The sequence below is a fragment of the Oncorhynchus masou genome, chromosome 24 (genome assembly GCF_036934945.1).
Source record: "Oncorhynchus masou masou isolate Uvic2021 chromosome 24, UVic_Omas_1.1, whole genome shotgun sequence".
Lineage (NCBI taxonomy): Eukaryota > Metazoa > Chordata > Actinopteri > Salmoniformes > Salmonidae > Oncorhynchus > Oncorhynchus masou.
Genome location: NC_088235.1, coordinates 66,984,271 through 67,272,628, shown reverse-complemented (window position 1 = coordinate 67,272,628; position 288,358 = coordinate 66,984,271). Strand labels below are relative to the sequence as shown.

At 42.2% G+C, this 288,358-nt stretch overlaps 3 protein-coding genes and 1 long non-coding RNA gene across 15 annotated transcripts; 3 read left to right on the top strand and 1 right to left on the bottom strand.

Moving 5' to 3' along the window:
• Positions 1-48,293: 48,293 nt before the first annotated feature.
• On the top strand, positions 48,294-104,251 carry LOC135512521 (vinculin-like). 2 transcript variants are annotated; one of them, XM_064934628.1, is made up of 23 exons: positions 48,294-48,705; positions 67,185-67,255; positions 70,255-70,405; positions 76,582-76,690; positions 78,298-78,420; positions 78,805-78,965; positions 79,532-79,622; positions 79,778-79,925; positions 81,955-82,108; positions 82,221-82,396; positions 94,997-95,187; positions 95,952-96,151; positions 97,839-97,967; positions 98,068-98,217; positions 98,297-98,405; positions 98,558-98,860; positions 98,953-99,077; positions 99,245-99,445; positions 99,730-99,738; positions 100,599-100,769; positions 101,652-101,855; positions 101,938-102,042; positions 103,427-104,251. In XM_064934628.1, the coding sequence occupies exons 1-23, from the start codon at positions 48,538-48,540 to the stop codon at positions 103,571-103,573; spliced, it is 3,396 nt and encodes a 1,131-aa protein (XP_064790700.1). In that variant the 5' UTR covers positions 48,294-48,537; the 3' UTR covers positions 103,574-104,251. The 2 variants fall into 2 exon arrangements, with proteins under 2 accessions (XP_064790700.1, XP_064790701.1); XM_064934629.1 differs by lacking the exons at positions 99,730-99,738; positions 100,599-100,769.
• Positions 104,252-113,825: 9,574 nt separating this feature from the next.
• On the bottom strand, positions 113,826-127,732 carry LOC135512519 (AP-3 complex subunit mu-1-like). 7 transcript variants are annotated; one of them, XM_064934622.1, is made up of 11 exons: positions 127,443-127,458; positions 127,245-127,308; positions 126,053-126,236; positions 124,227-124,317; positions 123,926-124,097; positions 120,329-120,466; positions 120,103-120,188; positions 119,503-119,636; positions 119,171-119,378; positions 118,798-118,942; positions 113,826-114,387 (listed from the first exon to the last, which is right to left on the bottom strand). In XM_064934622.1, exons 3-11 carry the CDS (start codon positions 126,232-126,234, stop codon positions 114,287-114,289), a joined length of 1,257 nt encoding a protein of 418 aa, XP_064790694.1. In that variant the 5' UTR covers positions 126,235-126,236; positions 127,245-127,308; positions 127,443-127,458; the 3' UTR covers positions 113,826-114,286. The 7 variants fall into 7 exon arrangements, with proteins under 7 accessions (XP_064790694.1, XP_064790696.1, XP_064790698.1 ...); XM_064934624.1 differs by lacking the exon at positions 127,245-127,308 and having other exon boundaries at positions 127,443-127,732; XM_064934626.1 differs by lacking the exons at positions 127,245-127,308; positions 127,443-127,458 and adding an exon at positions 127,469-127,732 and having other exon boundaries at positions 126,053-126,239.
• A 3-nt stretch (positions 127,733-127,735) lies between these two features.
• Positions 127,736-172,974, top strand: LOC135512520 (uncharacterized). The gene is made up of 3 exons (XR_010451426.1): positions 127,736-128,155; positions 169,536-169,632; positions 169,993-172,974. It is a non-coding gene; the product is annotated as an uncharacterized LOC135512520 (long non-coding RNA).
• A 38,514-nt stretch (positions 172,975-211,488) lies between these two features.
• LOC135512518 (serum response factor-like) lies at positions 211,489-269,545 on the top strand. Of its 5 annotated transcripts, none has more exons than XM_064934615.1 (8): positions 211,489-212,587; positions 239,610-239,843; positions 261,518-261,761; positions 264,770-264,922; positions 265,559-265,660; positions 265,914-266,135; positions 268,165-268,241; positions 269,146-269,545. In XM_064934615.1, exons 1-8 carry the CDS (start codon positions 211,955-211,957, stop codon positions 269,239-269,241), a joined length of 1,761 nt encoding a protein of 586 aa, XP_064790687.1. In that variant the 5' UTR covers positions 211,489-211,954; the 3' UTR covers positions 269,242-269,545. The 5 variants fall into 5 exon arrangements, with proteins under 5 accessions (XP_064790687.1, XP_064790689.1, XP_064790686.1 ...); XM_064934617.1 differs by having other exon boundaries at positions 239,610-239,876; positions 265,914-266,093; XM_064934614.1 differs by having other exon boundaries at positions 239,610-239,876.
• Positions 269,546-288,358: the final 18,813 nt, after the last annotated feature.

Below are 288,358 nucleotides of genomic sequence, written 5' to 3'. Positions count from 1 at the left end.
TCTGGAAGTACATTTTTTACAGAACTGTTCAATCTAGATGATAGGAACAGTGTGGACAATTTTCAGCAAGTTGCAGCAATTGAACTACAGAAATAACCACTTTTCCACAAACAAGGTCTAAATCATGTTTGATTGCACTCTGGAAGTACATTTTTTACAGAAATGTTCAATCTAGATGATAGGAACACTGTGGACAATTTTCAGCAAGTTGCAGCAATTGAACTACAGAAATAACCACTTTTCCATAAACAAGGTCTAAATCATGTTTGATGCACTCTGGATACAATGTTTTTAAACATAACTGTTCAAACTAGATGATAGGGACACTGTGGACAATTTTCAGCAAGTTGCAGCAATTGAACTACAGAAATAACCACTTTTCCACAAACAAGGTCTAAATCATGTTTGATTGCACTCTGGAAGTACATTTTTTACAGACCTGTTCAATTTAGATGATAGGAACACTGTGGACAATTTTCAGCAAGTTGCAGCAATTGAACTACAGAAATAACCACTTTTCCACAAACAAGGTCTAAATCACGTTTGATTGCACCAGTCTGGAAGTACATTTTTTACAGAACTGTTCAATTAGATGATAGGAACACTGTGGACAATTTTCAGCAAGTTGCAGCAATTGAACTACAGAAATAACCACTTTTCCACAAACAAGGTCTAAATCACGTTTGATTGCACCAGTCTGGAAGTACATTTTTTACAGAACTGTTCAATCTAGATGATAGGAACACTGTGGACAATTTTCAGCAAGTTGCAGCAATTGAACTACAGAAATAACCACTTTTCCATAAACAAGGTCTAAATCATGTTTGATTGCACTCTGGAAGTACATTTTTTACAGAAATGTTCAAACTAGATGATAGGGACACTGTGGACAATTTTCAGCAAGTTGCAGCAATTGAACTACAGAAATAACCACTTTTCCATAAACAAGGTCTAAATCATGTTTGATTGCACTCTGGAAGTACATTTTTTACAGAACTGTTCAATCTAGATGATGGGAACACTGTGGGCAATTTTCAGCCAGTTGCAGCAATTGAACTACAGAAATAACCACTTTTCCATAAACAAGGTCTAAATCATGTTTGATGCACTCTGGAAGTACAATGTTTTTAAACATAACTGTTCAAACTAGATGATAGGGACACTGTGGACAATTTTCAGCAAGTTGCAGCAATTGAACTACAGAAATAACCACTTTTCCATAAACAAGGTCTAAATCATGTTTGATGCACTCTGGATACAATGTTTTTAAACATAACTGTTCAAACTAGATGATAGGGACACTGTGGACAATTTTCAGGAGGTTGCAGTAATTGAACTACAGAAATAACCACTTTTCCAAAAACAAGGTCTAAATCATGTTTGATTGTACTCTGGAAGTACATTTTTTACAGAACTGTTCAATCTAGATGATAGGAACACTGTGGACAATTTTCAGCAAGTTGCAGCAATTGAACTACAGAAATAACCACTTTTCCAAAAACAAGGTCTACATCATGTTTGATTGCACTCTGGAAGTACATTTTTTACAGAAATGTTCAATCTAGATGATAGGAACACTGTGGACAATTTTCAGCAAGTTGCAGCAATTGAACTACAGAAATAACCACTTTTCCACAAACAAGGTCTAAATCATGTTTGATTGTACTCTGGAAGTACATTTTTACAGAACTGTTCAATCTAGATGATAGGAACACTGTGGACAATTTTCAGCAAGTTGCAGCAATTGAACTACAGAAATAACCACTTTTCCATAAACAAGGTCTAAATCATGTTTGATGCACTCTGGAAGTACATTTTTTACAGAAATGTTCAAACTAGATTGATAGGGACACTGTGGACAATTTTCAGCAAGTTGCAGCAATTGAACTACAGAAATAACCACTTGTCCATAAACAAGGTCTACATCAGGTTTGATTGTACTCTGGAAGTACATTTTTTACAGAACTGTTCAATCTAGATGATAGGAACAGTGTGGACAATTTTCAGCAAGTTGCAGCAATTGAACTACAGAAATAACCACTTTTCCACAAACAAGGTCTAAATCATGTTTGATTGCACTCTGGAAGTACATTTTTTACAGAACTGTTCAATCTAGATGATAGGAAACTGTGGACAATTTTCAGCAATTTGCATCAATTGAAATACAGAAATAAACACTTTTCCATAAACAAGGTCTAAATCATGTTTGATGCACTCTGGATACAATGTTTTTAAACATAACTGTTCAAACTAGATGATAGGGACACTGTGGACAATTTTCAGCAAGTTGCAGCAATTGAACTACAGAAATAACCACTTTTCCAAAAACAAGGTCTACATCATGTTTGATTGTATTCTGGAAGTACATTTTTTACAGAACTGTTCAATCTAGACGATAGGAACAGTGTGGACAATTTTCAGCAAGTTGCAGCAATTGAACTACAGAAATAACCACTTTTCCATAAACAAGGTCTAAATCATGTTTGATTGCACTCTGGAAGTACATTTTTTTACAGAACTGTTCAATTTAGATGATAGGAACACTGTGGACAATTTTCAGCAAGTTGCAGCAATTGAACTACAGAAATAACCACTTTTCCACAAACAAGGTCTAAATCATGTTTGATTGCACTCTCTAAGTACATTTTTTACAGAACTGTTCAATCTAGACGATAGGAACACTGTGGACAATTTTCAGCAAGTTGCAGCAATTGAACTACAGAAATAACCACTTTTCCATAAACACAAGGTCTAAATCATGTTTGATGCACTCTGGATACAATGTTTTTAAACATAACTGTTCAAACTAGATGATAGGGACACTGTGGACAATTTTCAGCAAGTTGCAGCAATTGAACTACAGAAATAACCACTTTTCCACAAACAAGGTCTAAATCATGTTTGATTGCACTCTGGAAGTACATTTTTTACAGACCTGTTCAATTTAGATGATAGGAACACTGTGGACAATTTTCAGCAAGTTGCAGCAATTGAACTACAGAAATAACCACTTTTCCACAAACAAGGTCTAAATCATGTTTGATTGCACTCTGGAAGTACATTTTTTACAGAAATGTTCAAACTAGATTGATAGGGACACTGTGGACAATTTTCAGCAAGTTGCAGCAATTGAACTACAGAAATAACCACTTGTCCATAAACAAGGTCTACATCAGGTTTGATTGTACTCTGGAAGTACATTTTTTACAGAACTGTTCAATCTAGATGATAGGAACAGTGTGGACAATTTTCAGCAAGTTGCAGCAATTGAACTACAGAAATAACCACTTTTCCACAAACAAGGTCTAAATCATGTTTGATTGCACTCTGGAAGTACAATTTTTTACAGAAATGTTCAAACTAGATTGATAGGGAACTGTGGACAATTTTCAGCAAGTTGCAGCAATTGAACTACAGAAATAACCACTTTCCATAAACAAGGTCTACATCAGGTTTGATTGTACTCTGGAAGTACATTTTTTACAGAACTGTTCAATCTAGATGATAGGAACAGTGTGGACAATTTTCAGCAAGTTGCAGCAATTGAACTACAGAAATAACCACTTTTCCACAAACAAGGTCTAAATCATGTTTGATTGCACTCTGGAAGTACATTTTTTACAGACCTGTTCAATTTAGATGATAGGAACACTGTGGACAATTTTCAGCAAGTTGCATCAATTGAACTACAGAAATAACCACTTTTCCATAAACAAGGTCTAAAATCATGTTTGATGCACTCTGGATTTAATGTTTTTAAACATGACTGTTCAATCTAGATGATGGGAACACTGTGGGCAATTTTCAGCCAGTTGCAGCTTTTGAACTACGGAAATAACCACTTTTCCATAAAACAAGGTCTGAAATCATGTTTGATTGCAATATGGAAGTACATTTTTTACAGAACTGTTCAAACTAGATAATAGGAACACTGTGGGCAATTTTCAGCCAGTTGCATCAATTGAACTACAGAAATAACCACTATCCACAAACAAGGTCTAAATCACGTTTGATTGCACCAGTCTGGAAGTACATTTTTTACAGAACTGTTCAATTTAGATGATAGGAACACTGTGGACAATTTTCAGCAAGTTGCAGCAATTGAACTACAGAAATAACCACTTTTCCACAAACAAGGTCTAAATCATGTTTGATTGCACTCTCTAAGTACATTTTTTACAGAACTGTTCAATCTAGACGATAGGAACACTGTGGACAATTTTCAGCAAGTTGCAGCAATTGAACTACAGAAATAAACACTTTTCCATAAACAAGGTCTAAATCATGTTTGATGCACTCTGGAAGTACATTTTTTACAGAAATGTTCAAACTAGATTGATAGGGACACTGTGGACAATTTTCAGCAAGTTGCAGCAATTGAACTACAGAAATAACCACTTTTCCATAAACAAGGTCTGAAATCATGTTTGATTGTACTCTGGAAGTACATTTTTTACAGAACTGTTCAATCTAGATGATAGGAACACTGTGGACAATTTTCAGCAAGTTGCAGCAATTGAACTACAGAAATAACCACTTTTCCATAAACAAGGTCTAAAATCATGTTTGATGCACTCTGGATACAATGTTTTTAAACATAACTGTTCAAACTAGATGATAGGGACACTGTGGACAATTTTCAGCAAGTTGCAGTAATTGAACTACAGAAATAACCACTTTTCCAAAAACAAGGTCTACATCATGTTTGATTGCACTCCGGAAGTACATTTTTTACAGAAATGTTCAATCTAGATGATAGGAACACTGTGGACAATTTTCAGCAAGTTGCAGCAATTGAACTACAGAAATAACCACTTTTCCATAAACAAGGTCTAAATCATGTTTGATGCACTCTGGATACAATGTTTTTAAACATGTTCAAACTAGATTGATAGGGACACTGTGGACAATTTTCAGCAAGTTGCAGCAATTGAACTACAGAAATAACCACTTGTCCAAAAACAAGGTCTACATCATGTTTGATTGTACTCTGGAAGTACATTTTTTACAGAACTGTTCAATCTAGACGATAGGAACAGTGTGGACAATTTTCAGCAAGTTGCAGCAATTGAACTACAGAAATAACCACTTTTCCACAAACAAGGTCTAAATCATGTTTGATTGCACTCTCTAAGTACATTTTTTACAGAACTGTTCAATCTAGATGATAGGAACACTGTGGACAATTTTCAGCAAGTTGCAGCAATTGAACTACAGAAATAACCACTTTTCCACAAACAAGGTCTAAATCATGTTTGATGCACTCTGGATACAATGTTTTTAAACATAACTGTTCAAACTAGATGATAGGGACACTGTGGACAATTTTCAGCAAGTTGCAGCAATTGAACTACAGAAATAACCACTTTTCCACAAACAAGGTCTAAATCATGTTTGATTGCACTCTGGAAGTACATTTTTTACAGACCTGTTCAATCTAGATGATAGGAACACTGTGGACAATTTTCAGCAAGTTGCATTTGAACTACAGAAATAACCACTTTTCCATAAACAAGGTCTAAATCATGTTTGATTGCACTCTGGAAGTACATTTTTTACAGAACTGTTCAATCTAGATGATAGGAACACTGTGGACAATTTTCAGCAAGTTGCAGCAATTGAACTACAGAAATAACCACTTTTCCATAAACAAGGTCTAAATCATGTTTGATTGCACTCTGGAAGTACATTTTTTACAGAACTGTTCAATCTAGATGATAGGAACACTGTGGACAATTTTCAGCAAGTTGCAGCAATTGAACTACAGAAATAACCACTTTTCCATAAACAAGGTCTAAATCATGTTTGATTGCACTCTGGAAGTACATTTTTTACAGAACTGTTTTTACACTGTGGACAATTTTCAGCAAGTGTTCACAGAAATAACTTTTCCAGGTCTAAATCATGTTTGATAGGAAGTACATTTTTTACAGAACTGTTCAATCTAGACAATTTTCAGCAAGTTGCAGCAATTGAACTACAGAAATAACCACTTTTCCATAAACAAGGTCTAAATCATGTTTGATTGCACTCTGGAAGTACATTTTTTACAGAAACTGTTCAAACTAGATGATAGGGACACTGTGGACAATTTTCAGCAAGTTGCAGCAATTGAACTACAGAAATAACCACTTTTCCACAAACAAGGTCTAAATCATGTTTGATTGCACTCTGGAAGTACATTTTTTACAGATGTTCAATAGATGATAGGAACACTGTGGACAATTTTCAGCAAGTTGCAGCTATTGAACTACAGAAATAAAAACTTTTCCATAAACAAGGTCTGAAATCATGTTTGATTGTACTCTGGAAGTACATTTTTTACAGAACTGTTCAAACTAGATAATAAGAACACTGGACTATTTTCAGCAGGTTGCAGCAATTGAACTACAGAAATAACCACTTTTCCATAAACAAGGTCTAAATCATGTTTGATTGCACTCTGGAAGTACATTTTTTACAGAACTGTTCAATCTAGATGATGGGAACACTGTGGGCAATTTTCAGCCAGTTGCAGCAATTGAACTACAGAAATAACCCCCTTTCCATAAACAAGGTCTAAAATTATGTTTGATGCACTCTGGATACAATGTTTTTAAACATAACTGTTCAAACTAGATGATAGGGACACTGTGGACAATTTTCAGCAAGTTGCAGCAATTGAACTACAGAAATAACCACTTTTCCATAAACAAGGTCTAAATCATGTTTGATTGCACTCTGGAAGTACATTTTTTACAGAACTGTTCAATCTAGATGATAGGAACACTGTGGGCAATTTTCAGCCAGTTGCAGCAATTGAACTACAGAAATAACCACTTTTCCATAAACAAGGTCTAAAATCATGTTTGATGCACTCTGGATACAATGTTTTTAAACATAACTGTTCAAACTAGATGATAGGGACACTGTGGACAATTTTCAGCAAGTTGCAGCAATTGAACTACAGAAATAACCACTTTTCCATAAACAAGGTCTAAATCATGTTTGATTGCACTCTGGAAGTATTTTTTTACAGACTGTTCAATCTAGATAATAGGAACACTGTGGACAATTTTCAGCAAGTTGCAGCAATTGAACTACAGAAATAACCACTTTTCCATAAACAAGGTCTAAATCACGTTTGATTGCACTCTGGAAGTACATTTTTACAGAACTGTTCAATTTAGATAATGGGAACACTGTGGACAATTTCCAGCAAGTTGCAGCAATTGAACTACAGAAATAACCACTTTTCCATAAACAAGGTCTAAATCATGTTTGATTGCACTCTGGAAGTACATTTTTTACAGAACTGTTCAATCTAGATGATAGGAACACTGTGGACAATTTTCAGCAAGTTGCAGCAATTGAACTACAGAAATAACCACTTTTCCATAAACAAGGTCTAAATCATGTTTGATTGCACTCTGGAAGTACATTTTTTACAGAACTGTTCAATCTAGATGATAGGAACACTGTGGACAATTTTCAGCAAGTTGCAGCAATTGAACTACAGAAATAACCACTTTTCCATAAACAAGGTCTAAATCATGTTTGATTGCACTCTGGAAGTACATTATTTACAGAACTGTTCAATTTAGATGATAGGAACACTGTGGACAATTTTCAGCAAGTTGCAGCAATTGAACTACAGAAATAACAACTTTTCCACAAACAAGGTCTAAATCATGTTTGATTGCACTCTGGAAGTACATTTTTTACAGACCTGTTCAATCTAGATGATAGGAACACTGTGGACAATTTTCAGCAAGTTGCTGCAATTGAACTACAGAAATAACCACTTTTCCATAAACAAGGTCTACATCATGTTTGATTGCACTCTGGAAGTACATTTTTTACAGAAATGTTCAAACTAGATTGATAGGGACACTGTGGACAATTTTCAGCAAGTTGCAGCAATTGAACTACAGAAATAACCACTTGTCCATAAACAAGGTCTACATCAGGTTTGATTGTACTCTGGAAGTACATTTTTTACAGAACTGTTCAATCTAGATGATAGGAACACTGTGGACAATTTTCAGCAAGTTGCAGCAATTGAACTACAGAAATAACCACTTTTCCATAAACACGGTCTAAATCATGTTTGATGCACTCTGGATACAATGTTTTTAAACATAACTGTTCAAACTAGATGATAGGGACACTGTGGACAATTTTCAGCAAGTTGCAGCAATTGAACTACAGAAATAACCACTTTTCCACAAACAAGGTCTAAATCATGTTTGATTGCACTCTGGAAGTACATTATTTACAGAAATGTTCAATCTAGATGATAGGAACACTGTGGACAATTTTCAGCAAGTTGCAGCAATTGAACTACAGAAATAACCACTTTTCCATAAACACGGTCTAAATCATGTTTGATGCACTCTGGATACAATGTTTTTAAACATAACTGTTCAAACTAGATTGATAGGGACACTGTGGACAATTTTCAGCAAGTTGCAGCAATTGAACTACAGAAATAACCACTTGTCCATAAACAAGGTCTAAATCAGGTTTGATTGTACTCTGGAAGTACATTTTTTTACAGAACTGTTCAATCTAGATGATAGGAACAGTGTGGACAATTTTTAGCAAGTTGCAGCAATTGAACTACAGAAATAACAACTTTTCCACAAACAAGGTCTAAATCATGTTTGATTGCACTCTGGAAGTACATTTTTTACAGCCTGTTCAATCTAGATGATAGGAACTGTGGACAATTTTCAGCAATTTGCATTTGAAATACAGAAATAAACACTTTTCCATAAACAAGGTCTAAATCATGTTTGATGCACTCTGGATACAATGTTTTTAAACATAACTGTTCAAACTAGATGATAGGGACACTGTGGACAATTTTCAGCAAGTTGCAGCAATTGAACTACAGAAATAACCACTTTTCCAAAAACAAGGTCTACATCATGTTTGATTGCACTCTGGAAGTACATTTTTTACAGACCTGTTCAATCTAGATGATAGGAACACTGTGGACAATTTTCAGCAATTTGCAGCAATTGAACTACAGAAATAACCACTTTTCCATAAACAAGGTCTAAATCATGTTTGATTGCACTCTGGAAGTACATTTTTTACAGACTGTTCAATCTAGATGATGGGAACACTGTGGGCAATTTTCAGCCAGTTGCAGCTTTTGAACTACGGAAATAACCACTTTTCCATAAAACAAGGTCTGAAATCATGTTTGATTGCAATATGGAAGTACATTTTTTACAGAACTGTTCAAACTAGATAATAGGAACACTGTGGGCAATTTTCAGCCAGTTGCATCAATTGAACTACAGAAATAACCACTATCCACAAACAAGGTCTAAATCACGTTTGATTGCACGAGTCTGGAAGTACATTTTTTACAGAACTGTTCAAACTAGATGATAGAAACACTGAGGGCAATTTTCAGCCAGTTGCAGCAATTGAACTACAGAAATAACCACTTTTCCATAAACAAGGTCTAAATCATGTTTGATTGCACTCTGGAAGTACATTTTTCAGAACTGTTCAATCTAGATGATAGGAACACTGTGGACAATTTTCAGCAAGTTGCAGCAATTGAACTACAGAAATAACCACTTTTCCATAAACAAGGTCTAAATCATGTTTGATGCACTCTGGATACAATGTTTTTAAACATAACTGTTCAAACTAGATGATAGGGACACTGTGGACAATTTTCAGCAAGTTGCAGCAATTGAACTACAGAAATAACCACTTTTCCACAAACAAGGTCTAAATCATGTTTGATTGTACTCTGGAAGTACATTTTTACAGAACTGTTCAATCTAGATGATAGGAACACTGTGGACAATTTTCAGCAAGTTGCAGCAATTGAACTACAGAAATAACCACTTTTCCATAAACAAGGTCTAAATCATGTTTGATGCACTCTGGATACAATGTTTTTAAACATAACTGTTCAAACTAGATGATAGGGACACTGTGGACAATTTTCAGCAAGTTGCAGCAATTGAACTACAGAAATAACCACTTTTCCACAAACAAGGTCTAAATCACGTTTGATTGCACTCTCTAAGTACATTTTTTACAGAACTGTTCAATCTAGATGATAGGAACACTGTGGACAATTTTCAGCAAGTTGCAGCAATTGAACTACAGAAATAACCACTTTTCCATAAACACGGTCTAAATCATGTTTGATGCACTCTGGATACAATGTTTTTAAACATAACTGTTCAAACTAGATGATAGGGACACTGTGGACAATTTTCAGCAAGTTGCAGCAATTGAACTACAGAAATAACCACTTTTCCACAAACAAGGTCTAAATCATGTTTGATTGCACTCTGGAAGTACATTTTTTACAGACCTGTTCAATTTAGATGATAGGAACACTGTGGACAATTTTCAGCAAGTTGCAGCAATTGAACTACAGAAATAACCACTTTTCCACAAACAAGGTCTAAATCATGTTTGATTGCACTCTGGAAGTACATTTTTTACAGAAATGTTCAAACTAGATTGATAGGGACACTGTGGACAATTTTCAGCAAGTTGCAGCAATTGAACTACAGAAATATCCACTTGTCCATAAACAAGGTCTAAATCATGTTTGATTGTACTCTGGAAGTACATTTTTTACAGAACTGTTCAATCTAGATGATAGGAACACTGTGGACAATTTTCAGCAAGTTGCAGCAATTGAACTACAGAAATAACCACTTTTCCACAAACAAGGTCTAAATCATGTTTGATTGCACTCTGGAAATAAGAAATGTTCAAACTAGATTGATAGGCTGTGGACAATTTTCAGCAAAGCAATTGAACTACAGAAATAACCACTTGTCCATAAACAAGGTCTAAATCAGTTTGATTGTACTCTGGAAGTACATTTTTTACAGAACTGTTCAATCGAGATGATAGGAACAGTGTGGACAATTTTTAGCAAGTTGCAGCATTTGAACTACAGAAATAACCACTTTTCCACAAACAAGGTCTAAATCATGTTTGATTGCACTCTGGAAGTACATTTTTTACAGACCTGTTCAATCTAGATGATAGGAACACTGTGGGCAATTTTCAGCAATTTGCATCACTTGAAATACAGAAATAACCACTTTTCCATAAACAAGGTCTACATCATGTTTGATGCACTCTGGATACAATGTTTTTAAACATAACTGTTCAACTAGATGATAGGGACACTGTGGACAATTTTCAGCAAGTTGCAGCAATTGAACTACAGAAATAACCACTTTTCCAAAAACAAGGTCTAGTTTGATTGCACTCTGGAAGTACATTTTTTACAGCCTGTTCAATCTAGATGATAGGAAAGCTGTGGACAATTTTCAGCAAGTTGCAGCAATTGAACTACAGAAATAACCACTTTTCCACAAACAAGGTCTAAATCATGTTTGATTGCACTCTGGAAGTACATTTTTTACAGACCTGTTCAATTTAGATGATAGGAACACTGTGGACAATTTTCAGCAAGTTGCAGCAATTGAACTACAGAAATAACCACTTTTCCACAAACAAGGTCTAAATCATGTTTGATTGCACTCTGGAAGTACATTTTTTACAGACCTGTTCAATCTAGATGATAGGAACACTGTGGACAATTTTCAGCAAGTTGCAGCAATTGAACTACAGAAATAACCACTTTTCCATAAACAAGGTCTAAATCATGTTTGATTGCACTCTGGAAGTACATTTTTTACAGAAATGTTCAAACTAGATTGATAGGGACACTGTGGACAATTTTCAGCAAGTTGCAGCAATTGAACTACAGAAATAACCACTTTTCCATAAACAAGGTCTAAATCAGGTTTGATTGTACTCTGGAAGTACATTTTTTACAGAACCTGTTCAATCTAGATGATAGGAACAGTGTGGACAATTTTCAGCAAGTTGCAGCAATTGAACTACAGAAATAACCACTTTTCCATAAACAAGGTCTAAATCATGTTTGATGCACTCTGGATACAATGTTTTTAAACAAACTGTTCAAACTAGATGATAGGGACACTGTGGACAATTTTCAGCAAGTTGCAGCAATTGAACTACAGAAATAACCACTTTTCCAAAAACAAGGTCTAAATCATGTTTGATTGCACTCTGGAAGTACATTTTTTACAGAACTGTTCAATCTAGATGATAGGAACACTGTGGACAATTTTCAGCAAGTTGCAGCAATTGAACTACAGAAATAACCACTTTTCCATAAACAAGGTCTAAATCATGTTTGATGCACTCTGGATACAATGTTTTTAAACATGACTGTTCAGACTATATGATAGGGACACTGTGGACAATTTTCAGCAAGTTGCAGCTATTGAACTACAGAAATAACCACTTTTCCATAAACAAGGTCTAAATCATGTTTGATTGCACTCTGGAAGTACATTTTTTACAGAACTGTTCAATCTAGATGATAGGAACACTGTGGACAATTTTCAGCCAGTTGCATCAATTGAACTACAGAAATAACCACTATCCACAAACAAGGTCTAAATCACGTTTGATTGCACCAGTCTGGAAGTACATTTTTTACAGAACTGTTCAATCTAGATGATAGGAACACTGTGGACAATTTTCAGCAAGTTGCAGCAATTGAACTACAGAAATAACCACTTTTCCATAAACAAGGTCTAAATCATGTTTGATGCACTCTGGATACAATGTTTTTAAACATAACTGTTCAATCTAGATAATAGGAACACTGTGGACTATTTTCAGCAGGTTGCAGCAATTGAACTACAGAAATAACCACATTTCCATAAACAAGGTCTAAATCATGTTTGATTGCACTCTGGAAGTACATTTTTTACAGAACCTGTTCAATCTAGATGATGGGAACACTGTGGGCAATTTTCAGCCAGTTGCAGCAATTGAACTACAGAAATAACAACTTCTCTATATCCAAGGTCTAAAATCATGTTTGATTGCACTCTGGAAGTACATTTTTTACAGAACTGTTCAATCTAGATAATAGGAACACTGTGGACAATTTTCAGCATGTTGCAGCAATTGAACTACAGAAATAACCACTTTTCCATAAACAAGGTCTAAATCATGTTTGATTGCACTCTGGAAGTACATTTTTTACAGAACTGTTCAATCTAGATGATGGGAACACTGTGGACAATTTTCAGCAAGTTGCAAATTGAACTACAGAAATAACCACTTTTCCATAAACAAGGTCTAAATCATGTTTGATTGCACTCTGGAAGTACATTTTTTACAGACCTGTTCAATCTAGATGATAGGAACACTGTGGACAATTTTCAGCAAGTTGCAGCAATTGAACTACAGAAATAACCACTTTTCCATAAACAAGGTCTAAATCATGTTTGATTGCACTCTGGAAGTACATTTTTTACAGAAATGTTCAAACTAGATGATAGGGACACTGTGGACAATTTTCAGCAAGTTGCAGCAATTGAACTACAGAAATAACCACTTTTCCATAAACAAGGTCTAAATCATGTTTGATTGACTCTGGAAGTACATTTTTTACAGAACTGTTCAATCTAGATGATAGGAACACTGTGGACAATTTTCAGCAAGTTGCAGCAATTGAACTACAGAAATAACCACTTTTCCATAAACAAGGTCTAAATCATGTTTGATGCACTCTGGATACAATGTTTTTAAACATAACTGTTCAAACTAGATGATAGGGACACTGTGGACAATTTTCAGCAAGTTGCAGCAATTGAACTACAGAAATAACCACTTTTCCACAAACAAGGTCTAAATCATGTTTGATTGCACTCTGGAAGTACATTTTTTACAGAACATGTTCAATCTAGATGATAGGAACACTGTGGACAATTTTCAGCAAGTTGCAGCAATTGAACTACAGAAATAACAACTTTTCCATAAACAAGGTCTAAAATCATGTTTGATGCACTCTGGATACAATGTTTTTAAACATAACTGTTCAAACTAGATGATAGGGACACTGTGGACAATTTTCAGCAAGTTGCATCAATTGAACTACAGAAATAACCACTTTTCCATAAACAAGGTCTAAATCACGTTTGATTGCACTCTGGAAGTACATTTTTACAGAACTGTTCAATCTAGATAATAGGAACACTGTGGACAATTTTCAGCAAGTTGCAGCAATTGAACTACAGAAATAACCACTTTTCCATAAACAAGGTCTAAATCATGTTTGATTGCACTCTGGAAGTACATTTTTTACAGAACTGTTCAATGCAATTTTCAGCAAGTTGCAGCAATTGAACTACAGAAATAACCACTTTTCCACAAACAAGGTCTAAATCATGTTTGATTGCACTCTGGAAGTACATTTTTACAGAACTGTTCAATCTAGATAATAGGAACACTGTGGACAATTTTCAGCAAGTTGCAGCTATTGAACTACAGAAATAAAAACTTTTCCATAAACAAGGTCTGAAATCATGTTTGATTGTACTCTGGAAGTACATTTTTTACAGAACTGTTCAAAATAGATGATAGGGACACTGGACAATTTTCAGCAAGCTGCAAAAATAGAACTACAGAAATAACTTTTCCGTAAACAAGGTTTAAAATCATGTTTAATGCACTCTTGAAGTACATTTTTTACAGAACTGTTCAATCTAGATGATAGGAACACTGTGGACTATTTTCAGCAGGTTGCAGCAATTGAACTACAGAAATAACCACTTTTCCATAAACAAGGTTTAAAATCACGTTTAATGCACTCTGGATACAATGTTTTTAAACATAACTGTTCAAACTAGATGATAGGGACACTGTGGACAATTTTCAGCAAGTTGCAGCAATTGAACTACAGAAATAACCACTTTTCCACAAACAAGGTCTAAATCATGTTTGATTGCACTCTGGAAGTACATTTTTTACAGAACTGTTCAATCTAGATGATAGGAACACTGTGGACAATTTTCAGCAAGTTGCAGCAATTGAACTACAGAAATAACCACTTTTCCATAAACAAGGTCTAAATCATGTTTGATGCACTCTGGATACAATGTTTTTAAACATAACTGTTCAAACTAGATGATAGGGACACTGTGGACAATTTTCAGCAAGTTGCAGCAATTGAACTACAGAAATAACCACTTTTCCACAAACAAGGTCTAAATCATGTTTGATTGCACTCTGGAAGACATTTTTTACAGATGTTCAATCTAGATGATAGGAACACTGTGGACTATTTTCAGCAGGTTGCAGCAATTGAACTACAGAAATAACCACTTTTCCATAAACAAGGTCTAAATCATGTTTGATTGCACTCTGGAAGTACATTTTTTACAGAACTGTTCAATCTAGATGATAGGAACACTGTGGACAATTTTCAGCCAGTTGCATCAATTGAACTACAGAAATAACCACTATCCACAAACAAGGTCTAAATCACGTTTGATTGCACTCTGGAAGTACATTTTTTACAGAACTGTTCAATCTAGATAATAGGAACACTGTGGACAATTTTCAGCAAGTTGCAGCAATTGAACTACAGAAATAACCACTTTTCCATAAACAAGGTCTAAATCATGTTTGATTGCACTCTGGAAGTACAATGTTTTTAAAGAAACTGTTCAAACTAGATGATAGGGACACTGTGGACAATTTTCAGCAAGTTGCAGCTATTGAACTACAGAAATAACCACTTTTCCATAAACAAGGTCTGAAATCATGTTTGATTGTACTCTGGAAGTACATTTTTTACAGAACTGTTCAATCTAGATGATAGGAACAACTGTGGACTATTTTCAGCCAGTTGCAGCAATTGAACTACAGAAATAACCACTTTTCCATAAACAAGGTCTAAATCATGTTTGATTGCACTCTGGAAGTACATTTTTTACAGAACTGTTCAATCTAGATGATGGGAACACTGTGGACAATTTTCAGCAAGTTGCAGCAATTGAACTACAGAAATAACCACTTTTCAATAAACAAGGTTCTAAATCATGTTTGATTGCACTCTGGAAGTACATTTTTTACAGAACTGTTCAATCTAGATGATAGGAACACTGTGGACAATTTTCAGCAAGTTGCAGCAATTGAACTACAGAAATAACCACTTTTCCATAAACAAGGTCTAAATCATGTTTGATGCACTCTGGATACAATGTTTTTAAACATAACTGTTCAAACTAGATGATAGGGACACTGTGGACAATTTTCAGCAAGTTGCAGCAATTGAACTACAGAAATAACCACTTGTCCATAAACAAGGTCTACATCAGGTTTGATTGTACTCTGGAAGTACATTTTTTACAGAACTGTTCAATCTAGATGATAGGAACAGTGTGGACAATTTTCAGCAAGTTGCAGCAATTGAACTACAGAAATAACCACTTTTCCACAAACAAGGTCTAAATCATGTTTGATTGCACTCTGGAAGTAAATTTTTTACAGAAATGTTCAAACTAGATTGATAGGCAACTGTGGACAATTTTCAGCAATTTGCAGCAATTGAACTACAGAAATAAACACTTTTCCATAAACAAGGTCTAAATCATGTTTGATGCACTCTGGATACAATGTTTTTAAACATAACTGTTCACACTAGATGATAGGGACACTGTGGACAATTTTCAGCAAGTTGCAGCAATTGAACTACAGAAATAACCACTTTTCCAAAAACAAGGTCTACATCATGTTTGATTGCACTCTGGAAGTACATTTTTTACAGACCTGTTCAATTTAGATGATAGGAACACTGTGGACAATTTTCAGCAAGTTGCAGCAATTGAACTACAGAAATAACAACTTTTCCACAAACAAGGTCTAAATCATGTTTGATTGCACTCTGGAAGTACATTTTTTACAGAACTGTTCAATCTAGATGATAGGAACACTGTGGACAATTTTCAGCAAGTTGCTGCAATTGAACTACAGAAATAACCACTTTTCCATAAACAAGGTCTAAATCATGTTTGATTGCACTCTGGAAGTACATTTTTTACAGAAATGTTCAAACTAGATGATAGGGACACTGTGGACAATTTTCAGCAAGTTGCAGCAATTGAACTACAGAAATAACCACTTTTCCATAAACAAGGTCTACATCATGTTTGATTGCACTCTGGAAGTACATTTTTTACAGACCTGTTCAATCTAGATGATAGGAACACTGTGGACAATTTTCAGCAAGTTGCTGCAATTGAACTACAGAAATAACCACTTTTCCATAAACAAGGTCTACATCATGTTTGATTGCACTCTGGATACAATGTTTTTAAACATAACTGTTCAAACTAGATGATAGGGACACTGTGGACAATTTTCAGCAAGTTGCAGCAATTGAACTACAGAAATAACCACTTTTCCACAAACAAGGTCTAAATCATGTTTGATTGCACTCTGGAAGTACATTTTTTACAGACCTGTTCAATCTAGATGATAGGAACACTGTGGACAATTTTCAGCAAGTTGCAGCAATTGAACTACAGAAATAACCACTTTTCCATAAACAATAACAACTTTTCCAGGTCTAAATCATGTTTGATTGCACTCTGGAAGTACATTTTTTACAGACTGTTCAAACTAGATGATAGGGACACTGTGGACAATTTTCAGCAAGTTGCAGCAATTGAACTACAGAAATAACCACTTTTCCATAAACAAGGTCTAAATCATGTTTGATTGCACTCTGGAAGTACATTTTTTACAGAACTGTTCAATCTAGATGATGGGAACACTGTGGGCAATTTTCAGCCAGTTGCAGCAATTGAACTACAGAAATAACCACTTTTCCATAAACAAGGTCTAAAATCATGTTTGATGCACTCTGGATACAATGTTTTTAAACATAACTGTTCAAACTAGATGATAGGGACACTGTGGACAATTTTCAGCAAGTTGCAGCAATTGAACTACAGAAATAACCACTTTTCCATAAACAAGGTCTACATCATGTTTGATTGCACTCTGGAAGTACATTTTTTACAGAACTGTTCAATCTAGATGATAGGAACACTGTGGACAATTTTCAGCAAGTTGCAGCAATTGAACTACAGAAATAACCACTTTTCCACAAACAAGGTCTAAATCATGTTTGATTGCACTCTGGAAGTACATTTTTTACAGAAATGTTCAATCTAGATGATAGGAACACTGTGGACAATTTTCAGCAAGTTGCAGCAATTGAACTACAGAAATAACCACTTTTCCACAAACAAGGTCTAAATCATGTTTGATGCACTCTGGATACAATGTTTTTAAACATGACTGTTCAATCTAGATAATAGGAACACTGTGGACAATTTTCAGCCAGTTGCATCAATTGAACTACAGAAATAACCACTTTCCATAAACAAGGTCTAAATCATGTTTGATTGCACTCTGGAAGTACATTTTTTACAGAACTGTTCAATCTAGATGATAGGAACACTGTGGACAATTTTCAGCAAGTTGCAGCAATTGAACTACAGAAATAACCACTTTTCCACAAACAAGGTCTAAATCATGTTTGATTGCACTCTGGAAGTACATTTTTTACAGAACTGTTCAATCTAGATGATAGGAAACTGTGGACAATTTTCAGCAAGTTTGCAGCAATTGAACTACAGAAATAACACTTTTCCATAAACAAGGTCTAAATCATGTTTGATGCACTCTGGATACAATGTTTTTAAACATAACTGTTCAAACTAGATGATAGGGACACTGTGGACAATTTTCAGCAAGTTGCAGCAATTGAACTACAGAAATAACCACTTTTCCAAAAACAAGGTCTAAATCATGTTTGATTGCACTCTGGAAGTACATTTTTTACAGACCTGTTCAATTTAGATGATAGGAACACTGTGGACAATTTTCAGCAAGTTGCAGCAATTGAACTACAGAAATAACCACTTTTCCACAAACAAGGTCTAAATCATGTTTGATTGCACTCTGGAAGTACATTTTTTACAGACTGTTCAATCTAGATGATAGGAACACTGTGGACAATTTTCAGCAAGTTGCAGCAATTGAACTACAGAAATAACCACTTTTCCATAAACAAGGTCTAATCATTGCACTGTTTTTTTACAGATGCAAACTAGATGATAGGGACACTGTTTTTCAGCAAGTTGCAGAACTGTTCAAACAAGATGATCAGGTTTGACACTCTGGAAGTACAATTTCAATCTAGATGATAGGAACTGCAATTTTCAGCAATTGAATTGAACTACAGAAATAACCACTTTTCCATAAACAAGGTCTAAATCATGTTTGATGCACTCTGGATACAATGTTTTTAAACATAACTGTTCAAACTAGATGATAGGGACACTGTGGACAATTTTCAGCAAGTTGCAGCTATTGAACTACAGAAATAACCACTTTTCCATAAACAAGGTCTAAATCACGTTTGATTGCACTCTGGAAGTACATTTTTTACAGAACTGTTCAAACTAGATAATAGGGACACTGTGGACAATTTTCAGCAAGTTGCAGCAATTGAACTACAGAAATAACCACTTTTCCATAAACAAGGTCTAAATCATGTTTGATTGCACTCTGGAAGTACATTTTTTACAGAACTGTTCAATCTAGATGATGGGAACACTGTGGGCAATTTTCAGCCAGTTGCAGCAATTGAACTACAGAAATAACAACTTCTCTATAAACAAGGTCTAAAATCATGTTTGATGCACTCTGGATACAATGTTTTTAAACATAACTGTTCAAACTAGATGATAGGGACACTGTGGACAATTTTCAGCAAGTTGCAGCAATTGAACTACAGAAATAACCACTTTTCCACAAACAAGGTCTAAATCATGTTTGATTGCACTCTGGAAGTACATTTTTACAGAACTGTTCAATCTAGATGATAGGAACACTGTGGACAATTTTCAGCAAGTTGCAGCAATTGAACTACAGAAATAACCACTTTTCCATAAACACGGTCTAAATCATGTTTGATGCACTCTGGATACAATGTTTTTAAACATAACTGTTCAAACTAGATGATAGGGACACTGTGGACAATTTTCAGCAAGTTGCAGCAATTGAACTACAGAAATAACCACTTGTCCATAAACAAGGTCTACATCAGGTTTGATTGTACTCTGGAAGTACATTTTTTACAGAACTGTTCAATCTAGATGATAGGAACAGTGTGGACAATTTTCAGCAAGTTGCAGCAATTGAACTACAGAAATAACCACTTTTCCACAAACAAGGTCTAAATCATGTTTGATTGCACTCTGGAAGTACATTTTTTACAGACTGTTCAAACTAGATTGATAGGCAACTGTGGACAATTTTCAGCAATTTGCAGCAATTGAACTACAGAAATAAACACTTTTCCATAAACAAGGTCTAAATCATGTTTGATGCACTCTGGATACAATGTTTTTAAACATAACTGTTCACACTAGATGATAGGGACACTGTGGACAATTTTCAGCAAGTTGCAGCAATTGAACTACAGAAATAACCACTTTTCCAAAAACAAGGTCTACATCATGTTTGATTGCACTCTGGAAGTACATTTTTTACAGACCTGTTCAATTTAGATGATAGGAACACTGTGGACAATTTTCAGCAAGTTGCAGCAATTGAACTACAGAAATAACAACTTTTCCACAAACAAGGTCTAAATCATGTTTGATTGCACTCTGGAAGTACATTTTTTACAGACCTGTTCAATCTAGATGATAGGAACACTGTGGACAATTTTCAGCAAGTTGCTGCAATTGAACTACAGAAATAACCACTTTTCCATAAACAAGGTCTACATCATGTTTGATTGCACTCTGGAAGTACATTTTTTACAGAAATGTTCAAACTAGATTGATAGGGACACTGTGGACAATTTTCAGCAAGTTGCAGCAATTGAACTACAGAAATAACCACTTTTCCATAGACAAGGTCTATATCAGGTTTGATTGTACTCTGGAAGTACATTTTTTACAGACCTGTTCAATCTAGATGATAGGAACAGTGTGGACAATTTTCAGCAAGTTGCAGCAATTGAACTACAGAAATAACCACTTTTCCACAAACAAGGTCTAAATCATGTTTGATGCACTCTGGATACAATGTTTTTAAACATAACTGTTCAAACTAGATGATAGGGACACTGTGGACAATTTTCAGCAAGTTGCAGCAATTGAACTACAGAAATAACCACTTTTCCATAAACAAGGTCTACATCATGTTTGATTGCACTCTGGAAGTACATTTTTTACAGAAATGTTCAAACTAGATTGATAGGGACACTGTGGACAATTTTCAGCAAGTTGCAGCAATTGAACTACAGAAATAACCACTTTTCCATAAACAAGGTCTATATCAGGTTTGATTGTACTCTGAAGTACATTTTTTACAGAACTGTTCAATCTAGATGATAGGAACAGTGTGGACAATTTTCAGCAAGTTGCAGCAATTGAACTACAGAAATAACCACTTTTCCACAAACAAGGTCTAAATCATGTTTGATGCACTCTGGATACAATGTTTTTAAACATAACTGTTCACACTAGATGATAGGGACACTGTGGACAATTTTCAGCAAGTTGCAGCAATTGAACTACAGAAATAACCACTTTTCCAAAAACAAGGTCTACATCATGTTTGATTGCACTCTGGAAGTACATTTTTACAGAAATGTTCAATCTAGATGATAGGAACACTGTGGACAATTTTCAGCAAGTTGCAGCAATTGAACTACAGAAATAACCACTTTTCCATAAACAAGGTCTAAATCATGTTTGATGCACTCTGGATACAATGTTTTTAAACATAACTGTTCAAACTAGATGATAGGGACACTGTGGACAATTTTCAGCAAGTTGCAGCAATTGAACTACAGAAATAACCACTTTTCCACAAACAAGGTCTAAATCATGTTTGATTGCACTCTGGAAGTACATTTTTTACAGAAATGTTCAAACTAGATGATAGGAAACTGTGGACAATTTTCAGCAAGTTGCAGCAATTGAACTACAGAAATAACCACTTGTCCATAAACAAGGTCTACATCAGGTTTGATTGTACTCTGGAAGTACATTTTTTACAGAACTGTTCAATCTAGATGATAGGAACAGTGTGGACAATTTTCAGCAAGTTGCAGCAATTGAACTACAGAAATAACCACTTTTCCACAAACAAGGTCTAAATCATGTTTGATGCACTCTGGAAGTACATTTTTTACAGAACTGTTCAATCTAGACGATAGGAACACTGTGGACAATTTTCAGCAATTTGCATCAATTGAAATACAGAAATAAACACTTTTCCATAAACAAGGTCTAAATCATGTTTGATGCACTCTGGATACAATGTTTTTAAACATAACTGTTCAACTAGATGATAGGGACACTGTGGACAATTTTCAGCAAGTTGCAGCAATTGAACTACAGAAATAACCACTTTTCCAAAACAAGGTCTAAATCATGTTTGATTGCACTCTGGAAGTACATTTTTTACAGACCTGTTCAATCTAGATGATAGGAACACTGTGGACAATTTTCAGCAAGTTGCTGCAATTGAACTACAGAAATAACCACTTTTCCATAAACAAGGTCTAAATCATGTTTGATTGCACTCTGGAAGTACATTTTTTACAGACCTGTTCAATTTAGATGATAGGAACACTGTGGACAATTTTCAGCAAGTTGCAGCAATTGAACTACAGAAATAACCACTTTTCCACAAACAAGGTCTAAATCATGTTTGATTGCACTCTGGAAGTACATTTTTTACAGACCTGTTCAATCTAGATGATAGGAACACTGTGGACAATTTTCAGCAAGTTGCAGCAATTGAACTACAGAAATAACCACTTTTCCATAAACAAGGTCTACATCATGTTTGATTGCACTCTGGAAGTACATTTTTTACAGAACTGTTCAATCTAGATGATAGGAACAGTGTGGACAATTTTCAGCAAGTTGCAGCAATTGAACTACAGAAATAACCACTTTTCCACAAACAAGGTCTAAATCATGTTTGATGCACTCTGGATACAATGTTTTTAAACATAACTGTTCAAACTAGATGATAGGGACACTGTGGACAATTTTCAGCAAGTTGCAGCAATTGAACTACAGAAATAACCACTTTTCCACAAACAAGGTCTAAATCATGTTTGATTGCACTCTGGAAGTACATTTTTTACAGAAATGTTCAATCTAGATGATAGGAACACTGTGGACAATTTTCAGCAAGTTGCAGCAATTGAACTACAGAAATAACCACTTTTCCATAAACACGGTCTAAATCATGTTTGATGCACTCTGGATACAATGTTTTTAAACATAACTGTTCAAACTAGATTGATAGGGACACTGTGGACAATTTTCAGCAAGTTGCAGCAATTGAACTACAGAAATAACCACTTGTCCATAAACAAGGTCTACATCAGGTTTGATTGTACTCTGGAAGTACATTTTTTACAGAACTGTTCAATCTAGATGATAGGAACAGTGTGGACAATTTTCAGCAAGTTGCAGCAATTGAACTACAGAAATAACCACTTTTCCACAAACAAGGTCTAAATCATGTTTGATTGCACTCTGGAAGTAAATTTTTTACAGAAATGTTCAAACTAGATTGATAGGCAACTGTGGACAATTTTCAGCAATTTGCAGCAATTGAACTACAGAAATAACCACTTGTCCATAAACAAGGTCTACATCAGGTTTGATTGTACTCTGGAAGTACATTTTTTACAGAACTGTTCAATCTAGATGATAGGAACAGTGTGGACAATTTTTAGCAAGTTGCAGCAATTGAACTACAGAAATAACCACTTTTCCACAAACAAGGTCTAAATCATGTTTGATTGCACTCTGGAAGTACATTTTTTACAGACCTGTTCAATCTAGATGATAGGAAAGCTGTGGACAATTTTCAGCAATTTGCATCAATTGAAATACAGAAATAAACACTTTTCCATAAACAAGGTCTAAATCATGTTTGATGCACTCTGGATACAATGTTTTTAAACATAACTGTTCACACTAGATGATAGGGACACTGTGGACAATTTTCAGCAAGTTGCAGCAATTGAACTACAGAAATAACCACTTTTCCAAAAACAAGGTCTACATCATGTTTGATTGCACTCTGGAAGTACATTTTTTACAGACCTGTTCAATCTAGATGATAGGAAAGCTGTGGACAATTTTCAGCAATTTGCATCAATTGAAATACAGAAATAAACACTTTTCCATAAACAAGGTCTACATCATGTTTGATTGCACTCTGGAAGTACATTTTTTACAGACCTGTTCAATTTAGATGATAGGAACAACAATTTTCAGCAAGTTGCAGCAATTGAACTACAGAAATAACAACTTTTCCACAAACAAGGTCTAAATCATGTTTGATTGCACTCTGGAAGTACATTTTTTACAGACCTGTTCAATCTAGATGATAGGAACACTGTGGACAATTTTCAGCAAGTTGCTGCAATTGAACTACAGAAATAACCACTTTTCCATAAACAAGGTCTACATCATGTTTGATTGCACTCTGGAAGTACATTTTTTACAGAAATGTTCAAACTAGATTGATAGGGACACTGTGGACAATTTTCAGCAAGTTGCAGCAATTGAACTACAGAAATAACCACTTTTCCATAGACAAGGTCTAATCAGTTTGATTGTACTCTGGAAGTACATTTTTTACAGACCTGTTCAATCTAGATGATAGGAACAGTGTGGACAATTTTCAGCAAGTTGCAGCAATTGAACTACAGAAATAACCACTTTTCCACAAACAAGGTCTAAATCATGTTTGATGCACTCTGGATACAATGTTTTTAAACATAACTGTTCACACTAGATGATAGGGACACTGTGGACAATTTTCAGCAAGTTGCAGCAATTGAACTACAGAAATAACCACTTTTCCAAAAACAAGGTCTACATCATGTTTGATTGCACTCTGGAAGTACATTATTTACAGAAATGTTCAATCTAGATGATAGGAACACTGTGGACAATTTTCAGCAAGTTGCAGCAATTGAACTACAGAAATAACCACTTTTCCATAAACACGGTCTAAATCATGTTTGATGCACTCTGGATACAATGTTTTTAAACATAACTGTTCAAACTAGATTGATAGGGACACTGTGGACAATTTTCAGCAAGTTGCAGCAATTGAACTACAGAAATAACCACTTTTCCATAAACAAGGTCTACATCATGTTTGATTGCACTCTGGAAGTACATTTTTTACAGAACTGTTCAATCTAGATGATAGGAACAGTGTGGACAATTTTCAGCAAGTTGCAGCAATTGAACTACAGAAATAACCACTTTTCCACAAACAAGGTCTAAATCATGTTTGATTGCACTCTGGATACAATGTTTTTAAACATAACTGTTCAAACTAGATGATAGGGACACTGTGGACAATTTTCAGCAAGTTGCAGCAATTGAACTACAGAAATAACCACTTTTCCAAAAACAAGGTCTAATCATGTTTGATTGCACTCTGGAAGTACATTAAAATGTTCAATCTAGATGATAGGAACACTGTGGACAATTTTCAGCAAGTTGCAAACTACAGAAATAACCACTTTTCCATAAACACGGTCTAAATCATGTTTGATTGCACTCTGGATACAATGTTTTTAAACATAACTGTTCAAACTAGATGATAGGGACACTGGACAATTTTCAGCAAGTTGCAGCAATTGAACTACAGAAATAACCACTTTTCCACAAACAAGGTCTAAATCATGTTTGATTGCACTCTGGAAGTACATTTTTTACAGAACTGTTCAATCTAGATGATAGGGACACTGTGGACAATTTTCAGCAAGTTGCAGCAATTGAACTACAGAAATAACCACTTTTCCACAAACAAGGTCTAAATCATGTTTGATTGCACTCTGGAAGTACATTTTTTACAGAAATGTTCAAACTAGATTGATAGGCACACTGTGGACAATTTTCAGCAATTGCAGCAATTGAACTACAGAAATAACCACTTTTCCATAAACAAGGTCTAAATCAGGTTTGATTGTACTCTGGAAGTACATTTTTTACAGAACTGTTCAATCTAGATGATAGGAACAGTGTGGACAATTTTCAGCAAGTTGCAGCAATTGAACTACAGAAATAACCACTTTTCCACAAACAAGGTCTAAATCATGTTTGATGCACTCTGGATACAATGTTTTTAAACATAACTGTTCACACTAGATGATAGGGACACTGTGGACAATTTTCAGCAAGTTGCAGCAATTGAACTACAGAAATAACCACTTTTCCAAAAACAAGGTCTACATCATGTTTGATTGCACTCTGGAAGTACATTTTTTACAGAAATGTTCAATCTAGATGATAGGAACACTGTGGACAATTTTCAGCAAGTTGCAGCAATTGAACTACAGAAATAACCACTTTTCCATAAACACGGTCTAAATCATGTTTGATGCACTCTGGATACAATGTTTTTAAACATAACTGTTCAAACTAGATGATAGGGACACTGTGGACAATTTTCAGCAAGTTGCAGCAATTGAACTACAGAAATAACCACTTGTCCAAAAACAAGGTCTACATCATGTTTGATTGTATTCTGGAAGTACATTTTTTACAGAACTGTTCAATCTAGACGATAGGAACACTGTGGACAATTTTCAGCAAGTTGCAGCAATTGAACTACAGAAATAACCACTTTTCCACAAACAAGGTCTAAATCATGTTTGATTGCACTCTGGAAGTACATTTTTTACAGAAATGTTCAAACTAGATTGATAGGCAACTGTGGACAATTTTCAGCAATTTGCAGCAATTGAACTACAGAAATAACCACTTGTCCATAAACAAGGTCTACATCAGGTTTGATTGTACTCTGGAAGTACATTTTTTACAGAACTGTTCAATCTAGATGATAGGAACAGTGTGGACAATTTTTAGCAAGTTGCAGCAATTGAACTACAGAAATAACCACTTTTCCACAAACAAGGTCTAAATCATGTTTGATTGCACTCTGGAAGTACATTTTTTACAGACCTGTTCAATCTAGATGATAGGAAACTGTGGACAATTTTCAGCAATTTGCATCAATTGAAATACAGAAATAAACACTTTTCCATAAACAAGGTCTAAATCATGTTTGATGCACTCTGGATACAATGTTTTTAAACATAACTGTTCACACTAGATGATAGGGACACTGTGGACAATTTTCAGCAAGTTGCAGCAATTGAACTACAGAAATAACCACTTTTCCAAAAACAAGGTCTACATCATGTTTGATTGCACTCTGGAAGTACATTTTTTACAGACCTGTTCAATCTAGATGATAGGAAAGCTGTGGACAATTTTCAGCAATTTGCATCAATTGAAATACAGAAATAAACACTTTTCCATAAACAAGGTCTACATCATGTTTGATTGCACTCTGGAAGTACATTTTTTACAGACCTGTTCAATCTAGATGATAGGAACACTGTGGACAATTTTCAGCAAGTTGCAGCAATTGAACTACAGAAATAACCACTTTTCCACAAACAAGGTCTAAATCATGTTTGATTGCACTCTGGAAGTACATTTTTTACAGACCTGTTCAATCTAGATGATAGGAACACTGTGGACAATTTTCAGCAAGTTGCTGCAATTGAACTACAGAAATAACCACTTTTCCATAAACAAGGTCTACATCATGTTTGATTGCACTCTGGAAGTACATTTTTTACAGAAATGTTCAAACTAGATTGATAGGGACACTGTGGACAATTTTCAGCAAGTTGCAGCAATTGAACTACAGAAATAACCACTTTTCCATAGACAAGGTCTATATCAGGTTTGATTGTACTCTGGAAGTACATTTTTTACAGACCTGTTCAATCTAGATGATAGGAACAGTGTGGACAATTTTCAGCAAGTTGCAGCAATTGAACTACAGAAATAACCACTTTTCCACAAACAAGGTCTAAATCATGTTTGATGCACTCTGGATAAAATGTTTTTAAACATAACTGTTCACACTAGATGATAGGGACACTGTGGACAATTTTCAGCAAGTTGCAGCAATTGAACTACAGAAATAACCACTTTTCCAAAAACAAGGTCTACATCATGTTTGATTGCACTCTGGAAGTACATTATTTACAGAAATGTTCAATCTAGATGATAGGAACACTGTGGACAATTTTCAGCAAGTTGCAGCAATTGAACTACAGAAATAACCACTTTTCCATAAACACGGTCTAAATCATGTTTGATGCACTCTGGATACAATGTTTTTAAACATAACTGTTCAAACTAGATTGATAGGGACACTGTGGACAATTTTCAGCAAGTTGCAGCAATTGAACTACAGAAATAACCACTTGTCCATAAACAAGGTCTACATCAGGTTTGATTGTACTCTGGAAGTACATTTTTTACAGAACTGTTCAATCTAGATGATAGGAACAGTGTGGACAATTTTCAGCAAGTTGCAGCAATTGAACTACAGAAATAACCACTTTTCCACAAACAAGGTCTAAATCATGTTTGATTGCACTCTGGAAGTACATTTTTTACAGAAATGTTCAAACTAGATTGATAGGGAAACTGTGTACAATTTTCAGCAATTTGCATCAATTGAACTACAGAAATAACCACTTGTCCATAAACAAGGTCTACATCAGTTTGATTGCACTCCGGAAGTACATTTTTTACAGAACTGTTCAATCTAGATGATAGGAACAGTGTGGACAATTTTCAGCAAGTTGCAGCAATTGAACTACAGAAATAACCACTTTTCCACAAACAAGGTCTAAATCATGTTTGATTGCACTCTGGAAGTACATTTTTTACAGACCTGTTCAATCTAGATGATAGGAAAGCTGTGGACAATTTTCAGCAATTTGCATCAATTGAAATACAGAAATAAACACTTTTCCATAAACAAGGTCTAAATCATGTTTGATGCACTCTGGATACAATGTTTTTAAACATAACTGTTCACACTAGATGATAGGGACACTGTGGACAATTTTCAGCAAGTTGCAGCAATTGAACTACAGAAATAACCACTTTTCCACAAACAAGGTCTAAATCATGTTTGATTGCACTCTGGAAGTACATTTTTTACAGACCTGTTCAATCTAGATGATAGGAACACTGTGGACAATTTTCAGCAAGTTGCAGCAATTGAACTACAGAAATAACCACTTTTCCATAAACAAGGTCTAAATCATGTTTGATTGCACTCTGGAAGTACATTTTTTACAGAAATGTTCAAACTAGATTGATAGGGACACTGTGGACAATTTTCAGCAAGTTGCAGCAATTGAACTACAGAAATAACCACTTTTCCATAAACAAGGTCTAAATCAGGTTTGATTGCACTCTGGAAGTACATTTTTTACAGACCTGTTCAATCTAGATGATAGGAACAGTGTGGACAATTTTCAGCAAGTTGCAGCAATTGAACTACAGAAATAACCACTTTTCCACAAACAAGGTCTAAATCATGTTTGATGCACTCTGGATAAATGTTTTTAAACATAACTGTTCAACTAGATGATAGGGACACTGTGGACAATTTTCAGCAAGTTGCAGCAATTGAACTACAGAAATAACCACTTTTCCAAAAACAAGGTCTAAATCATGTTTGATTGCACTCTGGAAGTACATTATTTACAGAAATGTTCAATCTAGATGATAGGAACACTGTGGACAATTTTCAGCAAGTTGCAGCAATTGAACTACAGAAATAACCACTTTTCCATAAACACGGTCTAAATCATGTTTGATGCACTCTGGATACAATGTTTTTAAACATAACTGTTCAAACTAGATTGATAGGGACACTGTGGACAATTTTCAGCAAGTTGCAGCAATTGAACTACAGAAATAACCACTTGTCCATAAACAAGGTCTACATCAGGTTTGATTGTACTCTGGAAGTACATTTTTTACAGAACTGTTCAATCTAGATGATAGGAACAGTGTGGACAATTTTCAGCAAGTTGCAGCAATTGAACTACAGAAATAACCACTTTTCCACAAACAAGGTCTAAATCATGTTTGATTGCACTCTGGAAGTAAATTTTTTACAGAAATGTTCAAACTAGATTGATAGGCAACTGTGGACAATTTTCAGCAATTTGCAGCAATTGAACTACAGAAATAACCACTTGTCCATAAACAAGGTCTACATCAGGTTTGATTGTATTCTGGAAGTACATTTTTTACAGAACTGTTCAATCTAGATGATAGGAACAGTGTGGACAATTTTTAGCAAGTTGCAGCAATTGAACTACAGAAATAACCACTTTTCCACAAACAAGGTCTAAATCATGTTTGATTGCACTCTGGAAGTACATTTTTTACAGACCTGTTCAATCTAGATGATAGGAAAGCTGTGGACAATTTTCAGCAATTTGCATCAATTGAAATACAGAAATAAACACTTTTCCATAAACAAGGTCTAAATCATGTTTGATGCACTCTGGATACAATGTTTTTAAACATAACTGTTCACACTAGATGATAGGGACACTGTGGACAATTTTCAGCAAGTTGCAGCAATTGAACTACAGAAATAACCACTTTTCCAAAAACAAGGTCTACATCATGTTTGATTGCACTCTGGAAGTACATTTTTTACAGACCTGTTCAATCTAGATTGATAGGCAACTGTGGACAATTTTCAGCAATTTGCAGCAATTGAACTACAGAAATAACCACTTTTCCACAAACAAGGTCTAAATCATGTTTGATTGCACTCTGGAAGTACATTTTTTACAGACCTGTTCAATCTAGATGATAGGAACACTGTGGACAATTTTCAGCAAGTTGCAGCAATTGAACTACAGAAATAACCACTTTTCCACAAACAAGGTCTAAATCATGTTTGATGCACTCTGGAAAAATGTTTTTAAACATAACTGTTCACACTAGATGATAGGGACACTGTGGACAATTTTCAGCAAGTTGCAGCAATTGAACTACAGAAATAACCACTTTTCCAAAAACAAGGTCTACATCATGTTTGATTGCACTCTGGAAGTACATTTTTTACAGAAATGTTCAATCTAGATGATAGGAACACTGTGGACAATTTTCAGCAAGTTGCAGCAATTGAACTACAGAAATAACCACTTTTCCACAAACAAGGTCTAAATCATGTTTGATGCACTCTGGATACAATGTTTTTAAACATAACTGTTCACACTAGATGATAGGGACACTGTGGACAATTTTCAGCAAGTTGCAGCAATTGAACTACAGAAATAACCACTTTTCCAAAAACAAGGTCTACATCATGTTTGATTGCACTCTGGAAGTACAGTTTTTACAGACCTGTTCAATCTAGATGATAGGAAAGCTGTGGACAATTTTCAGCAAGTTGCAGCAATTGAACTACAGAAATAACAACTTTTCCACAAACAAGGTCTACATCAGGTTTGATTGCACTCTGGAAGTACATTTTTTACAGACCTGTTCAATCTAGATGATAGGAACACTGTGGACAATTTTCAGCAAGTTGCTGCAATTGAACTACAGAAATAACCACTTTTCCATAAACAAGGTCTACATCATGTTTGATTGCACTCTGGAAGTACATTTTTTACAGAAATGTTCAAACTAGATTGATAGGGACACTGTGGACAATTTTCAGCAAGTTGCAGCAATTGAACTACAGAAATAACCACTTTTCCACAAACAAGGTCTAAATCATGTTTGATGCACTCTGGATAAAATGTTTTTAAACATAACTGTTCACACTAGATGATAGGGACACTGTGGACAATTTTCAGCAAGTTGCAGCAATTGAACTACAGAAATAACCACTTTTCCAAAAACAAGGTCTACATCATGTTTGATTGCACTCTGGAAGTACATTTTTTACAGAAATGTTCAATCTAGATGATAGGAACACTGTGGACAATTTTCAGCAAGTTGCAGCAATTGAACTACAGAAATAACCACTTTTCCATAAACACGGTCTAAATCATGTTTGATGCACTCTGGATACAATGTTTTTAAACATAACTGTTCACACTAGATGATAGGGACACTGTGGACAATTTTCAGCAAGTTGCAGCAATTGAACTACAGAAATAACCACTTTTCCAAAAACAAGGTCTACATCATGTTTGATTGCACTCTGGAAGTACAGTTTTTACAGACCTGTTCAATCTAGATGATAGGAAAGCTGTGGACAATTTTCAGCAAGTTGCAGCAATTGAACTACAGAAATAACAACTTTTCCACAAACAAGGTCTACATCAGGTTTGATTGCACTCTGGAAGTACATTTTTTACAGACCTGTTCAATCTAGATGATAGGAACACTGTGGACAATTTTCAGCAAGTTGCTGCAATTGAACTACAGAAATAACCACTTTTCCATAAACAAGGTCTACATCATGTTTGATTGCACTCTGGAAGTACATTTTTTACAGAAATGTTCAAACTAGATTGATAGGTACACTGTGGACAATTTTCAGCAAGTTGCAGCAATTGAACTACAGAAATAACCACTTTTCCATAAACAAGGTCTATATCAGGTTTGATTGTACTCTGGAAGTACATTTTTTACAGACCTGTTCAATTTAGATGATAGGAACACTGTGGACAATTTTCAGCAAGTTGCAGCAATTGAACTACAGAAATAACCACTTTTCCAAAAACAAGGTCTACATCATGTTTGATTGCACTCCGGAAGTACATTTTTTACAGAAATGTTCAAACTAGATTGATAGGTACACTGTGGACAATTTTCAGCAATTTGCATCAATTGAAATACAGAAATAAACATTTTTCCATAAACAAGGTCTAAATCATGTTTGATGCACTCTGGATACAATGTTTTTAAACATAACTGTTCACACTAGATGATAGGGACACTGTGGACAATTTTCAGCAAGTTGCAGCAATTGAACTACAGAAATAACCACTTTTCCATAGACAAGGTCTATATCAGGTTTGATTGTACTCTGGAAGTACATTTTTTACAGACCTGTTCAATCTAGATGATAGGAACAGTGTGGACAATTTTCAGCAAGTTGCAGCAATTGAACTACAGAAATAACCACTTTTCCACAAACAAGGTCTAAATCATGTTTGATGCACTCTGGATACAATGTTTTTAAACATAACTGTTCACACTAGATGACAGGAACAGTGTGGACAATTTTCAGCAAGTTGCAGCAATTGAACTACAGAAATAACCACTTTTCCAAAAACAAGGTCTACATCATGTTTGATTGCAATCTGGAAGTACATTTTTTACAGACCTGTTCAATCTAGATGATAGGAAAGCTGTGGACAATTTTCAGCAAGTTGCAGCAATTGAACTACAGAAATAACAACTTTTCCACAAACAAGGTCTACATCAGGTTTGATTGCACTCTGGAAGTACATTTTTTACAGACCTGTTCAATCTAGATGATAGGAACACTGTGGACAATTTTCAGCAAGTTGCTGCAATTGAACTACAGAAATAACCACTTTTCCATAAACAAGGTCTACATCATGTTTGATTGCACTCTGGAAGTACATTTTTTACAGAAATGTTCAAACTAGATTGATAGGGACACTGTGGACAATTTTCAGCAAGTTGCAGCAATTGAACTACAGAAATAACCACTTTTCCATAAACAAGGTCTATATCAGGTTTGATTGTACTCTGGAAGTACATTTTTTACAGACCTGTTCAATTTAGATGATAGGAACACTGTGGACAATTTTCAGCAAGTTGCAGCAATTGAACTACAGAAATAACCACTTTTCCAAAAACAAGGTCTACATCATGTTTGATTGCACTCCGGAAGTACATTTTTTACAGAAATGTTCAAACTAGATTGATAGGTACACTGTGGACAATTTTCAGCAAGTTGCAGCAATTGAACTACAGAAATAACCACTTGTCCATAAACAAGGTCTACATCAGGTTTGAGTGTACTCTGGAAGTACATTTTTTACAGAACTGTTCAATCTAGATGATAGGAACAGTGTGGACAATTTTCAGCAAGTTGCAGCAATTGAACTACAGAAATAACCACTTTTCCACAAACAAGGTCTAAATCATGTTTGATTGCACTCTGGAAGTACATTTTTTACAGACCTGTTCAATCTAGATGATAGGAAAACTGTGGACAATTTTCAGCAATTTGCATCAATTGAAATACAGAAATAAACACTTTTCCAAAAACAAGGTCTAAATCATGTTTGATGCACTCTGGATACAATGTTTTTAAACATAACTGTTCACACTAGATGATAGGGACACTGTGGACAATTTTCAGCAAGTTGCAGCAATTGAACTACAGAAATAACCACTTTTCCAAAAACAAGGTCTACATCATGTTTGATTGCACTCTGGAAGTACATTTTTTACAGACCTGTTCAATCTAGATGATAGGAACACTGTGGACAATTTTCAGCAAGTTGCAGCAATTGAACTACAGAAATAACAACTTTTCCACAAACAAGGTCTAAATCATGTTTGATTGCACTCTGGAAGTACATTTTTTACAGACCTGTTCAATCTAGATGATAGGAACACTGTGGACAATTTTCAGCAAGTTGCTGCAATTGAACTACAGAAATAACCACTTTTCCATAAACAAGGTCTACATCATGTTTGATTGCACTCTGGAAGTACATTTTTTACAGAAATGTTCAAACTAGATTGATAGGGACACTGTGGACAATTTTCAGCAAGTTGCAGCAATTGAACTACAGAAATAACCACTTTTCCATAAACAAGGTCTATATCAGGTTTGATTGTACTCTGGAAGTACATTTTTTACAGACCTGTTCAATTTAGATGATAGGAACACTGTGGACAATTTTCAGCAAGTTGCAGCAATTGAACTACAGAAATAACCACTTTTCCAAAAACAAGGTCTACATCATGTTTGATTGCACTCTGGAAGTACATTTTTTACAGACCTGTTCAATCTAGATGATAGGAACACTGTGGACAATTTTCAGCAAGTTGCAGCAATTGAACTACAGAAATAACCACTTGTCCATAAACAAGGTCTACATCAGGTTTGATTGTACTCTGGAAGTACATTTTTTACAGAACTGTTCAATCTAGATGATAGGAACAGTGTGGACAATTTTCAGCAAGTTGCAGCAATTGAACTACAGAAATAACCACTTTTCCACAAACAAGGTCTAAATCATGTTTGATTGCACTCTGGAAGTACATTTTTTACAGACCTGTTCAATCTAGATGTTAGGAAAACTGTGGACAATTTTCAGCAATTTGCATCAATTGAAATACAGAAATAAACACTTTTCCAAAAACAAGGTCTAAATCATGTTTGATGCACTCTGGATACAATGTTTTTAAACATAACTGTTCACACTAGATGATAGGGACACTGTGGACAATTTTCAGCAAGTTGCAGCAATTGAACTACAGAAATAACCACTTTTCCAAAAACAAGGTCTACATCATGTTTGATTGCACTCTGGAAGTACATTTTTTACAGACCTGTTCAATCTAAATGATAGGAACACTGTGGACAATTTTCAGCAAGTTGCAGCAATTGAACTACAGAAATAACCACTTTTCCACAAACAAGGTCTAAATCATGTTTGATTGCACTCTGGAAGTATATTTTTTACAGACCTGTTCAATCTAGATGATAGGAACACTGTGGACAATTTTCAGCAAGTTGCAGCAATTGAACTACAGAAATAACCACTTTTCCATAAACAAGGTCTACATCATGTTTGATTGCACTCTGGAAGTACATTTTTTACAGAAATGTTCAAACTAGATTGATAGGGACACTGTGGACAATTTTCAGCAAGTTGCAGCAATTGAACTACAGAAATAACCACTTTTCCATAAACAAGGTCTATATCAGGTTTGATTGTACTCTGGAAGTACATTTTTTACAGAACTGTTCAATCTAGATGATAGGAACACTGTGGACAATTTTCAGCAAGTTGCAGCAATTGAACTACAGAAATAACCACTTTTCCTTAAACAAGGTCTAAATTATCTTTGATTGCATTCTGGAAGTACATTTTTTACAGAACTGTTCAAACTAGATGATAGGGACACTGTGGATCACAAAAGAAACATTTTGCATTATACTCAAAATAGACAGCACTGAATATTATGTTGCTATATCCCTCTGTCCTACGTTGTCTTGCTAGGAACTGTAACTAATAATAATCTTTTCATAATGTCCTCCCACAAAAGGTACCTGCCCCATCCAGAGTAGCCTACTATACCTTTTCCGACAGCTGGAACTGCTAGCTAATTCTGATGTTAAAATAGTTAGTGTTACGATATAAACATTTCAATTTGTTTGCCATTTCAGAAATAATTTTAACAGTAATCATGTCTCAAGAAAAGGATTTATCAAGGGCCACACCAAGATAAGTAACACTCGTTTTAGATCTCCTTGCCTGAACAGTTTGCCTTTATCTTGTCAGCCCTAAGCAATCCATGTTTGGTTCCAAACAAAATCGATTAAGTTTTTCCAAAAATCTAACAAGCTAACAAAATCTGCAATTCCTTACTCAGGGTCTCTCAATTCCATATAACTCTCCTTCCGTAGCCTCCAACTGCTCTTTCATGCAAGTAAAACTAAATGCATGCTCTTCAACCGATCGCTGCCAGCACCTGCCCGCCCGCCTAGCATCACTACTCTGGACGGTTCTGACTTAGAATATGTGAACAACTACAAATACGTAGGTGTCTGATTAGACTGTAAACTCTCCTTCCAGACTCATATTAAGCATCTTCAATCCAAAATGAAATCTAGAATCTGCTTCTGATTTCGCAACAAAGCATTCTTCACTCATGCTGCCAAACAAATCCTCGTAAAACAAACTATCCTACCGATCCTTGACTTCAGTGATGTCATTTACAAAATAGCCTTCAACACTCTACTCAGTAAATTGGATGCAGTCTATCACAGTGCCATCCGTTTCGTCACCAAAGCCCCATATACTACCCACCACTGCGACCTGTATGCTCTCATTGGCTGGCCATCGCTTCACATTCATTTGCCCTCGTTTTGCACACCGTATATAGTTTTTTTTCTGTTGTGTACGTTTGTTTATTCCATGTGTAACTCTGTGTTGTTGTTTGTGTCGCACTGCTTTGCTTTATCTTGACCAGCTCGTAGTTGTAAATGGGAACTTGTTCTCAACTGGCCTACCTGGTTAAATAAAGGTGAAATAAAAAATATAAAAAAATACTACTGGAGTGTAGCCTACAGTGTCAGCCTGCAATGGAATGTTACGAATGCCCATTCATGTGGTAGACCCAGTGCTTAATTCAAGCCTCTCCATTTTTAATTGTTTTGTTCCGGAACCTATTTGGCCGGATCGGGTACCTCTATGTGCAAGATTTAAAAAATCCCTGTTTGCAATGTAAAAATTATAATAAAAGCAACCAGAGTTAATTAGAGTTACCTCTTCATTATCTCCTGCCCACTAAAAACAATGAGAATGAGATTCACATTATGTCATACCCTGATCTGTTTCACCTGTTTTTTTTGCTTGCACCTGTCCAGGTGTCGCCCATCTTTCCAATTATCCCCAGTCTATTTATACCTGTGTTCTCTGTTTGTCTGTTGCCAGTTTGTTTTGTTCGTCAAGCCTTCCACCCTTGTCACACCACCCTGGATTATTGCCCGGTCCCTGAGGCTGCCTGCCATTCTGTACCTTATGGACCCTGATCTGGATTTACTGACCTCCTTTTGCCCTTGACCTGTCATTTTGCCTAGCCCCTGTTCTAGTAATAAACCTTTGTTACTTCGACACGGTCTGCATCTGGGTCTACTCCTGAAACGTGATAGTACGAACTGACCATGACTGACCCAGCAGACTCTGCCCAGCTCCACAACACCATCACCTCCCAAAACCCCGAATCCATGCATCGACTATCGGGGCCTCAACGACATCACGGTGAAGAACTACTATCCGCTACCACTCATCTCCTTGGCCTTCGAGCTGCTCCAGGGGGCCAGTGTGTTCTCCAAGCTGGATGAAACGCCTACCACATGGTGCGGATTGGGAAGGAGAAGAGTGGAAGACTCCCTATCAACAAGGTCACTACGAGTATCTGGTCATGTCAGTTGGCCTTACCAACGCCCCTGCTGTGTTCTAGACTCTGGTGAATTATGTTCTCTTGCGGTGAAGCTGGCATTGGAAGAATGGAGGCACTGTCTGGAGGGGCGGAACATCCGTTCATTGTGTGGACAGAACACAAGAACCTGGAATATCTCCCCATCGCCAAACGTCTCAATTCCAGGCAGCTTAGGTAGGCCCTGCTTTTCACTCGGTTTAACTTCTCCATCTCATACTGACCGGAATCCAAGAATGCCAAGCCGGATGCGCTGTCATGCCGCTATAGCCCTGTGGCTACACCCCTCGGAACCCAAAACCATCCTTCCCGGAACACAAAACCATCCTTGATCATGACAATTTAGCTCACGGGGTGAAACTCCTGGACAGTGGTTTTGAGTAGCCTGTGTTGTGACATGACTATAATTAATGTGATGCTACTTATCGAATAATTACCTACTACATTAAATTACTACTCGATTCAATTAATCATGTAAGAATGAACTCATTAAGAATTTGGGACACCACATGAAAAGTCATACCAGTCACTAAATAATAATTTACTCATATCAGTCTCATTCTGAACGTCGTTGACTTCGTAAATCTGCACAATCATACTAATCATTCTGTAACACACAAATTGATTTTTATTATTTATTTATTAACAAGCTAAATGATAACATAAGATAACACACACACACATACACACAACACATACACACAATATAGGTTATTGATTGGAAACTAAGTCCGCTAGGGATTTGTTGTTGTATTAACACAATATGGAGATTTAAAGAGTGAGCGAGAGAAAGAGAAGCAACACTTGGATACATTTGTAAACAACGCTTAGTTTAGCCCTAATACCTTTCCCTGAACAGCCGTTCCTTTGGGTAAAGAAGTAATGTAAGGATGTATTTACGTGTTGAAGGTCTTTGTCGTGTATTTCTGTTGGGCCCTCTTCGGATGGCCTTGTCTTTCATTCTCAGGTGTAAAGTCTCTGATTGTCCACAAGAGGTCACAATGTCCTTAGTTGTCTGTGTACTTGCACTTGTTCTGGACAAGTGGCCTACTGAGGACGGCTAATCAGCCGTGTCAATGATCCCAGAGTGGTGATGAAAGCAGTGTAGGACACAATGATTTGAAGAGATTAACTGGATTGTCCTACTTAAATTCACCTTCGTAGATACAGTACAGTACTACTCAACCATAGCATTAATTGTTAAGAGGTTATTTTGTCTTTTTCAACTTCGTGTTGCATTTTCGTGGTCGCGACTATCTTATCCCACGCTGCACCTGTGGTCCGTTTCAGTCTGATTTGTTATTTCTTAACTCAAATGCTTTATGCCCACGGATAAAAAGGGGGCCTTCACATCAGGCTGACAGACTCTCTGGGTCCCCTGGGGCGTGGCTATGTACGAGGCAAGGTATCACAACTTACTATGATCTTCTTAGAGAACTAAAATCACAATCTTTTTTATTGTCACAATAACGTTATCTTTATCCTGGATATTTTCCCACACAACGTAAACATGATATACACAGTATGAAAACTCTTCAAGTTACAGTGTTTTCGTTATAACGTCTTCATGAAACTTTTAATGGCATCACAAAATAGACATTCATTTTCCATATTCCATCTCTCATCATTCCCAATATTCGGATGTTGAAATATATTGTCTCAGTGTCCATGGCTTGATGTTGTAGTTTTGGTCGGCAAACTCTTCATAAGACACAAAGACATCACCCAAAATAGGCCCCAAAAGAAATCGTCTGCTGCCTATGGTTTATGATCGACGTGAGGTGTCATAAAACCCCCACATCCATCCCTCTCCCCCTCTGCGGTAGAGAGAGAGAGCTCTGTGGAGTTTATCCACTGAAGCCTGAACTTTTGGATCCTCACAGGTGAGTCATGACACCTGATTGTCCATTCCATTTTGTCCATTTTACCTTGACCTGTCCTGTTTTTAGGATATAGTGTTTGTTAACATGTCAATGCATTTTTTATTTCATTGGGAACCATTTAGGTTAGGCTATTTGATTTGAGAAATGTGCATGATGTAAAAAAGTGTCCATCTCGTTACATTGTACATGTCATCTCCGGCCTGTAGGCTACAGAAAAGGCAATATTGTCACGGTCTGACCATCGTTCGTGTGTGTTTTCCTTGTTTTAGTGTTGGTCAGGACGTGAGCTGGGTGGGCATTCTATGTTGTGTGTCTGGTTTGTCTGTTTTTATGTTTGGCCTGATATGGTTCTCAATCAGAGGTAGGTGTTAGTCATTGTCTCTGATTGGGAACCATATTTAGGTAGCCTGTTTTGTGTTGGGTTTTGTGGGTGATTGTTCCTGTCTCTGTGTTACTTTGCACCAGATAGGCTCAGTCACTTGGGTTTTTCTTTTTTTCCTTGTTTTGGAAGAGAAGAGAACGAGCGCCATTCTCCTTGCGGAGATGGTGCAAAATTCATCAACGCGGTCGGTCCCTGGGATTGGGCTGGCCAACACGATTCGGTTTGCTTGGAAGGAAAAGGAGTTGGAGCCTTTAGGACGGGAAACTTTTGGAAGGACAATATTGATGGGGATTCTAAAGCTGACGGTGAAGGACGTGTTTTGTTTCCAAGGCAACTCATTGGAGGGAGCATACAACGTGGCACTACATACAGAGGAAAAACACGATGATATCCTGAGAAGGGCAAGAGCAGTGGGAGGTGAGAAGCTGATGAGCCACTATGAAATAACAAGCCTGGCGAAGAACAACTTTAGGGTTGTAACTGTCAACATATACAACCCATACGTTAAGGATGAAGAGGTGAAGACATATACAACCCATACGTTAAGGATGAAGAGGTGAAGGCTCCTGTTTTTGTTTTTTTTGTGTCTGGGTTTAGTATTTGAGTGTATTACATGTTTTTATTTCATGGGGTCTAATTTTACTTTTGTTAGTTTAAATGTAAGGGGTTTAAGGGATTTTGTTAAGAGGAGGGCGGTATTTAGTTATTTGGAGGGTGTGGGGTTTGATTTTTGTTTTTTACAGGAGGTTCACCTGAGGGATGGAGGGGATGTTAGTAGGTTTAAGAGGGAGTGGGACAAGGGGGAGTCGGTTTGGGGTATTGGGGGGGTGCACTCATCGGGGGTAGGGATTTTGTGTGGGCACAGGGAGGTAATGTGGTAATGCAGGGGAGGGTTATAGGGGTGGATGTCACGATAAGGGATTGTAAATTTAGATTAGTGGTGGTGTATGGGCCACAGGTGGTGGCAGACAGGAGGGAGATGGTGGACTGTCTGACGCCCCTGTGTGTCACAAATAGGAAATTAGTGATAGGGGGGATTTTAATACAGATTTAGGAATCGGGGGGGATAGCAGTGCAGGCGCCATTGCCGGGCTAATGGCTTGCCATGGTCTGGTAGATGGTGGTCTGCACACTACTCCGAAAATGGCCGGTCCTACATGGAGCAACTCCAGGGGGGTTGAGCGGAGGCTCGACTATATTTTTGTACCCAGGTCTTTGGATAGTTGTCTGGGCGGTAGTTGTCTGCTCCTGCAGGTGGGGTCGCCAGCCTGCCTCTTTGGTAGGGGGTACTGGAAGTTAGATTGGGATGTGCTGGAGGAGCAGGCTTTTGTTGACGGGTTTTATGGTTTCTTTTGGAGGCTTGAAGGCCTCCGGTCCATGTGCGAGGGGGTGTTAGAGTGGTGGGAATTAGTTAAGGTGAGGATTAGGGCTTTTATAATAGGAATCGGGGGGGATAGCAGTGCAGGCGCAAGAGGAAAAAAAGGGAGGAGAGGAGGGAGGTGGATCGTATCCAAAGGTTAATTGAACTCGAATACGAGGCTGGCAACCTCGGCGGGTCGTTTGACTGGGAGAGATCCGCAACCCTAAAGGCGCAGCTCAGGGAGTTGCAGGAGCGGAAGGCTCGAGCTTTCCTGGAGCGTGCGCATAGTGGCTTTCTAGAACATAATGAGACTTGTTCTGCTATGTTCTTTAAGTCGGTTAGGGCCAGACAGAGTAGGAAGGTAATGCATGGCGTTAGGGAAGAAAATGGTAGTATAGTTAGAGAACCAGAGGATATGGTCAGGGTGACAACTGATCATTTCCAAGGTTTATTTAAGGAAAGGGAAATAGATGTAGAGCAGGGAAATGTGTTTTTAGGACACTTGTCCAGGCGGTTGCCGGAGGACATTAGAGAAGTGATGGAGGCCCAGATTTCACTAGAAGAGGTTGAGAGCGCTCTTAGGAGGATGGGAAAAGGGAAGGTGCCTGGGATGGATGGGCTGCCGGCTGAGTTTTATCTCAAGTTTTGGGGTATACTTGGACCAGTGGTCCTCGAAGTCTTGAAGGCCATCCTTGAGACGGGAGTCCCGGGGGGATCAATGGCTGTTGGTGTGCTGTCACTTTTATAAAAGAAGGGGGAAGTAACAGACCTTGGCAACTGGCGGCCGTTGACCATGCTGTGTGTAGATTACAAGCTACTTGCAAAGGTTTTAGCAGACCGGTTGCGCACAGCCCTTCCCTACGTCGTCCATGAGGATCAGACGTGCGGGGTAGAGGGCCGCTCTATTAGATGGAACCTACAGTTAATCAGGGACTCCATCGCTTGGGTTGAAGATAGAGGACTGCCTTTAATGGTAGCAGTGCTAGATCAGGCGAAAGCTTTTGATCGCGTGAATAGATCCTTTTTATTCAGAGTGTTAGGTCGATTAGGATTTGGGGAGAAGTTCATAGGATGGATTCGTACATTATATGTCGGAGCGGGGTGCCGAGTTAGTGTAAATAGTCACTTGGGTGACGTTTTTGACCTCTCGTCTGGGGTCAGGCAGGGGTGCCCACTCTCGGCTCTCCTCTTCGTTCTGTACATGGAGCCTCTGGGGGCTGCCATTAGGGCAGACACAGGGGTGGAAGGCTTGTTGATCCCTGGAAGTGGTGGGCTGCGTGTTAAGATGACGCAGTACGCCGACAACACTTCCTTGCTGCTGTGTAAGGACTCGTGCCTGACAAGGTCCCTTGCCATCTTTGGGGATTTCACCCGAGCGTCGGGAGCAGTTCTGAACCATGCAAAGTCTTCCGTCAAGTTTTTCGGAAGATGGCGCGGTAGAACGGATGTGACTGGGGGGGTTATCTCTCTGTGAGGGGGCCCTGAGGATTCTCGGGGTCCATTTTGAGACCTCCGGCTCAGCGACGCTAAACTGGAACATGTGTATTGCAGTGGTACAGAGGAAGCTAGCAATGTGGAAGGCTAGGTATTTGTCATTTATGGGCAAAGTCCTGGTCCTAAAGGTGGATGTGTTGCCGTCTCTTTTGTTTTTGGTGTACATCTACCCATTGCCGGCTTGTCTGAGGAGGCCTCTAGTGAGGCTTGTGTTTCAGTTCATGTGGAGTGGCAGGTGCGAGTGGGTCGCTGTCCCATCGGGGAGGGAGGTAGGGGGGTACCACATTTCCCCCTCAAGCTGGACGCAATTTTTGTTTCTTTCTTGTTAACGGAGCTTGCTCATCCAGTGATACACCTGTCCGGTTACCTCCTGCGGGTGTTCTTCTCGTATCAGGCGAGAAGCGTAATGGTGTTGTCTAACACGGGTCCTCGGGCGGAACAGCTGCCGTGGCACTTTGGTCATGCGGCCAAGTGGCTGCGTGCGCACCCTGAGGTTGAAGTTGCCCGAGTAGGTTTAGATCACAGGCACCTGTACGAGGAGGTCAGAAAGGCAGGGAGTCCGGCGCCTGTAGTGGGCATCTCGGAAGTGGTCTGGGAGGGGGTGCAGGCGCGGGGTCTGGACAACAGGCTCAAGGACCTGAATTGGATGAGCCTCCATAAGTGCTTGCCGGTACGTTCCATCATGTACCAGTATAGTTTGGTGCAATCCCCCACCTGTCCAAGATCCTCTTGTGGCAGGGAGGAGACTGTGCGCCATGTCTTTTGGGACTGTGCCTCTGCCGGAGTAGTATGGGCTAGGGCACGGGTGTTGTTATGTTTGGTAAGGGGGGATTTTGTATTGACGTGGGCCAGGTTAGAGAGAGGTGTAGGGAGAGCGAGAGGGACGGATAGGGACAGGTTTCTGCTCTGGCTTCTCATGAGTCTCTTTAAAAGGGGGCTGTGGGAAGCCAGGCAGAACATGGTGAAGACAGGGAGAGATTGGGGGGTGAAGGGATAGTGAGGAGGGTGGAAGGAGATTTGATGGGGAGGATGAAGAGGGAGGAGAGGAAGTGGGGGCAGCATGCTGCTCGGGAGAGGTGGAAGGGGGGTTTAGGGCTGGGTGTTATTTAGATTTGTAAGGGGATAGATTAGGGATGGGGAGATAGGGAAAGGTAGTTTGTAGGGTGACGGGGAGGGAAGATGCTCCCCTGAGGTTTTGTTTGGGGTTGTTGTATAGTTAAATTAAAATACCATTATTGGAGTATGTATGAAAATTATGAGTTGTAAAGAATGAATGGTATTGAAGGTAATAAATTATTTTTTATAAAAATAAAAAATAAATAGGGCTGTTTCGGTTTTTTCACATTTCTTGTTTTGTAGATTGTTCATTGTTCATCTTTATTAAAGATGTTTACAAGTAACCACGCTGCGTTTTGGTCCACCTCTCTTTCCCCAGAAGAAAACCGTTACAAATATAATAGGCTATATCTGCTACATGATTCATGTACGATCATTTTTTTACGGAACGTTGGTGTAGCGCACCAGCGATGAATCTCTCCAACAGCACCTTGGAGAGGCGCACTGGGAATGACAAGCAAAACATTTTGCGCCAGTTGTCACTGCTTATCACAGGGCAGATTCAGTGCTCACCTTAAAAGCCCAAATGCCAATTTTTGAGATAAATTGTTATTGTTTTTTGGCAGAATTATGTGAGGTTTCATGTGTTGTTGGAGGTGCGTCTTAGTCAGTTTAGCTTGTCAATCTGCCGCCATAGGCAGCCGACTAATCCTGACCAATGGGCAAGCCGGCCATGTTCACAGAGATTAAGTGGCCCCCACGTGTGGGGAATCTGATTGGTTGTTTACTACACACCTCCTTGTGATTGGTGATTTGTAGCTCACCATGGCCAAAACTTGGTCTGCATGGCTAGTGGCTAATGTTTAGCCAGCATCTAACTCAGAATAGATTCTCCATATGACATTGAGAAAGAGTGTATTGTGGGTAGTTTGCAACATCACATAGACAATAACCCACGAACCACAATACAAAACAGGCTACCTAAATATGGTTCCCAATCAGAGACAACAACAAACACCTGCCACTGATTGAGAACCATATCAGGCCAAAACACATAGAAATAGACAAACTAGACATACAACATAGAATGCCCACTCATATCACACCCTGACCAAACAAAACAACGAAACAAACAATGCAAATAATGGTCAGTGTGACAGTGTATGACAGTGTATGACAACATAGTGTCACGATCGTTATATAAATAATCAGACCAAGGCGCAGCGTGAGTATATTTCCACATTTTATTGATTGTGAAACTTAAAAAAAGAAAAAAAGAAATAACAAACGTGAAAATACGTAGCGCACATACAAAAACAATATCCCACATCGCAGGTGGGAAAAAGAACACAATAAGTATGATACCCAATTAGAGACAATGATTATCAGCTGCCTCCAATTGGGAACCATACACATACACCAACATATAAACACAATAACTAGAACCCCCCTAGTCACGCCCTGACCTAAAACACCATAGAGAACCCAGAGGACCTAAAACACCATAGAGAACCCAGAGGGCAGAGTCAAGTTTGAGGTCTCTATATGTCAGGGGTATTTCAGGTTATTTCATGATTATGACATATATATGAGGGAGAGCTGAATTCAGGGGTTGAGAGGGGACGACTTTCCTGTTATCAGTGGTTTAAGGACAGACTGACACAGACAATGCATATACACACACACACACACACACACACACACACACACACACACACACACACACACACACACACACACACACACACACACACACACACACACACACACACACACACACACACACACACACACACACACACACGGTAAATCCAGAATAAGTGTTAAGCAGTGGTCAGGTTGGTAAGGATGATTGAGAGATAAGTTCTAACAGCCAGTTCATACCAAGGAGAGTTACAGATACAGACCCAACTCTAGACCTCTGGGAACACCAGACCAGACATGTAATCTAAAAGCAATCACTCAATTATTCATTCACCCACTCACTCCCTCCCTCACTCGCAAACATGTACACACACATTCTCTCTTTCTCTCTCTTTCTCTCACTCACTTTGTCCCCCCTCTCCCAAATCTCTAGTCAGGTCGGCACCAAGCTCAGACAGTCTGTGTTTAAAATACCATAAAGACATATTGTTTTACCCTAATTCTGACTACACATTTATTGATTATGATTTGATACATTCTAATCAATTCCATATATGTTTCAGGGCGGAATATTCTAATCATTAAATTAACAGACAATTCTCACCTATCACCCACCCACATACATTTTTCTTAACAAGTGCTGTTTGTGTCACACACACAACACTCACACACATGCACACAGTTTGCAACAGAGTAATATAGTTTACAGTAGCTAATGTAGTTTTACATCAGTAGATGGTGCAATTTATGTTAGTTTCTCTGAGAGAACTACCCTTATACGGCTCTGAGAGGCTTGAGGTATAGAACTCTTTCTCTGAGCTCTGTAAGGACAGGAACATAACAGGGAGACAGAACATCCAGATCGATTAGCAGGCCTTGCTATGAAACCCGTACTGCCTTAATACCAAAATACTACTCTAGGTAAGTAACCTGAATGGCCCGTAGGGCAGGAGTCTATCTCCTGTTTCTGTAGTGTCAAGGCAGCTTGATGTACAAGTACACCCCCTGGATAGGACGCTAGTCTATCACAGGGCCTTACCCTCAATCCATCTCCTTAATGCTGAGTGCCAAGCAGAAAGGCATTGGGGTCCAATTTTTCAAAGTATTTAATAAGACTCGGCCGGGGTTGATTCAACTGGGATAATTCTAACCCCTAACCTTCCAATCTTAGGGCAGACACTCTTAACCACAAGGCTACTAAGTTACCAAGTACTACTGGTTCATTTTCAAATCAGGAGGAGCCCATCTCTTTGCGCAGCTGGTCACACTAGAGAGTCAAGTCCCTCAGCTCCTGCTACAGTTTCTGGTTTCCAACCCTATATTCAGATGAACCTCTATGGGCCACTGCTTATACACACAGACCACCCAAACTTAAACATGTACAGTGTACACACCATACATCTAACCCCAACCCATTCCCCAAACACTCAACAAACGTATAAGCCTGCCCAGAAAACAAATGCACTGACCAGATACTACAGACCGCCTGGAGAGGGGGAGAACTGGAGTTATACCAATGTCAATATCCTCCTGGTAGTTCATCCACCTACTCTATCTCCTTCATTTTCAGCATACTAGACAGTCAGGCAGGCTTACAGAGGAACATGGTTTTAACCAAACAGACAACCAATTCTGGCCAAGTCTAAACCCAGGCAGTCCATTTGCCGTTGCGAGAACAAGCCTCCAATGTCATTATTAACCCAGCAAGCAGTAAGGAAAGTTGGGCTGAGGTAACTGGGTGGGGTAGTAGCGCAGTGTTACATTTCCATTCCCCCTCCCAGCTCCTGTGGGCTGCAGAAGATAGCTGAGCTGCTTGATCTGGGGCAGCTAGGAGCTGCAGAAGGAGCCCTTGTTCTTATTATAGAGCTGGTGGCCAAAAACGACAGGCTGGAGACACGTTAACGGTAACTCCTGACCCTCCTTTTAGCTAACCCAGATCATGTGACAGACCAGGAGAAGTCCCAATTGGCACCCTATTCGTACATAGTGCACTATTTTTAACAGCTCTGGTCAAAAGTGGTGCTCTATACTAGGGTATAGAGTGCCATTTGGGATTGACACCAGCTCAAAAGCAGCCTAACACTCAGACTCATAGACCAGAGAGAGTGTTTTTTCCCCCAGTGGCTTGGAGTGGGTACGGTTTAAGTTGAGGTCTACTTGTGGTTTACTTATGGTCTGGTTGAAGGTATATGATGGCATGTCCGAAAGTTACTTTGTTACCATCCAGCTCTGGTATGAAATGTTGCAATAACTCCATACTAATACCAGGTCTCTCTCACTCTCCCTCCCACCCCCGTTCCCCGACCCCCACCATCTCACTCTAGCACTCCCTTTTTCGGCAACCAGAATGCATGACGTCATTTGGGAACAGCTTTCACATGCAGTGGGGTAACGGTGTGCGTGTGAGTGTGATGAGAAGCCGTCTGTGCCCACCAATCCTATTAACAGATGTATCTCGTGCAGTCAGTCATTGGCTGAAATCTCGAACTGTGATTTCTCCTGTCACGATTTTCGGTGTTCGTCTCACAATCGCGGACAAGGTGCTGACACCGCGCATTGCAGACCGCCCACGCTGGAATACGCACTCCAGGAGTGGAACTAAAGAAGAAAAAGGCATTTTGTTTGTCAATTTTTATTGTCGGGTAAAGACGGCGGAGGAATAGAGCAGGATTTTACCAGCGAGGTGTTGGAGCTGCAGCAGCCGTGTTTCAAGTCTCTTTGAGCGGGCTAACAGCTGTAACCATGCCAGTGTTCCACACGAAGACCATCGAGGGTATCCTTGAGCCGGTGGCCCAGCAGATCTCCCACCTGGTCATCATGCACGAGGACGGGGAGGTGGACGGGAAGGCCATCCCGGATCTGACCGGCCCGGTGGCCGCGGTACAAGCAGCGGTCAGTAACCTTGTCAGGGTAAGTGCGTCTCCCTCTCTCTCTCCCCTCACAACTCAGTTTGGTGTAGTGATTTTGTAATGTACTGGATGGTAAATGAACCGAGAGGAGTTTGTGCGGCAGAATGAAATGGGAGTGTTGTTATTGTTTGTTGTAGTGGTAAACAGCGACAATCTAGACAGGCACTGCTGTCACTGTGGACTGGTCAAATGGGGTTAGGGCAGTATCCATTCATGTTGCATAAACCTTCATCTGTAGCAGAAAGAAGGCAGTGTAAAACAGTGTGATAGTATTGTCATAATAAATACCATGTCATACAGTAGTGTACATTGGAAGAATCTTATCTCTGGAAAACTGAGCTAGCAACAGAATAGCCTAACCTTTCAGCACATGTGAATGGCAGTGTACACTCTGGTGTGGTGTGTGTGCGGGCATGTGCACGTGTGTGTCTCCCCTCTTGGAGTGAGTCTATTAGACTTGAGGATTCTGCTGGTTTCCCTCACAGGAAACAGCATTAAGAATGCTCCCTCTTTCTTTCTCTCTCTCTGTCGATCATTCGCTCTGTCTCTCTCACTATTTCCTTCCCCCTCACTCTCACTCTCTCTCCTCTGTAATAAACAGAGTCATGTCTGGTTGTTTTCAGTGAGACAGCAACAGTGGTGTAGTGCTGCCTGGAGAAGTGCATATATTCTAATTTTGCAAAATGATTCCCCAAACGGCCCTCCAAAGGAAAAATGCTCTGTGAAAAAAGTTATATGAGAAATCGTGTCATACACTCTGAATTACCTAAAATAAAAAATTCCACATTGGTAATTCACAGTCACGTCAACCCATGTTGTACTGTGCAAGTAGGCTAATTGAAGGTATATTATTGAAACAGATAAATGAGGCTGTGAACTGAGTCGGAAATACTTCGTGTTTCAGATTTGTTCATTTTTTCACGCAATTATCTCAAATTCAGACTTTTTAATAGAAAACAACCAATTGGATGTTGTAAGTCATAACTTGCTTAAACCACATCAGGAGATCAATTTTGAGGTCTTGTGTAGTTACCCTTTAATTCAAGTGTGCAGGCACCTAGCTCTGTTTGTATAGTGGTGTTTCTGTAGCACATGAGAGGGAGTTTGCAAAACAAATAGCCACTGGATTGATGCAAATAATCATATCATTCTGCCTGGTAGGCATAGGCTACTCTGTGTCGAGTTTACATGTAATTTAGAATGCTTTGGGAAAGCCTCTCCATCTACCAGATATGGTTAGGCCTATCATTAGCATCACTATACTTTACCTGTTCCTTAATTGTTTGAAATCTGAACTTTTTCTACATATTATGAGGCATGTCTTACTTACCTTGCTTCAATGTAGCCTGTAGCCAAAATCCCACCATGGAAATGTAAAGGAAATTATTTTATAAGCACTTCCTCATATGCATTCTCCTGCTCTATTGGTTTTCTTACAACTTTGGTTCATTGTGTAGAACCCAAAAGCATTATCCTAGTCATATTAGCAACCCATGATAGTTATTGCATATTTAGATCTTCCCTCTTTCTAAATTTCAAACAGATATTTCTATCCCTGTCCATGAATCCGCTTGCATGTGCAGTGCGCATTTTAGAACAGTGTTTTCCCTCAAATTGCATTTGGAAACATTTGCACATACACCTACCGCTATGTACACATTTCTGCACCTAAAATGTGAAGAAATAATAGTTTATAAAAATAAATAAAGCGAGTCGCATGCTCTCTCCCATTAATTAATGTATTTTATAGCTTACAGTTTATTTGCCATTTGTCAGCACCTCTACACAAAATAATTTTCTCTGCGTTTACGCCAGCTCATGCTTTTTTAAAGAAGTAATAGTTTACAACATTTTAAGCTAAACATTCTGATCTGTTCCATCAGCCTTATTAATTGGTATGGCGTTTACCTCCACTACACTACTTTGATACACACCATGGGGATTAAGTAGTGAATATATGCAATACCCACTGAAAAATAAATGGGCTTACATCATATAAGTGTACCCTCCACTACACCACTGGACAGCAACACAGAGACGGGCAGAGAGCAGGCTGGGATAGTGTAACGAAGACGCTGAGGGTCGAGAAGCAGGTGCAGGTGGTACGTTTAATAAAGCAACAAACATGGAACAAGACAACATAGCAGTGGCGTCTACACATAAACAATACTGACTGGGGAAAGAAGCTAAGGGAATTCCAGATATAGAGGAGGTAATAAATGAGGTAATGGAGTCCAGGTGTTCCTCATGATGAAGTGCAGGTGCGCGTAATGATTGGTGCCAGGTGTGTGTAATGATGGATGTCAGGACCGCTGGATAGTATACTGGCAACGTCGAACACCAGAGGGGAAGAGCTGTAGATGTGACCAATGTGACAGAATTTGGAAAATCTATCCACAACCACCAAAATGGTGGTGAAATCGTCAGAGGAGGGGAGATCAGTAATAAAGTCATGGATAGATGAGAAGTGGAAGGAGTTTCCCTGCTGGAGTGTTAAGGGGGGATTTGGTTTGGGCACATACGGAATAGGAGTTGACATAGTGAGAGACGGCTCCACACCAACCTACGAGGACCACCTTTGAGGAGAGAGTTGAGAGAAGTGGGGACGGAGCTGGTTCCTGATGAAACAGCAGTAGATGTCGGCAAAACCCCAAAACTGTTGTAATCCCTTTATGGTGGTTGGGACTGGCCATGACCTGACCACATCTACCTTCTTGACGTCCCACCTCACTCCCTGTGGGCTGATTTGGTAGCCTAGGAAGGAAACAGTCTTCTGATGAAACTGGCACTTCTCAGCCTTGATGAACATGTGGTTAGCCAGGAGGGGTCCCAGGACTGCTCGATCTTTCAGGGTAGCCAAGTAGACCAGGATGTGTTTGATATACACAACCACCTGGCATCCGAGCATGTCCCTGAACACCTCATTATCAAAGGCCTGGAACACTGACGGAGCATTGGCTAAGCCAAATGTCATCACCAAGTACTCGTAGTGACCAGACATCGTGCTGAAAGCCGTCTTCCATTCATCCCCTTCGCGGATGCGGATGAGAATGTATGTACTCTGCAGGTCCAGTTTGGTAAAGAACTGGGGCCCGCGGAGCCAACGGGAGAGGATCATTTCGTTGAGTGGGAGTAGTCGTGACAGATAGGTTGACATTCACTTCTCTCTTGTATGTGTGTGTGTGTGTGGAAGGGTGTTTGTGTGCATTTGTGCCTGCATGCATGTGTACATGCACACACGTGTGTATTCCAAGAAAAGTCTCAATTGGAGACACTGAAACCAAGAGACCTTTCCTTTTCAGCAGGGTGTTCCCAGAGTTGAGGTTTACGGCTATCTAGGGTTGAGAGCGAATCATTTATAAATGTGGTTTGTTATGGTTACAGTAATATCAGAACATATTCTAGTGCCTCATTGAGTGTAGCTCCCAGAGGCTGTGTAACTTGTTGTCACTGTCACAGTCAATGTTGACAGTGGGGATCCAGGTCAGATAGATACTGCTCTTTGCCTAATTGACAGTTATTAGGCTAAAGTGGAGTGATCAATACACTCAACTGATCCTTGGTCAGATCCAGACTATTCTATGATTCATGGACTGTTTTTACAGTGGAGTAATAGTATACAGTTTTTAGGTCAGCTTCTACTCTTTATGCACTGTTGCTACTGTGGAGTGAGGGACATGTGGACATTACACATATCCAAGGTCAGCTAGATACTGCAATGAACCTAATTGGACTGTTATTACTGTGTGGAGTTAGTGATACATTACACAAGGATATTTAAATACCTAACGCGACAATGCTTACAAATCCCTAACCAAATTTAAATCATAGTTCAGTTATCACAAAACTACCACTAACAGGTCCCGATCATCATCATAAAGGCTAAATATAATTTAAACAAATACCTAATGCAACAATGCTGTAAGTAGGAGGAGAGGCTGTAAGTATGCATCTTTCAAATTATTTTCCACGAATATAAAGCTCTCTGCACGTCATCGCCATTAACAGTTGAAAATATTTCAGCGAGTGAGACAGGGAAGCGTCAGCAGCAAAGTCCTATGTGGCAATATTTTGAAAAGTTAAATGAGAAGGGGATGAAATGCTAACTGGAATATATGAACATGCTGTCATACATCACTGCAACGAGCCATCACATTGATGAGAAGTGGGACATGAAGTCCCATCTATTGACAACTGAGAACATGGAGGAGAGGCACACAACAGAACCTAAAATATCTTCCCGAGTGGTGGAGTGGTCTACTATAGATCCTGGTTCAAGTCCAGGTTCTGTCGCAGCTGGCCACGACCGGGAAGACACATGGGGTGGCGAACAATTGGCCTAGAGTCGTCCAGGTTAGGGGAGGGTTTGGCCGGCAGGGATGTTCTTGTCCCATTGCACACTATTACTCCTGTGGCGGGCCAGGCACAATGCACGCTGACATGATCGCCAGGTACAATGCCGGGTTTAGCGGGCATTGTGTCAGGAAGTAGTGCAGCTTGGCTGGGTTGCGTTTCGGAGGACACACAGTTCTCGACCTTCGCCTCTCCTGACTCCATACGTGAGTTGCAGCGATGGTCTGTAAACGACCAATTGGATACCACGAAATTGGCATTAATAACATCATTGCTGAGTGGGTGGGGAACAGCAGTAAGGTGAGCGGTGTCTGGTAGGTAGTCATGAGTGCAGTAGATTGAACTGCATTGCCCCCTCGTGGTCATACGCAGGACCATATCTGCATTGTGAATTCACATAATTTTTTTAAAACATTGAAAGAAAAATAATGGTAGTTTATATATTTACATTTTATTTTACATTTGTCAAATCCCTACAATAAAAAAAATAAAACAATTGTCGACTCCAGACAGGTAGATTATGACGAGTGCCAGTCATTTATCACTCCAGCGTTAATCTGCTAAATTGTAATTATTCGCTCCTATGGCCTATTTATTGCCTTTTGCACACACTGTATATAGACTTTCTTTTTTCTACTGTGTCATTGACTTGTTTATTGTGTTATTGGCTTGTTTATTGATTACTCCATGTGTAACTATGTGTTGTTGTCTGTGTCACACTGCTTTGCTTTATCTTGGCCAGGTCGCAGTTGCAAATGAGAACTTGTTCTCAACTAGCTTACCTGGTTAAATAAAGGTTAAATAAAAAAAATAAAACAATTGTCAACTCCAGACAGGTAGATTATGACGAGTGCCAGTGTAATAAATGACTGGCACTCGTCATAATCTACCTGTCTGGAGTCGACAATTGTTTTATTTAGAGGGCAAGTTGGTCAGGATAATGTCTATGACCAGATGACTCCATGTTTACGGAGTTAGGTTTGTACCTGATGGGTTCCTTGATGATTTGTGTGAGATTGAGGGCATCTATCTTAAATTGTAGGACTGCCGGGGTGTTAAGCATATCCCAGTTTAGGTCACCTAACAGAACAAACTCTGAAGCTAGATGGGGGAGCGATCAATTCACAAATGGTGTCCAGGGCACAGCTGGGAGCGGAGGGCGGTCGAAAACAGGCGTTAACAGTGAGAGACTTTTTTCTGGAGGGGTTAATTTTTAAAATGAGAAGTTCAAACTGTTTGGGTATAGACCTGGAAAGTTTGACAGAACTTTGCAGGCTATCTCTGCAGTAGATTGCAACTCCTCCTCCTTTGGCAGTTCTATCTTGGCGGAAAATGTTGTAGCTGGGTATGTGTAGTGGAATTCTAAATTCCTCTGTATTGTTTCCCAATCAGAATGAAATACTCTGTCAATGCATTCAAAGGGTTTGTAAGACCCAATATTTTTACAAGAATGGACAGAGCCCCGGTCTTAAAAGTCAGGTAACAGCATTTAATTCAAGAGAGTACTGGTACAGTATATACACATTTTTCCACAGGTTATAAACTGAAAATGGCATCAGCGTTTTCTAAATGTTCTATCTCTTCATAACACCGGTAGAGAGGCCCTTTAGTTATCGAGCCTTCCCTCCTCGCCTGTAGCCAAGGTCAGTCCGTGTAGATAGCATTCTAGACAGTCTAGAGATAGTCCGTCCCTGCCATCTGAAGATAGTTCATCCATTTGTACCAAGGCACTGTTCTAAACTCCTGACTATATTATAAACAATTGGGAATGGGAGCAAGAGAGAAAATTCATATATGTATAGTACATAATAGCATTTGGACTAGTCAGTCCTGATTGAAATGTATACATAATTAGTCATCATTGATAAAAATTCCCTTAACAGTATGAAAATCTCAGAATTGTTGGTGGACTTCCTAAGCCAGGATTCAGACACGGCAAGGACATCGGGGTTGGCGGAGTGTGCTAAAGCAGTGAGTAAAACAAACTTAGGGAGGAGGCTTCTGATGTTGACATGCATGAAACCAAGGTTTTTTCAATCACAGAAGTCAAAAAATGAGAGTGCCTGGGGACACGCAGGGCCGGAGTTTACCTCCACATCACCCGAGGAACAGAGAGGAGTAGGATGAGGGTACGGCTAAAGGCTATCAAAACTGGTCGCCTAGAGCGTTGGGGACAAAGAATAAAAGGAGCAGATTTCTGGGTGTGGTAGAATAGATTCAGGGCATAATATGCAGACAGGGGTATGGTTGGGTGCAGGTACAGCGGAGGTAATGATAAGAGTGATAAGAGTGATGATAAGAGAGGTTGTATCTCTGGATAAGCTGGTTAAAATGGGTGAGGTCACCGCATGTGTGGGAGGTGGGACAAATGAGGTATCAGAGGTATAATGAGTGGAACGAGGGGCTCCATTGTAAACTAAAACAATGATAACTAACCTAAACAACAGTATACAAAGCATTGACATTGACATATGAGAGAGACATACAGCAAGGCATAAAGTAACCACAGGTGTTGATTTGGAGAGCTAGCTAAGACAACAACGAGTGAGACAACAACAGCTAATCAGCTAAATCAACAACAGATAAAATGGCGATGAATGGGCAGAGAAGGTCAGTTAACTACACACAGAGCCTGAGTTCGCGGCTGGGGCCGATAGATTAACAAAATAAAATAAAATAAACAGAATGGAGTACCGTGATTAATGAACAGTCCAGCGGGCATCAGCTATGTAGCCAAGTGATCATAGGGTCCAGGGGGCAGCAATAGATGGAACAGGGAAGCCGCGGAGTAGTCACTACTATGCTAGCATGTGGGCGACACGGCGTTTAAAGTTAGTAGCCCGGGGCTTGTAGACGCGTCTGCTCCTACGTCCGACGGAGGCCGGTTGAAGGCACAGCGGATGGAGTATTCGTCGGCAGACCTGTCTTGGTGGTGTGGAGGGGCGCCGTGTCGATTAAGGATCCAAGCCAGATGGCGAAATAAATATTATAGTTGTTGTAATTTACTTTTCTATCCGGGAGATGCGCCTGATTCACGGCTAAACTAGGCAGGGGTGTTAGCCACTATAGCCACTCGGTAGCAGCGGTGATTCAGTGCCAAGGTCCAGAGCTTGCGGCAAGGATCCGGTGGAGTAGTGTGTTATAACCGTGTCTGGGTGGAGTCCGGGTGATCAACTGAGTAGGCCGGGAGGTGGGCCTCGGGGATAGCTTCGGTACTGGGTAACTTAGTCGGTGCTAACTAGCTGTGAAGATCAGGAGAATGGTCCAGGGATTACGGCAGGAATCCGGCGTTGTAGTGGAGAGACAGTCCGTCACTGGTAGGCTGGCGAGTATTATCCAAGCTAAAAAAAGGGCTGGTACCTGTGCAGAAGGTAAAGGCCGCTAGCAGTGGCTAACAATGACTAAATAGCTTGTAGCTAATTAGCTGGTTAGCTTCTGATGGCTAGGTGGTTCTTGCTATAAGGTCTAAAAATAAAAAATAATAGCGGTTCCGTATCACATTGGGTGAGGCAGGTTACCGGAAGGTATAATTGAACTAAAATGGAGAAGAGATTGAAAATAAAATTGAAATATATACAAAAAAATATGAAGAAATACAAAAGTACACAAGAGGACAAAGAAAACACATCTGCACTGCTACACCATCTTGGAAGAATGAAGAGTGGGACTTCCACAACTCCCTGTCTTCCATTGCAGATACAATCCCTCCTCCTCCAGTCCCGTGTCACATTTGTGCTGGTCCAAATATGCAATCTCTGGCCTGTCTCTGCGAGTTGGAACCATGGTTATGGTTGCTAGAGGATCAGTTCACTTGCTGGAGTGTCATTCTGCCTGTACACATGTACATTATGGCATGTTACTGTGGAATGATCATTGATTACACTGATTCTAGGTTAGCTAGAGAGTGTTCTGTCCTAACTGGACTGTTACTACTGTGGAAAGCCGGGATTTCTGTCAGCAACTACAGAACTAAAGTTGACCAACAATTGACTAAACAGTAATATTTTATTTACATACATATATTGTTTACCTCAGGGATGGGTAACTTCGATGGGGGTGGAGGCACTCATCACAGTGTACCCACATCCATACCCACATATGCAGTCTGAGCCAGACCTAGCCTTTTGGGTGCCCTAAGCAAAACAATTGAGTTGCCTCCCTTTTAACAGCAGAAATAAATAATCTATGTTTTAGTTCATTTCCTGCAATTCTACACATTTTGCCATGGGGCATAGAGAAAGTGTTGCAGTTTTATAGCAAGTCTGCAGCAATTCTACACATTTTGCCATGTGGTAGAAAGAAGATTTAGCAATTTTAGAACACATTTCATGCAATTATACTCATTTTGCTATGGGGTGGAGAGAGAAATTAGCGGTTTTGCAGATAATTTCCTGCAATTCTACACATTCTGCCAATAGGGTGGAGAGAAATGTTTGCAGATTTTAATGATATCTGAGTGAGAGTGACTAACAAAATCAATGGGGGCTTCCCGGGTCGGTAATTTGACCATGAATACAAAAAGTATGGATAGCTGGCTAGACTAATTTAACAATCTAAAAATGTTTAGCTGACATGAGATAATTGAGTGACTTGTCAGAAACTGATATAAGAAAAAAACTGCTTGATGCACAACCAGATCCCGAAATTGCACGTTGTGTTCAACTATTCTAACTCTCAACGGTAAGTTTAGACCCGGACTGATTTGGGGGGTGGGGGTTGACCTGCAGTTGTCCATGCCTGGTTTACATGATCTTGGCAACTCCTTGACAACAGATGGTTCATTACCCTTACGAGAAACGTGTATTTTGTGACATGTGGAAGGGGTTTGATGGGTTTAGATTTTTTTTGAGGGACACACATATACACCATTGACTAAGTTCAATTATATTGAGTTTCCTTTCCGATCTGAGGGTTGCTCAGTGTTTATTGACCCTGTGGTACACGCCTCCTCCCGCAGTACGGAGCAGGCTAATGCTATAAATCCAAAAACCACTCAACATTAATTATATATTAAAATGGCTAATCGGTGTGTTTGTGTCCATGCCGTTCCTGTGGTCCTGGGGTCAAGCAAAATTAAGACAATTTATACAATTTTAAAACATTACAATACATTCACAGATTTCCCCACTCCACCACTACCACATATCTAAATTACTAAATCCGCGCGTGTGTGTGTGTGTGTGTGTGTGTGTATGCGTGTGTATGCGTGTGTCTGTGCCAATGTTTGTGTTGCTTCACAGTCCCCGCTGTTCCATAAGGTGTTTTTTAAAATCAAATTTCAGTTTATTGATGTGGAATAGAGTTCCATGTAGTCATGGCTCTATGTAGTAATGTGTGCCTCCCATAGTTTGTTCTGTACTTTGGGACTGTGAAGAGACCTCTTGTGGCATGTCTTGTGGTGTATGCATTGGTATCCGAGCTGTGTGCCAGTATTTTAGACAGACAGCTCGGTGCATTCAACATGTCAATACCTCTAAAAGTAGTGATGAAGTCAATCTCTCCTCCACTTTCAGCCAGAAGAGATTGACATACATATTATTAATATTTAGCTCCCTGTGTACATCCAAGGGCCATCCGCGCTGCCCTGTTCTGAGCCAATTGCAATTTGCAAGTTTTGTGGCACCTGACCACATGATTGAACAGTAGTCAAGGTGTGACAAAACAAGAGCCTGTAGGACCTGCCTTGCTGATAGTGTTGTTAAGAAAAACATGTGAAAAACTATTATAGACAGACTTCTCCCCATCTTAGCTACTACTGCATCGATATGTTTTGACCATGACAGTTTACAATCTAATGTTACTCCAAGCAGTTTAGTCATCTCAACTTGCTCAATTTCCACATTATTTATTACAATATTTAGTTGAGGTTTAGGCTTTAGTGAGTGTTTTGTTCCAAATACAATGCTTTTAGTTTTATAAATATTTAGGGTTAGACTGTTAACTTAGTCCTTGCCACCTGTTCGTTGTAGTAGCTGACGTGTATAGTGTTGAGTCATCCGCATACATAGAAACTCTGGCTTTACTCAAAGTCAGTGTCATGTCGTTAGTAAAAATTGAAAAATCAATGGGCCTAAACAGCTACCCTGGGGATTTCCTGATTCTAACTGGATGATATTTGAGAGGCTTCCATTAAAGAACACCCTCTGTGTTCTGTTGGACAAGTAACTCTTCATCCACAATATAGCAGGGGGTGTAAAGCCATAACACATGTTTTTCCAGCAGCAGACTAAGATCAATAATGTCAAAAGCTGCACTGAAGTCGAACAAGACAGCCCCCACAATCATTTTATCATCAATTTCTCTCAGACAATCATCATTAATTTGTGTAAGTGCTGTGCTTGTTGTGTCCTTCCCTATAAGCATGCTGAATTTCTGTTATCAGTTTCTTTACTGTGAAATAGCATTGTATCTGGTCAAACACCATTTTTTTCCACAAGTTTACTCAGGGTTGGTAACAGGCTGATTGGTCGGCTATTTGAGCCAGGTAAGGGGGCTTTACTATTCTTGGGTAGCGGAATGACTTTAGCTTCCCTCCAGGCCTGAGGGCACACGCTCTCTAGTAGTCTTAAATTGTTTTTATATTTTACAGTCTTTTCAAAAATGGACATTCAAATCTTTTAAAGATTTTTTGATTAAATTCTATCAATTGTTGTCATCTGAAACATTTCTAAAATGTCAGCAGAAGTCATAGTACATTAGGACAATATAATTACAGGTAGCCTGAATACCGGATAGGCTAAGGCCATACACCACACCCTAATAGGGTATTTTTTCTCTTTATAGGGCCACACAAGGACATTACACAAATATTTTGGGTATTAGATTGTTCTGGAAATTCTCACATGGAAACATTATTGGGAGGAAGGATGTTTGACATGCTTTTTACATGTCACTTTTACAATATTTTAGGCCCTTTTTAGACCTATACTTGCCTCCTGTATCAAATCAAATCAAATCCAATTTTATTTGTCACATACACATGGTTAGCAGATGTTAATGCGAGTGTAGCGAAATGCTTGTGCTTCTAGTTCCGACAATGCAGTAATAACCAACGAGTAATCTAACTAAAGAATATGTACATAAAAATATATGAATGAGTGATGGTACAGAGCGGCATAGGCAAGATGCAGTAGATGGTATCGAGTACAGTATATACATATGAGATGAGTATGTAAACAAAGTGGCATAGTTTAGTGGCTAGTGATACATGTATTACATAAAGATGCAGTAGATGATATAGAGTACAGTATATACGTATACATATGAGATAAATAATGTAGGGTATGTAACCATTATATTAAGTAGCATTGTTTAAAGTGGCTAGTGATATATTTTACATCAATTCCCATCAATTCCCATTATTAAAGTGGCTGGAGTTGAGTCAGTGTGTTGGCAGCAGCCACTCAAAGTTAGTGGTGGCTGTTTAACAGTCTGATGGCCTTGAGATAGAAGCTGTAAGACCCTGTGATCTGTAAACCGTACATGATACAGAAATCATCTTGGTGTTATTATACTCCTTACAGTGTGCTCTCAAATATTGAGTATTTCTCGATACAACAATAAAAATAATAATAATAAAATCCCAATGACAGCCTTTTTGATGTTGATTTTTTATTTTTATTTTTTACATATTGTTCGGAACAATATATTCTTCAAACACGTCAAATTTCCTAAATGTGCTCTCTGGTACTTTTGAAGATATAACCCATTTTATACATAGACATTGACAATATAGGTCATTAACCATTCAGCAAATCACCAACAGAGGGAGTTTGAATCCATTTTCCCATTCACTTTTTTGGTTTTGCTCATTAGTAGAAAGCCCACTCTGAAAAGTTGCTGTACTTGTAGAGTATATTGCTTCAAACAATGTCTAAGAATAAGCTAACTCAAAAAGGGTACTTTTGAAATGTACTTATCAAAATAACATTTTTAATTCAAATATGTCAGTCATTGTTTTAATGTTGGTAGCCGGTTTATAAAAGCTATAAGACGTAGTTGGTTAAAATATGTTTAATAATCTACATTCATCAATCTGACTCCAATTTAATATAAAGGTTAATAGACATACTATTTTAGCAAGAGACCCTTTTCATGACTAACGGGTCTAGCCATGCAGCAAGCTTGGGCATCACCAGACTTTTTTTGTTTTGTTTACATGTGTTTAAAATGAACCTTTATTGCAATTAACAAGAGGCTAGACACAAAGAGCATTAATCAATTAATTAATTGAGTCAGTTTTAAGCAGAGGTGTCAAGTTGGTACCTCAAGAATACAATGTGTGTGTAATTAACTTAATGAATAAGAATTTGCCAATTCTAATTTATGAAAGTAGTCAATCAAAGAGGTACTCTATGAACGAGGAATGCATTCACTCAAATCAACTAATAGATGTATTAGTCAAGAATAAACTAACTCTCAAACAATAACAGTGTACATGGAAGACTTTACACAGCATAAAACAGAGTAAATTACTATCACCTAATAAGACTTCAGATATAAGATCTATGTGTCTGTACACACAAGGGGCTTGCAAATAAGGTCTCAATTAACTAAAGGAGACACAGTCCTTTTAACTATGAAAAACGGAACTCACCCCTCCTATTAACTAACATTACTTTACACTTTGCTGGCGAAAACAAAGGAAGAAACATTTACATTTACATTTAAGTCATTTAGCAGACGCTCTTATCCAGAGCGACTTACAAATTGGTGAATTCACCTTCTGACATCCAGTGGAACAGCCACTTTACAATAGTGCATCTAAATCATTAAGGGGGGGGGTGGTGAGAAGGATTACTTATCCTATCCTAGGTATTCCTTGAAGAGGTGGGGTTTCAGGTGTCTCCGGAAGGTGGTGATTGACTCCGCTGTCCTGGCGTCGTGAGGGAGTTTGTTCCACCATTGGGGGCCAGAGCAGCGAACAGTTTTGACTGGGCTGAGCGGGAACTGTACTTCCTCAATGGTAGGGAGGCGAGCAGGCCAGAGGTGGATGAACGCAGTGCCCTTGCTTGGGTGTAGGGCCTGATCAGAGCCTGGAGGTACTGCGGTGCAGTTCCCCTCACAGCTCCGTAGGCAAGCACCATGGTCTTGTAGCGGATGCGAGCTTCAACTGGAAGCCAGTGGAGAGAGCGGAGGAGCGGGGTGACGTGAGAGAACTTGGGAAGGTTGAACACCAGACGGGCTGCGGCGTTCTGGATGAGTTGTAGGGGTTTAATGGCACAGGCAGGGAGCCCAGCCAACAGCGAGTTGCAGTAATCCAGACGGGAGATGACAAGTGCCTGGATTAGGACCTGCGCCGCTTCCTGTGTGAGGCAGGGTCGTACTCTGCGGATGTTGTAGAGCATGAACCTACAGGAACGGGCCACCGCCATGATGTTGGTTGAGAACGACAGGGTGTTGTCCAGGATCACGCCAAGGTTCTTAGCGCTCTGGGAGGAGGACACAATGGAGTTGTCAACCGTGATGGCGAGATCATGGAACGGGCAGTCCTTCCCCGGGAGGAAGAGCAGCTCCGTCTTGCCGAGGTTCAGCTTGAGGTGGTGATCCGTCATCCACACTGATATGTCTGCCAGACATGCAGAGATGCGATTCGCCACCTGGTCATCAGAAGGGGAAAGGAGAAGATTAATTGTGTGTCGTCTGCATAGCAATGATAGGAGAGACCATGTGAGGTTATGACAGAGCCAAGTGACTTGGTGTATAGCGAGAATAGGAGAGGGCCTAGAACAGAGCCCTGGGGGACACCAGTGGTGAGAGCGCGTGGCGAGGAGACAGATTCTCGCCACGCCACCTGGTAGGAGCGACCTGTCAGGTAGGACGCAATCCAAGCGTGGGCCGCGCCGGAGATGCCCAACTCGGAGAGGGTGGAGAGGAGGATCTGATGGTTCACAGTATCGAAGGCAGCCGATAGGTCTAGAAGGATGAGAGCAGAGGAGAGAGAGTTAGCTTTAGCAGTGCGGAGCGCCTCCGTGATGCAGAGAAGAGCAGTCTCAGTTGAATGACTAGTCTTGAAACCTGACTGATTTGGATCAAGAAGGTCATTCTGAGAGAGATAGCGGGAGAGCTGGCCAAGGACGGCACGTTCAAGAGTTTTGGAGAGAAAAGAAAGAAGGGATACTGGTCTGTAGTTGTTGACATCGGAGGGATCGAGTGTAGGTTTCTTCAGAAGGGGTGCAACTCTCGCTCTCTTGAAGACGGAAGGGACGTAGCCAGCGGTCAGGGATGAGTTGATGAGCGAGGTGAGGTAAGGGAGAAGGTCCCCGGAAATGGTCTGGAGGAGAGAGGAGGGGATAGGGTCGAGCGGGCAGGTTGTTGGGCGGCCGGCCGTCACAAGAAGCGAGATTTCATCTGGAGAGAGAGGGGAGAAAGAGGTCAGAGCACAGGGTAGGGCAGTGTGAGCAGAACCAGCGGTGTCGTTTGACTTAGCAAACGAGGATCGGATGTCGTCGACCTTCTTTTCAAAATGGTTGACGAAGTCATCTGCAGAGAGGGAGGAGGGGGGGGAGGGGGAGGAGGATTCAGGAGGGAGGAGAAGGTGGCAAAGAGCTTCCTAGGGTTAGAGGCAGATGCTTGGAATTTAGAGTGGTAGAAAGTGGCTTTAGCAGCAGAGACAGAGGAGGAAAATGTAGAGAGGAGGGAGTGAAAGGATGCCAGGTCCGCAGGGAGGCGAGTTTTCCTCCATTTCCGCTCGGCTGCCCGGAGCTCTGTTCTGTGAGCTCGCAATGAGTCATCGAGCCACGGAGCGGGAGGGGAGGACCGAGCGGCCTGGAGGATAGGGGACATAGAGAGTCAAAGGATGCAGAAAGGGAAGAGAGGAGGGTTGAGGAGGCAGAGTCAGGAGAAAGGTTGGAGAAGGTATGAGCAGAGGGAAGAGATGAAAGGATGGAAGAGGAAAGAGTAGCGGGGGAGAGAGAGCGAAGGTTGGGACGGCGCGATACCATCCGAGTAGGGGCAGTGTGGGAAGTGTTGGATGAGAGCGAGAGGGAAAAGGATACAAGGTAGTGGTCGGAGACTTGGAGGGGAGTTGCAGTGAGGTTAGTGGAAGAACAGCATCTAGTAAAGATGAGGTCGAGCATATTGCCTGCCTTGTGAGTAGGGGGGGAAGGTGAGAGGGTGAGGTCAAAAGAGGAGAGGAGTGGAAAGAAGGAGGCAGAGAGGAATGAGTCAAAGGTAGACGTGGGGAGGTTAAAGTCGCCCAGGACTGTGAGAGGTGAGCCGTCCTCAGGAAAGGAGCTTATCAAGGCATCAAGCTCATTGATGAACTCTCCGAGGGAACCTGGAGGGCGATAAATGATAAGAATGTTAAGCTTGAAAGGGCTGGTAACTGTGACAGCATGGAATTCAAAGGAGGCGATAGATAGATGGGTAAGGGGAGAGAGAGAGAATGACCACTTGGGAGAGATGAGGATCCCGGTGCCACCACCCCGCTGACCAGAAGCTCTCGGGGTGTGCGAGAACACGTGGGCGGACGAAGAGAGAGCAGTAGGAGTAGCAGTGTTATCTGTGGTGATCCATGTTTCCGTCAGTGCCAGGAAGTCGAGGGACTGGAGGGAGGCATAGGCTGAGATGAACTCTGCCTTGTTGGCCGCAGATCGGCAGTTCCAGAGGCTACCGGAGACCAGGAACTCCACGTGGGTCGTGCGCGCTGGGACCACCAGATTAGGGTGGCCGCGGCCACGCGGTGTGGAGCGTTTGTATGGTCTGTGCAGAGAGGAGAGAACAGGGATAGATAGACACATAGTTAACAGGGTACAGAAGAGGCTACGCTAATGCAAAGGAGATTGGAATGACAAGTGGACTACACGTCTCGAATGTTCAGAAAGTTAAGCTTACGTAGCAAGAATCTTATTGACTAAAATGATTGAAATGAAACAGTACTGCTGGAGTAGGCTAGCTGGTAGTGGCTGCGATGTTGACACTACACTAATCAAGTCGTTCCGTCGAGTGTAATAGTTTCTACAGTGCTGCTATTCGGGGGCTAGCTGGCTAGCTAGCAAGGTTGATTGCGTTCCGTTACTTTAAAAGAACGACAATAGCTGGCTGGCTAACCTAGAAAATCGCTCTAGGCTACACAATTGTCTTAGATACAAAGACGGCTATGTAGCTAGCTAGCTACGATCAAACAAAACAAACCGTTGTACTGTAATAGTTACTACAGTGCTGCTATTCGGGGGCTAGCTGGCTAGCTACGTTAGAAGAACGACAATAGCTGGCCAGCTAACCTAGAAAATCGCTCTAGGCTACACAATTGTCTTAGATACAAAGACGGCTATGTAGCTAGCTAGCTACGATCAAACAAAACAAACCGTTGTACTGTAATAGTTACTACAGTGCTGCTATTCGGGGCTAGCTGGCTAGCTACGTTAGAAGAACGACAATAGCTGGCCAGCTAACCTAGAAAATCGCTCTAGGCTACACAATTGTCTTAGATACAAAGACGGCTATGTAGCTAGCTAGCTACGATCAAACAAAACAAACCGTTGTACTGTAATAGTTACTACAGTGCTGCTATTCGGGGGCTAGCTGGCTAGCTACGTTAGAAGAACGACAATAGCTGGCCAGCTAACCTAGAAAATCGCTCTAGACTACACAATTGTCTTAGATACAAAGACGGCTATGTAGCTGGCTAGCTACGATCAAACAAATCAAACCGTTGTACTGTAATGAAGTGAAATGAAAATGTGATACTACCTGTGGAACGACGCGGAATGTTGACCGGGTAGTTGGAGTTCAATTCGGTAGAGGTTGGCTAGCTGTTGGCTAGCTAGCTAGCAGCATTTCCTACGTTAAGGACGACAAATAGCTGGCTAGCTAACCTCGGTAAATTAAGATAATCACTCTAAGTCTACACACTCTAAACTGCACAATTATCTTGGATACGAAGACAACTATGTAGCTAGCTGACACTACGCTAATCGAGTCGTTCAGTTGAGTGTAATAGTTTCTACAGTGCTAGTGGACAGTGGATGTTAGCTAGCTGCTTAGCTAGCTGCTGGGCAGATACGTTAGGACGACGAAATACGATAATTATGCAATTGTCGTTGATACAAAGACGGCTATGTAGCTGGCTAAGAAGAAATTGCTAAGATTAGACAAATCAAACCGTTGTACTATAACGAAATGTAATGAAAAGTTATAAAAAGTTATACTACCTGCGGACCGAAGTGTAGATGCGGCCGCTCGCTCCAACCGGAACCGCGGATTGTAATCTAATTACATTCTTAAAATGTTATGACAGGACACAGGAATGCTCCTGTCTGATAAGCGATAAGCCCAACAAACGAATTCAACCCAGTCTCTCTGAAAAGATATCAACAAGACAACATACAATGCAAGTCATGTCAAATTATTCAGTTCTTTATGAGCTATTAAACAAATCCAAACATGACAATAAAATTCATCAAAATACATTGACAATGTCAGGTCCAGTTTTAATACATTTCAGCCTTGCGGGCACAAGGAGGCACATGGATTCTCCTGTACTTCGTGGGAAGGTCCCGCCATGTGGAGAAGGTGCAAACACAGCTGTGCCTTGCTCTTTTAAGTGGTAAAACATGATCAATTATCTAGATAATTCCATAAATTGTGATTGACCACATGCTGGTCTCCCATGCCAACGTAGTCTTCATCACATTCCAGGATGGCCATCCTCTCTCCCCTACAAAGGCGCATTCACGTTGTGCCTAAGAACAGCCCTTGGCCATATACCACACACCCTCATGCCTTATTGCTTAAGTATAGCCCAGGAGGTGCTTACATGGCAGCCATCAAGCTATGTGATGTAATTCTCAAGGGTTCATGATGTTTAGTGGTTGAAACATCGATTGCCAACCTGTCTTTATTTCTGTACACTGAGTATACCAAACATTAGTAACACCTTCCTAATAATGAGTTGCACTGTATACTCAGTGTAGTTCTAGTGCTGTATATGCTGCACTACATTACTCATGTATCCCTGCTATTGATGCTTTTGATACTGACACACCAATCTACTGTACACTGTCAACCCCTCTTCCTGTTCTTATATGTGTATGCGTGTGTGTGTGTGTGCGTGCATTCTTGGGTGTGTGCGTGCATTCTTGCATGTGTGGTGCATGCATGTGTGCGTGTGGTGTGTGTGTGTAGGTGGGAAAGGAGACTGTTCAGACTACAGAGGACCAGGTGATGAAGAGAGACATGCCTCCCGCCTTCATAAAGTGAGTCACGCCTCTTACATTGACCTCTGATCTACTCCTGACCCCCTAACCTCTAACACTAACTATTGGGACTGATTTCTAGGGGTTTGCAGTGTGTACTCTTCAGCCAAACAGCAGCATTCATTGATCAGTAAAGTACCAGAGAGAAACACAAAAAACAACAGGAAAGGGGGACTGGAGGGCTGAGGTTTTAAACCCCATGTCAAATCAAACTTGATCCATTCTAAACAAAGCCTAATTATACATATTTTATACCATCTCTTTTAGCCTTGGTAGCCTTCAGTTTCAGAGGCCTTCTGTCTTTAGTTTATAAATGGTTTAGTAATGATGCCCTTCTCTTGTGTCAGTGAGTGACGTTGCTCTCTTCTCCGCCCATCTGGTCTTTTTGTCTCTGCGTCTGTTTCTCTCTCTCATCGGTGGAGGAAATAATAATTATAATTCGTTTTAGGTTTGCTTAGCAGGATGTGAACTCTGTCTGTTGGTGATGTAATTTAATAACAGGCCTGACTGGACTGTCTGTTTTGCCTGAGAATGCTCTGCGCAGAGGTGTATACTGTAGCTGTGCTCTCTCTTCTGCTGTGAGTCTGTCTATCAGTATGTTAGTTCTGCTGTGTGGTTCTGTCTGTCTGTCCAGAACTCTGCTGTGGGGTTCTACTGACTGTCTGATCTGATCTGCTATACTCAGTGTCCAGAGGAGAGTGAGCGTAGATTAGACTCCGTTACTCAGCAGTCCTGCTGCTACCTCTCTCTTTTTCACTCTCTGTCTCTTCTCGCTTCTGGTAACTGCTGTAGGAGTAAAGTTTTTAGACCTCTTCACATGAGAAGTCCACAGCGCAGTCCCAGGCAGACACACACAAACTTGCACTGCATCATAAATATCATACTCGGTTCTCAGCAGGCGTTATGAGGGAATGTGAACCCTGCTATATTTAGTTCTCTTTGCAGAAAATTGATACTCTGGCCAATGAGGGCTCAACCCATTGATACTCTAACCAAATGAGGTCACAGGAAGGACCTGTTCCAATAGTCTTAAAATCCTCCCTCCTTACCTTTCTTCTACCCATACTTTATTCCATATTTCCGTCTTTCATTGCTTCCTTCCTTCCTTCTCTGGGCTGTCAATAATAATTAATGTTATACAGTGCCTTGCGAAAGTATTCAGCCCCCTTGAACTTTGCGACCTTTTGCCAAATTTCAGGCTTCAAACATAAAGATATAAAACTGTATTTTTTTGTGAAGAATCAACAACAAGTGGGACACAATCATGAAGTGGAATGACATTTTTTGGTTATTTCAAACTTTTTTAACAAATCAAAAACTGAAAAATTGGGCGTGCAAAATTATTCAGCCCCTTTTACTTTCAGTGCAGCAAACTCTCTCCAGAAGTTCAGTGAGGATCTCTGAATGATCCAATGTTGACCTAAATGATTAATGATGATAAATACAATCCATCTGTGTGTAATCAAGTCTCCATATAAATGCACCTGCACTGTGATATTCTCAGAGGTCCGTTAAAAGCGCAGAGAGCATCATGAAGAACAAGGAACACACCAGGCAGGTCCGAGATACTGTTGTGAAGAAGTTTAAAGCCGGATTTGGATACAAAAAGATTTCCCAAGCTTTAAACATCCCAAGGAGCACTGTGCAAGCGATAATATTGAAATGGAAGGAGTATAAGACCACTGCAAATCTACCAAGACCTGGCCGTCCTTCTAAACTTTCAGCTCATACAAGGAGAAGACTGATCAGAGATGCAGCCAAGAGGCCCATGATCACTCTGGATGAACTGCAGAGATCTACAGCTGAGGTGGGAGACTCTGTCCATAGGACAACAATCAGTCGTATATTGCACAAATCTGGCCTTTATGGAAGAGTGGCAAGAAAAAAGCCATTTCTTAAAGATATCCATAAAAAGTGTCATTTAAAGTTTGCCACAAGCCACCTGGGAGACACACCAAACATGTGGAAGAAGGTGCTCTGGTCAGATGAAACCAAAATTGAACTTTTTGGCAACAATGCAAAACGTTATGTTTGGCATAAAAGCAACACAGCTCATCACCCTGAACACACCATCTCCACTGTCAAACATGGTGGTGGCAGCATCATGGTTTGGGCCTGCTTTTCTTCAGCAGGGACAGGGAAGATGGTTAAAATTGATGGGAAGACGGATGGAGCCAAATACAGGACCATTCTGGAAGAAAACCTGGTGGAGTCTGCAAAAGACCTGAGACTGGGACGGAGATTTGTCTTCCAACAAGACAATGATCCAAAACATAAAGCAAAATCTACAATGGAATGGTTCAAAAATAAACATATCCAGGTGTTAGAATGGCCAAGTCAAAGTCCAGACCTGAATCCAATCGAGAATCTGTGGAAAGAACTGAAAACTGCTGTTCACAAATGCTCTCCATCCAACCTCACTGAGCTCGAGCTGTTTTGCAAGGAGGAATGGGAAAAAATTTCAGTCTCTCGATGTGCAAAACTGATAGAGACATACCACAAGCGACTTACAGCTGTAATCGCAGCAAAAGGTGACGCTACAAAGTATTAACTTAGGGGGGCTGAATTATTTTGCACGCCCAATTTTTCAGTTTTTGATTTGTTAAAAATCAAATATCCAATAAATGTCGTTCCACTTCATGATTGTGTCCCACTTGTTGTTGATTCTTCACAAAAAATACAATTTTATATCTTTATGTTTGAAGCCTGAAATGTGGCAAAAGGTTGCAAAGTTCAAGGGGGCCGAATACTTTCGTAAGGCACTGTATATCCAGTACTGTAGGTAAATTGTTCTAAGTTGTATCTATGTTCTAACAGTGGAAAATGTCTGTTTTAAGAGGGTTCTATGGTCTGTGTTCTAACAGAACACATTTTCTAAGCTTGATCTATGTTCTAAAAGGGTAGAGAACACATATTGTAAGCTGGTTCTATGGTCTATGTTCTAAAAGGATGGAGAATGAATGTGTTCTAAGCTGGTTCTATGGTCTGTGTTCTAACAGGGTGGAGAATGCGTGTTCTAAGCTCGTGCAGGCAGCTCAGATGTTGAAGGCGGATCCCTACTCGGTCCCTGCCAGAGACTACCTCATTGACGGTTCCAGAGGAATCCTGTCTGGAACCTCAGACCTGCTGCTCACTTTCGACGAAGCTGAGGTGGGGGCGGGGTCTGTCTGTCTGTCTGTCTGTCTGTCTGTCTGTCTGTCTGTCTGTCTGTCTGTCTGTCTGCAGCAGTGTAATAGGCATCACACTGTTTCATCACCAGCTGCCCTGGTACTGAACGACCACAACTCCCCTCGATCACAAGACTTACATCACAAGACGCACACACACACACACACACGCGCAGGGTTCAAAAGGAAAAAAGTAGGTAGTTGTGAAACTGTATTTACAATCACAAGCAACAACATCATTTAAGTGTGCACTTGCAAGCATTGGCTGGAGGGAGTTTTCACCACTGTTAAATCCATGTCCATGAAGAAATTCAAAGTGAAGAGGTCCTATGATACTGAACAAAAATATAAACGCAACATGTAAAGTGTTGGTCCCATGTTTCTTGAGCTGAAGTAAAAGATCCCTGAAATGCTCCATACACACAAAAGCTTATTTCTCTCAAATTTTGTGCACACATTTGATTACATCCCTGTTCGTGGGCACTTCTCCTTTGCCAAGATAATCCATCCACTTGACAGGTGTGGCATATCAAGAAGCTGACTAAACATCAGGATAATTACACAGATGCACCTTGTGCTGGGGACAATAGAAGACTACCCTAAAATGTGCAGTTTTGTCACACAGCACATATGTCTCAAGCTTTGATGGAGTGTGCAATTAGCATGCTGACTGCAGACATGTCCACCAGAGCTATTTCCAGGGAATTTAATGTTAATTTCTCTACCATATATCAGGTATGAAGGTAAAACACAGATGCAGACAACGTCGAATTAATAATGATTTAATAATCAAACAGGGGCAGGCAATAGACAGGTCAAGGCAGGCAGGGGTCAGAAAACCAGAGGTGGGGCAACGGTACCGGACGGCAGGCAGGGTCAGGGTAGGCAGAGGTCAATAGTCCAGATGTGGGGCAAAGTTACAGATCGGCAGGCAGGGCCAGTGGTAGGCAGAGTGGTCAGGCAGGCGGAGTCAGAGTCAGAGTCAGGACTGGCAAGGGTCAAAACCAGGAGGGCGAGAAAAAGAGAGACAGGAAAAAGCAGGAGCTGAGACACCAAAGCACTGGTTTACTTGACAAACAAGATGAACTGGCAACAGACAAACAGAGAGCACAGGTAGAAATACATAGAGAATAATGGGGAAGATGGGTGACACCTGGAGGGTGGTAGAGACAATCACAAAGACAGGTGAAACAGATCCCTCCAACATTGTTTTAGGGAATTTGGAAGTCAAATCAAATGAAATCAAATTTATTTATATAGCCCTTCGTACATCAGCTGATATCTCAAAGTGCTGTACAGAAACCCAGCCTAAAACCCCAAACAGCAAGCAATGCAGGTGTAGAAGCACGGTGGATAGGAAAAACTCCCAAGAAAGGTCAAAACCTAGGAAGAAACCTAAAGGAACCAGGCTATGTGGGGTGACCAGTCCTCTTCTGGCTGTGCCGGGTGGACATTATAACAGAACATGGTCAAGATGTTCATAAATGACCAGTATGGTCAAATAATAATAATCACAGGCAGAACAGTTGAAACTTGAGCAGCAGCAATGCCAGGTGGACTGGGGACAGCAAGGAGTCATCATGCCAGGTAGTTCTCAGGCATGGTCCTAGGGCTCAGGTCCTATGAGAGAGAGAAAGAAAGAGAGAAAGAGATAATACTTAGAGCATACTTAAATTCACACACGACATCGGCTAGGACAGGAGAAGTACTCCAGATATAACAAACCCAGACAGCAAGTTCACATCAGTGACTCAACCCACTCAAGTGACGCACCCCTCCTAGGGACAGCATTGAAGAGCACCAGTAAGCCAGTGGCTCAGCCCCTGTAATAGGGTTAGAGGCAGAAAATCCCAGTGGAAAGAGGGGAACCGGCCAGGCAGAGACAGCAAGGGCGGTTCTTTGCTCCAGAGCCTTCACCTTCACATTCCTGGGCCAGACTACACTCAATCATATGACCCACTGAAGAGATGAGTCTTCAGTAAAGACTTAAAGGTTGAGACCGAGTTTGCGTCTCTCACATGGGTAGGCAGACCATTCCATAAAAATGGAGCTCTATAGGAGAAAGCCCTGCCTCCAGCTGTTTGCTTAGAAATTCTAGGGACAATTAGGAGGCCTGCATCTTGTGACCGTAGCGTACGTGTAGGTATGTTCGGCAGGACCAAATCAGAGAGATAGGTAGGAGCAAGCCCATGTAATGCTTTGTAGGTTAGCAGTAAAACCTTGAAATCAGCCCTTGCCTTGACAGGAAGCCAGTAGGGAGGCTAGCACTGAGCTACCACTCAGTCCTGAACTACCCCTCAGTCCTGAGCTACCCCTCAGTCCTGAGCTACCCCTGGGTCCTGAGCTGCCCCTCAGTCCGGAGCTGCCCCTCAGTCCAGTGGGGCCTTTTAGTAGGGTTGTCAGTCCTAGGTTGGCGGCGAGGGTCACCTTTCCTAGGAGGCCACAAAAGCGGACTAAGACTATGGTGGAGTGGGGTCCACGTCCAGCACCTGAGCCGCCGCCGTGAAAGTGGCCCACCCGGACCCTCCCCTTTAGATTAGGTTTTTGCGGCCGGAGTCCGCACCTTTGTGGGGGGGAACTGTCACGCCCTGACCTTAATATCCTTTGTTTTCTTTATTATTTTGGTTAGGTCAGGGTGTGACATGGGTGATATGTGTGTTTTTGTCTCATTCTAGGGTGTTTGTACTGTCTAGGGTTTTTTGTAGATTTCTGGGGTTGTTTTCATCTAGGTGGTTATGTTGGTCTATGGTTGCCTAGATTGGTTCTCAATTAGAGGCAGGTGTTTATCGTTGTCTCTGATTGGGAACCATATTTAGGCAGCCATCCTCTTTGGGTATTTTGTGGGTTATTGCCTGTGTTGTTGCGTCAGCACTCGGTTTCATAGCATCAAGTTCGGTTTGTTGTTTTTGTTTAAGTGTTCTATGTGTTTTTCGTCATTCAATAAAAGAATGGATTCACACCACGCTGCGCTTTGGTCCGCTTCTTACGACGATCGTGACAGTGTAGACCAAGCTCGTCTGAAGGCTTCCAGTTTGGTGTGGTGCCATTTCAGTTCCAATTTTCTGGAAGCTTGCTTCAGAGCTCGGGTATTTTCTGTATACCAGGGAGCTAGTTTCTTATGATAAATGTTTTTCATTTTTAGGGGTGCAACTGCATCTAGGGTATTGCGCAAGGTTAAATTGAGTTCCTCAGTTAGGTGGTTAACTGATTTTTGTCCTCCTTGGGTAGACAGAGGGAGTCTGGACGGACATCAAGGAATCTTTGTGTTGTCTGAATTTATAGTACGACTTGAGGTTCCTTGTTTGGGGTCTGAGCAGATTATTTGTTGCAATTGCAAACATAATAAAATGGTGGTCCGATGATTATGAGGAAAAACATTAAGATTCACAACATTTATTCCATGGGACAAAACTAGGTCCAGAGTGTGACAGTGAGTAGTAGGTAGGACATGTTGGACAAACCCCCCCCCCCCCCCAAAAGTTGATGATGGCTCCGAAAGCCTTTTAGAGTGGGTCTGTGGACTTTTCCATGTGAATATCAAAGTCACCGACAATTACTCGATGCCGACACTTTCTAGCTGATTCACACGCTGAAGCTGTGTTGCACTTGATCTCTGACTGCTTCATCCTAACATCGTTGGTGCCAACGTGGATAACTATCTCTATACTCTCTACACTCGCCAGTTTTAGCTTTAGCCAGCACCATCTTCAGATTAGCCTTAACGTCGGTAGCCCTGCCCCCTGGTAAACAGTGTAATATCGCTGGATGATTCGTTTTAAGTCTAACACTGCGGGTAATGGAGTCACCAATGACTAGAGTTTTCAATTTGTCAGAGCTAATGGTGGGAAGCTTCGGTGTCTCAGACCCCGTAACGGGAGGAGTAGAGACCAGAGAAGGCTCGACCTCCGACTCGTTGCTTAATGGGGAAAACCAGTTGAAAGTTTCTGTCGACTGAATGAGCGACACCGGTTGAGCATTCCTACAGCATTTCCTTCCAGAAACCGTGAGAAAGTTGTCCGGCTGCGGGGACCGTGCGAGGGGATATATACTAACGTTACTATCTGTACTTACTGGTGGCACAGACGCTGTTTCATCCTTTCCTACACTGAAATTACCCTTGCCTAACCATTTCGTCTGAAGCTGGGCTTGTAGCACAGCTATCCTCGCCGTAAGGTAATCATTCTCCTGTATATTATGAGTACAATGACTGCAATTAGAAGGCATCATGTTAATGTTACTACTTAGCTTCGGCTGTTGGAGGTCCAGATAAAGCATCCGGAGTAAAATAGTTGAATGAAAAAATAAAGTTGGAGGGAAAAAACAAATTATAAACGGTTATTAAAAAGTGAAAACCTTCAAGTTGTCAGGTAGCAACAAACCGCACAGCAACACGTAAACAAGTCTGCAAGTTGTGACCGGAAATTATGCCAAAAAATCTAGATGTCAGCTAGATCAGACAGCATTGAGTGTGACTGTGACAGTGAGTAGGTCCAGAGACATGTTGGACAAAACCCACTCATATCAAAATCAAATCACTGAGTCAATGATGGCTCCGAAAGCCTTTTGGAGTAGGTCTGTGGACTTTTCCACGTGACTATTAAAGTCACCAAAGATTAGAATATTATCTGCAATGGCTACAAGGTCCAATAGGAATTCAGGGAACTCAATGAGGAACGCTGTATATGGCCCAGGAAGCCAGTAAACAGTAACTATAAAAAGTGATTGAGTAGGCTGTATAGATTTCATGACGAGAAGCTCAAAAGACGAAAACGTCATTTTTTTTGTAAATTCAAATTTGCTATCGAAGTACGTCCAACTGGCCTCAACCGCAGGCCACGTGTAACCACATCAGCCCAGGACCTCCACATCCAGCTTCTTCACGTGTGGGATTGTCTGAGACAAGCCGCCCGGACAGTTGATGAAACTGTGTGTTAGCACAACCGAAGAATTTCTGCACAAACTGTCAGAGATCGTCTCAGGCAAGCTCATCTATGTACTTTATTGTCCTCACCAGGGTCCTGACCTGACTGCAGTTTGGCATCATAATTGACTTCTGTAGGCAAATGCTCACCTTTGATGGCCACTGACATGCTGGAGAAGTGTGCTCTTCACGGATGAATCCTGTTTTCAACTGTACGGGGAATGCTTTTTCCGATGTCAACGCTACGGACAATAAACACAATTGCATTTTAGCGATGGCCATATGAATGCACAGAGATACCGTGAAACAATCCCGAAGCCCATTGTCGTGCCATTAATCCGCAGCCATCACATGATAATGTGATGCATGCATGATGCGTGCATGATAATGAACGGCCCAATGTCGCAAGGGTCTGTACACAATTCCTGGAAGCGAAAAATGTCCCAGGTCTTCCATGGTCTGCATACTCACCAGACATGTCACCATCCATTGAGCAGGTTTGGGATGCTCTGGACCGATGAGTTCGACAGCATGTTCCAGTTTACGCCAATATACAGCAACTTTACACAGCCATTGAAGAGGAATTGGACAACATTCCACAGGCCACAATCAGCAGCCTGATTAACTCTTTGCAAAGGAGATTTGTCGCGCTGCATGAGACAAATGGTGATCACACCAGATACTGACTGGTTTTCTGTTCCACGGCCCTATCTTTTTTAAGAGATATCTGTGACCAAGGTATGCATATCTATATTCCCATTCATGTGAAATCCATAGATTAGGGCCTAATGAATTTATTTAAATTGACTGATTTCCTTATGTGAACTGTAACTCAGTAAAAGTTGCATTTACATTTTTGTTGGTCAGTCCTGTTGGGTGTGCTGTGGTGTCACACAGTTAGATGGGTTAAGGGTTAGAGCCAGGGGGTTAGAGATAAGGTCAGGGTTATGGTAGCCTCTGCCGATACCCCAACAACCGGACGCTTTTGGACATTATAACAAGGCGGCACTCCATCTTAACTCAAATACTGAAGAGAACCTCCCCCAACAGATTTTTTTCATTGCGTCAAGACCAGTATATAGGGGATCTAGTTTCAGGCGTTTATTTTACACCTGCTATGTTATGTTAAAGTTATGGTTAAGATTTGCTGTAGCTTAACTATCTGTTGTGTACATGAAAACTCATCCAAGTGTGTGTATTTGTGTGTGTGTGCATGTGTGTTTTTGTTGTGTTTTTAGGTGCGTAAGATCATTCGTGTGTGTAAGGGGATCCTGGAGTATTTGACTGTAGCTGAGGTTGTGGAGACCATGGAGGACCTGATCACCTACACCAAGAACCTAGGACCAGGTAACCTCACCTGTAGGCTCTGACCCTTAAACTCTGAACTAACCTCTAACCCTGATCACCTATACAAAGAAACTGGGACCAGGTGAACTCACCTTAAGCCTCTGTCCCATAACCTCTGACCTCTAACCCAGCGGTTTCCAACCTTTTCCCTTCTGGGAACCACCAAATCAACATCAAAAGTTCATGAGGACTACCATTCGTGGAGTCTTTTTATTTATTTTATTTAGCCTTTATTTAACTAGACAAGTCAGTTAAGAACAAATCGGGTAGGTCAAGTATTTTTCTCAGTGAAGATAATAGATTAGAGCCTTATTATTATTAACAATTTGAGTTGTGAAAAGTAACGTAAAAGTAACGTTAAATTGCTTAGAATACCATTAATACTGTTATTAATTTTGGAAGAAAAAAACATTGACAAAAAAATGTGAAATGTGAAAATGTGAAAAAAAAAATCTCTTAATTCTTGAAACTCCCCATCCCGGCTCCGGGTTTGTGACTAAAGCCCATTAGCATAACGCAACGTTAACGATTTCTGGAAATCGCAAATAAAATGAAAATAATGCGTCTGCTCTCAAGCTTAGCCTTTTCTTAACAACACTGTCATCTCAGATTTTCAAAATATGCTTTTGAACCATAGAAATTGACTAATTTGTGTAAGAGTATGCAAAGCTAGCATAGCATTTTGAGTAGCATTTAGCACGCAACATTTTCACAAAAACCAGATAACCAAATAAATAAAATCATTTACCTTTGAAGAGCTTCTGATGTTTTCAATGAGGAGACTCTCAGTTACATACCAAATGCGCAGTTTTTCCTGAAAGCGTCTGTGTGTAGGAGAAATCGTTCCGTTTTCTACATTGCGTCTGGCTACCGAAACGAACCGAAAATTCAGTCACCTACAACGTAAAACTTTTTCCGGATTAACTACAACTACTAATATCGACCGAAACATGGCAAACGTTGTTTGGAATCAATCCTCAAGGTGTTTTTTCACATATCTCTTCATTGATATGCAGTTCGTGGAAGCTTGCTTGCCTCTCTGTATCCCATGGAAAAATACTGGCAGGTGACTTTTGCGCACCAATTTCGGCGCAGGACACCGGGCGGACACCTGGTAAATGTGGTCTCTTATGGTCAATCTTCCAATGATCTGCCTACAAATACGTCACAATGCTGCAGACACCTTGGGGAAACGACAGAAAGGGCAGGCTCATTCCTCTCGCATTCACAGCCATATAAGGAGACAATGGAAAACAGAGCCTCAAAAATCCTGCTCATTTCCTGGATGCCATCTCATCTTGGTTTTGCCTGAAGCTCACGTTCTAGGGCACGCACAGAGTGTTTTCTTTCGAATGCTATCAATTATATGCATAGTCGAGCATCTTTTTGTGACAAAATATCTTGTTTAAAACGGGAACGTTTTTCATCCAAAAATGAAATAGCGCCCCCATAGATGTAAGAGGTTAAAAGCGGACCACCAGACCACAGGTTGAAACTCTAACCTGACCTCTAACCCTGATAACCTACACTAAGAACACCAGGTAACCTCTGACCATGAAGATAATTGGTTCAGGATATTTTTCACTCTGTATTGTGATTGGCTACAGGTATGACTAAGATGTCTAAGATGATTGAGGAGCGACAGCAGGAGTTGACCCATCAGGAACACAGACAGATGCTATTCAACTCCCTGAACACTGTCAAACAACTACTGCCTGTACTCATATCAGGTCTGTCGGACTGTCTGTCTCTCTCTTTCTCTCTCCCACTCTCTCTCAGTTGGTGTTTGTGTGTGTGTGAATTTGCTCACCTCCATGAACTGTCAAACAACTATTGCCTCTTCTCACATGAGCTTTGTCTCTCTGTTTATTTGTGTGTGTCTGCCCGTCTTCTCTGCACACTCATCGCACACACAGCTGCCCAGCAGATACCAGAGTTGTCATAGCAGCACTGATAATTGCAGTGGTAATTAGAACTTGGCTCTGGCAGAATTACTCCCAGCCCACCATTTCTCTATACACACTCACTCAGGCTCTCATTCTCTCAAAGATACACACTCACGCACACACACTAGTCCATGTACTCTGCAGTAATCCCCATCTCTCTCTCACCAGCCATAAAGATATTTGTAGCGACTAAGAGCACGCATAGTGCTGGGGTGGATGAGGCAGAGAGAAACAGATGCTTTACGTTTGAGAAGATGAGTGCTGAGATTAGTGAGATCATCAGAGTCCTACAGCTTACCACCTGGGATGAAGATACATGGGCCAACAAGGTACACACACACATACACACACACTTCACCCCCTGACTCCCCTTCCAGACACACACCAGTCTCTGGTAGTCCCTCCCTTCCCATTGTCCTCTACACTAGACGCAGCATTTCCTAAACCAGGGTTGTTCCTATCCAGGTCTGGTGGTCTGCTGGTTTTTTCTCCCTGGTAATTAATTGATTGACCAGAGTCCACTAGCCTTGTTTTCCAAATCTGAATTAGTCCCTGAATAGAGGGTAGGGTGAACATCAGCAGTACTATTGACCTCCGGAACTGGATTGGAAAAACCCTGTCTTAATGCATACTTCACTTTCTCTCTTTAGTTTCCACTCTTTTCTTCTGTTGGGCTTCTGTTATAACTATTTTCTTTTTTCTCCCTTCATTCTTTTCCTCCCTGTAGAAGGTAAGCCTGTCTCTTTCCCCTCTGCCATGCTGCAGTGTGTGAGAGAGAGAGAGAGCGTGAGTGTGTGTATGTCTGTAAATGCTGTGTGAGGAGAGTGGGTGCGTGAGTGCATGTGTGTGTGTGTGTGTGTGCGAGTGTATAACTGCTCTCTTCGTGTCTCTCTAGGACATGGAGTGTATGAAACGTTCTCTGTCGGTGATAGAGGCTAAGATGACCATGGCGAAAGGCTGGCTCAAAGACTCCCATGGACAACCAGGTACACACACACACATATCCTATCCATAATCCTATCCGCCATGGTCCAGTGATACAGTCTACCCAAATACCTGCCTGCCCCAACATCCTTATAGTGACATCCTCACAATACTAGCACTGCACTCCTTATGGTTAATTCATTGTGTGTGTGTGTAGGCGAGCCCGGGGATGTAGCGGTGCGTGTGATATTGGATGAGGCAGGGAAGGTAGGAGAACTGTGTGCTGGAAGGGAACGCAGAGACACACTTGGAACAGCAAAGACTCTGGGACAGATGACTGACCAGGTCACAGAGCTACGTGTCAGGTACTGTGTGTGTGTGTGCTTGCTCGTTGTTATAATAACCATGTATAAGCCAATCTCGCATGATAAGGCTTACATTATGTTATGTAGGGATGCACCGATATGACATTTTTGGCCAATACTGATATCCGATATTTTCCTTGCCAAAAAACCCGAAACCAATATAAAGAAAATGTGCGGCCCTTTAAGCATTCTAGTTAAATAGTTGAAACACACACACACTGGCTAAAAAGTTATTTTGTTGGCATTTACATATGTCCCCATTACCAGTAAAACATAATCAAAACCTATTTCTTTCACGTACTTACTGGGCTATTTCGTTGTTCATTTGTTCAGTCGTTTCATTCTCAACCAGGATTTCATCATACATGTCAAGCAGTGAAGTCTCAGGTCTGTCTGTCCATGGCCTCTTCTGTCATGGGTTCTCTTCTTCGGTGCGCACTGTCACTGTATCCGTTTCCATCTTGTACAGCTGTGTCTGTAACATTTCACATAAACCCTGTTTCTTGTCTGCATCGAAGTAGCGGTCCTTGTACCTAGCATCAAGCATGGTGGCGACACAGTAAACAGGTTCAGAGAGAATGCCACTGAATTGCTTTTTCACAGTCTCTAGTAAACTACTTTTGCAAGCTTTAACCCCACGGTCTGTCGGCACTTTTGTTCAGCAGGCGTTTCAATGCCATGACAGAGAGTATCACGTCTGATGCAGACACAGTTGATGATGAGCTTATTTCTCGAGTCAGTTGTTCGAATGGAGCTAAGAGTGTTCATGTTTCAAACATGTTCTCAAATGCCATTGAAATGGCAGCAGCGGTATGAGAACCAGCACATTCTTGAGCATATCCTCAGTATGAAATCGACCCACTGTGCTGTCAGACTCAGCATGCTCATGGGGTTGACATCGCTGGTTCGAATGTCAGTCGTGAAGCTAATAGCAGTGACACCCATAGCAAGTAGCTCATGGGATGTGCGTTTCAACAATACTGTGTAACGAGGACAAAAAGGCTTCTCAACAGTTTTTACCCCCAAGCAATAAGACCCCAACCCCTCTTTTATGCTGCTGCTACTCTCTGTTTATCATATATGCATAGTCACTTTAACCATATCTACATGTACATACTACCTCAATCAGCCCGACTAACCGGTGCCTGTATATAGCCTCGCTATTGTTATAGCCTCGCTACTGTATATAGCCTCGCTACTGTTATTTTTCACTGTCTTTTTACTGTTTTATTTCTTTACTTACCTATTGTTCACCTAATACATTTTTTTTGCACTGTTGGTTAGAGCCTGTAAGTATGCATTTCACTGTAAGGTCTACGTGACAAATAAACATTGTCCCTGAATAGAGGGCATTTGATTAGGGCAACATCTGAAAAATAGCGCCTACTTGAAAATGTGTACCGAGGCTTGAGGTGCTCGACCAGTCGGTGAAAGCCAACATCATCCACGACAGAGAACGGTTGATTGTCAAGGGCTTTTGTCCTAAGTAGTCGCTGAACATCTGGGGGTGATGTACTTTTAAATGATTAATTAGGTTTGTGGTAGTGAAATATTTCACTTTCTCCCCTTCTTTGGAAATGATAGTAGCACAAACGTTGCATATGGCCTTTTTGTTATCTTCCTTTGAAACTTCAAAATAGATCCACATAGCAGACATTGTGAGCTAGGTTAGGAATGCTGTATTTTTTTGTGGCGTCATTACGTCATCTACCTACGTTATATAGGTATGCACATCAGCTTTGACATCGGTTTTGCACATCGGTGTTAAACTAGACATTGGGCCGAGGCCGATGTTGCCATTTTTAGCTAATATCGTTAGATTCCGATATACTTACCGATATATCGTGCTTCCCTAATGTTATGTCTATATGTATCAGCATTTCAACTTTCTAATGGCTGGTATTTAGTCGGAATCATGTTGAGTTGATTCTAACACATTATAAGGGTGTCGTACATGGTCATGACAATCTTACAATACATTAAACCTGCTAAGTGTTAAAGTGTGTGTGTGTATAATCTCCTCCTGTAGAGGACATGGTCTGTCTCCACCATGTGTTCAGCGGGCCGGTCAGTGTTCTCAGGGTCTGGACCTGCTGCTTGGGAAAGTGGACGGTGCCACCCGCAGGCTCGAGGCTTTAACTAAAGCTAAACTGGCATTCGCTAGGAGACTGGATACTGCCCAGGTCAGCACACAAATACCAATATTTGACGTTTTTGTTTCTGGGTTGGTCAAAATATCAGATGAAATATTAAAAGGACAAAACCTAAAATCTAAAGTATGTGTGTGCCTCATAGGCATGGCTGGCAGATCCTAATGGGGGTCCAGAGAGTGCAGAAAACATCAGAGCCTTGCTGGCCAATGCCCAAAAAATCGCTGACCTGTGCGAAGACCTCCTCGAGAGAGACGACATCCAGAGATCCATCAATGAGATTGCGGGGCTCACCGCACGACTAGTGGAGCTACGCAAGCGGTACATTTTGTTTTTTTGTTGTTGCCTGTTTTTTCAAGTGTGTAACTGTTGTCTATTTTGTATTGTGTGTATATTTTGTCTGTTTGCAGGCCATACTATGGGTAACTACTGTTGTCTGTTTGCCGGCCACACTGTGTATAAATGTTGTCATCTGTGTGATTGTCAGTTTGTCAGTTTTAGGCACATGCTGCAACCTCATGCCACCAGCATGAGCACCTTCCCAGAGAGCCCTGTCTGGCTGAGTCTGTCTGCCCACTAGCAGGTTCAACACATGTGGAGTGGACACGTGCACACACAAATCATATTTTCTTTGGGATGGTTTGGAGACAGTCCAGATTAAAAAGTCAACAGTAGACAAGACAACAAAGTTTAAGAACAATTTGATTGATCTGAATTGCCTAGTTTTAAAGCGCCTGCTGACGGCTATTGACATCTCGGGGTGTTTTCACATACATTTTTGTGCAGTGTGAACACTCAAAAGGAACTCAGACCCCTCAAAAGAGCCCCCTGAAAGGAATCAAACTGAGACTATCTCAGAGGTCTGAGGTGGTCTGAGTTCGGTTCGCTTGAATTCCGCAGTCCGGTTCCATTTTTTTTTAGGGCAATGTGAACACAAAGCTCCCCAGGTTCGCTTGTAATTATTTTGTAATTATTCCCACACCACACACTAGTCTACTGCAACACCATTTCCCCTGCCGTAAACCCTTTCACATTGGTGCCACATAAGAGTGAAGATGATGATATGCAGGTTCACTGAAAAAACATTGAACATTCTCTGCGAGGCACAGAAATTCCAAAATATGTGTGGAGTTTAGTTCAATTGATTTGTTTTCAATATGTGATCTTTAGGCTAAGCTGTTTATTTGTGGGGTTTGAATAGTGTGAGAAGACACAAACATATTTGGTGAGAATCACAACGTAGAAAATTCTATTCTAGCTCTTAAAGGGGCAGTAGCCAATTACAACATGATTTAATCTACAGTTATTCTTCAGCTATGTGTTCTGTTACCAATAATATGTACATTTTTAATAGGGCTGGTCGGTATACCATATTTTACAATATACCGGTATTGATGCACTGACTAGTTTGGGTTTTTACTTCTATACCCTATTTGAATGTTTGATTTTTTAAATGGTATACGCTGTGTGTAATGTCTATTTTTATAGTTTACTTCGCTACTTGAGTCCTCTCTCTCTCCGCTCTCTTTCTCCATGCTGCTTTCCAAACAGACCTAGCCCTGCCCTGTAACGGTTTTCTTGAGTTGAAGGAGAGGAGGACCAAAATGCAGAGTGGTTACTATTCATGGTTCTTTAATAAAGAAACTAAATTTGTAGACCTGCACAAGGCTGGGATGGGGTACAGGACAATAGGCAAGCAGCTTGGTGAGAAGGCAACAACTGCTGGCGCAATTATTAGAAAATGGAAGAAGTTCAAGATGACGGTCAATAACCCTCGGTCTGGGGCTCCATGCAAGATCTCACCTCGTGGGGCATCAATGATCATGAGGAAGGTGAGGGATCAGCCCAGAACTACACGGCAGGACCTGGTCAATGACCTGAAGAGAGCTGGGACCACAGTCTCAAAGAAAACCATTAGTAACACACTACGCCGTCATGGATTAAAATCCTGCAGCGCACGCAAGGACCCCCTGCTCAAGCCAGCGCATGTCCAGGCCCATGTGAAGTTTGCCAATGACCATCTGGATGATCCAGAGGAGGAATGGGAGAAGGTTATGTAGTCCGATGAGACAAAAATAGAGCTTTTTGTCAAAACTCCACTCGCCGTGTTTGGAGGAAGAAGATGGATGAGTTCAACCCCAAGAACACCATCCAAACCGTGAAGCATGGAGGTGGAAACATCATTATTTGGGGATGCTTTCCTGCAAAGGGGACAGGACGACTGCACCGTATTGAGGGGAGGATGGATAGGGCCATGTATCGAGAGATCTTGGCCAACAACCTCCTTCCCTCAGTAAGAGCATTGAAGATGGGTCGTGGCTGGGTCTTCCAGCATGACAACGACCCGAAACACACAGCCAGGGCAACTAAGGAGTGGCTCCGTAAGAAGCATCTCAAGGTCTTGTAGTGGCCTAGCCAGTCTCTGGACCTGAACCCAATAGAACATCTTTGGAGGGAGCTGAAAGTCCGTATTGCCCAGCGACAGCCCCGAAACCTGAAGGATCTGGAGAAGGTCTGTATGGAGGAGTGGGCCAAAATCCCTGCTGCAGTGTGTGCAAACCTGGTCAAGAACTACAGGAAACGTATGATCTCTGTAATTGCTAAGGTTTCTGTACCAAATATTAAGTTCTGCTTTTCTGATGTATCAAATACGTATGTCATGCAATAAAATGCTAATTAATTACTTAAAAATCATACAATGTGATTTTCTGGATTTTGTTTTAGATTCTGTCTCTCACAGTTGAAGTGTACCTATAATAAAAATTACAGACCTCTACATGCTTTGTAAGTAGGAAACACTTCTGATTTTGCAGGTTATCAAATACTTGTTCTTCCCACTGTATCTACAGTACTAAATCCATGTGTATGTATAGTGAGTATGTTATCGTGTGTGTATACATGTGTCTGAGCCAATGTTTGTGTTGCTTCACAGTCCCCGCTGTTCCATAAGGTGTTTTTAAAAATCTAATTTTACTGCTTGCGTCAGTTACTTGATGTGGAATAGAGTTCTATGTAGTACTGTGTGCCTCTCATAGTCTGTTTTGGACTTGGGGACTGTGAAGAGTTCTCTTGTGGCATGTCTTGTGGGGTATGCATGGGTATCCGAGCAGTATGCCAGTAGTTTAGACAGACAGCTCTGGTTTTCCCAGAAGTTTACTAAGGGTTGGTAACATGCTGATTGATCGGCTATTTGAGCCAGTAAAGGGGGCTTTTAGTATTCTTGGGTAGCAGAATGACTTTAGCTTCCCTCCAGGCCTGAGGGCACACACTCTCTAGTAGGCTTAAATTGAATATGTGGCAAATAGGATTGGCAATCTCGTCTGCTATTATCCTCAGTAATTTTCCATCCAGATTGACAGACCCCGGTGGCTTGTTGTTTAGACAACAATGTTTTCACCTCTTCCACACTGACTTTACGGAATTCAAAAGTACAATTCTTGTCTTTCATAATTTGGTCCGATATACTTGGATGTAGTGTCAACGTTTGTTGCTGGCATGTCATCCCTAAGTTTGCTTATCTTGCCAATGAAAAAGTCATTAGTTTGCAATATCAGTGGGCTTTGTGATGAATGAGCCATCTGATTCAATGAATGAAGGAGCCGAGTTGGCTTTTTCCCCCCCAAAATGTCATTTAAGGTAACCCATATCTTTCTACTATCATTCTTAATATAATTTATCTTTGTTTCACAGTGTAGCTTATTTTTATTTTAGTTTATCACGTGATTTCTTAATTTGCGGTACGTTTGCCAATCAGTTGGGCTGCCAGACTTAATTGCCATACCTTTTGCCTCATCCCTCTCAACCATACAATTTTTAAATTCCTCATCAATCCAAGGGGATTTAACCATTTTTACAGCCATTTTCTTAATGGGTGCGTGCTTATTAGTAACTGGAATAAGAAGTTTCATAAATGCATCAAGTGCAGCATCTGGTTGCTCCTCATTACACACCACAGACCAGCAAATATTATTTACATCAACATGTGAATCACAACAAAACTTATTGTATGACCTCTTATACACTATTAGGCCCAGCCTTTGGAACTTTGGTTTTCCTAGATATGGCTATTATATTGTGATCAAATTCAAGTTTATTTGTCATGTGCGCCGAATACAACAGGTATAGCAGACCTTACAGTGAAATGCTCACTACATCCTATGTATTTGGATACTGCTTTAAAGCAAATATCTGCAGCGTTAGTAAAGATGTGATCTATACATGTTGATGATTTAATTCATGTGCTGTTTGTAACTACTGTTAGCTTAACTGACAACCTGATCCAGGTTGCAGGCACTTGTTACAGTTTGAAGTTTTTTCCAAGTGGGCAGCTTGATGATTGCTAGTCAATATGTAAAATCATCCAGAAAGTATACTTCTCTGTTGATCACATACATTATCAAGCATTTCACACATATTATCCAGATACTGACTGTAATCACTTGGTGGTCTATAGCAGCTTCCTACAATAATGGGCTTTAGATGAGGCAGATGAACATGTAGCCATATTACTTAGACAATCTAATGTTAAATACTGTTTAAGTTTTACAGGAATGTGGTTCTATACCGCAACACCACCTCTGTTGACATTTCTGTATTTTTGGTAGATGTTATAACCATGTATTGCTACCACTGTATCATCAAAGGTATTATCTAAGTGAGTTTCAGAGATAGTCAGAATATGAATATCTTCTGGTCCAAGCAAGTTATTGACTTCATGGATCTTGTTTAATTAGGCTACATATGTTAATATGGGCTATTTTTTGCACTTTTCTGGGTTGCTTGATTGTTTTTAATGCTTTACTGGGAATCTTATCAGAGGTAGACTTACTCATGTTATTTACATTGGAGCTGATAGTGCAGGGTGAGCTGCATAAAGTGGTCTTCCTACTATTGCACACCGCCTCAGTGCTAACAGTGTAACTCTGGTTTATCGGCTCATGATTACGGCTTATGATAGCTGTAGGATAAACAGATGTATTCGGTGCAATTAGGGGTACATAAATTAAATTACTGACATTGTGTTTGCCAATGCCCCTAAGATCATGTACATTTGATGCAGCATTATGACGACTCATTGTCACAATGGTAGGGGTTAACTGAGATGGTCTTGGATAATTTACCAGTCATTGTTTCAACGCAGCCTTGAAATGCGTGGACAGATTCCAGGAGCCAAGATTATTTGTATTTTTTTTATTTCACCTTTTTTTTTAACCAGGTAGGCCAGTTGAGAACAAGTTCTCATTTACAACTGTGATCTGGCCAAGATAAAGCAAAGCAGTGCGACAAAAACAGAGTTACACATGCGATAAACAAACGTACATTCAATAACACAATAGTAAAGTCTATATACAGTGTGTGCAAATGTAGTAAGATTAGGGAGGTAATGTAAGGGATTTCCTCCTCTTCTTCCGAAGAGGAGAGGCGAAAAGGATCAGAGGACCAATATGCGGCGTGGTAAGTGTCCATGGTTCTTTTAATAAGAAATAGTACACATGAACAACTGAATACAAAAACAATAAACGTGGAATGAACGAAACCCAAAACAGTACCGTGTGGTGAAAAACACAGACACGGAAACAAACATACAGTGAAACCCAGGCTACCTAAGTATGATTCTCAATCAGAGACAACTAATGACACCTGCCTCTGATTGAGAACCATACTAGGCCGAAACATAGAAATCCCCAAATCATAGAAAAACAAACATAGACTGCCCACCCCAACTCACGCCCTGACCATACTAAATAATGACAAAACAAAGGAAATAAAGGTCAGAACGTGACAGGTAAGGCAATAAATAGGCCATAGTGGCGAAATAATTACATTTTAGCAATTAAACACTGGAGTGATAGATGTGCAGAAGATGGTTGTGCAAGTAGAGATACTTGGGTGCAAAGGAGCAAAAAATAAATAACAATAAGGAGATGTGGTAGTTGGGTGGGCTATTTACATATGGGCTATGTACAGGTGCAATAATCGGTAAGCTGATCTGACAGCTGATGCTTAAAGTTAGTGAGGGAGATATAATTCTCCAGCTTCAGTGAATTTTACAATTCGTTCCAGTCATTGGCAGCAGAGAACTGGATGGAAAGGCGGCCAGTCATTGGCTTCGGGGGTGACCAGTAAAATATACCCGCTGGAGCATATTCGTTGCCAAACCCACTGGCTCCAAGTCATCTATACATCTTTGCTATGTAAAGCCCTGCCTTATCTCAGCTCACTGGTCACCATAGCAGCACCCACCCGTAGCACGCACTCCAAATAAAATGTATTTATATAGCTGATATCTCAAAGTGCTGTACAGAAACCCAGACTAAAACCCCAAACAGCAAGCAATGCAGGTGTGGCTAGGAAGAACTCCCTAGAAAGACCAAAACCTAGGAAGAAACCTAGAGAGGAACCAGGCTATGTGGGGTGGCCAGTCCTCTTCTGGCTGTGCCGGGTGGAGATTATAACAGAACATGGCCAAGATGTTCAAATGTTCATAAATGACCAGCATGGTCAAATAATAATAATCACAGGCAGAACAGTTGAAACTGGAGCAGCAGCACGGCCAGGTGGACTGGTGACAGCAAGGAGTCATCATGTCAGGTGGTCCTGAGGCATGGTCCTAGGGCTCAGGTCCTCCGAGAGAGAGAAAGAAAGAGAGAATTAGAGAGAGCATACTTAAATTCACACAGAACATCGGATAGGACAGGAGAAGTACTCCAGATATAACAAACTGACCTTAGCCCCCTGACACAAACTACTGCGACAAAAATACTGGAGGCTGAGACAGGAGGTCAGGAGGCACTGTGTCCCCATCCGATGATACCCCTGGACAGGGCCAAACAGCTCGTCTGGGGGTTTGTTAACACAGTGTCCAAAGAAGGGCCAAAAGTATGGTGTCGTCTGCGTAGAGGTGGATCAGAGAATCACCAGCAGCAAGAGCGACATCATTGATGTATACAGAGAAAAGAGTCGGCCTGAAAATGTAACCCTGTGGCAGCCCCATAGACTGCCAGAGGTCTGGACAACAGGCCCTCTGATTTGACACACCGAACTCTATCTGATAAGTAGTTGGTAAACCAGGCGAGGTTGTCATTTGAGAAATCAAGGCTGTTGAGTCTGCCGATAAGAATACGGTGATTGACAGAGTCGAAAGCATTGGCCATGTTGATGAATATGGCTGCACAGTATTGTCTTTTATCGATGGCGGTTATGATATCGTTTAGGACCTTGAGCGTGGCTGAGGTGCACACATGACCAGCTCGGAAACCAGATTGCATAGCGGAGAAGGTACAGTGGGATTCGAAATGGTCGATGATCTGTTTGTTAACTTGGCTTTCGAAGTATTTAGAAAGGCAGGCCAGGATAGATATAGGTCTGTAACAGTTTGGGTCTAGAGTGTCACCCCCTTTGAAGAGGGGGATGACCGCGGCAGCTTTCAAATCTTTAGGGATCTCAGATGATACGAAAGAGAGTTTGAACAGGTTAGTAATAGGGGTTGCAACAATTGCGGTGGATCATTTTAGAAAGAGAGGGTCCAGATTGTCTAGATGGACTTCATCATTCCTATAGAGTATCTTCTGTTTCCAGAAGGTGTCAAAGTTATCAATAAAAGTGACTCCAGCAGAGCCACAGTCCAGCTTGTCCACACTTTGGTTCCTACCCTGTCACAATATGTCCTCCCTGACATTTGAATTCGTTGTCATGTCAAACAACACTATTATATTAAGTGCCCACTATTAAATTCTAACTATAGGATTAGAATAATCATTCTATGTCCATAATTCCAACAGTTCATGAAAGTGTTTTGCTCTAAACCTTAAGTCCAATTGCAATTGCGACATTTTGCTTAGGTTGTTTGCCCATATCGTGCAATCCTAAGTGGCAGCGTGGAAATCATCTCAAATTACAGCAGGAAATGCAGAAATGTATGAAAATGCAGAAACATTTTTGGGGTTGAAGTTGAAAGAACCCATTGAAATCACTTAAAATGTATGTGTTGCCACCTAAGGGTCACGCACTACTCATAAAGCAAAGAAATGAAATAGAAAAAAGTCATACTATGATACCGTACCATTTAAAAAACACAGTCTCCCGTTACTCCCAAATCAAATCAAATTGTATTGGTCACATACACATGGTTAGCAGATGTTAATGCAAGTGTACCGAAATGCTTGTGCTTCTAGTTCCAACAGTGTAGTAATATCTAACAAGTAATCTAACATTTGCCAACAAGTTGATGTAGAATGGTGCCAACAATGATGGTCACTTAGCTTCGAGTTCTTAGTTAACTATGCAGTATTTTATTTTTTTACTTAATTTGTTACCCCAGGAAATCTTAAGTCTTATTACATACAGCCGGGAAGAACTATTGGATATAAGAGCAACGTCAACTTACCAACATTACGACCAGGAATACAACTTTCCCGAAGCAGATCATCTCTTCGGACCACCACCCAGGACAGTGGATCAATCCCAGCAGCTGACCGAAAACGACAGCGACGCAGAAAGGGCAGATGAAGTGGTCTTCTGGTCAGGCTTCGTAAATGGGCACATCGCTCACTGCTCCAGAGCATACTACTCACCAATGTCCAGTCTCTTGACAACAGGTAGACGAAATTCGAGGAAGGGTTGCCTTCCAGAGAGACATCAGAGATTCTAACATTCTCTGTTTCACAGAAACATGGCTCTCCCAGGATATGTTGTCGGAATTGGTCCAGTCACCGGGCTTCTCCATGCATCGCGCCGACAGAGATAAACACCTCTCTGTTTTATGATGAACAACCCATGGTGTTCACCTGACCTAGAATTCCTTACAATCAAATGTCGGCCATTCTACCTACCAAGAGAAATCTCGTCAGTAATAGTCACAGCTGTGAACACCCCCCTCCCCCTTTGTCTTGTCCGACTTCCCTGTCGAAAATCAGCAGCATGTGGTGTTGCTAACTAGTCTCCTCCCGGTAATTCCATTGGTTTCGTTTGTCCGGTCAAAATTATATCCTCCAGCATACCGCTCAAGGGGGAGAGGAAGTGACGCAAGCCTAACAAGGCTCGCCCCGGCAATTGCGGCCACTACGTGTCCCAGTCTGACTCCCATCAGCTCTGTGCTACTTGCCTTGGCGTAGACGGGGCAGCAGGTTAGCCTAGTGGTTAGAGCATTGGACTAGTATCTGCTCTGCAAGGGCCGCGGCTTTTGTGGAGCGATGGGTAATGATGCTTCGAGGGTGGCTGTTGTCGATGTGCCCCTGGTTCGAGGCCAGGTAGGGGCGAGGAGAGGGACGGAAGCCATACTGTTACACTGGCAATACTAAAGTGCCTATAAGAACATCCAATAGTCAAAGGTATAGAGAGAAATAGTCCTATAATAACTATAACCTAAAACATCTTACCTGGGAACATTGAAGACTCATGTTAAAAGGAACTACCAGCTTTCATATGTTCTCATGTTCTGGGCAGGGTAGCCTAGTGGTTAGAGCGTTGGACTAGTAACCGAAAGGTTGCAAGTTTGAATCCCCGAGCTGACAAGGTACAAATCTGTCATTCTGCCCCTGAACAGTTCCTACCCACTGTTCCTAGGCCATCATTGAAAATAAGAATTTGTTCTTAACTGACTTGCCTAGTTAAATAAAGGTTAAAAAAAAGACCACACTTTGGCAGCTCTCGTTGATGCTGCTAGCTGTGCGCACTGCGCTAAACTGGGCCCTGGTGTCATCAAATGTAGAGAATGGTACATGGGAAGTCTTGCTCAAGGTAGACTTAGTTTCAGGAGTTCAAGCGGAGGGAAAGCCTGGACACTCAAATTAAATCCAAATCAAATGTATTGGTCACATACACGTGTTTAGCATATGTTATTGTGGGTGTAACTAAATGCTTGTGTTTCTAGCTCCGACAGTGCTCTAACAGTTTCACAACATATACACGTACATCTAAGTAAGGAATGGATTAAGAATATATACATATGTTAGAGTGGCATTGGACTAAGATACAACGGCAAAGTATAGAATACATTATATACATGTGATATGGGTGATGCAATATTTGTAAATAATTAAAGTGACTAAAATAACGTACAATAGTTTACCTTCTGGATGATAGCGGGGTGAACAGACAGTGGCTCGGGTGGTTGATATCCTTGATGATCTTTTTGGCCTTCCTATGGCATATTGGGGGCTGTTGGTGTCCTGGAGGGCGGGACGTTTGCGTTGGGCAGACTGCACCACCCTCTGGAGAGCTTTGTGGTTGTAGGCGGTGCAGTTGCCATATCAGGCGTTGATACAGCCTGTATTTAGCCTCCTGAGGTTGAAGAGGCACTGTTGCACGTTCTTCAACACACTGTCTGTGTGGGTGGACAATTTCAGTTTGTCAGTGATGTGTACGCCGAGGAACTTGAAGCTTTCCATCTTCTCCACTGTGGTCCCATCGATGTGGATAGGGGGGTGCTCCCTCTGCTGTTTCCTGAGGTCCACGATCATCTCCAGAGTTTTGTTGACGTTGAGTGAGAGGTTATTTTCCTGGCACCACACTCTAAGAGCCCTCACCTCACCCTGTAGATGGTCTTATCGTTGTTGATAATCAAGCCTACTACTGTTGTGTCGTCAGCAAACTTGATGATTGAGTTGGAGGCGTGCTTGCCATGCAGTCATGGGGGAACAGGAAGTACAGGAGGGGGATTAGCATGCACCCTTGTGGGGCCCCAGTGTTAAGGATCAGCGAAGAGGAGGTGTTGTTTCCTACCTTCACCACCTGGGGGTGACACATCGCGAAGTCGAGGACCCAGTGGCACAGGGCGGGGTTCAGACCCAGGGCCTCGAGCTTGATGATGAGCTTGGAGGGTACTCTGGTGTTGAATGCTGAGCTATAGTCAATGAACAGCATTCTTACATACGTATGTATGCCTCTTGTCCAGATGGGACAGTGCAGTGTGCAGTGTGGTGGCGATTGAATCGTCTGTGGATCTATTGGGGTGTTAAGGAATTTGAAGTGGGTTTAGGGTGACAGGTAAGGTAGATGTTATATGATCCTTGACTAGTTTCTCAAAGCACTTCATGATGACAGAGGTGAGTGCTATGGGGTGATCGTCATTTAGTTCAATTACCTTTGCTTTCTTAGGTACAGGGACAATGGTGGCCTTCTTGAAGCATGTGTGGACAACAGACTGGGATAGGGAGAGATTGAATATATCTGTAAACACACCAGCCAGCTAGTCTGCGCATGCTCTGAGGACACAACTAGGGATACCATCTGGGCTGGCAGCCTTGCGAGGGTTGACGCGCTTAAATGTCTTACTCACGTTGGCCACGGAGAAGGAGGGCCCACAGTCCTTGATAGTGGGCAGTGTCGGTGGCAGTGTATTATCCTCAATGCGAGCAAAGGTGTTCAGCCTGTCCGGAAGCAAGATGTCGGTGTCTGCGTTGTGACTGGTTTTCCTTTTATAATCCGTGATTGTCTGTAGACCCAGACACATGCGTCTCGTGTCTGAGCCGTTGAACTGGGACTCAACTTTGTCCCTATACCGACATTTAGCCTACTTGATTGCTTTGCGGGGGGAATAACTACGCTGTTTGTATTCTTTCATATTCCTAGTCTTCTGTGAATGCGGCAGTCCGCATGATCAAAGCAATCTTGAAGCGTGGATTCCAATTGGTTAGACCAGCATTGAATAGTCCTTACCACGGGTGCTTCCTGGTTTAGCTTTTGCCTATCGGAGGGGAGCAGCAAGATGGAATCGTGGGCCGATTTGCCGAATGAAGGACGTAGGAGGGCCTTATATGCGTTCTGTAAGGTAGTATAACAATGCTCGAGAGTTTTAGCAGCGCCAGTACAACCATCAATATGTTGATAGAATTTCAGCAGCCTTTTCCTCAAATTTCATTCATTAAAATCCCCAGCTACCATAAATGCAGCCTCAATATATGTGGTTTCCAGTTTGCATAAAGTCCAGTGAAGTTCTTTGAGGGCCGTCGTGGTATAGGTTTTTGGGGGGATATAGACCGCTGTGGCTATTATTGACGAAAATTATCTCGGTCGGCATTTGATTGTGAGATATTCTAGGTCGGGTGAACAGAAGGACTTGAGTTCCTGTATGTTATCACAGTTACACCATAAGTTGTTAATCATAAAACATATACCTCCACCCTTCTGCTTCCCGGGAGAGATGTTTGTTCCTGTCGGCGCGATGTCCTGAGAACCCAACTGGCTTTACAGAGTCAGACAGTATATCTTGAGACAGTCATGTTTCCGTGAAGCAGAGTATATTACAATCCCTGGTGTCTCTCTGAAAAGCAACTCTCACCTTGAGCTCATCAACTTTATTATCCAGAGATTGGACATTAGCAAGTAAAATACTCGGGAGCGGTAGGTGGTGTGCACACTTCCTAAGTCGGACCAGAAGACGTCCCCGAGTATCTCTTCTCCTCCAGCATTGTTTTGGGTCAGCCTCTGGAATAAGTTCAATTGCTCTGGGGAGAGCAAAAAAACGATCTGCTCCAGCGAAGTCGTAATGCTGGAAGTTCTGGTGAGTTACCTCCGCTCTAATATCCAATAGTTCTTCCCGGCTGTATGTAATGACACAAAACAATTCCTGAGCTAATAACGTGAAAAAGAGCAGATAAACAAACAAAATACAGCAGCGTTTCCTAAGAGCTAGTCGTGATACTACCATCTCCGTCGGCGTCATCCCTCCACTTGAAGTCCTGACAAAATTCTTCCCAATTGGCCAATGAGCCTGGTACCGCTATAGATTTTTTCCTTCTATGTAGTTTTTCCTTGCCACTGTGCTTCTGCTAGTTCTTTGTTGTCTTGGGCAGACTACTGTAAAGCACTTCGTGACAAAGGCTTATCTCTTTCTTGCCCTCATCCTCTCTCTTCTCGCACCCTCACTCTTTCACTTGTCTCGGTTTCTCTCCTTCTCTTCTATCTCTCCCTGTATCTCAGGGGTAAAGGGGACAGTCCAGAGGTGCGTGCACTATGTAAACTCATTGGAGCAGCTCTCCTGACCCTGCAGGCTAAGACCAACAGAGCGGTGGCCAACATGAGACCTGCCAAACCAGCCATCACTCTGCAAGGCAAGATGGAGCAGGCCCTACGCTGGGTCAACAACCCTGGACAGGATGACAGGGGTGTGGGTGAGTGAGTGAGGGAGAAGGGGATGTGGGGAGAGGAGAGTGGAGAAGGCAGGGGAGAGGAAAGGAGAGTACAGTGTCCATATTTATTTTGCACACCCCTATGTGCATGTGTGTTTATGTTGGACTCTGTTTCTGCCATGCTGCCGTTTGAGTGCAGTGTGTGAGCGGCCACAGCACAACTCAGGTAACTACTTTTACAGAGAACTGAACCATAAAGCTGTTGTGCTGTACAGTGAGCTCGTAAAAGTATTGGGACAGTGGCACATTTGTTGTTGTTTTGGCTCTGTATTCCAGCACTTTAGATTTGAAATTATACAACGACTGAGGTTAACGTGCAGACTGTCAGCTTTATTGAGTGAACTGAACTAACATATTGAGTGAACTGTTTAGAAACTACTGCACTTTTTGCACATAGTCCCCCAATTTTAGGGGGGACTATAAACGGTTCAGCTGATATGGATGAAACCCTAAAATGAAAGCTGGCAGTCTGTATTTTAACCTCAAAGTCACTGCATCATTTAAAATCCAATGTGCTGGAGTACAGAGCCAAAACAATTAAATATTTGTCACTGTCCCAATACTTTTGGAGCTCACTGTATATAGTTTTACTATACTAAAGTTGTACTATCATGTCATTAGAGACATGGCCATGAACTCTGAGTCGCATTAGTGCACACCGTAGCAAAACGTTTTGAAATGGGACATGCTTTGCAACAAAGTATATCAAATCCAGTGTGTTACACATGCATTACTCTACCCTCAAGGTCAGGCAGGAATCCGGGGCTTGGTATCGGAGGGCCGTCGGTTGGCTGGAGGGCTTGGGGGGCCGTACCGGCAGGACATGATTGTCTGCTGCGATCGCAACGAGGCGCTGATGACATCACTGGCAGACATAGCGGGGAGGGGAGAGGCCGAAGCCCCGCAGGCTAAAGCTACTGCTTCACAACTACAGGAAAGTCTGAAGGTAACACACACGCAGTGATGGGCAAAGATACAGGTAACTTCCAAAATAAAGGAAACACTTGAGTAAATGAGGGTGTAAACCACAGGTGTGGTTCCTGAGTTAATTAAGCAATTAACATCCCATCATGCTTAGGGTCATGTATAAAAATGCTCAGTTGCCCATTATTTTGGCTACCATGGCTAGAATAAGATGTTTCAGTGACTTTGAAAGAGGAGTCTCAAATGAGCATATGGTGTTTAAAGTGTTGGTGTGTGTCTCAGTCAATTGAACACTTCTGGAGTGACACTTGAGACAGCTTTTCCCACCACAATCAATAAAACACCAAATTATGTAATTTCTTGTGAAAGAATGGTGTTGCATTCCTCCAGTAGAGGTCCTTGCAGAATCTATTCCAAGGCACATTGAAGCTGTTGCAGCCCAAAGCCCTATTAATGTGCTAACCACACCACCCGCATCATGTGCGTTGCAAAATAAATGTACACATACATGTTATTAAATCATTGCGCATCAACTAAAATAGAACTTGGTTCTATTTGTGACACTTGACATGCTGCAAGTCCCGCCTCTCCAATCTCCAGCATATACCCACGTGAGTGAACGATGAATTGAGGTCCACACTCCAGTCCAGTTGTTGGTGGTAATGCACCTTACAGTTGCATGCCAACCACCATATAAAGTCCAAAGAAGAAGAAGCCTGATGGAGAGATTACGAACTTGGTTCACACTTTTATCTGTGGCTTAATTGTCGGAGTAGAAGACCTTGTGCATTTCAGGTAAAATAAAAAAACAACATTTTCTATCCTAGGACAAAATAGCGAACAACAGCAAGCTAGCTAGCTAAATTGCCATAAATGTTTAATGCTTTTCGACCAGTTGTTTTGATATTTCATTCTGCGTGGACTAATTGCGTCTGGTGTGGGTGGACAAAATCAACATGCGATGAGCGGTGGTCAGTATGTAAGACACTTAATGTTGGCACGTAAGACACTTAATGCCAACACTAAAGCATCCTGAGACATTCATGTGTGGGGTTGCTTCTCAGCCAAGGGAGAGGGCTCACACAATTTTGCATAAGAACACAGCCATGAATAAAGAATGGTACCAACACATCCTCCGAGAGCAACTTCTCCCAACCATCCAGGAACAGTTTGGTGAAAAACAATGCCTTTTCCAGCATGATGGAGCACCTTGCCAAAAGGCAAAATTGATAACCAAGTGGCTCGGGGAACAAAACATCAATATTTTGGGTCCATGGTCAGGAAACTCCCCAGATCTTAATCCCATTGAGAACTTGTGGTCAATCCTCAAGAGGCGGGTGGATAAACACAAACCCACAAATTCTGACAAACTCCAAGCATTGATTATGCAAGAATGGGATGCCATCAGTCAGGATGTGGCCCAGAAGTTAATTGACTGCATGCCAGGGCAGATTGCAGAGGTCTTAAAAAATAAGGGTCAACACTGCAAATATTGACTCTATTAAAGCCTTTGACACCTATGAAATGCTTGTAATTATACTTCAGTATTCCATAGTAACATCTGACAAAAATATCTAAAGACACTAGAGCAGCAAACTTTGTGAAAATGTATATTTGTGTCATTCTCAAAAATTTTGGCCACGACTGTACATTAGACATAATGTAAAAAACATGTACTGATATAAATATCCATGCTGTATGTCTGTCAGGACTTGAAGGGTCGTATGCAGGAAGTCATGACCCAGGAAGTATCCGATGTGTTCAGTGACACCACCACCCCCATTAAACTACTGGCTGTGTCTGCGACTGCCCCCCCAGAGGCCCCGCACAGAGAGGAGGTACTGTCTGTGTGTATGTCTATATTTGTATATTTCCTTTCTACAACGTTGTGTTGCGTTATGGTCAGTGTTTGTAGAGGCTAATTTGTGTGTGTTGCAGGTGTTTGATGAGCGTGCTGGTAACTTTGAGGCCCATGCGGGTCGCCTGGGCGCAACAGCGGAGAAGGCGGCGGCCGTGGGATCAGCTAATAAAAACACAGTTGAGGGAATACAGGCTACCGTTAAACACACCAGAGAACTCACTCCACAGGTACGTGTGTGTGTGTGTGTCTACGGACTTAGTATTTAGATAGACACAACAGTGATGTTGATTATGAGTGTGTGTTCAGGTGACCTCCGCAGCTCGTATCCTGTTGAAGAATCCAGGTAACCAGGCGGCCTACGAACACTTTGACACCATGAAGAACCAGTGGATCGACAATGTAGAGAAACTCACTGGTAACACACACACACTCGCATGCCTGCATGCATATGCAACCGCAACCACACACACACACACACACACACATGGACACACAGCAAAAGATTTCTGAAGGCTGTATACTGTATGTTTCACTCTTCCTCATGTCTCTTTGTGTGTCTGTGTGCAGGTTTGGTGGATGAAGCCATAGACACCAAGTCTCTGCTGGATGCGTCTGAGGAGGCGATAAAGAAGGACATCGATAAGTGTCGTGTCGCCATAGCGAATGTACAGCCGCAGATGCTAGTTGCCGGGGCGACCAGCATAGCTCGGCGAGCCAATCGCGTACTTCTGGTAGCGAAGAGAGAGGTGGAGAACTCAGAGGACCCATGGTTCAGAGAAGCAGTGAAACGTGCATCAGATATACTTAGCCACACTATATCACCTATGGTTATAGACGCTAAGGCTGTTGCCGGAAATATACAGTACCCAGGTATTTACACGCACGCACACATATATGCCTTGTTTCTGCCACTTGTATGTACAGAATTTGACTGTAATTCATGCCCATACTCTCCCACTCAGCCCTTCAGAAGGCCTTTTTAGATTCTTGCCTCAGAATTCTGATGGCTGTTGGGAAGGTTAGAGAAGCCTTCAGCCTCCCGGAACCAGACTTCCCCCCTCCACCCCCAGACCTAGACAAGCTACACGTGAGTACAAACACACACACACAGTGTTACACAAACTCTTGAACTGTTTCAGGCATTGTTAATTAAAACAAGAAAAACAATGCTATCTGGGGCTTAGAGGGGGCCTACATCTCTCCGTCCGTCCAACCGTCTTTCTGTCCGTCCGTCTGTCTGTCTGTCCCCTCCAGGTGAGTGATCAGGAGCAGGCCCCGCCTAAGCCCCCCCTACCAGAGGGAGAGGTGCCCCCACCCCGCCCCCCACCACCAGAGGAGAAAGAGAGAGACAAAGATGAAGACTTTCCAGAGCAGAAGGCAGGAGAGCTGCTCAGTGAGCCCATGATGGTGGCTGCTAGGCAACTACACGATGAGGCACGCAAGTGGTCCAGCAAGGTCAGCACAAACACACACACACACTATACATACACTGCTCTGGTGTTAGGGTGCTAGCCATTAGCTTTAGTGCAGCTGTAAGTAGGTGCTAGTGTGTATGTGTGTTAGTGCAGGTGTTCATGCATTTCTCAGACAGGAGTAGACCTACTGTATACGGTTTAGCTGTGCTAGTAGGCCCTACCAGTGGTATTACTGTGGTAATGCAGGCTTAGTTCCAGTGGTAATGTAATCTATTGGGTTTGGTGCAGAGTTTTACTTCAGCTACTGTATTAATATCTACAGAGGAAGGATTGGTTATGACAAATAGGAGAGTTATGGAGGGGTTATGGTTATGATATAGGAGACATGTGGAGTGGTTGGGTATGACAGACGCGGTTCTCTGATGTCCTGTGTGTCTCTACTCTGAGTTGTGCAATAAAGGGATTTCTCCAACACAGCTGTGTTGCTGAAATATGGAGATCTGGGAGCTGATTCCAATTTCAGACGAAAACTGGAAACTGTCATCTAAGAAAGGTGTCTGTTGCAAAATTCCCTTAACTTTACTAAAAATTCCAAAAATTCTCAGATTTTCCAGAAATTGTAGAATTCCGTATTTCTTGCTTATTCCTTTCTGATTCCGGAAAACCTGGGAATTTTGGGAAAAGTCACGGGAATTATTTAACCCTAAACAAGAGGACTAGAACAGAACAGTCTTACAGAGTAGGACAAAAACACAATTCTCTCTCTGTCAGAGTCAATATGGGTTTGGTTTCTGTCTGCTACACAACATTGAAACAATTATAGAATCATTTTGTACCTGTATCTAAATGAACACTGTAGCCCAGGCTGACTCCCTCTCCCCCTACCACAGCACTCCTCATTGCTACCTGTCTAGCCCAACTCCTCCTTCCCCTCCACTCTCCTCCCTGATAGAACTGTCTGCCTCTTCTCCTCTCTTCTTTCTCTCTTCTCTCGCTTTTTCCCCTCCATTCTCTCATTCCTCTTCGTGCCGACTGTAGACTTCCTCTTGTCCTTCTCTCCATTCAGTGCCTGTCATACTAACGCTCTACTTTCTACATGCTGCCTCCCATTTTATCACTCTCCTCGTCCCTCTGCCTCTCTCCTCACCCTGTCCCTCCTACTCCACTCCCCTCCTCTCCTCACCCACCCCCAGCCTGAGGAAGAGGAGGGTGTAGAGGTAGATGATGAAGACGAGTTTACTGACGGTGAGGATGACTATGAGCCAGAGCTGTTAATGATGCCGTCTAATGGCAATGCCGTAAATCAACCCATCCTAGCCGCCGCACAATCGCTTCATCAGGAGGCGCGCAAGTGGTCCAGCAAGGTACTGGCCACTGCATCCCCTCTGCATCCTGCTGTTGAAAAAGTAACTTACTGTTACTATGGGAACAAGTAATGTACTGTTACTAGGAGAACTTGTAATTTACTAGGATTACGTTTTCAGAAAGGTGTAGACTACGTCCTGACTGCATCCCATCTGCACCGCTACTATGGAAACTCTCGGCTCTGCATCCTGCTGTAACCATGGGGACATCCAATCAGCTATGGCTGCTGCATTACTCCTGGACACTTAGTTGACACACAGTTGTGTTTATATTGCGTTGTTGGGGTTAAGGTTGCCTGTGAGGATTGTTGTTGGAATGGCACCTTTGTTGCACCTGATGGATAAACTGATACTGGCTTCTCAAGTCCCTCCCTTGGGTAACTAAGTGGTTTAGAGGAGGAGCCAGACACTCTGACCCTGCCTTTGTCCAACCTGTGAAGCCAAGGATGACAGTTTCTCAATACTTTCTCTGGGGTGATGTAGTGTTCCTAGCTGCCTGCTGTTGGTAGGATGACACTTCTTGCTTTGCCTGATGATAAATATTAACCTCCACCTGACCATCATCACATGGTATAAGCTATCGGCGATGTATGTGAGTGTGTGTGAACGTGCATGCCTGAGTGTTGTAAAACATTCTAAATCAAGCTCAAGAAAACTAACTTTTGGACTACACATTTTCATTACACATGACCGTCAACCATTGAAGATCAATGTCTGAGAACATACATGTATGAAAGACTAACACAGAGGCATGGAGATGTGGAACGTGAAACACATCAGATGCATTCAGGAGTACCCCACCCATCCACAATACTAACTCCCTCTTTCCCATTGTCCCTCCCCCCAATCTCCCCCATCACACCCTTCCCCCTTCCTCCACAGGGAAATGACATCATTGCGGCGGCCAAGAGGATGGCGTTGCTGATGGCTGAGATGTCCCGGTTAGTACGTGGCGGCAGCGGTAATAAGCGGGCTATGATCCAGTGTGCTAAAGACATTGCCAAAGCCTCGGATGAGGTCACCAGGTTGGCCAAAGAGGTGGCCAAGCAGTGTACTGACCGACGCATCAGAACCAACCTGCTGCAGGTACTCAAGCACGCACATACAAACACGCACCTACACGCACAGTCACTCAGGGGGTGTACTGTAACATGCTGTTTGTATCCAGGTGTGTGAGCGTATTCCCACCATCAGTACTCAGCTGAAGATCCTGTCAACAGTCAAAGCCACAATGCTGGGACGAACCAATATCAGCGAGGAGGAGTCTGAACAAGTGAGAGAGAAAATTAAGAAAAAAAATCCTCAGCAATCTACACACAATACCTCATACTGACAAAACGAAAACAGGTTTTTCAATTTAAAAATAAAATGTATTAAAAGTAAAAAACAGAAATACCTTATTTACATAAGTATTCAGACAGCTTGCTATGAAACTTGAAATTGAGCTCAGGTGCACCCTGTTTCCATTGATCATCCTTTGATGTTTCTACAACTTAATTGGAGTCCACCTGTGGAATATTCAATTGATTGGATATGATTTGGAAAGGCACACACACTATACAAGGTTCCACAGTTGACAGTGCATGTCAGAGCAAAAACCAAGCCATGAAGGATTGTGTCGAGGCACAGATCTGGGGAAGAGTACCAACAAATGTATGCAGCCTCGAATGTCCCCAAAAACACAATGCCCTCCATCATTCTTAAATGGAAGAAGTTTGGAACCACAAAGACAGTTTGGCCACCCTGCCAAACTGAGCAATCGGGGGAGAAGGACCTTAGTCAGGGAAGTGACCAAGAACCCGATGGTCACTCTGACAGAGCTCTAGAGTTCCTCTGTGGAGATGTGAGAACCTTCCAGAAGGACAACTATCTCTGGGGCACTCCACCAATCAGGCTAGAAGCCACTCCTCAGTAAAAGGCAAATGACAACCCGCTTGGAGTTTGCCAAATGGAACCTAAAGACTCTCAGACCATGAGAAACAAGATTATCTGGTCTGATGTAACCAAGATCCAACTCTTTGGCCTGAATGCCAGGCATTATGTCTGGAGGAAACCTGGCACCATCAACAAGCATGGTGGTGGCAGCATCATGCTGTGGGGATGTTTTTCAGCAGCAGGGACTGGGAGACTAGTCAGGATCGAAGGAAATATGAACAGAGCAAAGTACTGAGAGATCCTTGATGAAAACCTGCTCCAGAGCGTTCATGTCAGACTGGGGAGGAAAGTTCACCTTCCAACAGGACAACGAGACAATGTAGGACTGGCTTCGGGACAAGTCCCTGAATGTCCTTGAGTGGCCCAGCCAGAGCCCGGACATACCCAAGACTCGAGGCTGTATTTGCTGCTTCAACAAAGTATTGAGTAAAGGGTCTGAATACTTATATAAATATATATATATATAAAAATATATATAAAAATGAGCAAAAATGCCTAAAAACCTATTTTTGCTATGTAATTATGGGGTATTGTGTGTAGAGGATAAAAACAATTTAATAGATATTAGAATAAGGCTGTAACCTAACAAAATGTGGAAAAAGTCAAGGGTCTGAATACTTTCTGAAGGCACTCTATATATTTTCAAACCTGTTTCAACTCCCTTGCTCCCCCAATGGCCACAGTGATTAACCTCTCTCTCACTCTCTCCCTCCAACATCCAGGCTACAGAGATGCTGGTCCATAATGCCCAGAACCTGATGCAGTCAGTCAAGGAGACCGTGAGAGAGGCCGAGGCTGCTTCAATCAAGATCCGCACCGATGCAGGCTTCACCCTGCGCTGGGTCCGCAAGACCCCCTGGTACCAGTAACACAGGCTGGTGCCAACACACACACACAAACAAACAGGTGTAGTTTTACGGCATACTCTGTATGTGTAGTTAGTAGAGTACACTTAACAACACCCCTGTTGAAATAAGTTTGAGTTGTTAGCTCCAAAGTTCAATTTATCCGTTACCATGTTATTATGTAGGACAACAGCTTCAATATATATTTTTAGCATGAAGAGTTTTTATATTTTCTAAACATGGTGACTTCTTTTTTTACCTGTCCCATTCTAAATGAATGTCACCGGCCCACTTCAACCACTGGTACACAATGAATGGGTTCTAAATGCCACCCTATTCCCTATATAGCGCACTACTTTTGACTACAGCCCTATGGGTCCTGATCAAAAGTAGAGCACTACATAGGGAATAGCATGTGACGTACAGTGACAGCTTTGTTTGTATGATGTTAATATGATATGAAGTGAGTGATATGCTATTTATTGACTTCTGGAAGCTGTCAGGCTGGCGTGTTGGTTGGTGCTCAAGAGATGCTTCCTGTGTTTTTACTGAATTTTATTTGACATGTCACAAACATCACCAAAGACTTTTGTTTTACACCACTGTATATGAACATACACTATACACTACCGTTGGAAAGTTTGGAGTCACTTAGAAATTTTGCCAATTAACATAACATTAAATTGATCAGAAATACAATGTTGACATTGTTAATGTTTTAAATGACTATTGTAGCTAAAAAAACGGCAGATTTATTTTAATGGAATATCTACATAGGCGTACAGAGGCCCATTATCAGAAACCATCACTCCTGTGTTCCAATGGCACATTGTTAGCTAATCCAAGTTTATCATTTTAAAAATGCTAATTGATATTAGAAAACCCTTTTGCAATTATGTAAGCACAGCTGAAAACTGTTGTGCTGATTTAAAGAAGCAATAAAACTGGCCTTCATTAGACTAGTTGAGCATCAGCATGTGTGAGTTTGATTACAGGCTCAAAATGGCTAGAAACAAAACTTTCTTCTGAAACTCGTCAGTCTTATTGCTTAAGGCCAGACTTAAGGCCAGTTTTATTGATTCCTTAATCAGCACAACAGTTTTCAGCTGTGCTAACATAATTGCAAAAGCGTTTTCTAATGATCAATTAGCCTTTTTAAAATGATAAACTTGGATTAGCGAACACAACGTGCCATTAGATGGTTGCTGATAATGGGCCTCTGAACGCCTATGTCAATATTCCACAAAAAAAATCTGCCGTTTCCAGCTACAATAGTCGTTTACAACGTGTCTTAACTGTATTTCTGATCCATTTGATGTTATTTTAAATGGACAAAAAATGTGCTTTTCTTTCAAAAACGAGGACATTTCTAAGTGACTCCAAACTTTTGAACAATAGTGTATATACAAAAGTATGTGGACACCCCTTCAAATTAGTGGGTTTGGTTATTTCAGCCACACCCGTTGCTGGCAGGTGTATAAAATCGAGCACACAATCATGCAATCTCCAGAGACAAACGATGGCAGTAGAATGGCCTTACTGAAGAGATCAGTGACTTTCAACGTGGCACCGTCATAGGATGCCACCTTTCCAACAAGTCAGTTCATCAAATTTTTGCCCTGCTAGAGCTGCCACGGTCAACAGTAAGTGCTGCTATTGTGAAGTGGAAGCGTCTAGGAGCAACAAAGGCTCAATGGTAGGCCACACAAGCTCACAGAACGGTAACACAGAGTGCCAAAGCGCGTAAAAATTGTCTGTCCTCGGTTGCAACACTCATTACCGAGTTCTAAACTTCCTCTGGAAGCATCGTCAGCACAAGAACTGTTAGTCGGGAGCTTCATGAAATGGGTTTCCATGGCCGAGCAGCCGCACACAAGCCTAAGATCACCATGTGCAATGCCAAGTGTCGACTGGAGTGGTGTAAAGCTTTCCGCCATTGGACTCTGGAGCAGTGGAAACGCGTTCTCTGGAGTGATGAATCACGCTTCACCATCTGGCAGTCTTGATGGCCGAATCTGGGTTTGCTGTTTCCCAAGAAAGAGCTACATGCCCCAATGCATAGTATCAACTGTAAAGATTGGTGGAGGAGGAATAATGGTCTGGGGAAGTTTTTCAAGGTTCGGGCTCGGCCCCTTAATTCCAGTGAAAGGAAGTCTTAATGCTACAGTATTCAATGACATTCTAGACGATTCTGTGCTTCCAACTTTGTGGCAACAGTTTGTAGAAGGCCCTTTCCTGTTTCAGAATGACAATGCTCCCATGCACAAAGCAAGGTCTATACAGAAATGGTTTGTCGAGATCGGTGTGGAAGAACTTGACCCCATCGGACACCTTTGGCATGAATTGGAATGCCAACTGCGAGCCAGGCCTAATCAGCCAATATCAGTGCCCGACCTCACTCATGCATGCTCTTGCGGCTGAATGGAAGCAAGTCCCCGCAGCAATGTTCCAACATCTAGAGGAAAGCCTTCCCAGAAGAGTGGTGGCTGTTATAGCATCAAAGGGGGGACCAACTCCATATTAATGCCCATGATTTTCGAATGAGATGTTTGATGAGCAGGTGTCCATATACTTTTGGTCATGTAGTGTATGTATGATAGGACTTTTTGACATACTTAAAAGCACAATTAATGCAGATGTAAAGATCAAGTTAAAAAATACTGAATGTACTCAAGTTTATTAGAACCTTGTTTTCTGGAGTTCAAATAGACAATTAAATAAGATTCTTTTGCAGTGTGATTGTGACACTGATTAGATTATTATTTTCTGTATGTTCCATGTAACAGTTGAACTGTTAGTTTGGTACTTTTTCATGAGTGAACACTAAAGCCATTCTTTACAGTTACACATCCTGTCCACCTGCTCTATCAGTGTGAATGTGTTTGTCTGTGATATATGTTTATGTGTGTGTGCGCATGTAAGTATTGGTATTAAGCTGTAATGGTTAAGGCCGGTAAAGCACCACAGTACTGCTTAGGGTAAAGCAGTCTACAAGCTGGGTTTAAGGCTGTCAATACTGTGGTTTATGCTGGTACAGTACAGGTGGCAGTTCTAAAAATGTAGAATTTTATTTTTAGCCAGCTAACTTTCCAAAATTGCTTGAAATATCTTAATGTTTTTGAGAAATGTGACTGTTTATTAAAGTTTGGTGGCTAACTTGATAGTCCCGATATCTGGAATACCCCACTTGTTAGCAAGCTTTCTTTATGTTATTATGGTTACATATTGAGCATGTAGTCACTGAGCCCCCTGTCCATGTTTAGGTGTGTTGTGTGCACAGGGTGTGTATTCTGTGAATGTACGTATAAAACACTGTCAGACAGCCTGCCAACACATACATTGTATTGTGCCTTGGAATAATAAAGAAAACAACATTAAAATATATTTTGTCTTTCATTTATATATTACATCTACAGTGCCTCCAGAAAGTATTCACATCCCTTGACTTTTTCCTCATTGTTGTTACAGCCTGAATTTAAAATTGCTAAAATACATTTTTTTCTCTGGCCTAGACACAATATTGCATAATGCCAAAATGGAATTAGAGTGAGATCAAGTACTCCAGTACTTTGGATTTGAAATGATACAATGACTAAGGAGGTTAAGGTGTAGACCCTTTAATTTAAGGGTATTTTCATCCATATCAGATAAACCGCTTACAAAATACAGCACTTCTGTACCATTGTCCCCTAATTTTAGGGGATCAAAAGTATTGGAACAAATTAAATTATGTATTAAAGTGGTAAAAAGTTAAGTATACTGAAAAAAATATAAATGCACCATGGTAGTGAAATTTTCCTTACACACAAAAAGCTTATTTCTCTAAAATTGTGTGCACAAATTAGTTTATTTCCCTGTTAGTGATCATTTCACCTTAGCCAGGATAATCCATCCACCTGACATGGCATATCAAGAAACTGATTAAACAGCATGATCATTACACAGGTGCACCTTGTGCTGGGGGACACTAAAATGTGCCATTCATCCACCGCAATCACCTCGTTTCAGCATAATAATGCAATGCCCCATGTAGCAAGGATCTGTACACAATTCCTGGAAGCTGAAAATCCCAGTCCCAGTTCTTCCATGGCCTGCACACTCACTAGACATGTCACCCATTGAGCATGTTTGAGATGCTCTGGATTGACGTGTAAGACAGTGTGTGCCAGTCCCGCCAATATCCAGCAACTTCGCAGCCATTGTAGAGGAGTGGAAGAACATTCCACAGGCCACAATTAACAGTCTGATCAACTCTATGCGAAGGAGATTTGTCACGCTGCATGAGACAAATGGGGATCACAACAGATACTGACTGGTTTTCTGATCCAACAATTTTTTAGAGGTATCTGTGACCAAGAGATACATATCTGTAGTCCCAGTCGTGAAATCCATAGATTAGGGCCTAATGAATTTATTTCAATTGACTGACTTCCTTATAAATCAAATCACATTTTATTTGTCACATGCGCCGAATACAACAACACCTTAGTGAAATTCTTGTACATGTAGGTAAAAAAAGTGACTATGCTTAGATAATAAACAGAGTACGGGGCAGCAACGTACGGGGGTGGGGGGGTCAATGCAAATATGGGTAGACATTTGATGGGTAGACATTTGATTAGCTGTTCAGGAGTCTTATAGTTTGGCTGTTAAAAAGCTTCTTATAGAAGCTGTTAAGAAGCCTTTTGGACCTAGACTAGCTCCGGTACCGCTTGCCGTGCAGTAGCAGAGAGAACAGTCTATGACTAGGGTGTCTTAAGTCTTTGACAATTTTTATGGCCTTTCTCTGACACCGCCTGGTATAGAGGTCCTGCTTGGCAGGAAGCTTGGCCCCAGTGATGTACTGGGCCGTACGAACTACCCTCTATAGGTCGGACGCCAAGCAATTGCCATACCAGGCAGTGATAGAACCAGTTAAGATGCTCTCGATGGTGCAGCTGTAGAACTTTGAGGGTCTGAGGACCCATGCCAAATCTTTTGGGTCTCCTGAGGGGGAATAGGCGTTGTCGTGCCCTCTTCTTGACTGTCTGGAGTGTTTGGACCATGAGTTTGTTGGTGATGTGGACACCAAGGAACTTGAAGCTCTCAACCTGCTCCACTACAGCCCGGTCAATGAGAATGGAGGCATGCTCGGTCCTCCTTTTCCTGTAGTCCACAATCATTTCCTTTGTCTTGATCATGGCCAGGTCTCTGACCTCCTCCCTTAAGGCTGTCTCGTCGGTGATCAGACGTACTGTTGTGTCATCGGCAAACTTAATGATGCTGTTGGAGTCGTGCCTGGCTATGCAGTCATGAGTGAACAGGTAGTACAGGAGGGGCTTGAGCACGCACCCCTAAGGGGCCCCTGTGTTGAGAATCAGTGTGGCGTGTGTGTTGTTACCCTTACCACCTGGGGGCGGCCTGTCAGGAAGTCCAGGATCCAGTTGCAGAGGGAGGTGTTTAGTCCAAGGGTCCTTAGCTTAGTGATGAGCTTTGAGGGCACTATGGTGAACACTGAGCTGTAGTCAATGAATAGCATTCTCACATAGGTGTTCCTTTTGTCCAGGTGGGAAAGGACAATGTGGAGTGCAATAGAGAGTGCATCATCTGTGGCTCTTCAAAAACAAGGACATTTCTAAGTGATCCCAAGCTTTTGAACAGTAGTGTACATAGACTTGAAATCCCTGGACACTTTAATAAATGGAACACTAGTCACTTCAATAATGTTTACATATTTTGCATTACTCATCTCATATGTATATACTGTATTCTATTCTACTGTATCTTAGTCTATGCCACTCTGACATTGCTCGTCCATATATTTATATATTCTTAATTCTATTCCTTTACTTAGATTTGTGTGTATTGGGTATATGTTGTGAAATTTCTAGCTATTACTGCACTGTCAGAGCTAGAAACAAGCATTTCGCGACACCTAAAATAACATCTGCTAAACACGTGTATGTGACCAATACAATTTTATTTGGATGCATTTGCTTCAGGTTGTGTTTTGCCAAATATGAACTGACTGGAGTAATTTTCTTTCTAAGTGAGTACACTGAAGAAAAATATAAAACGCAAATGTGTAGGTCCCATATTTCATGAGCTGAAACAAAAGATCCCAGAAATGTTCCATACACATAAAGCACATATTTCTCTCAAATGTTGTGCACAAATTTGTTTACAACCCTGCTCGTGATTAAACATGATCATTACACAGGTGGACCTTGTGCTGGGGACAATAAAAGGCCACTCTGAAATGTGCATTTTGTCACAATGCAATGCCAAAGATGTCTCAAGTTAATGGAGAGTGCAATATACATTCTGAGTGCAGGAATGTCCAACAGAGCTGTTGCCAGATAATTTAATATACATTTCTCTACCATAAGCCACCTCCATTTGGCAGTACGTCCAACCGGCCTCACAGCTGCAGACCACGTGTTACCACGCCAGTCCACGACCTCCACATCCAGCTTCTTCACTTGCGGGATTGTCTGAGACCAGACAGCTGATGAAACTGTGGGTTTGCACAACCGAAGAATGTCTGCAAACTGTCAGTAACTGTCTCAGGTAAACTAATCTGTGTGCTCGTTGTCCTCACCAGGGTCTTGACCTAATTGATTGCTAGAAAAGTGTGCTCTTCACTGATTAATCCCGGTTTCAACTATATCGGGCAGATAGCTTCATGTGAGTCAGCGGTTTGCTGATGTCGAAGTTGTGAACAGAGTGTCCCTTGGTGGCGGTGAGGTTATGGTATGGGCATGCGTAAGCTTGCATTTTATCAATCACAAACATTGGCACAGACACACGATACTATACATTCAGATGGATTTAGTATTGTAGATATGTGGAAGTGGTGGAGTAGGGGCCTGAGGGCACACAGTGTGTTGTGACATCCCTCCGATGTCAACAACTACAGACCAGTATCCCTTCTTTCTTTTCTCTCCAAAACTCTTGAACGTGCCGTCCTTGGCCAGCTCTCCCGCTATCTCTCTCAGAATGACCTTCTTGATCCAAATCAGTCAGGTTTCAAGACTAGTCATTCAACTGAGACTGCTCTTCTCTGTATCACGGAGGCGCTCCGCACTGCTAAAGCTAACTCTCTCTCCTCTGCTCTCATCCTTCTAGACCTATCGGCTGCCTTCGATACTGTGAACCATCAGATCCTCTCCACCCTCTCCGAGTTGGGCATCTCCGGCGCGGCCCACGCTTGGATTGCGTCCTACCTGACAGGTCGCTCCTACCAGGTGGCGTGGCGAGGATCTGTCTCCTCACCACGCGCTCTCACCACTGGTGTCCCCCAGGGCTCTGTTCTAGGCCCTCTCCTATTCTCGCTATACACCAAGTCACTTGGCTCTGTCATAACCTCACATGGTCTCTCCTATCATTGCTATGCAGACGACACACAATTAATCTTCTCCTTTCCCCCTTCTGATGACCAGGTGGCGAATCGCATCTCTGCATGTCTGGCAGACATATCAGTGTGGATGACGGATCACCACCTCAAGCTGAACCTCGGCAAGACGGAGCTGCTCTTCCTCCCAGGGAAGGACTGCCCGTTCCATGATCTCGCCATCACGGTTGACAACTCCACTGTGTCCTCCTCCCAGAGCGCTAAGAACCTTGGCGTGATCCTGGACAACACCCTGTCGTTCTCAACCAACATCATGGCGGTGGCCCGTTCCTGTAGGTTCATGCTCTACAACATCCGCAGAGTACGACCCTGCCTCACACAGGAAGCGGCGCAGGTCCTAATCCAGGCACTTGTCATCTCCCGTCTGGATTACTGCAACTCGCTGTTGGCTGGTCTCCCTGCCTGTGCCATTAAACCCCTACAACTCATCCAGAACGCCGCAGCCCGTCTGGTGTTCAACCTTCCCAAGTTCTCTCACGTCACCCCGCTCCTCCGCTCTCTCCACTGGCTTCCAGTTGAAGCTCGCATCCGCTACAAGACCATGGTGCTTGCCTACGGAGCTGTGAGGGGAACGGCACCGCAGTACCTCCAGGCTCTGATCAGGCCCTACACCCAAGCAAGGGCACTGCGTTCATCCACCTCTGGCCTGCTCGCCTCCCTACCATTGAGGAAGTACAGTTCCCGCTCAGCCCAGTCAAAACTGTTCGCTGCTCTGGCCCCCCAATGGTGGAACAAACTCCCTCACGACGCCAGGACAGCGGAGTCAATCACCACCTTCCGGAGACACCTGAAACCCCACCTCTTCAAGGAATACCTAGGATAGGATAAGTAATCCTTCTCACCCCCCCTTAAATGATTTAGATGCACTATTGTAAAGTGGCTGTTCCACTGGATGTCAGAAGGTGAATTCACCAATTTGTAAGTCGCTCTGGATAAGAGCGTCTGCTAAATGACTTAAATGTAAATGTAAAATCTGTGAATGTATTGTAATATTTAAAAAATAGTGTATAAACTGCCTTAACTTCTGCTGGACCCCAGGAAGAGAAGCTGCTGCTTTGGCAGCAGCTAATGGGGATCCTTAATAAATAAATGCAAATACCGAGACGCAATCCTGAGGCTCATTGTTGTGCTAAACATCCGCTGCCATCACCTTGATTCAGCATGATAATGCACGGCCCCATGTAGCAAGGGTCTGTACACAATTCCTGGAAGCTGAAAATGTCCCAGTTCTTTCATGGCTTGCATCCTCACCAGACATATCACCCATTGAGGGAGTTTGGGATGCTCTGGATCGATGTGAACAACAGCGTGTTCCAGTTTCCGCCAATATACAGCAACTTCGCACAGCCATTGAAGAGGAGTGGGTCAACAGCCTGATCAACTCTATGCGAAATAATGTTGTGCTTATCTTTATATTTTTTATTCAGTGTAGATAAGATGTTTCTGAACACTTCTAAATGAATCCTGAAAAATGCCATGATGATCATTGTGCCTCTAACTTTCTCACTCATCAGTATTCACGATTAATTCATTATTATGCATAATCATGGTAGCATCCACATTAACCACATTACTCTAACCCTCTATGGGAAAATTGTCTATTGTGTATTAGGCAAGACAAATTCCAGATAGCACATTTCATTCCTTGGAACCTACGTGGGAACGTAAGCATTTGGTTTCCAATTGGTCCAAGTGAACATGAATGTACATTTTAGGTTGCAGGGAGGTTTTAAAAACATTATTTGAATAATAAAATAATTTGGTAATAAAATAAGTTTGAGAACATTCTAAAATGTTGTGACCCCAAACTTTCACTAAGACTTATAATTACACTGCTAGCTTACATTTGGGATAACTGTTCTGACTGTTCTGAACTCCAAGCACCTGGCTCATGGAAACTAATTTAAGCATTAAATCATGCAAACATAAATGTTTTATTGTGGCATGCAGTCCCGTCAGTGACATTCTAACCTATGATCTTCTTGACTTCATCCGTGCATTTCGTCCACTGCACCACCAGGAAGGAGCTAGCATGCCATGTTTTTTAACTCATACAAAGCTGTTCATTTAGTCTATTCAAACAGAACCCATTTCAAAGAAAACAAGTTCAGGCCAACACACCTGAACACACTTAACAAGATAGAGGACAGAGAGTTTTGTTGACGATGAGAATTAAATGTTTTTAAATAACATTCTTAGAAAGTTACAAAATATTTGCTTTTAGTTTTTATGGCAAGTTTTCTTAATGTTCTGAGAACATGACTTTAAATAGAACCATGAGGAAACCTGCAGAAAACATTATGATGAAGTACTGAAATTTCCACAGAAGAACATTGTTTCTTAATGTTCTCTGAACTTTGAGAACATTCCCAATGTCAAACAAGTTGGAGAATGTTCCTAGAACATTACCAAAATTGAAATTAAATGCAACCATGTTTGAACTTTTAGGAAACGTTGTGTTAAAGTAATGAAATACAAAGAAAATCAGTTTTTTTTGTCAAGTTCTTTAACTGTGCTGACTTTAATGCAGATTAAAGCCAAGCAACTACCCTGCACCACTCCCAGAAGGTTGTGGGAAGGTTGTGGGCAAAATAACATTAGGACAACCAAAAGGCCCAGGTGAGAACAGCAAATAAAATGCAGTAGTGACTTTATATGTATATGTATTAATACTTGCAGTAATTGAGCCTGTATATTAATTAACACCATGTATGACCAAATGAGATTCCACTCTTGGTTGTAGTTACTCAGCATTAGAGGGTTATTAGTCATGAAATGGTCAAACAATATGCTTTATATAAAACTAGATATTAAATCTTTACCTGCTAAAGCAGAGAAATAGAAGATAGTAGAGGGGAGATGAGTGAGCAAGAGAGACAGAGCGAGAGGTGGGCTGTGCTGGAACACAGTGAGATTCCGTAGAGGTTATTTAATTCGAGATACAGGAGAAATAATAGGTTGATTGTCCAAAACAATTCCCTTCGCAGACCAACAACTCCATTCCATCCAAATAATAAACATTTAAATAAACAACAAAGTTATTTAATACAGGCTCTGTCCCTAATATAGAAGGAGTATAGGGGTATAAAAAGGCATAAGGTAGAAGGGTTGACACTGGGCATGTAAAAAGCTCAATTCATAGTTTGCTGGTGCAGAGCCACAACAGTCTGCTGTGACATGTACCTTTTTACAAGTTTCAGACATTTGTCATAATGGACCGATCATGGCTCTGAACTACAAATAGAGAGCATAATAGTTGACAGCCAGCGTGTCTAAGAGTTGACCTTTGACCCAGAGTATTAGGCACGTTGGCTAGTTGACCTATGACCTTTAGGTTTCACTCTTCAGGTCCGCACCTGGAACTTCCCAGCCTTGGTGATGTATTTAACCCCTTTAAAAGGCTTGTACTTCTCCCCAAACATATCCAGCCTGTTCACCTTCAGTCCTAAAACACAGTTAGCATAAACGCATCACCATTTGTTTTGTTCTGTACTGAATTTTCTTTATCTTGACATTTTGACCGCTAACATGCACTATTTTTGGGGAATGTATTAACAGTGGACAAATAAACAAAATACTAAAATATTGTTTTTGGGTTAACTATATCATAGATTTACCATAAACTTTACAGTTACCATATATTTACACATTTATCAAAACGCCTATACTGTAACATTTATCGACACACATTCTCCAGTGAGTCAAAGGTTTATTAGGTACACCCATTTATACTGAACAAAAATGTATGTAAAGTGTTGGTCCCATGTTTCATGAGCTGAAATAACGGATCATAGAAATTTTTAAAATGCACAAAAAGCTTCTCTCAAATTTTGTGCACAAATTTGTTCAAATCCGTTAGTGAGCATTTCTCCTTTGCCAAGAATATCCATCCACCTGACAGGTGTGGCATATCAAGAAGCTGGAAAAGTGTGCTCTTCACAAATTAATCCCGGTTTCAACTGTACCGTGAAGATGTGAACAGAGTGCCCCATGATGGCGGTGGTGTTATGGTATGGGCAGGCATAAGCTATGGAAAACAAACACAATGTGCATTCCAATTGCCATCGATAAAATGCAAGAGATACCATGGCGAGATCCTGAGGCTCATTGTCGTGCCAAACATCCGCTGCCATTACCTTGATTCAGCATGATAATGCACATCCCCATGTAGCAAGGATCTTACACAATTCCTGGAAGCTGAAAATGTCCCAGTTCTTCCATGCCTTGCATACTCACCAGCCATGTCACCTATTGAGCATGTTTGGGATGTTCTGGATCGATGTGTACGACAGCGTGTTCCAGTTCCCGCCAATATCCAGAAACTTAGCACAGCCATTGAAGAGAAGTGAACATTCCACAGGCAACAATCAACAGCCTGATCAACTCTATGCAAATGAGACGTGTCACGCTGCATGAGGAAAATGGTGGTCACACTTGATACTGACTGGTTTTCTGATGCACACCCCTTTTGTAAAAAGGTATCTGTGACCAACAGATGCATATCTGTAGTCCCAGGCATGTGAAATCCATAGATTGGGGCCTACTTTACTTATATGAACTGTACAGTGGTTCCTCCTTTAAAAAGTTGTGAGCTTACGCCGCAGGACTTAGAGGTAATTTGTAGTTTAGTACGGTACCCTGCTTCACCACTTTATTGCTCCAGACCAGCGCAATGGGGAGTTAGAGAACTGATTATGCTTTTGGGCCCTACTGTGTCTCTAACTGACAATGAATGGGCGACAAACCTAAATAGAAACTGATAATTGTGCACAACTTCAGTATTACTTCCTAAAACTGTTGCTACACAAAGGTTTTTATTCTTTTATTGTTTAGGATTATTTTGCTCTTACTGAAGTACTGTATGCCACTCCCAACCGGTCACATTGTACAGTTCTTGAGTGGTGCAATGGTCTAAGACACTGCATAGCTGTGTTACAGATGCTGCTTCAATACCTGTGGTGGGCTCAACTGGGAGACCCATGAGATGACTGTAGGTTTTTGGTTTTTCTCCCTCTAAAAAACAGAAATAAGTCTTCCTAAATAACAAACTTGCTTGATTTACAAATTAGTAACAATGTCTCACTCCATGTTCAAGAATGTCCTTTTTCCTCGCTCATTTTATGTTATTTGAAAACGAAATCTCCAAAATATTGTTATTTTTAAACAAAGTGACTATTATTATTAATTTAGAATTATATAAAAGCCCGTTGGATATTCTCACAATATATATTATTAACCCCGTTATTAGCAGGACAAAATATATTGGTCACAGCTCCCGAGTGGCGCACAATGGGACTGCATTGCAGTTTTCCAGCTGTATCCACTGAAAGCGCACAAGATTCAAGGCACAAGGGCAGGGGGCACGGGATGGGCCGAGAGCCGCGCACAGAATAATATAATAATATAATAATAATATATCCCATTTAGCAGACGCTTTTGTCCAAAGCGACTTACAAGTCGGCTGGGGCCACTAGCGGGAATCGAACCCACGATGCTTGGCATTGCAAGCGCCATGCTCTACCGACTGAGCCACACAGGATTCAGAAGACCGACCTAGCCCATGGGGAAGGGAGGAGGAAGGGGGTGGACACCCACCCTGCCACACTGGCAACACTTTAAGGGGCATTGCACTAGTAATGGCGCTGACTAGGGAAACATTCTCGCTGTTCTGTTCTTAGTGCCAGTCTGCAGGTTCAAACTAAAACAATGTAACTAATAAATGGCATCTTTATGCTTTCATTCATAAAATAATAAAAATACTCTTTCAAAATGCTGATGTTTATTTAGTTATGGATCCATAACGAATTACTACGGGAATAAATATCACTGAATTACAGAAATATCCTCCAATCCTCTTTATATGTAATTATTGGCGGAGAGTCACATCATATTTTTTAGATATACTGTAGGCCTACCGTAAGCAACAAGAGTCTCACTAGTATTGAGTAATGTGCTGTTAAAAGTGGTGTAGGTCTTATTTAAAGAGGATTTATTTAACTAGGTAAGTCAGTTAAGAACAAATTGTTATTTACAAGAACAGCCTACTCCTTCCGCCTCGTCAGGGAATTGAACCCCGGTATCCTGCGCACCCGCAGGACACTACATTCTTTAGCTAAATAGACCAGTTCTGTACTTCCGAACCATCACGTTGTACAGCGTCATATTTCACGTCCCCATCCTAACGGAAACCCAGAGGGTTTTTCGTTTTCCTTGGAATAGAACCACCATAATATTAAATCAAATGAATTAAGCAAGTACCAGTCAAAAGTTTGGACAAACCTACTCATTCCAGGGTTTTTCTTTATTTTTACTATTATTCTACAATGTAGAAGTGAAGACATCACAACTATGAAATAACACATATGGAATCAGTTAAGGAACAAATTCTTATTTACAATGCTAGTTAGTGCTAGTTTGACCCCCAGAGGGCATCTTTGAGAAGCATTTTGGTAGCCTTCAATAAGGCCTGTACTAGAGATTGCGGGCACGCGGGAGACAGGGGTTCAATTCGCCAACGGGGAAAAACTAGCACTAACGAGCATTAATGGTACCAGTGGTTCACACTTAAAAAACGTGCCATAAAATTCTGTGGCACCATGCAAGCTGCACTGCAACTTTTAAAAGATGAACCATTGTAACAATAAAATCTTTGAAATTGTTGCATGTTGCATTTATATATATTTTTCAGTGTAGTGCAGTGTAGGATGCCCCTATGTCTCCAGAAAAACCAGAATTTTTTGGGGAACGGAAGTGCTGCGCAATTGGTATCAAGAGTACCTAACATGTGCCAGGAAAATATTCCCCACACTATTACACCACCAGCCTGTAACGTTGACACAAGGCAGGATGTGGCCATGGACTCATGATACTTACACCAAATCCGGACTGCCATCAGCATGACTCATCAGGAGCTGGGATTCGTCAGAGGAGGCAATGTTTTTCCACTATTCAATTGTCCAGTGTTGTAGATCACGTGCCCACTGCAGCTGCTTCTTCTTATTTTTAGCTGATAGGAGTGGAACCCGGTGTGGTTGTCTGCTTCAATAGCCCATCTGTGACAAGGACTGACGAGTTGTGCATTCTGAGATGCCGTTCTGCACACCACTGTTGTACTGCACCGTTATTAGACTTGCATGTTAGCTTGCATTTATCCTTTGACCTCTCATCAACGAGCTGTTTTCGCCCACAGGACTGCCACTGCCTGGATGTTTTTATTTTGTCTTACCATTCTTGGTAAACCCTAGACACTGTCGTGCATGAAAAGTCCAAGGGGTCGGCCGTTTCTGAGATACTAGAACTGGCGTGCCTAGCACCGACGATCATACCACGCTCAAAGTCGCTTAGGTCACTCGTTTTGCCCATTCTAAACGTCCAATCGAACAGTAACTGAATGCCTTGATGCCTGACTGCTTTATTTATATAAGCAAGCCACAGCCACGGCTCACTGTCTGAAGGAGTGAACCATTTTCGTGAACGGGTGGTGTACCTAATAAACTGAGTATACATTGATATTTAGCATGCAGTATTACTATGGCAATTACAACCTTTTACAGAGCATGTTACCCCCAACACCATAAACTTTACTGCGAAGACACAGAGAAAGATTAGCTTAATTCCAAATTTACCCCTAGCACCTATTACTGAGCCACTCATAGATCTATGAAAATTGGATCAATGGAAGCAATATGATCACATTTCAACAGTCAATAAGGAGGCAAGACTAAACTATTACCATAAGACTTCTACTTATCCAATTCCTCCAGATCTACAAGGGGGCTAGGTAGTAGGAACCGATTTGGAATAACCCAACAATTGGGAGAGGCTGAAAGGGACAAAAGTTACAGGTCAGGGGTACCTGATATTGCAAGTTGCTGTATCTTCAGGTCGATGTTCAGACTGGGGTTCTCCTCTGGTTTGTGGGCTCCAGCCTGCAGACTCAGACTACCTCGCAAGTTAGGAAGCTTCTGTGGGTTCAACTTTCCAATGTCCCACACCAACAACTAGAGAGAAGAGAGCGTGGGAGAGAGAGAGAGAGAGAGAAAGAAAAAGAGAGAAGAAGGGGGGGGGGGGGGTTGTGAGATGGAGAAGTTTGTTAATAGTAATGTCTGCTGATTTGCTGTTTACCTGGTCTAACTTGTAAATAGGGTCGTAGGTATAGCTACTCTGTGTAGTGGTTAGGCTCAGGGGTTAGAGGTTACAAGGTAACAGGGTAGTAGGCGTGTAGTTACCTTTGTACCATTGTCATATGTGTAACTGCCCTGTGTGGCAGTCAGATTGATGCTGAGGATAGTTTTGGGCAAGTGGACCGTGACCATCACCCCTTCGACCGTCTTCCCCATGGTCTGCTTCGGTCCAACGGTCACGTCCAGACGGCCATCAGAACCACACTCAAAGAAACTGATGCTCTGCTTCACATACACTGGGATGGCTACAAGACTGCATAGAATATAACAGAATAAATAGAATATTACCAATACTATTATTAAACTGGGATGGCTACCAGACTGAAAATAATAGACATGGTAGAGTTAGGATTAGGGGTCAGAGTTTAAAGCCTTACTTCTGTGCATTGACGTGATAGGTCATTAGGGTGAAGTTCCCATCAGGGGGAATGAAGGAGAGGACGCGCTCAGATTCCCAGAGTTTATAGCGAACACATGGGTGGAAACTCACATCGTCAAGGAGGCGAGGATTCTGCAACGACAAAATGCATTATGAATAGACCAATACACTGGGGCTCTTTCTCTGTGTGTGGGAAGGGAAATGCCTAGTGAGTTGCACAACTGAATGCATTCAGCCAAAATGTGTCAGGCTGCCTTAATCGATGTCCACAGCATCTGGGGAGCAGTTGTTGTTGGGGGTTTACTGCCTTGCTCAAGGGCAGAACGGCAATATTTTCCACATTCCTGGCTCGGTGATTCGAACCAGCAACCTTTCGGTTACTGGCCCAGCGCTCTTAACCGCTAGGCTACCTGCCACCCGTGTGTGTGTGTGTATGTGTGGTCAATTTGAATTGAAGGAAATCAATTCAAGAAGTAACTTTCAAAAGTTGTTTATTATTTCCATTTTTTTATTAAAAAGTTAAATCACTTCCTGAAATGACTACCTTCAATTCGAATGGACCCCAACCCTGATATAGTGTGTGTGTGTGGGGGCCCACCATGAAGGAGAGTGTGAGGTCGGGCATACCAGACAGCTTGACACACGCCTCGACCACGCCCTGGATCTCTGCAAACACTGTTGTACCTGTTAACCAATCATAACACAGCTTACAGACGACACACACACACACACACAAACTCCTGATGCCTGACCTTTAACCTCTGGATCTGACTTCCGGGATCTCTGCACCGTGGTGCCGGTGTACAAGTCAGTACTGCTCCTACCTGATTGGTCCAGGATAGCGTCAATCTCCTCCACCACGTCAAAGTAAGCTTCATTATTGGTGTACCTCACTCCGGCCCGCCTCCACGGGATGGTCGACAGCTGACCAGTTGGCAACGTGTCTCCAACGTTACTGGTCCCTGGAACACACACACACACACACTTTTTAAACTAACTCATAACATACGCTTCTGCTACAGTTTATTATCTATCCTGTTGCCTAGTCACTTTATCTCGACCTACAGTGCTTTTATAAAGTTCACACCCCTTGACTTTTTCCACATTTTGTTGTGTCATTTTTTGTCAACGACCTACACAAAATACTCTAATGTCAAAGTGGAAGAATATTTAAAACTATTTAATGGAAAATAAAACACTAATATTTCTTCATTAGATAAGTATTCAGCCCCTGAGTCAATACATGTCATGTTTAGCAGCGATTATAGCTGTAAGAGCTTTTGCACAGCTGGATTGTATGATATTTGCCCATTATTTAAAAAAATTATTCAAGCACTGTCAAGTTGGATGTTGATCATTGCAAAAGTCATTTTCAAGTCTTGCCATAAAATTTTGAAGCCGATTTAAGTCAAAACTGTAACTAAGTTACTCAGGAACATTCAATGTTGCCTTGATAAGCAGACTAAACCAAGTTTCCTCTATAATTGTGCCTGTGCTAAGCTCTTTTCCGTTTCTTTTTATCCTAAAAAACTCCTTAGTCCTTGCCGATGACAAGCCACCACCATGCTTGAAAATATGAAGAGTGGTACTCAGTGAAGTGTTGAATTTGCCCCAAACACAACACTTTGTATTCAGGATAAAAAAGTGCATTTCCTTGCCTCTTTTTTTGCAATATGTACTTAAGTGCCCTGTTGCAAACAGGATGCATGTTTTGGAATATTTGTAATCTGTACAGGCTTTATCCATTTCACTCATCATTTTTGTTAATATTGTAGAGTAACTACAATGTTTTTAATCCATCCTCACTTATCTCCCATCCCAGCCATTTAAACTCTTTTAAAATCACCATTGACCTTATGGTGAAATCCCTGAGTGATTTCCTTCCTCTCCGGCAACTGAGTTAGGAAGGGTGCCTGTATCTTTGTAGTGACTGGGTGCATCCAAATTATAATTAATAACAGCCATGCTCAAAGGGAAACTCAATGTCTGCTTTTTGTTATTACCCAATAGGTAGGTGCCCTTCTTTGTGAACCATTGGCCATGTTCTGTTATAATCTCCACCTGGCACAGCCAGAAGAGGACTGGCCACTCCTCATAGCCTGGTTCCTCTCTAGGTTTCTTTCTAGGTTCTGGCCTTTCTAGGGAGTTTTTCCTAGCCACCATGCTTCTACACCTGCATTGCTTGCTGTTTGGGGTTTAGGCTGGGTTTCTGTACAGCACTTTGTGACAGCAGCTGATGTAAGAAAGGCTTTATAAATAAATTAGATTGATTGAGGTTTATTGAGGTCAATTTTTACTGCCAAATAACTTTTTCAGCTAGCTGGCCGTAAAAAATTGCACTGATAAACAACGGGGAATTGTAGTCTCCTCGTCCTTCTGCAACTTGCCTGCCAATGCATGCTTGTCACTACCAAGCACCCAAGCTAACTGACAAAAGTTGGCTAGATTGCTACTTCCAAACAGAAATGAGAAAACACCTCACTCTGACCATTTTACTCGCAGAAGCAGAACTGGTTAGGCTGTTTACATGTTGTTATCTAAAGCATTGACTAACTATTACTTTTTTTGCCTACGTTTACTGACACCAGTCATATTCAGTGGTTGTTGAGCATTTGTAAATGTATCAGTTGTTCTGCGCTCTGCCACATTCAGATGGAGTGCTCTGAAATCGGAGTAGATAACCAGAGTGAATTTGCAAATGCAAGAGATACGCTAACTGGATAACAGTTGGTTAGCCTGCAAGAACTTGACGAAATGAAACCTGCATCTGTAGCTGTGTATAACCACCAAAAGACAATATGAGGAGAAAAGTCAGTCAGTCACCCACTCCTCCAATGGCATGACATGAAATTATCCTACCTAGCTAACGATAGACTCAGGGTTTTTAGCTTGCTAAATAATTGTATTTTTTATTTGATTTAACCTTTAACTCGACAAGTCAGTTAAGAACAAATTCTTATTTACAATGACGGCCTACCCTGGCCAAACCCTTCCCTAATCCGGACAACGCTTGACCAATTGTGCGCAACCCTACGGGACTCCTGATCACGGCCGGTTGTGATACAGCCTGGGATCGAACCAGGGTCTGTAGTGACGCGTCTAGTACAGAGATGCAGTGCCTAAGACCAATACGCTGGCCTATTAGCCACATTATGACTGACTTGTGATCATTGACAGACAAAGTACTGTCAGTTCTACTTTAAACTCTAGGTCCCCGTTACTTTGTGTGCTAAATTTGAAATGTTTTTTGCAATGTGAAGTAATAGTAATAGATTTATCGTGGGAAATGCTTAACGGTTGTGTTTTTGTATTGTTATGATTGGAACCTACTGGCTTTTTATGTCCCAGTATATGGACTGCTTATCCTTTAACATAATGCAGTGTGTAACTGCTGTCTTTCCCTCAGCCCTATGCAGTGGTGTAGTGGTGCCTGGAGAAGTGGGTATAAGCTAATTTTGCCAAAAGGTTCCCAAACGGCCCACCCCGCGAAGGAAATGCACCGGTCTGAAAAAAACTATTTTTTAAACATTTTTTTAATATATGTTTTCCTATATATTTTTTCGATTTTCACTCTCAAAATTACGTATTTTTTTAATAGAAATAACTAACGTTTGATCCAAGTCCACAACAATGCTTAAACCACATCAATCTGATTGGGTGGGCCTGTCAGGTCCTGGCTCCCCAGTGGGTGGGTCTTTGTCCACCCAGGAGCATCCATGTCTATGCCCCTGATGCAAATGGTGCATGACGACAATTGCAGCAGCACAAATAACACTTCGGACTAAACTGTTTCAATATCTGGTTTGCATAACCATTGTTGCCTAAGTTAGCATTTACTGGCGGATATCATTAGTTGAAACATCTTTCCTACCCTACCGGCTACCGATGTCATTTTTCTGTGAGCTGTTCCATGCCAAAACCTGCAGGCAGCAAGAGCTACACACTCTTGCTGCCTGCAGATGATATTCTGCTGAAACTAGGCTGTGTGCATGTGAATATATTTCACGTGCTTTGTGATTGGGGCAGGGTGTTGGACTAGTAACCAAAAGGTTGCAAGTTCAAATCCCCGAGCTGACAAGGTACAAATCTGTCGTTCTGCCCCTGAACAGGCAGTTAACCCACTGTTCCTAGGCCGTCATTGAAAATAAGAATTTGTCTGACTTGCCTAGTTAAATAAAGGTAAAATAAAAAAAATTGTGTAGTCTACTTTGTGCATTATTTCTCTATTGTACTACTACATACATATACCTCCACTACACTACTTTGATATCAGTAGGGATTAAGAAGTGAGTATACGCAATGCCCACTGAAAAAAGTTGCTAACCGAATTGTCAAAACTATAGTTTGTTAATAAGCAATTTGTGGAGTTGTTGAAAAATTATTTTTAATGACTCCAACCTAAGTGTATGTAAACTTCCAACCTGTCAGTGTGTTGACAACAGATCGGAGGATGGTGGGTGGTCTGATCATCTCTTTGAGGACGTTAGATTCGGTTGCCAGGGGAAACCCGTTGTCAAGCATCTCCTCCAACAGCTCATACACCATCACCATGTTGTCCTTGACTACTGTCTCCGAACACTCCCCAAAGTAGTCCTACAGAAAAAAACCGCACACAAACACACACTTAAACATTACTGGTTATAAAATAGTTAACTAATCCAGGTTGAACTAGTCAGGTTGAACTAATTCTGGCAATCTGTCAGGCTTAGAGTTGTGTCAGACCTGGATCATCTCTGCGACGCGGTGCAGGAACTCGATGACAAACAGCGGAGGAACCTCAGTCTGGATGACGGAGAGGAAGAACAGCTTGTCCCTGTAATAATAAAATGTGTGAAGCAACGTTCATACATTGTATACAAAACAAATGTTATAAAAAAACACATTAATAAAGACAGACCTTAAAACTGTCTGTCTTGAGTGAGCAGGTTTTTACATTGGCTTTGGATATATGATGGTTTCTTAAATAGTGATATAAATTCCAATAAAATAACTTGTAGATGATGAGGTGTGAGTGTGCATCCTGTAGCTTTTGAAGTGTGTGTGTGTGTGCGAGCGTGTCTTTCTATGCATACATACAGTGCATTCAGAAAGTATTCAGACCCCTCGACTTTTCCCACATTTTGTTAGCCTTTTTCTAAAATTGATTAAATGATTTGTTTCCCCTCAAATCTACACACAATACCCCCCAATGACAAAGCGAAAACAGGTTTTTAGAAATTACCTTATATACGCAAGTATTCACACCCTAAGCTATGAGACTCAAAATTGAACTCTGGTGCATCCTGTTTCCATTGATCATCCTTGAGATGTGTCTACAACTTGGAGTCCACCTGTGGTAAATTCAATTGATTGGACATGATTTGGAAAGGCACACACCTGTCTATATGAGATCTCACAATTGACAATGCATTTCAGAGCAAAAATCAAGCCATGAGGTTGATGGAATTGTCCGTAGAGCTCCAAGACAGGATTGTGTCAAGGCACAGATCTGGGGAAGGGTAGAAAACATTTCTGCAGCATTGAAGGTTGCCAAGAACACGGTTTGGAACCACCAAGTCTCTTCCTAGAGTTGGTTGCCTGGACAAACTGAGAATTCGGGGGAGAAGGGCCTTGGTCAGGGAGGTGACCAAGAACCTGATTATCACTGACAGAACTCGAGGGTTCTTCTGTGGAGATGGGAGAACCTTCCAGAAGGACAACCATCTCTGCAGCACTCCACCAATCAGGCCAGACGGAAACCACTCCTCAGAAAAAAGCACATAACAGCCCGCTTGGAGTTTGCCAAAAGGCACCTAAAGGACTTCTTAGACCATGAGGAACAAGATTCTCGGGTCTGATGAAACCAAGATTGAACTCTTTGGCCTGAATTGCCAAGCGTCACATCTGGAAGAAACCTGGCACTATCCCTACGATGAAGCATACCGTGGGGATGTTTTTCAGCGGCAGGGACTGGGAAACTAGTCAGGATCGAGGAAATATGTACAGCGAGATCCTTGATGAAGTCCTGAGCGCTTTGGAGCAGGTTATCAGACTGGAGAGAAGATTCACCTTCCATCAGGACCCTAAGCACACAGCCAAGGCAACGCAGGAGTGGCTTTGGGACACATCTCTGAATGTCCTTGAGTGGCCCTGCCAGAACCCGGACTTGAACCGGATTGAAAATTTCTGGAGAAACCTGAAAATATCTGTGTAGCGACGCTCCCCATCAACCTGACAGAGCATGAGAAGATCTGTAGAGAAGAATGGGAGAAACTCCCCAAAGACAGGTGTTTCAAGCTTTTAGCATCCTACCCAAGAAGACTTGAGGCTGTAATTGCTGACAGGAGGGTCTGAATACTTATGTAAATGTGATTTCTGTTTTATACATTTGCAAACATATCGAAAAAAAAAACTGGTTTTCACTAGTTCATTATGGGATATTGTGTGTAGATTGATTAAGGGGAAAAAACTTATTGAATCAATTTTTTTTTTATAATCCTGTAACGTAACAAAATGTGGAAAAAAAATCAAGGGGTCTGAATACATTCCTAATACACTGCATGCATGACCTGTAGATGCTGATGAGGTAGTGATGAGGGGTGTGTATGACAGGTGGAACGTCCTCAGGTTCCAGAGCCTTCTCTTTGGCTTCCAGGAAGTAGTCACACACCGACCGACTGACCACACTTTTCCAGTGCTTCTCCAGGAAGATCTCCCCCGAAGGGTTGATCAAGAACAGGCTGTTGATCATCTCTGCTGGTAGAAAGGGACAGGTGTTACACGGGTAGGTTTGTTTGTGTGTGGCCTACCGAGTGGCGCAGTGGTCTAAAGAGATTCTGGGTTCGAGTCCAGGCTCTGTCGTGACCGGGAGACCTATGGAGCGGCGCACAATTGGCACAGCGTTGTCCGGGTTCAGGGAGGGTTTGTCCGGCAGGGATGTCCTTGTCCCATCGCGCAATAGCAACTCCTGTGGCGGGCCGGGTGCAGTGCACGCTGACACTGGAGCAGTGTACTTGTTTCCTCCGACACATTGGTGCGGCTGGCTTCAGGGTAAAGTGGGCATTGTGTCAAGAAGCAGTGCGGCTTGGTTTGATTGTGTTTTGGAGTACGCACAGCTCCCGACCTTCGCGTCTCCCGAGTCCATACAGGAGTTGCAGCAATGAGACAATACTAACTACCAATTGGTAGGGCTAAAAATAAATAAATATAAAGGCTTGTTTGTGTGCTCACAGGTCTACAGCCCTAAGCCTAAGGTGTAACACATGTGTCCTACATTAAAGGGTTAGAGATATATTATCTACCCCATGGATCAGATCAGTGGGATAGACAGACCAGAACAGTACGAGAGACCAGGGTTGTGTACAATGCACAATGAAATCACTGTCTTTCACTTTAGTTTGGTATGTGCCACGTTGCATCCAAGACGCAGAGACAAACTCCAGATGTCTAGAAGGGCTGTACAGCATAAAGTTGATCCATGATGATAAATATCATTCACTGTCAGATGTTAAAATCAAAGCCTAGTAGTCCACTGGCTAAATAGTTCAATCTGGTTATTAACTAGCTCATAAACTCTGTCTGCACCGATATGGACTCAACGAAGTTAGCCTAGCCTTGCAGCCTCGAGCATAGTGATCGAACTGTCTGCAACATTGTAGCCAGCAATCTTATTCTAGCTTGTGACATTCAGCAAGATGAGTCTTGTTAAATCGGTTGATATAGCGGTTAAATTAGTTAAAGTGTATCAAAAAGTATCGTTACCTGCTTTGTTCCAGTGCTAGTGGCAGGAATAAAACTGTGTTGCACTGTCAGAGTAGTCTGGCCACTATACACAGAAGCCTGATTTAATATGCACATTTCTACTCTTATCAGCACAATATACAACCTTTAAACATTACATAAACCCTTTGAACATTCAACCTCGACATTTGTGAATATCTGTGTGTAACATGCACTGACCGAAAAGCACAACATCAACTTCTCACCAAAGTTCCTGTATTTCTAGTCAGGCACAATCGTCTGCAGGCAGCTAATATCGCGTTCAAAACAACTGGAATCTCGGAAATCTCCGACTCCGCAGCAGTCTAAGGCACTGCAGCGCTAGAGGCGTCACAACAGACCAGGGTCGTGTAATGTCACAACCGGCCGTGATCGGAAGTCCCATATTGGCACAGCGTTATCCGGGTTGGCTCATCACGCTTTAGCGACTCACTAGTTACCATAGCCACAAAGTCAGAAACCCCGCCTATTTCTAAAACGTATCTTTTTAAAGTGTGATTGTAAACCTAACCTTAAATTAAGTCCAAAAATAAAAACACGTGTCATGAAGTTTGACTTTGTGGATGTGGTAGCCGTTGTATTGTCAGTGATTATTTTAAAGCCGTTTCCCCTGTCTAGATTCATTTTGATATTCTCATCTTTACTCAAGGAGGTCTCGGCGTAATCATTCATGGTGTCTGGCGAACCGAGTGCAAAGAAACTGACCGTTCGAGGAGAAAAAGGATAACGCATCAGAAAATAAAAAAGACTTCAGAGAAAGCTCCAAAGAAGAAAGCTCCAAAGAAGAAAGCTCCAAAGAAGAAAGCTCCAAAGAAGAAAGCTCCAAAGAAGAAAGCTCCAAAGAGGAAAACTCCAAAGAGGAAAACTCCAGAGAGAACCTCGACCAAACCCAGGTAGCTAATAGCTATAGTAGCTCGTTGAATGCAGCTCTGCTGGGCATGGCTACTGACTGAACTGTCTGCAACATCTGGGGGGTGTTTTGATTTTGTACACCAGCTTCAAACTGAAAATAAAAAGTTTTTGGTTATTGAAATATATTTTAGTGGTTTAGATGGTACAATGATTCTGTACACTATACATTGCTTGTTTTGAAAAGACAATATAAGGGAAATGATCAAACGGTCAAATATGGTGATGTGATGATCTGAGTATAGAGATGTAAAAGGCTGCTAAACCAGATGGGAGTCTGGCTGATAAGCAACGTCAAAGGCAGTCGCAAGGAGGTTGGGTGTGGTCAATCACTGTTCCTAAATGTCTGGCTTCAATTTACTTTTCCAAATAGTCCGGCTTCAAAAGTTTTCGCTAGCATGCAGCTACTGTATATTTTTGTTTGCGGAAACCTCGAAGCGAGGGGCTAGTCGGTGAACTCTGAATGTATCTAACTTATTCAGTTCGGAAATGTGTGCACACTGCTACACACGGAAATCATTATGAATGATTAAGCCTTTGTGTTTTTTTATTACATAAATTCTTCAAAATTCACAAAAGGTGATGTTAGAACAAAACGTATAGCTAAAATCTCTTAAGTCTGTGTTTGTTTACCACAGACCTTATTTTCTGCATTTATCGAAAACCCCTACAAAAAAGACATTTTCCCATATGTTTTGTTAAATGAACCACAAGAAGGCCAGCATCCCAACTGTTGACTTTGAGACTGGTGTTTTGTGGATACTATTTAATGAAGCTGCCAGTTGAGGACTTGTGAGGCGTCTGTTTCTCACTCAAACTAGACACTCCAATGTACTTTTCCTCTTGCTTAGTTGTGCACTGGGGCCTCCCATTCCTCTTTATATTCTGGTTAGGGCCAGTTTGCGTTGCTCTGTGAAGGGAGTAGTACACAGCTTTGTATGAGATCTTCAGTTTCTTGGCAATTTCTTGCATGGACTTTTTATTTTTTTCTCTGTAATTTAGGCCAATAGGGTGGACATTTGAGGGGGACATACAGACTAATAACATTAAACATTTATACAACTTTGAGTGTTTCAATTTATTTAGCTTTGCACCATAGTTTTTTCCACCAAAGAAATTGTCACTTCCTGAGTGTGGTATCATTGTAGGAAGTGGGTTGTTTTCTTAAATGGAGAATTACAACAAACTAGCAAGATGGAAAGTGATATCAGGGACACACAGAAAATCTTAAATGAATAATCAATACAAAAATTGTGAAAACATTTTATTGATGAGAGGGAATTTAACTAGGACTACAAAATGCTTTGAATATTTTATTACTTTTATGGCTTCTATTTCTTGTGGAAGTTTATGATTAACACCTGGGGACAGAAAAGGCACCACTTAGTAGGAATGACCCAGCTAGTGCAGCCCATATGTCTTTATGTAGCTATGCGTGCTCTGAAGTTCCCTGCAATCAGTGGTTTAGGGTAAGAGGTTAGGGGTCAGAGACTCTGTACTGTCACCTGAGTCTCCTTGGTCTGTCTGACTCAAAATCCTTGAAGCACCGATGAAAATAGTAACCGAAAGGTTGCAAGTTCAAATCCCCAAGCTGACAAGGTACAAAATCTGTCGTTCTGCCCCTGAACAGGCAGTTAATCCACTGTTCCTAGGCAGTCATTGAAAATAAGAATTTGTTCTTAACTGACTTGCCTAGTAAAATAAAGGTAAAAAAAAATAAAATAATGTTTTAGTCTGAGTGGCTGTCTGTCCTCAGCACAAGTTCAATGTCACTGTAGTGTCACAAAAGGAAAGCTACTCACTCCGCAATTAAAAAATATATATTTGACCTTTATTTAACTAGGCAAGTCGGTTATGAACAAATTCTTATTTTCAATGGCGGCCTAGGAACAGTGCCTGTTCAGGGGCAGAACGACAGATAATGGACTAAAGGAGCCTTACGTTACAAGGACCTTACATGTTCTGTTTCGAGGTGAAGTGACTCTGGCAGCCAAAATGGCCAAATATACTTAATCTAAATGTGAATCGATTCTCAATTACGGTGTGGTTCTAGAAACAAAACCCTCTACTTTCATTTCACATCCAAATAATTTCACAAATGCAAAATACAATGTTTTAACCGGTTTAAAACAGTTGGAGCTGAGGAACGCTCAACTCTGTTCGTTTATATCAAGATGAAGTTGAGTTTTGATAAGCTTACCTCTACTAACGTTTGTCCTGTACATATGTTTTAATAACTTTTATCAAATACAACCAGACTTTTTCCTCATCTGTAGTCAGTATGCATTTTGGAAACATACTTACATTTACATTTAAGTCATTTAGCAGACGCTCTTATCCAGAGCGACTTAATGGTTTACTTCATATTATGAAGCATGTCTTACCTTAATTGAAAATTTGACCATAGAAAGGTGGAGGCAATTATTTTATAGACTTCATAGGCAGTGCGTGAATTTCAGGTTTGGGGAAGCATACAAAATATCTACTTCTATGATCCATTTCTACTGATCTGCATGTCACTTAGGATTTTCATATGTGCATTTTCGTGGAACAGTTTGATTTAAATAATAGCATTTTAGTTTCTCAATCATTGTCATGTGTTTAATCATAATGATAAAAGTTAATTCAACTAATGCAGAGCACCAGCCTCAGCCGTATAGACACGCTGATACACCGGGATCATTGGCGGCTAAATAGCCTAAATGAGCACTTGGTCTATAACTCCATTGTCAACTAAGTAAAAATAGTCTACATAAAGCTGACAAAAACGGTAGATAATACTAATGAAAATACTGTTTTTATTAATCACATCTATGCCTGTCATCCTCCCTTTTCTATCTGTCTTGACTTGAGCTATCGCTAGTGAAGTGCAACATGAACTGAATCTGACCTGAAGTAATTGTTTACAGACAGATTATTTCACTTATACGTCACTGTATCACAATTCCAGTGGGTCAGAAGTTTACATACACAAAGTTGACTTTTCCTTTAAACTTGGAAAATTCCATAAAATGTCATGGCTTTAGAGGCTTCTGATAGGCTAATTAACACAATTTGAGTCAAATGGGGGGTACCTGTGGTTGTATTTCAAGGCCTACCTTCAAACTCAGTGCCTCTTTCCTTGACATCATTGGAAAATCAGCCAAGACATGGCCTCAAACCATTTTCTCTACGTCACCCACGCACTTTCAACATTAAGATAATTAAAGCATTTTTATATTTTTTTCTAATGCTTCTATGCCTTTAGTTTTCTATGTAGACCAATTCATTTGCGAAAAATTCTGAAAAGCTATCCAAGGATTGTGTTTTTAGTGAGTGATATTGGTTCTTGTTAGAATAGGATTCACTTTCGTCCATATTGTTAGTGTTCTTAACTATGACGTTGTTAACAGAGGTCGACCGATTATGATTTTTCAATACCGATACCGATTATTGGAGGACAAAAAAAGCCGATACCGATTAATCGTCCGATTTTTAAAATGTATTTGTAATAATGACAATTACAACAATACTGAATGAACACTTATTTTTAACTTAATATAATAGATGGAATCAATTAAATCAGTTTAGCCTCAAATAAATAATGAAACATGTTCAATTTGGTTTTAAATAATGGAAAAACAAAGTGTTGGAGAAGAAAGTAAAAGTGCAATATGTGCCATGTAAGAAAGTTAATGTTTAAGTTCCTTGCTCAGAACAGAATATGAAAGCTGGTGGTTCCTTTTAACATGAGTCTTCAATATTCCCAGTTAAGAAGTTTTAGGTTGTAGTTATTATAGGACTATTTCTCTCTATACCATTTGTATTTCATTTACCTTTGACTATTGGATGTTCTTATAGGCACTTTAGTATAGCCAGTGTAACAGTATAGCTTCCGTCCCTCTCCTCGCTCCTACCTGGGCTCGAACCAGGAACACAAAGACACCAGCCACCCTCGAAGCTGCGTTACCCATGCAGAGCAAGGGGAACAACTACTCCAAGTCTCAGTGAGTAACGTTTGAAACGCTATTAGCGCACACCCCGCTAACTAGCCAGCCATTTCACATCACATCGTTACATCAGCCTAATCTCGGGAGTTGATAGGCTTGAAGTCATAAACAGCAGAGCTGCTGGCAAAATGCACGAAAGTGCTCTATCAAATCACAGACTTAATTATATGTTGGAGGAAATTATAGTTGAAATGATTAATTATGTATACATTTTTATTAGAACCATTAAGTTTTAATACTATTATGTTATGGTATGAAATGTATGGGTTTTTGGTTAAACTAGGACTGAAATTGTAGGTAAAACGAATGAATTGTCTGTACCTTGCGGGTTTAAGGGAGAAGGAGGGTATATCTTTTTATACAGATTGGAATGTTTGTCTCCTACTCCCCTCATAAAGCAATCTCCAGACCTGAAGACACTGCGCTATTGTGTGGATCGGAGAGAGTGTCATTTGATGACGTCATTTTTATCTTCTCTTTAAAATGTAATGTTCTTTGTATTTTGGGTCAGTACTCATCAAGAATAAATGCTGAACTTGTTTTTAAGACTGGTCTCTCGCTATTTCATGCAAAATGATAAACTTACAACTTATTATGAACTAGAGTGTGAATTTGGTTTTGGCTACAAAACAGGAATTTAGAATTCCTCTAACATAATAACACACAGAAATGCGCCTTAGTTTCTGGATTCAACCATATTAATGAACTATCATCTCAAAAACAAAACATTTATTCTTTCAGTGAAATACGGAACCGTTCCATATTTTATCTAACGGGTGGCATCCATCAGTCTAAATATTGTACAATTCTGGCAAATTAGCTCGCAATGAGCCAGGCGGCCCAAACTGTTGCATATACCCTCACTCTGCGTGCAATGAACGCAAGAGAAGTGACACAATTTCACCTGGTTAATATTGCCTGCTAACCTGGATTTCTTTTCGCTAAATATGCAGGTTTAAAAATCTATACTTCTGTGTATTGATTTTAAGAAAGGCATTGGTGTTTATGGTTAGGTACACGTTGGAGCAAGGACAGCCCTTTTTCGCGAATGTGCACTGCATCGATTATATGCAACGCAGGACATGCTAGATAAACTAGTAATATCATCAACCATGTGTAGTAATAACTAGTGATTATGATTGATTAAGTTTAATACTAGCTAGCAACTTACCTTGGCTTCTTACTGCATTCGCGTAACAGGCAGGCTCCTCGTGAGGCAGGTGGTTAGAGCTTTGGACTAGTTAACCGTAAGTTTGCAAGATTGAATCCCTGAGCTGACAAGGTAAAAATATGTCGTTCTGCCCCTGAACAAGGCAGTTAACTCACTGTTCCTAGGCCGTCATTGAAAATAAGAATGTGTTCTTAAATGACTTGCCTAGTTAAATAAAGATTCAATAAAGGTGTAAAAAAACTGGCCATATCGGGGTCCAAAATTACAGATTTCCGATTGGCCGATTTCAAGTTTTCATAACATTCAGATTAATCGGTCGACCTCTAGTTGTTAATATTCTTAGCTTTATCCTTTGAAAATAGACAAGTGAAGAGATTCTGGGGATGGGCATGCGCATCTTCATTATGTAGCCATTGTTCCTCTTTAGTGCATTTAACCATATGTCACAAGTAAAAGCCTTGGTTAGCGAGTTAATACAATTAAGTCTGGATGGTTAAAACCACCCTCCGACTTAGGAAGATATAAAACTTTATTACCGTATCATTGAAAATACAAAAATAAACACAACAATGTTAAAAATTGAGTTATGGTTCATATAAGGAAATCAGTCAATTAAAACATTAGTGGTTCTTCCTTTTAAAAGGAAGGAAATCAGTCAATTAAAACATTAGTGGTTCTTCCTTTTAAAAGGAAGGAAATCAGTCAATTAAACATTAGTGGTTCTTCCTTTTAAAAGGAAGGAAATCAGTCAATTAAAACATTAGTGGTTCTTCCTTTTAAAAGGAAGGAAATCAGTCAATTAAAACATTAGTGGTTCTTCCTTTTAAAAGGAAGTTTATGAGTTTATGTCGCAACCATTAGTGTGGAGTAATGACAGAATGCTACCACTAACTCAAGGGGGAGTTAGAACGCTGATCTATCGGTTGTCTAAACTGTAGCAATTAATGAAGGAATTTTCAGTCTGAGAGTCTGTTCTCTGGCACTAGTCATGCGCCAGGCAACAAAAAAAAATCTGTCGGTGGTTCTGGAGAGAACTAAATGCAATGGGGGAATTTCACTTGACATATGGACTGACGGTTTTTGAAAAATAGGCACAGTGGGCTTTTGGTTTCTCTCCCACTAAAAACAGAAGTTAATAATTCTAAATAACAAACTGGCTTTATTTACAAATCAATAAGAATGTCTCACCCCATGTTCAAGAATGGCCTTCCCAAAATAGTTGATAAAAATGTTTCAGTATACCGATGGTTTATGAATTGAAACACATTTTCCCATAACCTGCTGCAGGCCTAAAACCTATGGGTTTAACCTTCTGAATTAGTGATTATATTGAAGATAGAAGCCGCCTCTTAATGAGTTCACGAGAGCTGATCTATTATCCAACTATTATTAACCCTGCATTTAATTATATTAAAGCCCCTTAGATTCTCACAGACCAGATTTGCCCTAACGAAAAATGCTTTGAATGTTTTTACCATGTTAATCTGCTTGTGTGTGTTCAATTATTTGTGACATTGTGGTTGCAATGAAGAATGTAACAAGCTTCTTTAAAAAAAATCGAATTCAATAATATATTTGTACCACTTTAGATGCTATGTTTTTATTTACAGTGGTGATAGACAGCTGGAGGCATTTTGATTTTTTTTCTTTTCACAAGTGGACTGTATCAGGTGTAACCCATCATGCAAACAATGTTTCCATGATGGGCTATGAGCAGGACAATAGACTCTTCATATATCAATTTATTTACAAAATGGTAGTTTAATAGCCCAGCTACTGTAGATGTGAAAATCCCCCTAACAATTCCAGTGGGTCAGAAGTTTACATACACTACGTTGACTGTGCCTTTAAACAGCTTGGAAAATTCTAGAAAATTATGTCATGGCTTTAGAAGCTTCTGATGGCTAATTGACAATGAGTTAATTGGAGGTGTACCTGTGGATGTATTTCAAGGCCTACCTTCAAACTCAGTGCCTCTTTGCTTGACCTCATGGGAAAACCGCCATAAAAAAGCCAGACTACGGTTTGCAACTGCTCATGGGGACAAAGATCGTACTTTTTGCAGAAATGTCTGATGAAACAAATGTTTGGCCATAATGACATTGTTATGTTTGGAGAAAAAAGGGGGAGGCTTGCAAGTCAAGAACACCATCCCAACGGTGAAGCACGGGGGTGGCAGCATCATGTTGTGGGGGTGCTTTGCTGCAGGAGGGACTGGTGCTCTTCACAAAATCGATGGCTTCATGAGGTAGGACAATGACGTGGATATATTGAAACAACATCAAGACATCAGTCAGGAAGTTAATTAAAACTTGGTAGGTCTTAAATCAAATGAGTCTTCTAAATGGACAATGACCCCAAGCATACTTCCGAAGTTGTGGCAAAATGGCTTAAGGACAACAAAGTTAAGGTATTGGCATGGCCATCACAAAGCCCTGACCTCAATCCTATAGAACATTTGTGCGTAGAACTGAAAAAGCGTGTGCAAGCAAGGAGGCCTACAAACCTGACTCAGTTACACCAGCTCTGTCAGGAGGAATGGGCTAAAATTCACCCAACTTAATGTGGGAAGCTTGTGAAAGGCTACCTGAAACGTTTGACCCAAGTTAACCTCTCTGGGGTAGGCGGGACGCTTTCGTCCCACATGGCCATTAGCCAGGGAAAATGCGGAGCGCCAAATTCAAATACATTTCTTAAAAAATCTAACTTTCATTGAATTACACATGCAAGATAGCAAATTAAAGCTACACTCGTTGTGAATCCAGCCGGAGATTTGTCTTCCAACAAGACAATGATCCAAAACATAAAGCAAAATCTACAATGGAATGGTTCAAAAATAAACATATCCAGGTGTTAGAATGGCCAAGTCAAAGTCCAGACCTGAATCCAATCGAGAATCTGTGGAAAGAACTGAAAACTGCTGTTCACAAATGCTCTCCATCCAACCTCACTGAGCTCGAGCTGTTTTGCAAGAAGGAATGGGAAAAAAATTTCAGTCTCTCGATGTGCAAAACTGATAGAGACATACCCATTACATTACATTTACATTTAAGTCATTTAGCAGACGCTCTTATCCAGAGCGACTTACAAATTGGTGAATTCACCTTCTGACATCCAGTGGAACAGCCACTTTACAATAGTGCATCTAAATCATTAAGGGGGGGTGAGAAGGATTACTTATCCTATCCTAGGTATTCCTTGAAGAGGTGGGGTTTCAGGTGTCTCCGGAAGGTGGTGATTGACTCCGCTGTCCTGGCGTCGTGAGGGAGTTTGTTCCACCATTGGGGGGCCAGAGCAGCGAACAGTTTTGACTGGGCTGAGCGGGAACTGTACTTCCTCAATGGTAGGGAGGCGAGCAGGCCAGAGGTGGATGAACGCAGTGCCCTTGCTTGGGTGTAGGGCCTGATCAGAGCCTGGAGGTACTGCGGTGCCGTTCCCCTCACAGCTCCGTAGGCAAGCACCATGGTCTTGTAGCGGATGCGAGCTTCAACTGGAAGCCAGTGGAGAGAGCGGAGGAGCGGGGTGACGTGAGAGAACTTGGGAAGGTTGAACACCAGACGGGCTGCGGCGTTCTGGATGAGTTGTAGGGGTTTAATGGCACAGGCAGGGAGCCCAGCCAACAGCGAGTTGCAGTAATCCAGACGGGAGATGACAAGTGCCTGGATTAGGACCTGCGCCGCTTCCTGTGTGAGGCAGGGACGTACTCTGCGGATGTTGTAGAGCATGAACCTACAGGAACGGGCCACCGCCATGATGTTGGTTGAGAACGACAGGGTGTTGTCCAGGATCACGCCAAGGTTCTTAGCGCTCTGGGAGGAGGACACAATGGAGTTGTCAACCGTGATGGCGAGATCATGGAACGGGCAGTCCTTCCCCGGGAGGAAGAGCAGCTCCGTCTTGCCGAGGTTCAGCTTGAGGTGGTGATCCGTCATCCACACTGATATGTCTGCCAGACATGCAGAGATGCGATTCGCCACCTGGTCATCAGAAGGGGGAAAGGAGAAGATTAATTGTGTGTCGTCTGCATAGCAATGATAGGAGAGACCATGTGAGGTTATGACAGAGCCAAGTGACTTGGTGTATAGCGAGAATAGGAGAGGGCCTAGAACAGAGCCCTGGGGGACACCAGTGGTGAGAGCGCGTGGCGAGGAGACAGATTCTCGCCACGCCACCTGGTAGGAGCGACCTGTCAGGTAGGACGCAATCCAAGCGTGGGCCGCGCCGGAGATGCCCAACTCGGAGAGGGTGGAGAGGAGGATCTGATGGTTCACAGTATCGAAGGCAGCCGATAGGTCTAGAAGGATGAGAGCAGAGGAGAGAGAGTTAGCTTTAGCAGTGCGGAGCGCCTCCGTGATACAGAGAAGAGCAGTCTCAGTTGAATGACTAGTCTTGAAACCTGACTGATTTGGATCAAGAAGGTCATTCTGAGAGAGATAGCGGGAGAGCTGGCCAAGGACGGCACGTTCAAGAGTTTTGGAGAGAAAAGAGAGAAGGGATACTGGTCTGTAGTTGTTGACATCGGAGGGATCGAGTGTAGGTTTTTTCAGAAGGGGTGCAACTCTCGATCTCTTGAAGACGAAAGGGACGTAGCCAGCGGTCAGGGATGAGTTGATGAGCGAGGTGAGGTAAGGGAGAAGGTCTCCGGAAATGGTCTGGAGAAGAGAGGAGGGGATAGGGTCAAGCGGGCAGGTTGTTGGGCGGCCGGCCGTCACAAGAAGCGAGATTTCATCTGGAGAGAGAGGGGAGAAAGAGGTCAGAGCACAGGGTAGGGCAGTGTGAGCAGAACCAGCGGTGTCGTTTGACTTAGCAAACGAGGATCGGATGTCGTCGACCTTCTTTTCAAAATGGTTGACGAAGTCATCTGCAGAGAGGGAGGAGGGGGGGGGGGGAGGAGGATTCAGGAGGGAGGAGAAGGTGGCAAAGAGCTTCCTAGGGTTAGAGGCAGATGCTTGGAATTTAGAGTGGAAGAAAGTGGCTTTAGCAGCAGAGACAGAGGAGGAAAATGTAGAGAGGAGGGAGTGAAAGGATGCCAGGTCCGCAGGGAGGCGAGTTTTCCTCCATTTCCGCTCGGCTGCCCGGAGCTCTGTTCTGTGAGCTCGCAATGAGTCATCGAGCCACGGAGCGGGAGGGGAGGACCGAGCCGGCCTGGAGGATAGGGGACATAGAGAGTCAAAGGATGGAGAAAGGGAAGAGAGGAGGGTTGAGGAGGCAGAATCAGGAGATAGGTTGGAGAAGGTATGAGCAGAGGGAAGAGATGATAGGATGGAAGAGGAGAGAGTAGCGGGGGAGAGAGAGCGAAGGTTGGGACGGCGCGATACCATCCGAGTAGGGGCAGTGTGGGAAGTGTTGGATGAGAGCGAGAGGGAAAAGGATACAAGGTAGTGGTCGGAGACTTGGAGGGGAGTTGCAATGAGGTTAGTGGAAGAACAGCATCTAGTAAAGATGAGGTCGAGCGTATTGCCTGCCTTGTGAGTAGGGGGGGAGGGTGAGGTCAAAAGAGGAGAGGAGTGGAAAGGAGGCAGAGAGGAATGAGTCAAAGGTAGACGTGGGGAGGTTAAAGTCGCCCAGGACTGTGAGAGGTGAGCCGTCCTCAGGAAAGGAGCTTATCAAGGCATCAAGCTCATTGATGAACTCTCCGAGGGAACCTGGAGGGCGATAAATGATAAGGATGTTAAGCTTGAAAGGGCTGGTAACTGTGACAGCATGGAATTCAAAGGAGGCGATAGACAGATGGGTAAGGGGAGAGAGAGAGAATGACCACTTGGGAGAGATGAGGATCCCGGTGCCACCACCCCGCTGACCAGAAGCTCTCGGGGTGTGCGAGAACACGTGGGCGGACAAAGAGAGAGCAGTCAGTAGGAGTAGCAGTGTTAACTGTGGTGATCCATGTTTCCGTCAGTGCCAAGAAGTCGAGGGACTGGAGGGAGGCATAGGCTGAGATGAACTCTGCCTTGTTGGCCGCAGATCGGCAGTTCCAGAGGCTACCGGAGACCTGGAACTCCACGTGGGTCGTGCGCGCTGGGACCACCAGATTAGGGTGGTCCATACCCCAAGCGACTTACAGCTGTAATCGCAGCAAAAGGTGGCGCTACAAAGTATGAACTTAAAGGGGCTGAATAATTTTGCACTCCCAATTTTTCAGTTTTTGATTTGTTAAAAAAGTTTAAAATATCCAATAAATGTCGTTCCACTTCATGATTGTGTCCCACTTGTTGTTGATTCTTCACAAAAAAATACAGTTTTATATCTTTTATGTTTGAAGCCTGAAATGTGGCATAAGGTCGCAAAGTTCAAGGGGGCCGAATACTTTCGCAAGGCACTGTATATCCAAATTGTCCATTTATTTTTGCACGTTTTATCCAGAAAAACACTGCTTCCAACTTACGCAACGTCGCTACGAAATATCTGAAAAGTTACCTGTATACTTTGCCAAAACATTTCAAACTGCTTTTGTAATACAACTAGGTATTTCTAAATGTAGGTATTAGATCAAATTGAAGACTGGATGATCTGTGTTCAATACAGGAGCAAAACAAACTGACGCTACCACACTCTACCAAGAGAGGACCCATCTATATTCTTCGCAGCTGTCTATTTGCCACCATAAACCGATGCTGGCACTAAGACCACACTCAATGAGCTGTATACGGCCATAAGCAAACAGGAAAACGCTCATTCAGAGGCGGCACTCCTAGTGGCCGGGGACTTTAATGCAGGGAAACTTAAATCAGTCCTACCTCATTTCTACGAGCATGTTAAATGTGCAATCAGAGGGAAAAAACTCTGGACCACCTCCATTCCACACAGAGACCATAATTACATCCTCCTGATTCCTGCTTACAAGATAAAATTAAAGCAGGAAGCACCAGTGACTCGGTTAATAAAAAAAAGTGGTCAGATGAAGCCGATGCTAAGCTACAGGACTGTTTTGCTAGCAAAGACTGGAATATGTTTCAGGATTCTTCCAATGGCATTGAGGAGTACACCACATCAGTCACTGGCTTCATCAATAAGTGCATAGATGGCGTCGTCCCCAGAGTGACCGTGCGTAATACCTCAACCAGAAGCCGTGGATTACAGGAAACATCCGCACTGAGCTTACAAGGAGTGGGACTCAAAAGGAGCTTAAAAGAAATCCTGCTATGCCCTCAAACAACCATCAAACAAGCAAAGCGTCAATACAGGACTAAGATCGAATCATTCTACACCAGCTCCGATGCTCATCGGATATGGCAGGGCTTGCAAACTATTAGACTACAAAGGGAAATACAGCTGGGAGCTGCCCAGTGACACGAGCTTACCAGACAAGCTAAATTACTTCTATGCTCGCGTCGAGGCAAGTAACACTGAAACATGCATGAGATCATTAACTGTTCATCACAGTCGTCCGGACGCTCTCCGTAGCCAATCTAAGTAAGCCCTTTAAACAGGTCAACATCCCAGGGCCAGAAGGATTACCAGGACGTGTACTGCAAGCATGCGCTGACCAACTGGCATTTGTCTTCACTGACATTTTCAACCTCTCCCTCCCTGTCTGTCTGTTATACCAACATGTTTCAAGCAGACCACCATAGTCCCTGTGCCCAAGAATACTAAGGTAACCTGCCTAAATGACTACTGACCCATAGCACTCACATCTGTAGCCATGAAGTGCATTGAAAGGCTGATTATGGCTCACATCAATACCATTATCCCAGAAACTCTAGACCCACTCCAATTTGCATACCGCCCCAACAGCCCCACAGATGATGCAATCTCAATTGCACTCCACACTGCCCTTTCACATCTGGACAAATGGAACACCTATGTGAGAATGCTATTCATTGACTACAGCTCAGCATTCAACACTGTAGTGCCCTCCAAGCTCATCACTAAGCTAAGGACCCTGGGACCAAACACCACCCTCTACAACTGGATCCCAGACTTCCTCACAGGCTGCCCCCAGGTGGTAAGGGTAGGTAACAACACATCCGCCACGCTGATCCTCAACAGGGGGCCCCTCAGGGGTGCGTGCTCAGTCCCCTCCTGTACTCCCTGTTCACTCATGACTGCACTCCAGGCACGACTCCAACACCATCATTACGTTTTTTCTGTTGCCACAACAGTGGTAGTGTCTGATCACCGACAACGACGAGACTGCCTATAGAGACGAGGTCAGAGACCTGACCATGTGGTGCCAGGACAACAACCTCAACGTGATCAAGACAAAGGAGATGATTGTGGATTACAGGAAAAGGAGGACCGAGCACGCTCCCATTCTCATCGACGGGGCTGTAGTGGAGCAGGTTGAGAGCCGAGTTCCTTGGCGTCCACATCACCAACAAACTAACATGGTCCAAGCACACCAAGACAGTGGAGGAGGGCATGACCAAATCAAATCAAAGCATATTCCCCCTCCAGGAGACTGAAAAGATTTGGCATGGGTCCTCAGATCCTCAAAAGGTTCAACAGCTGCACAATCGAGAGCATGGTTGCATCACTGCTTGCCATGGCAACTGCTCGGCCTCCAACCGCAAGAGACTACAGAGGGTAGTGCATTCTGCCAAGCTTCGTGCCATTGAGGACCTCTAAACCAAGTGGTGTCAGAGGAAGGCCCTAAAAATGGTCAAAGTCTCCAGCCACCCTAGTCATAGACTGTTCTCTCTGCTACCGCACGGCAAGCGGTACCCGAGCTCCAAGTCTAGGTTCAAGAGGCTTCTAAAGACTCTACAACTGTTACAAAATCAAGCTGTGTGTTAAACTCATCCCTGGAAGAAACACTCTGCTGCCCTCCTGATGATGCCTTTTTGTGAAACATGTCATGTGATGATGCATGAATGAATTTCGGACTTCCATTAAATATGCTCACACATCACAGTCCATATTCTCACCTATTAATGTTAGATAGGTAGAGCGTGAGACCGTTTGAGCCTAAGCCTATCCTAGGGCCGTGTGAATTAGAGGTCGACCGATTTATCGGAATGGCTGATTTAATTAGGGCTGATTTCAAGTTTTCATAACAATCGTAATCTGTGGGTTAACTGCCTTGTTCAGGGGCAGAACGACAGATTTTTACCTTGTCAGCTCGGGAATTCGTTTTTGCACCCTTCCGGTTAAAAGTCCAACGCCCTTCCGGTTACTAACCACCTGCCTTACATTGCACTCCACGAGGAGCCTGCGTGGCATGTTGCGCGAGGGCAGCAAGAAGCCAGCTAGCATTAAACTTATCTTATAAAAAAACAATCAATCTTAACATAATCACTAGTTAACTACAGATGGTTGATGATATTACTAGTTTATCTAGCATGTCCTGCGTTGCATATAGTCGATACGGTGCCTGTTAATTTCTCATCGAATCACAGCCTATTTCGCCAAACGGGTGATGATTTAACAAGCGCATTTGCGAAAAAAGCACTGTCGTTGCACCAATGTGTACCTAACCATAAACATCAATGCCTTTTCTTTAAAATCAATACACAAGTATATATTTTTACACCTGCATATTTAGTTAATATTGCCTGCTAAACATTAATTTCTTATAACTAGGAAAATTGTGTCACTTCTCTTGCGTTCCGTGCAAATAGAGCTGACAGTAGAGAGAATACCTCTTCTTGTAAGGGGTCTGTTCTTGACAGTGACTCGGAAGTTAAATGCATCACTTTCAATGTTCCATCGGATTCCAAGTGCTCTTTCAACAGGCAGCTTTTCTCTGTCCAGGTCCAGTTCTTTTATCTGCTTGGCTTTGTGTTCATCAGGGATAGAAGCCAGCACAGTGCGGCTGTTGCTGATCCACTTGGTCAATTTGAACCCACCCTGAGAGCACACATCCCTGAGGTTTTTTTGTGAGAGCTAAGGCTTGTTCTTCTGTGGCCACTGACTTGAGGCAGTCATCAACATTAGAAGTTGGACTTGACGGTTTGAATCACCTCTTCATTGTACCTCTCACAGTTGTCTTCTGCAGTCTTTCGCAGTGCAAAGTTTGCACAACTTGGAGAGGATATAGCGCCGAAAAGATGAACCGTCATTCTGTACTCCTCCAATCTTTTGTTAGTATCACCATCCAGCCACCATAGGAATCACAGGAAGTCTAAGTAATCTTCATGGACACATACTTGATGGAACATTCCTTCGATGTCTGCCATCATGGCAATGTGCTCTTGCCGAAATCTTAGCAAGACTCCTATAAGTGTGTTTGCCAGGTCAGGGCCTTGAAGGAGTTCACTGTTAAGAGATGTACCTTTATAGGATGATGAACAGTCAAACACTACTTGTATCGTTCCTTTGCGCTTATGGTGAACGCCATGGTGTGGTATACCATACCTTGCATTTCTCTCTGAGGAGCTGTTCTTGTGGTACCTTTTCGGCGTAACCTTTTGTTATCATCTCTTCCATGAAGCCTTTGTACTCTGCAGCGTACCCTTTGTCCTTCTTGAACTTCCTGATAATATTTAGAGCCTGCTGCTTTGCCATGTCACGATTGTTTGGCAGGACTACATATTTTTTGCGAAACGGCAACGGTAAGTAGTAGTGATCGTCTTTGAGGGTTATGGAGCTTGATACGGTCTCCATAAACCTACGATCTTCAGCTGACATCTCACTTTTCTCTTCATACTCTCTTTCAGGGAAGTCATGGTTGTACTGATTTACAAGAAGAACCCCAAATGAAATGAAATACATATATTCAAACACAAGCTAAGCCTTTTGTCATCTCAGATTTTCAAAATATGCTTTTCAACCAAAGCTACACAAATATTTGTGTAAGAGTATTGATAGCCTAGCATAGCATTAAGCTTAGCCATTCAGCAGGCAACATTTTCACAAAAACAAGAAAAGCATTCAAATAAAATCATTTACCTTTGAAGAACTTCGAATGTTTTCAATGACGAGACTCTGAGTTAGATAGCAAATGTTCATTTTTCCCAAAATGTTATTTGTGTAGTGAAATAGCTCCGTTTTGTTCATCACGTTTGGCTAAGAAAAAGACCGGAAAATGCAGTCACTTACAACGCCAAACTTTTTTCCAAATTAGCTCCATAATATCGACAGAAACATGGCAAACGTTGTTTAGAATCAATCCTCAAGGTGTGTTTCACATATCTATGTGAGAGAGGTAGGAGAGAGCGCGAGAGAGGTAGGAGAGAGCGCGAGAGAGGTAGGAGAGAGCGCGAGAGAGGTAGGAGAGAGCGCGAGAGAGGTAGGAGAGAGCGCGAGAGAGGTAGGAGAGAGCGCGAGAGAGGTAGAGGTAGGAAAGAGGTAGAGGTAGAGTTAGGAGAGAGAGGTAGAGTTAGGAGAGAGAGAGGTAGAGTTAGGAGAGAGAGGGGTAGAGTTAGGAGAGAGAGGGGTAGAGTTAGGAGAGAGAGTGGGGTAGAGTTAGGAGAGAGAGGGGTAGAGGTAGGAGGTAGTGGTGGGAGGGAGAGGTGGGAGGGAGAGGGAGAGGTAGAGGTAGGGGAGGGAGAGAGAGAGAGAGAGAGGTAGGAGCGAGAGGGAGAGAGGTAGAGGTAGGAGAGAGAGTGAATGGTAGAGGTAGGTGAGAGAGTGAGTGGTAGAGGTAGGTGAGAGAGTGAGTGGTAGAGGTAGGAGAGCGAGTGAGTGGTAGAGGTAGGAGAGAGAGTGAGTGGTAGAGGTAGGAGAGAGAGTGAGTGGTAGAGGTAGGAGAGAGAGTGAGAGGTAGAGGTGGGAGGGAGAGAGTGAGGTGGGAGGGAGAGTAGGAGAGGTGGGAGGGAGAGAGGTAGAGGTGGGAGGGAGAGAGGTAGAGGTGGGAGGGAGAGAGGTAGAGGTGGGAGGGAGAGAGGTAGAGGTGGGAGGGAGAGAGGTAGAGGTGGGAGGGGTAGAGGTGGGGGAGAGAGAGGTAGAGGTGGGGGAGAGAGAGGTAGAGGTGGGGGAGAGAGAGGTAGAGGTGGGGGAGAGAGAGGTAGAGGTGGGGGAGAGAGAGGTAGAGGTGGGGGAGAGAGAGGTAGAGGTGGGGGAGAGAGAGGTAGAGGTGGGGGAGAGAGAGGTAGAGGTGGGGGAGAGAGCGAGAGAGGTAGTAGAGGTAGGAGAGTGGTAGAGGTAGGAGAGTGGTAGAGGTAGGAGAGTGGTAGAGGTAGGAGAGTGGTAGAGGTAGGAGAGTGGTAGAGGTAGGAGAGTGGTAGGGGTAGGAGAGTGGTAGAGGGGTAGGAGAGTGGTAGAGGGGTAGGAGAGTGGTAGGGGTAGGAGAGTGGTAGAGGGGTAGGAGAGTGGTAGGGGTAGGAGAGTGGTAGAGGGGTAGGAGAGTGGTAGAGGGGTAGGAGAGTGGTAGAAAGAGAGGTAGGAGAGGGAGAAAGAGAGGTAGGAGAGGGAGAAAGAGAGGTAGGAGAGGGAGAGAGAGAGGTAGGGGAGAGAGAAAGAGAGGTGGAGGGGATAGAGGTGGAGGGGATAGAGGTGGAGGGGATAGAGGTGGAGGGGATAGAGGTGGAGGGGATAGAGGTGGGGTGGAGAGAGGTCGAGGGGAGAGAGGTCGAGGGGAGAGAGGTGGAGGGGAGAGAGGTGGAGGGGAGAGAGGTGGGAGGGAGAGAGGTGGGAGGGAGAGAGGTAGAGGTAGGAGAGAAGTAGGAGAGGTAGGATTCAGAGGTAGAGAGAGAGGTAGAGGTAGGAGGAGAGGTAGAGGAGAGAGAGAGGTGTAGAGGTTGGAGAGAGGTGTAGAGGTTGGAGAGAGAGAGAGTACATCCAAGGGCCAGCCATGCTGCCCTGTTCTGAGCCAATTTCAGTTTTCCTGTCCTTTTCTGTGGACCACACGACTGAACAGTTGTCAAGTGTGTGACAAAACTAGGGCCTGTTGGACCTGCCTTGTTGATAGTGTTAAGAAGGCAGAGCATTGCTTTATTACAGACAGACTTCTCCCCATCTTAGCAGAGAGAGAGAAGTAGTGGTAGGAGGTAGAGGTAGTTGTGACCATCTTAGTTGTGACCATGACAGTTTACAATCTAGGGTTAATCCAAGCAGTTTAGTCATATCAACTTGCTCAATTTCCACATTATTACTTACAAGATGTAGTTGAGGTTTAGGGTTTTGAGTGTTTTGTTCCAAATACAATGCTTTTAGTTTTTGAATTATTTAGGGATAACTTATTCCTTGCAACCCGCTCTGAAACTAACTGCAGCTAGCCAGGGGAATTCCTGATTCTAACTGGATTATATTTCATAGGCTTCCATTAAAGAACTCCCTCTGTGTTCTGTTAGTCAAGTACCTCTTAACCACATTATTAACAGGGTTTGTAAAGCCATAACACAAGTTTTTCTAGCAGCAGATCAATAATGTCAAAGTTGCACTGAAGTCTAACAAGCCCCCACAATCATTTATCACCAATTTCTCTCAGCCAATCGTCAGTCATTTGTGTAAGTACTGTGCTTGTTGAGTGTCCTTCCATATAAGCATGCTGAATTTCTGTTAATTTGTTTACTGTGAAATAGCATTGTCTGGTCAAACACAATTTTTTCCAGAAGTTTACTCAGAATTGGTAACAGGCTGATTGGTTGGCTATTTGAGCCAGTAAAGGGGGCTTACTATTCTTGGGTAGCGGAATGACTTTAGCTTCCCTCCAGGCCTGAGGGCACACACTCTCTAGTAGGCTTAAATTGAAGATGTGGCAAATAGGAGTGGCAATATTGTCTGCTATTATCCTCAGTAATTATCCTCAGACCCCGGTGGCTTGTCATTGTTGATAGACAACAATCATTTTTTAACCTCTTCCACACAGACTTTGACAGAATTCAAAAGAACAATTCTTGTCTTTCATAATCCGATACACTTGGATGTGTAATGTCAGAGATTGTTGCTGGCATGTCATCCCTAAGTTTGCTTATCTTGTCAATGAAGGTTATTTGTAGGTTATTTGTATTTAGTCTAGTCACGTTTAAAAAGGGAACAGTGACACATGATCAAATGGTTAAAGGCTACTGTAACAAGACAACCAACATTTACATTATTTAAACATCCTCGTCCTCTGAGACCAAGGATAAGTTAGTGACTTGATGGGCTCTTCATTGCCCTCAATATTTATCCTTTGAATGATATGTTGGCGTTGAGATTTGTCCTATACAATTAGTGTTGCTGTTTGAGAACATATGAATCATAGTATTTAGGTGAACACTTCAATGGAATACGTTGCCTTCCTTACGTCAGACAGTTTATTACAGGTGAACATTGCCCATAGTTAGTGCTCCCTCGAGGCCAACTTAAGTATACAACTTACTAAATGTAGTTATTTCCACAGTGTATTAATGATATTAATGGTTTGATAAGTGCGCTCATCACATAGGCGTTTGAAAAGTCCTTTGCATTGATTTTCCATTCCTAACCATGAAGCATACTGTTAAGAATACAAGCAACACTGACAAAAGAGGGAGAAAAATGACAATGTTCATCACGTAATTCTGACAATATTGTTGAGTTATAATGGATTGCTGGTTATTTATTTAACCTGTCTGTAATTTATGTTATATTCCATTTCCTAGGGCAGAAGCAAACTCTATAAGCACTGTCTTAGAATGTAGGACTGCATAATATTTACTATTTATTCTTGCAGTGTGATGATTGTTGCATCAACACTTGTTGGTATTCTCAAATAATGTTTTTCCTTTGTGAAGTGTGTCATTTCTCTGTACCTCTTCCAGATCATAAAAAGCTTCTACACCTGCAAGTTGTGATGTAAAAGAAAATATATATATAAAGTTTTATTGTGCCCTCTACTGGCCACTTCGATATACTGCCATCTCTATTCAGAACATTATGCAGAAACATACTTTTCGAGTTTGGATGGCCACATCAAATGTATTTCTAATAATTTTTTTGCATCAGCAGGTGTCACAGGGTCAAATAATAGTCACAGTGGTTATAGAGGGTGCAACAGGTCAGCACCTCAGGAGTAAATGTCAGTTGGCTTTTCATAGCCAAGCATTCAGAGTTTGAGACAGCAGGTGCGGTAGAGAGAGATGGGAGAATTAGCGGGAGCATACTTAAGTTCACACTGGACACCAGATAAGACAGGAGAATTTCACCAGATTGGACAGACTCCAGATAGCCCCCCGGCTCATAGATCTCGGTACACAGTGGCCCTGTCCGGCGGTAACTCCGGACAGGGCCAACCAGATAGGCATATAACCCTATTCACTTTGCCAAAGCACAGCCCCCTCACCACTTGAGCGATATCACCAACTTACTACCTTTAGATAAGGCTGAGGATAGCAACAAATATCTCCTCCACCAGCCCGATGGGGCGCAAGACCGGACAGGAAGATCACATCAGTGACTCAACCCGCTCAAGTCGAGTATAGTGAAAAAGCCTGGCACAACGTGATGCACCCCTCAGGACGACATGGAAGAGCAAGCCAGTGACTCAGCCCCCATAATAGGGTCAGAGGCAGAGAATCCTAGTGGAGAGAGGGGAGCCGGCCGGCCAGAGACAGCAAGGGCGTTTCGTCACGCCAGTGCCTGGATGTTCACCTTCGCACCCCTGAGCCAAATTACAGTCAATCATAGGACCTACTGAAGAGATGTGATTTTAGTGTACGTGTAGGTGTGTACGGCGGGACCACAATGAAGAGATAGGTAGGAGCAAGTCCATGTAATGCTTTGTAGGTTAGCAGTAAAACCTTGAAGTCAGCACTAGCCTTAACAGGGAGCCAGTGTAGAGAGGCTAGCACTGGAGTAATACGTGACCCGTTTCAGAAAACTAGGCATATGTCGCAGGTCACTACTTCACATGAGAGCCATTTGAAGCATTTTTATTTTTGTATTCAAAATGCGAATTTTGGCAGAAATGCCTTCAGGAACATTGAACCTGGTTGGTTAGTTACCTGCAGATTCATGCAGGGTAGTACCATCATGAGTTGGGATTATTGATAATTGTTTTGCTAGCTAGCTAGCTAGCTACATGTCTTAACAAGAGACTCCACTATGCAATTATCCATTAATTGAATGTCTCTGAGACAAATGTCGACCAGTTAGCTTTTGGGTGCTTGACTGCTGCTGTTAGGACAGAACGCTCGGATTAACCCTTAAAGAGATTGGTGGAGCTAAATATTAAGAGGGTGTGAATGATGCTGAATGGGTGTAAACAAAGAAGAGCTCTCCAGTAGGTACCGAAATACTCAAGACCATTTTCTCAAAAGGGAGATTCCAAATGTATCAACTTTCAAAGCATAATTACTTTCCCATTGTTCCTCAAAAACAGTGTATACAGTGTACCATTTTGTATCTCTGTGTCTCTGCTTTTATCCAATGTAAAAAAAACACAATTTCAAATTTTGCTACATCAGACTGAATCAAGGTGGTAGGTCACATATAATACTTTTTGGGGGTTCTAATCAAGATTCTAGCAGCTGAATTTAGCGCTAACTGAAGTTTATTTAGTGCTTTATCTGGAGAGTAGAGCATTGCAGTAGTCTAATCTAGAAGTGACAAAAGCATGGATTAGCTTTTCTGCATCCTTTTTGGACAAAAAGTTAATGGTTTCTGCAATGTTACGAAGATGGAAAAAAAGCTGCCCCTGAAATATTCTTCATTTGTTTGTCAAAAGAAAGATCAGGGTCCAGAGTAAATGCTGAGGTCCCTCACAGTATTTGTATTTGAGACGATTGTACAACCAAGATTAATCGTCACAGCACATCTCTTTGTTTCTTGGGACCTAGAACCTAGAACTCTGTTTTGTTCGAGTAAAACATTAATTTATTTTTATTGCCGCCATCTTTATGTCTGAAACACAGGCTTCCAGGGTAGGTAATTTATTTAGTTTTTAAAAAGTATTTGTATTTATTTTATATACATTTTCTGGGTCAAGTTTGGCTTTTTCAGGATTAGGCTTTATTACTGGCACTTTTGAGTTTGGTACACATCCAGAAGATAGGGAGCCGTTTATGTTCAACATAGGCGGACCAAGCATAATGAGTAGCTCTTTCAGTAGTTTAGTTGTAATAGAGTCCAGTAGGCAGCTGGAAGGGTTAGATTCAAAGAGGAGTCCGTAATTTGATTTCTAATGATCATGATCTTTTTGTCAAAGTGCCGGTGCTGTCTTTCCGAGCTTTTTGTCTTTTACCTTTATTTTACTAGGCAAGTCAGTTAAGAACAAATTCTTATTTTCAATGACGGCCTAGGAACAGTGGGTTAACTGCCTGTTCAAGGGCAGAACAACAGATTTTGTACCTTGTCAGCGCGGGGATTTGAACTTGCAACCTTTCAGTTACTAGTCCAATGCTCTAACCACTAGGCTACACTGCCGCCCCAGTTGGAAGACTTCCAGTTTGGTGATGCTCCATTTCCTTTCCAATTTTCTGGAAGCTTGCTTCAGGGCTCGGGTATTTTCTGTATACCAGGGAGTTAATTTCTTGTAACAAATGTTGTCCAATTGTCCCGGGTTATTAGGAAAAACATTTTTGTTCACAATATTTATTCCACGGGACAAAATTAGATCCAGGGTATGACTGTGGCAATGCGAAGGTCCGGTGACATGATGGACAAACCCCACTGAGTCGATGATGGCTTAGAAAACCTTTTGGAGTTGGTCTGTGGATTTTTGAATATTACATTTAAATTTAATTTAATTGAACATCATGTATAATGGCATGACTTGTGTTTACATGAGCATCCGATTAGGCTCCAGATGGGCCTATTATGTAGGACAGATGGAAGTGATGTATGGATGGATGGATGGATGGATCGACATGTGGAGCCGCTCTAGACCATAACAGGTTGTTATACCCCGGGTACAGGAAATACTTATTGTCATATCTAGGAATATGACGTGAACAGAACACAAGCAGAAATGAGAAGTGAATATTGTGAGGTGTAAATAGGGTCACAAATAGTCTGAGAATTTAGGTATCAGTTGCAATACCTAGATCAATGAGACAATAACCTTACATTAACCAGTTTGGCCATTGCCTTTGGGTATAATAATTGGGTGACTACTCATATCATACATAACACAAAGGAATTTGAATGTTTGCTTAATTTCAGTTTATGTGACAAAACAAGCAAGTATAGTGTAGAGAATCATTGTACCATTTAAACCGCTGTGAAATATATTTTCTATAACCAAAAATATTGTATCTTCTTTACAAAACCGAAAGTAAAAGACACAAAAAACAAAACTTAAAAACGGAAAACACAAAAATATCCAGCATACATAGAACAGAGCTACTGCTTATTCAACTTGCTTTCAATTATTTATTTAACTTTTATTTGAACAGGGAGTCACATTGAGATTAAAAATCTCTTTTACAAGAGAGCTCTGTACACATTACAATAATAACAGAATATTAAAACATACGTGTATAAAACAATATAATTCAGCACACAATTAATAAAAATAAACATTCAATAAAAGCAATCACATTCAACTACATAGAGGTCCTCAATCAATCATTTAAACTGCCTGAGGGGCACCAGTACATCTAGCTGCAGTGAACTCTGCATATTGTTCCACAAATTAGAAGCAAAAAAAACTAAATGAGGATTTATTTTTCTGTGGAGACTGAAGGGATCTCTAGTGTCATCCATTACTGTTGACGGTTTTAGTAACTTATTAATCTTATCTTAATTAATGAGCTTACATATGGAGGGAGTTTCTGTAACATTGCTTTGTAAACAAATAAGAATGCAGCTCTCTTTTTACAGACAGATGTCCATCCCACATTTTTATACAGACTACAATGATGAGTCCTAAAATTGTCCCTTGTGATAAAACGTATTGCGGAATGGTAGACTGCGTCCAAGGGTTTTAAAACAGAGGTTGCCGCATGCATGTAAACAATATCACCAAAATCCAATACAAGGAGAAGCGTTGCTTGAACAATCTTTCTCTTATTTTAACACTAAAGTATGATTTATTTCGATAGTTTTTTAAATATCTTTGCTTCTTAGATTTTTTAATATGCGTTATGAAGGATAACTTGTCATTAACCCAGACACCCAGGTACTTATATTGAGAAACAAGCTCAATTTGGGCTCCATTTATTGCGCAAATGTGCAGGTCCTCAAGATCAACATTTCAGGAATTGGAGAACAGCATGAGCTTGGTTTTACTTGTATTTAACACTAATTTAAGATCTGTAAGTGATTTCTGAATTGAATCAAAGTCATGCTGAAGTTCACGAATGGCCTGCTGCACTGAGGTGGCACAGGAATACAAAACTGTGTCATCTACATAGAGATGAATGCTACAAAAGTTAACAGTTTTTCCTATGTCATTAATATACAAAGTGAACAATTACGGACTCAAAATCGAAAACCTGAAGAACACCTTTTTGAATTTCAAGAAATTCTGAGTGAACCCCATGTACAATGTCTTGCAAAAGTATTCACCCCCCTTGGCATTTTTCCTATTTTGTTGCCTTACAACCTGAAATTAAAATAGATTTTTGGGGGGTTTGTATCATTGATTTACACAACATGCCTACCACTTTGAAGATGCAATTTTTATTTTATTTTGAAACAAGCAAGAAAAAAAAAGAAAAAAACAGAACTTAAGCGTGCATAACTATTCACCCCTTCCCAAAGTCAATACTTTGTAGAGCCTCCTTTTGCCGCAATTACAGCTCCAAGTCTCTTGGGGTATGTCTCTAAGCTTGGCACATCTAGTCAATATGATTTTCGCCCATTCTTCAAGGCAAAACTGCTCCAGCGCCTTCAAGTTGGATGGGTTCCGCTGGTGTACAGCAATCTTTAAGTCATACCACAGATTCTAAATTGGATTGAGGTCTGGGCTTTGACTAGGCCATTCCAAGACATTTAAATGTTGCCCCTTAAACCACGTGAGTGTTGCTTTAGCAGTATGCTCAGGGTCATTGTCTTGCTGGAAGGTGATCCTCCGTCCCAGTCTCAAATCTCTGGAAGACTGAAACAGGTTTCCCTCAACAATTTCCCTGTACTTAACGCCATCCATCATTCCTTCAATTCTGACCAGTTTCGCAGTCCCTGCCGATGAAAAATATCCCCACAGCATGATGCTGCCACCACCATGCTTCACTGTGGGGATGGTATTCTTGGGGTGATGGGAGGTGTTGGGTTTTCGCCAGACATAGCATTTTCCTTGATGGTCAAATATCTCATTTTAGTTTCATCTGACCAGAGTACCTTCTTCCATATGTTTGGGGAGTCTCCCACATGACTTTTGGAAAGCACCAAACGTGTTTGCTTAATTTTTTCTTAGAGCAATGGCTTTTTTTCTGCCCACTCTTCCGTAAAGCCCAGCTCTGTGGAGTGGAGAGCTTAAAGTGGTTCTGTAGACAGATACTCCAGTCTCCACTGTGGAGCTTTGCAGCTCCTTCGGGGTTATCTTTGGTCTCTTTGTTGCCTATCTGATTAATGCCCTCCTTGCATGGTCCGTGAGTTTTGGTGGGCAGCCCTCTCTTTGCAGGTTTGTTGTGGTTCCAAATTATTTCCATTTTTTAACAATGGATTTAATGGTGCTCTGTGGCATGTTCAAAGTTTCTGATATTTTTCATACCCAACCTTGATCTGTACTTCTCCACATCTTTGTCCCGGACCTGTTTGGAGAGCTCCTTGGCCTTCATGGTGCCACTTGCTTGATGGTGCCCCTTGCTTAGTGGTGTTGCAGACTCTGGGGCCTTTCAGAACAGGTGTATATTGTACAGTTGAAGTCAGAAGTCTAAATACACCTAAACCAAATACATTTAAACTCAGTTTTTCACAATTCCTGACATTTAATCCAAGTACAAATTCCCTGTTTTAGGTCACTTATGATCAACACTTTATTTTAAGAATGTGAAATGTCACAATAATAGTAGAGAGAATTATTTATTTCAGCTTTTATTTCTTTCATCACATTCCCAGTGGGTCAGAAGTTTACATGCACTCAATTAGTCTTTGGTAGCATTGCCTTTAAATTGTTTAACTTGGGTCAAAGATTTCGGGTAGCCTTCCACAAGCTTCTCACAATAAATTGGGTGAATTTTGGCCCATTCCTAGGATAGGATTGAAGTCAGGGCTTTGTGATGGTCACTCCAATACCTTGAAATTGTTGTCCTAAAGCCATTTTGCCGCAACTTTGGAAGTATGCTTGGGGTCATTGTCCATTTGGACAACCCATTTGCAACCAAGCTTTTAACTTCCTGACTGATGTCTTGAGATGTTGCTTCAATATATCCACATAATTTTACTTCCTCATAATGCCATCTATTTTGTGAAGTGCACCAGTCTCTCCTGCAGCAAAGCACCCCAGAACATGATGCTGCCACCCCGTGCTTCATGTTTGGGATGGTGTTCTTCAGCTTGCAAGTCTCTCTCTTTTTCCTCCAAACACAATGATGTTCATTATGGCCAAACAGTTCTATTTTTGTTTCACCAGACCAGTGGATTTTCCTCCAAAGGGTATGATCTTTGTCCCCATGTGCAGTTGCAAACCGGCTTCTTCCTTTCTGAGCGGCCTTTCAGGTTATGTCAATATAGGTCTCATTTTTTTGTGGATATAGATACTTTTGTACCTCTTTCCTCCAGCGTCTTCACAAGGTCTTTTGCTGTTGTTCTGGGATTGATTTGCACATTTCGCAACAAGTTACGTTCATCTCTAGGACACAGAACGCGTCTACTTCCTGAGCGATTTGATGGCTGCGTGGTCCCATGGTGTTTATACTTGCGTATTATTGTTTGTACAGATGAACGTGGTACCTTCAGGCGTTTGGAAATTGCTCCCAAGGATGAACCAGGTTTGTGGAGGTCTACGTTTTTTTTCAGAGGTCTTGGCTGATTTCTTTTGATTTTCTCATGATGTCATGCAGAGAGGCACTGAGTTTGATGGTAGGCCTTGAAATACATCCACAGGTACACCTCCAATTCACTCAAATTATGTCAATTAGCCTATCAGAAGCTTTTAAAGCCATGACATAATTTACTGCAATTGTAATGCAGTGAATTATAAATAATAATCTGTTAACAATTGTTGGAAAAATGACTTGTATCATGCACAAAGTAGATGTCCTAACCGACTTGCCAATACTATAGTTTGTTAAAAAGACATTTGTGGAGTGGTTGAAAAACTAGTTTTAATGACTCCAACCTAAGTACATGTAAGCTTCCGACTTCAATTGTATATGCTGAGATCATGTGACAGATCATAACACTTAAATAAAGTTCAATTTAACTAATTGTGTGGCTTCTGAAGGTAATTGGTTGTACCAGATCTTATTTAAGGGCTTCATAGCAAAGGGGGTGAATACACATGCACCCACCACTTTTTCATTTTTTTGACTGTTTTTTTTCCGAATTTTTGAGACAAGTTCTTTTTTTCACTTCACCAATTTTGACTATCTTGTGTATGTCCATTACATGAAATCTAAATTAAAATCATTTTAAATTTTAGGTTGTAATGAAACAAAATAGGAGAAAAACCAAGGGGGATGAATACTTTTGCAAGGCACTGTATCAAGATGTCCTGAGGTTTTGGCGCTCTGATAATTCTAAAATCATTAATAACAGGCTGTATATCAAGGTGTAGACCATTGCTGAATCTGTTTAACCTCTCTAGGGTATGTGGGACGCTAGCATCCCATCTGGCCAACATCCAGTGAGGTTGCAGAGCGCCAAATTCAATTACAGAAATGCTCATTATAAAAATTCAGAAAACAAAACATATTTTACATAGGTTTAAGGATTAACTTCTTGTTAAACCAACCACAGTGTCATATTTATAAAAAGCATACCTAGCCCAGAACATAGCCCAGTTGACAAATTATTACAAACCATAACCAGCCAAGCTGAAGCGTTACAAAACTCAGAAATAGAGATAAAATTAATCCCTTACCTTTGATGATCTTCATACGGTGGTAATCAGAAGACATTCATTTACTCAATAAATGTTTCTTTTGTTCGATGAAGTCCCTTTATATCCAAAAACCTCCTTTTTGTTAGCGTGTTTTCTTCAGTAATCCACAGGCTCAAACTCAGTCAAAACAATCAGACAAAAAATCCAAATTGTATCCGTAAAGTTCATAGACACTTGTCAAACAATGTTTATATTCAATCATCAGGTTGTTTTTTAGCCTAAATGATCTATAATATTTCAACCGGACAATAACGTCGTCAATATAAAAGGTAAACAAGAAATGCACATGCGCCTGAAAAAAACTCTGCGACACGTTAGGGTTCTAGTCGAAGGCATAGGAACTGCAAATGGAGTCCTAAGTCAATGGATACTGTTATGGCATTGAATAGAAAACTACAAAAACAAAACTACTTCCTGAATGAATTTTTCTCAGGTTTTTGCCTGCTAAATCAGTTATGTTATACTCCCAGACACTATTTTAACAGTTTTGGAAACTTTAGAGAGTTTTCTATCCAAACCTACCACATTCTGCTATATGCATATCATATCTTCTGGGCCCGAGTAGCAGGCCGTTTAATTCGGGCATGCTGTTCATCCAAAATTCTGAATTGCTGCCCCATACCTTAGAGAGGTTAACCATACCACGTGGTTAAACTTAGACTATCGATACCGACAGAATAAGAGCAAGTCTTTGAATGCGAAGAACGACAACCACCGAAACATGCATTCTATAACGTATGTCACTTTGTACTATCCCCTCTAACCAAGACAGAGAGAGAGAGGGAGAGAGACGGACAATTCTACAAAAGAAAGACTTTTCACCAGCGATCAAGACGACACACTGGGCGTAAATATATATATTGATTGCAATTGTTCCCGAATGAGTGAGGGTTCATGTGTAAGGATTAGCAATTCAATTGTTATAATTATTACCTCTGTAGTGACTTCTTAGTCGACCCCCACTCCCCTTTTGTCAAACAAGCCGCCATGCCGGTTCAGCACACTAGAGCACATTCTATCATTTCATGTAACCATATTTACTGTTTGTTTATGCATTTCTGTGAATTACTTAGTTAGTAATAAATACATGATTTAAGACAATTGATGTATGGATGACTGTGGTCGTGCAGATAACCAACAATTTACGACGTTTGGAATGAGACTAACGTGAGGTCAAATAAATAAATCATTAATCAGAAGACTATTGATCAGATATGAAAATATCTGAAAGGTTATATTGGGAAATTATAACTTTGTAATCTGAATATTTTCCTTGGTTGCCCCAACTTCCTAGTTAATTACAGTTACATGACTATTCAGTTTAATCGAGTAACTAATTACAGAGAATCTTTGATAAAAACAAAGTTTTCAGTTTAATGATAGGAAAGACACAACAGAGCATTCGCTCATAGTTTAGGGACCACCATCGTTCCCGTGGATGTGCTCTTCCCCGTTCATATCTTAGAGAGTCGACCATTAGGGTCAGGTTAATTGGGTATGGTGACTCAGGGGGGTCACATGGAGAAAATTAGTATTTTCCTTATTGACTCTCCTGCGTTTCCCATGGTACTGGGCCTACCCTGGTTAGCTTGTCATTACCCCACTGTTTCTTGGCCACAGAGGACTCTCACAGGGTGGTCACGAGAGTGCTCAGGTAGGTGTTTAGGGTTTTCCATTGGTGCTACTACGGTGGAGAGTCCAGAACAGGTCTCCACCATGTGCATTCCCCCTGAATATGCAGATTTGGCTCTCGCCAAGTCTAAAAAGAAGGCGACTCAATTACCACCTCATTGACAGGGCGATTGTGCAATAGATCTCCTGGTAGACGCAGCACTTCCCAGGAGTACAAACGCTCCACACCGCGTGGCCGCGGCCACCCTAATCTGGTGGTCCCAGCGCGCACGACCCACGTGGAGTTCCAGGTCTCCGGTAGCCTCTGGAACTGCCGATCTGCGGCCAACAAGGCAGAGTTCATCTCAGCCTATGCCTCCCTCCAGTCCCTCGACTTCTTGGCACTGACGGAAACATGGATCACCACAGACAACACCGCTACTCCTACTGCTCTCTCTTCGTCCGCCCACGTGTTCTCGCACACCCCGAGAGCTTCTGGTCAGCGGGGTGGTGGCACCGGGATCCTCATCTCTCCCAAGTGGTCATTCTCTTTTCTCCCCTTACCCATCTGTCTATCGCCTCCTTTGAATTCCATGCTGTCACAGTTACCAGCCCTTTCAAGCTTAACATCCTTATCATTTATCGCTCTCCAGGTTCCCTCGGAGAGTTCATCAATGAGCTTGATGCCTTGATAAGCTCCTTTCCTGAGGACGGCTCACCTCTCACAGTCCTGGGCGACTTTAACCTCCCCACGTCTACCTTTGACTCATTCCTCTCTGCCTCCTTCTTTCCACTCCTCTCCTCTTTTGACCTCACCCTCTCACCTTCCCCCTACTCACAAGGCAGGCAATACGCTCGACCTCATCTTTACTAGATGCTGTTCTTCCACTAACCTCATTGCAACTCCCCTCCAAGTCTCCAACCACTACCTTGTATCCTTTTCCCTCTCGCTCTCATCCAACACTTCCCACACTGCCCCTACTCGGATGGTATCGCGCCGTCCCAACCTTCGCTCTCTCTCCCCCGCTACTCTCTCCTCTTCCATCCTATCATCTCTTCCCTCTGCTCATACTTTCTCCAACCTATCTCCTGATTCTGCCTCCTCAACCCTCCTCTCTTCCCTTTCTGCATCCTTTGACTCTCTATGTCCCCTATCCTCTAGGCCGGCTCGGTCCTCCCCCCCGCTCCGTGGCTCGACGACTCATTGCGAGCTCACAGAACAGTGCTCCGGGCAGACGAGCGGAAATGGAGGAAAACTCGCCTCCCTGCGGACCTGGCATCCTTTCACTCCCTCCTCTCTACATTTTCCTCCTCTGTCTCTGCTGCTAAAGCCACTTTCTTCCACTCTAAATTCCAAGCATCTGCCTCTAACCCTAGGAAGCTCTTTGCCACCTTCTCCTCCCTCCTGAACCCTCCTCCCCCTCCCCCCTCCTCCCTCTCTGCAGATGACTTCGTCAACCATTTTGAAAAGAAGGTCGACGACATCCGATCCTCGTTTGCTAAGTCAAACGACACCGCTGGTTCTGCTCACACTGCCCTACCCTGTGCTCTGACCTCTTTCTCCCCTCTCTCTCCAGATGAAATCTCGCTTCTTGTGACGGCCGGCCGCCCAACAACCTGCCCGCTTGACCCTATCCCCTCCTCTCTTCTCCAGACCATTTCCGGAGACCTTCTCCCTTACCTCACCTCGCTCATCAACTCATCCCTGACCGCTGGCTACGTCCCTTCCGTCTTCAAGAGAGCGAGAGTTGCACCCCTTCTGAAAAAACCTACACTCGATCCCTCCGATGTCAACAACTACAGACCAGTATCCCTTCTTTCTTTTCTCTCCAAAACTCTTGAACGTGCCGTCCTTGGCCAGCTCTCCCGCTATCTCTCTCAGAATGACCTTCTTGATCCAAATCAGTCAGGTTTCAAGACTAGTCATTCAACTGAGACTGCTCTTCTCTGTATCACGGAGGCGCTCCACACTGCTAAAGCTAACTCTCTCTCCTCTGCTCTCATCCTTCTAGACCTATCGGCTGCCTTCGACACTGTGAACCATCAGATCCTCCTCTCCACCCTCTCCGAGTTGGGCATCTCCGGTGCGGCCCACGCTTGGATTGCGTCCTACCTGACAGGTCGCTCCTACCAGGTGGCGTGGCGAGAATCTGTCTCCTCGCCACGCGCTCTCACCACTGGTGTCCCCCAGGGCTCTGTTCTAGGCCCTCTCCTATTCTCGCTATACACCAAGTCACTTGGCTCTGTCATAACCTCACATGGTCTCTCCTATCATTGCTATGCAGACGACACACAATTAATCTTCTCCTTTCCCCCTTCTGATGACCAGGTGGCGAATCGCATCTCTGCATGTCTGGCAGACATATCAGTGTGGATGACGGATCACCACCTCAAGCTGAACCTCGGCAAGACGGAGCTGCTCTTCCTCCCGGGGAAGGACTGCCCGTTCCATGATCTCGCCATCACGGTTGACAACTCCATTGTTTCCTCCTCCCAGAGCGCTAAGAACCTTGGCGTGATCCTGGACAACACCCTGTCGTTCTCAACTAACATCAAGGCGGTGGCGAGTTCCTGTAGGTTCATGCTCTACAACATCCGCAGAGTACGCCCCTGCCTCACACAGGAAGCGGCGCAGGTCCTAATCCAGGCACTTGTCATCTCCCGTCTGGATTACTGCAACTCGCTGTTGGCTGGGCTCCCTGCCTGTGCCATTAAACCCCTACAACTCATCCAGAACGCCGCAGCCCGTCTGGTGTTCAACCTTCCCAAGTTCTCTCACGTCACCCCGCTCCTCCGCTCTCTCCACTGGCTTCCAGTTGAAGCTCGCATCCGCTACAAGACCATGGTGCTTGCCTACGGAGCTGTGAGGGGAACGGCACCGCAGTACCTCCAGGCTCTCATCAGGCCCTACACCCAAACAAGGGCACTGCGTTCATCCACCTCTGGCCTGCTCGCCTCCCTACCACTGAGGAAGTACAGTTCCCGCTCAGCCCAGTCAAAACTGTTCGCTGCTCTGGCCCCCCAATGGTGGAACAAACTCCCTCACGACGCCAGGACAGCGGAGTCAATCACCACCTTCCGGAGACACCTGAAACCCCACCTCTTCAAGGAATACCTAGGATAGGATAAAGCAATCCTTCTCACCCCCCTAAATGATTTAGATGCACTATTGTAAAGTGGCTGTTCCACTGATGTCAGAAGGTGAATTCACCAATTTGTAAGTCGCTCTGGATAAGAGCGTCTGCTAAATGACTTAAATGTAAATGTGAGTCATGTGTATCCCCTCTCACGGGCGGAGACGGAGGCTATGGAAACATATGTCTCCAAATCCCTGCGTCAGGGGTACATTCGGTGCTCCACTTCACCCGTCTCCTCAAGTTTATTTTTTGTGAAGAAGGAGGGAGGTCTGCGTCCGTGTATTGGCTACCGGGGTCTAAATCAGATCACGGTGAGGTATAGTTACCCATTACCGCTCATAGCCACAGCGATAGAGTCAATGCACGGGGCGAGATTTTCAGGGACATGCACGGGCAGGGTGCAGTGGTGTATATTGATGACATTGTGATATACTCCGCTACACGCGCCGAGCATGTGTCCCTGGTGCGCTCCCATTACTTCACTGCTGAAGGGCTTGGTTGGGTTGTGTATCGGAGGACGCATGACTTTCAACCTTCGTCTCTCCCGAACCCGTATGGGAGTTGTAGCAATGAGACAAGATAGTAGCTACTACAACAATTGGATACCATGAAATTGGGGAGAAAAAGGGGTCAAATTAAAAATAAAAATAAATGTTGTTTGAAATGTATGGACCAAGTTTACAGGTTACTTTTTACATTCCTTTATAGGCATGTTGGGCGAGTCTGAACAGGTTTATTTCTGAATCAAACTCACCAAATAAACTGACATTTTTGGGATATAAAGAAGGACTTTATCGAACAAAACGACCATTCATTGTGTAACTGGGACACTTGGGATTGCATAAAAATGAACCTCTTCAAAGGTAAGCGATTTATTTTATCGTTATTTCTGACTTTCGTGATACATCTGCATGGTTGGAACTTGGTTATTTACCTCCGGTATTGAATATACTATTTTCCGTATTAAGTTATATAATTTATTAACATATTAGGGTACCTGAGATTTGATTAGGAACGGTGTTTGACATGTTTGGACCAAGTTTATTGGTAACGTTTGGGATACATTTTGTATGCATTTTGAACGAGGGGAAACTGGTGGATTATTGAATGAAGCGCGCCAAATATACAAACTTTTTGGGATATAAAGAAGGACTTTATCAAACAATAGGACCATTTGTTATGTAACAGAGACCCTTGTGATTGCAACCAGATGAAGATCTTCAAAGGTAAGGGATTAATATTATCGCTATTTCTGACTTTCGCGAACGTTCTGCTTGGTTGGAAAATGTTTTAATGCTTTATTATCCTCAGATAATCGCATAGTGTGTTTTTTTTAAATCTGCCAACGCCGCTGGATTAACAAGAAGTTAATATTTTAACTTCTTGTAACTAGGGGGCAGTATTTTCATTTTTGGAAAAATAACGTTCCCAAATGTAAAAGGGCTATTTTGTCAGTACAAGATGCTAGAATATGCATATAATTGACAGCTTAGGATAGAAAACACTCTAAAGTTTCCAAAACTGTAAAAATATTGTCTGTGAGTATAACAGAACTGATATTGCAGGCGAAAGCCTGAGAAAAATCCAATCCGGAGGTGACTCATGTTTTGAAAGCTCTGCATTCCGATGCGTCCCTATTGAGCAGTGAATGGGCTATCAACCAGATTCTTTTTTCTCCGTATTCCCCAAGGTGTCTACAGCATTTTGACGTAGTTTTACGCGTTTATGTTGAAGAATGAGCGTAAGCGACTATATTGCGTAAGTGGTCACCTGATGGCTCTCAGAGTGATTATTGCGTAAAATACAGAGGTAGCCATTTCTCCTCTTGGTCCTACTGAAAAGCCAATTGTCCCGGTGGATATATTATTAAATAGATATTTGAAAAACACCTTGAGGGTTGATTATAAACAACGTTGCCATGTTTCTGTCGATATTATGGAGCTAATTTGGAATTCGGCTAATTTGGCTAATTTGGAATTCGGCGTTTTCGTGACCACAATTTCCGGTCGATTTCTCAGCCAAACGTGAAGAACAAACGGAGCTATTTTGCCTGCAAAAATAATATTTTTGGAAAAAAGGAACATTTGCTATCTAACTGGGAGTCTCGTGAGTGAAAACATCCGAAGCTCATCAAAGGTAAACAATTTAATTTGATTGCTTTTCGTGACCAGTTTGCCTGCTGCTAGCTAGGCAAAATGCTAGGCTATCGATAAACTTACACAAATGCTTGTCTTGCTTTGTCTGGAAAGCATATTTTCAAAATCTGAGATGACAGGGTGATTAACAAAAGGCTAAGCTGTGTTTCAATATATTTCACTTGTGATTTCATGAATATGAATATTTTCTAGTAATATTTATGTCTGTTGCGTTATGCTAATTAGTGTCAGATGATGATTATGGGTAGTATCAAGAGGTTAACCTCTTACACTTATGGTGGCGCTATTTCATTTTTGGAAGAAAAACGTTCCCGTTTTAAACAAGATATTTTGTCACAAAAAGATGCTCGACTATGCATATAATTGCTACTGTTCGAAAGAAATCACTCTGACGTGTCCAGAAATACAAATATCTTCTCTGTGCGTGCCCTTTAACGTGAGCTTCAGGCAAAACCAAGATGACTTGGCATCCAGGAAATGACAAGGATTTTTGAGGCTCTGTCTTTCATGATCTCCTTATATGGCTGTGAACGCAAGAGGAATGAGTCTGCCCTTTCTGTCGTTTCCCCAAGGTGTCTGCAGCATTGTGACGTTGTAGGCAGATCGTTGGAAGATTGACCATAAGAGACCACATTTACCACGTGTCCGCCCGGTGTCCTGCGCCGAAATTGGTGCGCAAAAGTCACCTGCCAGTATTTTTCCATGGGGCACAGAGAAGCAAGCTTCCACGAACTGCATGTCAATGAAGAGATATGTGAAAAAACACCTTGAGGATTGATTCCAAACAACGTTTGCCATGTTTCGGTCGATATTATGTAGTTAATCCGGAAAAGTTTCACGTTGTAGGTGACTGCATTTTCGGTTCGTTTCGGTAGCCAGGCGCAATGTAGAAAACGGAACGATTTCTCCTACACACAGACGCTTTCAGGAAACACTGCGCATTTGGTATGTGGCTGGGAGTCTCCTCATTGAAAACATCAGAAGCTCTTCAAAGGTAAATGATTTTATTTATTTGGTTATCTGGCTTTTGTGAAAATGTTGCGTGCTACATGCTACACAAAATGCTATGCTAGCTTTGCATACTCTTACACAAATTAGTCAATTTCTATGGTTCAAAAGCATATTTTGAAAATCTGAGATGACAGTGTTGTTAAGAAAAGGCTAAGCTTGAGAGCAAACGCATTATTTTAATTTTATTTGCGATTTTCAGAAATCGTTAACGTTGCGTTATGCTAATGAGCCTGAGGCTTAGTCACAATCCCGGATCCGGGATGGGGAGTTTCAAGATTAAATGATGTATGACACTTGTATTTTCATGAAAGTTTAATCTTACCATTTCTGTAATTGGAATTTGGCACTCTGCAATTTCACTGGATGTTTTCAAGGTGGGTCACTTGAGGCACGCCTAGCCCAAAGTTAACCATGAAAAGAGGTCTGGAGATATGGCTGAATATAAACTGTGTAGTTATTCGCTCCGCAAGGCAATCAAACAAGCAAAATGTCAGTACAGGGACAAGGTGGAGTCACAATTAAACGGCTCATTACACTTAGGTTGGAGTCATTTTAACTTGTTTTTCAAGCACTCCACATATTTCTTGTTAACAAACTATAGTTTTGACAAGTCGGTTAGGACAGCTACTTTGTGCTTTCTACAAGTAGTTTTTCCAGAAATTATTTACAGACGTAATATTTTGCTTACAATTCACTGTATCACAATTCCAGTGGGTCAGAAGTTACATACACTAAGTTGACTGTGCCTTTAAACAGCTTGGAAAATTCCAGAAAATTATGTCATGGCTTTAGAATCTTCTGATAAGCTAATTGACATAATTCAATTGGAGGTGTACCTGTGGATGTATTTCAAGGGCTACCTTCAAACTCAGTGCCTCTTTGCATGACATCATGGGAAAAAGAAATCAGCCAAGACCATTGTAGACCTCCAAGTCTGGTTCATCATTGGGAGCCATTTCCAAACGCCTGAAGGTGCCACGTTCATCTGTACAAACAATAGTTTGCAGCCGTCATACCGCTCAGGAAGGAGAAGTGTTCTGTCTCCTAGAGATGAACGTACTTTGGTGCAAAAAGTGCAAATCAATCCCAGAACAACCGCAAAGGACCTTGTGAAGATGCTGGAGGAAACAGGTACAAAAGTGTATATATATCCACAGTAAAACGAGTCCTATATCGAATTAAACCTGAAAGGCCGCTGGGCAAGGAAGAAGCCACTGCTCCAAAACCGCCATAAAAAAGCCAGACTACGGTTTGCAACTGCACATGGGGACAAAGATCGTATTTCTTGGAGAAATGATGAAACAAAAATAGAACTGTTTGGCCATAATGACCGTCGTTATGTTTGGAGGAAAAAGGGGGAATCTTGCAAGCTGAAGAACACCATCCCAATCGTGATGCACGAGGGTGGAAGCATCATGTTGTGTGGGTGATTTGCTGCAGGAGCGACTGGTGCACTTCACAAAATAGAATTATGAAAAATTATGTGGATATATTGAAGCAACATCTCAAGACATCAGTCAGGAAGTTAAAGCTTGGTCGCAAATGGGTTGTCCAAATGGACAATGACCCCGAGCATACTTCCAAAGTAGTGGCAAAATGGCTTAAGGACAACAAAGTCAAGGTATTGGAGTGACCATCACAAAGCTCTGACCTCAATCCTATAGAAAATTTGTGGGCAGAACTGAAAAAGTGTGTGCAAGCAAGGAGGCCTACAAACCTGACTCAGTTAAACCTGCTCTTTCAGGAGGAATGGGTCAAAATTCACCCAACTTATTGTGGGAAGCTTGTGGAAGGCTACCTGAAACATTTGACCCAAGTTAAACCATTTAAAGGCAATGCTACTGTCACATCCTGACCATAGAAAACCTTCCAATGTATCATACTTCAGGGCGTGACTAGGGTTTTTGTTCTAATTTATATTTTCTATGTGGGTTTGATTTTCTATGTTGGGGATTTGTATGATTCCCAATTAGAGGCAGCTGGTTATAATTGTCTCTAATTGGGGATCATACTTAAGTATCATTTTTTCCACCCGTGGGTGATTTGGATATTGTTTATGTTTAGTTGCCTGTTCGCACTGCATTGTCGTCACGGTTCATTTATTCTTTATTGTTTTGTATTTGCTTAAGTTTCACTTTATTCATTAAAAGTATGTGGAACTCTACGTACGCTGCGCCTTGGTCCGACCATAATTATTACGAACAACGTGACAGCTACCAAATACTAATTGAGTGTATGTAAACTTCTGACCAACTGGGAATATGATGAAAGAAATAGAATCTGAAATAAATAATTCTCTCTACTATTTTTCTGACATTTCACATTCTTAAAATAAAGTGGTGATCCTAACTGACCTAAGACAGGGAATTTTTACTAGGATTAAATGTCAGGAATTGTGAAAACTGAGTTTAAATGTAGTTGACTAAGGTGTATGTAAACTTCTGACTTCAGCTGAATGTGGCAGGGTCTACAGTAAATCACGTACTACAATAACAAAAACAGCCACATCACGGATACCGATGCCACGCTTCCAGACAAACTAAACATCTTCGTTGCCCGCTTTGAGGATAATAAAGGGCCACCGTCGCGGATCTCTAACAAACTGCGTGCCCCCTCTCCTTCTCTGTGGCTGATGTAAATAAAACATTTAAACTTGTTAACCCTCGCAATGCTGCTGGCACAGACGGCATCCCTAGCCACATCCTCAGAGCATGCACAGACCAGCTGGCTGGTGCATTTAACCTTTCTGGCGCTTGCGTTCCGATAGCGACCCATCCTCGACAACATCCGGTGAAATTGCAGAGCGCCAAATTCAAAATACAGAAATAGTCATAAATAACATTAATAAAAATACAAGTGTTAAACATTTGCTTAAAGATGAACTTCTTGTTAATCCAGTCGCTTTTTCAGATTTCAAAAATTCTTTACGGCGAAAGCATACCATGCTGAGTACAGCGCCCCGCTTACAAAAGCATACAAACATTTTCCAACCAAGTAGAGGAGTCATGAAAGTCAGAAATAGTGATAAAATGAATCACTTATCTTTGAAGATCTTCATCTGGTTGCAGTCACAAGAGTCCCAGCTACACAATACATTTTTGTTTTGTTCGATAAAGTCCCTCTTTTATATCCCAAAAACTCAGTTTTGTTGGCACGTTTTGTTGAGTAATCCACTGGCTTCTATAGACGGGTGTGCTTTTCCAAATATTCCAAATGATATTCAATCAATTGAATTTACCATTTACCATAATGCATGTTAGCCCTGCATTATGTTAGCTCTGGTTCATCCACCCCCCCCGAAGGCAGTTCACGACCTCCATGGTTGAGATATAGCCCACAAGGGTGTTCTGTATGTGTTTGTGTCTGACACTGCTCCTTCTATAGCAGTGGCTGTTTGGCAGTTGGCGGTGGTTGTTGATAGTGATGGGATTGTGGCTAGTCTACTCTACTCAAACCCAGCCTCCCTCCCCTCTTTACCCTCCTAACCCGTTGGAGTAGGGTAGATGGTTTAGTAGTTCTCGCTGTGAATGTCTCCTTTTGTCCCCCTATCTGTCTGTCAGAACGCTAGCTAGCGTTGCACTCAATGCACTGTACGAAGATAAATATTTAGGGTTGTTTTTCCCCTCATTATGCTTGTTGGGCATTGTGTTGAATAACGCGTGATTAGAGGGGTCACCCACAGAGCGGTTCTAGTATCAGGGAGAGGGATTCGCTGAATTGCCTGGAGTTGTAGGTTTTGTGGCTTTTTCAAACATAAGATTAATCTGACATCTTAACCTCACTCTTGACCACTCACTGACTCCATAGCCTCTTAACCCCATATTGCTTTTAATTTCCCTTAAGTTAAAATACCCTCCAGTCAAAAAGACAGTTTGCATCCCAAATAGCACCAAATCACATGCTGTCACGCCCTGGCCATAGAGAGTATTTTATTTTCTATTTTGGTTGGGCCAGGGTGTGACTAGGGTGGGCATTCTAGTTGCTTTATTTCTATGTTTTCTGTTTCTATGTTTTGGCCGGGTATGGTTCTCAATCAGGGACAGCTGTCTATCTTTGTCTCTGATTGGAAATCATACTTAGGCAGCCTGTTTTTCAACCTTAGTTGTGGGTAGTTGTCTTTGTTAGTGGCCTGTAATTGTTGGCGACATTTTAAGTAAAGAGAAAATGTATGCTCACCATGCTGCACCTTGGTCCGGTCATTTCCCTGATGACTTTTGTGACAGAACTACCCACCACAAACGGACCAAGCGCCGTGGCCGGGAGGAGCAGCGTTTTCTGGAGAAATGGACATGGGAGGAGATCTTGGACGGCAAGGGACCCTGGGCAAAAGCTGGAGAGTATCGGCGTCCAAGGGAGGAGATTGGCTGAGTCAGGTTGGATTCCTGAGCCAACTCCTGGTGCTAATCGTAGGGAGCGTGGTACTGGTCAGGCACCGTGTTATGCGGTGGAGCGCATGGTGTCAGTGCACGTTCACACTGCATTCCAGCTCCCAGCATTTGCCCGGGCTAGAGTGGGCATCCAGCCAGGACGGATGGTGCCGGCTCAGCGTGCCTGGCCTCCAGTGTGTCTCTTTGGCCCAGGATATCCTGCGCCGGCTCTGCGCACTGTCTCCGGCGCGTCTGCACAGCCCAGTGCGTCCTGTGCACCGTATTCCCTATATAGTGCACTACTTTTGTCCAGACCAGACCTTGTCCAAAGTAGTCCACTAAAAAGGGATTAGGGTGCCAGTTGCGAAGCAGTTCTGTCACACAACACAGCAGGGGAGAATCAAAGACTAATATGCTTTATCATTGGCTACACTTCAGTGGGAATGGATCCGTGGGGGAGATTCTCACTGCTTCATGTTGTCAATCTGATATTTGTGTGGGTTTGTTAGGGGAAATACGAATGTGTTCTTTACTGACTCACATGGTTAAATGAAGGTTAAATAAAAAAAGAGCTGCAAGGGAAGTTTAGCCATGCTTCCATAGAATCTGCCGGTCTCATGTCATTACGTCATCAATACATGCCAGTATGACAGATTAATCTGATATAACGACAATTATGTGCTATTTTTCTCAAATCCTCCGACTAGATAATTGTTGGGTCAAAACTGCATAGGAATTTTGCTCGGTGTTGCTACCATTGCAACTCTTTTCAGGGCAGTTTCTATTCTGGATATTAGATTCCCCTGACACACAGAGCAACTAATGGAAAGTCCAGATAGCCCTTGAATTCCTCTTTATGCGCTCCTCTGACAGCCTGAGTGGTCCTTTTTAACTGGGAAAGTCAATATAGTCTGCCTGGCTTTGTCTGATGCTTGCTAGATCCATTAACATCACAGTTGGATACTGTGATTGTGTGTTCCATTAGAAGAGTCACACAGGAATACCACTTCTCTCACTCTCACTCTCTCTCACACACACACACACACACACACACACACACACACACACACACACACACACACACACACACACACACACACACACACACACACACACACACACACACACACACACACACACACACACAGGACTGGAAAGTGGGGGTGTGACCCTGAAGGAGCCAACCACGGAGATCGAGAGCTCTGCACCAGTGATGTTGCGGTGCCACATTGACGGACACCCGCGGTGAGCCCCACCTCTTCCTTCACCTTGAGTTCAGAGTTCAAAAGGGTGCCTGTGTCTCATGTACATACAACAACCGTACTGAAAAACTGCTCTGGCCCCCATACTGAAAAGACAAAAGGTCTCCCTCCTGACCTTTCTCATGGCCTCCTCACCCCTCTTTCATGTTAAGTAAAGGGTTAACACACACATTACCTTGCGTTTCTCGCTTTTGATGCATGGAATTACAGCCACAAAACTGACATTCAATAAAACAAATAGCTTGTGCACACACTATTTTACCTCTGTACTTTTACTGTCAACATTTCAGTCAGAGACCTTTCTCATGCCCTCCTCTCTCTTTCTCTCTCCCCTTCCCTTCAGTCCCACTTGCCACCAGTGGTTCCGAGATAGACTGACAGAAAACTGACAGAAAAAAACCCATCAGATTAACAACAAGGAGCACACCGTCATCTTCAGGAGCGCCAGCCACAACGACAATGGCCTGTATTACTGCTGTGCCAAGAATGCAGCCGGCCATGTGTGCAGCAACGCCAACTTCACCCTCAACATTATAGGTGTTTTTGTCCGTTCACATTTATCATGGATGTGTGTGTGTTTGTTGTCTGTGCACATTTGTCCTGTGTGTGCGTTTAGTCTATGTGTGTGGGCTCCGCTTCTTTGTAAAAGCTGCCTCATAATCCTGTTATCTTTGATGACATCTCACACACTGTGGGCCCCCTGGCAATTTTGCCACATTACTACCAAGTTGTCTTTTCTCATTCCTTCCTTTGCATCACAGTCAATGTGATTACACACACACACACTTCTGAGCCAGGCTGCTCTGTTGAGCCAGGTAACAGTGTGACATTAATAAATCACAAAAGAAAGGTTATGGCGTGTTAGCAGGAGAGCTTTTCATAAATATTTCCATGGTGTGTTTAGTTACCTGATTTACTTGTTAGAGGCTAGGCCAGGCGGCACTATGAGATTTGTTCTGCAGTGAGTGTGTAGCTGTAGACCATTCGTGTGGAGAGCGAGAAAGGGTTGTTCGGGCTGTCCGCATAGGAGAACTCTTTGAAGAACCCGTTTTGGTTCTAGGTAGAACCCTCTAGGTAGAACTCTTCCATGTAGGACCCTTTCCACAGAGAGTTCTACATGGAACACAAAAAGGTTCTCCTATGGGGACAGCCGAAGAACCCTTTTGGAACCCTTTTCTTTCTAAGCGTGTATAATGTGATTACCACAGGCCTTACCGGTGTGTAAGTATCCACCTCCACAGCCAACCACTCACACACACTCTAAATCACACCAATCCACTTATTGTACAGGTACTGTAAATATAGTGTCACGCCTTGGTCTTAGTATTTTGTGTTTTAGTTAATTAGTTGGTCAGGCCAGGGTGTGACATGGGTTTATGTTGTTGTATTGGGGTTTTGTAGTTATTGGGATTGCGGCTGAGTAGGGGTGTTGCATAGGCTTGGCTGCCTGAGGCGGTTCTCAATCAGAGTCAGGTGATTCTCGTTGTCTCTGATTGGGAACTGTATTTAGGTAGCCTGGGTTTCACTTTGTATTTCGTGGGTGATTGTTCCTGTCTCTGTGTTAGTGTTCACCAGACAGGCTGTATAGGTTTTTTCACGTTTTGTTGTTTTGTATTTATTAGTTATTTCATGTATCGTTCCGTTTTTTCTTCATTAAAAACATGAGTAACCAACACGCTGCATTTCGGTCCGACTCTCTTTCGACAAACGAAGAACGCCGTTACATATAAACATTAGCCCCCTCAGTTCATTCCCCCAAATTCTGTTGAACTGTATCAGTCCATGTATTTATGTCCTGGTTTCTGTATACATTTTTGCTTATTATATAGAATATGCATCTCATGTATGTGTGTGTGGAAATGTGCCCCTGAGGACACTACCACACAGAATAGAGTACCCAGTCAGGAGCACATCTGTGGGAGAAACCTGATCTCCACTCTAATTAGTCACCTGTGCTGCTTACACACGCCCGCCCGCATGCACGCACCACACCCCACACACACATTCCCACAGGATTAGTACCTGGATGGAATGAAAAGAAAGAAAGAATGAAAAAATCCTACAATGTGATTTTCTGGATTTTTTTTTCCCTCATTTTTGTCTGTCATAGTTGAAGTGTACCTATGATGAAAATTACAGGCCTCTCTCATCTTTTTAAGTGGGAGAACTTGCACAATTGGTGGCTGACTAAATACTTTTTTGCCCCACTGTATGTTCTAACAGGGATGATCTGTGCTGTTGATAAACTGAAATTTGAGTCCAAGTAAGCACTGAGGTTAGTCATTCTAAATTAGGGCTGGTTCATTTAGAAAATGTTTTAGTTGTGATTGGGATACATCGAGAGTGAATTGCTGAAGCACGATGAGGGGTGGGGGAGCTGATAACATTTATTTGGCCAAGAGAGTCTCCAGAAACGTATCTCTAAGTGTTATCCTGAGGGGAGGTGGTCAGTTTGTTTGGGGGAATCACTGGATGATAGCTTGGGACAACCATGAAAGTTTTTTTGTTTTTGCCATGGTCTCAGACTTTGGTTGTCGGAATATATAATTATCTATAGCTTATCACGTCGTTAATACTGTTATGTTTTGTGTGTCTTTTTGTTGCTTTCCAAGTCTTGTGGTATCACTCTCTTAGGAACCAGAAGGGGGAAGTGGAGAAACTAAAAGCTGCTCCATCTGACATTGAACGAGACCGCAGATTCAGCTGGAATGGCATTTTGTTGTGTGATCATAGTTCAGAGGCCATAAGTCTCTGAATTTGTACACCTCGAGGTGCCTGTTTGTTCATTGGTTTGTTCATTTGTTTGTTTGTTTAGTTCATGTTTTATAAGCATTTGTTTTTTATTCATGATTTATTATCATTGTTTATACATTTATTAGTAATTTCCAAGTTTATATGAATTGAACATTAGGATGCTATTGTTCAAGACGAGGCACTGTTGGATTCAACATTTTGAACATTGAGATATTAAAGACATGATAGATTAGACGCATAGTACATTAAGTAAAAGAGACCGGGTCTCTGTAGAAAGACAGATAGCTGTGGAATGTGTTGGGGGACGGGAACAGAGCACAATGTTGATACAGGAAAGACAGATGGACATCTGTGGATTAGATGAAGGAGGGGTTGAGGTCAGGAGGTGAGGACAGGTCACCTGAAGGGAGTAATAAGGGTTTGGTATCTTGTTACTCTTTTCCTGTTAAACCATAAGAAGGATTGGAGAGAAGGAGGAGCGTCTTAAGTGGGATATATATATCTGGTTGGGAGTGTTGGGTTGTCTGAATTACAGCTGTACAGAAACTTTGGGAAGAATTAAACTTGGTTAACTTGCTTCTCTAGTGTCCGTGGGTTATTTTCTCTGAAAAATAAGAACCTAACCGCATACATTGATTCTATTATTGGATAATATAATGTTTAAATGGTTCAATAATTGAAATTACCATTTATTCCCAGACTGTAGCCTACCCATCAACTCAAGATGGAACTTTGTATCCATTCACTGGTTGTTATAATACAGTGCATTCGGAAAGTATTCAGAGCCCTTGACTTTTTTCACATTTTGTTACGTTACAGTCTTATTCTAAAATTGATTAAATTAAAACATACAATACCACATAACGACAAAGCAAAAACAGTTTTTTCAAATTTTTGCAAATGTATTAAAAATAATAAACAAAAATATTTTATTTACATAAATATTCAGACATTTTCCTATGAGACTCAAAATTGAGTTCAGGTGCATCCGGTTTCCCGTTATCATCCTTGTGATATTTCTACAACTTGATTGGAGTCCACCTGTGGTAAATTCAATTGATTGGACATCATTTGAAAAAGTACACTCCTGTCTATATAAGGTTCCACAGTTGACAAGGCATGTTAGAGCATGTTAGAGCAAAAACCAAACCATGAGCTCGAAGGAATTATCCATAAAGCTCCGAGACAGGATTGTGTCAGCACAGATCTGGGGAAGTGTACCAACAAATGTCTGCAGCATTGAATGTCCCCAAGAACACAGTGGCCTTCATCATTCTAAAATGGCAGAAGTTTAGAACCACCACCACTCTTCCTAGAGCTGGCCACCTGGCTAAACTGAGCAATCGGGGGAGAAGGGCCTTGGTCAGGGAGGTGACCAAGAACCCGATGGTCACTCTGACAGAGCCCCAGAGTTTCTCCGTGGAGATGGGAGAACCTTCCAGAACGACAACCATCTCTGCTGCACTCCACCAATCAGGCCTTTCTGCCGAAGTCGTTGCCTCTCCTTGTTCGGGCGGTGCTCGGCGTTCGACGTCACCGGTCTTCGAGCCATCATTGATCCATTTTTCATTTTCCATTGGTTTAGTCTTGTCTTCCCACACACCTGTTTTCAATCCAATTCATTACCTGTTGTATTCTGCCCTTGAGTTGCGTTCCCATGCAAAACTAGACAGATAGCTAACAACTAAGTCTTCAATAAAACTCCCAAGGCGTGACTTTTCTTGAATTAATATATTGAAAACGTTTATGTTGTGAAACTGTAAAATACAGAAAAGAATATACTTTAGTATTCAATTCACACCGACATACTGTAGCTGTACATTAAACATTTGAAGTTGCATAAATACAAAGCATGCGCTAAGGTACCATGCATCTGGCATGATGCCAAACCACATAGCTAATTGTTAACCATATGGTAATTGGCTCCTTTCATTACTATAATGTATAACCATCTATGTAGAATAACAAAGCATATTACACTAGAAACAGTAACAAAACTACAGTATTGTATATTTTACAATTCGTTTGCATGACGCATGAGCAAAGTAACACAGCTAACAACATACATTAAAGGCATTGCAATTTGTGAGTAAATGCAACCAACATTGATATGTAAGCAATTCTATCAATAACAAGATTATCATCATTAGCTAAATGCTTGAATCGAACTTACAAACAAATATTTTTCCAAGGCTGAAGCGTGACAAGAAATAACTACATTGAAAGACCTGCACCGTAGCGTTGTTTGTAGCTGCTTCTATGCGTGCAAAACAAATTATGTTCTTCCTGTTTGCGTCGTCTTTCTAAGTACCAGAAAGCACCACTAGGGGGCAAATAACACCATTGAACACAATGAAAATCCAATTTAATCATTGTAATAAAATAATCTGTTACCTTCTAACAGGATGGCAGCACACTCCCCACCTGGTATATGAAATTGTGCCACTATGAAATAAAACATATCAAGAAACAAATAATGTCCTTTCTATTTTTATCTTTTGTCTCTAGGATGCTTCAGAAAGAAGAACAACAATCTCTAAGATTGGTCTCAGAAACACCTTAGCAGCTCCTTGCTTGACAATTTTTAGTTCTACTTTTACCACAAGCCCGACTGGCCAGTAATTTCTGTGTGCCTGACTGTCTTTCAATAAGACAACATCTCCCACTTTTACATTTGGCATTTCTGCTGTCCATTTTCTGCGTCTCTGCAGCGTTGTCAGGTACTCCTGTCTCCACCTTTTCCAAAAGGTGTCAGCGAGACACTGGACTTGCTTCCACTGTTTTCCATGAAGGTCGTTCATGCTGAAGTATCCAGAAGGGGCTGAGGTAGCGCTGGTCTTTTGTGTAAGTAACATTGATGGTGTGAGAATGGTAGGCATGTCAGGGTCGGTTGATACTGACACTAAGGGTCTCGCATTGATTATTGCCATAACTTCAGACATAAGAGTGCTCAAGACCTCATGTGTGAGACGAGTGGAGCCCGTCTGAAACAGCATAGCATCAAGAATACGTCTGGCAACCCCAATGAGTCTCTCCCAAGAACCACCCATATGAGACGAGTGTGGAGGATTAAATATCCAAGTACATCCCTTATCTGAGAGGTATTTAGTCAGTTCTGAGTCATTTGTGTCGATACCCAGTTCCCTGCAGGCACCTATAAAGTTTGTACCTCAATCAGACCGTAGCACTTTTGCTGGACCACGGATAGCGAAAAAACGCCTCAGCGCGTTGATGAAGCTGGATGTGGACATGGATTCGATAAGCTTGATATGGACTGCTCTAGTAGACATACATGTAAAGAGCACCGCCCAGTGCTTGGAGTCTGCACTACCACCTCTAGTGCGACGAGTTATGACATTCCATGGTCCAAACACATCAAGTCCAACGCTGGTGAATGGTGGTTCAGATGTGAGTCTGTCTGCAGGCAAGTCAGCCATTTTTGGTCAACTAACCTCCCTCTAACCTTGCGGCAGGTGACACACTTGTGAATGATACCAGAGACCAGACGTTTGCTCCCAATAATCCAGAAGCCTGCTGCTCGAATAGCTCCATCTGAAAAATGACGGCCTTGGTGAGCCACTTGCTCGTGATAATGTCTTACCAGCAGAGTGGCAACATGATGTGTCCGTGGGATGATGAGAGGATGTTTTTCGTCTTGTAACATGTCGGCGGAGGATAAGCGGCCTCCCACCCTCAGCAACCCATCCTCATCAATCACTGGGTTCAGCTTTTTGAGTGTACTTTGCTTTGGGAACTCTTTTCCTTTTTCAATGCATTTGAATTCCTCTCTGGCTTCATGTTGCACACAGTGAATGATTGCTGAATGATTGCTGTTTTGGCTTGTGACAACTCACTTGTACCGCATGGTTTATTACAGTCATGCCAGCCTCTGCAGCTGGTGTTGTCTGCACCTTCATGGAAGGATCTCTGCAACATGAATGAGTCGTGCTGTGGCTCGATTGAGAGCTTTCCAGCTTGAGAACCTCTCAAAGCGATGAGAGCCGAGTTGAGCTCCAGAAATTTTAGAGGCAAAGACAGTGACGTCTGGTCGAATCTCTGCATCTGTGTGAGGCTCAACAAGGTCAAAATTGATATTCTCAGGCTTACTCGAGTTTGTTTGGGTCAGTTTGAGTTTGTTTGGAACGGTGGACCTGAGAACCAACTAGTGTGTTTTAAGAGCGCAGCAAGTATGGGCCTGGTTGCATGGTCTGCTGGATTGCTGTCAGTGTTTACATAGCACCACTGATCTGGATGGGTAGACTTCCTGATGCGAGTTATCCTATTGGCAACATAAACATAGAATCTTTTGGTGACATTGTGGATGTAACCGAGAACTATCTTACTGTCTGCATGTATATCAATGTCAATTTCATCTTTGATCAGTTCATACATCTCAACAGCTAGCAAAGCTGCACACAGTTCTAGGCGTGGGATAGTGTGGGCCGGACGAGGGGCCAATTTTGATTTCCCCATGACAAATTCAACATGGCATTGACCTTCCGAGTCAATAACTCTCAGGTAGGCTACCGCTCCTATGGCTACTGTAGAGGCATCCGAGAAGATGTGTAGCTCTCTTCTTTGAGTGGTAGACAAGGAGACTGGGATGTAGGTCCGCTGAACATTCATATGTTCCAACTCCATCAAAGATTCCTTCCATTTTTTCCATTTCTCTTATTTTTCTGTGGGAAGGGGGGCATCCCACTCATTCTGATCAGAAGAGATTTCTCTGATTAAGGCTTTACCTTGCATTGTTATTGGAGCCACGAACCCAAGGGGGTCATAAAGACTATTCACTGTGGACAGGATGCCTCTCCACGTAAAAGGCTTCTCATTGTGGGACACCTGGAATGAGAAGCTGTCTGTTTCCAGGTTCCAGGAAAGTCCCAGACTCCGTTGAAAGGGGAGAGGATCCACTCCTAGGTCCAGATCTTTTAAGTCTTTCGCACGGTCCTCCATAGGGAAGGCTTCCATAACTGTTTTGCTATTGGATGCAATCTTGTGTAGTTTCATGTTGGACTCCGCCAACATTGCTTGTGTTTTTCATTCTTCAATGAATGTTGACAGCTTCTTCTGTAGTAGCTACTGATGTCAGACCATCATCGACGTAGAAGTTCCTCACTACATATTGCTTGGGTTCTGACCCGTGTTCCTTCTCACCCTGTAGCGCTGCTCGTCTCATGCAGTAGATGGCTACGGCTGGTGAAGGGCTGTTCCCAAATACATGGACTTTCATCCTGTACTCAGTTATGTTTCTATCTGGTTTGTTGTCTTCATACCAGAGAAACCTTAAGTAAATCTCTGTGATCCTCACGTACACCAAAACAGTAAAACATTTGTTGCACATTTATTTTAACCTTTTTTTTTTACAAGGCAAGTCAGTTAAGAACACATTGTTATTTTCAATGACAGCCTAGGAACAGTGGGTTAACTGCCTGTTCAGAACAACAGATTTTGTACCTTGTCAGCTCGGGGATTTGAACTTGCAACCTTTCGGTTACTAGTCCAACGCTCTAACCACTAGGCTACACTGCCGCCCCTGCTGTTAGTGCAATGCAATCCTTGCGGAAACGCATTAGGACACCCAAGAGTGTGTTGTTTAAGTCTGGACCACTGAGCAGAACATCGTTAAGTGACACGCCTTGACACTTAGCACTGGAGTCAAATACTACTCATATTTGTTCAGGCTTTTGTGGATGGTAAACACCAAATATGGGCAGATACCAATGTTCTTCGTCTCCCTCTAGTGGCTGTGAAGGTTCGGCTTGGTCGTTATCCAGCATCTTTTGCTTGAAGTCAATAAAATGACGCTTCATGTCAGGCTTTTTGTCTAAAGTCCTGCGAAGTGATGTGAGACGGTTCATGGCCTGCTCCCTGTTATTAGGAAGGCGACGTCTAGTGGGGCGAAAGGGTAGTGGAGCCACCCAGTTGTTTCCATCATCCTGGAAAACCTGTTTGTCCATAATGTCCAAGAAGGCTTTGTCCTCCACTGATGGTGCTGGTTTATCATCGTCTTGTGTTTTGTCGAACACGGAACATCCCAGGATGTCTGTGTTCACAGTTGTGATTGGATCTCTCGAGTGCACTGTAGACGGAGAGATGTGTTTCTGAGCTACGCTGTTGTAGTTCTCTTTTACCTGGATGATGTCAGGGCAAGGGCTCAGATAGGATGTGCGACCATTTTGAAGTATGTTTGTCCTGAACACGTTAACATTGGCTGGTCGGTGAGCTGTTCCCAGACAGACCTCACCCACAATGACCCACCCGTGGTTGAGTCGCTGTGCATAAGGAGTGTCGTGGGGCCCATTGATTTGCTCTCGTACCTTGTGTACCCTTAAGATGTCTCGTCCTAAGAGCAGGAGGATGGGAGCGTCTGGGTCCACAGCTGGAATTCTGTCCATAACTGGTTGCAGATGGGGATGATGATACACAATGTCGGGGGAGGGAATCTCCATCCTATCGTCTGGCATCATATCACACTCTATCAGAGTAGGGAGAGTGAGCTGCATGTGTCCATCTATAGACTCCACCATGAAGTTGACGGCTCTCCTGCCTGAAGTCTCTGTTATCCCAGAACACGTCTTCATGGTGTATGGAGCAGAGTTGTCATTGATGTTGAAGAGACTGAAAAACTCTGTCTTGGCCAGAGATTTGTTACTCTGTTCATCAAGCAATACATACATTTTGACAGCTTTCTCTCTTTTCCCAGCCGGATAAGCTTTGACTAGGCATATTTTTGAACATGATCTTGGATTGACTGCCTCACCACAGATCTCTGTACACTTTGAGGTGACAGATAGAAGAGCATCGTCACCTTGCTCCCCGCCATGCTCTGTCTCTGCTATAGCGGTGTCTGTATTTGTAGGGGCTGGGCCTGGATGCAGAGCAGCAAGATGCCTGTCGCTGTCGCACTCAGAGCACTTGATTGAAACCTTACAGTCTTTAGCTCTGTGCTGAGTTGACCCACAACATCGGAAACAAATGCCATTGTCTTTGAGATATGATTTGCGCTCATCTAGAGTTTTGTATCTAAACCCACGACACTTTTTAAGAGGATGAGGCTTGTTATGTATTGGGCAGTGATGGTCAGGGTTTTCAACCTTTGTCATACTGGGTTAGGTTTGGTGGTCTGAGGCCTCAGATGACACATCTGTCTTGTATACAGTCACAGGTGTCTTGCTGCTGTACCTGGCAGGTGTCTCACTTTTCATGGACACCTGGTTAGTTGAGGTGTAGAGGGTGAAGCTGGGGTCATTTCTAATTTTCGCCTGGTTCCTGATGAATCTCGAGAAGAACGAGAATGGTGGGAATGCTACCCGATAGTCCTCCTTATATTTGGATCCCTGTGCTATCCATTTTTCTTGTAAACTGAGTTTCTCTACAATAGGGTTTACCCCCCGAGATGTGTCCAGATAAGCGAGGCCTGGAAGGTACCCTTCTACTTTAGCACACTCCAGTTCGAGAAGAATGTCACCTAGTTCTCTTAGTTTGTGATTGTCTTTGTTAGCCAGTTTTGGAAAATCATCAATTTTCTTCAACAGTGCATTCTCGATGACTTCGGGTGTACCATAGCACTCTTCTAGTCGTTGCCAGACCATGTTAAGCCCTGCTGTTGCGTTGAAAATATGGACAGATCTAATTCTGTTTGCTTGCTCAGACGACTCTGCCCCTAGCCACTTGGTAATTAGATCTAACTCTTCCCTGGCTGATAAATTCAAGTCTCTGGTCGCATTGAGAAAGGATGCTTTCCATGCCCAATAATTTTCAGGGCGATCATCAAACTTCAGGAGTCCGGAACTCACCATCTCACGTCGTAGGAGGTACTTGATGAGGTCTGGTGCCACTTGTGACTCAGGGAAGTTTTGTGTGTGTGACTGGAAGTGGGCTTGCTTTCCATTTCCACCATGCTGCTGTTCATTTCTTTTGAACGGAGAGTCTCTGCTCATGTTCTGTTGTTTGCTACTTTATGGATTATGGCATGTAGCTGGGTCAACACTAAGCTCTTGTTTCTCCACTTCAAATGGAAGTTCAGCAAAGTAGGGCCTAGCATGTTGTTGCACATACTCACATGTACGTTGGACTGGACATAAGGGCTGTGTCCCTGTCTCTAGTTCTTTGCAAAGCTCTCTGCGTTCTGATCCTACAACTTCTTCAAAGGCTGCAGCTTCAGCCAACGCAGCAGCAGCTGCTCTCTCAACTTGGAGAACATATAAACTTGCCTCGAGGTCAGCTTTTTGCTTCAATAAGCTGGCCTCTATTTCTGCCTTTTGTTTCATCACAGACGCTTCCTTCTCAGCATAAGAGACTTGTGCGCGTGCTGCGTCCGCCTTGGCCCGTGCTTTGATGGCTGCAGAACTCGCCGTTGAGGATCTGCTTGACTGTTTTGATGACCTTGATCTTGTAGATTGAGACTTGGTCCCAATGTGCTGAAGAGGCTCTTCCATCTCTCTCTGTTGAACACCTGGCTCTGGTTGTTTCATCATAGACTGCTGGTCTTCCCTAGGAAGAGAGGCTTTGTTTGCTGATGAACGTAGTAAACAAAACCACCGTGTGTGGTTATTCTTGAGCTTGAGCCCGATGTGATGATGTTTTTTCACTATTCTGCCCTTGAGTTGCGTTCCCATGCAAAACTAGACAGATAGCTAACAACTAAGTCTTCAATAAAACTCCCAAGGCGTGACTTTTCTTGAATGAATATGTTGAAACGTTTATGTTGTGAAACTGTAAAATACAGAAAAGAATATACTTTAGTATTCAATTCACACCGACATACTGTAGCTGTACATTAAACATTTGAAGTTGCATAAATATAAAGCATGCGCTAAGGTACCATGCATCTGGCATGATGCCAAACCACATAGCTAATTGTTAACCATATGGTAATTGGCTCCTTTCATTACTATAATGTATAACCATCTATGTAGAATAACAAAGCATATTACACTAGAAACAGTAACAAAACTACAGTATTGTATATTTTACAGTTCGTTTGCATGACACATGAGCAAAGTAACACAGCTAACAACATACATTAAAGGCATTGCAATTTGTGAGTAAATGCAACCAACATTGATATGTAAGCAATTCTATCAATAACAAGATTATCATCATTAGCTAAATGCTTGAATCGAACTTACAAACAAATATTTTTCCAAGGATGAAGTGTGACAAGAAATAACTACATTGAAAGACCTGCACCGTAGCGTTGTTTGTAGCTGCTTCTATGCGTGCAAAACAAATTATGTACTTCCTGTTTGCGTCGTCTTTCTAAGTACCAGAAAGCGCCACTAGGGGGCAAATAACACCATTGAACACAATGAAAATCCAATTTAACCATTGTAATAAAATAATCTGTTACCTTCTAACAGGATGGCAGCACATGTTGTGTATTTCCCCTCATGTCTTTGTCAGAGATTGTTTTATTGTCAGTGTAGTTTTATGTTGTTTAGGTGCGCGTCGGGTCCTCGTACCCGTGTTTGTTTATGTATGTACATTTTAGTGTTATGGAGCATGTTACATGGATTTTATTAAAAGACTCCATTTTACACTCCATTTGACTCTCCTGCGCCTGACTTCCCTGCCACCTAAACACCTATGCCTGACAGAATCTCTGACCAACAATATGAAGTCAGCAGGAGAGGACACTATGCCCATGGAGCTGGAGGAACGCGTTCAGGAACAAGCGAGGGAGCTTGACTGTATAAGCTCTGTCATGGATCGCATTGTCCAGAAAATGCATCGCTGGGAGAGACAGGGAGTTTCTCCAGCGCCACCACCACCACAACCGGAATCTCCCGTAAACGTTTTTTCCTCTCCGGAATCGAAGATCCATTTATCCCTACCCACGGGATACAACGGAGATACTGCCGGCTGCCAGGGTTTCCTCCTTAAGCTGAACTTATATCTAGCCACGGCCCCCCCAGTACCATCTGACCGTGAGAAGAGTTACGCCCTCGTCTCATGCCTCACCGGGAAAGCCCTGGAATGGGCAAGTGCTGTGTGTAGAAGGGAGGATGCGGCGTTGGACCATTTTGAGGAGTTCACCCGCCAATTCCGGATAGTATTCGATCATCCACCTGAAGGCAAAGCAGCGGGTGAGCTCCTCTATCATCTGAGGCAGGAGACGAGGAGTGCACAGGAGTTTGCTTTGGAGTTTAGGACCTTGGCTGCCGGCGCTGGATGGAGCGACAGGGCCCTGATCGACCATTACGACGTCCGTCGGGAGCTGGCCTGTAGAGATACCACCCTCACCTTCAACCAGCTGGTGGACATGTCCATCAAGCTGGACAACATGCTGGCTACTCATGGACGTCTAGATCGGGCTCTGGTTGTTCCATCCTCCCGCACCCTCTCTCCCGAACCTATGGAATTGGGAGGGATGGTGCGCAGGGAGACCGGAGGGGGTTCCCGCTCGAGCACCATTCATGGCCGCAGAGGGCACACTGCTGGTCGGTGCCGGGTTGGTTCCTCTGGGAATAGAGAAGGCAGGCAGGGCATTCTGGCTTCACCCCAGGTGAGTAGGCACCATTCTCATCCAGAGCCCTCTGCTGCACTAATGTTTGTCTCGGTCTCTTTTCCTGATTTTTCACTGCATTCCCAGTATAAGGCGCTAGTAGATTCAGGTGCGGCTGGGAATTTCATTAATAAAAGTCTAGCTCATAGTTTAGGGATCCCTATTGTTCCTGTGGATATGCCTTTCCCTATTCATGCCTTAGATAGTCGACCATTAGGGTCAGGGTTTATCAGGGAGGTAACCGCACCTTTGTGTATGATAACGCAGGAGGGTCACAAGGAGAAGATGAGTCTTTTCCTTATTGATTCTCCTGCGTATTCTGTGGTGCTAGGCCTACCCTGGTTAGTTTGCCATAACCCCACTGTTTCTTGGCTACAGAGGGCTCTCACGGAGTGGTTGCGAGAATGCTCAGGTAGGTGTTTAGGGGTTTCTGTTGGTGCTACTATGGTGGAAAGTCCAGACCAGGTCTCCACCGTGCGCATTCCCCCCGAATATGCCGATTTGGCTCTCGCCTTCTGTAAAAATAAGGCGACTCAATTACCACCCCATCGACGGGGGGATTGTGCGATAGATCTCCTGGTAGACGCTGCATATCCCAAGAGTCATGTGTATCCCCTGTCGCAAGCGGAGACGGAGGCTATGGAGACATATGTCTCTGAATCCCTGCATCAGGGGTTCATTCAGCCATCCATTTCACCCGTCTCTTCGAGTTTCTTTTTTGTGAAAAAAAAGGATGGCGGTTTACGCCCGTGCATTGATTATCGAGGTCTTAATAAAATCAAAGTGAAATATAGTTACCCGCTACCTCTGATCAATACGGTTATTGAGTTAACCTCTCTGGGCAACCCGACGCGCTAGCGTCCCACCTTGCCAACAATAAATGCACATGCGCTACGCCAAATGCTAATAGCACTCGTTAAAACTCAAACGTTCATTAAAACACACATGCAGGGTACTCAATTCAAGCTACACTCGTTGTGAATCTAGCCAACGAGTCAGATTTTTTAAATGCTTTTTGGCGAAAGCATGAGAAGCTATTATCTGATATCATGCAACACCCCGAATTACCTGAAGGGGATGTAAACAAAATAATTAGCGTAGCCGGCGCTACACAAAACGCAGACATAAAATATAAAACATTCATTACCTTTGAAGAGCTTCTTTGTTGGCACTCCTATATGTCCCATAAACATCACAATTGGGTCTTTTTTTTCGATTAAATCGGTCCTTGTATAACCAAAATTTCCATTTATGAAGACCGTGTGATCCAGGAAAAAACACTTTTTCTAAACGCAACGTTATTTTTTTAAATTAAAAAAGTTGCCTTATAAACTTTGACAAAACACTTCAAACTACTTCTGTAATCCAACTTTAGGTATTAGTAAACGTTAATAAACGATCAAATTGATCACGGAGCGATATGCATTCAATAGGAGCAAGTTTGGAAAACGTAGTCCACTTTCCCCCTTCCATTTCTTCCTGCTGTGTACCCGACGAGAGGATGTGCCTATTACTCTTAAGACCAAGGATTTACCTGCATAGAAATCACAACACTGGCGACATCATGTGGAAGCTGTAGGAACTGTAAGCCGTTCGCTATCTATTATACCTTGCAATAGACAATACAGAGACTGGCGGATTGATTTTTTCTTCGTCGATTTTGTGATCAGGTTTCCTTGCGATTTTGACCACGAAGCACGTTCTGTTATAGTCACAGACATCATTTAACCAGTTTTAGAAACTTCAGAGTGTTTTCTATCCACACATACTAATCATATGCATATACTATATTCCTGGCATGAGTAGCAGGACGTTGAAATGTTGCGTGATTTTTAACAGAATGTTGAAAAAAGTAGCCGATCTCTAACAGGTTTTAATGCACGGGGCACATTTTTTCACAAAATTGGATCTCAGGAGTGCGTACAATCTGGTGCGTATTCGGAAGGGTGATGAGTGGAAGACGGCATTTAGCACCACCTCAGGTCATTATGAGTACTTGGTCATGCCATATGGGTTGATGAATGCTCCATCAGTTTTCCAATCATTTGTTATTTGAGATCTTCAGGGACCTGCACGGGCAGGGTGTAGTGGTGTATATCGATGATATTCTGATATACTCTGCTACACGCGCCGAGCATGTGTCCCTGGTGCGCAGGGTGCTTGGTCGCCTGTTGGAGCATGATCTATATGCCAAGGCTGAGATATGCTTGTTCTTCCAACAATCCATCTCCTTCCTAGGGCATCGGATTTCCACTTCAGGAGTGCAGATGGAGAGCGACCGCATTACAGCCGTGCGTAATTGGCCGACTCCAACCACGGTAAAGGAGTTGCAGCGTTTTTTGGGGTTTTCCAATTACTACCGGAGGTTTATCCGGGGTTTTGGTCAGGTGGCAGCTCCCATTACCTCACTGCTAAAGGGGGGCCCGGTGCGCTTGCAGTGGTCGGCTGAGGCGAACAGGGCTTTTGAGCACCTGAAGACTCTGTTTACCTTGGTGCCTGTGCTGGCTCATCCGGATCCCTCTTTGCCATTCATAGTGGAGGTGGACGCATCTGAAGCTGGGATAGGAGCAGTGCTCTATCAGCGTTCGGGTACGCCACTGAAGCTTTGCCCCTGTGCTTTCTTTTCGAAGAAGCTCAGCCCGGCGGAGCGAAACTATAATGTGGGGAACCGAGAGCTGAAAGCTGTCGTAGAAGTCTTGAAGGTGTGGAGGCATTGGCTTGAGGGGGCTAAACACCCTTTTCTCATCTGGACTGACCACCGCAATCTGGAGTACATCCGGCAGGCGAAGAGATTGAATCCTCGCCAGGCAAGGTGGGCCATGTTTTTCACTCGTTTTGTGTTTACTCTTTCTTACAGACCAGGCTCCCAGAACGTTAAGGCAGACACATTGTCTCGGCTGTATGACACAGAGGAGCGATCCATGGATCCCACTCCCATACTCCCAGCTTCGTGTCTGGTGGCGCCTGTAGTGTGGGAGCTGGACGCGGACATTGAGCGGTCATCACGTGCAGAGCCCTCTCCCCCTGAGTGTCCAGCTGGTCATCTGTACGTTCCGTCTGCTGTCCGCGACCGATTGATCTATTGGGCTCACACGTCACCCTCCTCTGGTCATCCTGGGATAGGTCGGACGATGCGCTGTCTTGAAGGGAGGTACTGGTGGCCCACTTTAGCTAAGGACGTGAGGATTTATATTTCTTCCTGCTCGGTGTGCGCCCAGTGCAAGGCTCCTAGACACCTGCCCAGAGGTAAGCTACAACCACTACCCGTTCCTCAGCGGCCGTGGTCGCACCTGCCGGTGGATTTTTTGACTGATCTTCCACCTTCACAGGGTTACACCACGATCCTGGTCGTTGTGGATCGGTTTTCAAAGTCCTGTCGTCTCCTCCCTTTGCCCGGTCTCCCTACAGCCTTACAAACTGCAGAGGCCCTGTTTACACATGTTTTCCGGCACTATGGGGTGCCTGAGGATATAGTGTCTGATCGGGGTCCCCAGTTCACATCAAGGGTCTGGAAGGCGTTCATGGAGCGTCTGGGGATCTCGGTTAGTCTTACCTCAGGTTTTCACCCCGAGAGTAATGGGCAGGTGGAGAGAGTTAACCAGGATGTGGGTAGGTTTCTGTGATCTTATTGCCAGGATCGGCTGGAGGAGTGGGCAAAGTTTGTGCCCTGGGCAGAGATGGCTCAGAACTCGCTACGTCACTCCTCCACTAACCTCACTCCTTTTCAATGAGTATTAGGGTATCAGCCGGTTCTGGCTCCTTGGCATCAGAGCCAGACCGAGGCCCCTGCGGTGGACAATTGGTTTCGGCACGCTGAGGAAACCTGCGAGGCAGCCCACGTCCACCTTCAGCGTGCCAAAAGCCGCCAGAAAATTGGCGCAGACCGTCGCCGCAGTGAGGCCCCAGTGTTCGCACCAGGGGACAGGGTCTGGCTCTCGACCCGAAACCTGCCCCTTCGCCTGCTCTGCCGGAAGCTGGGTCCGCAGTTTGTGGGGCCGTTTAAAGTCCTGAGGAGAGTGAACGAGGTATGTTATAGGCTACAACTGCCCACTAATTACTGTATTAACCCCTCGTTCCATGTGTCTCTCCTCAGGCCGATGGTGGCTGGCCCGCTCCAGGAGGTTGAAGTGCGTGATGTTCCTCCGCCTCCTCTAGACATCGAGGGGGTTCCGGCGTACTCTGTTCGATCCATTTTGGATTCGAGACGTCGTGCGAGGGCCCTTCAGTACCTCGTGGACTGGGAGGGGTATGGGCCGGAGGAGAGATGCTGGGTTCCGGTGGAGGACGTGTTAGATCCTTCCAGGTTATCAGAATTCCACCGTCTCCATCCGGATCGCTCTGCACCTCGCCCTCCGGGTCGTCCCCGAGGCCGGTGTCAACGCGCTGCTGGAGCCGTGCGTCAGGGGGGGTACTGTCACGACTTCTGCCAAAGTCGTTGCCGCTCCTTGTTCGGGCAGTGCTCGGTGTTCGACGTCACCGGTCTTCTAGCCATCATTGATCCATTTTTCATTTTCCATTGGTTTTGTCTTGTCTGTGTTTTCAATCCCATTCATTACCTGTTGTGTATTTAACCCTCTGTTTCCCCTCATGTCTTTGTCAGAGATTGTTTTATTGTCAGTGTAGTTTTATGTTGTATAGGTGCGCGTCGGGTCCTTGTACCCATGTTTGTTGATGTATGTACATTTTAGTGTTATGGAGCATGTTACGTGGACTTTATTAAAATACTCCATTTTTCACTCCATTTGACTCTCCTGCGCCTGACTTCCCTGCCACCTATACACCTATGCCTGACACAAACGGAAGCCACTCCTTAGTAAAAGTCACATGAAAGCCAGCTTGGAGTGCCAAAAGGCCCCTAAAGACTCTCAGACCATGAGAAACAAGATACTCTGGTCTGATAAAACCAAGAGTGATTTATTTGGCCTGAATGCCAAGCGTCACGTCTGGAGGAAACCTGTCGCCATCCTTACAGTAAAGCACGGTGGTGGCAGTATCATGGTATGGGGATGTTTTTCAGCAGCAGAGACTGGGAGATTAGTCAGGATCGAGGCAAAGATGAACGGAGCAAAGTACAGTGAAATCCTTGATGAAAACCTGCTCCAAAGCACTCAGGAGCTCAGACTAGGGTAAAGGTTCACCTTTCAACAGGACAACGACCCTAAGCACACAGCCAAGACAACGCAGGAGTGGCTTCATGACAAGCCTCTGAGTGGCCCAGTCAGAGCCCAAACTTCTCTGGATAAACCTGAAAATAGCTGTTCAGCAACGGGCCCCATCCAACCTGACAGAGCTTGAGAGGATCTGCAGAAAAAATGGGAGAAATTTCCCAAATACAGTTGTGCCAAGCGTGTAGCGTCATACCCAAGAAGACTTGAGGCTGTAATCACTACCAAAGGTTCTTCAACAAAGTACTGCGCAAAGAGTTTGAATACTTATGTAAATGTGATACTTCCATTTTCTATATTTAATCAATTGTTAAACATTTCTAAAAATCTGTTTTTGCTTTATCATTATGGGGTGTCTTGATTGATGAGGGGAAAAAACGATTTAATACATTTTAGAATAAGTCTGTAATGGAAAAAAAAATGGAAAAAGTCAAGGGGTCTGACTACTTTCTGTATACTGCAAAATTCACCTGAGCTCAGTTATCAGCATTGGCACACTTTTTAATAATATGACTGCACACCTTGCAGGTTGAAACCATTCTCTTTTACTTTTTACTTTGTAAAAATAAGCTGTTACAGCATTGTTTTATTTACTGTAACTCTATTACTAATCAAGTGTATTTTAAGGGAAACGAAAACATGCTTTGTGTTGCAGTAGGCCTTTAGAATGATGCGAAATATATCCTTGACACTATCCAAGTTGATGAGCGGGAAACAAACAATGGCAGTCAGCCGGCATGGCCGGCCCATCAAAACTACACTTACATTTTAGCCTATAGACGAGATTAAACTGAGAATAATCTGATGAGTCACAATATCAGACTTATCACTTGTCAAACTGTACATGAAGAGATGGACACATCTTTTATTTGACAGATGCAGGGAAGGGAGCATCACTTCATCAAATCGTCCTTCAATCACATGCAGGTAAACCATTTTGATTTCTATATAGTATCAGATAGAGCATATTCTCCAGTTTCTATGATGCTCACCTTTGTCAAATTACTTTCCAAAATCAAGAAGTGCATCTATACTTCCAAATGTCACTTTTTCCATTATATCTGTGCTGTCCAATATCTGGCTACTGACCAGAAACTAGTAACATAATAAACATATTATTTGAATATGCTGTTCCGTCATCAATGGATGAATCGTCAATAGAAAACAGATAGAAACTAATAATGCTGCTTGTGACTTCAATGAACTGACTGATGAGGATGGTGATGAGGGTGATTGAATTTGATTGATCTGAATGATGAGGGTATAGAGGATGATTGAATTTAGAACAATAGTGTAATGATGATGAAGAATTGTGGGCGGTCTAATTATTTTATTATGAAATGCTGGAAATTGTATAATTTCCCCTCGGTGTCAAATCAGAGTTGGAATGATGGAGAACTGGATATTAAGCTTGAAATCTGTCACGTTCTGACCTTAGTTCCTCTATTTTGTCTTTGTGTTAGTTTGGTCAGGGCGTGAGTTGGGGTGGGTAGTCTATGTTCTTTTTTCTATGTTGTATTTCTGTGTTTGTGGTATGGTATGGTTCTCAATCAGAGGCAGCTGTCGATCGTTGTCTCTGATTGAAAATCATACTTAGGTAGCCTGTTTTCCCCATTTTAGTTGTGGGTGATTATTTTCTCTCTAGTGTTTTTCATCACCTTTACAGGACTGTTCATTTGTCGTTTTTGTTGTTTTGTTCAGTGTTCAGTTTTTTTATTAAAATAATGGGCACTTACCACACTGCATATTGGTCCTCCTCTCTTTCTCCAGATGACAACCGTTACAAAATCGATGTTACTGATGAAGAGTCTTCATCTGATGTTGACTTCGAACCTTCGCCTCCAAAGACTGAGTCTCACCGCAGAAAAAAAGAGCCAACTGAGATGGTTATCCCGACTGCCACAGAGAGACAGGAGTCTCTCCGTGACTGGACCTGAAGCATAAAGAGATGACAATTTTGATTCATGTGTAAAGGCATGCGTATAAGGGCACAATAGTGTCAATCAGCAAATGACTGTTTTTATATCTTGTCATGAATATACAATGCTTTCAGAAAGTATTCATACCCCTTGACTTAGTCCACATTTTGTTGTGTTACAGACTGAGTTCAAAAATGATTACATTTTTTTCTGACAAAGTGAAATCATGATTTTAGAAATGATTGCACATTTATTGAAAATGAAACACAGAAATATCTAATTTCATAAGTATTCGCACATCTGAGTCAATACTTTGTAGAAACACCTTTGGCTGCGATTACAGTTGTGAGTCTTTCTGGGTAAGTCTCAGAGGTTTCCACACCTGAATTGTGCAACATTTGCTAATTTATTATTTTTTAAATTCTTCAAGATCTGTCAAATTGGTTGTTGACCATCACTAGACAACAATCAGGTCTTGCTATTGGTGTTCAAGTAGATTTAAGGCAAAACTGTAACTCAGCCACTCAGGGACATTCACTATCTTCTTGGTAAGCAACTCCAGTGTATATTTGGCCTTGTGTTTTAGGTTATTGTCCTGCTGAAAGGTGAATTCATCTCCCAGGGTCTGGTGGAAAGCAGACCGAACCAGGTTTTCCTCTAGGATTTTGCCTGTGCTTAGCTCCATACCATTTATTTTTCATCCTGAAAAACTTCCCAGTACTTAACTATTACAAGCATACACATAACATGATGTAGCCACCGCTATGCTTGAAAATATGGAGAGTGGTACTCAGTAATGTGTTGTTTTGGATTTGCCCCAAACATAACTTTTTGTCCTGAATAAAAAGTTAATTGCATTGCTACATTTTTGGGATGCATGTTTTGGAATATTTGTATTCTGTACAGGCTTCCTTCTTTTTCCTCTGTCAATTAAGTTAGTAACTATAATGCCCAAAACCTGGCCTGGAGAGTGGGTATTTGACTGACAGACAGGTTCAGTTGGTGGAGGTTGGGAGAGAGGGTGTTCTTTTTGGGCCCATTGTTGTCTGATAGGTGGCGTCATTCCTACATGATGCAGTCACTCAATGAATGTTGTGCTACAGTATCTGATATAAGACAATTAGGGCCTGGTGGTTTAGAATCTGGGCCCGTCTGAACAATCCATCAACTAATCAAAGAAGATCATCTGGAATCTTTTGAACTTCGCAAGATGAATTTAATTTACTGAAGGGCCTAGTGGTGTAGGTTGAGAAAAGATAGGGGAGAATAATAGCTTGTTTCGCTTTGGTGATACATGGAGAGAGAGGGGGGATGCCCAGTGGCTGGCTGCTGGTCTGATGTCTTGTGATGGTAGTCCTGAGGACCATGTCTCAGGACTACCTGGCATGATGACTCCTTGTTGTCCCCAGTCCACCTGGCCGTGCTGCTGCTCCAGTTTCAACTGTTCTGCCTACGGCTATGGAACCCTGACCTGTTCACTGTGATTACTATTATTTGACCATGCTGGTCATTTGTGAACATTTGAACATCTTGGCCATGTCCTGTTATAATCTCCACCCGGCACAGCCAGAAGAGGAATGGCCACCCCTCATAGCCTGGTTCCTCTCTAGGTTTCTTCCTAGGTTTTGGCCTTTCTAGGGAGTTTTTCCTAGCCACTGTGCTTCTATTGCTTGCTGTTTGGGGTTTTATGCTGGGTTTCTGTACAGCACTTTGATATATCAGCTGATGTAAGAAGGGCTATCTAAATACATTTGATTTGATTGTCCTGTCGAAAAACAAATTATAATCCCACAAAGTGCAAACCAGATAGAATAGCGTATCGCTGTAGAATGCTGTGGACCCACTTTAATTGGCTGACCGCCCCAATAGATCCACGGATGATGCAAACACCATCACTCTGCACACTGCCCAATCCCATCTGGAAAACCTATATAAGAATGCTGTTTATTGACGACAGCTCAGCATTCAACACCATAGTACCCTCCAAGCTTATCATTAAGCTTAAGAACCTGGGCCTCGTCCCTGCCCTGTGTAACTGGATCCTGGACTTCCTGACGGGCCACCCCCAGGGGAAGGTAGGAAACATCACCTCCAATCCGCTGATCCTCAACACTGGGGCCCTACATGGAGGCGTTCTCAGCCACCTCCTGTGCTCCCTGTTCACCCATGACTGCGTGGCCAAGCACGCCTCCAACTCAATCATCAAGTTTGCAGACGACACAACAATAGTAGGCTTGATTAGCAACAATGAAGAGAAAGCCTACAGGGAGGAGGTGAGGGCTCTGGGAGTGTAGTGCCTGGAAAACAACCTCTCAACAAAACAAAGGAGATGATCGTGGACTTCAGGAAACAGCAGCACCCCCCTATCTACATCAACGGGACCACAGTGGAGAAGGTGGAAAGCTTCAAGTTTCTTGGCGTACACATCACTGACAAACTGAAATGGACCACCCACACAGACAGTGTGGTGAAAAAGGTGTAAAAGGGCCTCTTCAACCTCAGGAGGCTAAAGAAATTTGGCTTGTCAGCTAAAACCCTCACAAACTTTTACAGATGCACAATTCAAAGCATCCTGTCGGGCTGTATCAACGCCTGATATGGCAACTGCACCCACCCACAACCACAGAGCTCTTCAGAGGGTGGTGAGGTCTGCCCAACGCATTACGTTGAGCAAACTACCGCCCTCCAGGACACCTAGAGCACCCGATGTCACAGGAAGGCCAACAAGATCATCAAGGACATCAACCACCTGAGCCACTGCCTTTTCACCTCGCTATCATCCAGAAGGCAAGGTCAATACAGGTGCATCAAACCTGGAACCGAAAGACTGAAAAGCAGCTTCTATCTCAAGGCCATAAGACTTTTAAACAGCCATCACTAGCACATTAGAGGCTGCTGCCTATAGACATAGACTGGCCACTTTAAGGAATGGAACACTAGTCACTTTAATAATGTTTACATATCTGGCATTACTCATCTCATACTCTATTCTATACTCTTCTACGGTATCTTAGTCACTTAATGTTTACATATCTGGCATTACTCATCTCATATGTATACACTGTTGCTAAGGGAATTTTTATGAATAATGACTAATTATGTATACATTTCCATCAGGACTGACTAATCAGAATACTATTATGTTTCTGTATATGTATGAATTTTCTTTTTAATCCTAGTACTGAATATAATGTGTGTAAATATAATCAAGAATGGTAGAAATGAATGAACTTATCGCTAGACTGGCTTGAATGCTTATCTACACAGGCAGACCTTGGCTCTGGACATAAATTATCTAAGTCTTGAGAACCATGCAGCCATTGTACTGGAGCGGAGATGAGACAGGGTAGTAACCTGTGGTAAACTGTATCATTTTCAGTACTCTCGAGAATAAACGCTGCTGGTTGACTTTTGAGACTGGTCTCTGTCCATTTTATGCAAATAAGAGTCTTACAAATTCTTAGGAATTGACAGAGTGTTTAATTTTAATTGGGTATTAAAACATAGAGGAATATAATTCCTGTAACAACTGTATACTGTTTTCTATACTATTCTACAGCTTCCCATACACTTAATAATGTTCACATATCTTGCATTACTCATCTCATATTTATATACTGCATTCTATACTATTCTACTGTATCTTAATACGTTCCGCTCTGACATTGCTCGTCCATATGTATACAGTCTTAATTCATTCCAATTTAGATTTGTGTGTATTGGGTATATGTTGTGTAATTTGTTAGATATTACTTGTTAGATATTACTGAAATGTCGGAGCTAGAAGCTCTGCTAATGTGACCAATAACATTTTATTTGATTTAAAAACAACTTTCTGATAAAACTACTAACTTAAATCTGGAAAATGTAGCTCGACTCTTACCCATATACACTACCGTTCAAAAGTTTTGGGGTCACTTAGAAAAGTAAATTATTTGTCGATTAAATTGATTCGAAATACAGTGTGGACATTGTTAATGTTGTAAATGACTATTGTAGCTGGAAACAGATGATTTTTTAAATGGAATATCTACATAGGCATACAGATGCCCATTATCAGCAACCATCACTCCTGTGTTCCAATGGCACGTTGTGTTAGCTAATCGAAGTTTATCATTTTAAAGGCTAATTGATCATTAGAAAACCCTTTTACAATTATGTTAGCACAGCTGAAAACTGTTGTGCTCATTAAAGAACCAATTAAACTGGCCTTCTTTAGACGAGTTTAGTATCTGGAGCATCAGCATTTGTGTGTTCAAAATGGCTAGAAACAAAACTTTTTTATGAAACTCATCAGTCAATTCTTGTTCTGAGAAATGAAGGCTATTCCATGTGAGAAATTGCCAAGAAACGGAAGATCTTGTACAACACTGTGTACTACTCCTTTCACAGAACAGCGCAAACTTGCTTTCACCAGAATAGAAAAAGGCGTGGGAGGCCCCGGTGCACAACTGAGCGAGACGACAAGTACATTAGTGTCTCGTTTGAGAAACAGACGCCTCTCAAGTCCTCAACTGGCAGCTTCATTAAATAGTACCCATAAAACACCAGTCTCAACATCAACAGTGAAGAGGAAACTCTAGGATGCTGGCCTACTAGCCGTATTACCTTAATTTATAAGGAAATACAAACATACAACCAGTACGTAAGTGGCAGTTTTTCCCCAATGTATGCATAATGACATAATCCACATTTTGGGGTGTATATAAGGAGAGCAGTTGGAGCGTACATTTTTTTCTTTTTTTCCCACCTATTTAACCAGGTAGGCTAGTTGAGAACAAGTTCTCATTTGCAACTGCGACCTGGCCAAGATAAAGCATAGCAGTGTGAACAGACAACACAGAGTTACACATTGAGTAAACAATAAACAAGTCAATAACACAGTAGAAAAAAAGGAAAAAAAGGGTCTATATACATTGTGTGCAAAAGGCATGAGGAGGTAGGCAAATAATTACAATTTTGCAGATTAACACTGGAGTGATAAATGATCAGATGGTCATGTACAGGTAGAGATATTGATGTGCAAAAGAGCAGAAAAGTAAATAAATAAAAACAGTATGGAGATGAGGTAGGTATAATTGGGTGGGCTATTTACCGATAAGACTATGTACAGCTGCAGCGATCGGTTAGCTGCTCAGATAGCAGATGTTTGAAGTTGGTGAGGGAGATAAAAGTCTCCAGCTTCAGCGATTTCTGCAATTCGTTCCAGTCACAGGCAGCAGAAAACTGGAACGAAAGGCGGCCAAATGAGGTGTTGGCTTTAGGGATGATCAGTGAGATACACCTGCTGGAGCGCGTGCTACGGATGGGTGTTGCCATTGTGACCAGTGAACTGAGATAAGGCGGAGCTTTACCTAGCATGGACTTGTAGATGACCTGGAGCCAGTGGGTCTGGCGACGAATATTTAGCGAGGGCCAGCCGACTAGAGCATACAAGTCGCAGTGGTGGGTGGTATAAGATGCTTTAGTGACAAAACGGATGGCACTGTGATAAACTGCATCCAGTTTGCTGAGTAGAGTGTTGGAAGCAATTTTGTAGATGACATCGCCGAAGTCGAGGATCGGTAGGATAGTCAGTTTTACTAGGGTAAGTTTGGCGGCGTGAGTGAAGGAGGCTTTGTTGCGGAATAGAAAGCCGACTCTTGATTTGATTTTCGATTGGAGATGTTTGATATGAGTCTGGAAGGAGAGTTTACAGTCTAGCCAGACACCTAGGTACTTATAGGTGTCCACATATTCAAGGTCGGAACCATCCAGGGTGGCGATGCTCGTCGGGCATGCGGGTGCAGGCAGCGATCGGTTGAAAAGCATGCATTTGGTTTTACTAGCGTTTAAGAGCAGTTGGAGGCCACGGAAGGAGTGTTGTATGGCATTGAAGCTCGTTTGGAGGTTAGATAGCACAGTGTCCAAGGACGGGCCGGAAGTATATAGAATGGTGTTGTCTGCGTAGAGGTGGATCAGGGAATCGCCCGCAGCAAGAGCAACATCATTGATATATACAGAGAAAAGAGTCAGCCCGAGAATTGAACCCTGTGGCACCCCCATAGAGACTGCCAGAGGACCGGACAGCATGCCCTCCGATTTGACACACTGAACTCTGTCTGCAAAGTAATTGGTGAACCAGGCAAGGCAGTCATCTGAAAAACCGAGGCTACTGAGTCTGCCGATAAGAATATGGTGATTGACAGAGTCGAATGCCTTGGCAAGGTCGATGAAGACGGCTGCACAGTACTGTCTTTTATCGATGGCGGTTATGATATCGTTTAGTACCTTGAGTGTGGCTGAGGTGCACCCGTGACCGGCTCGGAAACCAGATTGCACAGCGGAGAAGGAACGGTGGGATTCGAGATGGTCAGTGACCTGTTTGTTGACTTGGCTTTCGAAGACCTTAGATAGGCAGGGCAGGATGGATATAGGTCTGTAACAGTTTGGGTCCAGGGTGTCTCCCCCTTTGAAGAGGGGGATGACTGCGGCAGCTTTCCAATCCTTGGGGATCTCAGACGATATGAAAGAGAGGCATGGCCAGCCGTTGAGAAAATCGATAATCATGGATTTATCGGTGGTGACCGTGTTACCTAGCCTCAGTGCAGTGGGCAGCTGGGAGGAGGTGCTCTTGTTCTCCATGGACTTTACAGTGTCCCAGAACTTTTTGGAGTTGGAGCTACAGGATGCAAACTTCTGCCTGAAGAAGCTGGCCTTAGCTTTCCTGACTGACTGCGTGTATTGGTTCCTGACTTCCCTGAACAGTTGCATATCGCGGGGACTATTCGATGCTATTGCAGTCCGCCACAGGATGTTTTTGTGCTGGTCGAGGGCAGTCAGGTCTGGAGTGAACTAAGGGCTGTATCTGTTCTTGGTTCTGCATTTTTTGAACCGAGCATGCTTATCTAAAATGGTGAGGAAGTTACTTTTAAAGAATGACCAGGCATCCTCAACTGACGGGATGAGGTCAATGTCCTTCCAGGATACCCAGGCCAGGTCGATTAGGAAGGCCTGCTCACAGAAGTGTTTTAGGGAGCGTTTGACAGTGATGAGGGGTGGTCGTTTGACTGCGGCTCCGTAGCGGATACAGACAATGAGGCAGTGATCGCTGAGATCCTGGTTGAAGACAGCGGAGGTGTATCTGGAGGGCCAGTTGGTCAGGATGACGTCTATGAGGGTGCCCTTGTTTACAGAGTTAGGGTTGTACCTGGTGGGTTCCTTGATGATTTGTGTGAGATTGAGGGCACCTAGCTTAGATTGTAGGACTGCCGGGGTGTTAAGCATATCCCAGTTTAGGTCACCTAAAAGAACAAACTCTGAAGCTAGATGGGGGGCGATCAATTCACAAATGGTGTCCAGGGCACAGCTGGGAGCTGAGGGGGGTCGGTAGCAGGCGGCAACAGTGAGAGACTTATTTCTGGAGAGAGTAATTTTCAAAATTAGTAGTTCGAACTGTTTGGGTATGGACCTGGAAAGTATGACATTACTCTGCAGGCTATCTCTGCAGTAGACTGCAACTCCTCCCCCTTTGGCAGTTCTATCTTGACGGAAGATGTTATAGTTGGGTATGGAAATCTCAGAATTTTTTGGTGGCCTTCCTGAGCCAGGACTCAGACACGGCAAGGACATCAGGGTTAGCAGAGTGTGCTAAAGCGGTGAGTAAAACAAACTTAGGGAGGAGGCTTCTGATGTTGACATGCATGAAACCAAGGCTTTTTCGATCACAGAAGTCAACAAATGAGGGTGCCTGGGGACATGCAGGGCCTGGGTTTACCTCCACATCACCCGCGGAACAGAGAAGGAGTAGTATGAGGGTGCGGCTAAAGGCTATCAAAACTCGTCGCCTAGAGCATTGGGGACAGAGAATAAGAGGAGCAGGTTTCTGGGCATGGAAGAATATATTCAGGGCATAATGCGCAGACAGGGGTATGGTGGGGTGCGGGTACAGCGGAGGTAAGCCCAGGCACTGGGTGATGATGAGAGAGGTTGTATCTCTGGACATGCTAGTTGTAATGGGTGAGGTCACCGCATGTGTGGGAGGTGGGACAAAGGAGGTATCAGGGGTATGAAGAGTGGAACTAGGCGCTCCATTGTGAACTAAAACAATGATAACTAACTTTTGCAAGTTTCAGTGCCAAAGAAAAGTGTCACCTTTTTGGACCCTCACCAGTTTGCATCCCTGGTACTTATGTTCTAAATTGTAGGCTGATTGGGTATGAGAAAATTAAGAAAATCTTATCTGCTCTGTGTATGTACCCTCTAGTGCCAAGGCTGCGAGGGCTGCTGCCCAAGTGGCTGACTGTCCACCAACATGCTGTACTGTACTGTATTGTATACAACACACCCCAAAAGCCCCTATTATTTTGTGGGACTTCAATCATTTCAAACTGGAAATGTCACTACCTGGGTATGAACAATATATTAAATCTGAAAATAGAAATATGTTACGGAAATGTTAAAAATGCATATACTGCTAGAGCCGAGCCAAACCATCCCTGTCTAACTCTGATCACAACATTCTCCAGCTCATTCCCACCTACCGTACAGATCGAGCAGTAAACCCCTTGTGAAATCTGTGAATGTGTGGACTGAGGACAGCATAGAATCACTTCAAGGATGTTTTTTTGTGTACAGGATATTTTTTATGAGTTAGACATGCACAAATCAATACAGATTTGTCACAGACTACATACATTTCTTTGTTGACTCTGTGATACCCAAAAAAACAACAAAGGCATATCCAAACATCAAACCGTACATCACAAAGGAGGTAAAGGACTGTATCAACTGCAAGAGACAAGCATTCAACAATAAGGAACCACAACAACTGAAATGTGTGTAAAAGGAGCTCAGCCAAAAGCTCAGGGAGACAAGGAAACAACACATGGAATCAATTAAAAAATAGTTCTACAATGAACTCCAAAAAAATGTTGGGGTCGATGACAACAATCACCAACATGAACCCTGCAAAAATCATTGCACACACTAGATGAGCAGACCAAGGCCAATTAATTAATTGTTTTTTATTTCATTTAAAATTTGATGTACATGACTTCTCTGTTGAGTGTGATAATGTGATTGATTCCATTGTTATTGATGACTGTGTTCATAGAAAGTATATTTTCTGGTTTCAAGTTTCAGGTTTCAGGTTTCAAGACTAGTCATTCAACTGAGACTGCTCTTCTCTGTATCACGGAGGCGCTCCGCACTGCTAAAGCTAACTCTCTCTCCTCTGCTCTCATCCTTCTAGACCTATCGGCTGCCTTCAATACTGTGAACCATCAGATCCTCCTCTCCACCCTCTCCGAGTTGGGCATCTCCGGCGCGGCCCACGCTTGGATTGCGTCCTACCTGACAGGTCGCTCCTACCAGGTGGCGTGGCGAGAATCTGTCTCCTCGCCACGCGCTCTCACCACTGGTGTCCCCCAGGGCTCTGTTCTAGGCCCTCTCCTATTCTCGCTATACACCAAGTCACTTGGCTCTGTCATAACCTCACATGGTCTCTCCTATCATTGCTATGCAGACGACACACAATTAATCTTCTCCTTTCCCCCTTCTGATGACCAGGTGGCGAATCGCATCTCTGCATGTCTGGCAGACATATCAGTGTGGATGACGGATCACCACCTCAAGCTGAACCTCGGCAAGACGGAGCTGCTCTTCCTCCCGGGGAAGGACTGCCCGTTCCATGATCTCGCCATCACGGTTGACAACTCCATTGTGTCCTCCTCCCAGAGCGCTAAGAACCTTGGCGTGATCCTGGACAACACCCTGTCATTCTCAACCAACATCATGGCGGTGGCCCGTTCCTGTAGGTTCATGCTCTACAACATCCGCAGAGTACGACCCTGCCTCACACAGGAAGCGGCGCAGGTCCTAATCCAGGCACTTGTCATCTCCCGTCTGGATTACTGCAACTCGCTGTTGGCTGGGCTCCCTGCCTGTGCCATTAAACCCCTACAACTCATCCAGAACGCCGCAGCCCGTCTGGTGTTCAACCTTCCCAAGTTCTCTCACGTCACCCCGCTCCTCCGCTCTCTCCACTGGCTTCCAGTTGAAGCTCGCATCCGCTACAAGACCATGGTGCTTGCCTACGGAGCTGTGAGGGGAACGGCACCGCAGTACCTCCAGGCTCTGATCAGGCCCTACACCCAAGCAAGGGCACTGCGTTCATCCACCTCTGGCCTGCTCGCCTCCCTACCACTGAGGAAGTACAGTTCCCGCTCAGCCCAGTCAAAACTGTTCGCTGCTCTGGCCCCCCAATGGTGGAACAAACTCCCTCACGACGCCAGGACAGCGGAGTCAATCACCACCTTCCGGAGACACCTGAAACCCCACCTCTTCAAGGAATACCTAGGATAGGATAAGTAATCCTTCTCACCCCCCCTTAATGATTTAGATGCACTATTGTAAAGTGGCTGTTCCACTGGATGTCAGAAGGTGAATTCACCAATTTGTAAGTCGCTCTGGATAAGAGCGTCTGCTAAATGACTTAAATGTAAATGTAATGTAAATGATTTCAATATTGACTGGCTTTCATCAAGCTGCCCACTCAAGAAAAAGCTTCAAACTGTAACCAGTGCCTGCAACCTGGTTCAGGTTATCAGTCAACCGACCAGGGTAATTAAACAGCACAGGAATGATATCATCATGTATTGATCACATGTTTACTAATGCTATAGAAATGTGCTTGAAAGCATTATCCAGATCTATCGGATGTAGTGATCACAATATAGTAGCCATATCTAGGAAAACCAACGTTCCAAAGGCTGGGTTTAATATAGTGCATAAGAGGTCATACAATAAGTTTTGTAGTGATTCCTATGTTGTTGATGTAAAGAATATTTGTTGGTCCGTGGTGTGTAATGAGGAGCAAATAAACGTTGCTTTTCCCAGTTACTAATGAACACAGCATGCACCCTAAGGCTAGGCGTCCCACTAGCAGTACAACTTCCAGGGACACTGGAGGGCATACAATTCAAATAAATAATCATAAAGATTATGGATATTTAACATTTAGGAACATACAAGTGTCTTATATTGGTTAAAAGCTTAAATTCTTGTTAATCTAACTGCACTGTCCGATTTACAATAGGCTTTACAGCGAAAGCATGCCATGTGATTGTTTGAGGACGGCGCCCCACATGAAAATATTTTTTGCACCAGCACAGGTGTCATAAATTCACAAATAGCGATTAAATATTCACTTTTTGAAAATCTTCATTTGATTTGTCATCCAAAGGGTCCCAGCTACAACATGTAGTGTCATTTTGTTATATAAAATCCATCTTTATATCCCAAAAAGTCAATTTAGTTGCCACCATCGATTTGAGGAATCCACTCGTTCAACATGCAGAGAAAGGAATCCAAAAAGCTACCGCTAAACTTTGCTAAAACCAGTCAAAATACATTTCTAATTAATCCTTGGGTACCTGAAAATGTAATTAAACTATAATATTTCGTACAGAAAGAAGTATGTTCAACAGGAAAACGATATTAACAGGTGCGTGCGCACAGACTAATTTCCAAGTCTGTATCCCAGTACTAAAACTCATAATTCTTCCTCATTTGGGAAGAAACAGGCCTGAAACCTTGAACAAATCTTGGACATACAGTGGAAGCCATAGGAATTGCATGCTGGGAGCTAGATTACATTATTTCCGTATACATTCTAATGGAAGAGCATTGGCTCTCAAAGAAAAAAAAATATGGTTGGTTTTTCTTTGGATTTTCTCTTACCATATCTATTGTTTTATTGTCTCCTACATTATTGTAACATTTCTACAAACGTCTTAGTGTTTTCTTTCCAATGGTACCAATTATATGCATATCCTGGCTTCAGGGCCTGAGCAAGTTTAGGCCCTGAAGCCAGGCAGTTACTTTGGGCATGTCAATCAGGCGGAAATGGAGAAAAATAGACCCTAGCCTGAAGAAGATTTATTAAGAAAATTACTGTAAAAATTGTTAAATCCCAGTGGATTGATAAGGAATTTAAAAATTGTATGGTTGGGATGAGGCAAAAGGAATGGCAAATAAGTCTGGCTGCACAAACGATTGGCAAATGCACTGTAAATTGAGAGATCATGTGACTAAACTGAGTAAAAAGAAGAAACTATACTATGAAACAAAGATACATGACATGACATAAAGAATGATAGTAAAAAGCTTCGGAGCACCTTCAATGAAATTTTGGGAAAAAAGGCAAACTCAGCTCCACCATTCATTGAATCAGATGGCTCATTCATCACAAAACCGACTGATATTGCCAACGACTACAAAGATTAGCAAACTTAGGCATGACATGCCAGCAAAAAACACTGACACTACACATCCAAGTATATCTGGCAAAAATATGAAAGACCAAAATTGTAATTTTGAATTCCGTAAAGTGAGTGTGGAAGAGGTGAAAAAATGATTGTTGTCTATCAACAATGACAAGCCACCGGGATCTGACAACTTGGATGGAAAATGACAGGATAATAGCGGACAATATTTTTTCTAAAAACATGCAGAGGAACTGACTCCGGCTTGGTGCCATATCGTTCAGTGGTCGGTAGACTCCCATCCTCTCCCATCCATTTGGAAAAAGGCCATTATCACTCAAGTCCCCAAAAAGCCTTGTCCAAAAGAAAGTAATGACTTTAGACCTGTTTCCCTGACCCCCATCATAATGAAGTGTTTTGAAAAGACCATGGTGTGGAAGCTCCGTTCAGATGTGAACCCTGTGTTTGATTTTGTGTTCGATTTTGCCTATAAGAAAAATTGTGGGACTCATCATGCAATCAACATCTGGAAAACCCCAAGACTGTTATTTATTGATTTCAGTTCAGCATTTAAGACAATACTGCCACATGTCCTACTCAGCCAGTTAAAGCAGATGCGTGTTAACTCCTATACCATAAGGTGTTACACTCATTCCTGACTAGCCATACTCAACAGGTTAGAGTTAACAGGAGATGGTGTTTGTCCCCAAATCTGTCGGCGACCACGTGCCTATGGTTGTCCACAATGCTGAAAATAATGCTCCTGTTATACTATGCGGTCATAGAGTATCTTGAGATACGGCATCACAGTGTAGTTTGACAATTTATCAGTCCAACTGAAATCAGATAAAACCAGATCCTTCCCATGTCCTTTACTCTGAGTATCACCTCAGATGCTATAGAGTCCCTCCTCCCTTCAGGCAGACACTATACGGACCCCCTTCCCTCAGGCAGACACTGTCTCTCCTCGCCTCAGGCAGGCGCTATAGGATACCTCCTCCCCTCAGACATACGCTATAGGGTCCCCACATGTAAGCTGAACAGGTGTAAGCCTTCCCATGTCCTTCAAATACCTAAACGACAATAAGTAAAGCTGAGCTGTTAGTACGCGACTGACAGAATAAGGGAATTAGCAAAGTATTACTTATGTGGCTATATCAGAAGTGTATGATGATAATGGTAACGTGCAATGTATGTATTATGTTGATTGTGTAATGTAGTGTCTATTTTGTGTACAGTAGTACTGTGTGTCTGACAATTTTCCCCTAGGGACATTAAAGTTCATCTTTTCCTATCCTCCTTATAGTATGTGAAATTTCTAAAATGTTAAATGCCAGGATGTCAAACTAATTTGGCCTTTTCATCTAGTATGAGAATCATTTTTCAGACCCGCGTGCGTTTGACAACAGCCAATAATCAGATAAGGTGATGAGCTGTACCAAAATGAATGGATGGCAAGGAGTTATTATTTCTAAGGACGTGTGGATAAGAAGAAGATAATACTTTTTTATACCCTTGCGTGTGTGTTGATGGTTTCATGTGAGGAGGAGTGCCAGGAGTTTACATTTGCCTTAATTGCAGCATGGAAGGCATGCCTGCTGACGCTGTCCCTCTTTGCTCACGTGGTTTCACTGTGGCCACCTCTCTCAGGGTGTGTCCTAGAGACGCTCTCTCTCTCCTCTATGACCCTGCAGCACAGGAACAACAGTGCCTCTCCTTGCCTACCAGGATCTCAATCTACCAACCCTTAAATCCCCCCAACTAATCCAGGAGGAGAATTGAAATTACTTTTGTCCAGCAGGGGGCACATTGTGTATGTGCTGCACTGGACTCACCACCTGAATGCTGTATGTACAGTACTGTGAAAATGTATTTGCCCCCTTTCTAATTTTCTCTACTTTTGCATATATATTTATTAGATGTTTTTTTTTTTTTTTTTTTTACAATTGTGTATATTTACCGCTTTTTATCCCCAATTTCGTGATATCCAATTGGTAGTTTAGTCTTCTCCCATTGATGCAGCGCTGACTTGGGAGAGGTGAAGGTCGAGAGCCATGTGTCCTCCGAAACACGACCCTGCCAAGCGACACTGCTTCTTGACACACTGCTCGCTTAACATGAAAGCCAACTGTACCAATGTGTTGATGGAAACACCGTCCAGCTGGCAACCGTAGTCAGCTTACAGGTGCCCGGCCTGCCACAGGGAGTTGCTAGAGTGCAATAGGACAAGGAAATCCCGGAGGACCAAACCCTCCCCTAATGCAGACAACACTAGGCCAATTGTGCGCCACCTCATGGGTCTCCCATTCACGGCAGGCTGTGACACAGCCTGGGATTGAACCCAGGTCTGTAGTGATTCCTCAAGTACGTTAGACAGCTGCACCACTTGGGAGGCCCTACTTTTGCATATTTTTGATACTGAATGTTAACAGATTTTCAACCAAAACCAAATATGGGAATCTGAGTGAGTGAATCTGAGTGAACAGATAACACAACAATGACATACAGTACTTATTTCATTTATTTCATACAGAAAGTTATGCAACACACAATGCCCCTGTGTGAAAAAAAGTAATTTCCCCCTTACACTAAATAACTGGTTCTGCCACCTTTAGCTGCAATGACTCCAAACAAACTGTTCATGTAGTTGTTTATCAGTCTTTCACGTCGCTGTGGGGGAATTTTGGCCCTCTCTTCCTCAGCGACATTTGTGGGTTTTCAAGCATGAACTGCTTGTTTCAATTCCTACCACAACATCTCAATTGCGATTAGGTCTGGACTTTGACTAAGCCATTCCAAAATGTCAAATTTGTTGCTTTTTAGCCATTTTCATGTAGACTTGATTTTGTATTTTGGATCGTCTTCCTGAATGTCCCAGCTGCGCTTCAGCTTCAGCTCACATACCATAATTCTACAGGCCTGTCATTCTCCTGTAGAATTATCTGATACAGAGCATAATTCATGGTTCCTTCTATTAAGACTAGTCATCCAGGTCCTGAGAGAGCAAAGCATCCCCACATTTTTGTTTTTTATGAAGGTTATGTGCTTACACTTAGGCCTGTTTTTGAATCCGCTTCAGCTAATGGCCACAGTAACCTTGATGTATACAAGCTGCTACCAATAAAGTTTCATGTGTTTTTAAACAAGGTGTTTCGTCTTTCTAATTTTTGTGTTACATAGAACTCACTCTGATTGGCCCCATACACACTCAAGTTGTGAAACTGATGTGCAACACGTTTTACATGTACCCTCTTAGAAGAAAAGGTGCAGGTGAAGTTAAAGAAAGATTGTTTGACAAATGCCCCTCTGAGGCTTTAGGGATGTGTCATTGTAGGCCTGTACTCTGTGGGTCTATAAGAGCTGTGTTGTCTCTGATGTGTGCTTACATGAATGGACGGTCACACAGGACAGAGGCTGGAGGCAACAGGATCTTGGTCTAACACAGAACTTTTCACAGAACTTCACAGCTCCATGATCACAGCTCCTTTGCCCTAATGACAGGGGGCAGCAGGGTAGCCTAGTGGTTAGAGTGTTGGACTAGTAACCAAAAGTTTGCAAGTTCAAATCCCTGAGCTGACAAGGTACAAATCTGTTGTACTGCTCGTGAACAGGCAGTTAACCCACTGTTCCTAGGCTGTCATTGAAAAAAAGAATTTGTTCTTAACTGACTTGCCTAGTTAAATACAGGTAAAATAAATTTTTAAAAATGACAGCTATGAACAATCTTGGTATTCTGCCAACCAGCTTTATGAGGTTGTCACCTGGAATGCATTTCAAATAACAGGTGTGCCTTAGTAAACATTAATTTGTGGAATTTATTTCCTTATTGCGTTTGAGCCAATCAGTTGTATTGTGACAAGGTAGGGTGGTATACAGAAGATAGCCCTATTTGGTAAAAGACCAAGTCCATATTATGGCAAGAACAGCTCAAATAAACAAAGAGAAATGATAGTCCATCATTACTTTATGACATAAAGGTCAGTCAATCCGGAACATTTCAAGAACTTCTAGTTTCTTCAAATGGAGTCGCAAAACCAATCAAGCGCTATGATGAAACTGGCTCTCATGAGAACCGCAACAGGAAAGGAGCATGGAGGAGGTGTGATGGTGTGGGGGTGCTTTGCTTGTAACACTGTCTGTGATTTATTTAGAATTCAAGGCACACTTAACCAGCATGGCTAACAAAGCGTTCTGCCGCGATATGCCATTCTATCTGGTTTGCGCTTAATGGGACTATCATTTTTTTTTCAACAGGACAATGACCCAACACACCTCCAGGCTGTGTAAGAGCAATTATTTGACCAAGAAGGAGAGTGATGGAGTGCTGCATCAGATGACCTGGCCACCACAATCACATGACCTCAACCTAATTGAGAGGGTTTGCAGAGTGAAGGAAAAGCAGCCAACAAGTGCTCAGCATTGTGGGAACTCCTTCAAGACTGTTGTAAAAGCATTCCTCATGAAGCTGGTTGAGAGAATGCCAAGAGGGTGCAAAGCTGTATCGTCTGTATACCACCCCTACCTTGTCACAATACAACTGATTGGCTCAAACGCATTTACAAGGAAAGAAATTCCACAAATTAACTTTCAGAAATGCATTTCCACCTGTTAATTGAAATGCATTCATGTGACTACCACGTGTAAGCTGGTTGAGAGAATACCAAGAGTGTACAAACTGCCATCAAGGCAAAGGGTGGCGACTTTGAAGAATCTAAAATATATTTTGATTTGTTTAACCCTCCCGTTGTCTCGGCGGGTCAGAGTGACCCCTGGCAGCGTTACGAGTTGATTCCCCGTGTCTGTGTGGCTCAGAGTGACCCTGGCAGCGTTAGCAAGGTGTATGTTGTAACCCTCCTACCCCTGTATGGGCGGGGTCATAGTAACGTCAGAGTGACCCCGGGCAGCGTTACGAGTTGATCCCCCTTGTCTGTGTGGGTCAGAGTGACCCTGGCAGCGTTAGTAAGGTGTATGTTGTAACCCTCCTACCCCTGTCTGGGCCGGGTCATAGTCACCCACACTACCACCTGTTGGATACTAGTCGAAGGTCCTGCCCCAGAATTGACATGCGCCACATTCCGGGCAAGGGCCCTGTGTGCGAAGCGGCAGGCTGTCCCCCCGTACGGGCCTTTGGACACTGTGTGAGTTTGGGTATTGATTCTAAAAACGCCCCCCTCCTACACTACCTTCCCTTGGTTGTGAATATTCTGCCTTTTGGGTATGGTTGTTGTTACATAACCCTCCCCTTGTCTCGGCAGGTCAGAGTGACCCCGAGCAGGGTTACGAGTTGATTCCCCTTGTCTGTGTGGGTCAGAGTGACCCTGGCAGCCTTAGCAAGGTGTATGTTGTAACCCTCCTACCCCTGCCTGGGCCGGGTCATAGTGACCCGGGCCCTGTGTAGGCCCTGTGTTATGAGTTGTACCCCTCTGTCCCGGGGGCTGGGGTCAGAGTGACCCTGGCAGCGTTAGCAAGGTTTATGTTGTAACCCTCCTACCACTGACTGGGCTGGGTCAGAGTGACCCTGGCTCTGTGTTATGAGTTGTTCCCCTCTGTCTGGGCCGGGTCAGAGTGATCCTGTCACCACTTGTCCCCAAGAACTCAGTGCACGACCTAGGTGCAATCACACGGGGAGGCCAGCCAAGTGTACCGGATGGGCCGAAGAGACCGAAGGAGCAGACAGGGCCGACTACGCGCCTCGTCCATTCTCGTGCCTCGTCCCATTCACGTGGGCACTGTAAGCCGGCCGTAGAGAGGCTACTAATATTGTCAGGAAGAAGAAGAAGAAGAAGAAGAAGAAGATGAGGATGATGATGATGAGGACGACGACGAGGAGGAATACGACCCCGCCGAGCGTGAGCCCTCCGCCTACGACTGTAAGCCGGCCGTAGAGAGGCTACTAATATTGTCAGGAAGAAGAAGAAGAAGGAGAAGAAGATGAGGACGATGATGAGGACGACGAGGAGGAGGAATACGACCCCGCCGAGAGTGAGCCCTCCGCCTACGACGCCTCGCAGTCCTTGTTTCAGCGCGGCTCAGGTCCTGGAACAGATATCCTCCAGTGTCGACCAAGAAGACGAAGAAGACTACTGAGATTCTGAAGAGGAGGACGTTTCGGAAGATGAAGACGGTGAGGAATACAACCCCGAGCGTGATGCGGACGACGAAGACGACGACAACGACTCGGCCTCGCGGTCGTTCTCCTCTTCGGATGAAGAGCGAGATGAAGAGCAAGAGGGAGACACGGCCGCTGCCCGAGAGCCAGACAGAGAGCCAGACAGAGAGCGAGAGCGAGACAGAGAGCCAGATCGAGACAGAGCCAGAGCGAGACAGAGAGCCAGATCAAGACAAAGAGGATGCGGCGGCAGCCGCCCGAGCCCAAAGGGAGACGTTGCTGTCAAAAAACGGCAAAATCAAATGGTCCTCCGTGGCCTATCGTGGCCCGGACCGGCCCCGCACCATCCGCCGCCCCGGCCCAGTTGTGATGCCGGGCCCCACGGCCTACGCCGGGTCGCGAGCGCTCGACATCGCGTCCACCTTCCGGCTGTTTGTCACACCGGCGATAGAAAGGATAATTGTGGACATGACAAATCTGCAGCAGGTGAGAAAATATGGCGACAGCTGGCGACCCATGGACTCCACCGAACTGCACGCCTACGTAGGGCTGCTGATCCTAGACGGTGTCTACAGGTCCCGAGGCGAGGCCGCGACCAGCCTGTGAGACGCCGAGAGCTGCAGGACTGTGTTCCACGCCACCATGCCGCTCAAGGTGTTTCACAAGTACTCAAGGCTGCTGCGATTCGACGACCGCCAGTCGAGACCCGCGAGACTCGCCACCGACAGACTGGCAGCCATAAGAGAGGTATGGGACCTGTGGGAGGGGCGGCTGACGGCCCTCGCCAACCCGGGGCCCGACATGACGGTGGACGAACAACTGGTCCCGTTCAGAGGTACCGTCTATGTATCTGTGTATGTACGTAGAGCATAGAGAGGTAGCAGTAGTAGCATGGGCAGTAGTAGCAATCGGCAGTAGTAGCAATCGGCATTAGTAGCATCGGCAGTAGCGGCGGCGGCGGCTGCGTGTAACATAAACGTAGTGCGCCCCGATGGTGAGCCAGTAACGATGACGCTGCTAATCTCCTCTTCCCTCTCCCCACCGAAAGGACGCTGTCCTTTCCAACTGTACATTCCCAGCAAGCCGGCCAAATACGGCATCAAGTCGTGGGTGGCCTGCAGCGCCAAGTCCAGCTATGCTTGGAAGATGCAAGTCTACACCGGCAAGGTGGCCGGTGGAGGCCCCAAGAAGAACCAGGGCGCGCGCGTCATCCTCGATCTGACCGAGGGACTGCTGGGCGGTCACAACGTCACGTGTGACAATTTCTTCCCCTCTTACGAACTTGGGCAGCGGCTCCTCAAGAGGAACCTCACCATGGTCGGCACGGTGCGAAAGAACAAGCCCGAGCTCCCTCCTGCGTTGCTCCAGTCAAAGGCCAGACAGGTCTCGTCCTCCAGGTTCGCCTTCATGCCCACCGCCACTCTAGTGTCCTACCTGGCAAAGAGAAATAAGAACTTGCTACTTCTGAGCACGCTGCACGCGGAGCGCGACGTTAAGCGAACGCCGCGACCGGAAGCCGGCCCTCATCCTAGACTACAACTGCAACAAGGGCGGCGTGGACAACCTAGACAAGGTGGTCGGGACCTACAGCTGCAGACGGATGACCGCCCGCTGGCCCCTGGTCATCTTCCACAACATCCTCGACGTGTCCTCCTACAACGCCTTTGTCATATGGCGAGAGATCAAGCCTGACTGGATGCCTGGGAAGCGGAACAAGAGGAGGGTGTTCCTGGAGCAGCTCGGAAAGGCACTCGTGAAGCCCTTGATCCAAAGAATGCAGTGTCTCCCCCGCACCCAAGCTGCGTCCGCACTTGTCAAAGTCCTACAGACGGTCACCGCCGAGGTTGGTCCGCAAGCCCGGGAGCAAGCCGCTGACCCGGCCGACGCCCCAGCCGCCCGCCGGGGGCGAGTAAGAGAAAGAGGTGTCAGCTCTGCCCACCCAAGAAGGACGCCAAGACACACACCGTGTGCTGCAGGTGTAAGAAATACATCTGCAAAGGCTGTTCACACGCATACTGTCACACTTGTGCCCACTGGGCCTTTAGCCAAGACGGGACAGGGTGACCCGGGGGGACACTGTGTGGTAGGCATAATAGGAGGACAACGGGAGGCTTAACACTTTTTTTGGTTACTACATGATTCCATATATGTTATTTCATAGTTTTGATGTCCACCCTATTATTCTACAATGTGGAAAATAGTAAAAATAAAGAAAAACCCTTGAATGAGTAGGTGTGTCCAAACTTTATCCTGAAAAAAAATATAGAAAACAAATCTGGGCGGGGGGGAGGGGGGGGTACTGATATGGGAGAGCTCGTTGGACTCATGCTTATGAATACCTTTTTCCATTGAGTATTTGCATAGGTATTGAGGATATTTAGGTGTAATGCTGTGATCCTACTGTGCTCCCAATATTGTGTTGCCTGTGAAATGTAGGTCTACTGCTTATCATTAATGATGACATTGACCCTTGATTGGCCTGATTTATTCTACAATGATCTACTGGGCTTGTTGTCCATGGCCCTTGATTGAAGGTGATTTGTGAAAGGAGGAGTGTTAATTACCTCTAATATGTAAAGTTATAACATTTTATTACTAAGTATTTAACAACATCCAATGTCGCTCATTCTAACAAGATTATAGAAAAATTATTTAGGCTATTACCATCAGATAAAGTATTTATCAACATTTGGAACATGTAATGTTCCGATTCAATCTGCTTTTGAATTATTTTCTAAATGTGATATTTTAGATAGTACCACCATTTATTTAGCTATGATAAATGTAGTAAATTCTAAAACCCACTATCCTGTTCTTAGGCACAACACTTTTATTATCGTCTATAACACGTTTATTATACCCTTTAATTTACTGTCTTGATACAAATTAAATACTATGCTGCTTTGAGGGCATGCATGTTTTGATATTTCAATATCTCAACGCATGACCACATTGACGTCGTGTACAGCGCAACCATTTTGGTATTTATTATAATAAACATGCTATATTGACCAATGGTAGCTCTACTGAGATCCTCATCCGCCAATCCGTAGACGACGCTTTAACTCGCCAAATAAGGAGAGACAACTCCATAAAAGGAAACATTGTATCTCTTTATAAGGAGGAAAGTAGTTATTGGGTTGTAATATTAGTCCACTATCTGATACATTATTTCAAAAGGCATCAGGTTTGTGTGCAAATGCACGGCTAAAATAATGCGTGATATTCGATTAAATATTTGCAGCGTTTGTGCATTGAAGGCGGATACCGATGACATTTAAAGCGTTTAAGGTGTGAACTACATGACATGGCGGAGTAATAACTAATGCGCTCTAAGCTTTTTCCTTTTAGAGAAATTGCTCGGAGTTTTGGAAATAGAGGAGGTTGAGCCAAGGTGGACCGGGCTGAAGAGTCCTAGGGGCAGCATCACTTTTGAAAGTTTACGCTGGTGGTTTCAAACAGACGCCAATTTCGCAATGTCCTCATTTTTGCTGCTTGTTTACCTTTTGGGTGGTTGGGTTGCATGAGCTGTGCGGTAATTTTACTAACACACGCGCTCCAGCAGTCGGCTGGCGATTTCTGAGACCGGGTCCTCTAAATAGAATGTTACCAAGCCAGGCTGGATCAGCACCATCTGGAAACGGATCAGCGTCTGTCAGTGGTAACACAGGTCACGGTTCTGTGGTTATTGGGAGTGGAATTCGCCCCGTGTTGGTCAGAGCAGTGCAGACGACAACTGGGGTCAGCGACAGCACCGGTGCGGTTGGGATGTTGGGGGGCAACGGTCCAGAAGTGGGTCCAAGAGGTGGGACAAGACCAGTGAGCGGGACGGGACTGACGACTCTACAGACCGCCGGCCAGGGAGGCATCGGAAGTCTGAATACGGGAGTTGGGGTTCACGGAGGGAGCCGGTACGACACAGACAAAAAGTGTGCGCCCATGGGGTGCAGTGGGTCAGACGCTGATTCGGACTCGGGGGATGATGACGACATGATGGGATCAATCAGAGACAACAGAAGAGGTGTAAAGCGGGAGAGACTGGACATGGAGGCTGCGGTGACAGGGCAGGGGACTGGGGTACCACCTGGGGCTTATGGTTTAGTCCCCGGAGGTGTTGCTGGCGCAAAACCGGGGAAGAAGACACGTGGACGTGTAAAGATAAAAATGGAATTTATCGACAACAAGTTGAGACGATACACAACTTTTAGTAAGAGGAAGACAGGCATAATGAAGAAGGTGAGTAAAATCAGTGAAATTTCCAGCTGTTGCATCTCATCACACGTGACAATTGATGTGAATTTTAAACGTTTAATTTGGATTTCAATGTTGTAAAGAAAGTTAATTGTTCTTCATCCTCCCCTGATTCAGAATATAAAATATTCATTGTCATGGCATGCCTGGTTCCATAGCTATTGACGAGAGAACCGATTTATCCAATATGAAACTAATTTTACCTTGTTGAACTGAACCATATCTACAGGCTCTCTAAAAAGTCTAGTAAACAATTACTTTCCTGTGGATATTTTATCTAATTTCAAGCAGCTGAAGGACAAACCACACCTTCAACCGGTAGAATAAGTTAAAATGCAATATTATTAAACATTCTGGCTTGTAAGGAACATTTTAACCACAAGAGGTTGGTGGAAGAGGTCAACCGATAAATCGGTATTTTTGGGCGCTGATTTAATTAATTATTTTTTTAATTTGTATTTATTTTTATTTTTTAAATCTTTTTTTATATATACCTTTTATTTAACTAGGCAAGTCAGTTAAGAACACATTCTTATTTTCCATGACGTCCTAGGAACGGTGGTTTAACTGCCTCGTTCAGGGGCAGAACGACAGATTTTCACCTTGTCAGCTCGGGGGATCCAATCTTGCACCCTTACAGTTAACTAGTCCAACGCAATAACGACCTGCCGCTCTCTCGTTGCACTCCACAAGGAGACTGCCTGTTATGTGGCAGGGGGGCTAGTGGTTAGAGCGTTGGACTAGTAACCAAAAGGTTGCAAGTTATATCCCCGAGCTGACAAGGTAAAAATCTGTCGTTCTGCCCCTGAACAGGCAGTTAACCCACTGTTCCTAGGCCGTCATTGAAAATAAGAATTTGTTCTTAACTGACTTAAAATAAATAAGTGAATGCAGTAAGCCAAGGTAAGTTGATAGCTAGCATTAATCTTATAAAAAACAATCAATCATAATCACTAGTTAACTACACATGGTTGATGATATTACTAGATATTATCTAGCGTGTCCTGCATAGCATATAATCTGACTGAGCATACAAGTATCTGATTGAGTGGTGGTAGGCAGAAGCAGGCGTGTAAACATTCATTCAAACAGCACTTTTGTGCATTTTGCCAGCAGCTCTTCGTTGTGCTTCAAGCATTGCGCTGTTTATGACTTCAAGCCTATCAACTCCCAAGATGAGGCTGGTGTGAAGTGAAGTGGCTAGCTAGTTAGCGCGCGCTAATAGAGTTTCAAACGTCTCTCGCTCTGAGCCTTCTAGTAGTTGTTCCCCTTGCTCTGCTTCGATGGTGGCTGTTGTCGTTGTGTTGCTGGTTCGAGCTATACTGTTACACTGGCAATACTAAAGTGCCTATAATTGTTATTTTATTTTAACCTTTATTTTACTATGCAAGTCAGTTAAGAACAAATTCTTATTTTCAATGACGGCCTAGGAACAGTGGGTTAACTCCCTGTTCAGGGGCAGAATGACAGATTTGTACCTTGTCAGCTCGGGGATTTGTACTTGCAACCTTCTGGTTACTAGTCCAACGCTCTAACCACTAGGCTACCCTGCCTCCCAAGAACATCTAAAAGTTAAAGGTCAATGAAATACAAATGGTACAGAGGGAAATAGTCCTATAATTCCTATAATAACTAAAACCTAAAACTTCTTACCTAGGAATATTGAAGACTCATGTTAAAAGGAACCACCAGCTTTCAGGGTAGCCTAGTGGTTAGAGCCTTGGTCTAGTAACCGGAAGGTTGCAAGTTCAAATCCCCAAGCTGACAAGGTAAAAATCTGGCGTTCTGCCCCTGAACAGGCAGTTAACCCACTGTTCCTAGGCCGTCGTTGAAAATAAGAATTTGTTCTTAACACACAACAAATATTAGACCACAAGTCTCTTGATCCAGTTGGGGGGATTCTCTGCTGTTACCAAGAAGAGCTTGATTGCAAGAAGCTAATTAGATAACTAATTACTAAGTTAGCAAACCAAATGCACAACTGTAGAGCATTTAGCAGGGTTATCAAGTTATAGCAGCAATCTACCTCACCAAGCAAAGTGAGAAGAATAAGAGCACCACATTGAAGCTGCCCAGCAACACCTGTTGAGGTGGTGTTGTCAATATGTTTGACAGTCTCCTGGAGGGGAAGGAGTCTCCAATAAATGGCCATATCAGTCTGCTGATTATGGACTGCCCCATCAAGAGGATCCTTCTAGATTATGTATTTTGGGAGAGAGTGGTAAGCAGCCTGAAAATCCTGAAACCTATAGCAGTAGCCATTGCGCGGATTGAGGGAGACAATGCCACCCCGTCTGATGTTCAGACTCTGCTTGCAGATGTAAGAGAAGAAATCTGTACTTCCTTGCCCACTTCACTGTTGCTCCAAGAAGAGGAATCTGCAGCTCTGAAATGCATCAAGAAGTGTGAAGACTTCTGCCTGAAGCCCATACATGCCGCAGCGTACATGTTGGACCCCAAGTATGCTGGCGAGAGAATCCTGTCTGGTGCAGAGATCAACAAGGCCTATGGTGTCATCAATACTGTGACTTGCCACCTTGGCCTGGATGCGGTCAAGATTCTTGACAGTCTTAGTACACTTCCAAGCAAAGGCTTTGGGATGGAGATGCAATATGGCAGTCATGCCAACATATCTCATCAGCCACCTGGTGGAAGGGACTTTGGGTATCTGAGGCTATTTCCCCTGTTGCTTCCATCATCCTCCAAATCCCACCAACATCAGCTGCCTCAGAGCGCAACTGGTCCTTGTTTGGGAACACACACACCAAAGCACGCAACAGGCTGACCAATACAAGGGTTGACAAATTGGTGGCTATCCGGGCAAATTCGAGCCATCCACAACAAGGTTGGAAAGTGAAAGTGAATGTGAGGCCTCTGTCTGATGTTCAAGAGGTGAACAATTTAAGGAGGTCCAGGGAGAAGACATGTAAGCCTGAGAGGAAGACAACCAAAGCTTTAGATTCTAGATTCTATTTTACAGATGTATGTTGAAAATGTTATTGTGAGTTGCGATGGATCATTCAATATTCCCTTTTGTTGTTCAGTGAAATCATCCCAGAGTCAACTCATTTAATTAAAGTTAAATTTGCAATTAAATTGTTTTATTTCTATTGGAAGGATTAAATAATTTGCAATTATGTCCATGAAAGGTTTATGTTTCTGTCTTCATATGATATTGTAAATATATCCAATGCAAAAAACATTTACATTTTAAATGGTATTAATATTAATTTGCATATGTTTCTGTTAATTCCCACGGAAAGTTTCCACCTCTGACTATTCCCCAAAATGTGCAACCCTAGTCAAGAGGTATGAATACTTTCTGGAAGCCCCTGTATATTACGCTTCTTTCCCTGATGGGGCTGTATGTGCACAGAAGCGAACGTTTTGATCACATCGAATAGGGGGAGTGGTTAACCCTTTTACCTCAGATGTGTGATGTTAGTATAAGAGTTTTAGTCAACATAGTGACACAATCAATTGCTTAATGTATTTGGTTTTGTAGTGTTGAGTTGATCAAATGTGCTGGAACTTAGAACACAGCTATAAAAAAATAAATCTCAAATGGTACTGGATAATTCTGGGGGAGGTCTCTCTATAAAAGTCGTTGACCACACATCAATACGGAGTTGACCGTCAAACTATCACTTAAATAGCAGCCAACTGTTGTCACTGTTAATATCCTGTGGCGGTTCGGGATTCATTGAAGTTGACTAACAACACATTTTTCTTCCCTTTTCCATGATGGCAGCCTCCCGAAATCAACGTCTGCCATTCAAAAATATAGATGGAAGCCTTCTACAAATTTTCAGCTAACCAACCATGCATAGGTTATTCCAAGTTTCAGTGTGGCCTTTGAATAATTTTAGTTTAAACAGTGCTGCACCCCAAATGTTTGCCCACTGTACTATTGATTTCTGCGTAATATCAATGGAAGTTATTTAACAAAAGTGTTGTTATACTTACCACATTGGTGACCCACTTGATTCAAAATGCAACACTTCTAAATGTAGCTTGCTGTCTTATACAAATTGTCCCCTAACCAGTGATGTACAAAAATACTTTGAAGTACTTTAAATTATGTCTGCGTGTTGTAGTGTTCCCTTGGCTATCTGTAAATAAATAAAAAATAATAAGATTGTGCTGTCTGATTTAGCATATTATATTGAATTTGAAATGATTTATGCTTTTTGATACTTAAGTATATTTTTGCAATTACATATACTTTTGATACTTAAGTAGTATTTTTCTGGGTGACTTTCACTTTTGCTTGAGTCATTTTCTATGAAGGTATCTTTGGGTAATTGGGCACTTTTTCCACCACTGCCAGATTCCGTGTGGTTTTTGAGTTGTGTTAGTTTTAACCCCCCCAAGCAATATGATTACTATTATTGCACGTGTAGGTTGTTGTCAACAGGAAGCAGCGACCACATCAATGTATATTCTTAAGTTAAAAATGAACTTTCAACATTTAATTTACAATGATATTGTACTTAATCAGGTAAAAACTGCTGAATGAGCTCAAACATTTTTTATTTACCTGAAATCACCCAAACTGGTTTGCCCTGCCTAATAGGACATCTAGCTGGCAAATATTTTGCTGTAAATTCCATACTGTAACTAGATCAGTGTGTGGTGCACAACAGTGAGTGAGTTACTCACAAGGCTCCGGTCTCTCGTCGTTGGGTGCTTGTAAACAAACGTGACTAGGGACTATCTCTAAGCCTCATAATGTGACTGTTGAAATAAAGAACATGATCTGCTTTATATCCTAACGTATTGCAGAAGTTGACTGCAGGTATTTAATTTAAAAGTAGCTACAAATATTCAAATGTATTTAAAAAAGCTTCAAAATCATCCTGTGGCTATTTCCAAATACTCCGGTATACCATCCAAGCCTAGTGTGTTACAGCCTGATTAATCAGACTAGATGTTGCATTGCTTGAGGTGTATGGGGCATCATCAAGTCCTGTGAGTCTGTAAAACTCCTGAGTGGCGCAGCGGTCTAAGGCGCTGCATCTTAGTGCAAGAGGTGTCACTGCAGTCCCTGGTTTGAATCCAGACTGCATCACATCCGGCTGTGATTGGGAGTCCCATAGGGTGGCACACAATTGGCCCAGCATCGTCCGGTTTTGGCCGGGGTAGGCCGTCATTGTAAATAAGAATTTGTTCTTACATGACTCACGTAAAAAACAAAAAACAAACTTAAAACTAGATTTAGCTGCGTGCCATTTACAAAATGTAATAAAATATTCAAGAGCGGATGTTTAGGGGGCTGGAACATAAATACAAATAATTTGTAGGTTGCAAATTGACCGCAAGAAGCCCAAACGGATATAATTTAATCATTTCAAACTTTGCTTCCATGTGTATACGTTTACATCTCTCTATTATGCATGAAAATACTTTGGAATAGATTTCAAAAATTATAATCTTATGTCCAACAATTAAAAATATATATTTTTGGGGGGTGCCGACGCTGCCAGTTGGGGAGCCCTGACCTATAGGCTACACTGACCAAGAATGTCATCATGAGGAAGATTTCAACTTCCATGTACAATATCCTTCCCTTGTGTCACTTTGACTTATACCTTATTTAACCCGTGGAAGACCCAATTCAACCCAAAATCCAACAGAATTTGCCATAATCTGATGTATTAAGACTCGCAGACATAATGTGTAAAGAACCAAGTGGGACATGCCATCTCTGTCCTGGCACTGAGTGACTGGAAGTCACAACATTCATGTCTGGATTTGTGTTTTAAATAGACTAGAGCAACTGACATTCCTATTTCTAACCACAACGTCACCTCCACTATACATCTCTGTGTCCGGTAGGCATAGTTACAGTAACACATTTTCAAAGAGCAGTTTGTGCTCATTATGTTTGAATGTTTCTCATTCAACCTTTTTAAAGTAGCTATTTCTATTTATTATGGATCCCCATTAGCTTAAAAGGGTGTGAACCAAAGCAGCAGTTACACTTCCTGGGGTCCAGCAAAATTAAGGCAGTTTATTCAATTTTAAAAACATTACAATACATTCACAGATTTCACAGCACACTGTGTGCCCTCAGGTCCCTACTCCACCACTACCACATATCTACAGTACTAAATCCATGTGTGTGTGTATGTTGTTGCTTCAGAGTCCCCGCTGTTCCATAAGGTGTTTATTCAACATGTCAATACCTCTCATAAATAGAAGTAGTGATGAAGTCCATCTCTCCTCCACTTTCAGCCAGGAGAGATGGACATGCATACTATTAATATTAGCTCTCTGTGTACGTCCAAGGGCCAGCCGTGCTGCCCTGTTCTGAGCCAATTCCTTTTTTGTGGCACATGACCACACAACTGAACAGTAGTCAAGGTGCGACAAAACTGGGGCCATGAAGACCTGCCTTGTTGATAGTGTTGTTAAGGCAGAGCATGGCTTTATTATAGACATACTTCTCTCCATCTTAGCTGCATTAATGTGTTTACAGTTTACAATTTAGGGTTACTCCAAGCAGTTTAGTCAACTTGCTCAATTTCCACATTATTTATTTCAAGTTTTAGTTGAGGTTTAGGGTTTAGTGAGTGTTTTTGTTCCAATTACAACGCTTTTGGTTTTAGAAATATTTAGGGCTAACTTATTCCTTGCTACCCACTCTGAAACTGCAACTCTTTGTTGAGTGTTGCTGTCATTTCATTCGCTGTAGTAGCTGACGTGTATAGTGTTGAGTCATCCGCATACATAGACACTCTGGCTTTACCCAGTCAATGGCATGTTAGCAAAAATTGAAAAATGCAAGGGGCCTAAACGGTTACCCTGGGGAATTCCTGATTCTAAACTGGATTATATTTGAGAGGCTTCCATTAAAGAACACTGTCTGTGTTCTGTTAGACAAGTAACTCTTTATCCACATTATAGCAGGGGGTTTAAAGCCATAACACATGTTTTTCCAGCAGCAGACTATGCTTGAAGTCGAACAAGAGAGCCCACACAATCATTTATCATCAATTTCTCTCAACCAATCATCAGTCATTTGTGTAAGTGCTGTGCTTGTTGAGTGTCCTTCCCTATAAGAATACTGACATTCTGTTTGTCAATGTGTTTACTGTGAAGTAGCATTGTATCTGGTCAAACAGGTTTTTCCCCCCAGAAGTTTACTAAGGGTTGGTAACATTTGTTGATTTCTAGACACACTGGAAGGAGAGCGAGTGCACAAATTGTTGCAGAATGTTATGGTTAACAGGCTAGTCTATTTGTTTCATTACATTTTTTAAAAGTTTTTGGTGTATTTACCGATGACCTGTCTTTTTTTACTCTACCTGTAAATCGTTATCTCAGCAACATAATCCGTGTTGCAATGTCTCTTCTCATGGAGGCTTCCCTGTTCAGATGTAAAATTTAGCATTTTGTGAGCTGCAGGAGCTGTATTTATTACTCGCTCCTCCAGGACAATGTGCACCAACTGGAGTTCCAATGCAACAATTGTTTACCCACAGAGGACTATAGAGAAGAAGTTGCTACTATTAACAAAGAGCTTGCAAAATCGACTGGGGAAAGCACCCTCGCCTACCTTCTCCTCTAATCCACAGTCTGGACGATGTGCTGAGAGTATCACCGCCATGTCAACACTCATTGACTACATGGCCAATGCCTTCCAGCGACCCCTCGCCGAAGAAATCTCCCACTTCCCTGGAAAATGAAGCAGGACTGTCGCTTCTGATGGATTTAGTGGGTGATACTGCCAAATGGAGGGAAGTAGCCTGTGGCGATTGTGCCTTCTTTGGTGTTGGGAGCCTGACCCAAATCCTGTTGTCAAACAGCTTCGTCCCCTTGGCTTTGGAGGTTCCAGCGCCATCGGCCCCTATCCTGACTCCTTCCCAGGGAGATTCTGACCCGGATTCTACCTTGGAGTCAGATCACTGGACCTTGAGGGTGTCTGATGCACTGGTTCCTCTGTCAGCCACAATGGGTTTTGCTGCCGGCACAAGGTGAAAAAACTGCCGGATCCCCTCTGCCATCTCTTCCTACCTTTTTATGCCAGAATATGGAGGCTGTCGCTGTCGTAATCCATGTGCGATCTCATGATCTAATGCGATCTAATGGATTTTATAGAACTGATTGGAACTCTGAAAGACTCAAATAAATAAATTAAAATCAAATTATTTCAGGCCCAGTGCCATCACTGAGCATGGGCAGCGAAAGATTCAGTAGGTTGCTGGCACTACATGACTGGCTATGAGTCTACTGCAATTCTGTTGGAGTTACTTTTGTGGATAATGTGACACCTTTTGGAAACGGAAGATGTTCTATAGAGAGGATGGGGTCCATCCAAATCTTCTTGGTGCCTTGGACCCTGTCCTTGCATTTTAAGGTTGCACTGAGACGTTGACTTATCAACACCCCAAGTCCCACTTTGGTAATCCCAACCATAAATTCTTAGCATTATCATCATATAGAAGGTCTGCAACAATTCATTTAATTCAAGTCAACCATGGTATTTTCTATTAGGGGGGGTTATCTGTTGAACATGGCATGTTTGTATTAGAATCTCCATTTGATCTGAAATCCTGCAATTAGGGCTGTGGCGATCACAATTTTGTCTGGTGATTGTCAAGCAAATAACTGTCGGTCTCACGGTAATTGACCATTTTTAATTAATATAAACACATTTAGTATCTCCTGGCTTCCACTCACAGCCTACAAGCCACTGATGCAGACTTTTTGGAATGTCTACATTTTTAAACATCTAAATCCAGGGAATGTAGTCTACACCTTCACAATAAATCCCTGATTTATTTTAGACAGGTCTAAAGAAACACCATGATATGGAGAAAATGTAGTCTATTTCAGAAGAACAGAATAGCGTACCCTTAGTTGTCCTGATCTGGCTATGCCATATGGCTGTGTGCTACACAAGTTCATTTAGTAGACAAGATTTGCTTAGAATTCCGTGGCATTGTTTTATATTATGAAGAATTAAATTGAACAAAGCTGAATGAAATCAAAATGATATTTTCTCCAAGCGATTTGAGTGGGTAACAAAGAAATAGGTACTCCTATATGCTTAATTTAGAGTTATTACTGTAACTTTAGTTGTTCTACAAACATTGGGCTGTATGTTTTGATTTTTAATTATTGTAAGTTTGCATGATGCAACAGATGAGTATTTTTTTTATTTTTTTTTTAAGTTGCTTGAAAGGCATGAGCTCTGCTTTGTTTTAATGTGCAGGCTGTACACACTTCGTCAGTCTCTCATTCACAATTTGAGAAGCACTTGATAATGCCTCGAATATCCTGGGGGCATCCCCTTTGTGTGGCCATAATGCACCCTAAAAAATCCATGCCTATTGCAGCCATGCTCCCTGAGTTCTGCCTGCTCCAAAGCTCATCTCACACGGCTCTCCATCAAGTGATCGATCGGGTCTTTCTCACAGGCTACAAGTGAAGACCGACACATCAGGGACGCAACTACGCACATCCTTATCCAATTCCAAGGTGCATATTGAAGATATTGGAAGAACTGTCCACATTTTACGTTTTGTCAGCCAACAAGATGAGTAGGCCTAACGAACAACAAAAGCACTAGCCTATGTCAATCTACTATCCCCCATAGTACAAAAGTTGTGATGTTCTGTGTGAGAAATATTCCCAAACAGTCTGGGACAGTTGTGGGATGCGATAGATCCTAAATGAGTACAAGCACTAACATCAAAAAACTTTTTTACGCAATGAGGCTGACGCAGCCGATCAGAACGTTTAGCTTAAGCTGTTTTTAAACTATTAGGCTATTTCTTCACATTATAAGCGCAGCAATGCGCACACGGCAGCAGGCTATAAGCACAAATGTTCCATTAGCAAAAAACAACATTCTCAAAAGCGACCATAAATGTGATTATGCATGCAAATTATATTCCCCAAACTCATGTGCTGCTTATGTATCCCAGTTAGGCTCTACACCCCTTGTAAAGTGGATTAATGTGCTACATTTTAATAAGTTATTTGGCCACTCTAGTTGTAACTGACTAAACGGTCACGTTGAATTTGACTGCCTTCATGACTCCTGACCGCCGGTGTGACGGTAATACGGTCACCACAGCAGCCCTAGCTGCAGCCTTTGACTGATTCATGTAAATGCGAGAAGTTTTGATTTCAATTTTTTTTACATTTTATTGTTACTCTGACATCTCAAACCAACACGGACATTCTGGTTATAACTGAAAATTAGCTAAAGCAGTATGCTGGACTCTTGCGTATCTGACTGGCTGGTTTTAATGTTTTTAGATCTGATAGAGTTGGCAGAGGAAGGTGTGTCGCAAATTACATAAAGAGCCATTTGAAATGTTTCTGTATCCATCACCACCTCTGTCTCAAAGCAATTTGAATGTGTATACCTAAATGTGGGACTTGGTAAAAATGCCTATCTAATGCTAATTGGAATTTATTGCCTCCCTTGGTCTCCATATGTTATCTTAGCAAATTCTGACCTGCTGTCTAACTGTACTCAATCTGAATTACTGCGTGATCTTAATCTACACCGAACGAAAATATAAGCGCACCATGTAAAGTGTTGGTCCTCGTGTTTCATGAGCTGAAATAACATTTCCTAGAAATTTCCAAAAGTTTTATTTCTTTAATTTTGTGCACATTTGAAAATGCATCCACCTGACAGGTGTGGCATATGAAGAAGCTGATTCTGATTAAACAGAATGATCATTACACAGGTGAACCTTGTGCTGCGGACAATAAAAGGCCACTCTAAACACGATGCCACATATCTCTCAAGTTTTGAGGCAGCATGCAGTTGGCATGCTGACTGCAGGAATGTCCACCAGAGCTGTTGCCAGAAAATTGGATGTTCATTCTTTTACCATAAGCCACCTCCAATGTCCTTTTAGAGAATTTGTCAGTACGGCTAACCATGCCAGCCCAAGACCTCCACATCTGTCTTCTTCACCTGTGGGATAGTCTGATACCAGCCATTTGGACAGCTGTTGAAACTGGGTTTGCACAACCAAGAATTTCTGCACAAACTGTCAGACACCGTCTCAGGGAAGCTCCTCTGCGTGCTCGTCGTCCTCACCAGGGTCTTGATCTGACTTCAGTTTAGCATCGTAACTGACGTCAGTGGGCAAATGCTCACCTTCGATGGCCACTGGCATGTTGGAGAAGGGTGCTCTTCACAGATTCATCCTGGATTCAACTGTACCGGGCAGATGGCAGACCGTGTGTATGGCATCATGTTTTCTGATGTTCACGTTGTGAACAGAGTGCCCAGTGGGGTGGGGAGAGGTTGGTTATGGTATGGTAACCTACGGACAACGAACACAATTGCATTTTGTCGGTGGCAATTTGAATGCACAGAGACACCATGGCGAGATCCTGAGGCCCATTGTCGTGCTTCATGTTTCAGCATAACAACGCCATGTCGCAAGGATCTGTACATATTTCCTGGTAGCTGAAATTGTCCCAGTTCTTCCGTGGCCTACATACTCACCAGACATGTCACCCATTTTAGCATGTTTGGGATGCTCTGGAACGAAGTGTACGACAGTGTCCAGTTCCCGCCAATATCCAGCAACAATGAAGAGGATTGGGACAACATTCCACAGGCCACAATCAACAGTCTGATTAACTCTATATGAAGGAGATGTTGTGCTGCATGAGGCAAATGGTGGTCACAAGATACTGACTGGATTTCTGATCCACGCCCCTACTTAAAAAAAATGGATTTGTGACCAACTGATGCATATCGGTATTCCCAGTCATGTGAAATCCATAGATGAGGGCCTAAATGATTTCCTTATACATCAGTCAAATCTTTTGCATTTATGTTTTTGTTCAGTGAAATGGAATTGTTAAATTGAATGAATCAATGCTCACATGTTGACCAAACCGGACGTGCGCAAGTTGATTTTGTTCACCCACACCAGAAGTGATCAGGACACGTAGGTTGAAATATCAAAACAAAATCTGAACCAATTATAATAATTTGTGGACAGGTCGAGAGCATTAAACATTTATGACAATTTAGCTAGCTAGCTTGCTGTGGCTAGGTAATTTGTCCTGGGATATAAACATTGGGTTGTTATTTTACCTGACATGAACAAGGTCCTCTACTCTGACAATTAATCCACAGATAAAATGAATACGTTCCTCGTCATCTCTCCTCCTTCCTACAGGCTTCTTTATCTTCTTTGGACTTTTATATAGCGGTTGGCAACCAACTTCACGGTGCATTACTAGAACTGACGTCCACACTCCAGTCGGTTGATCTTTCAATCACCCACGTGGCTATATGCTTCTAAAAAAACAATGAGGAGATTTGAAAAGCAGGACTTGCAGGGTCACAAATAGAACCAATGTTTATTTTAGCACTTGGCCACGCAGACGCTCGCCAGCAGTGTGGGTGCAGTGTTTGAATAACACGTATGCTGCAACACACGTAAGCGGTGTGGTCAGGGTGGGAACAGACCTATCTCAGTATGGAGCACACTTCACAATGCATGTAGACCTATCATCTCATGGTAAAAAAATCTTGTCACAGGCAGGCCTAAATTTGCTGCAGCTTAGTATATGCTACAGTAATATAAAGACAGAATGTGCGTCTAATTGACCCATCTTCATCTGGCTTTCGGGGGTCACCTTGTTTAAAAAAAAAATATATATATATATATATATATATATATATACGTTGTTAATTGCAGCTCAAGTTTTAACAGCCTATCACTATCGAATGTCATTGCTTTAAATCAGTGCACGCACGAATGCTCTCGCAGTCTTTCTCTCCAACTCCATTCAAATCGCATCTAAAATAGTGCATCCTTTTGTAGATATGTTGCCTTATTTAGATATCCTAGACTACCTCTTTCGGGTAACATATTCAATGCAGTATTAGTCTTTTATATTTAGCTAATTAATGATGGGTTATACATAATATGCTTTTAAGTTATAGCTTCTGTCTCTTGCGCAATACGCAAGCACCTTGAAGTGGAGTCCCATGCAAGAAAAGCTAGACTAGAATAGCTTGCTGAACATTTATTTTTGTTTTAGCATTTCTTATACCAATATTTGAGGAGTGAGGCAAGTTCTATTTTGCTGAATGTTAAATACAGCAGCCAATAGAACTCACCGGTAGTTTGAAAAAAGAGCGAACGCGTGATGGTGGTAGGCTATAGCAGTTAACCCATAACCTTTCAATCTTCGTGAAGAGAAGTGAAAGCCTTCTGCATCTAATTCTAGTCCTATATTATTCAAGGATGTCATTAGAATGATTAAGATGAGGACAATGAAACTTATTTAATTTAACCGTTGAAAGGAATGAAGCAACAATCGAGTGCAAAAGGGGAGGTAGGCTAACATTAGGGGAAAGTATGAAGGCTATATATGCAAAAACCTACTAATAATACAAATAGGCCCTATTATATATCAAATTCGCTTGCCTATATTTGTAACTTTGTAGGCCTTATGTGCTGCAGGAGAATAACATGTTCTCTTCTGCTTTATCATGGTTTGAACTGTGTGTAATTCCAGTCCATATAATACAGTACAGTAAGACGGTACACACTCAAAACGATTAGCCTACTGGACCTAAGTTTAATTTATTTACCAAAGATCATAAATACTGTAGCTAGCTACATCTATGGGCTTTTATAATTTTCTGTCGTGCGTAATGTGCAATAGCCTATATCATATGTGACTGACTGCCTCGATTCAGTCTTGTGCAGCAAAAATTGAAATTGTATTTTTTACATTGGCTAAAAGTAGAGACTCCGAGCTAGGAAATTGTATGTCATACACTGCAGCGGAAGAACACTGGGACAGTAATTCTGCTTTGAAAGTTGATAAACTTGTAACCCCACTTAACCCCACAAATGGCCCTTGAATGTTTTGGAACTCTTCTTTGTCTATACCCATTCAGCATCGTTCACACCCTTTATTAAAGCCTTAGACCCACCCATCTCTTTTAAGATTCAGGTGAGACCATTTGAACAGAGTGTTTTAGTTTAGTAAACAAACAAACAAAGATTACAAGACTAAGAGTGGTGAAAGTAGTAGCCTACAATAAGGAAAATCTCCAGGTAAAAATACATTATTTAGTCCTTGACATATATCCTAATCAGACTTTGGTGCAGGTCACATCACCGTCTCTGGGAAACACTCCCGGATTGTCCATCCCATCTATTGTCTCAGCCAATCATGGTGAGTGGGAAGGTTCCCTACTTTTTCCGTGGCTAAACCAACTAGGCTCGTAATTTTTAACAATTATATTTCTATTTACAGGATGGAATACAAGTTTGCTATATTCACCTTTCCTGTGAAGTAATGATGTGTGACTGTAGGTAATTTACACCACATATACGGTACCAATCAATAGTTTGGACACACCTACTAATTCCAGGGTTTTTCTTTTCTTTTTACTGTTTTCTACATTGTAGAATAATAATGAAGACAACTATGAAATAACACATAAGGAATCATTTAGTAACCAAAAAAGTGTTAAACAAATATATTTGAGATTCTTCAAAGTAGCCACCCTTTGCCTTGATGACAGCTCTGCACACTCTTGGTATTCTCTCAACCAGTTACATGAGGTAGTCACCTGGAATGCATTTCAATTAACAGATGTGCCTTGTGAAAAGTTAATTTGTGGAATTTCTTTCCTTAATGAGTTTGAGCCAATCAGTTATGTTGTGACAAGGTAGGGTGGTATACAGAAGAGAGCCCTATTTGGTAAAATACAAATTCCATATTATGGCAAGAACAGTTCAAATAAGCAAAGAGAAACGACAGTCCATCATTGAAGATCAGTCAATCTGGAACATTTCAAGAACTTTGAACATTTTCTTCAAGTGCAGTCGCAAAAACCATCAAGAGCTATGATGAAACTGTCTCTCATGAGGACATCCACAGGAAAGGAAGACACAGTTACTTCTGCTGCAGAGGATAAGTTCATTCGTGTTAACTGTACCTTTGGGCCAAGAAACACGAGCAATGGACATTAGACCGGTGGAAATATGTCCTTTTGGTCTGAGTCCAAATTTGAGATTTTTGGTTTCAACAGCTGTGTTTTTGTGAGACGCGGACTAGAGGTGAATGGACGAGCTCCATATTTGTGTGTTTCCCACCGTGAAGCATGGAGGAGGTGTGATGGTGTGGGGGTGCTTTGCTGGTGATACTGTCTGTTATTTATTTAGATTTCAAGGCACGCTTAAACAGCATGGCTACCACAGCATTCTGCAGCCATATGCCATCCCATCTGGTTTGCACTTTGTGGGACTATAATTTGTTTTTCAACTGGACAACGACCCAAAACACACCTCCAGGCTATGTAAGGGCTATTTGACCAAGAAGAAGAGTGATGGAGTGCTGCATCCGATGACCTGGCCTCCACAATCACCCGACCTCAACTCAATTGAGATGGTTTGGGATGAGTTCGACCACAGAGTGATGGAAAAGCAGCCAACAAGTGCTCAGCATATGGGATAACTCCTTCAAGACTGTTGAAAATGATTCCTCATGAAGCTGGTTGAGAGAATGCCACGAGTGTGTAAAGCTGTCAGCAAGGCAAAGGGTGGCTACTTTGAAGACTCTCTCAAATATAAAATGTATTTTGATTTGTTTAACGCTTGTTTGATTACATATGTGTTATTTCATAGTTTTGATGTATTCACTATTATTCTACAATGTAGAAAATAATCAAAATAAAGAAAAACCCTTGGTGTGTTCAAACTTTTGACTGGTACTGTATGTATTGTATAATGGCACAATGTTGGGGTTTGTGTTAATTTAAATGTAATTATTATAATAAATAATTAGAATGCCACTCTTTTCATTGTTTGATCTTTGTAAAAATGTTGGATTCTGACTGATGAGCAAGTCCCTACCTTGCTTGTGCTTGTTTCCTTTTGGCATCCTCCACTGTTGTCATGGAAACTGAGGTTTCTGTATATTGTACAGTAGGCAGCAGCATGACTGATTGTTCTGTGCACTCTGTCAAAACCAAAGTATGACAGCATTCATCAGTTTGGTTTCAGATCTCTGAGGGTGCAGGCCAGGGCAGTGTAAAATGGTTGAAATTAATGGATTTCTAGATCTGAAATCTGCCTCTGGTTCAGAAAAGGCTCTGCAGGCTCATTCAAAGGCATGTCAAGCCTGCACACCCTCTAGCAAGTCTATTTCTCCAAGACCAGGATTTTACTACTGCTCAAAATTATCATGCCCCTGAGCTTTAATGTATAGATAGATCTGAATGACTGTTCATCACCACAGTGCTAATTTGTGTGACTGCTTCAATGGAGCCACATGCCCCAAAGCTTTACATGTAAATCACATTTGATTAGTCACATGCGCCGAATACAACCAGTGTAGACCTTACAGTGAAATGCTTACTTATGAGCCCCTAGCAACAATGCAGTTAAAAAAGAATAAGAAATAAAAGTAACAAGTAATTAAAGAGCAGCAGTAAAATAGCGAGACTATATACAGGGGGGCACCGATTAGTTGAGGTAATATGCACATGTAGGTAGAGTTATAAAAGTGGCTATGCATAGATGATAACAACAGAGTAGCAGCAGTGTAAAAGGGGTGGGGGGTCGGAGGCCGAGCAGTTGCCATACCAGACAGTGACGCAAACTATCAGGATGCTCTTGATGGTGCAGCTGTAGAACCTTTTTGAGGATCTGATGACCCATGACAAATCTTTTGAATCTCATGAGGGGGAATAGGTTTTGTTGTGCCCTCTTCATGAGCTGACAAGGTACAAATCTGTCATTCTGCCCCTGAACAGGCAGTTAACCCACTGTTCCTAGGCCATTATTGAAAATAAGAATTTGTTCTTAACTGACTTGTCTAGTTAAATAAAGGTAATTACTGTCTTGGTGTGCTTGGACCATGTTAGTATGTTGGTGATGTGGACACCAAGGAACTTGAAACTTTCAACCCCGTCGATGAGAATGGGGGTGTGCTCTGTTCTCTTTTTCCTGTAGTCCACAATGATCTTCTTTGTCTTGATCACGTTGAGGGAGAGGTTGTTGTCCTGGCACCACACAGCCAGGTCTCTGAGGCTGTCTTGTCGGTGATCAGGCCTACCACTGTTGTGTCATTGGCAAACGTAATGATGGTGTTGGAGTCGTGCCTGGCCGTGCAGTCATGAGTGAACAGGGAGTACAGCAGGGTACTGAGCATGCACCCCTGAGGGGCCCCTGTGTTGAGTATCAGCATGGCGGATGTGTTGTCAGGAAGTCCAAGATCCAGTTGCAGAGGGAGGTGTTTGCTCCCAGGGTCCTTAGCGTATTGATCAACTCTGACGGCACTATGGTGTTGAACACTGAGCTGTAGACAATGAACAGCATTATCACGTAAGTGTTGCTTTTGTCCAGGTGTGGAGTACAATAGTGATTGCATCATCTGTGGATCTGTTAGGGCGGTATGCAAATTGGAGTGGGTCTAGGGTTTCTAGGATAATTGTGTTGTGAGCCATGACCAGCCTTTCCAAGCACTTCATGGCTACAGACATGAGTGCTACGGATTGGTAGTCTTTTAGGCAGGTTTCCTTAGTGTTCTTGGGCACAGGGACTATGGTGGTCTGCTTAAAACATGTTGGTATTACAGACTTGGACAGGAAGAGGTTGAAAATATCAGTGAAGACACTTTCCAGTTGGTCAGCGCATGCTCACAGTACACATCCAGGTAATCTGTCTGGCCCTGCGGCCTTGTGAATGCTGACCAGTTTAAAGGTAGTAGTCTTCCGGATCAGCTGGTGCTCTCATGCATGTTTCGGTGTCATTTGCCTCGAAGCGAGCATAGAAGTAGTTTAGCCCGTCTGGTAGGTTTGTGTCACTGGGCAGCTCTCGGCTGTGCTTCCCTTTTGTAGTCTGTACTGGTTTGCAAGCCCCGTCACATCCGACGAGCGTCAGAGCCTGTGTAGTATGATTCGATCTTGGTCCTGTATTGACACTTTGTCTGTTTGATGGTTCGTCTGAGGGCATAGTGGGATTTCTTTTAAGTCCTGCTCCTTGAAAGAGGCAACTCTAGCCTTTAGCTCAGTGCGGTGTTGCCTGTAACCCCATCCAGAAACCATGGATATGTACATACGGTCACTGTGGGGACGACGTCATCGATGCACTTATTGATGAAGCCAATGACGGATGTGGTGTACTCCTCAATGCAATAGGAGGAATCCCGGAATATATTCCAGTCTGTGCTAGCAAAACAGTCCTGTAGCTTAGCATCTGCTTCATCTGACCACTTTTTTTATTATGTAAGGCCAGAAATAGAGCATACAGTGCCTTCAGAAAGCATTCACAACCCTTGACTTTCTCCACAATTTGTTGTTACAGCCTAAATAAAAAAAGGAAATTCTGTGCCACTGGCCCCATAATGTCAAAGAAGAATTATGTTTTTAGAAATGTCTACAAATTAATAAAAATGAAGACGTGAAATGTCTTGAGTCAAGTATTCAACCCCTTTATGGCAAGCCTAAATGTTTTTTTAAATATATTTTTTAATTCCGCTAGCGGAACCCCTCGACAACATTCCACTGAAAAGGCAGCGTGCGAAATTCAAAAATATTTTTGGGACATAAAACTTTCACACATTTTAACAAGTCCAATACAGCAAATGAAAGAAACTTCTTGTTGATCCACCCATCGTGTCCGATTTCAAAAATGCTTTACAGCAAAAGCAAACAATGCTATTATCTGCAGGCGCGACACAACACGCAGAAATAAAAATATAATTCATGCCTTACCTTTGACGAGCTTCTTTTGGGGGCACTTTGACAAAGTCAATAATACTGGCAGCACAATATTGCTTAGAATCAAGGGCAATGGTGACATCATTGAGGACCTTTAAGGTTGCAGTGACACATCCATAACCTGAGAGGAAACCGGATTGCATACCCCAGAGAATACTATAGACATTAAGAAAGCCAGTCAGTTGATTATTGACAAGTTTTTCCAACACTTTTGATAAACAGGGCGAAATAGAAATAGGCCTATAACAGAGCTCAGCCATGTGCTTCTTGTCAGTAACAACCACATCATCAACATTAAGGGACATGGACAGCTGTGAAGAGGAGGGTTTATTCTCCAGGTCTTTAACCGTTTTCCAGAACTTCTTGGGGTTTGACGCACAGAGGGAGAACTGCTCCTTAAAGTAACTAACTTTGGCCTTCCGGATAGCCTGAGTGCACTTATTTCTCATTTGCCTGAAGGAAAGCCAGTCAGCCTGAGTATGCGTGTACCGAGCCTTTCGCCAAATGCAATTCTTGAGGTGGAGTAACTATGCAACATCACGGTCGAATCAGGGGCTGAACCTATTTTTTTTAAATGTTCTTTATGGGGGTGTTAACAATACCACTGACAATATCAAAAAAGAAACCCTCTGTCGAAGACACTTGGCCCATCAAGCTCATTCATACCATTTTACAGAGGCCAGTTCATGAACGAAGGCTTGCTCATTAAAGTTTTTTAGCAAACGTCCTATGACAAATCAGGACCGTTTTTTTTTTCACTGAGCAGCCATTACAAATACAGGCTGTAAAACAGTGATCACTAAGGCCATTACAGAAAACACCAGACTGATACCTATCAGGATTATTTGTGAGGATAACATCGAGGAGAGTAGCCTTGCCTGGGTGTTTGAAGTCACACTTTGTGGGATTGGTAATAATCTGATAAAGATTCAGGGAGTCCCATTGCTTTAGGACTTGGTCAGGTGGTTTAAGTGTGTCACAGTTTAGGTCACGAAGCAGGACAAATTCAGGCTGGTGCTGATGGAGGACGATAGCACCCAGCAACAGTCAACAAAGAGATATTTGAAAGTTGAATTGTTAAAACCAGCAAATACATTTTTTGGGGGACAGACTTGGTGGTATTCAAAGCACTCTTTCTAAACCACATCTCCGTAATGACCAACACATCTGGATTGGAGCTGTTAACCCACACTTTCAATTGATCCATTTTAGGTAATAAGCTTCTAGTGCTAACGTGCAGAAAACCCAGGCTTTTACGAGAGCAGAAATCAGTGAAGCAGATATCAAAGCTCAAGTCAGAATTGGGGCTAGCAACAGTAGATGGGCCAGGGTGTACATGTACATTTCCAGATATCATCAATAGTAATAGAATCAAGGTACGGCATAGGACAGGAGTAAACAGTTGCCAGTCAGCATTAGTCCTGTGGGTGAAAACAGCTTGTTTATATTAGAGGTCAAAGGAGAATGGCAATCTAACGGGAGGGCCACAAACGGACAAATAAGGGCTCAGTACAACAGTGGTGTGCTGAATTGCATCTCGGAACGTACAACTAGTCGACCTTTGTCACAGATGGGCTATTGCAGCAGACGACCACACCAGGTTCCACTCCTGTCAGCTAAAAACAAAGTGGCGCCAGTGGGCACACGATCACCAACACTCGTCAATTGAGGAGTGGAAAAACATATCAAGTGGGTAAAACGGTATGTAAACATTTATTAAAGTGACCAGTGTACATAGGGCAGCAGTCTTTAAGGTGCAGGGTAGAGTACAGGGTGGTAGATGGCTAGTAACAGTGACTAAGGTTCAGGCCAGGGTACTAGATGTCGTTATGGGTCTGGGTGGAACTGATATACCCAAGATACAAACCCGTTGGGTTTGGCTCTGAAATTCTATGTAACTACAGCTGATAGACCCAACCACGGCTCCACGGCTCTGCTAATAAGGTGAATTTATTGACGTATAGAAGGCCTAGCCAACATCTATATAGAATTATTCATTCACCAGAAAAGCAAGTTAGCTGATAAACATATTTTTTTGTCACCCGTGCCCATTCTGGTCTAGACCTGGACCTGTTAGACCTGACCAGTACCTTATGTCGAGTGTTCCTCGGGTCCATTCAGGTCTGATTATTCTCTGTTCCGTCCAGGTCCCCATTTTTGTTATTTTATTTTAAAAAATTGGGGTCCATTCAGGTCAGTTCTGATTTGTCCTCGGGTCTAACTTTTTGGACCCGTGAAGACCCCTGCAAGGTACTTGGTGTAGGCCGGCTAGTGGTGACTATTTAACAGTCTTATGGCTTGGAGATTGAAAAACAGCTTCTGTCTCGGTTCCAGCTTTGATGCACCTGTACTGTCTCCTTCTAGATGGTAGTGGGGTGAACAGGCCATTGCTCAGGTGGCTGAGGTCCTTGACAATCTTCTTGGCCTTCCTGTGACACTGTGTGCTGTAGATGTCCTGGAGGGCAGGCAGTGTGCTCCCGGAGATGTGTTGGGCTGACCGCACCAGCTTCTGGAGAGCCCTGCGGTTCTGGACGGTGCAATTGCCGTACCAGGCGGTGATACAGCCCGACAGGATGCTCTCAATGATGCATCTGTAACACTTACAAAGCTATTTTAAACTATGGATTCATTACATCTACATTGGCAGCCATTCTGAATTCCGCTTCCTGCCTAAAGTTTACAATGAACACCGCTTCTAGGATGTTTCCATATCACAATCGCCATTGCACTACATGCTGCCCTATCCCACCTTGACAAGAGTAATACATGTGAGAATGTTGTTAATCGACTACAACTCAGTCTTCAACACCATAGTGCCCTCTAAGCTCAGAGCCCTGGGTCTGAACCTCGACCCCAGGTGGTGAAGGTTGGCAACAAAACTGCTCCACCACGCTTATCCTCAAAACGGAGGCCGCTAAGGGGTATGTGCTTAGTCCCCTTCTGTACTCACTTTCACCAATGCTGCGTGGCCGCACAAGATTCCAACACCATCATTAAGTTTGCTGACAACACAACAGTGGTAGGCCCGATTACCAACAACAACGAGACAGCCTACAGGGAGGAGGTCTCAATAACCTCAATGTCAATAAAACAAAGGAACTGAGGAGGCTGCAGTGAGCATGCCCAACGGGGCCGCAGTGGAGAGAGTCAAAAGCTTCAAGTTTCTCACTGAGGACCTGAAATGCTCCCTCCACATCGGCACCGTGGTGAAGTCGCAACAGCGCCTCTTCAACCTCAAGAGGATGAAGAAATTCGACTGGGCTCCTAGGACCCTCCAAAACTTCTATAGATACACCATCGAGAGCATTCTGTCGGGCTGCAGGGCTCTCCAGAGGGTGGTTAGGTCAGCCCAACACATCACCGGGGGCACACTGCATACCCTAAGGACATCTACAGCACCCGGTGATACAGGAAGGCCAAAAAGATAATCAAGGACCTCAGCCACCCGAGTTCCGGCTTGTCACACCCTGCTACCAGACTGAGACCGTACAGGTGCATCAAAGCTGGGCCCATCAGACTTTTTAACAGTCATCACTAGCCGGCCTCCACCCGGTTCCCTGCCCTGCACGTTAGACACTGTCACTAGCCGGCTACTGCCCGGTACTCTGCCATGTATTTTTGTCTACTGCCCTATGTATATATAGTCATTGAACACTGATCACTTATTAATTATTGTTGTTCTGAAATCGTGTCTGTAGTTGGAAACAGATAAGAGTAGCATTTGTGAAATATTGTTTTGTTGATTTATTTACTCTGAGAAATAAAGGTAATTGATTACAGTTTATATGTACATACTGCATTCTCAACATAGCTCATCCTATATAACCACTGCCATAGATACCTTTTCTTACTTGTATATTGTCCATACTGTCTATACACCACGTATTAGTACTCCAGACTCTGACATTGCTTGTTCTGATATTGCTCATTCTGATACTTGTTGATTTCTTGATTTTGACTCTTTTGGGGGGGGGGATTATTTGTGTATTAGTATTTGTACTGCTTTTTTTGTATTGTACTGTTAGACACTTACTGCACTGCTGGAGCTAGGAACACTAGCATTTCGCTTCACCTGCTTTAACATCTGCTAGTCTGTGTACGTGACAAACCTCGATTTGATATGTCACTAAATGTCATGATTTTATCTGTTGCATCATACTTGCATACATTTTCTTCGGGTCAAATACCAGCTATTATGGCAACCATTTGGTATTTTTGCAATAACACGTTTCCTGGTGAAGTTTGAAATGGGCACCCCTTCTAGGATGTTTTTATATCGCCTGAAGAATGTTTGTACCAAATTTCATGCTTTAATCCACCACGTAATGTTTTTTTTTTGCTCAGGCCCTGGACTATAAAGCAAACAAGCTTGAATGACAGAGGGTACAATTAGGAATGAACAAACTCCCATTTTCAACACTATGTAGTTATCAAGCCGTGCACTTGGGTATTGGCCAAGCCACCCTGACACACACATATAGCCCTGGTATGGCTGAGACAAGCTGATCACACAGTTCTTGGTACAGCAAGACATCCTCTGTCTTTGAATTATGGATAAAATCAATTGGAAGTGTTACTGAGCGCTGCATACTGTACGCACTCCATTTCTAAGAATATTTCCGCATGGCCCACTGAAGCTGAATAATTAAATGGTGAAGTGTGTCCAGCCAACCACAGGTCTCATCTTCGCTGCTTTTCAGAGCATGCATATATTTCCAGAAGCTGGCTGTCTTTGATTCGTTCATTAGACACATCAGCTCTAGAAGTGAAGCCTGCACCGCTGGCCTAGCAAGTATGACAGACCCACAGAAAGAGTGTTGGAAGTTGCTCATACACTCATTGACCCTCTATTTATTTTCCCCTTTTTCCCTCCAATTTTGATCTTGTCTCATCCCTGCAACTCCCCAATGGGATCCGGAGGTGAAGGTTGAGTCATGCATCCTCTGAAACATGACCCACCAAACCAAACTTCTTAACACCCGCCTGCTTAACCCGGAAGCCAGCCACACCAATGTGTCTGAGGAAAAACTGTTCACCTGGTGACCAAAGTCAGCCTGCAGGCGCCCGGCCCGCCAGAAGGAGTCGCTAGAGCACGATGAGCCAAGTAAAGACCCCCCCCCCCTCAACCAAACCCGGATTATGCTGGGCCAATTGTGCCCTATGGGAGTCCCGAACACATCCAGCTGTGATACAGCCCAGAATAGAACCCGGGTCTGTAGTGACGTGATGCAGTGCCTTAGACCGCTGCGCCACTCGGGAGGCCCTTCTACCTTTATTTCATGTGGAGTTGCATTTCACTCCTGCCAAACGATGATTATCTAATCATCTGAGTAGCTTCAGCATTGTCCAATTGCTACATTAAATTAATGCAGTACATCATATCTGAAAATGAGATGACAGGCTAACAATGAACTAAGTAACATGTTGCCACACTTCCAAACCTTGTGATGTCTGAAAGTCCCTTGAAAGCTAGGAACCGGTAAGTTCCTTGAGAGAATGTAACTTAAAGTAACTGTATTGATACTTTTGATGCGAGTACTGTTTGACAGAAATTTCTCATGTGGTAACGGCACTGTAGTTTAACAGTATAGATCCTATGATATAGCATAGGTTATTTGATAAAGGTAAAGAAGCAATTGTTGGTTGTGTGAATGACAGCCATCCTCTAGTCCTCCTTCCTACTCTGCATTTCTGCCAGAATGATACCCTGTGGCTAACAATGAAATCATTCATCAGCCAACAAATTGTATTCATTAAGGTGATGGTAATGGTCGTCTGCCTACTCTACATCTCTCTCCTTTTCTCCCTTTCTCTCTGAAAAACGTGCCACCAGAAGCATCCTACACTTTACTGATCACACAAGTAAATCAAAAGGCTCTCTCAGGGAGTGCACAAGGTTCACTCCAAGTGCAACAATAAGTCTGTGTGAGAATAGCTCATGGTGTGGGTTGCATATCTGATGCAAGACCTGTGCTGTATTTGTGGAACACTACACAACTGGCTTTGTGGTTAGAGTGTTCGATCTCTGACCGAGTCAAACCAAAGACCAAAAATGGGGCCTGATGCGTCCCTGATTGGCACTCCATATTAAGGAGACAGATTGGGGGAAAGGGCCTGTGATAGACTAGTGTCCTGTCCAGGGAGTGTACTTGCACATCAAGATGCCTCACGCCACAGAAACAGGAGATAGGCCCCTGCTCCTATGAGCTGTTCCGGCTCGCTCGTGCAAGGTTAGTTACTTATACCACTGGTGTGTGTGTGTGTGTGTTTGTGTGTGTGTGTGTGTGTGTGTGAGATGTCTGGTGTAATGTATGACAAGGAGGGACAGCTCATGTTCTAATGTATCACAGCTTGTGAGAGGAGTCATTGCTCATGTCCTCTATTTAACATCTACAGTGCCTTTGAAAAAATATTCAGACCCCTTGGCTTTTTCCACATTTTGTTACGTTACAGCCTAAAACATTTTCCTCATCAATCTATACACAATACCCCATAATTACAAAGCAAAAACATGTTTGCTAAATTATTAAAAATAAAAAACTGAAATATCAGATTTACATAAGTATTCAGACCCTTTACTCAGTACTTCTTTGAAGCAGCTTTCGGAAGCGATTGCAGCATAGTCTTCTTGGGACGCAACAAGCTTGGCACACCTGTATTTGGGGAGTTTCTCCCATTCTTCTCTTTCAACCTCTGTCAGGTTGGATGGGGAGCATTATCAGGTCTATTTTCAGGTCTCTCCAGAGATGTTCAAGTCCGGGCTCTGGCTGGGCCACTCAAGGACATTCAAGGCTTTCCCGAAGCCACTCCTGCATTGTCATGGCTGTGTGCTTAGGGTTGTTGTCCTGTTGGAAGGTGAACCTTCAACCCAGTCTGATGTCCTGAACACTCAGAGCAGGTTTTCATCAACAATCTCTCTGTACTTTGCTCCATTCATCTTTGCCTCGATCCTGATTAGTCTCCCAGTCCCTGCGGCTGAAAAAACATCCCCACAGCTTGATGCTGCCACCACCATGCTTCACCGTAGGGATGGTGCCAGGTTTCCTCCAGAGGTGACACTTGGCATTCAGGCCAAAGAGTTCAATCTTGGTTTCATCAGACCAGAGAATATTGTTTCTCATGGTCTGAGTCCTTTAGGTGCCCTTTGGCAAACTCCAAGTGGGTTGTCATGCGCCTTTTACTGAGGATTGCCTTCCGTCTGGCCACTCTACCATAAAGGCCGGATTGGTAGACTGCTGCAGAGATAGTTGTCATTCTAGAAGGTTCTCCCATCTCCACAGAGGAACTTTCTCACCCTAATTGCTCAGTTTGGCCTTGAGGCCAGCTCTAGGAAGAGTCTTGCTGGTTCCAATCTATTTCCATTTAAGAATTATGGAGGCCACTGTGTTCTTGGGGACCTTCTTCAATGCTGCAGATATTTTTTGGTACCCTTCCCCAGATCTGTGCCTCGACACAATCATGTCTCTGAGCTCTATGGACAATTTATTTGACCTCATGGCTATTTTTTTTCCCAAATCATGTCCAATCAATTGAATTTGCCACAGGTGGACCCCAATCAAGCCATATAAACATCACAAGGATGATCAATGGAAACAGGATGCACCTGAGCTCAATTTAGAGTCTCATAGCAAAGGGTCTGAATACTTAAGTAAATAAGGTATTTCTGTTTTTCGCTTTGTCATTATGGGTTATTGTGTATAGATTGCTGAAATGTATTTATTTTTTTTAATCTGTTTTAGAATAAGGCTGTAACGTAGCAAAGTGGAAAATGTCAAGTGGTGTGAATACTTTCCGAAGGCACTGTACATGGTTATTACCACTCCCCCTTTCCTTTCTCTCCCTTACAACAAAAACACCATCATAAGGAACGCAATTATTCTCACAATATCACACTCTATTCTTGAACCTTTTATCTCATAATATTTTAGCTACATTTGTGCTATATGTCCAGAATTCACCAGAGAGGTATTTTTAGACTTGCAGTGTGTTTCTTGGCTAGTTGGCTGCAACCAGTTATCTGTGGGTAACACCACCAAGAACTATGTTTTTTCCTATTACAATTAAGTCTTGTCTGTGTTGGTAAGGAAAGTTTTAAATAATTTGTTTCAGTTATTAAGAACGTGGTGGGATGTCAGCTTACTTCGTTTATTTTGGCACATGATGCAGACTGATGTTGATGCTCATGCTAAAACTGAAGCTAATATGGATGTTGAAACTGATATTGGATGTTGATGCGGACTCTCTCCCTCCCTGCCATGACAGGCTTATGAGCTCTCCACGTTGACAGGAACCCAGGTCCTGCTACTGGTGGCCAGCGAGACGGGCCACGTCTACACGTTCGCCACGCGGAAGCTCCAGCCCATGATCACCAGCGAGACAGGCAAGGCCCTCATCCAGACGTGCCTCAACTCTCCGGACTCCCCGCCCCGCAACGACCCCTCCACTGACCAGCGTATGAGCGCCACAGGCTTCGAGGAGACGGACCTTACCTACCAGGTGTCTGAGTCGGAGAGCCTTGGGGAGACCAAGGTGAGTTCTGCTGCTGCTCTTCACCATAAGGACCAGGGTCGTATTCATTAGGCACCGAACATAAAAAAAATGGACTGAAACAAGGAGGGAGTACATGAACTTGACAAATAAAAAATGCTAATTTTCATTTTCCATTGCAAAACGTTTTGCTACAGAGTGCCCTAATGAAAATGACCCAGAACAAACTGGCTTTGGAACAGAAACAGAACACATCTGCATGTTCTGCTCATCACTTTACCTGTACTGTACATGCTGTCCGGTTCCCAAGTGTTTACAAAGAATGGCATTGCTATTTTTTTGTTTGTTAACTGTTGTCTGTATTTCAATGCTAAAGGAATACAGTAATTGCAGTCAACATAGCAACTTACTTAAAACATATATTGCACCAGAGAGTTACTATAATAGATTCTCAGTCAAATCCCCCCAGAATTTCATAGCCAAGCACAGCAGAGGAGAACTAGACTAGTTCATCAGATTCATATTCAGTTATGGAAACTCTTACTGGTATGTATAGAATGAGCTTACTGGTATGTATAGAATGAGCTGTGGTTTGTCACTGGTTTTAAACCTTTGTGTCAAACTCAAGGCAACCTCTTTTGGCTTGTTGCTTGCGGTTTATTTGATTGTCTACTAAATATTTTTTTATTGGCTCAAACAGCCTGGTTACGTCTCTTGTGTCAGGAAGCAGGGGTGTAAAAGACAGACCAAAGTAGTGGAACACGAAACCACTCAACAGAATGGATTAGAAGTCATCTTCAATCTACCTCGCTGAACTTGGCACAGAAAAGCTCTCAAACCCCTGACTATAAACCTGTAGGTCAAGGCAGGTCAGGGTTGTATTATGAGAAGCGTACAGCCGGTTGTATATGTATGTATGGATGTTTGTTTTTTTACAGTATGATTATTCATGTCGTCCTATAATGTCTGTGATATAATACATATTTTTTTTACCTTTTAGAATAAAAGTTTTGGTTTTTTTGCATGCTGATTCAGCATGAGCACTTCACTGTAGTTATACTCACTGTATTAGTGGAAGAAGGGTTTTTCATGAGAAGCTCAATATTGCTATTCTAATTGTGCAGTGATATACCTGATACTGTTCTAAAAAGGTAGTAGGCTTTGTAATGTGCAGTGGAAAGAGATTACAAGGTTTTAAAGCCATTTGGATGTTCTTTATAGTCAGATGTGCTTCATTACCCAATGGAACACTGTGGTGCTGTTGCTTACATAGTCACGTGCTAGCCACCGGGATTTCCTCCGCTGTTGACTTGATTTAAGTACACTCCTTTGAAGAGGACCATACACTATGTGCTCATTTTATGTTTTCACAAGCCAGTTACTTGCTGTCTACCTTGAGGATGGTGATCAACCTTTGGGTTGTTAAGTCACTAATGCCCGCTTCACTCATTGGTAAAAAAAAAAAATGGATTCTGCCTCCAAGGCCATATATGGTATGGTTTCCCTGCCTGTTCTCTTGGCTGAGGCTCCTCACATTCCTTATAAGCTGCAGCTGTCTTTGGAGTCCTGCAACAGTGATGTGGTGGTGGGTTGTATGTACATTTGAGTGGGGGGATGGGGGGTGTAGATAGGGATATATTATTTAAGAAGACTGGAATGGAATGGAAACATTTGGCTGTTATCAGTGATATGTCCCCTTGGATGTCATTTCTCATTGAGACTGTGGATGGTTGGTGATGGGGTTTCAGTTCAGTTATTGTGTAGAAGATCAATGTGTGTGTGAGAGAGAGACTCTTGAGTATGGTTTCATTGTAAAGGCAATCCAAGTTTAGTATATGTGGGGGATCAACACTTGTATTGTTAGACGCTGGCAGATGGTTACTGTAGCCATGATAAACTCTGGATCCCTTTGCTTTAGTTTTCAAGGCTGCTGCTTTGTGCTTCCCTGAAGTCTCTAGATACTGTTGGTCTTGAGAACACTATGTCATACATACTGTAGAAACTAGTCTAAACATTTCACCTTTATGGTCTGGTTGGTGGAGGGAGAGGGGGAGATGAAGGGAGGGACGGGTGCAAGGTGAAACAGAAGAGTTAGGTCAGCAGCACCCACGTGACAAGATGCAGTCGAGCCATGCTGTGAACATCATGTGACATTTGGAAACCTGTCGTAGCCTAATGATGTGTGTACTACTGTACATCATATGATTACTTTCAATAGGTTTTCTCTACATCTGTCACTTCTATCTCCTTTAGTTTTTTGTGTATTTCCCTGTTCAAATCAAATCAAATTATATTTGTCACATACACATGGTTAGCAGATGTTAATGCGAGTGTAGCGAAATGCTTGTGCTTCTAGCTCCGACAATGCAGTAATAACCAACAAGTAATCTAACTAACAATTCCAAAACTACTGTCTTATACACAAGCGTAAGGGGATAAAGAATATGTACATAAAGATATATGAATGAGTGATGGTACAGAGCAGCATAGGCAAGATACAGTAGATGGTATTGAGTACAGTATATACATGTGAGATGAGTATGTAAACAAAGTGGCATAGTTAAAGTGGCTAGTGATACATGTATTACATAAAGATGCAGTAGATGATATAGAGTACAGTATATACAGTGCCTTGCGAAAGTATTCGGTACCCCTTGAACTTTGCGACCTTTTGCCACATTTCAGGCTTGAAATGAGGCAAAAGGTCGCAAAGTTCAAGGGGGCCGAATACTTTCGCAAGGCACTGCACGTATACATATGAGATGAATAATGTAGGGTAGTGAGGTTACAAGTTACTCAAGGCACTGATCTAAGGCATGTGGTTTTTTTCTCCATAACAGTTATGGTTATAATTTGGGGAGGGTAAACTGATCCTAGATCTGTGTGTAAGGGTAGCATCCTCGTGACACCATGCCCCCTCTCTTGCACTCCCTCCCTCCCGCTCTCTCTGCCTGGCTGCTAGTATTGTCGTAGTTGTAATTGGGGTGGTTTTATTTGTTCCCAGCGGTTGTTAGTGCAGATCGTGTTTCCTCACCACCACTGTTGTAACATTGTTGCATTCTTTTCACCAGAGCTCCCACACAAAGACACCACTAGGCCAGAGAATGCAAACTAAGATTTAAAATGTATGTTTTTCTAGATATTAGTGATCAATTAGTTCAGGGATTAATTATATTGAATTATAATGTTCTCATTTTTCAAATCATTCAAAGCTTAATTTTCTCTATTAGTCCTCATTCCCCATAGTAATGAATCAGGTCTGTTATATTATTCCTGTTGATGGAAAACTGCTGTAGGTAAATGAAGTTTTTCTACTTCTGCTCTCCCACCACTGTACCACTGTGTCTCTCTGGACACAAGGTGAGCTTTGGCTGTGGAGGGCTTCAGCAGGGCAGGGGGCATTCTGTGACAATTGAGTGTCATTGAGATAATGGAAAGTTAATTTACTCAGATATGCAGCCTTATCACAAGGTTACTCCTAAATAGGGAGTCTGTGACACATTTAGTGGGTGGATGGGGGGAAGGTGAGCGCAATGTGTCGCTGTGCAAGAGAGGGAGGGCTGTGACATTATGTTACCCCCCTTTTTTATTTAACAGCGAGCAAGTGGACAGGCCAGCTGCCATTGGCTGCACCTCCTCCACTTGGGCTGCCTTGCCTTTTTTAGAAGTCCCCCAAAAGGAGCCGTGAATTCCATGTTGCTGGCAGGGTGCCAGTGCGTGAGTTTCGGAGCCAGCAAATGGGAGATTATTAGGGGGGCAGACAGCTACCAGTGAAGTTGTAGCTAGCTACGATGCACACTCAAAGCAGAAAAGGGTCTGAAGTAGTGGTAGGCTGCCAGTTGTCACCTTCATTTGAGATTTGTTTAACCTCCCATGAATACTGAATCATCTCCCCAATGGGGGGGGGGGGGGGGGGGGCGCAATTCTCCTTTCCCCTCACTTCATCTATCATCACAACATTACTTATAGTTGAAAAGAATTGTCACCTCAGTTAAATAGAAGAACGAGCACAAGGACAGGCCATTGTGTGTTGGTGTGTGCGCTGTGCGTGCGTGCTGTGTATGTGTTACGTAGAAATTTGACGATGTCTGTGTGTGTAAAAATGATTGGTAATATCTCTCCTGGCTTAAGTAGTATAATATTGTTCCTCAGATGTAAGAGGGTATTTAAGTACATGCATTCTCACTGGAGGGGGCATTCTCACTGGAGGGGACATTAGCCCAGAGAGGACCCATCCATCCATAACTCCTCTGTCCCAACTAGCACAGACGTTTTTATTTTATTTTTTACCCCGAACAATCTATTTGGACGTACTTTGTTAAATCCTGTTGCTGCTCCATTATATTAAGTGGTGTGTTTCTCTGCGTCAGTGTTTTTCTCTGCGTCAGTCTTGGTTTCCTTAGAGATGGTTGCAGTGCTGGAGATGAAGTAAAGGAGTAGGGGGTGTGGGGGCTAAGGTTCCATTAGTGACTAAGCTTCTCTCACCAAGGTCCCATGGAAAAATGACAAAAGAATATAGTGCACACTTCATAAATAAATGCAGCTGTGTGACATGAGTAGTGTTTGATTGAATGACAGAAAGAGACAGGTTTCAGGTAGAGAATACTACTGGAGGAGAGTTTCAAGAAAATGTAATGCTGCTCTCATAGAGTTGGCTCCCGTAAGTGGAATCTTTATGTCAAGGACAGATGTTTTCTTCTGTACCACCGGACTGATGGAGTAACTTGAGTGCACTGTGGTAGTCTACATTTAATACACTGCTAGCCTGGCTTGCAGCCTCAGAGCTCGTTGCTTTGGGGAGAGTGCAAGGCTGTGGTTAATGCAAGGCTGTGGTTGAAATCTGGTTCAAATTAGTGTATTTCACCACTTTTTTAGTGTTTTCAACCAAAACTATAACTGATGTTCAACATCAGTATGTTGAAAAGAAACTTGGTTGAACATATTTTTCGGTCTGAACCAAAAGCCAATGCAGATGTTATGGTTCAATCAACCTGTGGTGAGGAATTCAGAGGAGAGAGTAGAGGCAGAGTGAGATGGTCAAACAAACATGTTTGAGGAACAATGATAAGTCGGCCATAGAGATAGCGTGGCTGAACTGACAGAGTATTAGTGCCAGGTAACTGGTGGCAATATTTGACTTACTTCGATTCAGTCCAATGCCCCCATTTCTGTAGGAGTTTCCTGCACAGACAAAGGCCTATGGAAAATGTGATCACGTAATGTTGATAATGATGTGTCTTACACCATGGTCAGCTGCCCTATAGTAAATTGAGTATTTTCAAATCAACTACTTCTATTTTAAGTATTTCAAAGTATTTTCAAATAGCCTCCTTGTTTCCAAATAAGTTTAAAATACCCCTAGGACCAAACAGCAATGTTGTAGTACTCGAGTCCGGGATTGAGACAACATTTTGAGTGTCTCGGTCTTGTCTCTGGGTCAAATATATACACTCCTTTCTTGAAACATTAATACGTGCAGTCTTTATATCTATTATAGACATGTTTGTGCAATAGCGATCCTATTGGTCCTAGGCCTTCAGTGTGTGACAGGTTTGTGATGCTGAAAGTACAGCAACGGTAATACCAATACACTCCTGTAGGAGAGTGCACTTTTTGTAAAACACAAAGGGCCAGTGGCGTAGTAGAGGCTATACGCAGGTGCCGTATACCCCCCCAAAAAAATTAATGGGCGTTGCGTATACGCACTTCTTAATCCCTACTGATGCTTATCAAAGTAGTGTGGTGGAGGTATACGTCTTATCAATTATGTAGCACAATAGAGAAATCATGCACAAAGTAGCCTACACAGTTGCAAAACAACACAGCCTAGTTTCAGCTGAACATCATCTGCAGGCATCAAGAGCACACAGCTCTCAACTGGTTTTGGCATGGGACAGCTCACAGACCAATGTTTTTTTTTGTAAAAACTGTCCCACCAATTACAAGTCAAAATGTGATTGGTTGAGTCCACTGTCACTCCAACTGTTGCCCTAATACAGTTGAATGGCAGACGCCTTCTATCTTGCTTCTGATGGCCAAGCCAATTGTTGACTTATGCTAGTTAGATTTATCTTCCCAGAGACCACTAAAGAAAAATCCCGATTGGAACTTTTTACTCTTCAGTGTTAACCCTTTCCTTTCCAACAAAAACTGAAGAGGGGTAGTAATAATTTGTTGAGTGGCTCTATTTTCCCCCAGCATGCGTTTTTCTAAAGAATCCATATGTTTTTCTGAAATATGAACACAAATACTGGACATTTTTAACTCTTATGGTGGCGATTTGACAAATTACAATCATGGTCTTGAATTAGACTCGCATTTTTCTGGTCTCTGTCTTGACTCGGTCTCGGACCCCTTGTTCCCCTCCTGGTCTCGACTCTCTCACCCCTCTCCGGTCTTGGTCTTGAATCGGTCTTGCTTTAGGTGGTATTGAACACGACACTGCCAAACAGACCTGGGTTCAAATGCATGACGTGTTTTAAATATTTGTATCTGTGCATTTCATTATTTTCCAATGCATGCCAATACTTTCCTAATGTATTTCCAAATAGTTTCCAATATTCGTCTACTTGTACTTTCAAATATTTTTTTTCTTACATCAAAACTTATTTTTTTATTTTACTAGGCAAGTCAGTTAAGAACAAATTCTTATTTTCAATGACAGCCTAGGAACAGTGGGTTAACTGCCTGTTCAGGGGCAGAACGACAGATTTGTACCTTGTCAGCTCGGGGATTTGAACTTGCAACCTTTCGGTTACTAGTCCGCCCCGCTGAAAGTAATTGAAATACTTAGTGGTATTTGAATCCCAGGTCTGTACTGAAGCAATGTCCGCCCAGGGATTGCAGGGTTGGTGGACTTTAAAAATGGGACCCAATGTCTCTCTGTTTGGCATTGGGGGTAAGGCCCTGAGACAGACTAGCGTCCTGTCCAGGGGATGTACTTCATCAAGCTACCTCACACTTCAGAAACAGGAGATTCACTCCTGCCCTATGGTTCAGACAAGGCTTACTTACTGCTACTACTGAAGAAGGATGCGTTTGAGTGTCACAAGAACGCAGTCTTCTCATACCGCTCATGTCAGACCAAAGGGCTGCGACATGACATCTATTAAGGCTGTGGCCTGTGGCTCTTCACGCCGGCTGGCCTCCTGCCCTGTCGTCCCAGCTGGTGTGGAAAGGGTTAACTCCCCTCCCGAGGTGCTTGGGTTACCCCCCCCCCTCCCACCAGCTGTCTACTGCCCCCTCAGCTGTTTATACACTCACCCTTGTCCTCTCTCTGTCCCCTGTCCCAACCCTGGCCCTCATGGCCCTCCCTCCTGAATACCTCAGACACTCCTCATACCCTCACTCCCACCCTGTGGTCTTGCCGGCTAACAACTGGTCCTCACCCTGTCACTCTCTCCTTTTAGCCCCTGGCAAAAGCACTATAGTAGTTACTCAGTGCATTTTGGGCTATTCCTCTCGGGTCGATATATCTCTGTTGATTTGATGTGATTGAACCCAAACACCAGAGGCACAGAGTTCTTTTGTCTAGATCTACTGTTATCCTATCCCACACATAATGACATGCATGCACATAAATAATGGCCATATGATAGACACACAACTGTGATTACATGATATGATGGCGCATATTGGTAAGACTAAATTATGTATAAATCAACCAATTTTTGCACGCTAGTAACCTCAACCCCAGGCTCAATTGCTACCAAGCCGGCTGCAGATGAGATAAGCTCTCAAGTAGAGAAGCAGCACAACACACATCTCATGCCCCCCCCCCCCCCTATGCTGTTTAACTAGAGGGAAAGGACCTTGGCCTAGTAGAGCTCTCTTTCTCTGTGTGGATTAGACTTGAGGTTTAGAGAGTATGGACACTGCTCTGCTTTGCATTTGTGCCATGCTTATGCTGCTCCCTTCTGTGTGTTTGGCCGTCAGGAATACTAATTTGTCTAGTCTCTGATAAGGAGCATGTTTACAAATTATTAATGTCTAGTAGTGGACACTACTCATATACTATGCATTTTAATATGTATATTATATTCTCAATGGAAATATTTGAGAGTAGATGTCATTTATTGAACCTCTACCTCTATTTTGTGATAGCCCCAAAATGCCTTCCCTATTTTCCTGTCTGCAACATGGGACTGTGTGTGTGTGTGTGTGTGAGTGAGAGGAGGGCCCTATCAGTAAAGCTTCTGTAGTCCATGGTGCATCCAGTACCTCTCACCCACTCAATCAGTCACATATAAAAACCAACAGGGGTGTTACTCTGGTTTGCTGCTGCTGCAGTAGCCTGCACTGATCGTGAATCAAATGTTATTCGTCACATGCTTAGTCCACGTCTGTTGTTTACAAACAGTGAGAAGCTTACTTACTTATGGGCCCTTCCCAACAATGCAGAGAGAAATAAAAAAGAGAAATAATAGAGAAGTAAAACGCATAATAAAAAAAAGTAATAATAGATAGAAGTTAAACAATTTAAAGGCAATGCTACCAAATACTAATTGAGTGTATGTAAACGTCTGACCCACTAGGAATGTGATGAAAGAAATAAAAGCTGAAATAAATCATTCTCTCTACAATTGTTCTGACATTTCACATTCTTAAAATAAAGTGGTGATCCTAACTGACCTAAAAAAGGGAATTTTTACTAGGATTAAATGTTAGGAATTGTGAGAACCTGAGTTTACATACACCTTAGCCAACTACATTTTAAACTTCCGACTTCAACTGTACATGCCCTTTCCCAACAATGAAGAGTTAAATAGTAAGAAGAATTAGCAACTAAAAAAAGGAAATATCAACACAAAAAAATAACAAGGCAATACAGTATACAAGGAGTACCGGTACCCAGTCAATGTGCAGGGGTACGAGGTAATTGAGGTAATACTTATTTTCCACCATAATTTGCAAATAAGTTAATAAAAAATCCTACAATGTGATTTTCTGGATTTTTTTTCTCATTTTGTCTGTCATAGTTGAAGTGTACCTATGATGAAAATTACAGGCCTCTCTCATCTTTTTAAGTGGGAGAACTTGCACAATTTGTGGCTGACTAAATACTTTTTTGCCCCACTGTATATTCCAAATAATATCCATAATGTCCACAGAAACATGTCAAACGTTTTTTTATAATCAATCCTCATATTGTTTTTAAAATATATATTCCATAATATATCAACCGGGTGTGTAGGTTTTTCAATAACACCGGGAGAAACAATGGCCGCTTTACTCTGTAGCGCAGAGAGCCCCCACCTATCAACTTACACAATGTGATCTTTCACGCTCATTTTTCAAAATAAAAGCCTGAAACTATGTCTAAAGACTGTTGACACCTTAGGGAAGCCATAGAAAAAGGAATCTGGTTGATATCACTTTAAATGGAGGATACAGAGAGGTTTCAAAATAAGAGGCACTTCCTGATTGGATTTTCCTCAATATTTCGCCTGCAATATCAGTTCTGTTATACTCACAGACAATATTTTTACAGTTTTGGAAACATTAGTGTTTTCTATCCTAATCTGACAATTCTACGCATATTCTTGTTTCTGGGGCTGAGAAATAGGCAGTTTCAAATGGATATGTTTTTTAGCCAAAAATGAAAAAATACTGCCCCCTACATGCAAAAGGTTAACAAGAGGTTTATCTACCCATTGTGTCTAATTTCAGAAAGGCTTTTACAGCGAAAGCACAACATATGATTATGTTAGGTCAGAGCCAAGTCACAAAAACACAGCCATTTTTCCAGCCAAAGATAGGAGTCACAAAAAGCAGAAATGTAGATTAAATTAATCACTTAGCTTTGATGATCTTCATCAGATGACACTCATAGGATATCATGTTACACAATAAATGTATGTTTTCTTCGATACTGTACATATTTATATCCAAAAATCTCATTTTACATTGGCTCGTTACGTGCAGTAATGTTTTGATTCCAAAACATCCGGTGATTTTGCAGATAGCCACATCAAATCCCAGAAATACTCAAACATTGATAAGTGTTATTCACAGAATTAAAGATAGACTTCTCCTTAACCTCTTGAAACTCCCCATCCCGGATCCGGGATTGTGACTAAGCCTCAGGCTCATTAACATAACGCAACGTTAACGATTTCTGAAAATCGCAAATAAAATTAAAATAATGCGTTTGCTCTCAAGCTTAGCCTTTTCTTAACAACACTGTCATCTCAGATTTTCAAAATATGCTTTTGAACCATAGAAATTGACTAATTTGTGTAAGAGTATGCAAAGCTAGCATAGCATTTTGTGTAGCATGTAGCACGCAACATTTTCACAAAAGCCAGATAACCAAATAAATAAAATCATTTACCTTTGAAGAGCTTCTGATGTTTTCAATGAGGAGACTCCCAGCCACATACCAAATGCGCAGTGTTTCCTGAAAGCGTCTGTGTGTAGGAGAAATCGTTCCGTTTTCTACATTGCGCCTGGCTACCGAAACGAACCGAAAATGCAGTCACCTACAACGTGAAACTTTTTCCGGATTAACTACATAATATCGACCGAAACATGGCAAACGTTGTTTGGAATCAATCCTCAAGGTGTTTTTTCACATATCTCTTCATTGACATGCAGTTCGTGGAAGCTTGCTTCCTCTCTGTGCCCCATGGAAAAATACTGGCAGGTGACTTTTCCGCACCAATTTCGGCGCAGGACACCGGGCGGACACGTGGTAAATGTGGTCTCTTATGGTCAATCTTCCAACGATCTGCCTACAAATACGTCACAATGCTGCAGACACCTTGGGGAAACGACAGAAAGGGCAGACTCATTCCTCTTGCATTCACAGCCATATAAGGAGATCATGAAAGACAGAGCCTCAAAAATCCTTGTCATTTCCTGGATGCCAAGTCATCTTGGTTTTGCCTGAAGCTCACGTTAAAGGGCACGCACAGAGAAGATATTTGTATTTCTGGACACGTCAGAGTGTTTTCTTTCGAACAGTAGCAATTATATGCATAGTCGAGCATCTTTTTGTGACAAAATATCTTGTTTAAAACGGGAACGTTTTTCTTCCAAAAATGAAATAGCGCCACCATAAGTGTAAGAGGTTAATGCAACCGCTGTGTCAGATTTTTTTTTAAATTTAAGGAAAAAGCATAATCTGAGTACGGCGCTCAGAGCCCAATCCAGCCAAAGAAATATCCACCATGTTGGAGTCAACAGAAATAACATTATAAATATTCACTTACCTTTGATTATCTTCATCAGAATGCATTCCCAGGAATCCCAGTTCACCAATGAATGACTGATTTGTTCCATAAAGTCCATCATTTATGTCCAAATAGCCACTTGTTGTTAGTGTGTTCAGCCCAGTAATCCATCATCATGAGGCGTGCGTGAGCACTACGTCCAGACAAAAACTCAAACATTTCCGTTACAGGTCATAGAAACATGTCAAACGATGTATGGACATAAACATAAAACTTCAATAATGTTCCAACGGGAGAATTCCATTGTCTGTAGAAAAGCACTGGAATGAGAGCGAAGTCTGTCGGGAGCGCACTTCACGAGCCTGAGACACTCTGCCAGACCACTGACTCATTCAGCTCCCATTCCCCCCCTCCTTTATCGCAGAAGCCTGAAACCAGTTTCTAAAGACTGTTGACATCTAGTGGAAGCCTTAGGAAGTGCAACTTGACCCCATTGACACTGTGTATTCGGTAGGCCAAGCTTTGAAAAACTAAAAACCTCAGATTTCCCACTTCATGGTTGGATTTTTCTCAGGTTGGATTTTTCTCAGGTTTTCGCCTGCCATATGAGTTCTGTTATACTCACGGACATCATTCAAATAGTTTTAGAAACTTCAGTGTTTTCTATCCAATACAAATAATAATATGCATATATTAGCATCTGGGACTGAGTAGGAAGCAGTTCACTCTGGGCACGCCATACATCCAAAAGTGAAAATGCTGCCCCCTATCCCAAACAGGTTACTTTCCAGCTGAAATAATACATTTTATTAAAAAAATATTAAATACAGTTCCTAAAGCAAAAATATACCAAATAATTTATCTGATGCAATTGCTTTAGAAAGGGGCACACGTCGGGGATGTCTCCTCTACCCCTCCTGTTTGCACTGGCAATTGAACCACTTGCAGAAATAATTAGACAGGACCTAAACGTAACCGGTATTGGTAAACATGAATATAAAATAAACTTAATTGAGGTGATCTCCTGATATACCTGACCAATATTGAAAACGCAATGCCCCCCTTGATAAAAATATTTTCAGAATACTCTAAAATCTCAGGATATCAAATTAATGTGGAAAAAACGGAAATAATATCAAAAGGGAAAATAATAACTCATGATCTACAGTGGACCACAAATAAGTATAAAATACTTAGGATGCTTAATAATTGACGACAAATATATAAAGAACTTTTAATTAATGAAATAAACAATATGAAAGTAGATCTAATTAAATGGAATAATCTTTCCATAAATCTCTTCAGAATGGCATGGCTCCTAAAGTTTTTATATTTATTCTCGGTAATACCGGGAAATGATGGAAGCTCACAATACCATTACATTTGGAAGAAACTGAACAGAGGCACTGAACAATGTTCATTAGCATCTCCTTCGCGGGGCTGTAATTTAAACGTAGTCATTGCGAACTATTTCAGTCAGAAATACATCGATAATGGTTAGTAAGCTAATGATAAAAACAATAGCAGATCTCACTCCGGAAGTCATCAACCCGATCGGAAGTAAATTAGAACGTTGGAGGCGGTATAATGCATAGAGCCTAAGTTAAAACGTTGACACTGTCTCCAACACATTTGGACCATGATGACAGTGTCCCACAGGAGATGTTTAAACAAGGTCCCTAGTAGCTATCTATAACCTTTCCCTGCTCTGATGCTGTGCGGCTTTTCACTCTTCCTCATGGACCTGTGACAGGCAGCCCTCACGGTGATCTCCCCTGTCAACGTATCTTTGTTAGATACTGTGTAGAAGACATGAATAACAATTATTTTTAGCTAGCAAATATAGCTAGCAAGCATAACTTAACCAAGCTAACAAAAATACGCACATTCTCAGGTAGATTCTGTCAACGTTACATCATTTTACGAAGTAACTAGCTAGCTACAGTTAATAGTTAAATTAGCTAATGATTGTAGCTAGCTAACGTTATATCTGTCACTGATTTGGTACTCACCTTCATAGTTGTCTATGTAGCTTCCTATATACATCTTGAACCCCTTTTCATTCTTGCTTGCTGGAGTCTCGGAGGCTGATTTTACCAATGTAGATATTTTTAAATACAGTAGATGCAACTTAAGTTTCATATCAAGACATTTTTATTTGAAATATTTTGGACATCAGAGCAAATTTGAGGGAATCCTATTTGAGTTAGAAAAGGATTTTCATATGATAAGTAAGATATACAAAACCTTGCAGAGAGCCTATCCAACAGACAATATTGTAGAACAAAAATGATAAACTATTGGAACCAAGACTTAAAAATAACTAATTGAGGGGATATTGGAACATAACCACAAAATTACAGTTCATGAATATGTACGCTTAATCCAGTATAAATGAATGTATCAAATATATTACACGAGACAAAATTCACATTCTACAGCACAACGGCAGAGTCATTTCTGAAGTGTAAAACTAATAACCACTCAATAATCCATGCCTTCTGGGAATGCTATAAAGTCCAAAAGTTATGGGTGGAGTTCGAAAGTTGTTTGTTAGAAGTATTACAATGTAAATTAAATTAGTATCCATCTGTCTGCATATTTCAAGACATGGTATATCAGGGTGCAGAGAAATACTGATGGGGTGGACGATACTTTTCTCATCAATCATCTTGAAATAATGTATACATAAAAACTGGAAATTAACCAATACTCAATTTTTAACACAATAGAATGGTCATATCAAAATGTTGAAAGTGTGTAAGCGACAGAGAGAAAAAATGTTGCTGTTTTAGGCCATGTCGCTGAGAGTGATGTGGGCGCTGGGTCTTGGCAGGGGTGATGCTGTGGATTAAATCAAATCAAACTTTATTTGTCACATGCGCCGAAGTGTAGACCTTACAGTGAAATGCTTACTTAAAAGCCCAACAGTGCAGTTCAAGAAGAGTTAAGAAAATATTTACCAAATAAATGAAAGTAAAAAATAATAAAAAGTAACACAATAAAATAACAGTAACAAAGCTATAAACAGGGGGTACCGGTATCGAGTCAGTGTGCGAAGGTACAGTTTAGTTGAGGTAATTTGTACATTTTAGGTAGGGGTGAAGTTACTATGCATAGATAATAAACAGCGAGTAGCAGCAATGTACAAAACAAGTGGAGGGGGAGGGTGGGTGTCAATGTAAATAGTTTGGTGGCCGTTTTATTAATTGTTAAGCAGTCTTATGGCTTGGGGGTAGAAGCTGTTAAGGAGCCTTTTGGTCCTAGACTTGGAGCTCCCGTACCGCTTGCTGTGCAGAAGCAGAGAAAATAGTCTATGACTTGGGTGACTGGAGTCTGACAATTATATGAGCTTTCCTCTGACACCGCCTATTATATAGGTCCTGGATGACAGGATGCTTGGCCCCAGTGATGTACTGGGCCGTACACACTACACTCTGTAGCACCTTACGGTCAAATGCCGAGCAGTTGCCACACCAGGTGGTGATACAACTGGTCAGGATGCTCTTGATGGTGCAGCTGTAAAAAATAAAAATAAATTGAGGCTCTAGGGACCCATGCCAAATATTTTCAGTCTCCTGAGGGGGAAAAGGTTTTGTCGTGCCCCCTTCACGACTCCACTACAGCCTCGTCGATGTTAATGAGGGCCTGTTCGGCCCGCATTGTCCTGTAGTCCACAATCAGCTCCTTTGAGGGAGACGTTGTTTTCCTGGCACCACACTGCTAGTTCTCTGACCTCCCTATAGTCTCAGCGTTGTCGGTGTGTTGTCAGCAAACTTAATGATGGTGTTGGAGTTGTGTTTGGCCACTCAGTGGGTGAACAGGGAGTACAGGAGGGGACTAATTACACACCCCTGATGGGCCCTAGTGTTGAGGATCAACATGGCAGACGTGTTGTTGCCTACCCGTCAGGAAGTCCAGGATCCAGTCGCAGTAGGAGGTGTTTAGTCCCAGGTTCCTTAGCTAGACCCAATAGACCAGAGGGTAGAGGTGGTTTATTTACGACCAGACAAGTTTCATCAGGGTACCCGCACATCGGCTTCTATATTGCCGTCTGTTTCTTTTCCGAGTGTTGGGGATTATGGCCTGTTCTGGGTTGAGCAGTATGTCCTGTGCCGCTGACCTGTTGAAGTGGAAATCTTCATCCAAATCCAAAAGCTTTTTTCTGTCATAGGACATTTATTTCTTCTGCATTCAGTGTGCAGTCTGCTCTGCCTTTCCAATATTTTGGGAGTGTTGTATGTCTTATATGAATGGCAGTGGCAGTATGAAATCAAACTTTTAGGGGCAGTTTCCTGGACACCGATTAAGCCTAGTCCTGGACTAAAAAGCATGTGCATTCTCCATTGAGTTTGCTATTCAGTCCAGGACTCGGCTTAATCTGTGTCCGGGAAACCCTCCCTCAGAGTTGAAAATAATCTAGATCACAATGACAGTCCATCCAACCAGTGTGTGCTGTAATAATACTGATGTTAAGGATTTCTGAAATAGCCCTATCAACAGCGTGTGTGTGTGGGTGGGTGTGTGTGTCTGATATGTAGCTTTTCTCTGTCTAATGCCTATCTTTCCTTGCAGCCCACTCACAACAATGTTTACTGTTGTATACTATGGTTGTGACGATACACATCACAATAACTCTTTGGGCCTTTTAAAAACCTGCTGTATGTAAAATATTGTGTCCTATAATTTGGAAAATAAATAAATGTGATAGAAACATAATGGTTTGTTTCCAACATTAGGGCTGTTTTCAACATCAGGGCTTTTCCTAAAGGAGTTAAATCTTCGTGTTTTGTTTCCTTGCCAGCATACTAATGAGTATCGTGATACAGGCATCATCCCGACCCTATTGTGTACCCTCACATAATCATGCTTATGTTTTGTTATTATGATGTACACTATACTACCACTTCTTGCCAACTTATTACACAGCTTTGTTAAATAATTTGCATTCATTATTTCTGTTTGTTGTTGGATTGGTATGATTCCACTCCGATGATTTTGAGGACAGAGAGACAATCAAGGCAAAACAATAAGGCTCTGTTAAAACATGTCATTAGTCCTATTATGCTGATACAAGCGGAGGACTTAACTTATTTGTGACAAATTTAACGTCCTGTAATGATTATTCCGGTTTGACACTACTTTTCCATCCACTGACATGTGTTTAAACTGGAGTAAATGCTGTGGCATTGATGTCCAGTAGGCCTAAGTGCAGTAAGTGGTTGGGTTCCGATTCTCTTTAATGAGATGTGCGTATTGGACTCGTTCAATCCCCAAATGCATTTACAAGCATTTGATTGGTTCAAGCAAGGGGAGTGCACATGAAACTGTATTGACTGACATTCGGCTATGGACATTTTCAGGTGTGTAAAATGCATCTTAGGACTGTCTCCGACTAAAAATAAAATGGTGGTCGACCAAGAGTAGTTTGTTCTTTCGACCAATCGACTGTTCAATATTTTAAAATGGGTATTTTTACATATATACAGTGACTTCGGAAAGTATTCAGACCCCTTGACTTTTTCAAAAACCAAGCCATGAGGTTGAAGTAATTGTCCGTAGAGCTCCGAGACAGGATTGCGTTGAGGCACAGATCTGATGAAGAGTACCAAAAAGCATTGAAAGACCCCAAGAACACAGTGTCCTCTATTCTTAAATGGAAGAAGTTTGGAACCTCCAAGATTCTCCCAAAAGCTGGCCGCCTGGCCAAACATAGCAATCGAGGGAGGTGACCAAGAACCCGATGGTCACTCTGACAGAGCTCTAGTTCAAATCAAATCTTATTTGTCACATACACATGGTTAGCAGATGTTAATGCGAGTGTAGTGAAATGCTTGTGCTTCTAGTTCTGACAATGCAGTAATAACCAACGAGTAATCAAACCTAACAATTCCACAACTACTACCTTACACTTGTGTGTATAAGGGGATTGTCACGCCCTGGTCTTAGTATTTTGTGTTTTCTTTATTATTTTGGCCAGGCCAGGGTGTGACATGGGTTTATTATGTGGTGTGTTTAGTCTTGTTTTTTTTGTAGGATTTGGGATTGTGGTATAGTGGGGTTTTCTAGAAAAGTCTATGGTTGCCTGAAGTGGTTCTCAATCAGAGGCAGGTGTTTATCGTTGTCTCTGATTGGGAACCATATTTAGGCAGCCATACTCTTTGAGTGTTTCGTGGGTGATTGTTGCTGTTTCGGTTTTCGTGTTACGTTTCTTGTTTTGTATTGTTCGTGTTTCATCGTTATTAAAGATGTATAAATTACCACGCTGCATTTTGGTCCGCCTCTCCTTCAAGTCAAGAAAACCGTAACAGATAAAGAATATGTACATAAAGATATATGAATGAGTGATGGTACAGAACGGCATAGGCAAGATGCAGTAGATGGTATCGAGTACAGTATATACATATGAGATGAGTAGGGTATGTAAACAAAGTGGCATAGTTAAAGTGGCTAGTGATACATGCATTATATAAAGATGCAGTAGATGATATAGAGTACAGTATATACATATACATATGAGATGAGTAATGTAGGGTATGTAAACATTATATAATATAAAGTGGCATTGTTTAAAGTGGCTAGTGATACATTTTTACAGAAATTTCCATCAATTTCCATTAATAAAGTGGCTGGAGTTAAGTCAGTATGTTGACTGTAACGGTTGTCGTAGGTAGAAGAAGGAGAGGACCAAGGTGCAGCATGGTAAGTGTTCATGTTGTAAATTTTATCAAAACTAAACACTAAACAAAATAACAACGAGGAATAACGAGAACGATACCGTTCTGTCAGGTGATACACACAAAACAGAAAACAACTACCCACACCCATAGTGGGAAAACAGGCTGCCTAAGTATGGTTCTCAATCAAAGACAATGATAACCAGCTAGCTCTCTGATTGGGAACCATTCCAGGCCTAAACATAGAAACACAACACCTAGACATACAACATAGAATACCCACCCACATCACACCCTGACCAAATGAAAAATAGAAACATACAAAGCAATCTAGGGTCAGGGCGTGACATTGGCAGCAGCCACTCAATGTCAGTGGTGGCTGTTTAACAGTCTGATGGCCTTGAGATAGAAGTTGTTTTTCAGTCTCTCGGTCCCTGCTTTGATGCACCTGTACTGACCTCGCCTTCTGGATGATAGCAGGGTGAACAGGCAGTGGCTCGGGTGGTTGTTGTCCTTGATTATGTTTATGGCCTTCCTGTGACATCGGGTGGTGTAGGTGTCCTGGAGGGCAGGTAGTTTGCCCCCGGTGATGCGTTGTGCAGACCTCACTACCCTCTGGAGAGCCTTACGGTTGTGGGCGGAGCAGTTGCCATACCAGGCGGTGATACAGCCCGACAGGATGCCCTCAATTGTGCATCTGTAGAAGTTAGTGAGTGCTTTTGGTGACAAGCCGAATTTCTTCAGCCTCCTGAGGTTGAAGAGGCGCTGCTGCGCCTTCTTCACAATGCTGTCTGTGTGTGTGGACCAATTCAGTTTGTCAGTGATGTGTACACTGAGGAACTTAACTTACTACTCTCTCCACTACTGTCCCGTCGATGTGGATAGGGGGGTGCTCCCTCTGCTGTTTCCTGAAGTCCACAATCATCTCCTTTGTTTTGTTGACGTTGAGTGTGAGGTTATGCATGGCCACACAGTCGTGTGTGAATAGGGAGTACAGGAGAGGGCTGAGAACGCACCCTTGTGGAGCTCCAGTGTTGAGGATCAGCGGGGTGGAGTTGTTGTCACCTACCCTCACCACCTGGGGGCGGCCCGTCAGGAAGTCCAGTACCCAGTTGCTCAGGGCGGGGTCGAGACCCAGGGTCTCGAGCTTGATGACGAGTTTGGAGGGTACTATGGTGTTAAATGCTGAGCTGTAGTCGGTGAACAGCATTCTCACATAGGTATTCCTCTTGTCCAGATGGGTTAGGGCAGTGTGCAGTGTGGTTGCGATTGCGTCGTCTGTGGACCTATTGGGGCGGTAAGCAAATTGGAGTGGGTCTAGGGTGTCAGGTAGGGTGGAGGTGATATGGTCCCCGCCTAGTCTCTCAAAGCACTTCATGATGACGAAAGTGAGTGCTACGGGGCGGTAGTCGTTTAGCTCAGTTACCTTAGCTTTCTTGGGAACAGGGACAATGGTGGCCCTCTTGAAGCGTGTGGGAACAGCAGACTGGGATAAGGATTACATTTACATTTACATTTAAGTCATTTAGCAGACGCTCTTATCCAGAGCGACTTACAAATTGGGGGGGATATATAGGCCTGTGATTATAATCAAAGAGAAGTCCCTTGGTAGATAATGCGGTCGACATTTGATTGTGAGGAATTCTAAGTCAGGTGAACAGCAGGACTTGAGTTCCTGTATGTTGTTATGATCACACCACGTCTCGTTCCTCTGTAGAGATGGGAGAACCTTCCAGAAGGGCCTTGAGTTTGCCAAAAGAAACCTAAAGGACTCTCAGACCATGAGAAACACGATTCTCTGGTCTGATGAAACCAAGATTGAACTCTTTGGCCAAGCGTCACGTCTGGAGGAAACCTGGCATCATCCATACGGTGAAGCATGGTGGTGACAGCAGCATGCTGTGGGGACTGGGAGACTAATCAGGATCAAGGGAAAGATGAACGGAGAAAAGCACAGAAAGATCTGCTCCAGAACACACACAACCTCAGACTGGGGATGAAGGTTCACCATTCAACAGGACAACGACCCTAAGCACACAGTCAAGACAATGCAAGAGTGGCTTCAGAACAAGTCTATGAATGTCCTTGAGTAGTCCAGCCAGAGCCCGGAATTGAACCCGATCGAACATCTCTGGAGAAACCTGAACATAGCTGAGCAGTAAAACTACCCTTCCAACCTGACAAAGCTTGAGAGGATCTGCAGAGAAGAGTGGGAGAAACTCCCCATATAGAGGTGTGCCAAGCTTGTAGAGTCATACCCAAGAAGACTCGAGGCTGTAATCGCTGCCAAAGGTGCTTCTACAAAGTACTGAGTAAAGGGTCTGAGAACTTATGTAAATGTGATATTTCAGGGTTTTTTGTAATACATTTGTAAACATTTCTAATAACCTGCTTTGCGTGTAGATTGATGAAGGGTGGGAAAAAACTACTTAATTTTAGAATAAGGCTGTAATGAAGAAAATGTGGAAATAGTCAAGGGTTCTGAATATTTTTCAGAATAAATACATATATACATACACCTTAGCCAACTACATTTATATATACATACTCACATATGTGTATATACACACATACATATATATATATATATACATATATATCTATATACATACAAACACAGTTGAAGTTGGAAGTTTACATACACCTTAGCCAAATATATTTAAACTCAGTTTTTCACAATTCCTGACATTTAATCCTAGTAAAAATTCCCTGTCTTAGGTTAGTTAGGATCACCACTTTATTTTAAGAATGTGAAATGTCAAAATAATTGTAGAGTGATTGCAAATGAATTACTTAAAATTATATAATGTAATTTTCTGGATTTTTGTTTTAGATTCCGTCTCTCACAGTTGAAGTGTAGCTATGATTAAAATTACAGACCTCTACATGCTTTGTAAATAGGAAAACCTGCAAAATCGGCAGTGTATCAAATACTTGTTCTCCCCACTGTGCATACATACATACATACATACATACATACATACATACATACATACATACATACATACATACATACATACATACATACATACATACATACATACATACATACATACATACATACATACATACATACTGACTGACTGACTGACTGACTGACTGACTGTTAGATTCTTATTTTTCAGAGTAAATAACCCACGGACACTGGAGAAGCTTTAACCAAGTTTATTCTTCCCAAAGGTTCTGTACAGCTGAAAACAGACAGCAAAGGTTTTCACACTTCACAGTTTATATGCATCCTACTTAAGACACTCCCCTTTTTCTCCAATCCTTACATTTTATGGTTCTACGAAGCTAATAAAGAGGGTAACAGAATTCCAAACATTCATTACTCTCGTAGGAGAATCTGTCCTCACCTCCTGACCTCAACCCCTCTTTCATCTAATATACAGATGTACATCTGTCTCCCCTGTTTCAACACATCGCTCTCCTCTTCTCCATCAAACACATCCCAAAGCCGCCTTCTTTCTTCTGAGAACCATTAACTTCTAACATAACCCAGTCTCTTTCATTTCCTATCATTCATTTAATATCTCAATGTTCAAAGTTTAGCCAATTCCAACCATACATACATACAATATATTAAAGGGGGGAAATGGCTACCTGCTGAGAGTAAATCAATAGTAATTGCTTGGCTATGAACTTCCTCTCTACCCCACTAGCTCTAGTGAATAGTGCTGTCATGGGCTTGGTTTGTTCATTAAAATATGTCTGTCAGTAAGTCCCGTAGATAAGAGCCAAAAAATACAACATTTTTGCACTTTCTGATGGAAACATGAAACTGCTATTTCGACAGCCCCACTCATAATTCATATTTTCCTTCCTTTCCCAGGACCAGCTAAAGCCTGCGTTCACGGTGGCCAGCCTCCCGGGCACCACCAGTACCCACACGCCCACGGCCCCCACCACCTCTACCAGCATGCAGGTAAGCAGCGGGCCCTCCTTCCCAATTACCAACTACTTGGCGCCCGTCTCGGCCAGCAGCAACGTCAATGCCAACGGCACCATTCTCAAGACCACCGGTGCCTCCGGAGGGCAGGTCATGCAGCTGCCCAGCGGCTTCACCTTCATGTCAGGTAACTATAGCTATGCTATGCTATGCTATACTTTAATAGAAAATACTATGCTATGCTGTACTATACCATACCAGTCAGCATCCAGGGTCATGTTTTGACATTTTTTGCAACAGAAAATGAAAATAAGCGCCTGTATTCTTCTGCTTGGTGGCTAAAGGAGAAAACTCACCAGACCAAATATTCGTCTGTACAGTAGGGGGCCATTAGTTTGCCGTTCGTTCGCTTGCTGACTGTGCGCGGTGTGTTATAGGCACCATCCGCCAGTGGACGACTGACGGATTTCCTTTTTGCCCACTTCTACATGTAGAATCAGATGGCACTAGGTTAGCAAATTATGTCTGGCACTCTGTTCAGAGGTACTAAGTACTCGGACAGTAGAAGCTCGACAATCCTACTGGTCTGTCTGTGTCTTAATGAACACAACCCATCTCTAAGGAGAAACGCATACCATTTACTGCAGTTTGTTTGTTTACTGGGATACATAGACATCCTTCTCTACAATGGAGTTGGTGTTCACCGGGATCAACTCGGTGACACATGCTTGTGTGTCACTCAAGAGGATTAGTTTTTCACAGACCTGGGTTCAAATACTTTTTAAAGTATATAAATTATTTTCACATATCTTTCAAAGTAAGTATTTGGATATTTTTTCTTAAAAAATACAAGTAGTTGAATATTTGGAAATGTATTCGGAAATACACTTGGTAAATTGGCATGTATTTGAAAATACTCAAGTACATTTTTTAATACAAACATTGAAGAACTTCCTTGTATTTGAACCCAGGTCTTTTTGATCCTAGGGGTATTTCAATTGTATTTGGAAACAAGTATTTGAAAGTAGTTTAAAATAAAATTTATAGGAAATATTTCAAAATACTTCAAATAGAAGTATGTAATTCTGCTAAATTATAAAAAAATAAAAAAATACACAGAAAATAGGTATGTAGAATGCAAATACTTAAATAAGCGTGTATTTGAATCCAGGTCTGGTTGTCGACATATTTTTTGTTTTGCTTTGTCATTATGGGGTATATTATGGGGTATTGTGTGTAGATTAATGAGGGTGAAAAAATTATTGAATCCATTTTAGAATAAGGCTGTAACGTAACAAAATGTGGAAAAAGTTAAGGGGTCTGAACACTTTCCGAATGCACTGTATAGCAAATCCTGTTACAAGGGGCACATTTTATACACCATCTCTCTGGATGGATACTGTAGCTTTTCTGGCACGATGTGATGCGATGTGATGTAATGAGGGGCCACGCCTGGTTCCTCAACACTCTGTCTGAGCCGGGGCTCCATGAAGTAGGACTAAATAATAATCTCAGCACTAGCTGCCCAATATTCATTGAATATTCATTACTAATTATAGGCAGAGCTCGGCAGCCCTCCCCACGATGGCCATTGTGTTGGACCTTCCAATTATCCCTCTAGTACAATGGAAATCAAAGGCAGGAGCTGCTGAGCCCAAGTCACGCTACTGCAACAAACCACCTTGAGGTCATAATTGCTTGTGTCTCCACATCAACTGTTTACCTTATGGAGCATTTCACATCTCCAGGAAGTCCTCTCAGTTTGGCTATGTTTTACATGTATAACAAAACACCAGTATCCAGGAAGGAAACGTCTACAGCTATGGGCTCAGCAGCTCCTGCCTTTGATTTCCATTGTAATAGAGGGATAATTGGAAGGTCCAACACAAAGTCCTAAGTACTTATATAAATAAGGTATTTCAGTTTGTTTTTTTCTTAATAAAAAAAATAAAACAACATAATAACTTTGTCATTATAGTGTATTGTGTATTGATTGATGAGGAACATTTTTTATTTAATACATTTTAGAATAAGGCTGTAATGTAACAAAATGTGGAAAAAGTGAAGGGGTCTGAATGCTTTCCAAATGCACTGTATATCGCATACCAGACGGTGTCAGAGGAAGGCCCTAAATATTGTCAAAGACTCCAGCCACCCTAGTCATAGACTGTTCTCTCTGCTACCACACGGCAAGCGGTACTGGAGCGCCAGGCCCACAAGGCTTCTAAACAGCTTCTACCCCCAAGCCATAAGACTCCTGAACATCTAGTCAAATTGCTACCCAGACTATTCACATTGCCCCTCCCCTCTCCACACCACTGCCACTCTGTTTTCATCTATGCACAATCACATTAATTAATTAACTCTACCTACATGTAGATAGTACCTCAACTAACCGGTGCCCCCGCACATTGACTCTGTACAGGCATCCCCTGTATATATTGTTATTTTTTTATTTCTCTTATTATTATGCATATTTTTTGAAACTGCACTGTCGGTTAGGGGCTCGTAAGAAAGCATTTCACTGTAAGGTCTACACCTGTTGTATACGGCGCATGTGACTAATACATTTTGATTTGATTTGTATATATTCTGGTTCAGATTTTTTAAAACTTTGTAATATAAGGTGGCTGTCGCCTTTATAAAGGAATCTTTGATTCTGTATATTTGCATTGCCATGAATTCATTGTATTACTCTCACTGGAATATTGATATTAAAATAGGTAAAATCAGTACAGGAGGTCCAGGTCTCTTACAACTATGCAGTACTGGGCAATAACCACCTTAAAGCTTAGAAAGTCATATGTCATGTAGTGGTGCAGTCACTGATGGTAAGGTATGACCCTTGTTGTTGCTGGGTGAAGTCTGTATGTAGTGACAGTGTGGCTGAAGCTGTAGCTAGTTGAGGTAGCAGATCATTCTTCCCATCTGTCTTTTCTCTCCCATTATGACAGCAGGATGAAGGGCAGCTTGGGAGCCTCTCTATCCCTTTCCTCCACTCTCTCTGCACCAACTGTCTGGTACATGACCAGTGCCAGATGGAACAACAAACTACTTAAAAAAAAAAAAAAAACTCTGAAATCTCAAACCCTAATAGCGCAACTAAAGAAACTGTCAATGGACCATATGACCAAGTGTGGCTATGCAACACCCACCCCCTGTTTAACTCTTCCTTTTCTCCTCTCCAACCTGCAGCAGGCACTTCGCTCCCCCCCGGCACACCCACCATTCCTCTTAGCCAGCTGCACCAGCACTCCTTGGCCATCCAGGGGCAGACGCTCACCTCATCGCAACTGACACAGCAGGGCCAGCAGGCCGTCTTCCGCTTCCCCACTGCAGTCTCCCTAGGTCAGTCCGTCTGTCGAGAGGAAGAAAGAGACTAGTCGTCTGTCGATAGACTAGTCTATGTCTGCCTGTGGAGACTAGTCTGTCTGTCGAGAGAGAAGTCTTGCACACCGTTAGAGCCTGGCGCAGTCCAGTCAGTGTGGTGCTGGGTGTAAGATGTGCGCTACAGAAACACAGAGCCCTTTTTATCCCCTTCCTATATCAATGGGTAAGCGGGCATCCCCTGCCCCAGTTGTGTTTTTTGAGATTCGTGGGATGATAAGGCCGATGTCTTGATGTCTTTATAAAATAAATGTGATTGTAAGAGGGGGGAATTGGGTATAGGCCTTACTACATATTTCCATAAATGGCTAGTATTTATCTTTCATTTGTGCGGATGTAGTTACTCATGTTCTGATTTGTGCTCCGGGAAAAAATAGGGAGACTAGTCTGTCTGTCTGGCTGCAGAGGGGATGTACAATGGATAACAGGCATGAGGCAGGCATGAACTTTAGTTGATTATACGTAGGTGTATTAAATCATGTCCAAAACTGTATGGGTCGAAATTGTAGTATTATTATAATTTATGTGTTCTGACATTAAGATAGAATAGTGTACAGGTGAGTGAGCAGGTGTTTGGTGTTGCCTGTTCTCCTCCAGGGGGAGGGATGACCCAGCAGCTGCAGGCCATCCAGGTGCACCCCACCACACATGCCAACGACAGCAGCTCGGAGATATCCCAGACCTCCTCTGTCTCCAATGGTAACTATCCTTTGATTAACACAGGGCTGTACAACTCTGGTTATGTGTGAGAAGCTGAAGCCATAGTCTAACTTAACTCTAACATATCTCTCTGAGTGAGCTGAGTGGGTGAAGGTTGTAGTCTACAATACTGTTATGAGGGGTCAACTAAGGTTGAACAAAATGGACCATCTGGTGGTGCCATCTGGTGGGCAATGTCTCTTATAAACTAATCTTTCTTTGTCTCACACACTTTCTTTTCTACTCCCCCCAGCGACCATTGTCACATCGTCAGTGCCCACATCTATGGCGGGTCACATGATGTACACCAGCCCCCATACAGTGATGTATGCGTCCACACCCACGCTGGCCGATGGTGGCCTGGCTGTGCTCAATACCTTTTCCCAGGGCCCCTCGGCCATGCAGGTGTCCCATGGACAATGCCAGGACACAGGTGAGACCACGCTAGACTACAGTAGGCTACGCTGGGACACAGGTGAGACAACATCAGTCATGGGCTAATGGGGAACCAGGGAGGGGGAGGTTGATTGACGAATGAATTAGACCTGGGTTCAATAAGTATTTTTTCTCTTGACAATATTTTTAGTTGGGCAGATAGAGCTTGGAACTTTCAAAATGCTCCCATTCCAGGCAGGCTCAATCAAGTGCTCAAAGGATGAAAACACATCCTATTTGAACCCAGGTCTGGTATGAATATAGCTACAGTGCCTTGCGAAAGTATTCGGCCCCCTTGAACTTTGCGACCTTTTGCCACATTTCAGGCTTCAAACATAAAGATATAAAACTGTATTTTTTTGTGAAGAAATCAACAACAAGTGGGACACAATCATGAAGTGGAACAACATTTATTGGATATTTCAAACTCTTTTAACAAATCAAAAACTGAAAAATTGGGCGTGCAAAATTATTCAGCCCCTTTACTTTCAGTGCAGCAAACTCTCTCCAGAAGTTCAGTGAGGATCTCTGAATGATCCAATGTTGACCTAAATGACTAATGATGATAAATACAATCCACCTGTGTGTAATCAAGTCTCCGTATAAATGCACCTGCACTGTGATAGTCTCAGAGGTCCGTTAAAAGCGCAGAGAGCATCATGAAGAACAAGGAACACACCAGGCAGGTCCGAGATACTGTTGTGAAGAAGTTTAAAGCCGGATTTGGATACAAAAAGATTTCCCAAGCTTTAAACATCCCAAGGAGCACTGTGCAAGTGATAATATTGAAATGGAAGGAGTATCAGACCACTGCAAATCTACCAAGACCTGGCCGTCCCTCTAAACTTTCAGCTCATACAAGGAGAAGACTGATCAGAGATGCAGCCAAGAGGCCCATGATCACTCTGGATGAACTGCAGAGATCTACAGCTGAGGTAGGAGACTCTGTCCATAGGACAACAATCAGTCGTATATTGCACAAATCTGGCCTTTATGGAAGAGTGGCAAGAAGAAAGCCATTTCTTAAAGATATCCATAAAAAGTGTTGTTTAAAGTTTGCCACAAGCCACCTGGGAGACACACCAAACATGTGGAAGAAGGTGCTCTGGTCAGATGAAACCAAAATGGAACTTTTTGTCAAAATGCAAAACATTATGTTTGGCATAAAAACACAGCCCATCACCCTGAACACACCATCCCCACTGTCAAACATGGTGGTGGCAGCATCATAGTTTGGGCCTGCTTTTCTTCAGCAGGGACAGGGAAGATGGTTAAAATTGATGGGAAGATGGATGGAGCCAAATACAGGACCATTCTGGAAGAAAACCTGATGGAGTCTGCAAAAGACCTGAGACTGGGACGGAGATTTGTCTTCCAACAAGACAATGATCCAAAACATAAAGCAAAATCTACAATGGAATGGTTCAAAAATAAACATATCCAGGTGTTAGAATGGCCAAGTCAAAGTCCAGACCTGAATCCAATCGAGAATCTGTGGAAAGAACTGAAAACTGCTGTTCACAAATGCTCTCCATCCAACCTCACTGAGCTCGAGCTGTTTTGCAAGGAGGAATGGGAAAAAAATTCAGTCTCTCGATGTGCAAAACTGATAGAGACATACCCCAAGCGACTTACAGCTGTAATCGCAGCAAAAGGTGGCGCTACAAAGTATTAACTTAAGGGGGCTGAATAATTTTGCACGCCCAATCTTTCAGTTTTTGATTTGTTAAAAAAGTTTGAAATATCCAATAAATGTCATTCCACTTCATGATTGTGTCCCACTTGTTGTTGATTCTTCACAAAAAAATACAGTTTTATATCTTTATGTTTGAAGCCTGAAATGTGGCAAAAGGTCGCAAAGTTCAAGGGGGCCGAATACTTTCGCAAGGCACTGTATATAGTCAGGACGTTGATTATGACAGGCTAGTGAGTTTGATCATGACCCAAAGTGGGGTGGTATACCTTACACACCATGCACATAGTGTCTGTATATATTCAGTGATAAAATGTTAGTTTTGATGAGAGTGGTGTGTTCTTCATGTTGTTTGTGTCCGTCTCTCTCTGGCTAGGTGCTGTCCCTCAGGTATTCCTTACGGCACCCTCGGGCACCATGCAGATCCCAGTCTCGGCAGTGCAGCTACACCCAGTACGGCAAGACCTACATTTTACAAGTGAAACTCTCATATTCTATCTGCAACCAGCATGCCACTGACCTGCACTAATGCATCCGGACAGAGCACTGTCTTCTCACTGTGGAGGGGTAGGGTTTGTCCTGCCTCCTGTACTGTTACTGTATGTGGATGATATAGTCCTATGACATTTGGACAACACGTGTGACACAAGCAAAACCATATGTTATTTGGAAGACTGGTTTTGTTACTATAATTGAGAAAGTCATGCAAGATTGAAATTTCAGATTTCAATCTGAAGTTTAGGAACAGAATATAAGCCATTGTGTTTCAAGAGTCCTAGTTAGAGTACATTAGTTACACTGTAACAACACAAATGACCAAACTTGTGCAAAGTGATGCTTTTAGAAAAGGCTTTCTTATCTAAAAGATATGATTTAATGTCAGTAATTTGGTGCTTATGCAGCAGGGTTGGAGTCTACTCCATTTCAATTCCAGTCAATTCAGGATATTCTCTTAACAAATATCAATTAATTGAATTAAGATAAAATTCGTATTTACAGTGAAGGCCTGGCAAGAGGCAAAAGGGACTGAAAAACAACAACAATGTTAGACAAAACGGACAACACAGACCGAAGAAACTGGCAACAGTACAAATACAGCAGGAAAAAAACAGTGGATGTGTATATGTGTGCAGGCGTGTGTGCGGGTGGTATCAATGTTTTTCAATGAGGAAAAATTGTCATTTGGTTTAATTCATGAATTTACAGGAATGGAATTGAAATTAAATTGACCCTAACCTTGTTGACCCTAACCTTGTATTGTGTGACAGAAGGCTACTCAACAATCACAAATTAAAGCATGCAAAGTGGAACTGAGGTCTTCAGTGGCGCATACTGACGTTGATGTGTTGTGTTGCAGATGGTGATTAGTCAGAAGTCAAGCTACAGCAGCAGTAACCTGACAGAGCTGCAGATGGTCAACCTGGACACCACACAGAGCGCTAAGAACGACTGACAGAGAAACGCATGAAAACCGGCCAAATAGACAAAGACTCTCTATTTATTGATGCCTTAGCACTTCATTTTACACCTCTGTTGCTTTACAGTAGAATACTGTAAGTAAACAGTCCATTCGGAAAGTATTCAGACCCCTTGACTTGTTCCACATTTTGTTACATTACAGCCTTATTCTATAATTGATTCAATTGTTGTTGTTTTTTCTCTTCAATCTACACACAATAGCCCACAATGACAAAGCAAAAACAGGATTTTAGAAATGGTTACACATGTATTACAAATTAAAAACTGAAATATCCAAAGTTTGGGGTCACTTAGTAATTTCCTTGTTTTCCATGAAAACATACATGAAATGAGTTGTAAAATGAATAGGAAATATAGTCAAGATGTTGACACAGTTATAAATAATGATTTGAATTTTGTCCTTCAAACTTTGCTTTCATCAAAGAATCCTCCTTTTGCAGCAATTACAGTCTTGCAGACCTTTGGCATTCTAATTGTCAATTTGTTGAGGTAATCTGAGGATATTTCACCTCATGCTTCCTGATGCACCTCCCACAAGTTGTATTGATTTGATGGTAGACCTGCTCCCTACCTCTTGAAACTAGGGGGCACAATTTTTATTTTTGGAAAGATAATGTTCCCAAAGTAAACCGCCTATTTCTCAGGACCAGATGCTAGAATATGCATATAATTGACAGCTTAGGATAGAAAACACTCTAAAGTTTCCAAAACTGTCAAAATATTGTCTGTGAGTATAACAGAACTGATATTGCCGGCGGTAGCCTAAGAAAAATCTAATCAGGAAGTGACTCATGTTTTGAAACCGTTGTGTTCCTATGTTCCCCTATTGGCCACTGAAAAGGATATCAACCAGTTTCCTTTTTCTACGTATTCTCTAAGGTGTCTACAGCATTGTGACATAGTTTCACGCCTTTATGTTGAAGAATGAGTGTAAACGACTACATTGCGTAAGTGGCCAGCTGAGGGCTCTGAGTGATTCTTGCGTAAAAGACAGAGGTAGTGATTTTTCCTCTCACTCCTACTGAAAAGCCAATTGTCCCGGTTGATATATTATCGAATAGATATTTGAGAAACACCTTGAGGATTGATTATAAAAAATGTTTGCCATGTTTCTGTCGATATTATGGATATAATTAGAATTTTTTTCCGGTGTTGTCGTGATTTCTCAACATAACGTGACAAACAAACGGAGGAATTTGGGGTATAATAATCATCTTTATGGAACAAAAGGAACATTTGCTGTCTAACTGGGAGTCTCGTCAGTGAAAACATTCGAAGATCATCAAAGATAATTTGATTGCTTTTCTGATTTTCGTGACCAAGCTTCCTGCTGCTAGCTGGACATAATGCTATGCTAGGCTATCGATAAACTTACACCAACACTTGTCTTGCTTTGGTTGTAAAGCATAATTTCAAAATCTGAGATGACAGGGTGATTAACAAAAGGCTAAGCTGTGTTTCACTATATTTCACTTGTGATTTCATGAATATGAATATTTTCTAGTAATATTTTTTTGACTGCTGCGCTATGCTAATTAGTGTAGTTGATGACAATTCTCCCGGATCCGGGATGGGTTGTTCCAAGAGTTATCATCTCAATATGGTTGCGATCCGGTGACTGTGCTTGCCACTCCATTATAGACAGAATACCAGAATATAATATCCATTATAGACAGAATACTGACTGCTGACTTATCCCCTAAATATCTCTTGCATGGTTTGGAGCTGTGCTTTGAGTCATTGTCCTGTTGAAGGAGGAAATTGGCTCCATTTAAGCGCGGCCACAGGGTATGGCATGGCATTGCAAAATGGAGTGATAGCCTTCCTTCTTCAAGATCCCTTTTACGCTGTACAAATCTCCCACTTTACCACCACCAAAGCACCAGCAGACCATCACATTGCTTCCACCATTCTTGACAGATGGTGTCAAGCAGTCCTCCAGCATCTTTTCATTTTTTCTGCATCTCACGAATGTTCTTTGTGATCCAAACACCTCAAACTTAGATTTGTATGTCTATAACACTTTTTTCCAATCTTCCTCTGTCCAGTGTCTGTTATTTTGCCCATCTTAATCTTTTCTTTTTTTGGCCAGTCTGAGATATTGCTTTTTCTTTGCAACTTTGCCTAGAAGGCCAGCATCCCGAAGTCGCCTCTTCGTTGTTGACGTTGAGACTGGTGTTTTGCGGGTACTATTTAATAAATCTGCCAGTTGAGGACTTGTGAGGTGTCTGTTTCTCAAACTAGACACTCTAATATACTTGTCCTCTTGCTCAGTTGTGCACTGGGGCCTCCCACTCTTTCTATTCTGGTTAGAGACAGTTTGCACTGTACTCTGAAGGGAGTAGTACAGAGCGTTGTACGAGATCTACAGTTTCTTGGAAATTTAGCCTTCATTTCTCAGAACAAGAACAGACTGACGAGTTTCAGAAGAAAGAAATCAGCCGTTTCCAGCTACAATAATCATTTACAACATTAATAATTTCTACACTGTATTTCTGATCAATCAAAAATTTGCATTCCTTTCAAAAACAAGGACATTTCTCAGTGACCCGAAATTTTGATATGGTAGTGTAAGTATTCAGAACCTTTACTCAGTACTTTGTTGAAGCATCTTTGGCAGGGATTACAGCCTCGATTCTTCCTGGGTATGACACTACAAGCTTGGCACACCTGTATTTGGAGAGTATCTCCCATTCTTCCCCACATATCCTCTGAAGATCCTCCCATTCTCCTCATCCAACCTCTGTCAGGTTGGGTGGGGAGTGTCGCTGCACAGCTATTTTCAGGTCTCTCCAGAGATGTTGGATCGGGTTCAAGTCCGGGCTCTGGCTGGGGCCACTCAAGGACATTCAGAGACATGTCCCGAAGCCACTCTTGCATTGTCTTGGCTGTGTGCTTTGGGTCGTTGTCCTGTTGGAAGGTGAACCTTCACCCCAGTCTGATGTCCTGAACACTCTGGAGCAGGTTTTCATCAACAATCTCTCTGTACTTTTCTCTGTTTATCTTTGCCTCGATCCTGACTAGTCTCCCAGTCCCTGTTGCTGAAAAACATCCCCACAGATGCTGCCACCACCATGCCTCACCGTAGGGATGGTGCCAGGTTTCCTCCAGAGGTGATACTTGGCATTCAGTCCAAATAGTTCAATCTTCGTTTCATCAGACCAGAGAATCTTGTTTCTCATCGTCTGAGAGTCCTTTGGGTGCCATTTGGCAAACTCCAAGTGGGCTGTCATGTTCCTTTTACTGAGGAGTGACTTCAGTCTGGCCATTCCACCATAAAGGCCTGATTGGTGGAGTGCTGCAGAGATGGTTGTCCTTCTGCAAGGTTCTCCCATCTCCACAGAGTGACCTGTCTCAGAGCTCTACAGACAATTTCTTCGACCTCATGGCTTGGTTTTTGTTCTGATAATTCACTGTCAACTGTGGGACCTTATATAGACAGGTGTGTGCCTTTCCAAATCATGTCCAATCAAATGAATTTACCACAGGTGTTCTCCAAGTTGTAGAAACATCAAGGATGATCAATGTTAACAGGATGCACCTGAGCTCAGTTTCGAGTCTCCTAGCAAAGGGTCTGCATATTTAGGTAAATAAGTCAAAAAATCTAAAAAACTTTTTTCGCTTTGTCATTATGGGGTATTGTTTATAGATTGATGGAAAATGTTTATTTGATTAATTTTAGAATATGTAACAAAATGTGGAAAAAGTCAAGGGGTCTGAATAATACACAAGCACGGAAGGGTGTGTGTTGTGTTGTTAACCCTTGTATGTTAGTAGATGTTTGAAAAAACATATGTATTCATTCACTAAAGCAGAGGAAGGAATTGAGGTATTCACTACATCCCCTTTTCTATTGGGTGTTTTTTCTTTTTGTTTATCTTTTTTTGGAAGATCTGTAAGTAATTGCCATGTGAACACGATGCAGGTGCTGCAGCTTCACACGTCAGCCAAAGATACATTAATTGTCTGAATGTTTGTGTGTGTGTGTGTGTGTGTGGGGGGGGGGATTTATAAATGGGTGGGGAATGCGGGACATTGAGGTTAAAGGCATTTGGAAATGTACATAATTATTTTTTAAATTGAATCAAATTGTATTTTTAGCCTGTTTGTGCGATGGCATGTAGTTGTTTTCTATTTAGTTGTTTTGTGTGTGTGTGTGTGTGTATGTATATATATGTATGTATGTATATATATGTATATGTATGTATGTATGTATGTATGTATGTATGTATGTATGTATGTATGTATGTATGTATGTATGTATGTATGTATGTATGTATGTATGTATGTATGTATGTACAGTGCCTTGCGAAAGTATTCGGCCCCCTTGAACTTTGCGACCTTTTCAGGCTTCAAACATAAAGATTTAAAACTGTATTTTTTTGTGAAGAAACAACAACAAGTGGGACACAATCATGAAGTGGAACGACATTTATTGGATATTTCAAACCTTTTTAACAAATCAAAAACTGAAAAATTGGGCGTGCAAAATTATTCAGCCCCTTTACTTTCAGTGCAGCAAACTCTCTCCAGAAGTTCAGTGAGGATCTCTGAATGATCCAATGTTGACCTAAATGACTAATGATGATAAATACAATCCACCTGTGTGTAATCAAGTCTCCGTATAAATGCACCTGCACTGTGATAGTCTCAGAGGTCCGTTAAAAGCGCAGAGAGCATCATGAAGAACACGGAACACACCAGGCAGGTCCGAGATACTGTTGTGAAGAAGTTTAAAGCCGGATTTGGATACAAAAAGATTTACCAAGCTTTAAACATCCCAAGGAGCACTGTGCAAGCGATAATATTGAAATGGAAGGAGTATCAGACCACTGCAAATCTACCAAGACCTGGCCGTCCCTCTAAACTTTCAACTCATACAAGGAGAAGACAGATCAGAGATGCAGCCATGAGGCCCATGATCACTCTGGATGAACTGCAGAGATCTACAGCTGAGGTGGGAGACTCAATCAGTCGTATATTGCACAAATCTGGCCTTTATGGAAGAGTGGCAAGAAGAAAGCCATTTCTTAAAGATATCCATAAAAAGTGTCGTTTAAAGTTTGCCACAAGCCACCTGGGAGACACACCAAACATGTGGAAGAAGGTGCTCTGGTCAGATGAAACCAAAATTGAACTTTTTGGCAACAATGCAAAACGTTATGTTTGGCGTAAAAGCAACATAGCTCATTACCCTGAACACACCATCTCCACTGTCAAACATGGTGGTGGCAGCATCATGGTTTGGGAGTGCTTTTCTTCAGCAGGGACAGGGAAGATGGTTATAATTGATGGGAAGATGGATGGAGCCAAATACAGGACCATTCTGGAAGAAAACCTGATGGAGTCTGCAAAAGACCTGAGACTGGGACGGAGATTTGTCTTCCAACAAGACAATGATCCAAAACATAAAGCAAAATCTACAATGGAATGGTTCAAAAATAAACATATCCAGGTGTTAGAATGGCCAAGTCAAAGTCCAGACCTGAATCCAATCGAGAATCTGTGGAAAGAACTGAAAACTGCTTTCACAAATGCTCTCCATCCAACCTCACTGAGCTCGAGCTGTTTTGCAAGGAGGAATGGGAAAAAATTTCAGTCTCTCAATGTGCAAAACTGATAGAGACATACCCCAAGCGACTTACAGCTGTAATCGCAGCAAAAGGTGGCGCTACAAAGTATTAACTTAAGGGGGCTGAATAATTTTGCACGCCCAATTTTCCAGTTTTTGATTTGTTAAAAAAGTTTGAAATATCCAATAAATGTCATTCCACTTCATGATTGTGTCCCACTTGTTGTTGATTCTTCACAAAAAATACAGTTTTATATCTTTATGTTTGAAGCCTGAAATGTGGCAAAAGGTCGCAAAGTTCAAGGGGGCCGAATACTTTCGCAAGGCACTGTATGTATGTATGTATGTATATATATGTATGTATGTATATGCAACTAATTTGCATATGAATACATTATTTACACACTATGTATGTAAATTTACGTAATATTCGTGCATATTATGTTGATTTATATATGCGGATGGGAATTGACATCAGGACAATTTATTCTTTACAAGTCAGTGCAAAGACGCTGGATATTTGTTGACGTTTTCCATTTTGACATCTGAGGGTATTTCTTAAAGCAGGATTAACGAGTTGGCTAAACCTTACTAAATAAAATAGTCTGAAACAGCCACTTACTGGACTTCCTGCTTGATCTGTAATGAGTAGTATTTTGATTTCATTAACTATTTTTACCTTCATTTATGAATCTTAAAGTATAAACATGAATATTGAGTAGGATAAACTTGAAACGGGCATGATAAAAATGTTTAAATAATGAGCTAGTTGGATAATGTAATGATCCTGCATTTTGAAATACAAACCAGCTTGTGCCAAACTGACAATGATAGTGGTGAAGAAATGCATTTTCCCTAGTGATGAATTCTTTCTAGAGTGATCCACAATGACCCCTTGCCTTGCTGAAGGACTGCATCTACTGGTGCCTGTATTGCCATGTAGGCTACTGAAAGATACTGTTATGTTCTCTAATCAGGGTGAATGTGAGCAGGACACTGGCAAGCTCCTGTGTAGAGGTATTCACAGGTCCAAAAAGTTGGACCTGGACCCGAGGACAATCAGAACCGACCAGAATGGATAATTAAAAATACATGGGGACCCGGATACGAGAACAATCAGACTGAACCCGAATGGACCAGAGGACAACTCAACCTAGACCCGACAGGAGTACCACTGAAGTACCCCATCATGTGCATTTTACCAGTAAGCATATGGTCTCGTGAGTCTTTTCAACTACCCCCTGTGGCTAGGCCAAGTACCCCCAGGAGTCCTTGTACCCCTGGTTGGGAACCACTGCTATAGGCTATGCAGAGCAGTGGTCGGATCTATCAGCTGTAGGTACATAGACCCGATAACAATTAAACAGGACCAGAGGGACAAGTTAGAATTTCAGACCCGAACCCAATGGGGCCCAGGGCGGGGCTCTGGTATATTGGGTCCACACGGACCTGTGACGACCTCTACTCCTGTGCCGTTTAAGAGTTAGACATACCAAGATAAAACGCTGTCATTTTCAATGGTTTTCTGCTATTCTCATAAACTGAAATAAAAAGGGTCTATCCACGTTCTATAGGTGTCACTACTGTATGATGGGTTTGTTAGTGTCCTTTTAACCATACCTGGGTTCAGGTATTATACATAGTATCTTTCAAATACTTTAAGCATTTGCGTTAGCCTGTCTGGAGTGCTAGCCTGTCTGGAGTGGGTGTGCTTTGCACTTATGGGACTTTTCTATTGGTTCCATCGCAACAGGCAAGCTCACTCAAGCACAACTTAAGTATTTAAAATGACTTCAAATAGTGTTTGGACCCAGGTCTGCTTATACAGTAACATGGTTAATCAATCAGTCATTCTATTGCCTCTGGACCATTTACATTACATAGCCAAAAGTAGGTGGACATCCCTTCAAAATAGTGGATTCGACTATTTTCGACACACCCATTGCTGAAAGGCGTATTAAATCGAGCACACAGCCATGAGATCTCCATAGAAAAACATTGGCAGTAGAATGGCCTGCATTGAATAGCTCAGTGACTTTCAAAGTGGCACCATCAAGTCAATTCATCAAATATCTGCCCTGCTAGAGCTGCCCGGTCAACTGTAAGTGCTGTTATTGTGAGGTGGAAAAGTATTGGAGCAACAATGGCTCAGTTGCTCATTGGTAGGTCACAGAAGCTCACAGAATGGGACCTCCGAGTGCCGAAGCGTGTAACGCAAAAAAATTGTCTGTCCTCAGTTGCAACACTCACTACCGAGTTCCAAACTGCCACAGCACAAGATCGGTTCGTCGGGAGCTGAATGGGTCATGAAATGGGTTTCCATGGCCGAGCAGCCACACACGAGCCTAGGATCACCATGTGCAATGCTGAGCATCAACTGACATGGTGTAAAGCTCGCCGCCAATAGACTCTGGAGCAGTGGAAACACGTTCCCTGGAGTGATAAATCATGTTTCAACATCTGGCAGTCCAACAGACTAATCTGGGTTTGGCGGATGCCAAGAGAACTCTACCGATTACATAGTGCCAACGGTGAAGTTTGGTGGAGGAGGAATAGTCTGGGGCTGTTTTTCATGGTTCGGGCTAGGCTCCTTAATTCCAGTGAAGGGAAATCTTAACGCTATAGCCAATGACATTCTCGACGATTCTGTGCTTCCAACATTGTGGCAACAGTTCGAGGAAGGCTCTTTCCCGTTTCAGCATAACAATGCCCCTTGTGGACAAAGCAAGGTCAAGATCGGTGTGGAAAAGCTTGACTGGCCTGAACAAAGCCCTGACCTCAACCCCAATTGAACAACTTGGGATGAATTTGAACGCCGACTTTGGGCATAATCGCCCAACATCAGTGCCCGACCTCACTAATTCTCTTATGGCTGAATGGAAGTAAGTCCCTGCGTCAATGTTCCAACATCTAGTGGAAAGCCTTCCCAGAAGAGTGGAGGCTGTTATAGCAGCAGCAAAGGGGGGACCAACTCCATATTAATGTCAGGCATAGGTGTATAGGTGGCAGGGAAGTCAGGCGCAGGAGAGTCAAACGTAGTGTAAAATGGAGTCTTTTAATAAAGTCCACGTAGCATGCTCCATAACACTAAAATGTACATACATCAACAAACATGGGTACGAGGACCCGACGCGCACCTATACAACATAAAACTACACTGACAATAAAACAATCTCTGACAAAGACATGAGGGGAAACAGAGGGTTAAATACACAACAGGTAATGAATGGGATTGAAAACAGGTGTGTGGGAAGACAAGACAAAACCAATGGAAAATGAAAAATGGATCAAGCAAGAAGACCGGTGACGTCGAACGCCGAGCACCGCCCGATCAAGGAGAGGCAACGACTTCGGCAGAAGTCGTGACAATTAATGCCCATGACACCTGCTCGTCAAACATACTTTTGTCCCTTTGCTTGTATTTGTTTAACTGTGTTGAGGAAAAATGTTTGAAAGAGTACTTCATAAAGTTATACATTTACTGTCAACCCCAAACAAGTATTAAAGAAAGTGGTTATATCCATAATTTCATAGTATTTATTTGGAGAAGTAATGGTGGATTGGGTGTAGTGAAAGCACCATTTTATTTTTATATACCACAATGCCTCTTTCATAAGTGTGGGTTTATGTTTACATTAAGGGAATTTAAACATCTTTATTCTGCAAACCATCACAAGAGCCTTGGCCCTTAACTTATACTGTATATTGAAACTGTCATGTTTTTCTCCCAAACCACAACTTTGTTTCACCAGTCAGTGGAGTCTTTATGAAGTCAGTTTTTTATTGTGTATGGACTGGGCTGACAAGATCTGTTGAGCAGGGTCATGCAATGCTTCAATTTTATTTTCCTGATGTTGCAAAGACCAGGAACCAATCCGGTCGCGTTTGAAGACAATGTGTATTTAACAGGCACTTACTGTGTTCGCAGATGTCAGCTCAATTGGAGAAAATATTTAAATGTCAAGCGTGCTATAGCGTGGTTTTGGATTGAATCCCGTCCAAAGTCTCTTGTGTGTTAGAAGTTGACACTTGTTATATCAGATACTCAGGTTCCTCCAATAGTTCTTAAAAACATAAGAATAGTGCATTTTAAAGGAGATTATGAATAAATGGAATGTGCAGTCCACTCAGTCATGGCAAAATATAAATGGTTTGTTTTAGTACTTTTGAATCTAAATGTAATAGTATATGTCCAAAACTTTTGTAATAAAAACCAAATTAAACCTTTTAGATGTATTTTGTCCATAATCTCACAATTTCATTCAGCAATAACAACCAAACAACTTGATGAAAGCGCTCTTTATTGAGGACGGAAAATGTAGCCATAATGTCCCGTATGATTTATAATACACACCGAAAAGTAGCAGGCATAAAGCAGAAAGGGCAGATGCGAGAAAAAGATGTGATGTACATGAGAGAAACTGTCGAAAATAACCCACCCATCAGAGATAGTCACCTTCGACACTGATCATAGGCATCGAGAGGCATGATGAGGAATGAGCATGCAATTTCTTACATTTAAATAGCATTGCACTTATCACTGAAGAAATCATACTGGTCATCAAACCAATTTAAAAAACATCATACCCCATTTCACTCCATGGAGGTTTTAACGATTAAATGCAGCAAAGATTTTTTTATCAAAGATATACAGTAAATCTTTGCTGCATTTAATCGTTAACTCCATTGCTGCTTAACATGGAGTGAAATGGGGTATGATGTTTTTTAAGGTCTAAGGTGATACATAACAGGAAAGGAAACAAAATAAGTTGGTATCAGATTTTGCGATAATAATACTGCTAGAATCTTGCCCAGACAAAGAAATACAAGTCCTGTATACCTTCACAAATCAAACACAAAAGTGCATCCTGTGTAACAAACAAACCCAAGCAGGGAAACAATTGTCTATTTTTAAATGTTGTCATTGAGAGCCACAGTGTGAAGTAATGCATTGTTTTATTTCCATGTCAGTGTCTTCAGAAGAGGAGCAGTGCTGACAGCTAAGAAATCATTATGGATGGGAAGAGAGCCTGGTTCCAGATCTGTTTAGCCCGTCTTCCCAATTCCTATGGTCATTTGCGTGACAATGGCCGTAGGAGTTGGCCAGACCGCACAAACTGATCTGGAACTATGCTAGGAAAGAGGCTGCTTTCCTCATTACTACAAATGATATGCATGCATTTATACCCAGCAGCAGGTCCAGAAAGTTGGAAATGTTGACAAACAAATGTGCATGATGAAGACAATTTTTTCTTCTATTAAAAAAGAAAGGTCACTGCTACACTATATATACACAAAAGTATGTAGATATGTCCATTTCAGCCACACTTCAGCTGCCCTTCTTGACACCCAGGCCACAGCCACAGTTGCTGACAGGTGTATAAAATCGAGCACATAGCTATGCAATCTCCATAGACAAACATTGGCAGTAAAATAGTCTTACTGAAGAGCTCAGTGACATTCAAGTGGTACCGTCATAGGCTCCCACCTTTAAAAAAAGCCAGTTTGTCAAATTATTGCCATGTTAGAGCTGCCCAGGTCAACTGTAAGTGCTGTTATTGTGAAATGGAAACGTCTAGGAGCAACAATGGCTCAGCAGGTAAGTGGTAAACAAGCTCACAGAACGGGACCGCCGAGTGCTGAAGCGCGTAAAAATCCTCTGTCCTCAGTTGCAACACTCACTACGGAGTTCCAAACTGCCGATGGAAGCAACGTCAGCACAAAAACTGTTTGTCATGAAATGGGTTTCCATGGCCGAGCAACTGCATACAAGCCTTATATCACCATGCACAATGCCAAGCGTCGGCTGCAGTTATGTAAAGCTTGCCGCCATTGGACTCTGGAGCAGTGGAAACGCGTTCTCTGGAGTGGTGAATCACGCTTCACCATCTGGCAGTCCAACGGACGAATCTGAGTATGGCAGACGCCAGGACAACGTTACCTTCCTGAATGCAGTTTGGTGGAGGAGGAATAATGTCTGGGGCTGTTTTTCATGGTTCGGCCTAGACCCCTTATTTCCAGTGAATGGAAATCTTAACGCTACAGGATACAATGACATTCTAGACGATTGGAAGAATTTGACTGGCCTGCCCAGAGCCCTGACCTCAACCCCATTGAACACCTTTGGGATGAATTGGAACGCCGGCTGCGAGCCAGGCCCAATTGCCCAACATCAGTACCCGACCTTACTACTGCTCTTATGCCTGAATGGAAAGCAAGTCCCAGCAGCAATGTTCCAACATCTAGTGGAAAGCCTTCCCAGAAGAGTGGAGGCTGTTATAGCAGCAAATGGGGGTCGATCTCCATATTAATACCCAGCAGTTGTACACATATTTTTGGTCATATAAGTGTACATCCAAATAATTTTTTGGTTTATTAAAAACATATTAACAGTACTAGTCAAAAGATTGGACACACCTACATTTTTATTTACTTCAAAGTACCCACCCTTTGCCTTGATGACAGCTTTGCACACACTTGGAATTCTCTCAACCAGCTTCACCTGGAATGCTTTTCCAACAGTCTTGAAGTTCCCACATCTGCTGAGGCAAATTGAAAAAGGAGGAAGGTAAGCGCTACTAAGGTACACAATAGTACATTTTGGTAGACAGAAGGTACTCTTTGGTAAAAGGTACTCTTCATATAATTAATTAAAATGCCTTTATTTGTATGGCATGTTCAATAGAAACAAAGTTTTATATATAGTTGTGGGCAAAAGTTTTGAAAATGACACAAATATTCATTTCCATAAAGTTTGCTGCTTCAGTGTCTTTAGATATTTGTCAGATGTTACTATGGAATACTGAAGTATAATTACAAGCATTTCATAACCGTCAAAGGCTTTTATTGACAATTACATGAACTTGATGCAAAGGGTCAATATTTGCTGTGTTGACCCTTCTATTTCAAGACCTCTGCAATCTGCCCTGGCATGCTGACAATTAATTTCTGGGCCACATCTTGACTGATGCCAGCCCATTCTTGCATTATCAATGCTTGAAGTTTGTCAGAATTTGTGGGTTTTTATTGACCACAAGTTCCCAATGGGATTCAGGTCTGGGGAGTATCCTGGCTATGGATCCAAAATATCGATGTTTTGTTCCCCGAGCCACTTCGTTATCACTTTTGCCTTTATGGCAAGGTGCTCCATCATCCTGGAAACGGCATTGTTCGTCACCAAACTGTTCCTGGATGGTTGGGAGAAGTTGCTCTCAGAGGTACCATTCTTTATTCATGGCTGTGTTCTTAGGCAAAATTGTGAGTGAGCCCACTCCCTTGGCTGAGAAGCAACCCCACACACAAATGGTCTCAGGATGCTTTACTGTTGGCATGACACAGGACTGATGGTAGCGCTCACCTTGTCTTCTCCGGACAAGCCTTTTTCCGGATGCCCCAAACAATCGGAAAGGGGATTCATCAGAGAAAATGACATTACCCCAGTCCTCAGCAGTCCAATCCCTGTACCTTTTGCAGAATATCAGTATGTCCCCGGTGTTTTTCCTGGAGAGAAGTGGCTTCTTTGCTGCCCTTCTTGACACCCAGGCCATCCTCCAAAAGTCTTTGCCTCAGTGTGCGTGCAGATGCACTCACACCTGCCTGCTGCCATTCCTGAGCAAGCTCTGTACTGGTGGTGCCCCGATCTCACAGCTGAATCAACTTTAGGAGACGGTCCTGGCGCTTGCTGGACTTTCTTGGGCACCCTGAAGCCTTCTTCACAACAATTGAACCACTCTCCTTGAAGTTCTTGATGATCCGATAAATGGTTGATTTAGGTGCAATCTTACTGGCAGCAATATCCTTGCCTGTGAAGCCCTTTTTGTGCAAAGCAATGATGAAGGCACATGTGTCCTTGCAGGTCACCATGGTTGACAGAGGAAGAACAATGATTCCAAGCACCACCCTCCTTTTGAAGCTTTCTGTCTGTTATTCAAACTCAATCAGCATGACAGAGTGATCTCCAGCCTTGTCCTCGTCAACATTCACACCTGTGTTAACGAGAGAATCACTGACATGATGTCAGCTGATCCATTTGTGGCATGGCTGAAATGCAGTATAAATGTTTTGGGGGGATTCAGTTCATTTGCATGGCAAATAGGGACTTTGCAATTAATTTCAATCCATCTGATCACTCTACATAACATTCTGGAGTATATTCAAATTGTCATCATACAAACTGAGGCAGCAGACTTTTTGAAAATTAATATTTGTGTCATTCTCAAAACCTTTGGCCACGACTGTATATATATACACACACACACACGTATATACACACATACATATATAGGACTACTATTTTTTTTGAGGTCTTGGCTGATTTCTTTAGATTTTCCCATGATGTCAAGCAAAGAGGCACTGAGTTTGAAAGTAGGCCTTGAAATACATCCACAGGTACACCTCCAATTGACTCAAATGTCAATTAGCCTATCAGAAGCTTAAAGCAATTACATTTTCTGGAATTTTCCAAGCTGTTTAACTCTTGAAACTCCCCATCCCGGATCCGGGATTGTGACTAAGCCTCAGGCTCATTAGCATAACGCAACGTTAACGATTTCTGAAAATCGCAAATAAAATTAAAATAATGCGTTTGCTCTCAAGCTTAGCCTTTTCTTAACAACACTGTCATCTCAGATTTTCAAAATATGCTTTTGAACCATAGAAATTGACTAATTTGTGTAAGAGTATGCAAAGCTAGCATAGCATTTTGTGTAGCATGTAGCACGCAACATTTTCACAAAAGCCAGATAACCAAATAAATAAAATCATTTACCTTTGAAGAGCTTCTGATGTTTTCAATGAGGAGACTCCCAGCCACATACCAAATGCGCAGTGTTTCCTGAAAGCGTCTGTGTGTAGGAGAAATCGTTCCGTTTTCTACATTGCGCCTGGCTACCGAAACGAACCGAAAATGCAGTCACCTACAACGTGAAACTTTTTCCGGATTAACTACATAATATCGACCGAAACATGGCAAACGTTGTTTGGAATCAATCCTCAAGGTGTTTTTTCACATATCTCTTCATTGACATGCAGTTCGTGGAAGCTTGCTTCTCTCTCTGTGCCCCATGGAAAAATACTGGCAGGTGACTTTTGCGCACCAATTTCGGCGCAGGACACCGGGCGGACACGTGGTAAATGTGGTCTCTTATGGTCAATCTTCCAACGATTTGCCTACAAATACGTCACAATGCTGCAGACACCTTGGGGAAACGACAGAAAGGGCAGACTCATTCCTCTTGCGTTCACAGCCATATAAGGAGATCATGAAAGACAGAGCCTCAAAAATCCTTGTCATTTCCTGGATGCCAAGTCATCTTGGTTTTGCCTGAAGCTCACGTTAAAGGGCACGCACAGAGAAGATATTTGTATTTCTGGACACGTCAGAGTGTTTTCTTTCGAACAGTAGCAATTATATGCATAGTCGAGCATCTTTTTGTGACAAAATATCTTGTTTAAAACGGGAACGTTTTTCTTCCAAAAATGAAATAGCGCCACCATAAGTGTAAGAGGTTAAAGGCACAGTCAACTTAGTGTATGTAAACTTCTGACCCACTGCAATTGTGATAGTGGTCCAGTAAGTGAAATAATCTATCTGTAAACAATTGTTGTAAAAAAGTACTTGTGTCATGCAAAGTAGATACATGTCCTAACCGAGTTGCCAAAACTATAGTTTAACAACAAATTGGTGGAGTGGTTGAAAAACGAGTTTTAATGACTCCAACCTAAGTGTATTTAAAGTTCCGACTTCAACAGAATGTATGTATGTATGTATGTATACGCACATCTATCGATATACAAATCCACAGAATTTGTCATTTCAGGATCCACATTGTACAAAATGTGAAGCCACATTAATCTAACGTTACCCCATTGCTAGTGAGGTTGAGGGTGCAAGCAATAAGAAATATGCACAACTACTAACATAGGTAGCCTCAGCAATGGTAACACTAGCACATCTGAACAGTGAAGTTTACCAGTAACAGATAATTCAAAAGTTGATGGATTTGTTGCAAACAAAGCATTATGAGCTCCTTGTCTCTCCTGTTAGTCCACATTATTGGAATTATATTTACTTGGTTTAAAAACTTTTTTTCTCTCAATACAAATATGTATCAGTTAAGAAGACAACCTGAAAGCAAAATGGCGAGAATAAATATGGGGGCCATTTCTGCCACACCAGTATCTCAGATACTACAGTTAAACTTCTCCATCACAAAATGAAGTTAAATAAATACAACTTTTTAATTGTTTTCAAACAAAGCGAGTAAATTACCTGATTTTGGTTAACAACAGAAGTGCTAATTTGTCTATATTTCACCCAGACTTTGAGACATTGATAATTTGACAGAATAGGAATATATTAAACATGTGGGCTAAAGATAACATGTTTCAATAGGAAACAATCCCCTAAAAGTAACTATCTTAACAGTCGTAACAATCCAACACTAAGTTATTCTGAAATCCAGAAATAGATACACGCACAAATACACAATAAACCTCTTCTCTCGACACACATAGTGAAGGGGCTACCATCTTGTTTTGGCTGGCGAGAAAGATAATGACGGAGAGTGAGCATGAAGGGACTCAGCAGGCCCTGCCTAGCCCAGGTCAAACCGTCCAGAGGATGTCCCCTCTCTTCCGCATCCATCCGCTTCCTCACCCTGAGAAGAAGACCTAGTGCCTTCCCCGGTGGCCAGTCATACTGTTCTGTACTGTACTGGGTAGAGCAGGGGCAAAATACTTTCTCTGAAGTGGAGCCCTGAGACATTTGATGAAACGTGTCCTGCTTACAGTATGTCCTTGGGGCAAAACCTATATAGGGATGACCAGCGGGTAAGTAACCAGTGGTTTGTTGATCCTGTTCTTTGCCATCCAATTCCCCCCCGAGGGTCCAGTCTTGGCTTGCCTGCCTGGTCTTGGCAGCTGTGTTAGGGTGAGCTGGAGGCAGATGTGTGGAACTTGACAAAGACAATGGCAGCCAGCTCCTTGCAGAACTCCTCCAGTAGGATCACCCCCTCCAGCAGGGTCATGTGGTCGATGCTTCATAGAAAAGACCAGAGAAACACTGTGTCAAACCTTAAAACATCCACTTCAAGTCAAATACATCAGGATATCTGAACGAAATGTGTCTGTGGTCAATGCTACACAGAAAAGGCAAGAGAGACACTGGGCTCTATTTTTGGCTGGCGATAAGGTGGCACAAGTGGCAAACACACATTAGTTTGCAATTTCATCATGTAAAAACTGGCACACTGGCATTTTTCAGCCCAAACGCCAGGTTTGTCAATTTATCGTCTAACATCAGCTCGCTGAGTTGGGAGGAATGGCAATATTTGAAGTATGTCCTTATAAACAAGCGCAAAAGTGACAATTTCATGCAGCGCTAATGGGAAGTTTTAAGACCATGGATTTTGAGAGCGGAAGCGCAGCATATCCAGCCATGATCCACATTGCCCATGGAAGGAGAGATGTGCCTTATTTGCCTATGAATCTCGTATTTATAAACATTTTAAAAAAATATTTGTTTCCCCTAGTGATGGCGGGGGACATACACTTACATATCATGATACTATTTTTGGACGATATTATATCAATATTTGACTCCAAGTACCAGTCCTTGTGTGTGTAGACTACCTGCCCCTCCCCCTCTGAAGCCTACTGACAACGTTACAAGCGTGGTTTATAAATTAGGGAGAGATGTTTAATTAGAGAAGATTGGATTCACCTTTTTAACGCTAGTTAAGGATACTATAGTTATCACGTTTCACATTGGATTTATTAACTACAAAAAGTTAAAATGTTTTTTTAATCTAGTGCTGCTCTGCACACACAAGCTTGTTAGCTAGCTAGCTACTTAGCATTTGCTCTGGTTCAATGTTAAACCAACTCGGAAGTTTAAAGTTCCTCCATAGAAGCAGGTACTGTATAATTCTGTGGGCCTAATTTAGACAATGCATGTCATAAGATGACCAGCGCTTCAAGGCAAGCTTCCTCCATCCTATCTCGCTCTTTCATCACCCGCAAAATTTCTGTTGCACCTCGCACCATACACTGTGATTGGCAGCACAGTGTGTGTGCGTGTTTGTCTTTTTTTATGATTAAACCATGCTGTTAAGGCAAAATACAATGTGCTCTTAACGACTTTTCTATAGAGATTAAATTGCTTACCTGCTCCATAGCAAACTGCTCTAGCCGCACTGATTGGTGAAGTAATTTAATGTCGAGCTAGATGTACATTTGTTTTGCTGATTTCAGAGGTTTAAAAAGAAACAGAAAGGAATGATATATATCTGTACTTTTTCAGGGTTTGAATTGTTTCAGAACTATATTTTGCTGATCGGAACGGAAAAAAATGGTATTGTTCGGAGGAAACAATTGAAAAATAATTTTGCTTCAAACCCCTGGAATTTTTCATCCTATAGCTTGTTCTCCATCTTATTTTTTTGCATTGAGGTGGGAGGGATAGCAATATTTGAGGTGTGTCCTTAGAGGGATACTTTGGGATTTTGGAAAGGAGTCCTTTATTTACAGTGCCTACGGAATATATTCACACCCCTGGACTTTTTCCACATTTTGTTACGTTAAAGCCTTATTATAAAAAGGATAATCTACACACAATACCCCATAACGACAAAGCAAAAATATTTTTTTCGTGCAAATGTATTACACATTTTTAAAGCTCTGACAGAGCTCTAGAGTACCTCTGTGTAGATGCAACACTCCACCAATCAAGCCAGATGAAAGCCACTCCTCAGTAAAAGGCAGTATCGCTTCGTAGCACTCACTCACTCACTCACTCAAAACTGTCAAAATATTGTCTGTGAGTATAACAGAACTGATATTGCAGGTGAAAATCTGAGGAAAATCCAACAAGGAAGTGCTGTTTTTCCTGAAACCTCTCTGCTCCATTGCATGCCTTCCCTCCATTTAAAGGGATATCAACCAGATTCCTTTTCCTATGGCTTCCACGTGGTGTGAACAGTCTTTAGACATAGTTTCAGGCTTTTATTATGAAAAATAAGCGAGACAGATCACATCGCATCATTGGATGGCTGGGTGCCATCTCTCTCTCCTATTGAAGAAGCTACAGTCCGGTTGAAATATTATCGATTATATATTGTAAAAACAACCTGAGGATTGATTCTAAAAAACATTTGACATGTTTCTACGAACTTTACGGATACTATTTGGAATTTTCATCTGCCCCGTCGTGTCCGCTCGAGCCTGTGGATTTCTGAACATAACGCGTCAACCAAATGTTCTGATTTCGAATATGTGGACAACTACAAATACCTAGGTGTCTGGTTAGATTGTAAACTCTCCATCCAGACTCACATTAAGCATCTTCAATCCAAAATTAAATCTATAATCGGCTTCCTATTTTGCAACAAAGAATCCTTCACTCATGCTGCCAAACATACTCACATTAAAACTGACTATCCTACCGATCCTTGACTTCGGTGATATCATTTTTCAAAATAGTCTCCAACACTACTCAGCAAATTGGATGCAGTCTATCACA

Coding starts and splice junctions, on each gene's coding strand:
- LOC135512518 (XM_064934614.1), top strand. CDS start 211,955: ATGTTACCAAGCCAGGCTGGATCAGCACCATCTGGAAACGGATCAGCG. Junction 264,923..265,558: donor CCCCACTGCAGTCTCCCTAG/GTCAGTCCGTCT, acceptor GTTCTCCTCCAG/GGGGAGGGATGACCCAGCAG. Junction 268,242..269,145: donor CGGCAGTGCAGCTACACCCA/GTACGGCAAGAC, acceptor GTTGTGTTGCAG/ATGGTGATTAGTCAGAAGTC.
- LOC135512519 (XM_064934624.1), bottom strand. CDS start 126,234: ATGATCAACAGCCTGTTCTTGATCAACCCTTCGGGGGAGATCTTCCTG. Junction 120,189..120,328: donor CGCTATCCTGGACCAATCAG/GTAGGAGCAGTA, acceptor ATTGGTTAACAG/GTACAACAGTGTTTGCAGAG. Junction 119,637..120,102: donor ACCTCACACTCTCCTTCATG/GTGGGCCCCCAC, acceptor TTGTCGTTGCAG/AATCCTCGCCTCCTTGACGA.
- LOC135512521 (XM_064934628.1), top strand. CDS start 48,538: ATGCCAGTGTTCCACACGAAGACCATCGAGGGTATCCTTGAGCCGGTG. Junction 95,188..95,951: donor ACAGGATGACAGGGGTGTGG/GTGAGTGAGTGA, acceptor TCTACCCTCAAG/GTCAGGCAGGAATCCGGGGC. Junction 100,770..101,651: donor CGCGCAAGTGGTCCAGCAAG/GTACTGGCCACT, acceptor CTTCCTCCACAG/GGAAATGACATCATTGCGGC.